The sequence below is a fragment of the Ochotona princeps genome, chromosome 12 (assembly GCF_030435755.1).
Source record: "Ochotona princeps isolate mOchPri1 chromosome 12, mOchPri1.hap1, whole genome shotgun sequence".
Taxonomy (NCBI): domain Eukaryota; kingdom Metazoa; phylum Chordata; class Mammalia; order Lagomorpha; family Ochotonidae; genus Ochotona; species Ochotona princeps.
In genome coordinates this window covers 7842718-8059749 of record NC_080843.1, presented here as the reverse complement: position 1 = coordinate 8059749, position 217032 = coordinate 7842718, and the positions used below count along the sequence as shown (strand labels likewise).

The 217032-nt window shown below is 40.4% G+C and overlaps 1 protein-coding gene across 1 annotated transcript; it reads left to right on the top strand.

Annotated features, from left to right (window-relative positions):
- Positions 1-10633: 10633 nt before the first annotated feature.
- ITGBL1 (integrin subunit beta like 1) lies at positions 10634-213008 on the top strand. The gene is made up of 11 exons (XM_004577369.2): positions 10634-10777; positions 11482-11699; positions 95716-95862; positions 103225-103347; positions 106871-107011; positions 109496-109636; positions 118708-118854; positions 186968-187084; positions 204537-204683; positions 211071-211184; positions 212103-213008. Exons 1-11 carry the CDS (start codon positions 10680-10682, stop codon positions 212192-212194), a joined length of 1485 nt encoding a protein of 494 aa, XP_004577426.2. The 5' UTR covers positions 10634-10679; the 3' UTR covers positions 212195-213008.
- The last annotated feature ends 4024 nt before the right edge of the window (positions 213009-217032 follow it).

Sequence of the window (217032 nt, the reverse complement as noted above, 5' to 3'; positions counted from 1 at the left end):
ATGAATAGAATTGATTTTTTAAACTTGTGATTTCATCCATTTTTAAGAATAAAGGTTTCTAAGTCATTAAAACTAGTAGAACAAACTTAAAGAAAATAAAATATAAAGGTAAATTATTGTATTCACTTTTTTTGTTTCATGTTATAACTTTATCATTAACCGATAGAAATATATGCTATCTCCATCCAGCATTGCATCCAATTATGAAAGAGTTGCAACCAGTCAATTATAAACCCATCAAGTCAATTAACTAGAAAAATAGCCCCCAAAAAGAGTGAATTTGATTTTCTTGATACATTCAATAGTTCTTTGGCATATAAGAACACTGCTACAAGTCATTGGTTCTTAAGAACTGGGTTCACAGGACCCCACAGTGCCAAAGTCATTGAGTTAGGGAAGGAATTAACTAAAAGAATGATTTGCTTGACCTTTTCAACTGGAGCTTGAAAGGCGAGGGTGATTTACGGAGGGACAGTGGCTAAGAGGGAAGCAGAAGGTGGATCAGCGGTGGAAACCCAGGCAACTGCCCATGGAGAGAATCCAGCACTTGGCTTTAGCTATCATCCCAGCTCCCCCTCCTGCTGCTCAGCTAACCTCTCCTCTTTGCTGCTGGCCTCAGTAGTTCCCAACTCCCTTCCCCAAAAGGAATTTCATGTATGTTTTTCACAGTAATTTCTGTCGCTTAATGGCCAGGTTTATGTCAAATGGAATTTTTCTGTGAATGACCGAATTTCTTCACTGTTTATAAATTTTAAAAAGTGCTACTGACCATTTGTATCTCAATAACACATGTTTATGGTGAATTGTCTGTTTCCGTGTCCCTCAGAGCTCTAATTTCACCCAAAGAAAGAGCATGTATTATGAGAAACAAATCAGCTGGGCCATGCTGCTTATGCTGTGACTATGATTCCTGTGACACCTGTCAGTACTCGGTACACTCTCCTGGAGCAGCACTCACCTCTCTTCCTTTTTTATTTTATAATGTACAAAGAAAAGTAGCAGTTGGGATAATAGTAAAAATAATGAGAGAGATCATAAAGAAAAGGTTTACAACAGCACAGTAAATGGCATATAGCGCACCAGGTCCTGGGCAGTGCCCCCAGCGAGGAGATCTGGGCTCTTGAGCACAGCTGTGATGGGCTAAGCTGTGCAGAGAAAGGCCTTGGTAAAGAGTAGAAATAAAATCACATGTGGGTGAACATTTGTTCACTTCTGGAAATTGATGTGAGATAGCAGTAGAGGCTGGCATGTGGCAACATTTCAATTCCAGGTTGGGACACCTAGAGCTTGAATTAGAGGGTGTGGTTCTGACCCTGGCTCTGCCTCCAAGGCCAGCTTCTGTCTCATGCAGTCTTAGGAGGCAGCAGTGAGAGCTCAAGTGGTGGGGTCTCCATCACCCCGTGTGACTAAGGTCATGGCTCCTGCCTTTGGCTTGTCCTAGTCTCAAATGCTGAGGGCAAGTGTAGAGTAAACAAGCAGTTCAAAGAGCTCTGAGTCTGCCTTTCAAATGACTCTGTAGAATTCCTGTTACCAGACAGTTAAGGAATAGGGGTGTTAGTTTCCATCCTTCTCTATCTGTACACACACACACACACACACACACACACACACTTACACACTTTAATCCTTATAGCCACTAATTACTAGACCTTGGATAAGAAGTAAAAAAAAATACAATCAGAGAAGATGAGTCTTGCCTAGAATTGATGTTGCCTTCAGCCATGCCCTGTTGGAAACAAAGGGCCAGCCGGTTCAGGAAGCCTGCCAAGGTCAGCAGTTCTCAGGTAACAGGGCCACACCTAGAATGCATTTCTGAACACACCCCGACCGCCTCCCAGTTGTTCATTTGCAGCTGAGCATCACCTGAAGGATTAAAAGTTCATTTGTGGTTATAAAATATTATTTCAGGGATTTTTTTCTGGAACTCATAAAAATGACTTCTAGATTTTTTTCCCCTGAAATTTCCTTTCAAGATCAATCAGAACTGCAAATCTACTCAGAAGAGTGAGAGCATATGTCTCATCCCAGAGACTCCTAATATTCCAGGTGTTTTTACCATGCGGGTGGGAAAAAATGTTCTTTGGTTCTGTACTGGTGTCTGGAAAAGACGTTAACTACTCACCTCTTTGTTCCATAGCTCTGACCTTGCTGAAAGGAGCTTCTTGTTCTTGGAAATTCAAGCTTATTTTTCCTGCTGCCCAGACATGCTTGGTCTTTTTTGGAAGCCTGGATGTGCCTTCTATGACTTGAAAGCCTGGAAGCTGTTGCTGGCCGCAAATGCCATCCAAGCAGGTTTGGAGTGAAAAACAGATTTATTTTCTTAACTTCAAGCTTGACTCTAACAAGAAGTGTTCCACAGAAATGGAGAACGCAGTACGTGCTCTCAATAACCTACCTCCAGATTATCTTTCTTGATATTTTCATAATAAATAGAATTTCCTTAATGATATTTGTTGTTTAGTTACCTAAATGTGTCCTTTATTGAGCTGCAAATATTTTGTTCAACCTGTTGAATTTAACAGAGGACATAAAACTTTTCATTCATTCATTCATTCATTGTTTCGTTCATTCTTTCAATGAGTATTGTTGTGATGCTACTCTGGCCAAGGCATTGAAGTTAGAGCAAAGAATGAGAGGACAGGACCAGGTATCCTGGAACTTGCATTGAAATGGGGAATGGTGACTGTTGTGGTCTAGCTTTGGGCCCAATATTTATTTCCTACATTCTTTGCTCCTACTTAAAAAGCATTTTGAGCACAGAAGACCACAACCAGTGCATTATGAAGTCTTAATTTCCTGGAATAAGAGGTGTTTGGACAAGGGAATGACTTTAGACTGTGATCAGTGGATACCCTTCTGAGTAGCTGCTATTTGAAGCAGAGGCCAGACAGTAGATGGTCTGAGGACAGGAGAGCCTTGCAAAGCATCACTCAAGCAAAAGGATAAGGCTGAAATGTGGAAGGACTGATGGTTGGAGTGGAGTGTGGTGTCACAGGAAGAGTAATGAGAGACAAGGCTCAGGACTTCAGGAGGCAATGGTCACCAGTGCTCGTGGAGCAATGTGACAGTGGAGGAAGACCTGGACACTGCAGAGAGGGAGATGGCAAGGCAGGTGGGGCAGGCACAAGAGAGGGAAGTATGAGGCATTACAAGGGCAGGTAGGGCCAGGTCCCTGGTGGAATCTAAGAGAGGGGAGTGTAATTAAAAGTGTGCAAGATGCTGCATTTAAAAAGATCAATTGTGAGCCCACTCTTTCTAGTTTTACACGAGAATAGCAGTTTTTGGATTGTGAACTCCACTCCCTTGAGTTTTCAGGTGCTTGTCTCACACGACAAAAGCCTTTTCATGCAGACAATTCAGTAAATGAAACAAGATTTATTAAATCAGAAACCTCCTACCATAGCAATCAGGAGGGACTTTCAAGAGCGTAAGATGCAAAAATCTGGTCTAAGTTGATTTTTTTTTTTAAAGATTTTATTTTTTATTACAAAGTCAGATATACAGAGAGGAGGAGAGATAGAGAGGAAGATCTTCCGTCCGATGATTCATTCCCCAAGTGAGCCGCAATGGGCCGATGTGCGCCGATCAGAAGCTGGAAACCAGGAACCTCTTCCGGGTCTCCCATGCGGGTGCAGTGTACCAAAGCTTTGGGCCGTCCTCAACTGCTTTCCCAGGCCACAAGCAGGGAGCTGGATGGGAAGTGGAGCTGCCGGGATTAGAACCGGCGCCCATATGGGATCCCGGGGCTTTCAAGGCAAGGACTTTAGCCGCTGGGCCACGCCGCTGGGCCCCTAAGTTGAGTTTTTTAAGCACAACTTTGGGAGAGAAAATAGAACAGCAGTTCACAACCAGAGAGAGGGTGGAGACACCAAACTCAACAGGCCCAAAGTCCAATCCTCTCCAGCTTTTGCAAACCGAAAACCATAAGAAGGGTGTGACTGGCAACTGATTTCCATTCTCATGATAAGGCACAAACACAGAAGAATAGGATCACTGCTTTCTTGCTCTTCTCATGATTGACATTAGAAGCTCGGAAGGTGGGGACCACTGTTGCCTTGCTGCAAGCATCTTATGAACAGAAGCAAACATCTGATCCATTGTTGTAGAGCCCCCCCTTTCCCTATTCCACCAACAACCTGGCCATGTCTACCCATAGTTTGTCTAATCCCAAAAATAGGTAGTGGGGGAGGAGGGAGCTGGGAGTAGGAGGAGGGAGAGAGAGAGAAGGAAGGGAAGAAAAGAAAAGGAAGAAAAGGAGGAAAACCTTGGCATCCTCTAGAGAAGGACAGGTAATTTTCTCCCTTTCTCCCAGCCATTATTGGTAATGCAGTGAGTGAAGGCGGAGTCAGAAAACAAACAAATACATGAGAAATGATGCATAGACTCAAAGATGCTTTAAGCAGTAGGATACCATATTCATGGTGATAGGTTTCACAGGCCCGGTGTGACACGTACGTACATACATTCAGCTTTCATGGCTCAGTTCAGATGATTACACTCACCCTTCAGAAGCAGTTCGAGGTTAAGCCAAGGAACTGACTGGGAGTGATGCTCGTGCATGAATGGAATGTAAGTAAGCCAATAAACACATCAGCTCAAGGTTAGCTACAGCCGGGTCCTCGGGCTGTGCAGCCTGGCTGTGCTCAGTGAACACCTGGATCACACAGAGATACCAGTCCTGTGAGCGGTAAAAACAGAATGAGTATGCTCTAAGAATTCTGTGGGAAACTTACCAAAGCTCAATTTAGTGTGCTAGAGCTTGCTATCTCTCTCTCTCTCTCTCTCTCTCTCTCTCTCTCTCTCTCTCTCACACACACACACACACGGTGCTGGAGGGAGACAGCAAGAGACTAAACAAATGTTTTCCCAGTATAAGTTGTATGATCTTCTGATGTGCTTGCTGATAAATGCCTACGCTTTTGGCTAGGTCAGATCTGAGGCTGACTCTCTTTGCTGTTTATTTTTTTTCTTCTGGCCAGTGCTTTTGACAGTGAATTTGCAGAGCAGAGGCCAATAGTTCTTCCTCTCCTCCTTGTTTAAAAACACCTGCTGTTGCTGCCATTACCAAGCTGCCATCTGAGTGACCATTTAGCTTGTGTTGGCCAACTAAGCCAGTGTTAGACAAACACAAGGAAACAAAAGGCTTGTGTCTGATTATTTATCATCTTTTAGTGCCAAGGACATCTTTTTATACACCCAATTTTGGATGGACCAGAAAACTGTCCTTACTCAGTTCATATTTACATTCTCATGGCCTCAGGCAAAATTTTGGACAAGCTGAAGAGGCCAAATGATTCTATTCTCACACAGCATAGAAGAAATTAAATATGATAACATAATAACAATATCTCACAAGGTCTCTAGATCCTGGCAATACTTTTTTAAAATTTATTTATTTTATTACAAAGTCGGATATACAGAGAGGAGGAGAGACAGAGAGGAAGATCTTCCATCCGATGTTTCACTCCCCAAGTGAGTGCAATGGCTGGTGCTGCGCCGATCAGAAGCTGGAAACCAGGAACTTCTTCCAGGTCTCCCACATGGGTGCAGTGGCCGTCCTCAACTGCTTTCCCAGGCCACAAGCAGGGAGCTGGATGGGAAGTGGAGCTGCCGGGATTAGAACCGGTGCCCATATGGGATCCCAGGGTGTTCAAGGTGAGGACTTTAGCCACTAGGCCATGCCGCCGGGCCCGATCCTGGCAATACTTTTAAAGTAGAAGATGAAATGGAAAGGAGTTCCAGTTAGAGAGAGGGCCTCGTCTAGAAAGTACTTTGATCTCAGAGGAAAAGTGGAAGTGCAATGGTACCATCAGGAGGAAACAGGGAAGGAATTTAGAAACTGGGCTGTCTAGTCAATTCCTATTTAAGTCTTGGAGAAATCTACCACCTCCTCAGGTCAGGCCCTAGAGAGTGGGAATGCTTGCTCCTAGCTGTCATGACTGAGGCCCACTGATGAGACCAGTGGGTGGTGGTAAAGAGAATATTGTGGGATTTATGAAAGAGAGATTCTTGTCTGCCTAAATTGTGTTTTCCCTCATCACTCTGTGTACTTGGTTCCTATGTTATTAATCTGACATGTTTTTAATGGGTATGATTCTTGACAATAATTTCAATTGGAGTTTCCCATTTCATTCCTCCAACGCTCCGTGAAATTACCACAAGGCCAGAGGCTTCAATGACCAGGGCTGAGTTGATGTGAAGCCAGGAGCCTCTTTCAGGTCTCCCATATGGGTTCAGGGTCCCAAGGTGTTGGGCCACCTTCCACTGCTTTCCCAGGTCAAAAGCAGAAAGTTGGATTGAAAGTAAAGCATCGGGTTACAAGCCAGTGCCCATATGGGATGCTGACACCACAGGATGGAGGATTTGCCCACTGAGTCATGGTGCCAACACTTTTTTTTTATTTCTGACCTCAGAGCAAGTGTAAGTCATTTTTTGTTGTCAGAATAGCTCAGTGTTTCTTTCCTCAGCTTAATATAGAAATAAAAAGCCAGGGACATGTTGCAGAGAAGTTGATTTCCCCAGGTGAGTGTAGAAAGAAGAGGGCAGGGGAAAGCTTCTCCTGAGAGAAAAACGGGAGGGGGTGCCTCTTGAGAGGAGAGAGGGAGAGACAGACACCAAAGGCGTCCTTGGAAGGATCTTGGGTTTTTACGCCTTCCCTGACCCCTCCTCGTTGGGTGGAAACCTACAGGTAGATGTTCCCCTTTGCTGGTGTCTTAACCAATTGGCACCTTATTTATTTTTGGTTATACTTTTTTCTAAATGACATCATGTTTTTCAAAACCAGAACTCTTTAGATTCTGGGTTATAATTTGTTTCTTACTCAATTTTCTCTAGTCTTCATCATCTGGTTCCGCTGGTTTTCTTTCATTTGCACATTTGTTTCTTCAGTTGCCCATCTGTCTTGTTGCAGAGGCTCCTTCGAGGTCTTGAGCCTTGTCATTCTTAGCAGCCCTTGCATCAATAGTTAGGGCTAGAAATTTGCACCCATATATAGCATGAGTGCGCAGTACCCAGTCATTACAACTTCAGCACTGCCGGACTCTTCTTCCTAGGAACTGGAAATAACCACATTCAAAACCATTGCTTATGTTTGAAATATTTGTTTATTAGAGACAGAAACAGCTAGTACTTGCCCACTTTGCAACAGCTGGGACCCGGCCAGGCCAACACCAACAGCAGGGAACTCAATCCAGGTCCCTCCTGTGAATGGCAGTGACCTAGCTGCTTGAGTTGTCACTTGCCACACACGGTGCACTAGTCAGGAGCGAAGTTAGGACTCAGAATCTGGCATTTTGGTATGGGATACAGGCATATCTGGCGATGTCTTACCCACTGTACTAAATGCCCATCTTCGTTGGTTGTCTTGCTGTAAGGGTTCAGTTTTCTAAAAATTAACAGTTGAACTAAGTGCTTGAGGGAAAGGGGCTGCATTGTCTCTGTCATGAAGGTCCAATTTCATTTCATCCGTGAGCATTGCTGTTTGAGTCCAGTGTTCATCAGTCTAGAGTGACAGTGGGGTTGGGAAGGAGATAATTGCCTATCTGAGTGGAGGATAGCCACAGATGAGGTAACACATTGCTTCTATAAGGATTTTTATTCATCCTTCTTATTCAGCCTCACTATGTTGTTGCCTTCTTTAAAATGAATCACCATGATGGATCTGTCCAGCTCTGCAGTGTCCCCACAAAGGACTCAGGGATGTCAATACTTTCAGGTCTGGGGATGAAGGGCTGCCTTGAGACTGAGAGAGTACCCTAAGGAGAGGTTCTATTTGCATAGAGAAGTTTCCATGGAGGGGAATCATCAGGAGCTGGATATACTTGCCATCAACTGGGGTTAGGTGCATGTAGGTTGGGGTAGAGGCTGTGGATGAAGCACTAAGACAGCTACCAGGCAAATCGAGTCAACATCCTAACTTAAGGGACCTTGAATTAGAATGTATGGTTTAGAGGGTTCGCATTACTAGTAATGGAGAATTGGTTTTCCCATAGTGAATGAGAGTGATGAAATTTGAATATTAGAAAGACATTCAAGTGGGTGGCATAGAGGTAGAGACAAAAGGTAGAGCATGAATGCAGTGAGGCCTTAGGACATCATGCCATTAATGTGAAATGTGTGATATTAAGATCCAAGATAAAGGTGTCCAGGTGGGAGGAGATAGAATCCGCAGCAATAGCAGAAGGATATGAAGGGTCTCAAGTGCCAATGGCAATTAACGCGGAATCCACTGTATCAAAATCTGCATCTTCTGTTGATTCATGATTTTCATCATTTTATGTTAATTTATACCTGCCCCAAATAAACGTGGAAGATGTAGTATGTTTCGGCCACTGCTTTAGATGTAGGCAGAAGATTAGAGTTTGATGGAAGCAATACATTTATATTTATCTTTTCATTTTGGCAATTTCTATGTGTTGAAGATGGAGTCACCAAGTCAGCCACAACAGAACTATTTCAACTTACTGGAACTATCATTTCTGAGTCATCGCATTATAATCATCTGGCAATTAAGATTCTCTCACTTGGGACACATTCTGTTTCACAGCTGTACGCTGTTGAAGAAAATATTGTTAATTACATGTTTGAGAATATTGTAGGTTAAAAAGCCATTTTAACTCATGAAAGAAATCTTCTAATCTTTAGGTCCCTGATTCAAAGTGGCTATTTTTTCCACCCAGAAAGTATGCAAAGAGGTAGGCTGTAGATGACTTCCTTTAAAGGACCCACGCTTTCATGGTTGATGCCACCCTTCTAGTGTTCTTTTCATGGTCTCTGAGAACCCACTCCGCTGCCCTCACAGTACTGTGCATGGGTAGGAAAGAATACGACTCCAGCAGCTCAGCAGGGAGCGAGCGCAGGTCCCAGTCTTCTATGGAGGCATCCTCAGCTTCAGCCCTGTGCCTTGCGCTGCCCAAGGTCTTGCACAAGACGCACAAGTCGACTCCGAAGTGCGGAATTGGCCAGTGTCGGGTTGGGATCGGAAAACTGGTATTTCTCACTAGGCTCCAGGTCATGTTGGCTTCCCTGACTTGTGAACCACACATGCGCTTGGAATGCCACACACCACCATTCCCCATCCAGACACTGGCCAATTCCGCTGTCAATGCTGGACACCTCTTTGGCCTCCTGGTGGAAGACTCCTCCACCAAAGAATACACATCTGATGAAGAGTTGGCAAAGGGTCAGCTGTTTGTTGGACTGGAATGGACAAAATCCCTGTCAGCATAGGAGATGAGGGTGACCTATGCTCCGAGGCCTTCATTTACGTTCTTGCTCCAGTGGGGAGATATTGAGGCGTCCTTACAATTGCTTCTACTCAGTTCAATGACGAGGAGAAGCCCCATCTTGTCACAAAGCTGGAGATGGGTCTCTGACAGTTGTATTTCCTGAATAGCCTTTGCAGCGAATGTGTCCTTTTTAGGGCAAAGCGAGACCGTTTCCTTCCCTCCCTACACTTTTCTAAAACATCTGCCTGGATTGTCAGACAACACAGGGAACACGTGTGCCTTGGAGACCTTGAATCTCAGGTTTAAATTCCACCATGAATATGAGCAAACTAGTTGATCTCTTTGTGCTTAGTCCGCCTGTCTTCAAGACGGTCAGAGCAGTGCCCTTCGGGCCTCTGGTTCCTCCCAGTCCAATTCTTCACTCCAATGCCATTCTCTGGGTTAGATAGGGGCAGCGACGGAGTCTGGAAGCAGTGTTCGCTCACAGCCCCCCATCCTGCTGTGGTTTGGTTGTCATGAGTGTCTTCCCAGTCCGCTGCATGGCAGCAGGCATGTTTCCTGACCTTGCTGTTGGCTCTGTTATTCCCTGGCTCAGCGCCTGGTATCCGAAAGATGGTGAAGCCACATTCACTCCATGAACACAGGAATATATATAGTCACAATTAGGGAGGAAATACACCAAGTGACCAGTCCCTATCAGGTGCTAGTGACACCGGCCTCTTTCTTTCCTAGTGCAGTGTTTGCTCTAAGTAGACATTTTGTTCCTTTGCACTTGATCGGTGGGGCAGGATGGGGTGAATTTGGGACACTACAATGCACACTGTTCAAGGCAAGAAGAAAAAAAAAGCGACACGATAAGCTACTGGCCCGAGCAACTGGAAGCCTGACACACTTTTAAAAGACTTAAGAAACACAAGGAGTTGCTTCAAACAGAAGATAAATAAATAAAGTCAGGAAAAAGTTGTGCGCGCCAGTTTCGCGAGCGCTCACCACTCCTTGGCCCGGCCGTGGTGGGAGGGAGTACCGGGCCCCTCCTTCCCCTGCAGCAGTCTTGGGGGGATTATTTTAATGGGTCCTTCATCCTCAGCCAGCTCCAAATATTCTCTTGTCAAGCACGTCCTAGGTCCAAGCTTGAAGAAAGGAACGGTTTTCTCAAATCTGTGAACAGAACTTTTTTTTCTTTTCTTTCTCTCTCTCTCTTTTTAATGTCAAATAAACCATCTGCTTGTACAACTGTTTCTAATTACTTCCCTGCCTAGCCTCTTTTCTGGAGGGGTTTGGCACCAGCACCCCGCCCAGAGCAGCGCCGCTGCCCAAAGCCTCGCAGACCTCGGCTCCTAGGCGCGTTTGCAGCTCCGGGTGGAGTCCCGCACCCGCCAGCCGGGTGCCCGTGGGTCCTTCATCCGCGGGTGGTCCCTGTCCCTCCTGTCGCCCATTGAGGGAGCCTTCAACATGCGTCCGCCCAGCGGCCACCGGCACTTCTGGCTGCTGGCGTGCTCGCTTCTCTTGACTCGGCTGGCGGCTGCTCCGCAAAACTTCTCGTCTCTGAGGTAAGTTGGTTTGTTCCTCTCTGCTCCCAGCCTGCCTGCTTTGCGTGGCCAGGACTCACGCCTGCAGAACAGTCGAGGGCAGCTTACCAAGTCGGACCTGGATCAGCGGTTGTCAACTTGTTGCTATTTGCTTTGCTGCAACGTGGCTTTATCCCTGTCTGACCTTCGGCTTTTGCTCTTTGCCAGAAATAGTTTTCTTAAAGAGCGTTTTCTTGCAAGTTTGCACCCTGGGCCTCACGCTGTCATATACTGTGCAATTCCTTATTGAGTTCCATAAATAAAATACATACAGTAACCGCCCTCCTGGGCCTTAGGCAGTCACCTGCCACCCTTCGGATTCATTTGCATGCAAAATAAAATGACAAGTGGTCCACGGGCAGGGCCATGCCCTCTGTGTCCAGTTGCCCTCTGTGTCCTGTTCTCAGCTGGGAGGGTAGGTGACCTCCCAGGCGCTTTGGGTCGGGATGGTTTTCTCAGGTGGGAGGCACCTGCTGGCTCAGGAAGACACAGCCCCTTCAGGGAGCTCTCCCCACCCATACTTCTAACCCACAACCCCAAGCAAGATCTGGGACCCCTAGGTTCACGCCTCGGGGGCTGTCTGGCTTCTCCAAGGGTGGACGGTCGGGAGGAAATGCGGGCCCGGAGCCCACAAGGCAGTGTCTGTGGCCACCTTCAGTGATTTCTCTCTGTTGTCTCTGTCGTAGAAGCTGGTCGGGCGTCGCCTGTCAGCTGTCCCGCGCCGAGTCGGAGCGCAGGTGCCGCGCGCCGGGGCAGCGCCCAGGAGATGCGCTGTGCCACGGCAGGGGCCGCTGCGACTGCGGAGTCTGCATTTGTCACGTGACGGAGCCGGGCACCTACTTCGGGCCCCTATGTGAGTGCCACGATTGGGTGTGCGAGACGTACGACGGCCAGATCTGCGCAGGTAAGCGGCAGGTGCTAAGGCTGCCTTCTGGGAAGCCAGCTCTTGCCTCCTGGGGTTTGGACCACCTCACAGGGTGGGAGTGGGGGTGAAGCTCGCGGGAGTGAAGCGGGACACTGAGGCTGTGCGTCCTGAGTTACAACCCCTAGGGCTCAAACTCCAACAGGAAGGATATTTGAAACTTCCCGTCTTCCGTGTGTCCAGTGACGTTCAACACAGGCTTAATTCCCCAGCTTGCAAATGGAGCTGTGTCACAGCCTGCCCTCCTCCCCACCTTCCATCCCCTGCGAGAATGGCGATGGTAATATTTGGAGATCATAAGCCTGTATTTTCTTTTATCTAGGAAACACGGGGAAGTGGGGGTGGCTTGCCTCCATTCTAGAGGTGCGGCTTGTGCCTTTGAACCTGGATTGGCTCTCAGATCATATATCTTAACGAGGAGGGAAAATAAGCACCTATTGACGTAGAAATCACTGCTCTTGAGCTGCCTTAGAGCACTCTAGTGTTGTCTCTCAGAGCAAAACTTAGTGATTTTATGAGAGTGGGGGAGAAAATGCACTCATTTCCCTGGCATGCTTCTAAGGGGTGACTTGGCTCCCGGTGTTAGACAGGGTCAGGGCGTTTGTTGCGGTAAGAGCACCTCTCTGCCAGTCCCACCTGTGTGGCTGACTTGGGCCAGTTTGTGTGGAGGGGGAGGGGGAAGCTCGCGCTGGGAAAGGACAGCACAGTGCATTCCAGCCAGGTCTTGGCAGGTCTCTGGGAAAAAATAGCGATGGAGTTCACCCTCGACGGAGCTGGGACCGAGGGGATTTAGCCTGGCACACAGCGACAGCAAGCGTGCATCTGGGCAGACTGCTTTTCCCTGGCACCTGGGCCCAGCAGGGCACAGTGAGCCTACTTAACATGCAAGCTGTTTGGCAGTGGAAAGAACAGTCACAGGGGCCATTTGGAGCGGCACAGGTGTGTCTGTGTGGCTGGTTTACCTCGGGGAGGCTGAAACTCAACTTGAAAAATATGGAGTCCCACAGCTTGTTATTTTTGCTTGATCAGTCCCACCTGCTGCAGGGCTCTTGAGCGTGGCCCTGAGAACGAATTCCGTCCAAACTCAATGGCTACCTCATTTCTCTGACTTTGGTTTTTCTTATTTTCTAAAAGTTCACTTAAAAATTAATTAGAAAGGCACAGGGACAGAGGCAAAGGCAGAGGAAGAGAGAGAGAGAGAGAGAGAGATCACTTTAATTTGGTTCATTTCCTCAACTGCATGCAACATCCAGGACAGAGTCAGCCTGAAGAGAGAAACAAGGAATCAGCAGGTGTCCCACACAGGTGATACTAACCATATACTTGAGTCGTGCCCGGCTGCCTCCCAGGATGCATGTCAGCAGAAAGCTGGAAACCTGAGGTAGCTGGGATGAGACCCCAGGCCCCGCCGTATGGAATGCGGCCGTCTCAGGTGTCATATCGACTATGGTTCCAAACATTCACCCACTCCAGGCTTTTATTGCCTCTGCCAAATCCCTTCCATTTTGTGAGTTTTGAGCACGTTTCCAGGGCCTTCTCTACTGGTGTTTTGGGGCTGGAATAGGGGCAGGGGGCAGTATTCGCTCGCTCTCCCCCTAGAAGTGATTTATTATTTATTTATAACATCTTAGTCACTGAATTTTTTCCTTCCTAATCCAAGATACAGTTCTGAGTCACACGCAGTTTTCTTGGGTCATGTGTGCCTTTCTAAGGACGGAGGAATGCTTCTCCCGACTGCATGGTCGTATGAGTGAATTTACTCCTTTTCCGCCCTCACCTTGCAGTGACGCCTCTGGAGACTTGCTTTCCCAGCATCTGCTTCCTTGATGCTCTGTTTCCAGGCCCAGACTGTATCCCTCGGTGCAGCACACTGGGCCACCTTGCCAACTTGTGCTGTGCTTCTAACGTCACTTCTCCATTGCATCGGTAGGCTGCAGTTTCAGTGTTGGGGATGTCGTGGGTTTTCTATTTTTCTGTGTGCTTGGCTTTTTCCTCTGTGGTAAGCCCTCCTAAGTCTCTTCTAAAACCAGTAATGTCCAGAGACACCTCCCACCCCCTCCAGGAAGGAAGTAAAATCCTGCTCTGTGTGGTTAAGAGGATGGGTTCTGGGGACAATTTTTCCAGGGTTCAAATCTCAGTCCCATCACTTAACAGCCACTTATACTTTGGCAGCTTTCATCTGCACAATGGGAAGCACAGCAGAATCTGCCTTACAAAATCGTGAGATGTAACACATGAAAATAAATAAAATAATATCTGACAGAAAGTAAATGAGCGATATATATTAATACATAGGTATATGACATCATATGACGGTGCTACACAAAAGATAGGCTGGGATGGATGAGCAGGTGAGTGGTTGGCTGGCTGCCTGGACTATCTGGCTGTGTGTTGAGTGTTCCGTGCTGTGGAGTCAGTTTAGCTCTCTTCACGTAGTCTGGACCTGTTATTGACTGCAAGACCGAAAGGTCAAGCAAGGATAACTATTCTGGCCCCGTCTCAGAGCAGCTGCACTAGACACGCCATGCTCTCTGCAGTGGAGTCCACTGGGGGGTCTTACATTGCGAATCACAAGCAGTGCTGTGAGCTGGTTGAGAGTGATCATGTTCGTGTCATCTGAAGTCTGTGTTTTCCACTGGTCACTTGTTCATGGCGCTTGAGTCTTCCTGGAACTTGTGTGACATACAGGCCTGGCCACGATCACTGCTCCTGGGAGTGATGGGATGCCTAGCAAGGGAGAAAATCATTGAAATGTGTCTGAAATAAGCTTCTATTTGATTTTTTTCCCAGAGACTTCCCTGGGTAACCCATGGACAGCTATGATTGTACTTCAATAAAATATTGGTGTCTTAAAAAGTCTTTTCAAAACATCTTTGGAAATATGTCATATAAAATAATTCTAGATTTAGTCACCAGGAAGAGCTAATTGGATTTAATTTAGCAAATGTATGTGGAGTATGATATGTGTTCGGCAGCTCAACACTAAATCCAGAGGCCAAGACACTTGTATAGAAGTCAGTACTGGGTATAAGCTCTACACATGCTCCTGATGATTCCATTGAGGCAAAGATTAAACATTATGATTAAACATTCTTGAAGAAGAGAGAGCATTTGACATAAGTCTTTAAGTACAGGATGGTCTTAATCCTAAAGATGAGATGTTATAATTCTGAATGAAGAGAAGCTCAAATTTTCAGGAGTAGGAATCTATTTTATGCTGGAGGCCTTTTGGATATTTCTAGTATCTTTCCAGGGCCACACAAAAATTTTGCTTTAAAAATTCACCTGCTATTGATTATTATGAATCTTGAGTACTACCTGTGGTTACCTTGGTATGGCCAGACCAAGTGATTTCCCAGGGCTGTAGACAGAAAAACACGTGAGTGTGTTTAGGATACAGTGACAGACCTGAAGGTTAGCTTAATTGTATCTGAGGGCTATGGAGGGAAGTAGTATCAGATATGATGAGAGTTGTAGAAGACTTTGAACTTGAATGAAAACACTTGCTCATTGAACAGCATATGGGAGCTATTAGGCATTTTGAACACAGGAGTGATGGTTGGTGCTCTGATTCATGAAGAACAGTGTTTTACCCAGGGCCATGGCAGTTTTAGTAGAGACTGGATGGTGAAGATCTCAGCTGAGATCCTAATGTCTAGATCCAGGCTTGGGGTTGGGGGTGATAATAACAGAATTAGGCTAGATTTCTGAAATTGTTTCAAAGGAGAGAGAATATGTTTTAAAGAAAGAGTAAAGTGATGCATTGAAATGTATGTTAATTTGTAAATCTGAGTGACTGGGAATATCACAGAATTGATGGAAGAAAAAGTGAGGAGGGAGAACTTGAAGTCCTTCCTGAACAGCAGACCTGCTCTATGTGGAACTGCCGTAAAATGAATTGCTGCCAGCATAATGGGAGGCTGGACTTGAACAGGCTGAGGCCCAATGGGCTGGACGAAATCTTTGAACTGTTGGTAACTTGGGTTAATTTGCTTATAAGGAACTTCTTTAGAAGGTTTGTAGAAATGCATGTTATAAAAAGCATATGCATGATTTGGGGCCTAAGTACACTTTTATTTTGATTGCATTTTTTCCATGAACATTTTGATCTATCCTTGCGTTGCTGGCCTTGAGCCAGTCACTTGACTTCTCTGAAACTTAGTGCCTTGTTTCCTGCAGTGGCATCCTTAGGGATCTGAAGAATCTTATGTAATGTTTGATAACCAGCACGACTTACCCATTTATGTACCAGTATTTAAAAGACACATATAATTATATATTAGTTCCAATATTACTGAAACAATCTATAAAGACTGATATATATACATATATATATGCAGTATCAATATGACTGAAATACATAGAAATATTCTATTACACAAATATTAGTAGCTTTATTTTTCTTGGATCTATTTCTGGCTTGTCCATGGCCAAGGGAATCAGAGGGAGATTAGATGTCACTCTTCATGAACACAGGGCCTTCTGGCTCCTTCCAGACTCTCTGAAGACTGATCTGCTGTTTCCTCCTCATTCTTGGCTTATTGACTGGTTTCCTTCCAGGTCACAATTGTGGATAGTCCTCCCCCACGTTTTTTCTTCGTTAGTTTACTTCTCTCATTTTCCATTTTCTGCTTCCTCTTTCTTTCTTGTCTACTCTTGCTGACTTGGTTTGACGGCTCCTCCACCTGCCCTCTCCTGCCCGCCTGTCTCTATATGCCAAGTCAGAGCCAGGCATTTTCCTGCCTTCAACCGTCTTATCTAGTAAATGAGTGTATTGGTCAGACAGGCCCTGCTCTCTACATTGGCCATGTGTGTGTTTCATCAGCTTCACAGCTTCTTTAGGGTGGACAAAGAATCCACTAATTCCTTCGACTAGTTCACCCACTGCACACGAGCCTCTCTGGTAGCGTTCCTTTCTCAGATTCATCAGTTTTGGCTACATTCATCCCTGGCTGCCAGGGAGCATGGCTTGGTCATAAGACAGGAATGTGGCTAGGAGATACTGTGGGTTTACCACACCAGTTTTGGACTGCCTGCCTGTGTCTGGGTAGCTTTTACATATAAGAATAATACATTTTGACCTTGGTTAAGCCCCTAGTATTTTGCAATTTTCTGGTTTTGATGGCTAAATCTAACCTTATCTGAAGCAATGGTTTTATTCAACAAGTTCAAGTGTGGTAATACAGGGCAAGAAATGGAATATATGTGGTGGTCAAGAGTTTGAACTCACAAGACAGAGTTCCAAGCCTGTTTGCCTGCTCTGTGCACTTCTTCACTTTGCATGTATTTTCCAAGACTCAGTTTGCGTGTCTCCGAAATGGGAACTACTTAAATTCTGGAGTAGGATTATTGTAATATTTAAGGAAGAAAATATATGTGACGTATCTAATTGAATGCCTGAGACATGGTTTTATTATAAATGATAGGCTGACAGTTCATGGGTGTCAGTTTAGTGATTATGCTGCACATTTTCTCTTGCTTATGCAAATATGTGTGTATTAAAAAAAGCACACAGGCCTTTTCTCTCTTTTTGTTAAGAATGTATCATGGCCTTCATTCTAGCTTAACAGTACACATGAAAAAGAGTTGTAAGAGGTACTCTTCTATGATGTTCTATGCTGTGGATATCTGTAATCTTCTATGGTGTCGCTAACTGGTTGCCCAGGAGTGAACACTCTGATGATTTTCAGGTTTTTGTTATTGGTGTGTGTTTCGTGTTTGGTGTTTCACACTGCATTGTGAAGCTACACATGTATGTAATTCTCATAGTGAGATACATCCATGCACACAGCCCTCCAACACACTGGCTCTCCTACATGTGTGCTAACAACTCCGCTAGCCTGGACTGGATTCCCAGGCATGTGTGAGCAGTTTTCCAGTCACACAGAAGTGTTCCCAGAAGTCTCCTCATACACTGTTGACCTCGATGTAGACAAGCTGCCTGTCTGGGATGGTGTGTGCTCTGAGACTGTTGTCCTTTGTCAGCCTGGTCTAGGTTTCAAGGGTGAGAGTCCTGAATGAGAGCGTGAAGAAGGCTGGTCCTGCTGGGACCCAAGGTCCGGGGACGTTGACAAGGTTGTGCTTGGGCTGCGGCACAGGTGCATTCTCCTCCAGCCATTTCTCATTAGCTCTTCAATTGATCAAGATTGAGGGCTGCATGAAGGGCTGAAATCTCATTTTCTTTGGAAAAAAGAATGCTTTGTCTTTTCAAGAATCACATTTCCTGGAAAATAAAAAACCATATTTTTGTAATAGAACTCATTCTTCTGTTTATTCTACATCATCTTCTTTTGGGTTGGGTGGATGAATGATGGCTTTGTAAAGGGAAAAGAAAAATAAGGGCACGCTCAGGGTGCTGGCTGGCTTTGTCACATTTGGTCTTAGCTTCCGTGGTAAAGTAAGTTCCCCTGCCAAGAGCCCCATCAAGGTAATTGTCTGTGCACAGCCGCTGGCTCCAACACCAATTATCCCAAGTGAACAGCTCACTCACGTGAATAGAGTGTTGTAATATTTGGAAACATCCTAGTAAAAGTCAGGCTAAAAGAATGCTGAAAAAGGAGGTCAACGAGTTTGAGGATTATTTAGAAACTTTTCATGAGGACAGACATTCACTACATGTGTGACTGAGTCCATGGCGAAGAGTCAGGAGCCCAAACAGAACGGTAAAGCATAGTAAATCAGTAAATGCATTTCCTAATTGACTGTTACTGCTCTTTGAAAGCTATCATTTTCTGCTGGGCAAAATAGTTAGACAGAACTAGTTATTTCTCTAAACAAAATGACTTGGCCATTTAAACATTTGCCTTTCCAAAATACAAAAGACAAAATTCCAGACTACTGCTTTTTTTTTCCTCCCTCTTCTCTTGGTTAACACCATTAGTTATGTAAGCTCCAAAGGCAGCTTTGACATGAAAGAATTCATTTGTTTCAACAGAATTTGATGGATTCGATAGGCTTCCTGCTAGTGCCTGCTGGATAGAGCTGAGTCTGGAAATTAATGCTGTGTAAGTCATACAAAAGGATAATGGGAAAATACGTCCTTATATTTGAGTATGCTTCCTGGGAAGTATTTTCATACATATTAATTCATTTGATTTCCATAGTAACTTTTAAGAGGCAGTCAAATAATTATTCTCCAACTATCATGCTACAATACTACATAACCACAAGAAGAAATTTCTCTTTCAGACATAACAAAATCAATATGTGGCTCCTTTTCAGGCACAATAATCAACTTGTCCTGAAATTGCATCTTTGTGCAAAATGATTCATGAATTTTGGAGCACTTGAATGAAAACATGATCTTAAAGGATCTCATTTTTAAAGATTTAAGATCTTCCTCTCTGTCTCTCCTCTGTATACATCTGATTTTACAATAAAAATAAATAAATATATTTTTAGGAAAGAATATAATTTCCATTATATTTTTTCTGGCACAAATGTGTTGATTCTTATCTTTGTGTCAGAGAATGCACACACAGAGTATGTGCTGTGTTCTGGACAAAGCATGCCTTTGTGCATTCAGGCAAAATAAGTCGTGGTAATAGGAATGAATCCCTGTGACAAAATTATTTGTTATCCCAAGAAGAAGCATTTTCTCAACTGCAGTGAAAGGTTTTAGGGTGATTCTAGTTAACAGCAGCTATTCTCCAAGTAGGAAGGGTGCTCCAGGATCCGCACGTGGGATCGTCCTTCATGGTCTGTAAAGGGTCAATGAAAAGTCAACGAAAAAGTAGAAGAGTTGAATCTACATGTTTATTATTTTCATGGACATTGACTGATCTTAATTTGTATAATGTTTGTTTTGATTATTAAGAACAAATCCCATTAGAAATTCTCTTTGACACCTATTAAAGTCTTCATGGAATGAAGTACAGAAATTCAGCTGCATGTAACTTTGAATATTCATCTAGGTACAGCCTTTTGGAGATGAAACCAATGTGAAATAAGAGAAGAGTGAGGAATAGACATATCAATAGAATATAGTTACTTTGGTTTGGTTATTTTGGGTTTACTTTGTGACTACTTCTGGGCTATGGTGGCTCTTGGGAACTTCTTATATGAGCATCACCCGTCAGTGCTTATGAGTGCTGAAATTTCGTTTCTTTTTATGTCACATATCTTTCCTAATAAACAAAACGCAGAATTTCAAGACTTATGAATGACAATGCACTGATTTATAGAATTTAATAATCTCCCGTGGGAAAGCTAACTGGGAGGTATGGAAAGGGTCGAAATACAGAGGCGAACAGTTCTGGCAAACACTGGGGAATTGGAATGGAAAAAAAACCCTCCAACAAACATTTATTAAACATCTCTAAAGATTGTGTTGAGAAGGATAAGGCAATCTTGTGACATTCCACCTGATTTGTTGGTGTGCAGCAAGCAGCCATGGAATTCTGTGACTACATGTTCAACAAAAGAGTTGAACAATTTTCTTTCGTTACTTGACCTCAAAGAGAAAAATCCTGTTATCCAGCTTACTTTCCTTGAGGATTTTTAAAGAATCATTCAGTTGGCACCCCCTGGTCTTTGGATTCTGTATCCACAGGTTCGATTATGGAAAAATCACATCTGGAAAAATCACGTCTCTACTGAGCCTGTGAAGAATTTTTATTGTTTCTGAAGGGATGAAATAGATCAATCATTTACATAAGTAATCCAGAGGTGATTTATGAACAGTTGTGCCCAGGATACAGGCAATTCCTTTGCTCTTTTATTCAGGAATAGGGTCATCCAGGTATGTTAATATCTGTGGGTTTGTAACCAATTCTTCATGGATGCTCAGAGAAAACTGTGTGTAATGAATACCCAGTATCTGCATAACATTATAATATAAGCATCACAATTCTATAGATTTGATATTTGCTCTTAATTCTCCAGATATCTGCACACAACATATTAAAGGGAAATAAAATAATGTATTTGTGCTTGTGAAAAGTCAACCCAATGTAACTGTAGTCATCAAAATCAGCAGGAAAAATCAATGGGGCAATATAGCAAGAGGACCAGCAGCTTGAACAACTGATGAATGACAGCTGGGAGGGAATTTGGAAGCGAACAGGAATAGTCTAGAAAGCGAATTGTTTTTCTAGAAGACCAACACTATGTGGAGTGCAGTCAAAATATCTAATTACAATAGGGTATCCTGGAAGCTTAAGGTTGGAAATAAGGCAGTGATAGTACAATGGATATTTACAATTTCCAATATGCTTATAGTATGGTGCTAAATTCTCACAATAAACGTAATAGGAAAAGTCATCTTGCCACTTTAAAATAGACAAATGATTCTGGAAAGGAATAAATGAAATAGTTTAGATAAAATGTGTCTGATATCAAAACTGCCACCAGTCACACTCTTACTAAGTTGCTTTGTTTGGCAGAGTGCCACCAAGGGACGGATGCTGAAGTGAGATTAACCCCTTCTCTGCAGGTGGGAGTTACTCCCTGTAGTATTAGTCCAGAGTAACTAAAGCTTGTCTTTGTGAAAATGCACAAGGCAGGATGGTGAAGAGATTGGCTGCATTCCAAATTAGCTTTTCTGCTCTTGGTGAACTGTGGATTGACAGAAGTTGATTTAAGTGGGCCTCAGTATCCTTAGCTTAGTATTGTGAGTTTCAGGATATTGAAAAGTGACCAATGGCAGTTACTATTACCCTGTTATCTTGCTTACTAGCCATCATTTTCCATATCACTCCAATTACATAGCCTTTACAACAGGTATCTCATTTTCCCTAAAATTCTTTCCCAGTGCTTTGTCATCAGTACAAAGATGCTACTTGGCAAACCACCCCATACATCAGTGTCTTTCAAAAAAAAAGCAAAACAAATCCCATTTTTCACTCGAGTGTAAGTAGCCGGGCCCCGGACTGCAGACTAAGTGCAGGTTGGCTGCACACGGCTCTTGTGCTCTTTCAGGCTTTGCTTTTTTCGTGGCAGAGCATGGGAGCACTGGGGCAAGAGGAACTCTGCGTCGTCCTTGAAGCTTTGCCTCAGAACCTGCAGCCTGAGGCATGTTGTTGGGGAAGAAAGTCACAGGGCCAGATGCGCGTGCTGCACCTGGTGGTCTGGCAGGGCGGAGAGAAAAACTGGCAACAAACAACCCCATCAGCCATGGGAGTACTGGAGGAAATTATTTCATGGGTGAAATTGTGGATTTCTCAGTGATATTTAAAGTGAATCTGGAAGTAAACATGTTTCACTTCTATTTTAAGTGTGTCATCTTAATTACAAAATGAACTATGTTGACATTTTCAGAATTTTTATGAGGGGACTAGAAATAGTTTTAAGAAAGCATAAATACATTCAGAAGAGTATTTATGAAGGCGATCATAACAATCTTATAAAAGTTAATTCCCCAAATGTAATCTTAATAATATCTCATGAATTAAATAACATGATGTTTAAATATGCTTGTTTTGTTATTCCTGGTACCTTCCAGCAGTCTTGGTGTGAACAGACCCACTGCAGGGTCAGATGAAAACCCAGCCCTTGCCTGTGTGCTGTGGAAGGTTCAGTGCTCGCCTGTTTTCAAATGCACCTTCAGTCAGACATTGGCCTGTTTTATTAAAGTACTCTCTTTAATTTTCAAAGCCCTCTACCCTAAAAATAATTTTATCTGGCATAATGTGTTTAGTTCTATGAATAAGCCATGTTTTTAGAATTTCTTCTGAGAACTTGAAAAAATATTGGCCTGGTCAACATATTTAGCATTATTCAGAGTCTTGTTTTCCTTTTCTATAGATGATAATTTTATTTTTTAAAAATAACATTTTGCTTATATAAAGGAGATAAATTTTAAATCTACAGTTTTAAGTGCAAAATGATGCTTCCAACCCTAGCTGAGTTTCTCCCTTGCTCCTTCCTACACTCCCTTCTCCTTCTTTTCTCCTTCTTTTAATTTTTACATAATTTAATTTTCTTTATAATCACATGCTTAAATCCCCCTTCAATAAGTACTTTATCAAGATGTAGAAAAACAACTCATTTCCTTTGGGACTAGGGAGAGGAGCTTTCTCTGGTCCTTACTTAGTTCCAACTTTGGATCCCCACTTTCTCTTGCAATGACCATCAGGGTCGCTCTGGAGCACCCCCTCCAAACACACACACACACACACACACACGCACACACACACACACAAATTAGAATGGATAGGCAGAGAACAACAAGGAAAGCTTAGAACCAGACAGGAAAAGGTCAGCGTGAACTCACACCTACCTTACTAGGTAGGACACAAAGATTAGTTACTCCTCACTAAGGTATTGAGGATTTCTCTGCACACCCATCCTAAAACTGTTCTGCACTTCAATTGTTGACACATGCCTTGTTAGAGTTATAACCCAGTTTAGACTATCCTAAAATCTGCCAAGTTCAGCAAAATTATGCTTCAACATCATAAACTGCTAAATACTAAAATGAAAATAGACACGAGACAGCTGAATAGTACCCTATAGCCATTTCAAGGTTCTGTAGCAGCGGTTCTGTATATAAACTAAAATTGAAATGTCGATGAAGTAGTCACAGGATGTGGTTAAGAACGTGCATTTTTTAACATATTGGTTACTCAATACCATGTCAATTAATTCCATAATGTTGTAAATTGTCGTTGATGTTATGTTGTGGTTTTAAATTGATTGGGATGATATTCTGCCTGCTCTGCCTTCAGACCAGAGATGGTCTCCCCCACAAGAAACCATTGAATTTACCTGAACAATAAGATGCTGGACTCTATGCTTGGTATACTCTTGCAATGAAAGAATCTTGACTGAATTTAAAATGTAATACAGCAACAAGGTGGAGGAATCCACCATGGGGAGAGGGTACGGGGAGGGGTTGGGGGAATCCCCAGAGCCTATGAAACTGTGTCACATAATGCAATGTTTTATATATATATATATATATATATGTTATATATATAACATATATATATTTCTTTCATATATATATGAAAGAAAAACCACTCATCCTCAAGAATGTAGACAACGCCTGTAAACAATAATTAAATCTCAAAAAGTCAATAGTAATAGAACTCTAGTTACATAAGAAAGGGAAATGTTAGCACTTTTTGACTACATTAGCTTTCATAAAATCTTTGGTTGACCTGCCAGCTAATAATTGACAGCACTATTATTTAAGTCTTCAGCTTCATAAAGAAAGTGTTTTCTTTTCTAACGAGAAACTGTAATTGCTTTATGGACTATGTGTTTGATTATGTTTGATTTTGAAACTTACAATGCAGTTCATTTGGGAGTCTACATGTATTTAAATATTTGTGACTGAAATATGTATGTTTTAGCCTTGTTATAAAAGAGACACAGTCCTCAAGACATGAAATGCTGAAAACAGACTTCATATATATATATGTAGATTGTAGACACATGCGTTGCATATATAATGCTGCTATGTATAAGTATTATGTTGTTTGTTGGGTCAACAGCTATTTAAGAATCAACTACTATGGACAAGGTGCTGTTCTGCTAGCTGTAGAGATTATAGAGGTTAAACTCTGGCTCTTGCCCTTGAGACGTGTAGGAAGCCCATGATATAGCATACTGCAGCGTTCAAGTTCTGCTTGGAGGATGAATGTGTTCTTAAGCGCGAGCATGGAGAGTTGTCTTCTAGCCAGAAAGAGGAAGCCAGCAGCAGTTAAAGGCCAGGGATCAGGGTACTGGCTGTATACTTTGTGGGCTCTTTAGGAACTTTATCAGAGAACATCTTGCAGAGATGAATGGGCACAGCTCCCAGAACTGTGGACACCCTTGGTAGACACTGCCAGCAGACAACTGGCTTTGTCGAAATGAAGCTTTCTGGATACTGTTCACAGGGTAAATGGTAAAAGAAAGGCCTTCAGATGGAGAGAAAATGGAGCTACATTGAAAACCAATTATGAAATGATTCTGAATTACATTGCTGGACTTCGAAAAAAGAGGGAGTGATGATGTTAGCTGGGCAAGTGATGATGGAATGGAATTGACAGGACTCAAGAACTAGGGTGGGGTTGGGTGGAGCAGACAAGGATATGGTTTGGTAAATATAAGCTGTTAGGATCATTCTGGTTTTCAAATATTGTAAGTTCTGTGTCCTGTCTCCCTTACTCCAGAGGCACCAGTACCTCCTCATGATTCAAAATGAAAGAGTTAAAGCCTCTGCCTTCTGTGGTTAAGTAATGATTGCTCTTCCTTGTTCCTGCTTAAATAAGCAAATAATTAAAGGGTCAATACTCAGGTCAGAAATGCAGAGAAGTGAGAAATCTCAGGTCAAATTCTATTTGCTATCCATTTTATGTTTTTTCCACATCCTCACCTATTGTCCTATGTTTTAAAAGTGTATTTAATTTTATTTAAAAGTTAGATTTTATATAGAGAAAACAGACAGAGGAAGTCTTCCATCTACTGGTTCACTCCACAAATAGCTGCATTGTCTGGAGCTGAGCTGATCCGAAACTGGGAGCCAGGAGCTTCTTCCAGGTCTCCCACATAGGTGCTGTGTCCGAAGGCCTTGATCCATCCATTGTTGCTTTTCCAGGCCATAAGCAGAGAACTGGACTGGAAGTGGAGCAGTTGGGACAGGAACTAGAATATATATGGAACGCGGGCACGACAGGGTGGATGATTAGCCTTTTGAGCCACCATGCCACCCAGTTTCTTGAAGTCTTAAATATTACCATTTTTGTCTCGCAACTTTGCCAATTATGCATGTTGAATACCTACAACATCAGAGATGAAGAATAATTCTGTATGGGATTAATGACAGTTCCATATAACAGAAGAAAAAAATTTGAAGATAACATTAGAAACTATCCAAATGATTAAAAAAAAACACCTAATGTCAAAAATGATGAATCAAGTACAATTTAGCTACGTGACAATTTTTGGTGACCTGGTAAATGTGTCGTAGATGAAGGAATAAAGGAAAAGATGTAACAGTTGAAGAAATAATGACTGAAAATATGTCAAATTTGATTCAAATCATATAAACACAAATCCCCACAGCTTAATAAACATGAACCAAAAGGCAAAAAGACTGAAGGGAGTAGTGTGATGCATAACAATCCACCTTCTCAAAACCAGTTAAAGAGAAAATCTTTAAAAAGCAACTTGAAGGGAAATATCTAGAACATGTACAGAGGAGTCAAGGTGAGAATGAGCAAAACTCCTTTCACTAGGAGGCACTGATACAGCTACGAATTCTGAGGGGAAAATATAAACCTAGAAACAAAATGTATCTCAGAAACTAATGGGAAACAAGGATTTTTCAGGCTACGATAGTTGAAAATAAAGACCACCAACTACCCTGTTTCAGAAGAAATGTTGGAGGGTGCACTTTGGGCAGAAGGAAGGCGCTGGGCAAGGGGAATGAACACAAATGAGGAATGAAAAGAACTGGGCATGGTAACCAAGCAGTGAGTGCATACTGCAGGAAATAATTTTCTTGTATTCACATCTCTAAAACAGAGGGTTGGGGGGAAAGAATGTGACTACAAGTCAAACCAAAAAATGACAAGAGATAGTGGAAATATGGGTGGAAAATGCTAAAAAGCCAATCTCCAGCATGAGTTCCATATTCTGAAAGTCTAGACCTCTTGCAGCTGTAACCTTCATGATGTTATTTAAATGTCATGTTTAGTATAAAGAATGCTAATTTTAGTCATTAATGATAATTGCTATTCTCTGTGGCTGTATTGCCATTCATTAATTCAGTCAATGCATGTTTGTTTGGCACACTAAGGGACATTGGCACACACCCAGCAGTCTACATTTTGCTTGCTTTAAATAGACACAATAATTTAACTATCTACAGACACTAGATACCAACTTTTGATTTTTTTGTTTATTTTATTGAGAGGCAGAGAATCAGAACTAGAGAAAGACTATATAGCCACTGACACACTCCCAGTGTTCTGAAGCTGTGAACTCAATTTGAGTCTGTTGTGTGGCTGGCAGGAAGCCATCAGCTGCTGCCACCTAAGCAGTGTGCTGACAGGAAGCTGGCATTGGAACCAGAGCCTGGACTTGAATCAGATACACCAACTGAGGGGATGCAGGCCCCAAGCAACATCTTTACAGCTGCACCAAACACCCACTCCAGCTTCTTGTTTAATGCTTTCTAAGCTGCATCAGCTAGATGAGCAAAAAAATTACAAAAAATCAAGTTATGTAACAAGTTTTCCAAATACATTCTTAAGGTCATTATTTTTACAATAGTAAGATTTCTTTATAATACTCCTTCATAATCAGCCTTTCACTTATTTTATTGCTTCTGGTAATTTTGCTAACCTGTGCTATTTTTTATTAGCATTTCTTTAGGAGGTAAACATTCCAGATTTATCATATTATCAGAGAACATGAGAGAATATGTGGTTATGGCTCCGAGGCAGGTGTTGCGATCCTGTCTGATTGCTCCAGCTAATTTTGAGTCATATTAGGTCAGTTGCTGGGAGACCTTTGAGGAACACAGGAAATTATACTGCAACTGTTGATAACAAAGTGTCCTTGTCCCACGACCTAAAATAAAACCAAGCTTGCCATATTGCCAACCTTCTTGTTAAGACTGTGTAAGAGGTCTACAGAAGCATCACTACCCAGAAAACTACTCTTGATGTTGAAGACAGGATCTTTCTAGAATAAGCTGCCAGCATTTTCGCGGGATTTTAAAGAGTAGAACTGTTAGCTTGTCACAGACACTTCGGACGGCATTGTAGAATCTTTTGCTTGTAAGTAGACTGAAGATCCATGCCTAGTATTGTTTTCTCCTGTCTATTGTTTTGAAGGGCGTGAAGCTGAAATGGTTTAGAGAATTTGGGCTGGACAAGCATTCTGGTCACAGACTTTGTAACCAGGCAGACCTCATCCAATATGTAACTGTCTTACTAAAACTGCTTAACCTGCCAGAGCTGCTGCTTCTCCGAGTAAACTGTGGAGTGGCATGTTAATAGGAGTGCTATTCTTACGATACGCACCCTGTATGCTACATCAGGCAGGTACAGGACATCCTGGCACTCTGCTACAATTTCCAAGTATCACACTGAGTACATCCACTGTACCCAGGCAGTGTGCAACTGGCCCTGCACACCCACCAGGAGGACCCTGCCACCTTAGGGTGACATCTTTGTTTCCTGAAAGTGGTGACAATGGCATATCTTTTTCACAGATCTTATTTTATAAGTGGTCAATGAGATTAGAGACTTGAAAACCATGTCAACATTAGGTGCTTGGTTCTCAAAGTGAGTCACATTCTTTTCCTTTTTGTGGTTGTTTCTTTAGATATGTAGTATATGAGGAAGGCATTCTGTCTGCACCTTATTGAAGCACTCCATGTGGAGTCGCCTGATGGCTGACTTACAGGAGACCATGTGCAGCAGAGGAAATAAACCAGGAGGCGTCATTATTTTATCTTTCTGCGAAATAAATTCTTTAACACTACTAGCTGTAAATGAGCAATTTGACTTACCCTATCTAAACTATGGGTATCAGGTCTGAAATGAGTGGTTATGTTACTGCTACTCTGCTTCAAAATGTGTTGCAAGACAAAACTAGTCACTTCGATACACACACGTATATACATATATATATGTATCACTCCATATTTTTTATTTTAGGATACAGTCCATGGACTTTGGGATTTCCCTTACCCCATTCCAAAACTCCCTTCCGTGCACTGATTTTCCCCATATCATTATAATAGCATAGTCCTTCATAAGCAGTCATAAGTCCATCATTCTTCTGTTTGAGTGTATCCTGACATTGTAGGTATGGACAATGGTAGAAAGTCCAGTATCCTAGTGTCAAGATAAATTTAACTGTTTCATTGGTAGTCCATCTTTGATTTGAAAGTAAAGATGCACATCTGGATGTCGTAGTCTCTGTCACACAGTTGTTATACATCCCCCTTAAACAAAAAGCCAGAAAACAGAATCAACAACAGGAAGGAAAATAGAAAATTTGCAACAACATAAAGTTAAACAATATACTGTTTTATGACCAATGTGTTCCTGAAGAAATGAAAAAGAAAATTTAAAAAATACCTTCTTGAGGCAGATGAAGCTACTGTGTGACCTATGAGTCAGTGAAAAAATTGATAAGACAAAAATGATTTTGAAGAAATGTAAATAAAAACAAAAATATCAAAACCTAAGAGTTGCAGCAAAAACAGATTTGAAAGGACTATTGATCCTGTATTTTGCATGAATGTTGCCTTATATCATAGCTAACCTATGATATTTCTCCTTTTGTGATTGACTTATTTCACTGAGCATAATGGTCTTTAGTTATAACCATTTGGTTGCCAATTGTAGAATTTTATTCTTTTTTTGACTGAGTAGGATTCCACGGAGTGGATGTACCACGGTTTCTTTATCCACTCCTCTTTTGATGGGCATCTGGGCTGGTTCCACGTCTTTGCTATTGTAGATTGTGCTGCTGTGAATATAGGATTACAGATCCCTTTCTCATATGCAGACTTCATTTCATTTGGATATGTTCCCAGGTGAGGGATAGCTAGATCATATGGCAGGTCTATTTGCAGTTCTCTTAGCACTCTCCCTACTGACTTCCATAGTAGTAGTTGTAGTAGCCTACACTCCCACCAGCAGTGACAGAGAGTGACTTTCTCCCCACACCCATACCAGTAGGAGTTGCCAGTAGAGCTTTGAATTTAGGTCAGTCTCACTGGAGTTAGGTGGAACTTCAATGTGGTTTTCATTTGTATCTTCTTAATGGCCAGGGAGCCTGAGCATTTTTTCATATGTCTATTAACCATTATATTTTTATGTGATCCTTCTTTGTCTACAAATGCATGACATGTAGGAGGCACTGAATATATTTTGGTTCTTCTTCAGTACCCTGGTTTGTGATCTGGAAAGATAGGTTGACATAGCTGGTTTTATCAGATGCATGAGTAGAAAAATACTGGATAGAAAGAATACTGTCTGGTTTGCATTATATTTGCAATGCTAAACGGTGCATTTCACCTATTCTGCATCTACTTCTTATTGGAAAAGTAGGAATCATATGATAATGTCCTTATGAAGGTTGACAATGGAAGGTGGCCTGCCACAGAGAAGGACAAACTGCATGACATTTAAACAAAATGATAATGTACCATCAAATTTCTTTGGGAGTGCAAATCAATATCATGGTCTGCAGCAGAAAAAGTATTTTCCTATAAAATGGGAATGTCACAATGTTAAGGCAATGAGCTTTTGGGTTAAATGTGGTAAGCTCTATTGCTACGGAACGGTGTTGGGAAACTTTTCATACTAGCAGAAAAATATCCAAATGTCTTGCTGCTGCTGAGCTTGTTGATATTGAAGGGCACAGTGATACTGATGTACACTGATAACACAGTATTCAGTTTGTCTGACTCATTGATGAACAAATGGTAACTATTGAGCGATGGACTAAAGGTCTTGTTGTGCTGATTGCTAGCTTTTAGAACAAAATGTTTTCATCTGAGACTTTGCCTCGTGAGCTTCCTTGCCGTGGTGGGAACATTTATTAAGACTGAATTGTTTTTTCCTCTTCATTTGGTTAGTGCTTCTTTATGCAGTGGAGCCCATGTCTGGCCACAGTTCACAGGTGGAAGTCTTCCATGGAGGGGAAGTCATTGAGGTAATTAGGTTTAGAGGAGGAGGTGATATTGGAGTCCCAAATCATGACATTTGAACTGGGTTTATTTTCTTTTTAAAGATCTATTGATATATTTGTAAAACAGAATGAGAGAGTGAGAAAGTGAGATCTTTCGTCATCTGCCTTACTTTCCCAAATGGCGACAAAATCTGGAGGTGGACTGGGTTGAAGTGATGAGCCAGGAGCTTCATCCAAATCTTCCATGTGGGTGGTAGGGGTCCAAACACTTTGTCCATCTTTAATTGCTTTCTCGCGTGCACTAGCAAGGAGCTGTATGAGAAGTACAGCAGCCAGCACACCTATGGGATGCCAACTCTGCAGGTTGCCACACACCAACCTCCTGGGCTGGATCTTAAAGAATGACAGGGATTTGTATCTGTGATGTTAGAACTTCCCAAGGAAGTGATGTCATTAGCTCCTACACTCGGCTCCAGATTGGCTCAGCTCTGGCCATTGTGGCCATTTTGGGGGTAAACCTGTAGATGTGAGTTCTCTCTCCTCCCTGTAAGTCTGACTTGCAAATAAATAAATAAATCTTTCTGTATTTTTAAAGATTAGACAAATTCTGATAGAGGATTCTCATAGATCAGTTGTAACAGTTTATTCTATAATAATTCTATAATGCCATGTCTTCATTCACATGGTGGTTTTTGAACTTATGCCTGACTTTAAGCTGATTCAGGACACATTCTGAGTCCCCTGCTTAAACATTACTTCCTTCCAGAATGATAATACATAGCTATCTTTTTTGGAAATTCATATATTTCACAGCCATACTTTACTATGTCTGTGGTCATGCTCAATCTTGTATTTTTTAACCTAGGAAGTTGTTTTGCTATTGTTTGAGAAAAAGGATGGGAACAAATGGGGTTGTTTTTAGAGTCTATCCATGGCTTACCGTAAGGAGCTGGCCATGTCATTGCAGTTTGGAGGATGCTGTGTGATTCACAAAGATGCTCGCTTCTTTCTCAGATCTCTTAGAACAGCTCAGGCTGAGGCTGGGCCGTATGACCTGGCATCCCCGAGAGACAGGGATTCACTGTGTGGACCTATGCCACCACCTTTTCTGCTCTGTTCTCTCTCATGGCCTTCTTGCCCCTGGATTGCTTGGTACTTGAAAAACTAAAATTTCATTTTCTTTTCCTTTCCTATCTTTGTGGAGTCCCATTATGTGACACGATGAGACATATTCATCAGTCTCAGCAGTTGAAAGGTTAAATGGCAGCCACTACGGGCATGTAAGAACTCCTCTGTCTTCTGACAAAGTCTAACTCTCAAATAGAAGAAGGTACTTCAAAAAAGAAGGTGGGAAATGGAATAAAAAAATTAATTATGGTGCAAAATTTTCTGAGATCTATACATAAATGTCTTCAAAAGTCACGGAAAATACATATTATAGAAAGGAGTATGCATAGATTTCAAGCTTTTTTACACTAATAAAGCTCATTTTGAAATTCTATTTCATCTGTGAACTTTTTGAAGCATCCTTGTATTCTGCCGCTGTACAATCTTTCAGCTGAATGTCCTTTTTGTTTCTTAGTGTTCATCAGTTATATTCTTGAGCTTCATCATTCTCCTTTCTCCTCCAATGGAAAAGCTTCAAACTGCCCAAGGGGACACATAGGTGTTTGAAGAATTTATCCAGTTAGATGTTGTCTGGACATAATAGATCATTTGTTATGCACATAGTGCATTGTCCATGAAATTTACTTTGTAAATAAATAAATAGATGAATATGTGGAAGGGGAGGTGGGAATTACAAAATTGGTGGAATGGGCATATTTCAAACTATCCTTAGAAGTTTAAAAGTTGATACCCATGGAGAAGATAATGAGTAGTTCATCCAGAAAGGCCAGCTGAACCATGTGGCTCCCCTACTTCACGGAAATGGAATGTTTGCCTTTTTTCTTTCCTCCTCTAACTATCCTAACCTTTTTTGAAAAATGTTGAGCCTAATGAAGGATACGGAAACTTTGAAAAAGTTACCAAAAAAGTAGTAAATCTATTTTCCATTAAATAATTGTGATATCCCTCGTGTTATATACCCTTATGATTTTCTGTATTACAGTGAATTTTGAGAGTCTGTGCCAAGTTCCATTTTGCGCTCACATCCATAGTCTGGAGAGAGTCTCAGTTTTGGGTGGGGAAATCGCAGCAGCACCAAGATGCTCTTGGTCCTGGACCTGTGTCAGTGGTTCGGCTCTCGGCCTCCATCGTCCGTTCTTCCTGCCAATAGATTCTCCACATCTGTGCTCCCATCCACCTGAAGATTTATGCCACATGCCTGATGGCAAAATGTCCTTGTGCCTGGGGGACCAGAGCCTGTGGAACATCCATCTCATTTTCTTTCTTTGACACCAGTCCATTAGCTTCATCTGTCTTGAGGCAATCTCTGCTAAGAGCCTATCTGGTTTTTCTTCTTTGGGGACCTTTCAGCATTTCAAGGTTACAGCAAACTTGGCTTTGTGCAAAATATGTTGCCATCTGTTGTAAGTTGCTAATTTCAGATCTATTAAAGAGATCTGCCAGCCTGGATTCATATAAACCTTTCAGTTAGTTACATTTCTTTATATTTAACCCAAGAGCACACATTTTGATTCGTTCAGTATTTTCTTTTGCTGAATATCTCACTCATCAGCCATTTAGAAAGAATATATTGCTTTTATGCCACCCATCATAAGATAATATGTAGTGTGTATTTATTGGGATAATCATACAATAATGCATATTAATAGAGAACCTAAGACCAGGGAGGATATTTAGACATTTCTGTTTATTTGTTTTTTTTTTTTTTTAAGTAGTTGAAACTCAGAGAGGTTGGGTGACTCCTTCAACGTTTCAGAGGGAACTCATGTCTCAGGTGCGTTTTGCCCTCAAGTTCTAGATCGTCCATCAATACTGGAATTTTGGTGACCACCCATTTACTCTTCAGATTTAATTCATAATTCCTTAATAGGGAATTCTTTTGAAAGTTATGGAAAGTATTTTCTGATAGAAATTTGAAAGGGAATAGATGTTTGATCATATCCCCGTCACAATCTGTATATGTCACGAAACAGATGGTTTTATAGAAATGACGTAATGTTTAATATCCTATATTAGAATTGACATGATGACCCGTGTTCACACACGGGAATGACATCACTCATTCCCAGGATTTCCTCTGTGTGTGGGTGCTGCTCCAGCACAGTAGCTTAAGCCACTGATTTTTGGTGTATCTCAGATGCGAGCTCCTGCCTTGTGTAAGGGCAACCTTGGGGAGGCTAAGTGAACAAGTGCTAGGAGGGGTCCTCACCTGTAGAGACCAGGCAGGTAGGTGGGATTCTGCCGTGTCCACCTGAGCTCTGGTTAGGAGAAGGCTTTCTATTCAATGGAGAAATGTGTATGGCTTGCACAACTAGCATAATTCCTGTTTATCTCAACACAGAAAAAGTAATTGATTCTAAATGAAAGCAATTCACTGAGATAAAAATTAATATCTTACATTTTACATTGTGTACTTCAAAACATATTGGGGCATTTATTGAAGCCTTATTTTCTGCTTATTAATTTTTAAATTTTCTCTCCTGCCTCAGTGTGTCATTTATCTGTATTCAGATACCTACCTCTCCACGTGACTCTATGCAGTCTGCATTCGTTGACTAATTTCTATGTCTCCTTGTTGATATGCTGCTGTTGGAAAAAAAAAAATCACAGTGAAGCTGAGGTTAAAAATCTACTTCTGCTCCAAACAGAAGTGCTCGGTGGAGAACATCACCCTTGGTTCAAACCGAATTTACCCTGAAGGGAGACAAGCTCCCAGGCAGGTGGACCACCAGCTGAGCCCTGAGCTGTGTTTCCTTCTGCCAGAGCCCAGCTCTGTGATCCTTAGCAAGTCCAACTTCCTGTTTGATTCTGGTGATATCAAAAGTCTCTTTAAAACCTTGAAAATTCTGGTTCTGTGATTCCAGTATTTGCCAGGAACGTGATTGTGGCTGTGTTTTGCAGTGTGAGCGGTCGGTGACCCACAAGGAGTGAATGGAATTAATTTTTCTCCTACAACAGCAAATCTATTTGAAATCTTTCTCATTTTCATTTTGTTAGTTTTCAACATGCTTGTTGGCTTTCCCTTGTAATCCTGCCTTCTTTCATCGTTGAAGTTTTTTTTTTTTTTGTTATTGTTCTCTCTGGCCATTATAGGAATTTTAACCACAAGTTACATATGTGTTAGGGACCATTATGCTAAAAACAGATTGCTGCACAACCAAACTCTCCCTTTTCTGACCCCACGAGGGGTGCCTTTATGCCCAACTCATGGATGTACTTCAACAGCAGTTTCTTGCTGTATCGTAAAAAAAGGTACACCTAAAAACCCACAGCTGAGTGTGGCTGAGTTAGGAAAATGGCAGCCATGAAACAGGAGCCTGTGGGCAGCTGAGGCATGGAGTTGAGAGCTCCTGGACCTGGGCTGGGGAAGGTGTAAGACTCCAGATGGTCTGGGGCGCACAGAGCGTGCTGTACCTCTGTGGGTTTTGATGTCAGAGGGAAAAGAGACACCTGTCCTTACAGAAAAGCTAGAATGGAGGCCTGAGAGGGTATCCTGTCAGCTCTGTAGATGCCAGCTACCAGAACTTGATAACTGAGTGATTCGTTCATTATTATATTAACTGTGCAATGCAGCAGGATAAGTATTATAAAAGGAGTATTTTACTCCTCATAGTATTCCTTAGGGTAAATGCTTTTTGAATATCTAAATTGTAGGTTAGTTATGAAAGACTGATTCATAGTGTTATAGACTTGGTCCCAGCCCCTAGAGTAGCAGGGAACAGGAGGAGCTGGCACTTTGTTCTCCCTGTACTTGCACCTACTTCCTCCCAAATGCGTGATCACCATGCACATTTTCCAGTTGAGTTGGGCTGAAGTCATAAAATCTCTGGTGAGTTCTATGCAGTTGGGCAAACTGATCAAGAATTGAAGGTAGGAATTAAAAACAAACTTTGATTCTGATGCTGTATTTGACCTTAAATGAGGTCATGGGATTTCTTGAGTGAAGGCACTCAAAGTCGCCAGGGGCAGGGTGCTCATCTTCCTGAGCAGGAGGTGGGTCCTGCCTCCAGGTTCCTGAAGGACCAGAAGTCCTCCTTGCGGGCAGTTCCTCCGCTTCAGTCTCAAGTGGTCACTGGAGACTATGGTCTGGAAATTGAGTTTGATGTTGAGAAGTCCTTGAGACAAATAGCACCCTCTCTTCTTCCTTAAGAAATATAGCAGAGATATTTCTTCCATTGGGCAAGTGTGAGATTTCCTGCTTTCAGGTTTAAGGGTAAGTGCTCTTCGTGCAGAGCTCACTGCGTTGGCAGTGTCAGAGTTTCTGATGCTTCCCCAGCAGTGGTATCTGGTTGAGTGGTAGGGTTTCCGTCAGTAGGGTTTTCTGTTCAGTCTTAGCGTTTAGTGCATCTCGTATGCATATCCTACCATAATATATCTGAGCCCTCAGATATATTTCAGGAATCTTAACCAGTGTCCTAACTGCTAGACTTGATAAGATTTGTCTTTTTAACCTCTCGAATGGGATGTGCATACAATATACTTATAGTGACCTGCACCAGTATGACGTAGGGTAGAAACACATGTCATGTATTTCTGGAAATATATTAAAATCTTCTTTTGCATATTGGGGGTTTCAAAAATTCATAGAACTGATAAAATTAAAGGATAATTTGGTACACAAATGTTTTGAAAACCTTGCATAATTCTTTCTTTTTAAAACATTTCCTTTGAATATTTTTAAGTTCTCTCATATACATGAGTTTCAATATTTTTGAGCCAAATTATTGTAAATTCCATTTGTGCCTATTTAATAGTATTTTTCTGTGAGTGTTAAGTTTTTAAATGGACACATAAAATTGCACATGTTTGTGGGTGATTGTACCTGTGATTTTTGATGTCTGAGCACAGCATGTGATGCTCACAGCAGGGTAAGACTATCTTTTCTGTCTTCTATCATCTCTTTGTAGTGCTGTGAAAATATCTTCGCTCATTAATTTGTTTACCCAGGGTGTTTGGTATGGGCTACCACTGGTGCCATCTACATAAGGTTGCTGGATGGAGTTGCAGCCTCCCGGTTCTAGCCTGGCCCTGGCCCATTCTACCCTGCCTCCTGACAGCCACTGTTAAGTGCTCCAGGTCGGTGTGAGAACTGCTGGACTGGTCCAGGCTTGCCACTTCTGGCCTGAGGAATATGTTTTCTGGTGTTGTCCAACTCCAGGGGCGTGAATCCCCTGGAAATAAACAGGCTTTAAGATCGATTTTCCTGCTTATAGTCAGGAACCCACAAAAGAATCAGGGAGTTTAACATGGACTTCTAAAAGGAAAAACAAATTCTCTATTTGAATTTTTTGTTTACAGTAATAGGGGAAAAGAGGAAAAAGAGGTCGGGTTTGAGCACTTGGGTGCCTGTGTCTCCCGATTTGCTCCTCAGCTAGAACCCTGAGCCTGGGACACACACTCTTACCTTCTGGTAGTTCACCCTCCCTCCAGCCTGGCTTTCTCAGCATCCCACTGGCTGGCCTCAGTGTCCAGTCACTGCTCCCTTCCTCCCTGCTATCTCCCACTGCCTCTGTTGGCTACAGGTTTCTCCCACAGCATCAGTTTGATTACTGAAACTAGCCTCCCAGTCACCTGCCTTCTCTGTGGATAGCATCTGCCTTCTCTCAGGATAGCATCTAAATATGAAGCTAGTAAGAATAATAGTCTTTATTTGATTATTTATAATGGGAATAATTTTTAACCATTGCCTACTTCTACTGTATAGTGAAAAGTTCCATAACATGTATCATGAAGGATCTCTGTCATTTTCTGTAATAATTATAAATGAAGTGTATTGAATTCTTATTTATGACAGTTAAGTTTAATGTCATGAAATTCCTTGTGACTGGTATTGGAAACCAAGTTTGCCTCTATAAAGATGCTGTTAAAGTATTACCAAGCTAGAAATGTCATGTTACTATTTTGTTAATGAGGCTTATGATGCTGTATTATTATATTTGTGTGAATCCTTTCTCCTAAAGAGCTTAATGTTCTCTCTGCACATTAATCAACTGACCTAAAATTCTTCTGAGATTATTATTCTTGGGAATTACATAGCATTTAAAAATCTTTAGTAATGAATCTTCCAGAATCTCCTTGAATAGACCTACACACTGGAGAGAAAGCCATCCCATTTCCAATGTTGGGTTGGTTAATAATCACTCAGTTGAATTTCCCACTGCCCTGTGCACTTAGTTTCATGTAAATTGATTATAGATGCAGAAGAGCATCCTGGTGGGAAGCAGCATTTTACAGGCTTCTAGCAGCTCTTTACAAGCAAACAGCAACCAAATCTCCTTGGATACATGTGCGAGTCCTCTGAGAAGCTTGTGTCTGACAGAGGATCAGAGCCAAGTCTAAGGTCCAATCTGAAAGTACCTTGAAGTCTTTCAGGACAAAGGCAAGTAAAGCTTGATATTCTTTACCATTTGTTACTGAGTTGAAGCCACTGCTGATGTAACTAACCTAATTGCTCTTCCCATTTCCCCTTTAAATGCTATTTTTAAATAGCACAGTGGTGTTCCTCTTGGTGGGTATTACTAAGGTTCTTCTTGTGTGACTCCTGTTGCGTTTTTCAGTGGACTGGGCTTGACTATGGTTTATCAGTTATCTTTCGCTACTTGGCTTGATGTCTTATGCCTATCTTACCTAGTCTAAATGTCAATTCTGGGATCTGCTCTGAAAAAAGATTGTGTAACCTAAATTCAGTTGCTTTTCTGGAGGAAAGCAGAGTGAACTGCTCAGACAGTAGGAGGTTCTTCCATAATTCCTGGTCTTCCTGTGGTGGCCACGCCTGCTGGGATGCCTGGAACCATACTCCTCTCTAGCACATTGCCAATGGTTGGTCCTGGTTGGAGGACTGTCAGCTCCCGTCACCCACCGCCAGTGCCGTCAGCCTTGCTTCTCCAGCTTCTCTGCTCGTTCTGTGATCTCAGCATGGGGGAGTCATGTTCTGCATGCCAAGCCAAGGGCAAGCTTGCCCACAGAGAGAGCTGCTATCTGACATGGATGTTCTCACCAAAAGAAAAAAAAAATGAGTGCTGTAGAGCAAGATGAAATCTCGTGGGAAGATTTGTGATAGATATTCCTTAGCAAGGAACCATAGTGATCCGGATACAGCTCTTCAGGCCCTCAGCACTTGGAACGTCTGGTTAGAGGGCTTATATGGCTGTTGGAACCCTCTGAGCTCCACCCTCCAGGGAGGTCAGCTTCCTCCACCAGAATATATTTTCCTATTTATTGCATTCCCATGAGGTCAGGATGTCTCCAAATTCTGCCCTGATTGTTATTTTGTTTGGATGAGTAGCAAACTGTGGCTGGTGGGACATTTGGCGCCCAAGATGCTTCCTGGAGAGGCTTATGACTTGATTTTTGGAAATTCTATGTCAGAGATGGAGAAACTGAGGAACAGGGTTCAGTGAATCAGCCCCTGTGTCCTCACTCTGCCATGTCCCTCTTCCCCTGTGTCTGGTGACTGCGCTGACTAGAAAGGGCCGCTTGGGTGAGCCCCATGAGCAGAAGCAAGTGGCATGTAGACAAAATGAAGTGTGAATATGCGCTAGTTCCCAAGGAGACACCCCAATTTAGGGACTGATCAGAAGTCATATACATAGTACTTCTTGTTACTAATGCTCTTTTACAGTTTAACCCTTATTTGTCACATACTTCAAGGTGTTAAGTCTTTATGTTAATTCGTACTTTATTCTCTAATTAAAAATTTTGCATTATTAAAAACCACAGATTGATAAAATGGTATGAAATTATCTGTGGTGTAATGAGATTTTCGGAAGTTGAACTCTTGTAGTCATTATATAGGCCAAAAAATTGAACACTCTAACCATGCCAGAAATCACTTGTTTATGTAATTTTGACTCTATTCTCTCCCTTTATGTGTCTTCATGATCTTGTTAAATATTACATTATTTATTTTATTCCCTTATTTGACAAATAGTCTCTGCCTACCTGGCCTTTTTCTTCCCAGTCTTTTTCCTCCCAGGTATCCAATTCAGAATGTTACCTAAGGTATCATCTAATGTATTCCTAAATGAGTTTGAGTTTCATGACTTACAAATTCATTTTCAAAAACTTCTTTTTATTTGGCTGCTCGGATTATTTGAGTACAGTCAAGTTCACAAATTTACTAATTACTTTTATTGATGACTTTTAATATTTAATGCCTTGTGTTGGCACTGATGAGAGATATGAATATGAATTAATAATAACCTTTTGTTCTGCCATGTTTATACTTTATGCAAACATAACTCAAAGGAAATGTTACAGTAAAAACATCTGAATCTCTTTTCCCTAAAACTCGTATGCTTGGGTCCAGACTATTAGCCTTTGAGATAGAAGGGGAAAATGATTGGGAAAGTGGCTTTTCCATACCAGCCATTTCCTTGGAGGGAAGAGAGAATGAGCGAGATGAATTGGATTGTTCTTTGGTCTGTTTCTATTATGTGTTTCCATCTGTACATTGTGTGCCCTTTAACAATTTCCTCCCTATAATTCAAATGCAATATTCCTGGAAAGTTATTTTATGTGTACCAATAAAGCAGCATTAACCTGATAGTGGTTTGTTCAAACTGGCAGAAAAATTGAAGCAAATGCTACTTCTGCCAGCCAGATGTCATATTTGGGTAAAATAAATAGAGGGTAATTAATTTTAAAGTCCTCTGTGTCTTCCCACCGTGGAATGCAGGGAGGTACACAATAGGACTCCGGCAGATAGATGCAGAGCCCCTGGAGAACAACAGGTGTGCATGCAGCCCCGTGTGTCTCTCCCCCGGATGTGTGGACTCCCCAGCTCCGGGTATTGGAAGCCAGGGTTGAGTTGAGGCACTCATGTGTGCAGCCACTTCAGGCACTGTGGGAGAGTTTGGGATTCATCCAGTGTCCACTCTCGGGCCTGCAGGAGTAACAGGTGCACTGAGTCCTGCCATTTGTTCTTTCAGTGCTTGACACTGGAAGAGAACTGTGGGAAATGGTTTTCTGAGATTCTCAAGGAAAGTATCCCTCGCTGCTACCTTGGGGGCTGGATCCAGGAAGGGTCACCAGGCAGGAAAAAACCCCTGGGCTGGGTCCAGGCAGTGACTTTTTTTTTAATGGCTTCAGAATAAACAGCTCTGAGATGACTTCCAACTCAGTCCCTGGGGGAAGAACACTCTGGATTCCTCAAACTGAGGAACCATTGAAAATGGAGAGAGATTCTCTTTTGGGGTCTTTAGTCCCTGGAAGGGAAGAACCCTCCCCCAGCACCACAGCTGAAACTAATTAGTGACAAATGTTCCCACAAAGTTGAGACAGTGGACACTGGGCATCCCCACAGTGGCTGGTGGTCCCACAGGGAGAATGATCACTGTAAAGAAGGGGGGTCGTTCAAGTGTGGCTTTCCATAAATACTGAAATTACTGCTCTAACTTTGATGGTTGCCCCGGGCTCATGTGACCTGATAAAGCAAGAACTATGTGACAAATTCAAGTTGTGGCTGACATTTGTAAAAGTTAAAACAATTTTAAAAATAGGCTGCAATAGAAAATATATACATAAACATTTTCCTAAATGTTGGAATACTTATTGAAAATATTTTTGCATCCTTCATTTCCAGGATAATGGTTAGGATAGATCTATTAAAAAATTAAAAGGTTGGTTTTTATCATGAAGCCATTTGTTCTTTTAGTTCTTGACACTGGAAGAGAACTGTGCCTCTCACACAGCAGGACGAACAAGGGATGCAGTAATGATAATCCAATTCTCAGACCTAGCTCTTTGCAAGTATTTCACATTATAGCTCAGGCTTGTTTTGAAGATGATACAAGATAGTCCCATTTCCTTGTTATTTTACATACCAGTAGAATACCATCAACTAGTAAAGCCAGCGTTTTGTGCATTTCCTTACACATGTATGATAAACTATTCAACAAGAACATCAAAGTGCTGTTACAATTGTCACTGATATTTACAATCAACCTTTTAATATATTCACATTTGCAGATGTACATCCAAAATTTTTGTGTGACACAAATGTATTAATGAAATAAATTGTGAAGTCAGACATGTGTCACGAGCATCCGCCTTAGCTCGATGAAGCCTTATGTACCTGTTTTTCAGGATGAAGAGTTAAGGGAGTTCAAAATAGGGCATGGCAAATGGCAGCTGGCTGGCTGACTCACTGCTGTAACTTGTATTGCCAGCTGCTTCCTCTGTCATGTCTGTGTATTAAGGGGAAATATTCCTGGAAAATTCCTCTAATGTGTATTGCACTAGACCTGGAGAAAATGACATCTTCACATAATGTCAAACAAGCAAAAAAAAAAAATCACACAGCCTTTTTTGTACAATTAGAGATAATTCCACCTAAGTGGAAGAAGGTAAGGGCAAAACAGAATGTTCAGCAGGCCATCTCTCCATGCAGTGTTTAACACTGAGGCATTCGGGGTGTCCATGCTGTGCCTTCAGCTGTTGCCAACGCTCAAACTTGCCTGCTTATTTATTATAAACATTTACAGCTGAGACCTTCACAAAAGGCCCGAATTAACAGTGAGTGCATTCACACCAGGAAAATGTCTTTGAGTGGGATTTCTCCTCCATGTGATGAATGTCAGTGGAGCTGTCCAAAAACATATTTATACTTTTAACTCATTTGGCTTTGACGATCAAGGATGAGTAGACGCCTGCCACAGAAGTGGGCACTTTAAATGGCATTGCTGCCAATTTGTCACTTTTTGAGTGTTGACTGGGTATTCAATGTGTACATTTTTGAAGACACATGTAAGATGAAAATAAATGACTTTAATAGACTGATGAAATGGGGGTTATAATGAGCAAGACAACCACGATTTCATTCTTTGTTGAGCTCTCTCTCTCTCTCTCTCTCTCTCTCTCTCTCTCTCTTCCTGGGAGAGAAAGAGAGGAGACCTTCACTGATTCACACATTCCCTGATTTGTTCCTTCCAATTCCCACAGTGGTGATGGGAACCATGGGGAAGAGTTCAGTTCCCCCGTGAGGATGTTGGGTTCCCAGCCTCAGCACCATTGCTGCTTCCTCCCAGCGAGGTGCCCAGTCGCCAGAAGCTGCAGTCAGGAACCAGAACTGGGGCTGAACCCAGCGAGTCGCTGCCAGACATGTGCATTCCAGCTGCTTGGCCAAAGATCCACCTCACGTGGTTTTAACAAGTCAGGTACTGTCTGTGCTGCTGGGAGTACTTTGTAGACAAAAAACAAAAAACAAACAAACGAAAAAACTCCCCCCAAAAAGCAGCAGCATGGAGAACTGCGAGAGATGCGAGGTGTTGACCCTTGCTCACAAGCTGTCAAACCGGAGGCTTTCTCCGTCTGAGGAACGATCAATAACTGGCCTGGCGGTCCTCTTCATGCTTGCTAACCCTCACGGAGGCAATTACAGCCCGGCCTGAACCCGGCCCTGGGTAGACGGCCCCTGCTGCTTGGCGTGGCAGCCTGCAGGTGCTTCCGAAGCTGGAGAAGCGCAGCAGGAAGGCACTGGAGCTCCTGGGCTGAGGCCTGCGAATTTGCTGGTGCTTCTGCAGCTGAGCACAGGCAGCTTCCACCGGAGCAGGGCGACCGCTGCAGTTTGGCAGAGCCCTCTGCCTGATGAGCACGCCTGTTAGCAGGAGAGTCGCTGCTTCTCAAGACGGGGTTTCCCTCCCAGGTGAACATTTTTTTCGCTGTGGGGCCTACTGAAATTGAGTTCCACGTGGAACTAACCTGAAGTCGTGCCAGAGTACTTCGGATGTACTGAACTGCGCACTCCAGCGGGTGCGAAACAGAACACCAGAAGGTGGGGATTTCAGTTCATACAAAAGATGACACTGCGGATGGAAGAAATGTTTACCTCTGTCTGCTGAAGACAAAACCAAAACATGTCACCCACAATGTCGTATTTTCTTAAATTTGATCACCCTGGCTTGTATTTCTAGAGTCATATTTATCAGAACAATGATGGGATTTTGATGGGAAACATTTTTTCTCCCATAGCAACTCTGAAAAACCACAGGCAACAACATATTGGAACATTTGGAAGATGTACCAAATATTCAGGGTGAAGTAGCCAGGTGTGTGAGTATGCTAAGGGAAGGTGAGCTTGCGCTGGAATCGCCCCCTGCACCCAGCCTCGACCCGCAGTTCCGCGGACACTTCCAAACTAGGACTGCTCCCGTCTCGCCAGGGAACTGAAGGGGCTTGCTGAGGTAGAAGCGCTGCGGCTGGAAGGCCTCCGCCCGCCTCCCCTGCTCTCCGGAGACCCCAGCGGATCTTGATTCCCGCGGACTTGTGTGACATGTCGGGCTCTTGTCTCCCGAGATCTCCCTTGACTTTGATTACCCAGAGTGACAACCCCAAAATGACATGCTTCCAATTTTCTGAGATTTGTGGATTCTAAAGAGAGTTGTTTGTTCAGGAGAAATGATAGATTTGGAGATGTAATTAGAAGAGCTAAGCTTTCCTGCCCGAGGGAAGGAAAGGCAGGGACAAGGGCAGGGCAGGGGAGTGCGTGGGCGGGCTGGGGGAGGGGGCTGCAACGAGGAAGACAAGCTGCACAGAACCTGGGTGCTGGGCCCAAGGAGCTGCCTGGCTCAAGGAGACCCTCTGCCAAGGAGATGCTGGAGGGACGGAGTGAGAGAGCACCTCTCTGTGTTCCAGTGAAACTGTCCATAGTGTGGGAACAGACTCTTCTCCACCGAAGCTTTGGAACTCCTCAGGAAGAGGCTGGTTTCCAATCCGTTTGTTCTCAAGTGCAAGCAGTTTGCACTTGGCTTTTTGCACCAGGCGATCTCAAGGTTAGGATGGCAGCCTGCTTTGTTTACAGTGTTATTCCCTGTCGCAGGAATCATGCTGCACAGAGGGGAAGTTCCGTAAGACTTGGACAATTCATGGACTTTCTGCTTTACAAAACAAGAGATTGTAATTTCAGCCATTGGTTTGAACATATGGATGATTTTTACATCCTGTGTCAATTGATATCTCCTTTTAGAGTGCTTTTGTCAAACTTAATTATAAAACATTAATGAATAAAATTGAGACAGGCTCCCCCCTCCCCCGGCTCCTCAACCCTGTCAAATCGTTAGTTGTTCCAGACTGGTTCTTCTCTTCACCTGGGGAGGAATCATTGAACAGCTGGTGTTCCCCATAGCATCATCTCTACAATTGACTGTAGCTGGCACTTTAAGGCAAACGAATGCAGCGGGCTTACATTCGGAAGGAGAGAGTTGAAGGATTCAGCTTTTGGAAGTAACTTCACATTGGGCCTATTCTCTTCCAAATCTGCTTTGTAACAGTTAGATCCTCTCAGGGGCTTCCCTTTCAGGCACTCCAGACTCTTCTGCTATTGATCCTACTCCACTTGTTTTCTTTCATCTGGAATGTTCTTCCTGGAGGTGGTCACACCGCTGACCTATTGACAGAGTTCTTGTTGCATTTTCTAATGCCCTGGAAAGAGAGCCCTCACCTGCCCACTAACTCACCTATGTTCTCTCCCAGTTACTCTTTCTATCCGGTGTATGTTCTTTGTAGCAACATTTCTAATGATTTATAATTACTTGCTCTCTTGACCTTCTCCACTAGCCACTGAGCTCCACATGGGAAAGACACTTCTTCATATAGTGTCCCGACATCTAACACAAATCACTCCAGGACGATACTGGCCATTGAGGTTCTCACCTATTGGAGAAAATAAGTGACTCCTGAACCTGGTGATAAGAGCCTTGTAAAGCCAGCTGGATCACTCCCTGAAGGCAGTGAATTCCTTTTGGTAAAGGACAGGCAAGGGTGCCTATGTATAGGGGCCACAGACAGGAGCCTGGGTCCAGCTTTTCCATTATGGGAGTTCAATTTCAGTTACTATAATTCATTGAACAAGCATCTGCCCAGACCTTGAAGTGTCTATCCTTTGACCTTGAAAGAAGAAAGGATAGTAGAAAGGACAAATCTCAATTTCTCTTATTCATATGCTTTTCTTAGAATAATCGTTCTCTTCTATGGTGTTTTAGTAAATGGGCTCCAGATGTCAAATGGGAGGTGATTTCAGTTTGTGGCAGGTGTATGTCTACTTATGTAGCATCTTAAAGGAAAACTTTTACAAGATTAAGAATACTGCACCTCCTTTTCAAAGGAACCCCCTTCATGAGTCAGACCCTGTGTCACCCTCTTCCTTTCCAGTGACATGGCAGCTTGCCTTTGACAGTAGGATATGGCAAAAGTGATAGTTATGGTTGTGAACTCCAGTGATTTTAACTTGTACTCAAAGTGCAAGGCTATCACAGGTGTTGTCAATGAGCCAAACAAAGGGCGGGCTAGAGCAGGTGAGGCTAACTTACCCCGGTGAGCCTTTTAAGAAAAGGCTAGACCTGCCCTGAAGTTAGATTCTAAGAAGAGCTTCTCTGAAGAAGCAAGTTTGAGGAGGCTTCTTTGAAGACAGAAAGTTTCCACGAATCCTGTCACCACAAGAAATGAATTGCACAGCTGCTGGGAGCCCAGAGCTGGAGCCTTTCCTGCTTGTGTCTCCAGGTAGGAATGCAGACATTTACTTTAATGTCAGCTAGTGAACAGAGGGCCGTACCCGGAGCCCTCATCTGCCGAGCTGTGAGATGGCAAAGAGTTGGTATTTTAAGCTTCTGTGTTTCTGGTAATTTGTTATGCCGCAATAGAAAACTCAAACTAGTTGTCTCCTTGGTGTATCAGCAGAGGGAGGGAGAATTCCTCCTGCCAGGCTTGCCGAAATGTGTGCTTCCCTTCTTGGTTTGCAGTTTCATTTGAATGTTGTCATTCTAACGTGAAATGATGTTCGTGCTGAAGACCTGCTCTGGTATCCCTTGCGCTTCTTTCTTCATAGCCCATTTTTGTTAAAGAATGCTGATAAAAACACTGGAGGGAGTTTGCTTAAAATAATGCCCCCTCATCTGTTCCTGAGGGTTTTTAGTTTGCTTGTAAGTCTACTCGTCTCATTTTGTCTGTTTTCGCTTAAGTCATTTAGTTTTCATACCAAAGTGAACGTCTTTCACTTGCCCTTGAGTTTGTTCATCTGCCCTCTTTGCTGTGCTACTGGTCCCTGCTCTCCTTGTGGGTGCCTCGGCTGTCCTTTCTCACTTGTTTATCTCAGGGGAATACCTCTCTCCCCACCCCACCCCATGCCACTCGGCAGCCAAGGGATTTGTCTGGTTTTCCTGGCTGTTTACTGCTACTTGAATTTCCATTAGCTCTGCACCACCATTTTTCAATTTAGAAAATAGGGTCTTCCAATGAGAGCAGGGTTTCCTGGTGGGACTCATATTAATGTCCCCTGAGAAGATGTAAACAAATGAGCATGCGACTTTGGACTTGATCGCACCAGAACACCTTATCCAAGCCCCAGGATTGTGGGATTGTTCAGTGTGAGTGAGGATGAGGACTGTCCCCAGGTGACGGACCCAAGCTCTTTGAGTGCAAGAGCAAAGCAGGGAGTTTGTTTCTTGACAAGATTGAGCTCAGCTGAGTGCTCTGGGCCCCTTAGCTTCTCCTTTGTCACTCCCTCCCCAACCCCTGCCCCATAAGGGGCTCTGCGTGCCAGGGCCTCACCCAGGCCCAACATTTGTGCCGCCTTCTCAGAAGCTCTTACTCAGAAAGTATCATGACAGAATATATAACAGAAGGCGGGCGTTTCATGCCTCAGAACTGAGCAGCGGTTTGGTGTCTGGCCCATTGGTGTGGCAGGAATTAGTTGTTTCTGTTGGTGAATTTGTTGTCTGAACCTTCTTCCTCCACCAAAATTTTTGCATTTTTTAAAATTTGGCAAACACTTGATGCATAATTACGGCACTCCAGGTAGCATGGTGAGGGGCTTGGAAGGTATAGAGGTGGAAAATGGATGCCTCAACAGTCCTTTTCAAGGCCTCTCAGATGAAAGAAATGAGAAACATGCCGTGAAGGTGACAGAGAAGACACCGGGTGGGGCATCGAGTGTGAGTGTGGGAACATGAAGACAGAATTTCTACCTGTGAATCATGGGATTTGGTATGATTCCTAGGTGATCCTTAGACACACAAGTGTTTAAGAGCATTATTAGTGCAAAAATAAGGTTGAGGATATAAGCCAGAATATCTCAGTTTCTTTTGTTTTAAAGACTGTTACATCTTTAAAATGCTGTAATTTTAGAGTAGTCATATCTTCAAATTTTTAAAATAATCTTAACATTTGGATTATGACTAGAATTCCTACGCTTTTAAAATTCTTATACTTGAGTCTAAAGGTTTTAATGTGGTCATTTATGATTAGTCTGAAGTTAGCATAGTGTCATTGACCCTGTGAGATCAAGTTCTGAAATTGACCTGCAAGTGATGAGTTCTTACGGATGTATGATTCACATCACTACTTCGAAGGAAAATTCTAGACTTAATTGATCCTGTTAAATATATGTAATGTGTCTGATCTCAAAGTGCTACTGATGATCATGGGTAGTCATTTTGTAACTGAGGATTAATCTATACATGTAGATTTACCATTGCTCAATGTGAATTTAATCAATGAAATGAATGTCCTGAACTTTAGTGATTTCTGTGTTATTGCTTGTAGAGCTGAAACTTCTGTGGTTTTAGCAAGTGTTCTATTTTCATGAACTGAAATATAATGAGACACATCCCCAAACTTGTGATGCAATAATTTGTGTTGTAAGTATTCTGCCCTGCATATCTGTCCTGTCTTCTTGCATGGTGTAAGAGTGTGTGGTGTTTATGCAAACGTAAGGGTTAGATAGATATTTCTTGTTGGGAGTGAAGATAAAGGGAAACTTGCATTTGAAAGGCAGTGAGAATGTCTGTGTCTATTTAAAATCTTGCTAAACTTCATCACTGAAATTGCCGTAACTTAATATTTAACAGTGAATAAATACTTTCCTTGGAAAACAATTCAGAAAGCTGGAGTACTATTCCAGACAATCATAATGCTATGTGATGCAGCACATCTAATTATTTAAAGTTTAGAAATGTTTTGTAGATATTAACTTGTCCTAAAATACCTCATTTCTGTAACTTCATTTGTGTAGTGAGATACTTTTTAAAGATAAATATGTGATGATAAATAGAAAATCAAGTTAACTGTTTGTTAATATGAAATTTCCATTGGTTTCCACATGACTGCTGTCAAAACCAGCCCCATGTGGTATTGAATTTTGGTTCTTGTTAGCTCTTACATATGGAAGTTTAACCTTCAGCCTAGCAGGACCACTGACCATACTGCTTTAAACCCTGAACGTGGTTTGTGATGTGCACATACCCTCAGCCCTCTAACCTTAAATGGCTTCCTTTCCTTGCGCCTTGCTTGTTTCAGATGCCCCAGGCTAGGGGAATTTGGTGTTTACTAGTGAGTGCTTTACTGCTGGCCAGCAGAGGGCTCCCGTATCCCTTCCATTTAAGTATGGACATGCAAAGTGTAACTAACATAAAGTTCACCAAATAAAAGATCATCACTGCAGGATTTTACCCTATAATCACCCAGAAAGGTAAAAAAAAATATTTCAAGTCTAATGTGTTCTTATAAAGAAACCTAAGAAGGTAAATACTTTGATTAGAATGAAGTGATTGAATTGTGCAATCACTTTTTGCACAGTTTTTTTTTTCAATTTACAGAGGCTAGGGGGTAGACTCAGTTTTTCTGTAATTATAATATTGATGTTCCTGAAGTTACAGCATAAATATTCATTATACATGTAAATAATGTGAAATAGAACTGATTCTTGTTAGTACCAATTTTGACCCTAAGCCAATGTAATCTTTAAGTAAAACTCTAAAGTGGGTGCTACTGGGGACACCCATTTTTTCCATGCTGGAATTCCTCAGATCGAGTCCTCCTCTAGCTTCCAATCCAGCGTCTTGTTGATTTGTACTCTGGGAGGTAGCAGGTAGATGACTGAAGTATATGGGCGTCTTCCATCTACCTGGGAGACCCACCCTGGGTTTGATCTGTTCATCCCTGCTTATCACAGGAACTTGAGGAAGTGAACTAGTAGATGGGAAAATTTATTTCTTTGTCATTCTATGTTTCAAATCCCTGAAGAAACCCTGGGTAATTTTGGTAAGCCCACCTTTTGATAATATACAAAGCTTTGTCAAACAGAATGATGAGGCTTCAAGTGGGTATAAGTGGCAAGGGGGGTAAGGGCCTATACTGAATGTTGTCACCGGAAAGCGGCACAAGTTGTTTCCTTGGAGGCTTCCTCTGCTCGGACTGGTGCTGGGGCTGTGAGCTGGTAGCCTGGACCCACTGAGGACAAGGTGATTAGAGATTTAGGACAGTCATAGTGTGTGCCATTTTTCTTCTTCCCCTCATTGGTTGTTAATTTGTCTGGCTTAGACAACCCAGACACTGTCTTAGTGTTTCTGCTGTGAAGCAGAAGGTAGGGTGAGCAGTTATTGAAAATGTTAGAAGTGCCCATGGAGTGAACACTGAAAATAAGCCCCTTCAGGAACTCTTTGAATCCAGCCAAAGCACTTCAAATGAGTCATCAGACCGATCTTTGTGATGTTTTAACCACAATCCACTCATCTTCAGTAACTGAAGATGGTATTTAACCAGTCTACCTTTTTCAATTACTTTTTTCTGAAATACATTACTTATTTCTGCTCTGAAATGTGTATTCAAGAGGATAACAACATGTAAAGCCTGATTAACTCAATTATACACCCACACCTAGATGCTGTCTTTTGACTGTAAGACTGAAATATTGTGTTCCACAAGAAAATAAAGCAATCTGTTCTGTTGTATTTCCGTTATGTTCTTCTGGTCTGAGAATTATTGATTCTGCATTTTCTTTGGAAAATAAGAGAAAAAAAGTTAACTTTGGTCTATCTTGTGTTTACTAAACTAGTTTTAAAGCAATGTTTTGAATTCTGTTTTCATTTGTAATTTGAAATAGCATTTCTCAGTGCAGGACTTGTGTTTAAAACCTCTTCTGGTCCAACTGTTACTTCTCCCCATGAGACAGTGATAACTAATCCTTCCCCACCCCCAATCCTGAGGCTTAGATGATCATGTTTCAATAAAATGTAGATATTATATTGTCATCCTTTAAAACCTATTTGGGAAGTTCCAAGTACATTTTGTTTTACTCAGAAGCACATAGTAACAAATGTAATCTAGCTTACCCCTTTGATTTGCTGGCATTTTGATTTGAAAATGTTCACCTAGCATTTACATTCCATTTCTGGTAAAGGAAATCACAGTATTACAACTAGTCATTTTAAGGCCATCTAAAATCACTGTTTCAAAACATGCATGAGCAAAATAAGATTTTTAAAATGATAGCGACAGATATTATCATGGTCACAAGCCGACTGTAGCACGTTTTTATGTTCCTTAATTTTGAATTAAGAATCAGGACAAACTTTCTGGGTTGGATAGATTAGATTGAGGAATGACTTTGCTGGGTTTTATACTACATCTGAGTTTATCTCACTTGGGAGGAAATATTTGGAAATACTTTTTTTCTAATGCTTTCATGTCAAGCGGTACAGGATTCTGGACTTGGTGGTCCTGAAAGTCATCCTGAAATTTGATTTGGTATTGTTGAGCTGTTGCTCCAATTCTGTGCTTTTACTTTTTAGAGAAAAAGTTTATTCCTACGTGAAATTGGATTGGAATAAAATGAACTTTGGCTCAAAAGCTTCTCCTGACATTTATTTGCAAAGGTTTCTAAGCCAGTATGCTTGCAATGGAGGTGACATTAAGCTTCCTTGGTCACCAGGGAGAAATGTGGCTTTTCTTCTCACTTGTTCTGAGTGTGAGGGGGAGAAAAAAGAATTACTTGAGGATATGCCAACCTTGATTTGCCTCTTTCTGCTCCTAACCATACTTGATGCTTACACTTCAGGCAAAAGGAAAGGAAACCGAATTCCCAGCACTGGGGGACAGTGATTGGGAAAGGACCTGCCTTGCCAGCTCATAAATCCTGCTCAAGTTGCTATTTTCTGCCAGTGGTCATGCCCAGGGATCTTCTCTTGCCAAGCTACCGGACATCATTTGCCCCCAGGATTTTGGGACTTGTTTTAAGTGCGACCCTCGTAACACTGGTGCTTAGTGCCTTGCATGTACCTGGCAGCTCTCTGTAGTTCTCATTGCTCAACCTGCATCCATGGTCACCTAACCCAGAAAGACCAGGGTTGGAATAAGGAATTGGTGCTTTTTCCCCCCCTCCGTTCCCCAGGTGATGACAATGTGGGACTGAGGCAGCTCTCATGCTGCACCCTGGCATACGTGGTGGCTGAGGTTGATCATTGACCCAGATGGTCGGATCAGACAGGTCGATATGAGTCACACACTTGACCGTCTGGAATCCAGACAGTGCCTGCTGAAATGTCACTGTGGCCCAGCCAGAATTCTCTGATTCACTGAATCAGCCGTGTCTTCCAACAGGTGGATGTACCATGGCAGTGTTGGAGGTAGGGCTCTGTCTGTCATCTCTGACGAGCAGCCAATGTCTCCTACAGTGAAACTGACAGCTGCCCCCGGAGATGCCCTGCCAACCCACTACAATATCTTTTTCCTTTTCCTAGGCCACACAAGGCACAAGACACTGAAGTCAGTTGGCACGGGCCTGTCTTAAAGCACCATCCAGCATTTTCCCTTCTGCCTTCCCCATGCTGGAGATGAGGCAATGTGTTGCTATCTGTAAGAGTCTTGGTGTGAGCTCAAACGAAGATGCTGAAAAAGGAATCCTTCACTAAGCTCAAACTCCTGATCCCCCAAACAATTGTTTTCTATTTCAGCCAAAAGCCAAAGTTGTATTTCAGTTGATAAGAAATCATGAAAAAAGTAACATTTGGTTCACAATAATACTTTTAACATGAGTTTGATTAAACATTATCTCTAAAAGTACATTAAAATAATTATTCAACTTCAATTGTTTTGCTAGGTAGGTTTAACTTGTCTGTCTTCCTCAGATAATTTTGTCATCTGTCTAAACAGCATGAATCACATGTAAATTATATTAACTGGGGCTGCCTCCAGCATACCTGTGTTCATCTTGTGAGTTATGTGTCTTTTTGTAAAGAATCTTTCCTTAACTACTGATTTGGATTAATTACTTCATTTTGGTGAACACTGGAAGCCAATTCGAGGGGAGAAGGAGTTTATCGACAGGGACTATCACTGAGTGTATCTTCAAAGATTCTCCAAGTCTAACACTGACCTTAAGAAAATTTGGTTCTTAGGAAATCCAATTGAGATAATAGTAACATTGAAACTACTGCTTTCTGAGATATGATGTGTACTGCTTGTGTGCTTCCTGACTAGTTATAAATATGAATGTTATCTTCAATCTACAGTCTAGAATTTTGTCTGGTTCACAGATGAGGAAACTTCTCAAGTCACTCGACCAAATTAATGAAACCTGCTCATTGTAGTTGAGGCTTTCACTGTGTTCATAATATTGCACTTTTAAAAAAGTTTTTAAATTTTATTTGAAAGTCAGAGGTACAGAGAAAGAAATGGAGAGACAGATCTTCCATCTGCTGGTTCACTCCCCAGATGGCCGCAACAGCTAGAACTGGGTTGATCCAAAGCCAGGAGCTTCTTCAGGGTGCTGTGCTAAAGGGACCATGGTCCATCCCAGACTGTCCGATAGAGCTGTGTGCAGTGGTGGAAGTTTTATTTACACTATCCATGTTGAAGGTATAGTAAAGTGAACTAAACTGTTTATTAATGAATTTCAGCAGCCATGTATATCCAGTGGCTACTGCATTGCATAGGAGAGGATGACCCATGCCTTAATTGTTCTTCCCCATTCTACTGTTTCTGAATAGAATGGATAACTAATCAGACACATAAGAGTTCAATTCGTACAATAATATATGTACAACTGACCCTTTCATTCTTAAACTTAAGTTTTTTAGGATTAATGAGGTAAGCTGTAACTGCAATTTAGGTTTCCTTTTTGTGTGCATGACAGACTCCATACAAAGTGTCTGGTAGAGTTTTTGCTAAAGTGATACATTGATGAGGATGGTGCAGGGTTTCTAGAGATCTGGCCACTGGCCACATGGGGGTGAGGGAGGGCCGTGTTGCCCTGTCAGTGTCTCACCTGCAGAGGTGCACTAATGGTAGCAGTGTCATGTGGCGTCAAAGCCATGTAGATGTACGTTGGTCAATCCTCCATGTATGAACATGTCCATATACTCCTTGAAGTAAAGGTGGAAACAATACTGGGCTGATAGTCACCCAGAAAGGGATTTGCCACAGATCATAGGGTTTATACTGCATTTTCTTGTCACTTCTCTCTGCTATTATGTTTTTGAAAAACGATTGTTTTACCTATAAAAAAGATCAGACTTGACCTAGCGTATGAATTTTGGGAGATCTCATCAAAATTTTTAGCATGAAATAAAACAACAGTATTTAGCTAAGCATAATCAAAATTTCAGTTGAAATTACTTTCATTAATTATTCTTTTAAACCTATTATCAGCATGTTTTAGAGGTCGTTGTTTCTTCTGGCATACAATTGGAAAGTTTCAGACAAAGCCCTTCAGATGCATGCAGCAGTAGCACATACTGAAGGAGAGAGTCCGTGTTCTTAGGAGATCAAAATGAGCAAAGTCCTGTTTGACTGGGAACCGTGCCAAGTCCTGGGTTGCCCTCCGTTTTCCATTGGTGTCGTGGTTCTGTGGAGGTGACAGCGTCTAAACCCTTTCTTAGAGGAGGACTGATGCTCTGCTAAGTAATCTCACTGACTCCGTGGGGACTATTCAATGTGGATGTGAGATGTCACAAGGCTGCTGGGGGAACCGAGGGGTTCAGTGCATGGCAGGAAAGGAAAGCCAGTGTAAGCTGGAAATGCAGGTGATTTGCTGAAATGACAAGGCTGGAGGAGGCGAAGGCAGAATACTGCTGGGCTCATCATGAGCCCTGTGCCCTAGTGGGGTGGGGAAGCTGTGTCATAGAGGTCAAGATGTGCTTGTGATTAGCTGTGCAGGAAGCCCGAGGAGCAGCACCTGGCCCCGGGTTAGAAAAGCTGCTTTCTCTGCTGCTTTTCCCATCCATAAATGGGGATCTGGATCAGAAATGGAGCAGCAGGATGTGAACTGGTGTCCACAAGGCATGCTGGCACTCTAGGTGGAGGATTGGCCTGTTTGGCCAACATGCCAACCTCAGAAATAGGGATTATTGCCACAAACAAAGCTGAAAACCTCTGCTCATAAAGCAGTGTTTACTGTATTATGGTAGACAAACAATAAGCAAGAAAAGTTAAATGGCTTATATTAACAATGGAGTCTAATACTAAAAGGTGATCCCCTGGGAAAGGAGCCTGGGGTTAACTGGACTAGGGAGGACTGCAGTTTAAGTAGGGTGGCTAAGGAATACCTGCAAATGCACAGGACTTCAACATTGTAGTCAGACTGAGCCAGGACAGGTGCACTTGCACTGAAGAGCGTGAAGCCATTTTCCACTGGGAGAGATGAAGCCAGCAGAGTAGTGGGAGGGGGCCAGAAGAGAGAAGTACTGAAAAATCCAGAAGAGCTGGATAGGGCATGCATGTTCCTTGCTCCTGAGAAGCTGTCCCTGTAGCATCCTGGAAGAACCCGAAGAGCCTCTTGCCTTGTCCGCTGATGCGTTATCTGTTCACCATGAGCCAAAGTAAAAATGCAACTTTGTCTTCATCTTACCTTCCCTCTGTACTAGTTACCACCACTCCCTTTTCCAAAAGACATCTTGTCAAAATTCTAGAGGCTCAAGTTCAAGAACAAGGTGCTGTCAGGCCTGTCTGCTTGGCTTGCAGAGAGCACTGTTTCCCTGAGTCCTTACACAACCTTTGCTCTGTGCGTGGGATGTGGGGAAGAGCTATGGTGTGTTCTGTTTGCTGTAAAGACATTTGTCCTAACAGATTAGGTCTCCAGGGATAAGATTTCAATTACATTTATCTCAAGATGTAATGCAAGATTTGGGCTTTCTCAAGATTTGGGTAAGTGGGTACAATTCAGCATGGGCTGAATGGTATAGGAACTAAAGTTACAGCATAAAATGTTTTGTCTTTACTGTGCAAGAAAATACCTTACAGAGTAGGTACTTTTGATGCTGCCCAACAAGGACGAATAGACCATTACTGTTAGCACTCTTTTTATGTCCATTATTTCAGGATTTCTGGGATCCCTAAACTATATTTTGGAGGAATTTTGGTTGTTCTGTGAAGATCTATAGAAGCCACAGAGGGTCAAGTATGCCTTCATCATAATCATGATTTTTGGAAGATAATTATAGACCCTTGGATGATGGAAAGCAGAAAGATAAGAGAGACAAGTCAGTCGAGTACTCTTAAAAAAAAACGCAGGGTGGCTCTTATGTGGGACATTGACAGGTGTATTCTGAGTATTGATGTGTTCCACCCACACGGTTTCAGGCACAAGGAAGAATCAGGACTCCTTGTACTGGTGGTATTCGAATTTAATGCAAATAATGGGGCCTGGCACCGTGGCCTAGCAGCTAAAGTCCTCGCCTTGAACACCCTGGGATCCCATATGGGCGCCGGTTCTAATCCCAGCAGCTCCACTTCCCATCCAGCTCCCTGCTTGTGGCCTGGGAAAGCAGTTGAGGACGGCCCAATGCATTGGGACCCTGCACCCCTGTGGGAGACCCGGAAGAGGTTCCTGGTTCCCGGCATCGGATCGATGCAGCACTGGCCGTTGCGGCTCGCTTGGGAGTGAATCATTGGATGGAAGATCTTCCTCTCTGTCTCTCCTCCTCTCTGTATATCTGACTTTGTAATAAAAATAAATCTTTAAAAAAATAATGGAAAGTTGCATTTGTGAAGCTTTAAATTGAGACGCAGGAAGACTTTTTATTCTTGATGCAAGAGGGCATGTGGCAGAAAAAACAAGGGCAGAGAATAATAATGAAATGAGATCTCAGTGTTGGGGAAATGAAGTAACATCTTTTAAGAAAGGCGTGGTTGGTTACATGACTGCAGTCCAAAGAGTATGGCTAGTACTTGCACCTTGGTTTACAGACCTCCTCCATACAAAGCTTTTAGATCAATCAGGGGTGCTCTGCCTTCTGTGTGAATTTGAAATAGGAACTAAATGGAAATAAAGCTGCCGTATGAAAATCCACCTTTGAGTTTCTTTTTTTTACAGCATATCTTTGCTGGGAAACAAAAGTTGTATGCATTCTAACTCCTTTGTCCTTAAAGTAAATATTTGGGCCTAGAGCCAAGGTTTCTTAGAAAATTTATTCAATAGCTGGACGTGTTTCAGGTATCTGTTAATGACCCTAAGCCATCTGTCGTAAGAGAAAGCCGCAGCTTGGTGGACATAGTAGTCTTGTCATTCTTTCCTTAACTTCTCATCCTTGAGTGTAACTTGAACTTGGTCCGGAGGATGACCTGGAGTGCACAAGTAAACATCAACAATATTCAAACCTGAGATGGTTTTGCCAGCTGAATGTCAAGTTAAGCATCTCTAGTGTATCATGACAAATACCGATGTGTATCTGTAGTCGCAGATGATGAATTTTCTGCTTTGGAGTAAAGTTAATCTTGAGACTATTTTTAAAAATTTTTGTTTATTTTCCACGTAACAGTTTTGCAAACATAGGGATTCTCCCTTTTTGCTCCTCTCCCCCCCATTTTTCCCTATGTTATAATAACTGCAGGATATAGTCCTTTAACAGTTACATGTTTATATACAGTGGCAGAAAATCTAGCAGAAAATTGTCAAGGTATATTTGACAATTTCATTGGGAGTCCTCTTTTTATTCAGAAACAGAGATGCATGCTGACAACATATTGGTTACTCAATACCATGTCAATTAACTCCATAATGTTGTAAATTGTCTTTGTTATGTTGTGGCATTAAGTTGATTGGGATGATATTCTGCCAGCTCTGCCTTCAGACCAGAGATGGTCTCCCCCGCAAGAAACCGTTGAATTTACCTGGACAATAAGATGCTGGACTCTATGCTTGGTATACTCTTGCAATGAAAGAATCTTGACTGAGTTTGAAATGTAATACAGCAACAAGGTGGAGGAATACACCATGGGGAGAGGGTACAGGGAGGGGTTGGGGGATCCCCAGAGCCTATGAAATTGTCACATAATGCAATCTAATTAATAAAAATATATATATATTTAAAAAGATGCATACTGAAACAAATCTTCACTTATCGCTATGATAATCTGCATTATACAATTAATCTATGACAGAACATATATACACATGTACACACACATACACATCTACACACACATACACATGTACACACACATATAAACACAGACACATAGGTAACCAAGAACCTATGTATATATTTGTCTTATATATTGTGCAAATATTGCCTTATATCAGACAGAATTATGTTTGTCCCTTTGGGACTGATTTACTTCACAAAGCATAATGGTCTCAAGCTGGGACCGTTTTGTTTAAATGGTGGAGTTTCACTCTTTTTAACAGTTGTGTGGTACTCCATGGAGTAGATGTACCACCGTTTCTTTATTCATTTCTCTTTCGTGGGGCATTTGGGTTGTTTCCATGTCTTTGCTATGATGGATTGTGGTCTTATAAATATAGGGATGTAGTTTGATTTCTCATGTGCAGATTTCATTTCATTTCATATATTCCTGGGAGTAGCATAGCTGGGTCATATGGTAGATAAATTTTTAGATGTCTGAGTGCTCTCCATACTGATTTCCATAGTGGCTACACTAGTCTACACTCCCATCCACAATGGAATAGTGTACCATTTTCTCTAAGTTTTTGTCAACAAGTGGTATTAATAGATTTCTGAAGGCAGGCCAGTCTCACTGGAGTTAGATTGAACCTCAATCTGGTTTTTATTTGTGTTTCCCTAATAGCTTGGGGGCCTAAATATTTTTCATGTCTCTATAAGCCACTTTAATTTCTTTTGATAAATATCTGCTAGTTTACTTTCCGTTTCTATTCTATACAGGGTTGTTGGTTTTGCTGTTGAGTTTTTGAAGCTCTTTGTAAATCCTGGTATTAGTTCCCTACTTGTTCTATAATGTGCAAAAATTTTCTCCCATTCAGTTGGTCGCGTCTTTGCTTTGATAATTTCCTTTGTATAAAAGCTTAGTTTGATATAACCCCATTTGTTACTTTTGGTTTTGACTGCCTGTACTTTTGGTGACATTTCTAAAAGTCTTTGCATATGTCTATATCTTGCAGAGTGATTCCTATGCTTTCTGTAATAGTGTGATGGTTTCTGGGAGCAGAGTTAGGTTCTTCATCCATTTCGAGCTGATTTTTGTACAAGTTGAAAGGTGGGAATCTTGACTCTTACTTTTGCAGGCTGATACCCAATTATCCCAACAGCATTTGCTGAAAGAGACCAAACTTTCTCCCTGGATTATATTTAGTGCTGTTGTCGAAGATCAGTTGACTAAATACATGTGGACTTGCTTCTGGGGCTTCTATTCTGTTCCATTAATCTTCTTTGTTTCTGTACAAGTACCAGACTGTTTTGATTACCACTGCCCTGTAATATGTCTTGAAATCTGGAAATGTGATTCCTTCAGCTTTATTTTTATTCAAGACAGCTTTGTGGTCTTGTGTTTTCAGATGAATTTTTGTATTCTTTTCTATTTCTGGGAAGAATGGTTGAAATTTTGATTGGAAGTGCATTAAATCTGTACAGTTTGTCTTTAGCTTTGGAACCCACAGGTCTGTAGGTTGACTTGTCCCATTCAGTGGCCACTTCTCTGTTTCTTGCGTTTGTACCACTCCCTAGCAATTTTCAGTCTGGGGACCCATGCTGTGCTTGCACCATGGCCTCTGCTGTCAGCACCACTGGGTTTCTCCTCTCCGGCCCCTGTGATCCCTCCCGTGTTGTGAGCACACCTTGTCTTCTCAGCCACTCACCTGCCCACAGGTCCAGTAGTACCTGACATTGGGCAGACACCAGCTGTGTGATCCGTATGGATTCCTGGACTATCAGCAGCACCCATCCCTGTGGGCGTTCTGCTTGAATCTGCTCTGTGTGGCACAGATACACTATTGTCAGAACCTGATAGTAGCTGGGTCAGGGGATAGCCTGGGCCTATTTGGACAGAACCTGGGTGATGCTAAGTCAGTACCACTTACCTGGTATGACCAACAAAATGGGTTTGTGGTGTCAGTTTGCACAGAAGACCCTTGGAAAACCAGATGTGGGCTTTCCCAGGCTTAGTGCATACACAACTTGTCATTATCCCTCCATGCCAGAAGCTTTCCCACCGTACTCAAAATGGCCCCCGATTGGTGGTGGTGGTGGTGTGTGTGTAGGAAGGCTGGGTTGTGAGCAACACTCCTACTCCCACGCCTGGTCCTCAAGTTTAAAACTTGGTGGAATCAGCAAGGCTTGATTCACACCTTCTGTGTCCTTGGTGATGTTCCCTTCCTACCTGTCCATTGATGGAGTTGCAATTGCCCTTGGAGTGTCTGATCACTGCAGCAGCGCCCCACTGTCTCTGCTGTTTTCCCATGTCCAGGGTCCTCAGGTGTGTCTGCTGAAGGCCTGACCATTCCTGTTAACCAGGATTGTGCCCTCGCGGCACACTAGATAGGGTTTAGAGCATTTGTAATAGCAAAAAATACAATCGTGTGCTCATGTGCTGGTCCATCATAGCAATCCTTAGCTTCTTTGTAGCACGAGTGTGTCACTTGCAGTGATTCAAGACAAGCCTGTGGGAGGCACAGGCTTTCCCTGCTGCCACAAACACCTGCTGCCTGGACTATGGTGACTTTTCCAAATGCTTTACTCACTGTTATACAGACCAAGACAGTGTGGTAGATGCAAAATGTGATGCTGAGAGAATGAGATCTTGGCCAAACAAGTCATCATTGCTTGGTCTCATGTGGGCGTGAGGGAGAAGGTGACAGAACCATTTTTACTACAGTTGAGAGTGATTAGTATATACCTTCCTAATTAGATTAGAGGGAAATGAAAATTATTTCCTCCCCCTTTCAGTTCCTAGCCAGGTATCCAATACACTGCAAGAAAGACAACTGACTCCAAAGAAAGTTGCTCCTCTGTTGGAAGATCTTCCCTTTAATGGTATAGCTTGTCTTTGAGGAAACAATTTCACTGCCGAAACACATGTATCGACTGATGATTGCATATTGTGCTCAGTGTGATGTATTTAGTGAAAGAAATATAACCATGGATCAGTTAACAACAGGAAAATATTCTGAGAATTTGCTGTTAGATGATGTCATAATCCTGTGAATATTGTGTGTTTGCATAAACTGGATGGATTAATTTCCCTGGTCTCTGATCTGCTTCATTGGTCCACATGTTTGTTTTTGTGCCAGTATTGAGCTGTTCTGTTTGTAATTGCCAGTAATATGTCTTGAAATCTGGTATTGTGATGCCTCTGGCTTTCTTTTTATTAAGATTGTCTTGGCCTTGGAAGAGACCCTGAAAAGCAATTTTTCTCTCTAGATTGTAGAAAAACACTCTTGGTATTTTGTTTGGGATGATATCAAATCTGTAAGTTATTTTGGGTAATACGTGTATTGCATGAACATAGAAGATTTTCCCATTTTTGTGTGTCTTCTCTTTAATTTCTTATCTTGATGCTTACAATGTTCATTGTAAGAGATCTTTCACGCCCTTGGTTAAAATTATCCCAAGGTATTTGAATGTTTCAGTACATGAATAGACTTTAAGTTCTTTCTCAGCCATGGCATTGTTTGTATATGCAAATGCTATTGATTTTTTTTTTTTTTTGGTGCTGATTTTGTAAACTGCGACTTTGCCAAACTCTGAGTTCTGATGGTCTCTTGGTGAACTCTCTCGGTTCTCCTGTGATAGCATGATTGATCGGCAAGTCGGGATAATGTGACTCCATCACTTGCATTTCTTTGATTCTTTAATGTCTAAAGGATCTAAAACTTACAGAACTACACTCAATAGCAGTGGTGAGAGAGGGCATCTGTTTCTAGAGCACAGGGGAAGGGCTTCTGGCTTTTCCTCATGCAGTATGGTTCTGGCTGCGTGCTTGTCAAATATTGCTTTGGTGGTATTGATTGTCACCTTCCATATCCAATTCACTTAAGGTTTTTTTTATGAAAGGATGTTGTGTTTTAACAAATTCTTTGCATTTAATGAGATAAGCATGGCTTTTATTCAGTTGTTTAATGTGATACCTTATGTTTGATTTACACATGTCTGTAGAGTCCCTGGATCTCGGGCATAAATCCCACCTGGTCTGGTCTGGGCGGATGCTCTTTATATGCATTTTGATTTGATTTGCTAGTATTGTCTTGGGAAGTCACATATCTATGTCCATCAGGGATGGTGGCCTATACTTTTTAAAGATGGGACTCATGGAAGGACTTTGGGAAAATTTCTTCCCTTTCAGTTGCTTTTAATTAGTTTAGGAAGAATTGAATTTAGTTCCTAAAAGATGGGCAGCATTCAGCCGTGACGTGATCAGGTCCTGGCCTTTTCTTTGTTGGATCATCCTCACTGACTCAACCTTTATCTCCTTGGTTAATGGTCTATTTAGGTTTTTTGTTCTTCCTGCCTCAATTTGGTAAATTGTTTGTATTCACAAAAATTTTTTTTTCTTCTGGCTTTTCTAATCTGTTGGCGTGTAGCTACTTGTGGAATTTCTGATGTTTGTTTTTATTGCTGCAGTGTCTAACATTTCCATTTGTTTCTGATGTTAATAGCTTGAGTCTTTGTATTACCTGTATCTTTTCATTAGTTGGGCCAATTGTCAATCCTGTTTTTCCCAAAAAACAATTCATTTCACGTACTGCTTGCATATTTTGTATATGTCAGTATTTATATTCCAATCTTTAGTATTTCTTTTCTCCTACAAATTTTGGGTTTGATTTGTTCCTATTTTTTTCTAAGACCTTGAGATTCACTGTGAATCATCAATGTCTTTCCAGTTTCTTGATGTAGGCTTGATTGGTTTAAACTTTCCTTATAACACTGCTTTTTCTGTATCATATGTTTTGACTTGTTAGGAATTTTAAATCTGTTTTTCTTCTTGAGCATATTGTTTAATCTCCAAATGTTTGTGTTTTTATAGGTTTTCTTAAGTTGTTCATCTCCCGCCAGCACTTAAGGCTCCACTCAGTCTCTGAGGCCCATGAGGTTCTCCCTTGGACAGCATCCCCAGTGCTGCCTGGGTCATTGCAGGTTCATCTCCACTTGCTGAATAGATGGCATCCCCACAGGTCATCTGCTCTGAGTCCTCTGTAACATCCTGCTTGCTGCTGCCTGCTTGCAGTCTCCACTGCCCCACAGCTGCTTATCTTTCTGTGGACTTTCCACAGCATACTTTTCTGCAGATGTCCCTGAGGAATTTGATTCTTTCCTGTTCTGAAATCTATTCATGGTCAAAATCAGCGCATCTTTCCACATTTGGATATCTTGGACCCCACCACTGCTATAAGTTTACATTGGTTTGTATCATTATCCAATTGCTTTCTCTGTTCTATTAGAGTACAAAATACAGCAAGGTGCTAGTCATTCGAAAGCTGATGACTCCTTGTGGGGTATCTAATACAAGCTGGGCACATTGCTGGCATTCCATTTGAATTTGTTGAATTACAGAATTTGTGAATGAATTGTGTTCTAATTTACCCAATTTACTGATTTAAATAGTCATTCAAATTTCTTGAATGCCGCTAGCCAGTTGGAAAATCTTCTCCCAAGAGTGTTCAATGCATTTTAAACAGATTGGAGTATTAGAAAGTATTTTATTTGTTGATGAAACATATTTACATGTAGACCTTACTATTAAAACCTAGAATATTGTATAGAGTAGAATAATTTTTAGTGAGCAATAATTTTTAGTGAGTCCCTGATTATGGACTTCTAATGCTTGTTGTTCATTCTTTCTCTTTTCAAATATCACTCACAGACCTTGATTAGCCAGTGGCTAATTCTTAAATTTTTTTGAAAAATTTTATTTAGAGCACAAGAGAACACGTGTGAGTGCATGCTGTAATCTATTGGTTCACTTCTGAATGCCCACAGTGCCTGGTGTGGGTTAGGCTGAGAAAGCTGGCATCCTAGAAGTCTGACTGATTTCCCATGTGTGTGGTGGGCACTCAGGTCCTTGAGCCATCAATGTTCTCAGGTGTGTGTTAGCTTCTCTCCCGGCCTAGCATCTGCTAACACTTGATCCCCAGACACTCTGACACGGGCTACCCCTAAGCATCATCTCAACCACCTTGGCAAAAGAAATGATTTTATTCTGTAAGAAATAGGGATTCTTAGGGTAATGCCATGGTGTAGTATATTAAGCTTCTACCTAAATACTTGGGTGGTCCTTACCCATATGGAAGACCTGTAAGAAACTCCAGGCATCTGGCTTTGGGCTGGACAGCTCCATTTGCTGTAGCCATTTGGGAAGTGCACCAGTAGCTGGAAGATCTTGGTCCCTGTATCTCTGTAAATCTGCCTTTCAAACAAAAATAAGTAAATATTAAAAGGATCATATATAAGTCATTGAAGTTATCTATTAGATCTATTAGATCAAACTTATACTTTCTTGTATTCCTTCTTTAAACCATCTCTTGGGACTTTAGTTTGTTTCATACATTACTTTCCATGAAGTAGGTATATTTTTTTCTATTGCCTGAAATATTAAATCTCTTCTCTTACTCTCCCAGATATTTCAAGACCTGTTTTATATTCAGTATTCTGAACAGAGAGAATGACAGGTGGTATGAGAAATTGCATGCCAGGAGTCTGTCAGTCACTTGTAAGGAACAAACGTGTGCCATTAATAGTGTTTTACAAGTTGTGTTTTAACTCTCACTAAATATGTGTGCTATGTGCACACTTGAAATGTATTCACGTTGGTTAACATTAAGACATAATAGGTAACATCCCTTTTAGGCAATAACATTTCCTTGTATTTTTATAGCAGAGATAAATACCAACCTTTCTTATTTCCATTCATTGTGCACTTTTATATATGTACATTTCATTGTTTTGAGTTCTTATGTGTCCTTTGAGAGATGTATATATGTGTATGCATATGAGTTTATATATATATGATACATGTGCATTTGTTTATTTCTCATTCTTGGTAGTCCATAATGTATTCAACACTGTTCTAGGGACAGTTGTGATGTATCAATCCCCTTAGTTCAGAAGTTTACATTCTAGTTATGGGCGTAAGGAATAGACAAGAAAATCGGTAAGATAATTTGTGAGAATTGCAGGTGCTCTGAGAAATTTCCAGCCTGGAGTGTGCCTGAGGCAAGAACCTGCTTCAGGGTAACTGATCAGAACACATTTCTCTGAAGCAGTGCTGTTTTCACTGAGAAATGAGTTATGCAAATGAACAGCCATGCTAGGGAAGTATTCCATGAAGAAGAGTAAAATTACAGGTCTGATGTCTACATAACCTTCAAGTGTTTGAGAAATGAGCAAGATGGCCAGTGGGACTGGAGCAGCAGGAAAAGGGTTGGTTACTAGACTCAGACTGGGCCGGGCTTCTCGCCCAGTTATGCTGTTTGTATTTCACTGCACTGAGGATGCCAGGCAGTGAGAGGATTTCACTCCTTATTTTACATTTTAAAGATTTATTTATTTTTATTTGAAAGAATTATTCAGAAAGGTAGAAATGGAGCAGGGGTGGAGAGAGGTAGAGAGTGAGAAAGCGCTTCCCTCTGGTGGTTCACTCCTCAGATGGCCACGCTGATCAGGGCTGAGCCACACCACACCTGGATCCAGCACCTTCGTCTAGGTCTGTCACATGGGCACAGGAGCACGGATGTTTGGGATATGCTCTGCTTTTCCCAGACATCATTAGCAGGAAGCTGGAAGTGAAATGAAGCAGCCTGGAGAGGCACTGGTGTAAATATAGGATGCTGGTGTCTGTGATGCCAAAATGGCAGCCAGAAAAAGGATTTGAAGTGAGAATTTTGAAAATTGGAAAAATTTACTCACTTTTATTGGGAAGTCATATCTATAGACAGAGGAGAGACAGAAAGATCTTTCATCCACTAGTTCACTCTCTAAATGGCCCTGATGACTGGAGCTGAGCTGATCTAAAGCCAGGAGCCAGGAGCTTTCTCTGAATTTCCTACATGGGTGCCAAGGCTTTGGAGCATCCTCAGCTGCTTTCCCATGTCATAAGCAGGGAGTTGCAGGGAAGTGGAATAGCCAGGATATGAACCGGTGCCTGTGTTGGATCCTCGTGCTTGCAGGTAGAGAATCAGTCAATTGAGCCATTTCATCAGCCCTGATATCCGCCCTCCCCTGTCTTTTTCAAAATCTATTTTGATGTTGGTGGAAAGGAAGGAACCTTTACTGTGAGACAAAAATAGGGTTTTGGGCTTGACCCCATCGTATAGTAAACTAAGCCCCTGCTGTACTGTTGACATCGGGGCTATTCCACTTCTGATCCAACTTCCTGATGATGTGCCTGGGAAATCAGGGGAAGAGTTTCTAAGTACTTCAGTGCAAGTTTACCTTGTGGGTTCCTAGGGAGGAGACGGAACCAAAAAGAAATGGGGGAGCAGTGCTCTCTGAGGCAACTGACAAAGTTTGGTTCCAGGGTTACAGTTCTTATACACTTAGTAAAACAGTAGTTAAGATACAACTCAGAATTAGATCATGTGTGGGAGCAGATTGTTCAAGGAGGCCAACAAGACGGCCTGGTCAAAGCATTATCCAAGTTGGGAATAGATAACAAAGGGCAGACAGCATTCCTTATCTGACCAGACAGAGCACAGATGTCTGCGGATCATCAAGGAGAGCACAGAAGCACATCTAAGGACTCACTGGGGGCAAGAGAGCACACAGAGTGAGAGGCCCTCTGCCACCTCTTTCCCGGAGCCTCTTCTCAACAGAATCCCACATCCACTGCTGTCCCAGCCATCTGGTTGGATATATTCTGACACCTTGCGCACCTTCACTCACTTGGAAGAGCCAGAAGAAGCTCTTGTCTTTGGATCAGATCAGCTCTGGGCCATCTGGGGAGTGAAGCATCAGATGGAAGAGTTCTCTTCCTTTCTTTCTGTAACTCTGCCTTTCAAATAAAAATAAATCTTTAAAAAGACAGTTTGGGGGCTGCTGTGATAATCAAATGAATAATGGTGTTGATGGAGATGACAGTGGTAGTCACTGGGAAGTGAATGAATCAGAGACTTCTTTTGATGGTAGCTCTAAATGTCTTGTTGACATATTGGACGAGGTGGGTAGAAAGACTACCTGATTAACACTGTAAGCCGTAAGATACAGAGTTCGGTGGGCATTTACTGATAATATGGACAGCAGTCTACAATTAATATTATATGCTGGACACATGAAAAACTTAAGGTCAGTGATAGTGTTTCTGTAACATACCAATATATATCGTTCTTGAAAATTTCGAAGTGTTCTGTCAGATTGGCAGTAGTTTTAATCACCAGGAGTATATATAGGTACCCATTTTCCAGACTCTTCACTAAATCCAGTGACTGATTTTGCAAAAGTTCCTGGTGATCCTGCATTTCAAAATGATATCCAATTGGTTTGACACTTATTTCACTTAGTGATAATGAAATAGAGTGGCAATTTCCCACCTACTAAATATTCAAGATCATTAAGTCTGAATTGTCTGCTGATGATTTTGCCTATTTTGCCCTTAAAATAGTGGGTCTACTGACTTACCATTCATACCTTGTGGAAATGTGTGAGGTGGATAGATATCCTCATTTTTTCCCAGGCTGTGGCAAGTTTCTTATTTTTCTTTGAATTTGAAATGATGTCTTCATCATACAGTAAGTGGTATGAGCTTAATTTTTCTGTACTCTTTTCTTTGCTAAGTTCTATGCTCCATATAGGTTACTTCAAAAAAGTTCATATAAAGTGCAGCAGAAGTGTACTTCATCACAATCTTTTGAAATATATGTATAGATTTTCTTTTTAATTTAAAGAAAGGCAGATTTAAAAAGGAGAGAAAGATCTTCTATTTGCCTTTTCACTTCCCAAATGGTCACAACAGCCAAACCCGAGCCAATCTGAAGCTAGAGTGCGGAGTTCCAAGGCTTTGGGCCATCCTCTGCTGCCTTCCTAGGCCATGGTAGGGAGCTGGATCAGAAATGGAGCAGCTAGGACATGAATAGCTCATATGTGTTGTTGGATCTTGCAGGTGGCAGATTAGCCAGTTGAGCCATAGTGCTGGCTCCTAAATATTTTTTCCTATGCATTTTGTGTGAACCCTTGGAGGAACTATTTTATACTATCATATAAACTGTAAAATACCTCTATATATTTTAAAGATGCTTGACAATAAGCACCATGTCACTATATTTCCAAATATTTTTGCCTGTGCATGCTAAAAATAGGAACATTCTCTTAGATTGGTGTAATGCTATGGTCACACCCAAAAGCACTAATAATAATTTCCTAGTATCATGATACCTGGTTTTTACAATGTTTGGAGATATTTGGGATCAATTTCAAATGATGCCAACTCCATTAAGTTGAAATATGTAAATTGTATATTTAATTGTGGTTTCACTTCAATCTTCAGTATTGCTTCATGTAATTAAAAAACTTTAAAAGTTGCTGAACAGGAAAACAAGCAGTTGTTTATGATATATTTGCAGGGCTCTAATTATTCTGTTCTTTCACTGAACTGTAACTACATTTTTGTCACTGAAAGTTTGTTTTAAGCTTTTGATGATGATTAAGATTCATTCACTTACTCCGTTTTTGAGTATTCTGGTTCTACAACTTTTGGTGAGTTAGATAATGTGCTGTTTTAGAGCAGAAATCTGGAAGAGATAAACTATGATATTAGTGGTTAATTTTTGAAGTCAAGTTCAGAGAGCAGATTTTCCCCGCAGTGTCAGGTGCCAGGTGCCCTTTAACACAGGGACTCCTGGTGGCTGGCACCTGCCACACCCATTTACACTGCAGTTTTGTTGAGTACCCAGTCCTCCTTTTAAATGATTTAAGTGCTTTATTAGTGACTTTGGTTATTCATGATGGTTTTATTTATTTCCTCTCTAATATTCGAGACAAATAAGCTAGTGCATTTTAAAGTGAGATGGGCATTTTTATTGAACTGATTTTTCTGAATTATTCTCTAGTAGTGTTATTTTTAATGATATGAGTGCCACTGTGAATTAGTTAAGACAAAAACTAAATTCATACACATAATCATTTGCAATAATTCTCTGAGAAGCTAATTTCTATTAAGAGCATGCAGAGCAAAAACTCAGTGTATTATCAACAAATGTTATTTGCAAAATAAGAATTAGTTTCACAATTTCTCTATTTAGTCGATGTTTAAGTGTATTTTAGCAGATGGCAATAGAAACACATTTGTGGAACTTGATGTCTGTTTACTTAGATGTCTGAAATTGACACTCTACAGATGAGTACTACAATGTGTAGTAGTGTTTCTGCTGATAAAGCTCTCTTCTCTCTCTGCTAGTTAATTCCAGAAAGAACAGAAAGCAATTAATAGATGGAATTCTTCAGATACACAGGGACATACAGTGACAACGCGAAACCATACAGAAGCAACATAATTTGAGATGTTTACCTTGAAAAATATTTTTGTTTTTCGTAGTGCCAAATTAATGATCTCTGTGATAGCATTTTGGTATCAGATGAGAACCCTCAGTGGAGGCCGAGAAGTATCAGGACCTAACCTCTAACATGAGCTTGAACTTTTATTGCATGATTATTGAAAGATTAAACTAACAAGATGATGTGGAATAGAAAGTTATAAACCATGAGGAGCAAAATCAGCAAAACACATAATTGAGGTACTGTATTTCCATTGTCACTGTTATAATCACACATACCTGAAAGTTGACTTTAAACTGAATACTGCCACCATAATCCATACTTCCTAGTTTACATGCATGCATCTGGAAGCTGGGAAGAGTTTACTGCTTTATCACTCAGGTTCTGTGATCAAATTCCACTACGTTGACATTGTGATGGCTTGGACACAATTCCTCAGCATTGCCAGTGGAGTGTTATCCTTGGCTTGTCCTAAACGGCACTGACTTTCAGCTTGGTCCTTGGAAGAGCCAGGCTCGCGCATGGCAGGGCAGGGTTCCTTCCTCACACACTGACCCAGCTTGTGTCTTAAGTCCTTAGGGACTTTGTCTAAGGTTGGGCTCTGACCCTGTGTCCTCTGATAAGGCTTTATGCAGTGTTTCTGGAAAGTGCTTTCTGACCAGTTTTAGAAGCAAACTTTAAAACGTTGATGCACGCTTTCCCATGGTTGCCATGAATGTATTTGCTGTTTTAATCACATCCCTGAGAAACAGTCCTTAAACTTTGGTTTCTTGCCTATGTTTGATACATAATGATCAAATCAGTTTTAGCAGAAGTTAAAGTTAAATCCGAACACTAAGTCTTATTTTACTTTTTTGTGATGTGGTTCCATAGGGTTAAGCATTTCTCCTCCAATCTCCCCGTCCCCCAATCCCAATCTTGTTCACATTATTCATGTTCTGAACCTAATTGCGATGGTGTCCTTAGTTTGGGCAAAATAGGAATCACATTTGAGAGGAGGGAGATTTTGTGTCAGATAGTTGGATATACTGATCCCAAAGCTAATTCCAGTCAAATAATTTGTCACACATTATCTAAGCTATAGCAACAATTTGCTTCTGAGAAGATTACTAAACCTTTTCAAATTGATGTGATTACTACTTTGAAAACTTGAAACTGAAAAAAATAAAGATTCCACTAATAAGATTAATAAGTAACCAAGAGTTAGTTGTTCATATGTTTGCTTTTTTTAAAAAAAGATTTATTTATTGGAAAGTCAGATATACAGAGAGGAGGAGAGATGGAGAAAAAGATATATTGTTTGCTAGTTTACTCCCCAAGTGGCCCGCAATGGCCAGAGCTGAGCCAATCCGAAGCCAGAAGCTTCTTCCAGGCCTCCCACGTGGGTGCCTGGTCCCAAGGCTTTGGGCCATTCTCAACTGCCTTCCCAGGCCACAAGCAGGGGGCTGGATGGGAAGCAGGACTGCCAGGATTAGAACCACTGCCCTTTTGGAATCTCGGTGCGGGCGAAGCGAGGACTCTAGCCACTAGGTTACTGCGCCAGACCCTGCTTTTTCTTTTTCTTTTTTTTTTTTTTTTTAACTTTTTTGTTATCATTTTATGACATAGTTCCATAGGTCCTGGGATTTCCCTTATCCCCTCGCCTTTACCCTCACCCATCACTGGGTTCTGCTATATCATTACTATAGTATAGTTCTTTTTATACAGTTACATGTCCATTATTGCGGGCATGGACAATGACAGAGCCCAGCATCCTATTGCCAAGATAAAGTGAACAGTTTCATTGGGAGTCCATCTTTGACCTGGAAGTAGAGATGCATACTGCATTGTATCCTCACATCTGGATATGATAGCCTCCATTACACAGTTACTATACATTCCCTTTAATCAAAAGCCACAAAACCAAATCAGCAACAGGAAGAAAAAAAAGAACACCATGAAGTCAAATAATATGCTAGTGAATGACTAATGTGTCACTGAAGAAATAAAAAAGAAAATCAAGAACCTTCTTGAAGAAAATGATGGTACTGTGTGATCTGGGAGTCCTTGAAGATTTTAATCAGAAGAAAATGTTTTGAAGAGATGAAACTAACAAAAAAATAAAAACCCATGGGATATAGTTTCCACTGATCTTGTTGGTGAAATGTGTCTCCTGTAGGCAACAAATAGATGGGTTTTGTCTTATAATCCAGTCCACTAATCTATGACGTTTCAGTTTAAGCCTTTTATGCTCAGAGTCAATAAAAATAGGTGGTAATTTGTTCCTGTCATTTTAGCAATGGGTTGTTCATTGGTTTAGTCTTCTGTTTTACTGGGATGTTCTGCACATGTGGCTTTTGTTTTGGTGGACACTATTCCTTTTCTCTGTCAAGAGAACATCTCTAAGTTTCCTTTGTAGGGCAGGTTTGGAAGAGGCATATTCTTCTAACTTTTGCTTACTGTGGAAGAATTTTGTTTCATTTTCAAAGACAAGAGAAAGCTTTGCTGGTTACGTTACCCTGGGCTGACAATTTTTTGCTTTTAGAATCTGGAATATGTTGCTCCATTCTTTTCTTGCCTGTGGAGTTTCCTATGAGAGGTCTCCTGTGAATTTAATTGGCATTCCATTAAAGGTCAGTTAAATTTTTTTTAATTTTTTAAATTTTAGGACACTTTCTGAGTGAAGCAGGAAGAGAAATCTAACTCTGGGAGTAGACAGAACATAGACTCCAAGGTCCACCTCTATTACTAGGCAATTAGCAGGTGACTTTCTGCTTCCCCTGAAAACAGAAATGTCTTCAGAGTTGTCAGGACCGAGGAAATGTGGTCCAAAGTGCCAGGACCAGTACCAAGAAAATTATCTTTCATGGGCTCAGTGCTGTTGAGTTAAAAGGAAGGTAGTCTGTTAGGTCTGGAAATGATGAAGATAAGAGGGCACACAGCTTAAAGCCAAAAGAGGACTGAAGGTATTGGACTGCAAAAAGACTCAACAGGTTTATTTATGTGGAAGACTTGGGGTGATCTGGAAACACTGACTTTCTATTGCACAAACTCATTTGTGTATAATGTTCCCTCTCCCATTGGTAATTGCTAAGTTAGGCAGAGAGAATAGATTGGGAAATGGATCCAAGGAAAAGACAGCATGCGGAAAACACTATGGTGGAATTACATCAGAGCGGATCGAGTGTTTGTCAAAAATAATGATCACCACCATGCACAGTGTCTCCTTGGTGTTCAGCCTGCTCACTGGGCTGTCAGTTTCTGAATCAGGGGTGTCATTGTTTTGTTTTGTTTTTTTTTAAGCCACCAGGGCCTTGCTTGGTTCTCTCTCCTCCTTGTCATTGGAATTGGACATTCCATGACTCGTCTCTGAGGATGTGGTCATGTTATTGGTGATATAGTGATCTAAATGACATTTTAGAACACATGAGTGTTTTTGCACTCAACCTGCAAATGAAATCCTTCACACTTCAACCAAGAGTAAGGAAATCACGAGGAGCTGTGATGAGAACTGGGTATTATGTACAGGGAAAGCTCCACTCCTTCTTACAAACTTCCTGGATGATGTGCCCTTCTGGTGTGACTTGGAGATAATGCTATATATTAGTCTGATCTTGGTTAGCAAAGACTTCCTGGTCAGATCAGTTTAGTCGGAATACTGGGCTTGCATCAAGACATCTCTCAACTCCAAAAAAAAAAAAAAATGAGATTGGATCTTTGAGTGGCTGAAACCTAGAGTGACACAGAGCTTGTTTCTGTGGAAACTTTCTGAAGTGTCTCAATACCCAGGTTCATTGTTTAACAAGAAGTTGAGTTCTTCTAAGCTACTCAAAACTGAAAATAAGTGGAGGCTCATTGTCAGACTCTTCACCAACCACAGCAATTATATTCCTGAATGTCTTTAAGATCTCTAAATTGCTATAATTTCTCAACCTTCATAAAGGCCTATGAAAACATGTTGCTTGTATGGTTTCCCAATGCAAAGCCCTTCATGATTTTATCAAAGTCTAGGCTGACTTTTCTTTCATGTAGCTCTATGGAATAATCGAACATTGACAATTAGATTAATTTGTGTTGACACAGAGTTCTTACAATTTGTTTCTCATGGTTGGTTCTATATATTAGCTTCCTGAGTAAGTTTGGCTTTTGACTCTCAATTTAGACTAGGGTCTACAAATGCATAACTAGGAGAAGGACTGTGAAGGAAAAATACCAGAGACACATGCACTCCAAGAAGAATATCAGCAGGTCATTTATCTCTAATGGCAGGCCCACTACTGCAGAAAGCAGCATTTTAAAGAATTCTGTAAATACAGTTTCCAGAAAAAGCACATGAAATAATATCCATTTTCTCTAACATTGGTAATCTATAGTTGATTGCTTAACAGGATTATATTAACAGACGTAATTCAAAAATAACAAACCATGGTGGCTTGAGTGTTCTTCAAAGTTGTGAGCTGTGTCTGGGTGTGGACCAGGCATGGCTGGATTGTAACATCCAACATTAAATTGCAATGGGTGAAGGCTGGTCAGGAAGACCACTTAGTTACTGCTAGGACAGGAGGTGGACCATGTAGGACTGGCCCATGTAGCCTACTGAAGAGCACAAGATCTGGCATTGGTCAAGGTTTGAATGGAGGAGTTGGAGGAATTCCTCTGTCGGGTCCAAGTCCCTGCAGGTGACATGGGAACTACAATAGGGAACAGACCAGACCAGGCCATGTAATGGTCCCCACTGGCATGCATTTGGCGTAGATTGAGGGCATACCAGGCTGGACCAGTTCACATCACCTGCTTGTGAATCTGAGCATCAGAATGGACTGTGGGTCAAGTCACAACACAAGCCAGTTCACATGATGGCTGGGACTGGGGGCCAGCTGGGCTGGCTAGGCTGTAGCCCACCAATGTGAGGAGGAATTGGGGGTGGGCTGAGCCTGGCCAAGCTAGAGCAACAGCTGGAATATGCTGAGGTTAGGTAGGACATGCCAGACTGGGCTGCAGCATGCAACCAGCATACATGAGACACAGGGGAAAGGGGTGAAGTCAGTAGCAGGGCTGTTTGAGGCTCTCCTGCTGGAGCACCACTCCCCCTGGTTAACATGAGAGCTGAGATGGGGGCAGGCCAGGGAGGGCAGCAACACCTGTTGGCCTCATGTGAGCTAAATCAGGGAAAGCCAGGCTGGACTGACTGTTCCTACTGGTACATGAAAAAGCCAGTGTTAGTGTGTGGGTTAGTTGGGCTTTCATGCAGCACCAACTGGCAGATACTGGCATGGGGGACAAATTCTGTCAAGTTAAACTGCAGAATCACCTGGAGAGTGCATGATCCAGGTGTGTGCCCATCAGGAAAACATTGGGCACCTCCCTCTTGGATTGCTATTTCTAATTGGTGAGCATGAGAACCAGGACTGGGTAGGGATGGCCAGACAGAGTGGCATCCCCCAGAAGCACTTGTGTGGGCTGGATAGGGGGCTAGTTTGATTGAGCTAGGCATCAATGTCCATTGATGTGTATGAGAGCTGACTGGAATGTGGGACAGACTGGACCAAGTCTGCTGTACATATAGGTGAGCATGGGACAAGCGCAGGGGGCAGGCCTAGTGGGGGTTATTGTGGGTTGTTCTGACTAGGCTGTAGCTCCCAATGGTTTGTGTGAGGGCCGAATGTGTGGTGGGCAAGATTGTGCTGGGCTGCAACACCCATTGGTTTGTGTAGAAGACAGGGCTGGAGACAGAACTGACCCAGCAATTGCAACCACCAGCAAGTGCATAAGCTGATTTGAGTGGTGGACTCTGCCAAACCCTGTATTGGCAAGCACGCAAAGAATCGGGTCTGGGATCACCTGAGATGAGGTTTCTTTAGACAAATAGAGACTCTAAGGTGAATTGTGTCAACCAGTGGACTCTGGAATTATTTCATCATGCTTCGAGTGGCAAGATCTGCAGTAATTCAGAACTGTGGAATTCAGAACTATTGAAACCTCTTGAGCAGGGCGCTCAGAACATGCCCCATGTATGGGACCCTGGGGTGGTGGCTGGTGGCTGTTCTCTCTATCAGGGTATGAAAATGTTTGGGTGTCTGGGTGTGGCTTCTTCCCTTGTGTCCCCTATTTGCCCAGATACAGGAGGGAGGAAAAGAGAATGTGGAAATTATGGTATCATCCACCTTTCTGTGGGCCTTGACCCTTTACACACTAATCAACTATGCAAAAATCATAAAAATAAATAAATATTAAAAAAGGGCGAAAGTGGACAATGAATCTTTGGACTAATCAGTATATTAGAGAAGACAATCTCATGTGTTAAGAAAAATGCAACATAATGATTGATTGGTTTACCTGTTTCAAAAGTTTGATTTTTCTCATTTCCGTTTCCTAGGATCATACAAAAACCATTATTGTACTAATGAACATGAAGATTTAGTTACAACACATTGTCAAGGAATTCTCATTTCTTTCTTGCCTTCATTTTAAAAATTTACATATCTCAGGAAAATATCTGAGTATTCCTCTCTCACTGTTACCTAACTAGCAAGTACTTTAACACAGATGATGCTTTCTCGTCAAATTAGTTTATGCTCTGATTGCAAAACTTGTTCCCTGGAAACTCTCAAGGACAAATTGTGAATGTGAATACTTGAGACATCACTGGCATTTAAGTATTTAGTTTAACTACGGATATTTAATATGCTTGTAATGCACACGGCTGTTCTCTGCTTGTCTCCACATTGAGTATGGTATTTTGTCCATGATGAAAATGACTTCTACTTTGCAGCAACATATTTGGCATCCAGAGTTCAATTACCTGCAGCCGAAGGTGAGGTGATACAGTTTGCCTCCTTTCATATTCCATGATCAGCATCCCGAGATAGGTGAGAGTCATCATATTCTAATCAAACTGCGGATTGTCAGCCCTGGCACAGAAAGTGATGTCAGCTCTGATGGCTCTGGCGGGTGTCTCGGTAGCCAGACATGCACTCTTCCCCCGCCACCCTCACGGCCTATCTCGTTGAGATGATGAACCAAAATAAAATTGGACCAATTGACTTAGATCATAAAATACACAGCTCAAATGCCAAAAATGGAATTAATTTTATGTGAAATGTAAATGAGAAAAATGTAGCATTTGAAATAAAGGCTTTGAACTCAATCATTAAGCCCAAGATATGGCAATTGTAGGAAGCGGTTACTTTAACAGTGTGGCTTTGGCAAAAGTTAATTTGAAATGAAAGTAGATTCAGACAGTGAGATTTATCTTACTCAACACACAGCACTCTGCTTATTCTGTCTAAACTTCCTAGACTCAAGGTTGATCTAATAATCTTAAGTAAACTAAATTATTAAATTAATAAGACATTTTTCAAATGAAAGGTTTTTTCCTTTCCTTACCAGAGAATTAAAGTTGACAGGTGAATCACAACCTATTAAGTTACTACGATCATTTCCCATTATTGCTTATGTTGGATTCTCAAGGTAGTCTATCTTCATTTTGGAAAAGAAATCGAAGGATTCTATAAGATACACATGAAAAATACTGGATTTTAGTAATAACTACCCACAGAAGTTGCAGTTTAATAAACAAATCAAAGTATTATGCAGTATTTTCTTGGGTGCTTATTCTGTATCAAACTTTGGTTACAAAGATAGAAGCTATATTTAGATGAAGCTTTGTAACCTTATGTGAATTAAGCTTATGATTAATGTCTATGTAAAACTATGCACCATAATTTTAGCAGTACTAGAATGAATAAAAGTCATTTGCAAGAGGCATTTGAAGGATAATTATAATTTTAAGTATATAAAGCATATTCTGACCTCAACTTGATTCTTATAATTTATATTGACATAACCAAGGAAAGCCACAGTGAAAAATGTTTTATTCAGGGAAAAAGTGGATTTATATTCTACTCTTGCTGTTTACCAGTGGTATGCCTGTGGGAAAATCATTTTACATGGCCTTTGCTTTGTAAGTATTTTTCAAACAACTTCTTCACTTTTGTGATCACTGTGTACTGGAAGACTGGATAGAAATCAAGGATATAACAAAGGAAGAGAGTCTTAGGCCTTAAGGAGGTGATACATGGTGGGGGTAAGGAGGACAGTAGCTTGAGGGATGGGTAAGGATGAGTGAGGTAATACATAAATATTTGGTCTACTGAGATGCTGCAAGGTTTCTTTTCCAGTTGAACATCAGGGAAAAATCCCAGTAGATTGGAAGCATGAAGCAATGGAAGGCCAACAGAAGTGCTGCTTGGGGATGAATATTTCCTACACCCATTTTAGAGAACATTATGGCCCCATCTAGGGTATTTGATCAAGTTCACCCTAAACCCTGGAAGTGGATAATTTTCTAAAGATAATTCCCAAGTCGAACATATAAAGAAAGATGCATTTCAAATAAGTCTATTTACTGCTCTCAATCTTCTAAGATTTTAAAAGTACAAAATTAGTGAATAAGCCCATCTCAAACAGGCAAAAGTCCTGTTTTAATATCCGTATGTTGCAGCTAATCCAAAACAAAGTGGGATTTGATTTGGGATAAGATTGTTATTATCCTGTGTTTATCCCAGTGGAAATGTGGTAGTGGTGTCCTGGATATTAGGTTTGGCGACATATTAAGCCTATGACTATGGGATGGACTAGGACAGCCAATACTGTCGGAGAAGGAATGGAGTTGAGTGTGTTGGGAAGGCAAAGGAACGAGTGAGGTGTCCGTCTTCTTGAACTGCAAATATAGACTGTATAGCATCTGTTCTCTTTATATTAATAAACAAATCCTATACATAAAAACCAAAGCCAAGTACCTCGTATGCTTAAGAAAAATGTTGCAGATCAGTGATGACGATCTTTAAAATACATCTTAAGGCATTATAGATTCAGCAGACAAAAATAAAAATGTTTTGGTTGCCACTGAGCTGGTGTTTTGGGCACAGAATGGGGGAGAGAAAGATAAGGAACAGAAACATGCAGTTTATCAAAATGACAAACATAAAGTAAATTCTGAATATTAGAACTATTTATACGATGCATTTGTATATACTAATTTCCTTTTGTTCCTTATTGTTTCTTGCTAGTTTTACATTTTTATTGTGAGAACATATGTTCTTCTTTCTATATTATAATAGCTGGGTTTATTTTATTAACTGTTGGACTTATTAGGCTAATTAGTTTATTTCCTAATTTATTAATTTTTGCTTTTATCTGTAATGAATTGGTATTCTTTTCTGAGAATTATTTTGATTATTTTTAATTAAAATTAATTGTAGTAATTTCCCTCTTAGAAATGAAGGTGTTTAGGAAAATGTTTATTCCTTAATGCTTCTGTAGTTATAAACAAATGTATGAGACAGTGCTGAATAAGAGTGTCTTGTTTTTAAAATTTAAACCCTAAATGAAGTTGATAACTTCGTGTTCACTTTGGGAAATACTTTTAACAAAGATTTTTTAACGAGGATTTATTTATTTTTATTGAGAAGTCAGATACACAGAGAGACAGAATGAGAGAGAGCGAGCGAGCTTGCATCCACTGGTTCACTCCCCAAGTGGCTGTAATGGCTGGAGCTGAACTGATTCAAAGCCAGGAGCCCAGAGCTGCCTCCGTGTCTCCCACATGGGTGCAAGGTCCCAAGGCTTTGGGCCATCCTTGACTGCTTTCCCAGGCCACAAGCAGGAGCTGGATGGGAAGTGGCATGTGCAAGGCGAGGGCTTCAGCCACTAGGCTACCATGCCTTGCCCACAATTAAAAAAAAAACCTCACTAATCTTGCCAACTATCCTCACAATTAACAAAATTGTTTCGAGCACAAGCCTCTAAAATGCTTAAGACAAAGCGTTCTAAGATAATTAAGAAGGTCAGTCTTTTACATTCTCTTAGAATGCACAACAAAGTTTCCAATTTGTTTTTAAAACCTGCAAAATATTAACACATTAGACAAATATGGCATTAGAAAATGCTCTACAATACTTGCTGGATTACAAAACTTAAATAATGTGATGTTGGGTAGAAAAAGAATCATTTTTGAGCATATTCTATCTTAGCAATGATAACTGTACAAAGAAGGAAGTTCAATCTCTTTGTAGCATACTTTCATATCATTTACTGTATTGATAGACCCGTTTAGAAAAATGTGCTGATTGCTAAAGAATTTAGTCTTTATAAAATAAATTATCAGGTTTTTATCCAAAAGATGACAAAAATGAAATAGGTGCAGTTTTCTGAACATAAAAAATGTCATGGTCTTCCAAAATTAGCATTATGTTTAAGCCATTTCAGTATCAGGCTGTTTAGTTTCACCCAGTTTTGTTCTGACAGCCCTGTCCTCCAATCCCTTGCGGCCCTGTATCCCTGACCCCGCCTACTGCCTCACCCAGCAGTCCCCACAACCCTGTCCTTGCAGTACCTACCCCTTTGCTGTAAAAGCACACTCCTTTCCTCTTTCTTTCCATACTCCCGGTCCTTGGCTCTCAGGCTGGGCTCTCTCACTTTTCTCCCTCAGCACCCCTCCTTTTACAGTGGCAGGAAACTTCTCTCTGCTCTCTGCCTTCTCTTCCTTCCCACGACCATCTTCCTCCGCCCTGCTTTCTCCCACTGGAATCAAATCCTTGTCAGGGGCCACCTCTTCTGCTGAAATAAGGATCCCCTGTGTGACTTGCTGCATCTGGTGCTTGGATTTGTGGTGGTGTTTCCTAATGTTTTGTACAGACAATGGAGTTGGAAGATGGAAAATGGTGTTTTTCTTCAGAGCAAAGAAAAACTTGCTTATAGCCTAATAGAACAGAAGCCTGCTTCTTCTGGGGCAAGGCTCATGCCTGTGTCCCGCTTCCGAGAGAGCCAGGCTGCCTGTTGCAATGGTTTCCTGGAACACACATCTATGTATGTCAGCGTCACTTTTCTTTCATTGTGCTTCTTTTTTAACAAAGCTCCAGTATTTGTCTCACATTTGGCTTTGGTCATTGCCCTTGAGTAATGAAATCCATTGGCTCTGTCCCTGAAAGTTTCATGTCTTCTAGTACCCAGGAAACTAAAGGATCAGAATTCTTTGATTTGAAAGTGGTATAAAATTGAATCTGCTCTCTCTTCAAGGTTCTTTTTTATGATCTATTGGATTTACTGGATGAGTTACTGTGGTAGAAAGGACAGACTGATCTTCCATTCTTTGGTTCATTCTCCAAATGGCTGCAGTGGCAAGGGTTGGGCCAGGCTGAAGCCAGCCAGAAACTCCATCCCATCTTGCACATGGGTGGTAGGGAGCTAGCTGCCTGGGTTATCTTCTGCTGCTTCCCCAGGCATACTAGGAAGGAACTGGATTGTAAGTGGAGCAATCAGAGCTTTAACTGGGTCTCATGGGATGCTGGTATAGCAGGTGGTATCTTAACATGATGTGCCACAAGGCTGGCCCTGTTTTCAAGGCTCTTAATAGAAGTTTTCCAAGACATGCTTTAGTACGAAAAAAATGGAGATTAAGAAGAGTATGCATAGTATTTTACTAAATTTAAGAAAACTGATCTCTGCGTTGATGGCAGCTTAAACTTTATCTTGAATCTTGGCTATTTGAATATGCAGAAGAAATACTGCTTTCAAGTCTGTTCCATTTTCCCTAGTGTTCCTCATGAGACTTCTTTTTATTTCCCAATGCTTACTGAATGCAAGGAAGAAAAATGAAGCAAAAGTGAACTTAGTTCAAGCTTGCTTTAAAAATCTAAGTGTGATTCAGTAAGATGGGAGGATCTTTAGGCTTCATTAACACTTTTCAGGATAAATGCTTGTCTGTCTATTCCTGCTCTTACGTCATTCTCTAAGTATGCATTGGGGGCAGGGAAGAAGTCTATGGGTTTTGCTGATGCTTTGCCTGAGGCCCAGAGGAAGAGGGTAGAATGCAAAGGAGAGTAGAGAAGGGTGAGAGAAAGAGGGGACGTTGTGATGTGCTAAAAAAGCCACCAGGGTTCAGCGATTGGTTATAGCTAATTGGAATGTCACCATCCTGTATGGGAACGCGTTGTTCAAGACCCAGCTGTGCTTAATCCAGCTTCTTGCTAATGTCCATTGCAGTGACAATAGTGGAGGCTCAAGTGGCTGCATTTCTACTTTTCATGTGGGAAACCTGAGTTCTCAGTTCCTGAATTCAACTGGCCTAGGGCATTTCTTTGTCTTCACCTTTCAATGAAGTGAAATAATAAATACAAATAAATGCAAAACCAATATGGTAAGGACCTAAATGGAATTACGCAATAAAAAGCATGTTATTTGTCTTCAATAGGAACTGTGTAGCAGGGTGGGATTACATCTCATTACAAATAAAAAGTGCAGACCTGTGTGAAAGCTACACTCTTTGGACGTTTCAATGAGACAAAGAGAACTGAGCTGGGACAGAGTCTGGGCAAAAAGAAGATGCGTTGCCATTTTGTAAATGCTAGGGGAGATAGTTGCACAGTTTTATAGCAAGGGGGAAAGGAGAGGCGTTAATCAGAAGACTGAGGTTGATATGAAGGATAGGGGACAATTAGGGTCTCCGAAGAACCTGACAGCAAGCAAGTCAAACTCCTTGGAGAAACAGACCTGGACATGGCCTATGGGGCTGGAGGAAAAGTGGAGGAGATGGCAGGTGGCAGGTGGGGGCGGGGATGCAGCATGTCTGGTTCTGTTGAGCTGCAGAGCACCTGGACCCAGTGAGGACCTTGAGAGGCTGGATAGAAACTGGGAAGGCATTGACCCAGAATTGCCTCTCTAAGTTAGGATGGTAAGACTCGCTCTCTGTTTTCATGCCATTTTGAAGATTAAAGAGGCTTCCACCTTACGTTTTTATTTTTCAGATGTGGGTGTGTATGTGTGTGTGTGTGTGTGAGAGAGAGAGAGATGACAGACAGACAGACACAAGCCCCAAACATCTGCTGGTTCACTGCTTCAGGACCTGTAGCAGCCAGGAGCCAGAAACTCCCTCTGGTTTTCCCGGGTGGGTGGTAGGACTGTCACTAGTCCGCATTAACAGGATGACAGAGTCAGGAACTGGGAGTTGAACCCTGGCCATTTGCTGGGAAGTGGGCCTCTCAATTGCTAAGTCAAATTTGGGTCCTTATTACTTAGCAGCTTAACATGCATTTATGCAATTTCAGGAAATATTAAGTTAGTAAAACTGTTTCTCGTTTTAAATATCAGTTTACCAGTGAAGAAGGGAAGATAACAAACACCTAGATTGATGAAAAAATGAAATAACTTTTAAGAAGAAAGATTGCATTTGAAGGATGGTGACATAGACGAGGAGAGACTGAGGGAGGTGGGTGAGAGGGGTGCGGGAGAAAATGAGATCTTTCTTCTGTTGGTTTACTCCCCTCCCCATTATGCTAGCAACATCTAGCTCTGGATAACTCAGGCCAGCATCCAGGAGCTTCCTCTCGGTCTGCCGCATGGGTGGCAGGAACTCAAGCACGCATTCCACTATCCAATGTTTCTCTATCATGCATTGGCAGAAGCTTGTGTCCAAAAGGCTGAATAGCCAGGTTTCAAACCAGAACTCCATTATAAGACGTGCGTGTCCCAAGCAGTGGCTCAACCCCTTTGCACCACACTACTTGCCTCCTAAAAGTGAGATACGCTCTGCCTACTTTATGTGTAAAAATTATCTATCCTGAATTGTAACTATAGGCTCTCAGAATGGGGAATAACAGCTCACAAGACACAGGCAGGAGAGCAGCCTGGAAAGAACTGGGTAAGTTGAGAACCGTGACCATCTTTTCCCGTGAGGTCATTCCTTGTCGTCGAAGCACATGCCACTGCTGTAGACAGACATACGTTTCTCTGTCTCCAAGTGCCTTTTCCCTAAGGTGTTTCGGAGCAGCTGAGTGCACAGGCTTCTGCAGCAACTCTGCTTTGCTTGCTCATGACTGAGTGCACACCCACGTGTGCGATGCTTTCCTTGAAGACCTGGGATCTCTGCAGCAGTCGTAGTGGGTGCGTGAGCTGTGTCCAGCTTTTGCTCCTTAAGGAATGAGGTAGAGGTATCAGCAGAATGACAGAGTGTTAAATCCTTGCTTTGCCTACAGCTCTATTGCCAATTTAATTTTTCTGTCTACTGATCTGGGATTTTATTTTTCTTAAAGAGAATCAAAAACAACAACTTAAGTTTTAACATTTTTCACCTTGACTATGGATTGTTTTTAAAATTTCATGAAATACTCCAAAACGATTAAAAAGTTTTCTGAAAAGAATAGTAATGAGCTCAAGTTGGTCCCCATGCCAACTGCAGAGACGTATTTTTTTCTGATGGCTGATTTTACCTTGTAGAAAAAGTCATAGCTCAAAGTGCTTCAACAGGCTTGTAATGAAAGGACTTAATTTTTCCAAAGTGAAGTCAACCAAGCTGCCAATAATGTTTATTAACTACCCACTTCATAATAGTTTAGAGCAGTGGTGCCCTAGGGAGTTAGAGTTAATAGAAACTTGTTGCCTTCTGTTCCTTTTTAGGCTGGAGAGAAGTTGGTGTTCCAGGGAGTTGTTTGATCACAGTGTTCATAGATCACTGGGTGATTATAGGTCATCTCCTATGTAGTGAACACACGGATGTGTTTAAGAAGCTGCAATGTCAGTCTATTTCAAGTCTGCTTCTCAGGCATAATTCCGTAGGGAGCCCTTACAAGGTCCTCTCGGCTTTAGTAATCCCATGAACCTCCTAGGAAAGGCCAAACCTTGTTTGAAGACAAAAAGTGGTGGTTTTGGAAAACAGGTCTGGGGAGGGGAGAGATTTTGAAATGTAAGTTGAAGAGGTTTATTTGACTATTTTCTCAGTCATTGCCTAAGCAATGGGTTTCATGGTATGGGGAATTTACACTGCCGGAGTCCAGCTCCAGCTGAGTTTGGGGCTTGAGAAGGGTGCATGGAATAGGCGTAGAGAGAAGAAACGGACCACTACAATTCCAAGATCATCGTGGACAATGTGAGAAAGCTGTCTGCTCTATTTATACAGAAGCAGTCACAAGCTCTGGCACAGACCTTTTACTTCATGGTGTTGGCATCCACTGGGCTGCAGAGTGCGGCCCCAAGAGTACAATTACAAAGTTTTCTTTAGGGGCAGTTTGACATAGCTTCAAGGGGGACACAATTTACAACAGCTTGAGAGGTGAGTGTGGGAGGATTACACATTCCTTGTTTATCCTGGCTTGCCAGTCCCCACCTGCTCTCCTCAGGTCTGGCCTCTAACCTTGGCACCGCCTGTGACAACCAGACCCCTACCTTGAATTATGTATGGGCTAAAAAGTCTGGGGCCTTAGTTTATGGGGATTGGGGTCATTGACATTAGTTGACCACTAGGCCTGCAAGCTCAGCCTTTAACAGGATAGCCTTTAGGGTACCAGTAGCTATATTTTTTTGTCATAGCAGTTTCAGCCTATACTCCCATCACTTCTATTAGTTTGTAAAATTCTGATCAGGCCATTTTCCAGAAGGCATGCTATATGTCTGGGCCAGATTTCAGGGCAATGGGTAGGGACACAATAAGGTGTCCAGAAATGGCATGGGTTTAATTGTTCTCCTGTGCACAGTTAAAGGCCCATTCACCAAGACATTATCAATAACATTGAGTCTCAAGCTCATGTTGGTAGCAAAAGCCATCTCATAGGGGCAAACAATGCCTCAACAGATTATAAAATTCATAGTGGGGTGGTTGAGTGTCCATGCAAAAAGGGGGTGAGATTGTATCAAGGTGGTCAGAGAGAAATCCGCCTGGCCCTGCCAAACAGCTGGAAGCTCCCCTGGGCCCTGCCAAGCAGGGGAGCTGTTCTCTTCACACCTTCATGTCATCCACACCTACTGCGTGGACCCCAGCATACATAGGTTGACTAGGAGACATATATGGCATTTTTCAGAGTTTTTTGTCTTCTGAGATAATCTTGAGGATGGTGCAGCTATAGTAAGTACAGTATTCAGATTCAGTGATTTCCCTGGAGATACAGGTAGCCATTGTTTTTGGCATCTTCTCTTAAATGTGAGGATGAGAGTGAGTGGAGTGTCAGTGGGTGGCAATTACTTTGTAAACTCACACATGTAAAATAGTATAATTTTTTTTGTAAATCATATAAATTGTATGCTGAACCCCTGGCATTGCTTGCTATGTAGGTGACTTAAACTGCAGAAATCGTTGGTCTTACCGTTCTTGGGACTGTTGTGGTTGCTTGGTCTGCAGCACACTGGTCCCTCATGTCGGGTGTTTGTGGCTTTACCAGGCAGTTGTGTTCTGCTGAATCTGTTTCAGACTGTTTGAAGGAAAATTTACAGGGTTCTATAGTTGTAACGATCTGCCGGTTCGGTGGATGGGGACCAGGCTATTTCCAAGAGAACTACACAGTTCATAGCTCTTCCGCACGTGCACCTGTCCTACTTGCTGAGCACAGGCTTCTTATTAAATGTTTTCCCCATGAAATATTCATGAAGCTCTTTGCATCTGGCCCTTCAGAGACCTGAGTTGCATACAGTCTTATCAGTCAGGCTACCATGGTGGTGACATGTCAGTGGAGTCCCAAGACAACAGCATTGTTAAACAACTTCTTCAATGTCATTGCTTATAGCAGCATTACCTCTAACACAAGCATTTTTATTTCTTATTGTTTTACAGTTTCAAGTGAAATAACAGGATAGTATAATAAAAATAAGAGAAATTATGAATATTGTGCACCTACACGTTAGAATCTTTGTTAGAGTTTTTCAAATATTTCCTTTAGTCAATTGTCCCAGAATTGTTGATTACACATCAGAAAATTGAATTGGCCTACATGTGTTTCTATTCACTTATAAAATACATTAGAGATTCTATATCAAAATACAATTCCTAAAATATAGAAAAATGCTTTTAAAGATGATGCAAAATACAGTTAGATATTAATCATTCATGCTTCCTGCATTCAACATTAATTTTGGGCACTCCCTGCGTGTGGGACTATTGCATTTTGGAAGCTGAAAGTCTTATCAGATTCTGCTCAATGAGACTAAGAAAGATGAATTATTTGTTGTCTTTTGGATTTTCATCACTTTTCTAGAAATAGCCAATGGCAAAGCTTATTCTAAATATGGAGGATTTTGGCAGCTTTAAAAAGACTCTGACAGCACACACATAAATCCATATGTTTGTATTTATTTAGGCATATGTATTTCTTCTTTAACACATTGATTGTCCCTTTACATTTTTATCCAGCTGCAGGGGGCTACTGAAATAATTGGCTAGTAGATTTGCTCTTATTTTGGTGAAATATGGATCTCTTTCATAAGTATTCCCTATCTCTGAAACCCAGGCACACTATCTGATCATGGATATTTGTTTCTAGTTTATCATAGATTTTCCTGTGCTACCTGAGAGGGGCAGAAACATGACTCAGAATTTGTGCTTATACCCAGTTTATTATTTTTTTTTGTAAATTTCACAAAAGCACTTCTTCCTGTATGGTTAGGATTATGATTATCAGGCAGTTGGGTCAGGGCAACCTGCTCTTCAGATACTTCCAGTGTTATCGACAACGGCTGAGATTTTATTGACAGGCAATACTCGAAGTGCTTTGTTCACTTTGTTCTATTGCTGCAACAGCCATGTGGGATAGGTGCTTTTACTAACTTGTTCCAATGAAGAAGCACAGATAGAGGTGTTATGAGTTGAAGTGCGTTGTCCCAACAGATATGTTAAAGTCCCATTCCTTGCTGCTTTTCCATGTGGCCTTTCTGGGAAGTAGGCTATTGCAACATGTAAGTAAATGCCTCCCCTGACTTCATTTTAATCTGCTGATGAGCAAGCCCGTGTTCCGTATTGCAACATCTGATGTCATGGCGAGGCCTGTGTTCCATATTGCGGCATCTGAAGTCATGACTAGCTCTGCCTCATGACTCCGGCAGGAGACAGAAATCGATTTATCAAGTGATATGGTTCTTGCCATGCATATGGGAGACTTGTGTGGAGTTTCCAGGTAGGCTTTGGTCCTGACCTAACCCCCAGCCATTGTGGCATTTGGGCAAATGGGAACTTTACCTGGATCTGTCTCTCTGCCTCTCCTTTACAACAAAACGAGGATGAGTGTCTGCTGGAGTAGGTTTTAATCCAGCATGTCCTCATCAGAAGGAAAGGAGACAGCCAGAGTCACAGCTCGCTCATTCTCTGTCTCTCCGTCTTCCTGCACCCCACCCTTAGTGAGCAGGAGGTGAGTCTGCTGCTGTAGCTTCATTTCTTCTTCAGAACACCTAAGAGGACTTCACCTTTGGCAGATCTCTTGGGCTGACAGCTTTCTAACAATCCTGGATTCTAGTGAGATTAGGTCCTCTTATACAGGCTAAGAGATCACTTTGGCAGAGGTTAAGTCTGTAAGCCTTGGTGTGGCTTTCATCATTTGGAGAATCTTAATAGACTGTCTTGAATAAAGTCCCAAAGGAAGACACAAGGCCAAGAAAGGGAGGCATGGTGTAAGAACTGTTTTTCTTGTTAAGGAAGGCAGAGGGATGGATCTTTCAAGATTTTAGATGAACAGAATCTTAGACCTGGAAGCTACAGGGGACGGGGGGGACCTTGAGCTTCCATCACCTGACCCGGCTTCCTTTTCTGGTCTACAATTTCTCAGGAGCCCCTGAGGGGGCAGCTATCTATTGTATTACTGTCCATTCCGAATGGGAAAGAGTCACCCACTTTCTGGAGTTGATGTGGATAACAGCGCAGAGGAGGATCATTCCCATACTTCCCGGGGAGACCTGTTCTGCATGAGGAAATACTGAGTTCCTACACATTTTAAAATTTCCAGGTTGTTAAAAGCAAAATACAAAGAGTTAAAGATTAATCTTCTGAGGTTCACAAAGTTGTAATATAGTCTTTACTGACATAGGTTTCTTGAATGCCTAAACTAATGTCCAAACTAATATGTGTGTACAACTTTTGCACAAATTTTGAAATGTTTTATTTTTTTATGGAGTTTACTACCTACATTCAGGCCAAATATTATATCCTTCTTTACCAAAATCTTGCTTTTTACCCTACCATCTCAGATTACCAGAATTCTCTAAGGGCCCCCACTGTTAGCAATAATCATGCAAACACACCTTAACGGTGGCTATGTCATAGGAATTGACATTGGCTTGTTCTGAGGACCAAAAAGTAGAAGGATCTAAAAGATTATGTTTGTAATTAAGCCTATTAATATTGAACAATAACATCAAACAACACACATCCTTAAACCTACGAATGGGCAAACATTAGATAGAAGTGAGATGTTTTCACATCCTCCCAAATACTGCATATCCAAACACAATGGAGGAGAATGCTTCCTCCACTGCTGCCCCCTATATGTGTTATGTAGGAAGAAAATGGTGGCTTGGCCATGGAGACATCTGGCAGATTCAGGAAGACACCATTTCCAAAGTCTAGCATCATGAACAGGTACATCTCCAGCATCTATTGCTTGATATGATGCACACGCTTACTTCTGCAATCCTTCCTAACATCTAACTTCAACTGAGTCATGAAACATTGTTAGGGCACCATGCATTAGTCAAGTCTACAAAATAACAGATTGGAATGGCTGAATTCTCAGGTTCCTCAGGGTAAGCGGAGATCCTGCGACTTTCACAGATTGGAGGAGATTAAGAGCCATGATAACTAAAAATGCAATGAGTGAATCCCAGGACAGACAAAAGCCATAAGTGGAAAGACCAGAGAAATACACTCCAAACCTGCACTTGAGTTGGTACTATTGAACCAATGTTAATTTTTAAAATTTGAAACTTATATTATGCTTTTGCAACAGGGAGAAGTGGATGAGGAGTATACAAGAGCCCTAAACTATGTCGGAAAGTTTTACAAATGAAATTATTTCAGAATACAATATAAAATGAAAATGTGCACAAGTAAATCTGTATGTCTTTAAATCAGAGGCCTGCTATAAGACTGGAAGTTACTTCCAATAAAGAATTAACTTTAAATAAAAGGATGCTTACTAAATCATAGTTATTGACTAATTCAAGGCTAATACATATGTACATTGTCAAAACTCAGTTACAATGGAAACAGTTATTTAAAAATCAGGTTGACAAAGTTTCTTTTTTCTTCAGAGAGGAATATTTTCTGGCTTGTTTGAAATTGCTGTGTGTTACTCACCGGTTCATACAAAGGCTGCGATGGAGGGACAGGCTATGCTGGGCAAGAGCCTAGCACCCGCTGGAATGATGCATGAGATCGGGGGTGGGAATGGGCCGTGTGGGGGAACCTGGGCAACTCCCTGGTGAGACATGGTCCAGGCCTGGGTTTGGGCAGGCTGGGCAAGGTTGTGGGTTGGTTTGAGAAGGGGGTTCATTGGCAGAGCCAAGCAAACCTTAACTCACTGGCAAGTGCAGAAACCAGGCTGGAGCGCAGGTCATGCCAGGCTAGGCTATCACACCGGTTCGCATGAGCCAGGGATGGGAACAGACTGAGCAGAGTCAGGTTCTAGCACCTGTCAGTGAGATTTGGGACTAGGGACCAGCCAAGTCAGGTCAGGCTGCATCCAAAGGCAAAGGGCAAGACAGGTGAGGGTCTATGCCAGCTGGGTCAGAGTCACCACTGGCACATGCGAGATCTGTGGCTGGGAGGGTTGAGAGGCTAAGGGGATGCCCTGGCTGGGTTGTGTTTCCCACTGGTGAGTACAAGGGCCAGAGCTAGATCAGGGGAAAGCCAGGCTGGGTTGACTGTTCCTACTGGTACATGAAAAAGCCAGTGTTAGTGTGTGGGTTAGTTGGACTTTCATGCAGCACCAACTGGCAGATACTGGCATGGGGGACAAATTCTGTCAAGTTAAACTGCAGAATCACCTGGAGAGTGCATGATCCAGGTGTGTGCCCATCAGGAAAACATTGGGCACCTCCCTCTTGGATTGCCATTTCTGTTGGTGAGCATGAGAACCAGGACTGGGTAGGGATGGCCAGACAGAGTGGCACCCCCAGAAGCACTTGTGTGGACTGGATAGGGGGGCTAGTTGGATTCAACTAGGCATCAATGTCCATTGACGTGTATGAGAGCTGACTGGAATGTGGGACAGACTGGACCAAGTCTGCTGTACATACAGGTGAGCATGGGACAAGCGCAGGGGGCAGGCCTAGTGGGGGTTATTGTGGGTTGTTCTGACTAGGCTATAGCTCCCACTGGTTTGTGTGAGGGCCGAATGTGTGGTGGGCAAGATTGTGCTGGGCTGCAGTACCCATTGGTTTGTGTAGAAGACAGGGCTGGAGACAGAACTGACCCAGCAATTGCAACCACCAGCAAGTGCATAAGCGGATTTGAGTGGTGGACTCTGCCAAACCCTGTATTGGCAAGCACACAAAGAATCGGGTCTGGGATCACCTGAGATGAGGTTTCTTTGGGGAGTCTCCCAACTGAACTGCTGAGTCATAAACCCTAACCATAGGGAAGATTGCAGGTTCCATGGTGTGACCGTGGAGTGTATGTGTCAAAGCTGGGCCTCATAGTGGCTCAGACGGAGTAGTGGACAGCATATCCAGGTGCACATGGAGCATATGGCAGTACATTGGAGTCTGCAGAGGACACCTGGTACCATAACAGTGACAGCACAAATTGATCAACTACCCCAGCCAAACGCGTTGGCAGTGAATATCTGGGCAAATGGAGGCTCTAAGGTGAATTATGTGACCCAGTGGATTCTGGAGAGATATCATCATGCTTCGAGTGGCAAGAGCTACAGTAACTCAGAACTGTTGAACCACCAAAACCTCTTGAGCAGGACCCTTGAAACATGCCTTAGGTAGAGGAACCTGGGGTGGTGTCTGGTGGCTGTTCTCTATCCCAGGGTGTGATAGCATTTGGGTGTCTGGGTGTGGCTTCTTCCCTTGTCTCCCCTATTTGCCCAGATGCAGGAGGGAGGAAAAGAGAATATGGAAATTATGGTCTCACCCTCCTTCCTGTGGCCCCTGACCCTTTGCATATTAGTCATCTATGTAAAACTCATCAAAAATAGAAAGTTATCTTTAAACATTGCTATTTATTATAGATGGAATTTAGTCAGATTTATATTGCTTTAAGATGTTTATAACGTATATCCAGAGATATTCTTTCTATTATCTTCCTATTAGCATGTCAGAGTTATCTCTACTGGGATTGTGCAGTGGGCATTGTTTACTATTTAATAAGATCTCTATGGCTTATATCTATACCATTCTATGTGTTGAAATCAATTTCCATATCTATTTTATCTCTATCTGTAGCCATCCACTTTTATATCTGTGTCTTGCTAGCTATATAGTTGATTTTAGAAAAGCCACCAAAAAAACCTTGAAACCAGATATATAGCTAATATAACAGGTACAATAATTTTGCTAGTTCATTTCTAAATGAAATTTCAGTAAAGATGAGATAGAAGTGCTGTCTTGAGTTTCTCATTCTCATATTTGACAAAGTACAGTGATTTTTCATTGGCATGTATAAATGTGTAACTGACTTTTAAAAATTAACCAGCTGGAATCCTGCTTTTCAGCTGAAAAGAGTATCTTTAAGTTGACAATGAAAAGCATCACCTTGTCTCTGTTGCTCACCAATGCCTGGCTTATCCCCATGAATTGTATAACTTCATGCCTTTGAGTTCCCAGGTGCAAAGGAAGAAGTGGTGGGCCTGCTGCTGTAGCATTATTCCTTTCACAGTCCGAATCCCCTTCCTGTGTGTATTGGATTGCCCCCCTATCAGGATGGGAGCAAGGAGTTAGCCTGCCAGGGAGTCTGGGAAGAGAGGGCCCAGACTGTCCATTCTCACCTGGAAAGGAGATGAACACACTGAATTTTACCTCCCATCCTGCTTGTATTCACTCCCCAGTGACTGGCCGCACCACTGACAACCCTACAACCATTTTGGGTTGAACTGCTATCACCCATAATGTTTGTCATGTCCTGATACCGGATAACCAGTGAATGTGATCTTTGCTGGAAATGAGGCCTTTGAAGCTGCAATCACCTTAAGATAAGGTCATCCTAGGATGGATGGTCTTTTAACCAGTGGTGTGTGCTTTGAATGAGAAGGATGTGAAGATACAGCACTGCATGCAGACAGACCAGAACCTGGAGTTACCTTGCGGTAGGAAAGGGGAGGGCAAGAACTGGAGGCAACCACCAGGAGGCGGAAGTGAGGTATCGGTCAGTTTCTCTTGGATTCTCTGGGGCTGCTGGTGTCTTAGTTTAAGGGTTCTGGACTTCTGATTGGTGAAGGAATCCGTTAAAGCCTTGAAGGTCTTGTATTTTGCATGCAGAGACTGAGGAAATGAATCAGGAACTGACATATTGGCTTTAAAATAGGATGATTTTGAAGCTATATTATTGATTCTGTAGTAGAGATTACTTTGTGTAATATTGTGCGAATGTGATTACTTACTAAGGCTTGGGGAACCAGGGAAAAATAGTCAAACTTCGTTTTTCATTTAAAAAATTATGTATTTCTATCCAAATGAGGTAACATGAGTTGCTGTTGGATAATTCTTGATAATCAACAATCAATTCCTGTTCTATTTATCCAATAAGTGAAAGTGAATCAAAGATATCTTGGCTGTGTGTGAAGTTCAGAGCATATGAAGGCAGATAATCCAGTCTTGTATTAGTTGTTGATTTTGCCTGTGAACAGAAGCTAAAGAAACGGGAGCTGGCAGGAGTTGACCCCAAATGTGTGCCTGAAGTGCACGGAGTGCAAGGAGCTGGCATTGCTAGCCAAGTGGCGAAAACCATCACCTGGGGTGCCAACACCCATGTGGGCATCAGTTGGAGCCCTAACTAGTCCACTTCAGCATAGCTCACTGCTGAAGGCCTGGGAAAAGCATCTTTAGATGTCTGATGGGTTTAGACCCTGCCACCCATGTGGGAGACCAAGAAGGAATCCAGACTTGCAGCTTTTTGAGGTCATCTGGGGAGTGAACTGAAGATTCCTCTATCTTTCCCTCTCTTTGTAACTGACTTTCAAATAAACAGAAAAATAAAATCTAGTGTAGGAGACTAGGCAAGGCATATGGTAAAAAATACTTTATGTTTCCAGTTACATAAAAGTGAACAGCTTTGTCCATACCAGGGCATTTAAGGGGCTTCTGTGTACCCAAGCAAGGAATGACACATTACGAGAAAAGTATAGCAATGTTCTTTCCCATGTTTCTTTTATGTTGGAATTTTATTATTTTTGAGAAATAAATCTAAAAGTCAAATCGAAGAGAGAAAAAGCTCTTATCCATTGGTCCACTCTCCAAATGCCCATAGTGGACCCAGCTGGCCCTGAAGCTGAGAGCTCAGAACTAATTCTAGATCTCCTACGTGACTGGTAGCAACTCAGCTGCTTAATTTGTGGTTATTACCTCCCAAGGTCTGCATCAGCAGGCAGCCGGGGGTCAGGAGCCCGAGAAAGGCACACCCCAAAGGCACTCCCATAGATGCAGATATTTTAGCTGTTAGGCCAAAACGTACCAAGAATCCTTTACAGAGTTAAGCTTCATGAAAATGGGTCTCTGTGGACTCACTTTGAGGAATGAGCACCTTAGAATATTGCTTCTGTTACTGCTGATTTGGATGAGTTTATGATGGACGGTTATTGCCATTGGAGTGTTTCTTGGATGCTTTCTTATTTTCCTCTTTTGTCTCCATTGGAAATTCCATAACCTTTGCATAGATTGTCACATATTTGTTTTGTATAACTTGGATTGTGATCTAAGATGTTGTAACAAATGTAAGAGTAATTTTTATTGAGGTGCTTTTTATTACTTAACAAATACAAATACATTCTTTTTTTTTTAAAGATTTATTTTTATTACAAAGTCAGATATACAGAGAGGAGAAGAGACAGAGAGGAAGATCTTCCATCCGATAATTCACTCCCCAAGTGAACCGCAACGGGGCGATGCGCACCGATCCGATGCCAGGAACCAGGAACCTCCTCCAGGTCTCCCACGCGGGTGCAGGGTCCCAAAGCTTTGGGCCGTCCTCTCCCGCTTTCCCAGGCCACAAGCAGGGAGCTGGATGGGAAGTGGAGCTGCCGGGATTAGAACCGGAGCCCATATGAGATCCCGGGGCTTTGAAGGCGAGGACTTTAGCCGCTAGGCCACGCCGCCGGGCCCATTAGTACTTTTTTTTTAAAGCTGATATGATGCCTTTTTAAAATTGGAATGAGGAATAGACTATCTAATATTCAGCTTACAAAAGTAGGAATCTCATGTTCAACCTCTTCTACTGAAGATATTAGAGTCAACAGTTTCTCAGATTCTTTACAAAAAGAGGTTTAGTTACTTCAAGAATTTACCTTCATGGTTTTATAACTAGTTGATGGTGACAGAAGAGATTGTTTACCTGGGTACATGATGCCAAATTGGCTGAGGTTGACACTATCATGTAGAACCAGGCGGGAATGGAAAGGAGTACAGTCAGTTAGATGGTGTCACGTGTGCTGGCGAAAATGAACTTCTGTCAGGTGACCTGCAAGGTTATGTATGTGAAGTAGAATAATGTGTTTGACAAACATGACAGAAATGGAAACACACATGGTCTGGACCTAGAGAAGAGGTGTTCAGAATTAACCCATTGCAGATCCAGGCTCTGCCGACTAAGTGAACAGTACATGTCACCTGAACCACACCATGTGGATTTTGGCCACCACACTAAATGACTATGCCTCAGATCAGTGATCTTATTACCTGGGGGCTAGAGATGTCAGAATTTAGGCATAGTGGTGGTACCTTGACTATGAAAATGCTCTTTGTAATCCCTTCAAACTCTCATTAACCTTTGATGACCAGCTTTGGGTAAAGGCAACCCTGAAAGACTCCCGTATTATTCCTAAGCACTGTAGAATGACAGCTCGACTTAACATGTGGTGACAAACACTGTTGGCCAACAATGACACCAGCTTCTTTGTGCATTGGCCTTGACTTTGTAATTGGAAAGGACCAAGGTCAAGGTGTTATACGTACACATTTTGCTCTTGTCAAAATAATGTGAAGTTAGGAAAAGCATGAGTAGACTCCATCAATCAGGACCCAACAAGATTAATGAGAACAGCCATGCAAACATTGCCTACAGGCAAAATGATGACTGGGAATATTGAGGTTTTGTGGCTGTCGTTGAATATGACAGCCATTTGATCCTTGAACCAAATTTTCTTAAGAAATTACATTCTCATTCCAAAGTCATATTTGATATACTCACACAATTTTATCCCATAATTAATTTGAATATAAGGTGAATGTGGTAGATTTCTGCATAGAATTCTTCATTTAGGATTATTTTTCCTCTGCATTTTTTAGAATTTAGTGATTTGAAAGGAGGAGACATAGAGGTCTTGAATTTAGTGATTCACTCTTCAAATGGCTACCATGGCAGCGGCTATTCCACTCCCAAGCTAGAAATTTAAAGCCCATCTGGGCAAGCACTTTGCCATCTTGTGTTGTCTTCCCATGCACATATGCAGGGAACTGACTGAGTAGACAAAGGAACCAGAGCATGAACTCTCACTCTGATGTGGATGCTGGCATTGCAGGATGTGGCTTAACTTACTGCTTTACAAGCCTAGCCCAGGATGTGTATTTCCATCTACAATAAAATACAGTCAAATATAAATGATTTGTCCTGCGTTTTTGTGGTTTAAATGGCACACAGCTATGTGGGGTTTTGTTTTCATGCTAACTGTTCTGACTTCTGATGTATTAATGTAACATCTGTATAAATTGGTTTATGTGTTTATGATGACTTACCAAAATAAACTATTGAAATAAAAATAGTTTTAACAGAATTACCTTTCAGCCACTGTTACACACGTGTTTGAGTGTTGAGCCCTGAGCCGTTGTCATTTTAGTTACATTAATGGCTTACTTTGGGAAAGAATTTGAGTCTAACTGGGTTGTTTTTCAATCCTCAGGCCATGGTAAGTGTGACTGTGGCAAGTGCAGGTGTGACAGTGGTTGGACTGGAGCCGCTTGCCAGTACCCCACCCGCTGTGAGCTGACCAAGAAGAAAAGCAATCAAATGTGCAAGAATTCTCAAGATGCTATATGCTCCAATGCAGGTAAGAATTCTGTCCTAGAAAAATCATTAAGTAAAATAACAAATGTTGTTTTTCAGTGGAAATAGGTGGATGTGGAGAAACATTGAATCTTTCAGGGAGACTCTTTTTGAGGCTATTTATCAAAAGTGAAATTTAGATAAGAAAAAAATGTGTCATTTTGCTGTGATTGGTAAATTTGGTGCTCTCCAGATGTTCCAAGTCCTTCCTTTGAGCAGGATATTCACTGTAAACAACACGTCAACAACATTTATATAAACGGTGAGCTGTGATCTGAATGCTGGAAAACAGTCCTGTAAAAAGAATTTACGTGAACTGACTTAATTATTTTCTATTACAGTTCAAGAGTGCTTTGAATTTATACCTTAACATCAAATAGAACCAAACTTTTCCACTTTGACGGATGCTTCAGCTATACTAGTATCAAATTCATTGAATAGAGTGACAGCAAGGCTTTGTGATTGACCAAAGCATTGTGATGCGTGATAGAAGAGATCAAAATCGTAGAAAATTACACAGATGCTATTACATTTAGTAGGAAAGTCAGGTGAATGAGAGCTGAAACATACGCTTCAGTGGCTTTTAACCAACATTACTACAGTGCTTAAGCTTGAGAATCCAAGGCAAAGGACGCTCTGTCAGTACTCCAGTCACACCCTGGAGAGTCCTCTTCCATTGCTTTGGGGAGGGGCTTCAATATGCCCTGGGTGTTAGTACAGTTTTCAAGCTCTCTGGGTGACTGCAATGGGGCATGAGCCATGCCCTTCATGTGGAGGATGGGTCTGCTGAGGGCAGTGTCTCCCTTCCTGAGGCTTGCACTCAGTGAGGGTTCCCTCATGGCCTGATTGCAATCAATTGCTCAGGGAAGGTATTTCCCTAATCCTGGCCATAACCCAGTGGCTCTGCAGGGGATCAGGCAGGGATTGCCCCAGTGGATTCGTGGTCCTGCCACCGTCTATGTTCATAATATCCTCTTTGCTCTTTTCCTCGTTTCAATCTTTGTTCCCCATCACACTCACCTTCCACCCTACCACACACTGCACTGATCTTGAAAAACTTCTTTTAGTAACAGTGCTTGAATTCTACTTTAGAGGTCTGCACTTGAATTTGTTTACAATTTTAAATCTAAGCATGTAAAAAGAGCAAATAGTAACCTAATATGGCTTAGTCTAGGAATTTGAAAATGTTTTGATATTAAGGAATCTAAATTTGAAATTCACCAGATTAGCATACCTTAAATGACAAAAACAGAATTTCTCAAAGAAATAATAAAACATTTTATAAGTGTTTCCCTTTTATTGGAAAGGGAGAGGACAGACACAAGCGGGGTGGGTGGAGAGGCGGAGCGCTGGAGAGTGAGCATGCTTCTTGTGGTTCACTTCCGAAGGGCCTCAGCAGTCAAGGTGGCAGAGCTGAAGCCAGGAGCACAGAACTCCCTCTGGGTCTGTTGAATGATGTCAGATCCTCATTTGCTTAAGGCATCAGTGCTACCTGCTAAAGTGCACATCAGCAGGAGGTTGGATGGAAAGTGGAGATGCTGGGATGTGGACCAGACACTCCAATCGGAGATGAGGACTTTCCAAGCACTGAGGGGGCCACTGTACTGGGCACCCACCATAGAAGGAGCATCCGTCTAAGATGCCAGTGACTCTTATTTTGTTAGCATTCATAAAATACTCTGTTGTGTATGTTCCATAGTACAGTTTGTCATGTGTCCCAGTCATATTTTTGTTTAGCATTTTCTTTCCCTTCTTACAGTATGCTATCTGTTATATCCATATTTAGCTCATATTCCTTGAATTTGTACTATTTTCACGAAGGTGTTGGCTGCATAACATTAAACACTTCGAATAAAATTATCCCTGCTGCTTTTTTTTTTTTTTTGAAGTAAAATGTTACTCAATTTGGACTTGTCAAATACCTCCAGATACATAAATTCAGGGCATGCATTCTGGGATGCAATTCTAAATAGTTAGCTTTGGGTTCTCAATGTTTCATCTCTGGTAGCCACAGGCTGTCCTGGGTGTGGTCAGTTTTGATAGTCTGTCCAGGCTGTTTTCTGGTGTCTCAAATCTTATTGATAATTCATCCTGTTAAGACCTAAACTGTCTGCTACAGTTTGAAACAGTAGATCTACAGTATTTCTTATGAAAGCTGCCCTAGATTTGCCACCCATTGATGAGTCTTACCTGATCCAGTGTTTCCAAGATGGAGAAAAAACAGAACTCTAGAGAGTGGGAGAGAAAGAGAAAGATTCTTTATCTGCTGGTTCACACTATAAATGGCTACCACATTCCCCGCTGAAACCAAGAGTCAGGAGCTCCATGCAGGTCTCCCATACAGATCCAGGGTCCCAGATGTGTAGGCCATCCCCTCTGGCCTTCTGAGACACAACAGTGGGGAGCTGGTTTGGAAGTGGAGCAGCTGTACTCATATGCAATAATTGCATTGCAGGCTACATCTTAATTTGCTATGACACCTTGCCAGTCCACAATTCTTTCCTTCCTCACCTCACAAAATGCCACAATCATTATGCTTGCCTTGCCATAACTTACAATCAACGGCTTCTGCAAAATCCCTGGTTCCTTTTAGAGAGGAAAGGTCTTAAATATAACGAGGGGCCCAGCATGGTAAAATAGTGACTAAAGTCCGCGACTTGCATGCAACAGGACCCCAAATGGGTGCTGATTCTAATCCTGGTGGCCCCGCTTCCCATTCAGCTCCCTGCTTGTGGCCTGGGAAAGTAGTAAAGGATGGTCCAGGGCCTTGCAACCCTGCCCCTGTGCGGGAGACCCTGAAGAGGCTCTGGGCTCCTGGCTTCCGATTGGCTCAGTTGCAGCCATTGTGACCACCTGGGGAGTGAATCATCGGATGGAAGATCTTCCTCTGTCTCTTCTGCTCTCTGACTTTCCAATAAAAAATAGATCTAAAAAAATAAAAAATAAAAACATTAACTTAAAACCTTATTTCTATTGGGATGTTTTGTTTATTGGCCCTTTCTGTGAATGGGCTAGAAAATAAACAATACAGTGCAATCAGTTTGAAGAGTTTATTTGAGCAAATAACACTTTATAAACTGGGCAATTCCAAACCAGAGCCTGTTAAGAAGCAACCCTGATGGTATACAAGGAGGAGGTCCTTATATGATATACGCACAAGTAAAGCAGAAATAAATATTTAATGAGTGACAGTTACCTGTTTATCCTACCTGAGAGACCATAACTATAAATTTATTGGTTGTTTCTGATTGGTTAGGCTTATGTTAATTTTTTTTCCTTAATATGGGCTTTTCCAGAAACAATAGTTGAAGGTGGTAGGTTTCAATCTTGTTTATAAATCAAGCTAAGTTTGATAGGAAGAATCTTTGGCTTTGCTCAGCAGATCTCCAGGCCTGGTTTGTACTTTAATTGATACAAATCTTAGTGATTAAAAATGCATGTTCATATATACATGCATGTGAGTGTGTATTTATACACACATATTTGTTAATATAATTTTGATGTATAGAACCACAAGCGTATTTCTGAAAGTCAAAAATATGCGAAGAACATATCTCCATCCATGTGTTTACACTGAGCCCCCAAGGTAGCCTCCCAAACCGCTTTCTACTTTATTTGTATTTGTGGGGTTTTGTTTTTGTTTTTGTTTTTAGTAAGGATACACAGATGTGTTACTAATTTGTTTTTACCCTACGTAAAAAATAGCATACCTTTAATCTCATACACCCTGTCTTTGCCACTCAACATTATCTTCAGGAATTCATTCCTTACCCATTTATGGAAATCTCTTTCATTCTTTTTTTCAAAGCACATTAATGAATTCTAGATGTGTGAGATGGTTTATTCAATCTGTCTCCTATACTTAGGCATTTAGACAGTTGCCATTATTTTGAAATTGCAAAGAATGAGTGAGATAATCTGATGCCTTGGTATTTTCCCATCTTTGGAGATGTATCTTCATGGTAAATGACCATAAGTAAGATTACTGAGCTAAGATATAAATTCATACTCAGTGAACACTTCATCTTTTCTTTCTCACTTGCTGGCATCCCAATGCATCTAAACCTTCCATGTGTACTTTGGCGGTCTCGTTCTCTTGTCTTGCTTGTTGGACTGCCTCCCACCAGCTTGCTTCATGTTCACTCCCCACCAACTGCAGCAGCACTAGGTTTACCTGCCCTTCTTTCTCTTTTCCATCTGGTGTACTTTGCTGGAAACATCTTGGAACAGGTAGGGAGAAGAGGTAAGAGGAGTGGGACAGATCACGAAGGACAGGTTGAGGTGGAGATGGGGATGGCAGTGTTTCAAAAACCCAGAAGAGTGACAGCATGCAGTGTAGGACAAGGATCCACAAATGTTTCACAGAAGCACAGGCTGGAACTGGGTCCCTAAGTCGTCCTAGAGAGCCAGCCAGCTCTGGGAGGAATGGTGAAAAAAATCGAGCTGAATTGACACTGCTTGAATTATAGATCAGTCCTAGAGAATGAGTGAACTGACAAGCCAGATAAAGAAGCGTGTGACGCAGCACGAACAGAGTCTGGCACCTTTGCCTGGGCTCCATATGTCTTGCTGCGTAGGCTCAGTTGTGAAGTTTTTCATGTTGAGTGAGATAGGAAGTATCTGAGCTTTTATAAACTGCCCACATGAGCCAGCAGTGGTTCAGATGTGTAGAAGAGGGAACCTGTCTGTGGGGGATGTTGGTGAGGACTTGAAGAATTCAGAGGCAGAGGTTGTTCCTTTCTGTTTTTTTCTGGAGAAGCATTCCTATGCGTGCACCGCTCTGACCATCTTACTGTGTGCTACCAAGCCAGGAAAATCTCCTAATCTCCAAACTCGAGCCAGTCTCATCTGTGCTTTAATTTTCTGTCCTTATTTTCTCAAGTTATTTCCATCTTTCAGGTGTAAACTCATAAACTGACTCCTTTCTTGGGCTTTTGTTCCTTCACAGAAACAGTTTGAGACTTACAGTTTGCATGAAGTGCTTACCACAATTTATTGCCATTGCCTTGTGTCACATATCTATTCTCTTACATGCACACTGTGTAACAGAGCATGAATTTGGTTTTATAAATATTATTATATATAATTTATTTGGTATCTTTTCAGTCTAGGATTTACCCAACTTTCTTCCCAGCCCATCATTTACTTAATTTTCTAATTTCCTGTAACACCTAGTGCTTTTTTAATGTCATAGGTAACAGGAAAGTTTAATGACTGGATGTGTGGTTGGCTAAGAAACGAAAGGAATAAATAGGAGAATAAAATAGAAAGATGACAATTAGAGAAAAAATTTAGATGTAGAAATACCATGAACTGTTAGCGTTAAGTTCCATGACTTGTATAAATTAATAAAGCTTTCAGGAAGAAATATAATACAGTAAGTTTTAATGAAAGTAAAATTCACACGAATATTGTCAAAATGAAAAACGATATCCTCAAGTTCTGCACAATCACATTGTATGTAACTGAGAAAATAACAGGAATAACAAATTGTAAGTGATTCAGGTAACAGAATCTTGCAGAGGGTAGGGAAACAAAGGCATCAGGGAATATAAATATAGGATAAGTCTGGAGAAAGTATTTGGCTGTATGCCTAACAAATTTGGTGCCTCAATAAGGAGAGAAAAATAACCCAAAATGTTCTGCAAGCTTACTCTGGCCTGGACATGGAAGTGCTTTTAGAAAGACAACTGTTTGGTGTTCTTATTGCTTGGTCCTCACAGCAGTTCTACCAAGGTTATTTTCGGATGGGAGTCTGAGATTTACAGAAGAAAGCAATAGTCTTGTAAGTGCATAGGTAGACAGAATTAAAACCTGGATTCCACTCCACGTTAGCCTTAGCCTAGTGTCCTTGCTTTTACAGAGTGCCTGTATGGAATGACTATGTCAAGCTCCAGCCAACTATTTGTATTGTGTATACTTCCTTCCTGTCTGTCACCTTTCCTACCCACCAGTGAGCGGATTTGCTATCTATTTTTTCCCTTGAGACTATCCAAGATGTTTGGTTCTTCCTTAACTCAAGACCAGCATCTGCCCAGAATCTAGCTTCTTTCCTTCAGACCAATGCAACAGCGACTTCAGATTTCCATAACCTCACACTTGCCACCTTGCAATTCATTCAGACAAGCACTGTAACCGGCTCCATTGACTCCCTTGGAGAAAAGCTGGAGATCTTTACAGCAGCCTATGACATCCAGTAAATGGCACCTTTAGCTGCTTGATCAGTTCCATGCCAGGCACTTGTCAGGTGATTGGGTATACTCCAGCCCTGTTGGATTCTTCTTGACCTTCTCATCCTCGGGAACCACAGACTTGTCTCTTCTTGGAAGCAGGCTTCTTCACCACCGCACACCTCTCACAGCGCAGAGTTCTTGGTTTGAGAGCCTACGTCCTCAGAGACTTCATCTTTGACTCCCACAACAGAACTGGATCCAATGCCGTTTGTTTCTGCCACACTTTGTACCTCTCTACTTACTCTCTCGCTGTGTTTATGCTCATTTGAAACTGAGAGCAAGTCAGTGTTGGGCTAGATCTCCTGTTGGATTGCCAGAGTCCAGGGTGTTGTCTGGTGCATGACAGTATCTCATATGAGAAGGCTTCAAGGGCCTGATAGAAATGCATGTTGTAATCCCGTTTTCTATGATTTTGCATGAATGTTGATTGCTGTGATGATCATTTAAAAACTGAAATATATATGTATTTAAAAGCTCTTAAAGTAGGCATTCTCTCAGTTTCATTTGAGTATAACTTCATTGCCACTGAAATCACTTTGGGGACTATAGTCAAATCTTTAAATTTCAATGAAACTGGCTTGTGGTAGACCAGATGCCTGACCCTTTGAGCTGCCTTGAGATTGTGGCAGTATTCTGAGAAGTTAAAGTCTATGCTGTCCCAATGGTAAGAACACATGTATCAGTTAATGCTTAGGAAGTAAAATTATAAGGAACATATGTCTTCCATTTGCATACTTGATAATTATTTTCTCAAATAATGAGAATGTGTGTAAATGTTATGCCAAACACTGCTAAGGAATATAAGCAAGGATACCTCTCCCCAGATTTTGAGTCCAGCTAGGATAAGATATTCATTTCTGGATTGGATGAATAGATGTGGATAAAGTAGCTCTGCAATCAGGGAAGCCACATTTACAATCATTGAACAAGCAGAGGTCAGTAATAACAGCTGTGATGGAAAGTAAAATTGTTGTATTGTAATCCCAAGAATAAACAGCTTACTGTATCTTACCCACGGGCATGTATAACTGGAATATTAAATTTGAGTTTGCTAACTTCTTGAGACAGGATAAGAATGAATTATAATTCATATGCATGAAGCATATAATCATTTTTTTGTTCTCGTGGTGTAGGTACATGTCATTGTGGCAGATGTAAGTGTGATAATTCAGATGGAAATGGACTTGTTTATGGTAAATTTTGTGAATGTGATGATAGAGAATGCATTGATGATGAAACAGAAGAAATATGTGGAGGTATGTATATTGATTCCATGGAATTGTATCCAAGTAACTGGCTTTCCACCTATGGTACTTTTAGCTCTATATAAATCTGTGCTTTAAGATCACAAATTTAATTTGGATTTATGTTTATTTGTGATAGACTAAGGCATTGAAAGTTGATTAGTACTTTTTAAATGTGAAATTGAATTGTGCCCAGAAGAGAGCCGTGTTGTCATGGCAACAGCCAATTGCACAGCTTTGGAGAAGTCCTAATGGAATGCCATCTTAGTCACTTTTATTCTCTTTTCTCCTAATCACTTAATTTCATCTTCTTTTCCTTTGAAAACTTTAAGCCTTTAGAAAGTCTCTTGTTTTGTTGGGAACCCTGAAGTTTAATATCACGGTTAGCCTAGAGGTACCTTCTCTCTTCCACCCATATGCACATGCTTAGATTAAGATCTTTCATGATTTTTTCTAGCTGGCACCATTACTCAATCCAATTTGCTATTATACCAGTTCTGGCATGTTTCCTAGTGCCAAGTGTTGCAAAAGTGCTGTGCGTTATGTTCTATTTTACAGCATCACTCTGGGATAAGAAATTTTTTAATCTATGCAGACAGATGTGGAAACTCGGACTTAGATAAGTTAAATAGTTGCCAGGGTCATTCCATCAGTTGTGGTTGAACTGGCTGTGTTCATGACCCTCCTCCACTTAGAACTGTCTCAGTGGCTTGGAGGTCTGAATTCCCTAAGATGAGCCCCTTGCAGAACCTGCAGACCCCTCTGCAGCTGTGCTGGGTTCTGTTGGCAGCATTACCGGACTGGAGAAAGGAAGGTAGAACTGTGAGCATCAAGGCAGTTGGGAGAAATTGTTCTGCCTTAAGAAGTGTAGACTTCTCTCACATCTGGCAGGAGTTGTATCTTTAGAATCCTGTCCTGTGTGTGGAAAGTTTGTTTAAGGAAAATAATTTTCCTGGAAGGGTTGGGACGGCAGGGCCAGGGGACAATCAGAAGGCCCTAAGGAAGTATCATTCACATGGAACATGTTTGTCCCTTTGTTTTCATTTCTGCTCCTGTAGAAATGATCCATACAATCTTAGGTAGACAGATAGATGCTTGTCTATGATTTATTTAGTAGAGAGGCTGGGTATTTGTCAGAGTGGATGTGCCAGCATTTGCGATGCTTATATTCTACATCAGAATGCTTGAGTTTCATATTAGTTTCCTGATGGTTGCAGGCCTGTCAAGATACAACAGGCTCAGGAACATTCCATGCCTTTTCTGAGCCATTGACCTAGGGTATGGGCTGGCCAGACAGACACAATCCAAATAATGAAGACAGTCAGACAAATCCACTCACAAATTCATATTTGTCCTGTTGACGTTTTACTTCCAATTACCACAGATCAAAGTAGAAGGGAACATGCCTTCAGGCCAGTGTGTTGCACCAAAGCAAAGTCTGTTTGCATGTGCAACTGCAAAATTTAACTTGAAACAACACAACAGGGGGTGTTTCACTCTGAGCTTTCTGCTTGTTATTTTTGTTAGATGTTTATCACTTCTCGGCCTTTTGGCTAAGATCAAGTGCCTTGGTTTGTTTCTGCTGTTTCTGACCACAGACACCAGCTCTTCTGTAAACACCCCCTGGGAGTGATACTGCCTACACGGGCAGACTTTTCTGTGTGTCTTTCGCATGAAACTAGTCTGTAGAGAGATGATTCTATAGTTCACCAGTGAAGCAGTGCAAAAAACAAAACAGTCTCTTGCTTATCAGTTTACAGAAAGCATTGTGTTCATTGTCTTGGTTATGCAGTGCACCGAAACCTGTGTTTAATCTCAATTTTTCTGATGTGTCTTGTCCATGTCCCCATACAGAGAAAATGTCATATGATTTTTGTCTCCTTATTCACACCATCTCAATTTTTTAGTAAAATCGTATTTCACTAATGAATTGAGCCTGCAAAGATTTTGGGGGTGAGAAAGGCAGATTAATGATCAGTTGTTGATAATCCTTACATATGTAGCACTTGATACATATACACCGTGAAATTACAAAGATAATACTTTCTCCAGTTTGGGGTTGGTGAACCTTACAAACAAAAAAAGTGGTTAGTATATGCTGTCCTTGTTTCCCACCCCGCTTCCAGTTCCATGGGTGAATGAAAAGTCCTGGGATTGGCTTTGGTTGTGTAAATATGCAGAGATAGTTTTAAGTTACTAAATAAAATGTAAGGATGATCTATTTTGTTACTGATGAAGTCATGTGATGGCTTTTACATTTGTGTAGGTGAACATATTAAGATGTTCATGTGATTATCATCTAGTAGGTTAAGGAAGGATTTTCTGTGAATATCCCAATTCAAGTTTATTTAGTGAGAAAACAGCGTCTTCTGCTGGATCCATCTCCCTGTGGCACAGTCTCTTCTCTCTGCTCTGTCAGGTGTAGGTTCCCTTGAAGGATTCTCAGCATGTGGACAACATCAGTGCAGCAGGCCATAGTGTTCTGTATTTCCTGCTCGTTGTATGGATTTGACAGGTTCTACTAACGACCTTGCTGTACAGGGGAGATGCCATAGTATTATAATTAAAATATACTGGGAAGAGATTGGAAAATATTACAGGCTTTTGGAATTATGGCTGTAGAAGAGCTGGAGGCATAGAAACATTGCCTGTGGATTGATAGAATACAGAATTTTGTAACAGCAAGAGTAAACTCATAACAAAATAAACATGAGGATATAGGTCAATGCTTGGATGGCGCAAGAACTGAATTTGGGGGAAATGTCATCCTTTGGGAATTTGTATGAAGTTTACGCAGCAGGGATGGGAGCACCAGTGGTGTGAAAAGTCCCTGCAAGCAGCTCAGGCAGGAGTGGGAGAGCGGAACCAAATGAGCAGGTGGCAGGCTATAGAGAAGGTGTCCTGGAAAGTGTGGGATGTAGCCACACAGTGATCGCTGCTCTTCTCTATGAGTGTTTGACTGTGAGAGCCAGGGTTCATGGCATTTACCTGTCAGTGAGGACCAAACATTGACTTCGTCGAAAACCTCTTTTCCACTTTGGTAGTCTACAATAGCTTATGGGAGTCAGTTGAATGAAAGATGAAATATTTCCTCTTGTTTAAAAATGGTTTGGTCATTAATAATGTGTACCTAAGTAAGTATGCTCCATTGATTTCAAGTGAAATGTTTGAATAATTCCCAAAGTGTTCTTAGAATAGGTGCTTACGTGCACTTAAGTTTGATGCATGCATTTAAGGCAGCAGTATATTAGACTTCTAGTCTTTCTTGTCACTTCCTTAAAACTATTTTCATTTTATTCAGCTCCCTGCCTAACCAGCTTCAAGAACATGTTGGCTTGCTTTATTGCAGGTAGAAGGGCAATTGTGATGTTTTGGGGAAAACTGTATAATTTGATTATTTTAAGTATGCAATGGGGAGCTGTGAAATTATTTTAAAAGGTAGAAATGATCACCACGAGGTGGAAAGTTAATTCTGCTTTGAAAAGTTGCTGTTTTTCCTCTCCCCCTCCCCCTATAAAATTCATTTTGGGTGAAGGCCATGGGAAGTGTTACTGTGGAAACTGTTACTGCGAGGCTGGTTGGCATGGAGATAAATGCGAATTCCAGTGCGACATCACCCCCTGGGAGAGCAAGCGAAGATGCAGTTCCCCAGATGGCAAAATCTGCAGCAACCGAGGTGTGTCATTCATGCGTGTTACTACATAATTGGAAAGAGAACAAAGCTCCTAATTGTTAACACTTGGCTCGCTCTGTCCTTTAGGGTGAGAAGTCCTCTTTTATAATCATTTACTTGGATGTATATCAACATTCACTACACTGACATCTTCTCTTTCTTGTTAGTAGAAAACAAAGATAAGAAAGTTGCTGTCATTCTTTAGGCTTTGCTGAACAAATAGTTAACACAGGGACTGTAATTTCTTCGGCAGCCTTCCAAAAATAGCACAGCCCTGTGAAAAGGCAATTCTTGTAGATACTCCTGCTGAAATGTCTCTTGACTAACAGAACTGTCTACAAGCGTGTGCAGCTAATTACCCAGAGAGTATTTGGGAAACCCTCTTGTCTTAATTATGAGTATTTTGAAGACTGGGTTGAAATGTAAAATTGATACAGATGAAGTTTAACTTCTGTGTGCGATAATAAAAATGTGATTTCAATGCAATAGATATGTAAATTGTATATGAGATAACTGTAAGAAATTTAGACTGACCTTAAACTGGAACTTAAAATATGTCAATATTGCTTAAACATAATAATTGCTATTGAAATCAAGCTTCTTGACTAGCTGTTCTTGAGATTGTTGTTATCTTTGCCTTATTTACTGTTGCAGATAAAACAGACACATTCTGGGAGTTTCACTGGGTACAGGGTGACCAAGAAACAGTTCTACATGCTTTATAACATGTAGCAATCGGATTATAGCAATCGGATGTCTGGAAGGTTATTTTCTGATTTCTTTCAGTGAATTATTCATCTCAATTGGTATTGATCATATAGACAGAGTTTTTTTTATTAATTACATTGCATTATGTGACACAGTCCCATATGCACTGGGATTCCCCCCCCCTCCCCCGCGTGGTGGATTCCTCCACCTTGCTGCATTACCACAGTTCAAAATCAGTTGAGATTCTTTCATTGCAAGCATATACCAAGCATAGAGTCCAGCATCTCATTGCCCAGACAAATTCAACAGCTTGTTGGGGAGACCATCTCTGGTCTGAAGGTAGAGCTGGCAGAGCACCATCCCTATCCAGAGTTAACACACAAGTTTTCCAAAATATATGTGGAAGGGTGGACATACCACAGTTTTCTGTACAAAAGAAATAAGCAAAAGTCCTGGACTTGGAAAAAGAATCTTAAAGAAAAACCCTCTCTCACTGCTATCTAGTTTTTATCCATCACACCAATTCACTTCGTGTTTTTTTTTTTTTTTTTTTTTTTTAGCATTATAAGCATATATTTCCCTCAGTCTCTTTTTTTGTCCCTTTGTTATAGTGGAAGACCCGCGCTTAGATGCAGGATCCAAAGGAGAGGGACAGATCAGTTAGGCTGTGGGTTCAGGTCAGGATTTGCAGTGGCCTTGGGTCTGAGGGACAGATGTTCCCTCTGCATCCTGCCAGTGGCCTTGCCTCCTGTCTCCTGCCTCCCTGTGTATGGAGTACACGGCTCTGCTGTAGCACTGTGGCACAGGCTGGATGGGCAGCACTTCACCCAGTGAGGCTCACCACTCATGAGCTTCTGAAACACAAAGAGGCAGGGTGAGATTAGGCTCTGGAGGGGAGGCTCTGTGTTTCTCAGTACCTGTTGTGTCTACCAATTCCTTATCTTTGACTTTCTTAGTAGGAGGCAGACACTGGTCCTTGCACAAAACAACTCATTCATCACTCTAGCTCATCGGTAGGTGCACCAAAAGCAGTGTTACAGACAGTTACTAGACTCACTTTCAAATTCACCTGAGTAGCTATCATCTCTTGAGGGGTTGGGACGTAGCTATTTCTGCAGGGTTGGCAAAGCACCCATAACCCCTTCCCAAATGCTACCATTGCAGAAGCAATGCATAGCCTCTGGTTTTAATAATTGAGGTTGTAAAATAGAATATAAAGAAGAGAAGTTTGACACATAATTTTAACATAGGTACAAGGGCACTCTAAAGTTGGTGAAAATGGGATTAAAATAAGTTTAGTTGAATGTAAAAGATTTGAAATCTATTAAGAGGCGATATTAAAAAATCACATGGGAAATTGTATAGTGTGCACACACACACACACAAATACTATGCATGGACTTGCACAGTGTTTTGCTCCTGAATGTACCAACACCAATTTTAATCGATAAACATTTTTTTTCGGTCAGAGTGCCTATAAGACTTTGGAGGGAAAATGATGGCATATTAATTTTTCAGTACTCTGCTTGAGGAAAAATAGCACAGTTTTAATGAATCATCCCAACAGCTCAGCTATTTACACATGTAAATTGGATTTCTCAAATAAGGGATCTCTACTATCAAATTGAGGTAGTGTTTCTCCTTCTTAGAACATGTTTATCTGAATATGTTAATTTTCCAAATACAGAGAAAGCACTGAGAGGGGGAGGAGCAGCGTGTGAGTTGATGGCGTTCATGGTTTTCTGGACTGGACCCAACAAAATTCCTCTTCCCATTTAGGCACCTGTGTGTGTGGGGAATGTTCGTGCCATGATGTTGATCCCACTGGAGATTGGGGTGACATTCATGGGGACACCTGTGAGTGTGATGAACGAGACTGCCGATCCAAGTATGACCGATACTCTGATGACTTCTGCTCAGGTAAAGACTTTCCTCGTGCCCATTTGTATTTCAAAATACTAATTTTCCTATTTTCTGGCTTCATTCTCACTCTCACCAATGCCACAGAGGAAACTATGAACTCTGCCACACCCGCTGTGATGGTGCCTCCTATTGGTAACCTGGAATACCTCCACAGATCTGCACATTTGGCAAATTGAAAGACACCTGCTGTTAACTTCAGTCTTGTTATTCACTGAGCAGACCATTAGTTCCAGGTGAGCAGGCAGAACTAGCTATTCAGTGAATATGACAACTCAGCATTCAGACAGAAAAACTAGATTAATGTGTGATGAAGCTTAAGACGGCATTGGCACAGGTCTCAGGAACATGTATACATTATCTCTTTAATAGGATTTATGTTAAAATCGTCTACAATGTAGTCTCAAATTGAATAACAGTTAGCAGCTTCAGAACTTGATGCCATACATGTTTATGGAGCAGGTGTTGTCACCGGAACTCGGGCAGCATCTGGGCTAATGGTCCCATCGGTGAAAGAGAGGCACAGGACTCACAACTTGAGGATGGCTTTCTAAACGCAGACGAAAAAATGGTGCAAAAAAGAACCAACTTGAGCTATATGGAAAAGTGTCATTTAGCAAAAAGCAGCTAGAGTCAGTTCAGTTCCACTTGATAAAACAGAAGGCATCTCTTTAAACTTGACTGCTCAACTGGTACATGTTGACAGTGAGCATTCAGGAAACCAGAGGGGTTTTCTAGCCAAGAGAGATGAAAGAGTTGCCCCATGTAGTTCTGATTACAGGACTTCAAAGCCCTCTGCAACCTGACTGAGAGAAGCCTGCTGCTAAAATTTCTGCACATCTGTCACAGAAGGATTTCCCTCTTCTGATCATCCACGGTGTTCCGCAGAATTTGCTCTACATGTTAACACTATTCTCTAGAGGGTGTCTTTCCGCCATTCATCATCTGTGAGTGTTCTTCTTGTCATCCCCCCTCAGTGCACTGGTGATACAAGGGCTAATGACACTGACTTCTAAATGCCAAGTGCTTATGGAGAAGGTTGGGAATGGGCTGACGTTTTCACCAGGTTGATGGGGCTTTTCCCAGAGGGATCATGTGTGGCCTATGCACTGTACAATTCAGAACTAGGCCTTATTGCAAAGGTTGTGTATAGTGGGCTCGTGATGGTGTTAGGCAGAAGAATGCTACAGTAACAAAGTTTCTCATCTGGTTGTCTGGATAAATGTTGGCATCATTTATCAAAATGGGGAATGTAGGAAAAAGTTGCCAAGTTTGTGGATGTCTAAGCCCATACAGCCTGTTGAGTATGGCAGTCTGAGTTAGTACTAAATGTGAGAATTTGGAGTTGTAAGCATAGAGCTGATTAAAAAGTTCTAGGGTTTGATAGTGCTATTTAAGAAAACGTTGACATAAATATGATTTTGCGTAATTTTAAATAACACACAGGAGATAGTGTCATTTTATAAAAATTCGAAGCTTGTGTCTTGTTATGTCTGATGCCCTCATTTCGGTTCATGTCTACATTCTTTTAAATCCATACTCTTTGTTTTGATCTTGGTTTTGAATGAGTTTGAAAAATTAGAATTTTACATTACAGTGATAATCAAGGGTCCCCTAAGCTGGTTCACCTCATGATGGGGGAATGTGATCATCAGTATAGATGGGTGATTATAATGCAACTGACACTTGTAGCCTCTTTTGCAAGAGCTCTTGTAAATTGGCATTAAGCCCTAGAGCTGTTTCTATAGGTTAGACAGATGAAATAGCATGAGGGAGGCTCTCCTGGAGTATACTTTTCACTCCACTTACTCCTTCTCCTTTCGGCCCTGTTTTATTCTTGCCCATATTTTCCAGTCTGCCTTCTTCTAAAATAATGCAGAGAATGTTAGGTGGTTGGGCAGTTGGAGCTACCTGGTTGGTGGGATTTATCATGAGAAAGGTGTAATCCTTTCACCTGTTCCCTCGTGTGTAGACAGGTAGAAGGATTTGTAAAGATGGTGACTCTGATCTGAACAGTCGTGTTTTATTTCTTGCCTGAACTGAATTGAATGTAGCTCATCATCTACAACATGCTTCCCATGCTTAAAATGAAGACATTAGAGAAGAAGGGATTCATATTAACAAACAACCTACTTAACTCTGTTCGACCATTATCGAGTTCTTTCCTATACTACCATCCAATTCAGAGGAGACATCATGTACACTTTATTAGAACAGAAAATAGTTTAGAGAAATGACTGAACTTGACAAAGTTTCACCTGGAAACACATATGAGGATACTTACTTCAAAAAGTTCATGTAAAAGACAAGTAACATTCAAAATGACTGTAGTATAAAAAATTGTAGTGCAGAAAATTGTAATCCATGTGTATTTTATTGCATGCATTTTAATGAACTTTAAAATTATCTCCCGATAGTCTTAAGTACTCATGTAATTTATTCTCCAGGGGATGGGAATGAAATCCAATCTTTTTTAAAGAAACAACTGTTCTCTGGATGTCGCAAGTTCTTGTAAAACTGCACTCCTTGGAACGTCATGATGAGCTGGGGCAGACTTCAATCTGTGGAGCCGTTTTTTCATCCTTATTAAATCTGTAACATGCTATACATTGTGCTTAGGGAGCTATTAGCCCTTACAGTTTTCCTAATTACCAGACTATCTTGTATCATAGGAAGGGTGCCATCAGTTGATTATTGAGTATATTAATACCTTTTACCTATGAGACAAGTAACCTTTCTCCATCAATATGCAAGTGATTCTTGCAAGAGTGAAATGCAATCAGGCTCAGATGAAATGCAGCTTTATTTTTAGCTGCTAACTTTGCCACCCTGGGAGTCCTGGTCTTACTTGGTCCAAGGGAAATCTCTGCAAGGATTCATTTAAATTGATTCTTAATTGACATTCTCATTTTATTCATCCATTTTGTTTATTCAGTAATGCATTTAAATGTAACTATTTCTAGGGTATTTATTTTAAATTTTATTTGTTTTTAATGATGTCTACATAGTTGACCAGAGTGGCAAGGGTCATGTACTAGAGGAAAGTGAGTGAGGCCATTATTTATAAGTTATCTCTTTTTTTCCTGTACCTGGGGGAAGGGAGGAAAATTAGGAGAGAGGCTGCACCCAGTCTTCCAACCTCCCCTGTGCCTGAGGATGGGGAGTGGCTACATCATGTATGTCATCCCAGGGTCCCTGATATGGAGCATGCTCCTAGGGTGCTGCTCAAGTGGTTTCAATAGTTCATAAACACTGTCTATCTGGCCATTCAAGGATGAGGAAGTCCTTCAAAGGTCCATCCACTGACAGTGCAATTTTATTCCTATGATATCATGGAGTCAGGGCATACAAATATGTTAAAACAAAGTCTCCACAATCACTTTCATTACTTTTTATTCCTGTCTGTTATTTATACATGTGGGTGTATGTTGATTTATCCATATACAGATGACAAACTCACACCTATGTCCACACCTTCAAGATGATACTACTGACAGTGTTTGAATGTAACCGACATGACCAGGACGTAGCCAATCACCCTAAAGTGCACAGACTGTTCATTTATTAGACTTGACCTTCTTGATTATAAAATAACTCCTTCATTCCTGCTGACTGTGTGCTACTCTGGTCTGTTTCCCTAAATCCCACAACTGGAATTAATGCTTTAATGTGACCTTGAACTTGATCTTTCGTCTTGTCCTACCCTACGAAATAATGAAAGTAGGATAATGTGGGCTTCAACTCGTTTGGAGAATGGAATCCCTTGATAGAACTGTGTGGTGGGAGGAAATTTGTCACTATGGATCACCAAAGAATTAACAAGAGAGGCGAAATGATGAAGTATGTTCAGCTTACATTGTTTTGAAAGGAAAATCAATATATTGAATAGATTAAAAACAATAACAAGTGTTGGTTGGCTCTAATTTGTTCCTTGGAGCTTTTCCCTGCTGACAATATTCAGTGTTCTTTTGTAAGCAGCTACTTGTAAGTACCAGATTTGGATTCATGGGTATCTTTCTTTTTTATCACTTAGAGAGTTCCCTTCTAGCAGGGCAGTATTTTTCTGGGCTAGATACAACTGCATTCAGCCTGGGTTTAACTCAGAGGAGCACAGCAACCACAGCTCTGGCTGCTGCTGCCCAGAGTGACTGTGGGGCCACTTGGTGGCTGCTTGATGATCGCAAATCCTGTCATCCACGGGTGTAGGCTCCGCTGCAGTCACAGCACACACCCTGTCTTCTCCCATAGGCCTTGGTGTGTAGATGCATGTGTGCGCTAACTTACTCATGTAGACATTTGGAGAACAGTACTGTATTCGAAGTTCTCTGGTGTTTACAGCAAGATTTTTTCATCTCTGTTCTCTGCCCACACAGTTTAAAAATGCTTGCTAGAAGCAATAAAATTAATTCTTACAGGTTTAACTCATACATTGATTTCACAAACTAACAGAAGCCCCGAGTTTCATATCCGTGTGGGTAAGTTTTCTTCTAGTTTTCTGACATGAAAGATCAAATTTAGATGAGGCCCACAAAGGATACTGGCTCTCGTACATCAAGGACACAAATGTCTCCATTTCTTCTTGTAAGCTTTTTTCCACTACTTAGCTGTAACAGACCCTCTCATAACAGTCTAAAGGGTTTTCATCTTAAGTAGATCTTATCATTTCTAAGCTCAACTTTCTATGTAAAATGCAGTTTCATCTTATTTTTAATCTTTTGTTTGAGAGAAAAAGTGGGAGGAGAGGTAGGACGTAACCGCCCATCAGCTGGTTTACTCCCCAAATGCCCGTGACAGCTGGAACCAGGCTGACTTTCACAGGGGAGCCTGAAATGCAATCCGCAGCAAACATGTCAGCGCCAGGGACTTGGTGATCTGAGTTACCACTACTGAATCTCAACGTCTGAGTTAGGAGGCTAGAGTCAGGAGCCTTAACTGGGTAACAGAACTGGGCAAGCAAGAAGACAGAGTGTGGTTTCATTTGTTTATTTCCTACCTTCCTGAAAAGGTTCCTTATCTGCTAAAGAATCTACAGGGGAGACCTTGCATTTGCAAGTGATTTTCTGACTTCCTTGAAGAGTTAAGTCTCAGCCTTGTGCGCTAGTCCTTGCTCTAACACAATAAATTAGACATTATCACACATCTGACAAAAGTGAAAAAATTGCATGCTTTTTTTGAATCTTTTTATTAGGCAGATCAGATTTACAGAAAAAAGGGGATTCAGAGAGAAAGATCTTTCATCCACTGGTTCACCCCCCAGATGACTGCAATGACCAAAGCTGAGCCCATCTGAAGTCAGGAGAATTTTCTAGGTATCCCACATGGGTGGGGACCCTCAGGCTTTGGCCCATCCTCCACTGCTTTCCAAGGCCACAAGCAGGGAGCTTGTGGGAGGTGGGAAATGGAGCAGCTGGGTCACAAACCGGCTCCCACATGGGATGCTGGTACTTGAAAGGTGTGTGTGTGTATGTGTGTGAACTTAGAGTTGACAATGCCTGGGGGAAGAGAACACATGCGCCCACTGAATCCTCCCCGGCTACCCACAGTATCTGGGTCTGGCCAGACTGATGCCTGAAGTTTGGAAGTCAGTTTGGGTCTCCAAGGATGCCTCCCGGTCAGGTGCTGGAATCACAGGTACAGGCAGATATTGAACTTCTACAATCAATTTTGCTCCCCTTGATATTAAATGGGTCAGAGTCTGAGTCTGAAAAATCTCTTTTTAATGACTTCAGACTTGGGGATTTATTGTATTTCATCACAGATAAAAATATTGTTGACATGTGAATGAACATCAGATGGGGAAAGATTCTTAAACATGTACACCAACTGCCCAGCTGGAGAACTCGACTGCTGGTTTCCTGCCACACCTCTGTTGGCATCCCTCTTCTGTTCTGCCTGCCTGCCTGCAGCTGGGCACACTGCTGTTTGTGGCTGCCTGCAAATACAGGTAGATCCCAGTTGCAGGAAGCATGCTCCTGGGGAATTATTATTTGTGCATGTGTTTGTAGCACAGCACTGTTTTCAAAGTTTATCTTAACATACAGCAGGGTTCAGAAGAGGGAAAGAAACTTCTTAAGATAAAAGCCAAAAGTTAGACTCCAAAAATGTAGCTGCTGATAATTACAAACCATTCTATTAAAGGTTCTGTGTTTCCACCTCTGTGTTCTGTGCCAAGGAATCTGATTTTCTCCAGGCTTTTCTTTACTATATGAAAAGTTGGTCTTTAAGGATTGTGAACTTCATATAGATTGCTGTGTTTAAGTGAAGGGCTATAGACTAGGTATGCAGACTAAGTATATTCTTGGCTAAGCTTAGCAAAGAACAATGTGTATGAAGTGCAAAGAGTATAGAAGACAAGATCGTATTTTAATCAGCACTCTTATTTGCAATACAGTAGAAAAGACTATAGCGATGGTAAGCAATTATATGTATATTGAAATTCTAAAAGATGAAATTGAAGACAGATAGGAAAATAGCACATCTTCAAATAACAAAAAATATATTGTCAAAGTATCCATAATGTCCCAAATGATATTCAGTGGATGATCAAAATTCTTATGACATTTTTCACAGAAAAAGTAAATCCACAAGGAACTGCAAAGTACTTCCAATTGTTTTACAAAATTGTAGTAATTAAAACTATAAGGTACTGGCATAAAAAACACATGGACTAGAGTAGAATTTTTTTTTAAAGACTTATTCATTTTATTACAGCCAGATATACACAGAGGAGGAGAGACAGCGAGGAAGATCTTCCATCCGATGATTCACTCCCCAAGTGAGCCGCAACGGGCCGGTGCTGTGCCGATCCCATGCCGGGAACCTGGAACCTCTTCCAGATCTCCCACGCGGGTGCAGGGTCCCAAGGCTTTGGGCCGTCCTCAACTGCTTTCCCAGGCCACAAGCAGGGAGCTGGATGGGAAGTGGAGCTGCTGGGATTAGAACTGGCGCCCATATGGGATCCCAGAGCTTTCATGGCGAGGACTTTAGCTGCTAGGCCCTGCCGCCAGGCCCAGAAATTTCTGAAATAAACCTGCCCATATATGGTCATCTCATCTTCAAAAAAGACGCCAGGAAGCTACATGTGGAAACGATAGTCTCTCCAAAGAATTTTACTGGGGGACTAGACATCCACATGTAAAACAATTAAATTGGATTTTTTTTCTCAGAGTACCTACACTAATTAGCTCAAAATGTGTAGAAGATTTAAGTGTAAGTTATGAAATGATAGAGCCCATGCAATTAAGCATAGAAAAGGTTTAGGATGTTGGTTGTGACCTTGCAAGTTTAGACACAACAGTGGAAGCATAGTCATCAACAAAGTGCAGAAGTGGGGCTACACGCAACTGAAAAGTGTCTGAAGCAGCACAGAAGCAGTCCAGAAATGAAATGCAGCCTAAGCAGAGAATATAACCCGCATTTCCTGCAGCATGCTAATATCTAAAATAGACAAGGAGCTCATGCAACCGGAATTGCAAATAACAGGCCCTGAATGGACACTGTTCCAAAGAATGTGAATTGCCAGTGGATATTTGATTGAATGTTCAGCATCACCAATGAAATATAAGTCAAAACTATGATAAAAGGTTACTTCATACCTGTTTAATGGTTATTGTCAAAAGATTTTAAGAGTTGGACATGGCACAGTGGTCTGGCGGCGAGGTCCTCGCCTTGTACGCGCTGGGAGCTGCACATTAGCACCGGTTTTAATCCTGGTGGCTCCACTTCCCATCCAGCTCCCTGCTTGTGGCCTGAGAAAGCAGTCCAGGATGGGCCAAAGCCTTGGGACCCTGCACCGACATGGGAGACCAGAGGAGACTCCGGGCTCCTGGCTTTGGATTGGCTCAGCTCCAGCTGTTGTGGTCACTTGGGGAAGTAAATCATTGCACAGAAGATCTTCCTCTCTCTCCTCTGTATATCTGACTTTGCGTAAAAAATTTAAAAAAAATCTTTGAGTTGGAAAGTATGTGAAGAAAAGGCCTATCTGTTAGTGGGGATGTAAATTGGAACAGCTATTACAGAGCCATTATAAAAAATTCCTTTTTCAGAAATTAAAAATAGAACTAACTCATGATCTAGCAATTTCTATATATATATATATCCATAGGACATGAATCACTTGTCCCGAGTGGCTATCTAGTCTCCTTCTCAATTGGGACATTTTATTTAACAGAAAATAGATGGTAGTATTTTTCACAAGTGAGTCTAGAGACAAAACCCAAGTATTAAGAGCTGGATGGGTAAAGGGAGTGTGGTCTAGCTGCAGAGTGGAGCGCGCTATGTTGAGTGGCAAAAGGCAAAGAAGGACAAACACAGCATCTCACTCATGTGGCTCCTGAAAATGCCAACCTCTCAGGAACAGAGCAAGAGTAGTTGTTTACCAGGGATGGGCAGCTGGGATTGCACAGACTTTCAGCATCTCAGAAGGAAGAAGAGTGCATTGCCGCATCACCATAGTTAGTGTAAACTTGGAGTTTATGAGGCGCACATACTTGCACAGGTTAAGTAACTGAGATAAGTGTTTTATGATAATCAACATTGTGCATTTGTGTTGAAACCTGATGTACATATTAAATCTATATAGCATTTGTCCTTTTTATACCCTAATTTTGGAAAAATAGTTGAATATCTTCCAGTTTCTAGATTTTACTAATTTTTCTGAGTTTGTGCCCCCCACCTCAATTTTTATATGGTTGTAGCTCGTTAGAAAAACAAATCTTGCTTCAAAAATAGATTCTCCATTTCCAGTGGCTTTCTTTCCAATGAGTTAATTTCTAAATTCATTTAATGCTCCCTTCAGCCCCTGCAGAGCGCTGTAATCCCTTGCATCTGGATTTTGATAGATACCAGATTTTGTTCTGCTTAACTGTTTATCTTGTCTATAATTGTTGAGTTTTTTCGCCCATATCATGATTCATTAATATAAATCAATAATAAAAGATTTGGGAAATATGACTTTGGCTTAATATTTTATATCCTGTTAAGATCTGACTCACTTGTGACATTCACTGGTAGAATGAAAATTCTGACTAAATTTTCTTTATATACATTCCCTCCCCCCGATCATGGTGAAGGTCATGGGCAGTGTAATTGTGGAAGATGTGACTGCAAAGTAGGCTGGTACGGGAACAAGTGTGAGCACCCACGATCCTGCCAGCTGTCTGCTGAGGAGAGCATCAAGAAGTGCCAGGGAAGCTCTGATCTGCCTTGCTCTGGAAGGGGTAAGTGAGTCTCAGGGCTTGTTATTGACATCCAGTCAATGGGCTCAAATACAATCAACACGTGTTTTCTGTTATCACCCCAAGATGCTGGGAGGGCCACCTGTACCCAGATCACTGTGCCTGGGTTGGAGTCCCAGCTAGGCTCGTGATTTCTGGTTGCATACCAACACGCAGGTTAGGAAGCAGTGGTTGAGACACCAAGAGTTGTGCGTCTGCTGCTCAGGTGGGAGTTCGACTTTCTGGCTCTTGGCCTCTGCCTGGATCAGTTTCAGCCAATGCATCTGTTGGGGCAGTAACCACAGCATGGGCACTTGTTCAGCGTATTGATTTCTCAAATTTACAAAACAGTGGTGGCTGAGATTTCTGAGGGCGTGAAGGTCTAGTTTTTCAAAGCTAACAATCTAATTTCTGCGGGTTAAAGTACATGCATAAGTGTGTTTCCCTCCTTTTCCCTCTTTCTCTGTCACAACCCTGCTCCTCCGGTCTGCTTTAGCTTTGAGGTATGCTCAATTTCAGTTCAATATTGTACTTAAAAAAACCCACTGGTTTTAAGGTTTGCTGAAAGGTATCACGATGAACCCATCTAGTTGTCCAATGACCTTTATGAGGCAAGTGTTGGCTTTTAAAAAGTGTGGTGTAAGGTCACTGTGATCAGGCTTCTGTGGTGTGACCTCCCGTGGTGTATTGTGATCATTGGGCTCAGTACAAATTTGTGGAGAACCCGGATTCCATTCTCTTATCAAAATAAATGTAGTTTCACCTCTCACATGAGAATATCAAAGTCAACATGAAATATTCTTTGGGAAACACTGGTTATGGAAATTTTGTCCATGAAAAAGAAAAAGTAAAGGCTTCCTGTATTTGAATGTGAGGTCAGAAATTATTTTTTGTTTAATTTTTCTCTTTTAAAAGGGTACTTTCTTAATGAAAACATAGCTTCCATACCAAAATTTAAAATGAAAAAGGACTTTTTGCAAAACTTGTGGAAAATGAGCAGTATTAAAATGTATATTTTAAAAACCTTTTGACAGCAAATTAAACTTGTGTTTTAGTACACTTTCTAGGAAGTTTTTACAGCAGCTTTGTATATTTGTCAAATCAGAGCAACATCATTACTAATTTCCAATTCCAGAGAGTTGTCGTCACCATGAAGAGAAACCTTGAACCCCATCGCAGTCACCTGCTGTTGTCTTGTCTTCCAGGCCCCAGAAGCCATGAACCTACTTTATGGATTAGCCTATTCTTGGTGTTTTATACAAATTGAATCATAAAACATGTGGTGTCTTGTATCTGTCTTTTTTCAGTAAGTGTGACAGATCAGACTTTCAGTACTATTGGTACTCTGTTGCCTTTTACCACTGAATCCTGTGTCCTTATATGCCTGGGCCTCACTCTTGACGGCTAGAGGGACATTTGGCTGTGGTTTCCTTTTGGCCATTGTGATTAGTCAACCATGAGCATCCCAGTGCCAGTTTTTACATGCACTTGCGTTTTAACTTCTTTGGGCTACATACTTTGAGTGGCATGACTGATTGACTCTGAGTAACTTTTTGAAGTACCACCAGGCTCTCGTTAAAGTGACCCCCCCCCCCCTTTTTGCAAGCCCATGTTTATGTAGGCTCTGCTTTCTCCACGTATTTGCCATCACATGTCATCTTTTTGCTTGCTTGCAATTCTTTTTATGCAGCAAACAATCCGAGGTTTGAATTTCCTTTGTACCGTATCTTTTCATAATTCAGTACTGGGTATCTGGGAATTCTCTCATTACAATGTTTTCTTGTTGTGAGTGTGAGTTGGAGAATAGGGTATTAAAAACAACTTCTGTATTTGTATTATATGTATTTGTAAAAACAAACAAAAAACCACAAAACAACCATATCTATCTATCTAAACATTTGGTTTTCCTGGAAAGGCTGAGTTATAGAGAGGGAGAGAGAGACACGAGTGTTCCGCATGCTGGTTCATTCCCAATATGTGCACAATGGCTGAGTGGGACTAATCCAAAGCCAGGAGTCAGGGGCTTCTTCCAAGTCTCCCATGTGGGTTGGGGAGCCCAAGAACTTCAGCTATCCTCTGAAGCGTTCCCAGGCCATAATCAGGGAGCTGGATGGGAAGAGGAGCAGCTAAGACTCGAAACCACTTCCATTGAGAAAGCTGGTACTGCAGGCAGAGGCTTAGCTTGCTAAATCACTGTGTTGACTCCCAAAAATATTTTTGATCATCGCTTTTTATCAATAGACCCAGGAAGGAACCACTGTTCTACCTGCATGATTAACAGTGTCACAATAATGTTGAGTAAATGCATCATACTTTTCAAGCACAAGCAATCATGCTTTTGATGGAAAATATCAGACTATTTGAAAAAGAGTATCTCTCCATCCATTGTTTTCCAACACTTTCAATTTACAGAAAAAAATCGTTTTGCTTTATATATACATCTACACAAGCTTAATTTGTTGAGATTAAAGGCATAAAAATGGACATGGGAAACTTAATATATTGCTACAGAAAGTATATCTTTTCAAAACTTTATGGGACTCTCCTCTAAATTGAAAACATTGAAAGGGAAAGCAAATTAACTGTATCCTAAAATAGACACTTGTTCTTGGGAATACTTTCCTAGTTAAATTTAGTTTTTCAAAGTTCAGTGCTGTGATTTTTGTTGTTAAGTAATAAAACGTAGGGAGGTCTGCCATGTGAAAACAGTACGTGAGTGAAGAGTCCCGTTCTGTGGAACTGGCAAACCCCATGTGGCTGTGCTTCCCATACAAGTAGAGACCAGAAACCAGCAGGGATGTGTTCTTGTTATGTTAAACAAATAAGAGCAAAATTCATACTTCTATTGTTCAAACACATTTACAATTTTAAGCTAAAAATAATTGTGGAAAAATAAAAGCATATAAAATGTATTTTCTAGAACATCACTGTTATCACATGTGTGAATGTTTTTTCCATTATCTACATTTTTGAATCTATAGAATAGGCAATAGAATGATTTTGGACTAACATATATTGACCTTTAACAATTCTGAGTGCTTGTTCTTCAAACACAAGGCTTAATTTGTATCTTTACCAATGTCCGGTAATTTAATTAGCTGCTATATTTAGCAATGGCATCTATTTTAATGTTATTTCATTAAATCAGTGCATACTGGATATGTGTAACTATGATTTTAAAGTAATTGTAAGGGAATAATTTATGAACATGGAACAAGCTTCCTGGCTTCTCCAGATGAAAAATGAGAGTGTGGATGAGGAAAGACTCTCCGAGGGAACCTGGGCAGAGGGTTGGAATTTTGAGCATGGAAGCCAAGGGTTGACCCAAGGTGGCTGGCCCAGGGCTCCGGATCACGGATAGAACTCTGCCTTTGTCCAGTGCCATATCTGCAGACACACTGGCAGCACGGGTTCTGAAGTGTGTGGCCAGTACGAAGACGTGTAAAGGATTAGTTTTGCAATGTATGAGTGAAAACTGCAGCTGTGTTTACCTGAGAAAGGGAAGCAATTACAAGGCCCGTCAGCTCTCAATTCCTCAATTGCTCAAACATCATCAGTTAGCCAGCTAGGGCCAGGGAAAAAAAGAAAGAACCTTCTGGTAGAATGGGCTGCACTCCTGAGGGGTAAAGGTTTAGGCATTTCCTACTGGAAGTTAAATTAGTTGTCAGAGTCTGCCCGTAGTGCCTGAGCAGAGTCATTTTGTGTGGAACGTAGATGATCATCTACCTGATCTCTTAACTTCTGACAGTTTTGAGACCCTTGATTGGGACATGTTGTTGTCTATAGGGTCTTTTCATTTCAGTGTATTCTGACATTGTTTTTAAAAAGCTCATGGAAAAGCTGGGATTAAAGTAAGTTTATTTCAGAGCAGAAAATGTTAAATCCTCCTATGTAGGATCTGTAGGAAGTTCATGGGTATACATGTTATGGAAAAGCGATATGTGCATTTGAATTTTTTTCACCTAAATGAACATATTCCATTTCTCTACGACCTTTTTGAGTTTTTCCTCATATGATACAAGATCACCAATCCCAATTTTCTGCTCCTGGGAGCTGGCGTGGGAACCACTGTGTCCGAAAGCCAGGTTACAAGTGAGCATGACTGACCCTACAGACTTAATGTGTGTGAGGGTTATAGACTGTCATTCCATGGGGTTTCTTGTCACCATAGCCAACCTGAAGAGGACAGCAACAAAGGGGACACAGAAGACTAAGAAGAAAAAAAAAAAGAAAAAGGCCAGCAGCCACCTCTTCGGTGCTCCCTACACAGGTACGCAGATAGCTGTAAATCCTGAGACTGCGAAGACACTAGGGCTGGGATCCCAATGTGGAGAATCCAGTTACCAAAGCTAAGTAAACTTTGCCTTAACATCACTACAATTTTCCAATTTATTTGCCTACCAAGAACAAAGGAAGAAAATTCAACTAAGACAAAAAGAACACGAGATTGGATCTACAATAGCAAGACATGGAAGCAACCTAAATCCCTGTCAAAGAGCAGTGGATAAAGAAACTGGTACATCTACTCTGTGCAGTACTATGCAGCCATTGGCAAAAAATGGTCCCAACTAGAGACCATTGTGCTCAATGATAGAAGCCAATCCAAAAGGACAAATATCATGTGTTCTCTCAGCTATAGGGCAGACTTCATACAAAATAAAGGGCCAAAGCTACATAAACAAACTACATATATAATATATTATATATATGATATATATTATATATATCATATATATAATATGTTTAACCTGGAGAAACTGTATAATAAACACAAGCATATCAAGAAGTGAAGATACCTGGCAGTGTGCATCTCTATTCCCAAATTAAACAACTCCCAATGACACTGGTAACTATACCTTGCCAATAGGCTACTAGACTCTCTACCATTGTCTATACCTATAATGAATGATGCACTTAAATAGCAGATTATTGGATTGATCACTATTACTGAAGGATTCAGTTACTGTAATAATATGGGAGGAAACAGTGGGGGTGGGAAGGGATGGGAGAGGAAATCCTTATGCTTATGGAATCATATATAAATATATAAAGACTAGAGCTGAAAATCCCCCCAAAATATTTTTTTAAAAAAGACTATAGGCAAAAGGAATTGAGTTGCACTTTCTTTGATGCAACATCATTGTGAAGCCCATTTGGAGATTTTTCATGGTATGGGTTTTTCAGGAACTTTTTGATGACTTTTTCTGCTAGGCATGGATTGCAGTTTTTTTCCGTCACCACAATCAACATATGTTTTAATTCTGTTTTTCACGGATGTTCACAAGTACCTTTCTATGAGTCCTGGGACTCCAGAGCTATTGTTTTAGATAATTGATGCTTATAGCAGGCCAATTTGCTGAAAAATATATATATTTCATTGCTATAATTATAATTCTGCCGAATTATTGTAATAGCTGCATGGCATTCTATTGTATGATTGTAGTAAAATAATTTAACTGATCCTGTTATATTTAGAATCTGTATTTCGGATTCTTAAGTTCCAAGTGCCTTAACTTATATTCTTATATAGCCAAACCTGGGTCCAAATCCTTAATTCTGAACTGTAGAATTCATTGATTTAAGTGAATTGGAACAAGTTAGATATTTTTAATAACATGTCCCCTGTACATTCTGTAGAAAAATAATATATCAATACTCCCCTACAACAGCGTAAGAGATTCCATCTTCTCACCAATATGGTGAGTTGTAGCAGTGAGCTCTTGTGTGTGTGTGTGTGTGTGTGTGTGTGTGTTTTCCTACTGTTATTAGCTTTTGCCATTTATCAAGCTCCTTTCATTGACTCCCATAATCAACACAAATGATTTATCTTCAGGCATTACTATTCAGAAGGTTGTGTTTGCAGTCTTTGCCTTCTTTGATTATCATTTGTCCTTGTGTCTAAGTCACCGCTTTGTTTAGTACTGCAATTCCCTCATGCTTTTGCTGCCTGTCCTCTTTGCCCTTTGTTTTTCTTTTACTAGACTTGTTCTAAGAGGTGTTGCATATGTTTTACTTCCTTAAATACACATAACCCTTCACCTTCATAAGGTAAAGCATGAAATGAAAACAAAATGATAGGTTGTGGCTAATTATGTAATGTTATATCTTCAAGAAAATAGAAATCATGTCCTCATTTTTACCAAGTAGCATTCTTTAATTAATGAATTGACAAGTCCTTTTAATTGTCTTACCTATGAACATACCTTCTAAGAATAATGATATGCCAGATTGCTACCATATGGGGATTTTGCAATTGAAGTCATGATTTATTTCTTCCTTTCATGACACAACAAGTATTTTTCTGACTTTCTTCTTAGTTTACCAGAGTATGTTCCTTGATTTATGCCTGCTCATTGTTTTATCATTTATTTAATTTACAAAAATATGAATTTGGAAAAAACTTGTTGCTGTGCTTATTCATGCTTGCAGAGATATTATTTATTTGGACCAGAAAGAAAATTAAAATATTTGTTATGCACCAAACCACATTCAGTGACTTTGATTGTATTTTAAAATTCCTCTATGACAATATCTTCCACTTAATTAGAGCGGGGATAGCATGGAGGAGTTGAGGGACAAGGCACCCCAGTGTGCTCTTCAGGAACTCTCTCAAGTGGGATTCAGTCTGGTTCTATTCTTGAGTGTCTGTGGTAGTTCAGTCTAGTGCCCTTGCCAGTACGAGTGCACCTTGGAATAGTCATGCACTGAACTATGGCATCTCAAACATAGTTCTCTTTATAGGTTATATCCAAAGGTGATGAGCAGAGAGGATTCTGAAAAATTAGCTGCTTTACTCCGTCTAGTTCAGAAGGTATGGTTTTGCTTTCACTGTGACCAACTAGGGAAAACCATGTAGCCAATCATGTCTGAAACCAAAACCTGAACTTCATCTTGTTTATCAACACAAAGCAGTGATAAATCTGATCAGCCTGTGGGCCAGCATGGAGTCTTCCATGCCTCTCTGAGCACACCATCAACTGCAGTGTTCACTGGAGAGGCTTTTGTGTGCTGTATTCGCATGTAAAACTCTTAACAGCAATGCAGTATCAAGAGAAAGTGTAGCCTGTTCCTGTGTTCATTTTGCCAAGCACTAAAACTCAGCAGTATCTTTAATATTTGTTACTCTTTAAATATTTACTTGTTTGAAATAGTAACAGGAGCAACCTCCCAATCCCTTGTTCACTCCCCAGAGGTTGGCAGCAGTTGCGGCTGGATCAGGTAGAAGCCATGACCTTCTGGATCTCCCATGGAGGTTGAGGGAACTTATCACTTGGACCATCTTCTGCTATTTCCAGGTCATGACCAGGGAGCTGGATCAGAAGCAGAGCAGCCTAAAATTGAGCTGATACCCATATGGGATGTCACAAGGCCAGATCCCTAGATTTTCTCCAACTGTTTTTGCATCCTACATTTCACAAAATCCTGAGAAGTTAGTTTTTGTTTCTTATGACTTGGGATCCAGAACTGCACAGGTTGTCTGCATCATCCCCATCTCTTTCCATCTTCATGCTTAGACTTTAGAATGTGCCCATGGTGTGTTCTCATGAAGATGGCTAACAGTGCAGGTGCCCACATTCACTTGTCTGCTGAAAGCTCTTCATTAAAACCAAGGTTAAATATACTAGATGTGTGATGAAGCTTTCATTTATTAGAGGTACAATTTGCATACATTAAGATGAATTACTTAAAAAAATGGCAAGCAGCCATGTTTAGAAGCCGTGAATAGAAGAGAAGCCCACAATTATTGAGGGTCTCCCCTTTCCTGCTGGCAATTATTTATGCTTTATTTTTCCTGTTTTGTATCTCTTCTTGCTTTTTTGTATTCAGTGGAACAGAGAGGAAAATAACATTTTTAAACATTTTGATATGTGTACATTTGAATGACTTAAGTAGTTCAATGTCAGGTAGCAAATACAGCATTTTTAGTTACCTGAGGCTTTTGTAGCTATAGTTTATAAACTATATTGTCATCAGATAAGATAGCATCTTTAATGTCCAGTCAATATTATTATTAAATGTTTTCTCTATGACAACAAAGCATTTTGTATCAAAGATAGGAATCGATCCAAGTAAATAGACAGTTTTTATTACATTTTGGCTCATTCCAATGTGATAAATTGAAAACCAATGAAATTCTTTGGCTAAGAAAACCTCCTAGTAAAAAGTGCAGCAAATATTGTCAAAACCTATTTGAAATGAAAACAGAAAATTGGTCATGAATTCAGTCCCAATTTTTTAAGCAAGCTTAAAATGAAATGTGTGACAACCACGACAATTTTGTTATTGTAGTTATATATTTATTTCTATTAGAACTGTAAAATTACATTTGAAGGATGTGGTGGACCTCTATCAGTTTATTCAATACAAACAGGCAGAGCAGCTTTTATTTATTTTTTATACTTGCATGCAGTTTGCTCTGGTTATTAGCCGTACTCTATGGATTCACAGCCATCACAGAGATTTTCTTTAATAGAAAATCAATGAGGCAAAGTGTGATCACTTTGTCTAGGCTTTAGGGTGATAAGGCTGATCAGAATTTTGTGATTCTTTTGGCTCTATAAGATTTTATTAAATGTTAATATGATCCATTATTGTGCTAAACTTGTGAAAGGAATGCAAAAACTTAACATATACTCACTTTAGTATATAAACAATACTTGTATTAAAATTACGATCAAATTTAATATTTACTTTACTCCTGTGTATCTTTGTGTTAAGTTAGAGGTCAAGAAAATAGGTCTGTTTTCTGTTTCTGTAAGTAAAGTTTTATTGAAACAGACATGTACATTTGCTTATGGCTGTTTTCTTGTTGTAATAGCAAAGTTTAATATTTGCTGCGGAATATGTATGTTTTACAAAACTTGAGTTAATTATTATGTAGCCCTTTCTGGAAACAATAGTGATCCCTACATTAAACATTTGTGATAAATGTGTTGAGTGTTCTGGAAGTCAGAGGATATTTGCTGTATTTCAGATACAGTTGAAGTGAATGATACTAGGCTTGGCTCTACTCTCTAGGCAGTAAGTGGATCCCTCTGTCTTCTGACTTGTTTTAACTTTTGGCTTCATTTCTGGTCTCATGATGCCATGACTCATTTCCGACTCAACCTTCCTAACATGGTTTTGCATAGATCTCTAGATAAACTAAGGTGACTCCTTTTGACAATCCTGGAGGAACCTGCCAGGTCTTGAAGATGCTTCTTTCACTTAGTGTCTGTCGGAGTACAAAGCAGTACCTTGAGACACAGCATCTTTTCATTTTGAGTGTAACAATTAGGATGAATGAGATTTTGTTCTCCTAAAAGGTTTAGTTTTCATGTGACAATTTTTATTTGGAAAAGGAAAGAAGAAAGGATTCTTTTTGCTTTCCTATTTAGTTTTCTAAAAAATGTTAACTTCTTAACTTCTTTGCTGCTCAAGATGTGCTGTGTGTGTGCTTGTACATAACACCAGGTACTCTGGCACTGTATATGTGTGAGCCATTCTAGGATCAAATGGTCCAAGGATGACTCTGAATATCCTGCAACCCACAAAGTTTATTGCAGGAATGTTACCTCCTTCAGCAGGATTTCTTCCTACTGACCCATATCTTGTAAGATTTGACTTACAGCTTTTAAAATGACTCTGGAAAATATTGCTGGAAAACGTGGTTTGTGTTGCCTGGAAAAGTTTCTTCCAGTGCTTGATTGGATGAGTTTGTGGAGAAGCTGGGCATAGTTAATGTTCTTGTTGAATTGCAGTTGTGGTGGTGAGACAGAATCACAAACTTATGTTGATGAGTGTATTTTATTGCAATTAAAAGGAAATCCTGATAGAAAGTGAAAGCAGCCAAGTTCAGAACTGGATGATCTCCTTCATAGCTGGGAGCGCCACAGTCCATCTCGGAAGGTGAGACTATATTGTCAGTTTGCAGTGTCTGAGAAGAGGGATCAAGAAAGTATGGATAAGTGGCTTTGAATAGATGCCCAATTACAGTTAGGATAAAGAAGTTTCCACATTGTCTTGAATAGTACAGGGGATCATAGGTAGTGATATACTGCATATTTTTCCAAAGAAAGAGGGAGAAAGATGCTAGATATCTGAGGAGACTGTTTCTCCTGGTTGGCTATTACACAATGTACAGGTACATGGAAACATGACACAGTACCCTCAGATTGGTACAGTTTATTAGTTGGAAGGAAGGGTGAAGGCAAAGAAGCGCAGCCCATACTTGGGTCTCGATCATTTTTCTGGGTAATCCCATTGCATAACCAGAGAAATCCAGAGAGATTGTGGGCTCCTGGGAGTGCTCTTCGTGAACAAGACTTTGGATGTGTCAAGAGACCTGAGGGTCTGCGCAGAGTGTGATGTGAGCAGCACATGCTGATGTTGTCACTCCCGCTTGCAGCATCACTCCTGCGCTGTGCTTGGCTGCTCCCTGGGGATGCTGTCTACAGGCAGCGGTTTCCTGTCTGGGCAGACAGACATCAACAAGCTACGGATGCTGTGCTGTCCTTGTCCCTGACAGCCATGTCAAGCCAGCCAGTTCCTAATTGTATGATATGCCCCATAGGGGAAGGAATGGCTACTGGCCTTATGACACTCAGAAAAGAAATGTTCTTACGTCAATTACTGTTAGAGTGAGTCTATGGAGTTTTGTTTTATTGTTTTTAACTTTTGGGGCCCTCAATTTTGTTATCTATATAATAAAAATGATAATTATTATGTAATGACAGTAATAATAACATTTTTCTCTAAAATGACCTATTGTTGCATTTACAGTAGTATATATGGAATTTTTTTAAAACAAGCAATCTAAGAAGTAAGAATTTAAGAGAATGATATGACAGTAACCTCAAGGATGTAAAATTTTTTAGAACAAAACTTGCATTGATTCATTCCTTCATCCAGCCAACACATATTTGCTAGAATCCTTCAGTGCGCCTAGAACCATTCTAGGCGCCACAGATACTCAAACGCGATGCCACAGAGCTCCCAGGCTATGTGGAAGGAGAACTTCATGTACAGCAGGAAAAATGTAGAGAATCAAAGTATGTAACAGAAGAGTTGAGGTGGTTTAGGGAGACTGCTGTAGATATGGTGCCAGACAACCTTGCTGAAAAGGTCCTGCGTGGCTGTGTTTGAGTCCTGGAAGCCACCAAATGAGAGCCGTGGGAAGATAGCCAGAGGAAATAGGGGAAGAGGTGGTAGGCAACATTTCCAACTCAAGTGACAAAGATTTCCTGGGAGAGAAATCAATGGGCTTTTTTTTCTTAACGCTTCCATAGAGATGAGGATTCCTAGGGTTTGTTGAGAAAGCATTTTAACAATGCAATCGTGAGTTCTCACATGGTTGAATCTCTCTATGGTATATAGGCTCCTAAAGCTCTCTGTGTGGCTCTGATGAAGAGTACAAGGAGAAGAGTACAATGGAGAGAACACCACACCTCCAAGGGGCTCTGGCCCAGGAAAGTCCAAGGCAGGAAGACAGGCATGTCACACATTAGGGTTTGTCCTACTTCTACTAAGCAAACGGGGCCTACGGGAGCACTTTAAAGTGCTGTGTGTATTTTTCCCAATGCTCTATTGAATAAATGGAAGAGAGGTGAGACAAGAAAGGCTAAAGAGACAAAGAGGAGTTCTTCAGTGATGTGCAATCCCAGACACAGTCTGACACTGACAACATGCAGGATGGTGTTTGGTTCAGTGTGGAAGACAATTGAAGGGAAACAGATTGCCAAGGAGGTAAGGAAGCGATCTCTCTCAAATACATTGCTGGCTTTTCATCTTAGCAACTTGTATACCAAAAAGAAATCCCATGGTGTTTATTTTTTAATCTGTATGTAATATTTAATGCTTCAAGGAGAGACATTCCCTGTTACTTTGTTCTTAGCAGTGAAACTGTTTTGTGACTAGCTCTGTGCGAGGCCAACTTCAGCAAGTTTTCTAGAATTTAATCAAAGAAGCACGTTATTTGAATGAGTTCCATGAATCTTTTCATTTTTCCATCTAATGGGATGCTTAGCTAAGGACATGCCTGTTGCATTCCCCTGTTTTGGATGGGCTTTTGGAGCTGCCATAATCTTGGACACCATTGAGAAATGGTATTGATGCTCAGGGGTGCAGTTACCAATGAGGTTAGTGGAAAAATCACTGCATACTGTCCAAATGCTGCCGGAACTGAGGCCCAGAATATCCTGCAAGCAGTAGTGTCCTTAGATGCCCTGCACGGCTCATGCCCTTACCCCTTTACAGAGTGAGTCTGTCTCGTCACAGCCAGCTGGTTGCAACCCACTGTTGAGGTTCACCCCAAACATCCCCGTAATAAAATCCTAAGACTGTCATGACAAATGTCTACATAGCTGGTTGCTTAAACTAAGAGGAATTGATGTTCTCTCAGTTCTGATGATCAGAAGCCTGATGTAAGTGTTACACAATGGCTGTGCTGCCTCCAAAGTCTGGGAGAGAATCTTTCCTTGCCTTTTCCAACTTCTGCTAGCCCCTTAACCAGAGTCTGGGCCACTTCTGTCTCTGTTCAAATCTACCTTTCCTTTCTCTTAAAAAGACACCGCTTGTCTGACTGGGGCCCCACTCTAAATCTGGATGCTTCCTGTCTAAATTCAGAACTAATGGAATATACAATAATTCTGTTTCCAAAATAGGTGACTCAATATTCTGGGGAAATGTGAATTTGGGGGGGTGAGGATGCTATTCAATCGATTATACCACCCCCCCAGTGAAAACTGTGAGCTTTGTCTCAGCCATTCATGTAAACATGAGCTGCTCATCCCCCAGGTACTGGTTTCTTTACTGTGTGATGCACATTCATTGGACCCCATGTCTTGTCCCCACAGTACTTGTGTGTTGAAATTTAGCTTCCAAGGTGATTGTTTTATGCGGATGTGGAGCCCATGGAAAGTGATCAGATCACAGAACTGATGTCATCATAAGTATGCTTCTTTTCCTTTTCTCCTAATTCCCTTTCCCTTTCCTTTTCCCCAGAGAGTAAACTTTTCCACCATGTGAAGGCATGGAGAGCAAGCCCCATCTGTGATGGGCTCTCATCTGTTGGGGCTTGATTTTGAACTTCTCAGCCTCCAGAAGAATATGAAATAAATTCATTGTATGCAAACTACTCAGTCTGCTTTCTTTTTTTTTTTAAGATTTATTCATTTTTTTATTACAGCCAGATATACACAGAGGAGGAGAGACAGAGAGGAAGATCTTCCATCCGATGTCTCACTCCCCAAGTGAGCCGCAACGGGCCGGTGCGCGCCGATCCGATGCCGGGAACCTGGAACCTCTTCCGGGTCTCCAACGTGGGTGCAGTGTCCCAATGCATTGGGCCGTCCTCAACTGCCCTCCCAGGCCACAAGCAGGGAGCTGGATGGGAAGTGAAGCCGCCGGGATTAGAACCGGCGCCCATATGGGATCCCGGGGCTTTCAAGGCGAGGACTTTAGCCGCCAGACCACGCCGCCGGGCCCTCAGTCTGCTTTCTTAAGAGCAGCCCAAAATTTCCAGGATGAGGTAGCTCCAAAATGAACAAATAGATCATACAGCAGGAGGTAGCAGGTGCTCTGATGAAGATGAGGTCCCTGGTGTCTGGAGAAAGGCAGACATGAAACTTACCTGGTGAATTGGGGAGGTAGATAAGGAGGTCCTTAGGAGTCTGAGGTCTGCTCTTAAAGAAAGGTGGAGGATAAATGTAACAGAAGGAAATGGCATGTGGTGTGTCTGCTCGGCTCATGGATCCCCTCAGCACGGGCACTCTAGGGGCGTGTTTGGAGCTTGATCTTCTTCACCGTAGGGTCCTTCTGCAGTCCTGTTTGCTCATGATCGGTAGATTTGCTTTCAGTATTTGTAGATAGCTCTCTGTCAATTAGTCTAGGTTGTGCTTCCTTGAGCATTGTAATTTTTATTTTAATGGGGGAGGTTGGAATTTTTTTATCAAGAGATTCTTAACATGGAGTTTATGGAACTCTAGAGCTTTGATTTTTGGTATTGGGCAGTGAGAGCCTATCCTTGAAAAAATACAGTGATTTAGAAACTACTGTATAAAATAAAAAAATATTAGATGTCATAGCAGGTTAAAAAGGAGTGTATTTTCAGCCAGATTTGCTTACCTGTTGTGTAATTCTCTAAGTACGCTAGTAGTTTATCCAAGAAGTGACTGAATTAATAGTCATTGTGTTTTGTACTTAAATTGTTCATAGGAGTCTCAAGTTTGGAATGGAATGATGGAATATATACAAAACCATTTTATTCTGACTCATGAGACTTTATTACTGAGATTTCTCACTGGGGTATTTAAAAATGCAAGCAAAAGTTGAAGCAGAGAAAAAACAATCCACTCCTGATAGATTTTCAGAAATGATCTCTGTTCTATAATGCATTAGGTCTCAGTGCGTAACCACAAAGGGATTTCTACTCTTCCATTAATAAATGTTGAAATCCTAGATGCTCAAAAGAGTACAGCTGGGTATTCTTGAAATAACAGAAATTTAGGAGCAAAAAGATAGACAAGTAATTTGTAGGTTAATCAAGCTTCATTTGTAATTATTTTAAAGAGACATCTTACTATGGAAGATCATGGGGTTTTGTTAACATGTAATAAAGACATAATAAGTGACTTAAGATTTTTATGTGGCTTTAAACAAAGCATTAAACAGTCTATCAACTTCATAATCAACATTCAGTCATATCATTATTGTTTTAACCATGTGGATCTTCTGAATATGTGGAAGAGAGCTAAAGTATTCACAGGGAATTTCTGGTGGTATATTGCTCGTGTTGAATGATCCAAACTCTACCTCTAGGGCTGTGATCCATTTTTTCATCATATACACATTTACTTATTTGGTCAATACAATTTGTTGTACTGCCAATTTTAAGATGGGAAGAAAATGAATGCTTGTTTCAATGCAATAATTGATATAGCTGTTGTTTGCCATCTCTGCATGTGCTACTTACAGCTTCTGGTTGAATCTAAAGACTTCTCTCCTTGGTTACACTGAGGAATATATAAATATGTGTTATATATATATATATCATATTTATAGGATTTTCCCATTCAATATAGACAATAGGTTTGGAAAATACTCAAACAGTGTGTTAATGTTTACTCTAGAGCAGACTGTCTAATAAAGTGCTGTGATGTTACTGGTACCAGACGACACCAGGGATCTGATTTGAACTTACAGTGAATAGATCTTTGCTTTTCACATCATGAAAGAACTCTAGCTTTCTTGATTATGGTTTTAGTTATTCTAATTAATTATAGTGCTCCATGTATTGCAGAAATACACAGCAATAATTTTTTTGTTGAGTAGTCTTGATAGAAATGCCAGGGTCCCAATTCAAATAGCCAGAAGCGTGCTTACAAGCAAAGAAAGACAGTGGCAGTGCCAGATCCTTTTTGGGATCGACAGTAAAAAGATTTAGAAAATCTCACATTGTTAATGCCGTTCTTTAGCTTCCTTCCATAGACACATGCATATGTGTACATACACAGTTGAATTGTTATGTCACACAATTTTGCTTTCTCCAGTAAATTTAATCTTTGTCTTCCTGTTGCAGATGGAAATTCAGATTATAGTATCACCTAAGGTTATGTATGCATTATGTTATGACCGTGACATAGTTACTGGCTGTAGCTGCTTCTGAGTTGGTACTGATCTTGACAGTATTTGATTCCATGTAGAGCCTTCTTGATGTAGCATCTTACCATAACCTCAGGTTTGGTTTCTTGACTGGACCAATGCCTTTGAAAATGGGTTACTGGTTCATTTTTGAAAAAAAAAACTTAATATATTTAATGTAAATAATGCCAGGCCTAACTGCTGATGGGGACTAACTCCCCCTTTTTGTTTTTGTTTTTGTAATTGAGTTTTTAGATCTTGATGGAGTCTCTCTAGAATAGCTTGTCTTTGGGGGTTATAAGGAATTCCAGCAATATGACTAATTTTCCAACATTTAAAGAATTCTTTTAAATTTTTGCTAACAAAGCATGGTCTGTTGTCAGTCTTAATCTGTTGTGGCAGACCTAAGATAGCAAAGCACTGTAAAAAGTGACTCTGAGCATGTCTGGCTCTTTCTCCGGAATGAGCTTCCTCTTACATTAATTTATAACAATGAAAGTACTTTTAAAGTATAACTTTGTATCTTACTTTATATCTAGAATTTATTCCATGTGGTAATATAATTGTGAGGTACTGTTTTAATGAATGCCTACCAAAGTGTTTTGACCAAGTATAATATGAATCATCAGCCCAATACTTAATCCATTATTTTAAATAGCCTATTAACATAATTAATTTTAATACCATACCATGTTTTTTTCCTATTTATGTTGTAATTCTGAGTACTTTAAAGTTTCACTAGGTTACAATTAATAGGGCCTGTATTTTGAAAGTCTTTCAATGAAATGACACTGTGATTTTAGCTAAAAAGTCAGAAAAGTTGAATACAGATCTAGAATGAATAGGCAATCAATTCAAATTAATTTTTTAATTACTTATTTTACTGAAAGAATTACACAGAGATGGAGAAACAGGTATCTTTCATCTGATGGTTCACTTCTCAAATGGGTGCTGTATCCAGAGCTGGGCTGGTTTGAAGCTGGGTACCAAGAGCTTGTTCTGGTTCTCCCACATGGACACAATGACTTTTGCCATTCTCTGCTACCTTCTCAGGCCCTTAGCAGAGATCTGGATCAGAAGTGGAATATCTGAAAGAAAAAGTGTCACCCATATGGGATGGCAGCATGGCAGATGGAGGATTAACATTCAGTGCCACCAGGCTGGCCCCACAAGTAGTTTTATAAAGTAGGCAAATACCAGTCATACCACAGGATCCAAATTGTGGTTTTATTATGGTTATACACATCTGCTGTGAATGGCACTGCATGCTTTAAAACTTTCCGAATCTGTGTGCTGGCTGTTACTTATCGTTTTATAGAGTTCCAGCATGCATTGCTGCGATCTCAGGAGTTCTGGAAGTTAGTCCTTTGTCCTGCAAAGCCGAGAGACAGATTGGAGCCAATTAGTATCAAAACAATTGCATCCTTGACTAATTTCCTTTTGGCTGAATCTCAGGTGCAGTGTCAGTCAGTGCAAGTTGTCATGGTGTTTTTTTGGCCAATTTAATCATTTTTTAAAAAATCTTGCCTTAATTTAACATGAAATGTCAATCCCAAAAACAGTACCTGTAAATTGTAATATTATTTCAACCCCAAACAGCCTGTATCTCATGCAACAAGATACTGTGATGTAACCAATGAACCAACAATCAATGTGAGTCAGACTGCTTATGATCTATATCAAAAATTGTAAAACCTAATATACTTTTAAGATCCTATGGTACTTGGAAATGGGGCGGGAGAGCAGAGAAATCTTCCATCTCCTTAGAATATGTGAGGAAGACATAAAGTATAACCTATCAGGAACATAACAGGTAACTTATAGAGAACAAATTCAAATCAGCATTAGACATTAGTAAAACTACAAAGACATGCAAGGGGAATCAAGAGTGATCCTGACAACCTCTTAACAGGGGTCATATGGACGGAGCGGCAGGGGGACCCCAGAGTGGAGCAGGGGGACAGGAGGAGGCTTGTATCCCAACCCTGGAGACTCTCGGATCCTCACCAAGAACTATCAGTAAGGGCACCAAAGACTACATCCCAACTGCCAAGGAGACCACGGGAAACTGGAGTCCCTTCAGAGGCCAAGAACTCTGAGGTCATCTACCCCCGTTTGGATCTACCACACGGGATGGAAGAAGCCCAAATCCTTCCTCGCAGGATCCAAGGTCATCTGAACAACAGCCAGGAACCCTGAATGGTTCGCAGAAACAGAACAGCAAACTTCCTTTGGAACTAGGTAGAGGAGCCTTCTCTGGTCCTTACTTAGTTCCAACTTTGTATCCCCACCCTCTCTTGCAGTGACCATCAGGGTCGCTCCAGAGCTACCCCCCCCCCCCCCGCAAACACACACACACACACACACACATACACACACACACATACACACACACACACACATTAGAATAGATAGACAGAAAACAACAAGGAAGGCTTAGAACCAGACAGGAAACAGTCAGCGTGGACTCACACCTACCTTACTAGGTAGAACACAGATTAGTTACTCCTCACTGAGGTATTGAAGATTTCTCTGCACACCCCTCCTAAAACTGTTCTGCATCTCAGCTGTTGACATATGCCTTGTTAGATTATAACCCAGTTTAGACTATCCTAAAATCTGCCAAGTTCAGCAAAATTATGCTTCAACAGTATGAACTGCTAAATACTAAAATGAAAATAGACATGAGACAGCTGAATAGTACCCTATAGTCATTTTAAGGGTCTGTAGCAGCGGTTCTGTATATAAACTGAAATTGAAATGTCAATGAAGTAGTCACAGGATGTGGTTAAGAACATGCATTTTTTAACATATTGGTTACTCAATACTATGTCAATTCCATAATGTTGTAAATTGTTGTTGATGTTATGTTGTGGCTTTAAGTTGATTGGGATGATATTCTGCCAGCTCTGCCTTCAGACCAGAGATGGTCTCCCCCACAAGAAACCGTTGAATTTACCTGGACAATAAGATGCTGGACTCTTAAAAAAAATTAAAAAAATGTATTTCCTGATTTTCTGCGTCATCCCCAGTGCCATGAAGAGGACCCTGGTCAGTAAACCAAACTGCAGATGAACTACTGTTAGCATCATGACAATTGTGTGTCTAATGAAGACTGCCCCTATGGATATCCCCAAACTAGAGCGTTGTGTTTGTGTGTCCTGTCATTCACACTCTACACCCGCCCCTGAAAGAGCCATAGATCATGTTTACAATTGAGACAGATGCTGTGGTTCACCATTCCTTTTGTTACTGTGCAAGAACGATCCCACCTGTAACCATTGATGATAGCCTCTGAGTGACGGGAGACGCCTTGACAGACTGGCTGTTCTATGTTCCACTGTCATAGTTCTTCTCTGAAAGATTAACAGAAAGGTATCTGTTTAGGTAAAAACAAAGATTTCAGAGTTTATAGAAAATGCATATTGTGAAAAGTTATGTATGGATGTACAAATAATTTACACCAAAATAAACTTTTAATCCCATGTTCCCATGAACTTCTGATGTGTCCTGTTAGCTTTGCACACATGGATCATTGCAGTTCAGCCTTCCTTCTATCTTCTGAGTGTGGAAAAAAGCTTGTTACATGGTCAGTTTTAATGTAACATGGTTATTAATTTGGGTATTGGTATTACCCCTATGTCTACTAAAGATCTGGTCTGTAGAGCCTTAAATTGGCGATAGTGAGAAAGTGGGAGCTTCGTGCAATTACTTTACTTGTAGGTGGGGACTTAGTAAGTGCTTGGATTAGTTCCGGTCACTGTGTGAGAGACTGAAGATGCACTCAGGTGCATGCCCCTTGCCATGTGTTGCTGGTGCCACCTCTGGCCTTTTCCAGATTAACTATCATTGCCAGAGCCTAAATCAAATCTTGCACTGTGAATCTTCAAATCATGAGCTGAGAAAAGCCTTCCTTATGACTAATATTGGTTTTCTTGGGTGTTTTCCCTGTAGTTTAACAATTTGATGAGTGCAACTTGCAAATGCACCTTTCTAAACCTGGAAGTGTATAGACTGGGTTTCAGTGTTCAGTTGTTGATTTGTCTGAAACCTTGCAGACAATAAGATCTTCCAGCAAGATAAAATCATGACCTTGAATCTTAGTTTCACACTTCATGGAACTTGGACATTTGATTACAAAACTTGGACTAGACTCCTCCTCTCTATTTTTTCCTGTCACTTAAAAAGGGATAAGAAAGCTGATCCACCCTAGATTGAAGCTAAGGCTAAAATAAGCTGTGCACTAGAAAAGAATTCCCAGACTCTGCTAGCCTTTATTCTACTTTCAAAATGCTCTTGTTCTTCTCTTTTGGAAATTCTTGATTCAGGGGATTTCCAGTCTTAACGTATTGAAATTAAGACAAGACAAAAAGCCTTTTCGAAATTTCTGCTTTCTGAAGCATCTCTTGGGAAGAGACAACCTTCAGTCAATAGGGTATGAGGATGCTGGAAGGAGCAAATTAGGATTTGAAAGGATAATTGAAATAAGAAATGGACAACTTTGGTAAATTAGTCACAAAGCTCGGGTCAGACAAGGAAGCAAGGCAGAGGCAGTGTAGTTTGAAGTAGAGATGTGAATTCAGGTCAAGGAACAGGGTTGGTTGGGGACAAAGCTGTATAGTAGAACAAAAAGACACATGAGGAAATAGTTGACTATGATGAAGATGATGGTATATGCATAAAAGGGAAACCAGAGATCATGGGTTCTGTTTCTTTTGTTTCTGTTGCTCCCTCAGTGCCTTGGAATATCCCAGAGACTTACGGATTGGTTGGATTAATCTTTCTCTGTATGTGGACATCAACCTGTATGGTTTTACTTTTCCTTAAGTGACGCTTCCAATACTGCATTGAAGGCTTTTAAACAATGATAGCTAACATTTAGTGTTGTTAGACACTGTACTCAATGCTCCGCATATTTCATTAAATACTCTGACAAACCTCATAATGATGGTGTTATGCTCATCCCTACACAGAATAGCACCAACATTCTATCTCTATATTCATATTTATATATAACAGTTCAGTCATTCCAATTCCATCAATACTATTCTATATCAAATTCTTGTGTATGCCATTCTCTGACAAAAATATTCATTGACATTGTAAGACCAGGGAAATCAAGCCCCACATGAAAATATAATTCCTCAAAGAGCTAGTTCAAAGCATGAGTTATTTTGTAGCTAGAAATCTGAGAGTGCAAACCCTTCAATATTTAGAGATATCCCACCTGGAGCTTAGCTCTGGTTGGATAGCAGTGATCTGAAGGGAAAATGCAATTAAATCTGGACTGAAGTTGTTCTGTGTGTTTCCCTGTGACTGTAACCTGATGCCAGAGTCAACTACAAATTATGTGAGAAATTTCCACAGTTTATGCTTCTTTTCCCTAATTGTGATTTGGGTATATTAAGCACTATGCAAATTGTCTATGCATTATGTATATGTTTTAGTTTATTTCATATGCTTCTAAACCACTGTCATGCATTAACATTTTGGGGTTGTTTATTCAATTGTACATTTTCACTTTTCCTTTTAGGAATAAGTCTGGTTTGAACAATATAGATTAATGCAGTAACAATCCTTTTTATTTAGCTTGATTTTATGACCGTGAGCTAGTATTGAAACATTATCAATAAGTTCTAAAAATAAATCATTATTCACTCTAGTTATTCTAGAGTGCAACACTTTTCTGTAAAAAGCTAAGGATGCTTTTGAAAAGAATTCAACTGTCATCTTTTTATATGTTTTATTTTTATACTCAGATGGTGTTATTCATTTTTCATTCCACATGGAGAAATGCTGCATCACTCTTTCTCTGACAGGCGTGTAAATAAACTTACTTGATGTCAAGAGTTGTTTGCATACAGATCCCTGACAAGCTGTTCCTATAGCATTATTAGCCTCTTTCTGTGTTGACTTTTACCTGAGTACAGGTCATATGTTCACCTGTGAGTCATTGTTGTTCCAAAGATGTGCTCTTAACCTTCACATACAGAGATTTGAAAGTTTGTGGAGTCAGTCATAGACACTTGAGCTGTGAGCTGTCTCCTTTATATTAGGCGAGATCGCTAGGGCAGTGTAGTGAATCTGATAAGAGATTTTAAAGAAATTATTTTTATGTGAAACAGTCCATCTTTCCAAGCCTAATTTTCCTTCTTACTTAACAAAGACTTACTGCCTAAAAGATGAATGATTTTCTAAGCATCCCACGAGGAGGACTAAGCATGCCTACAGCCCCTTGAACATGCGAACAGCAGTGCTTAGGATGGGCAACCCAGGGTCCTTAGGGTCTCCTGGAGCTACTCTAGCTTGGTTGCCATGGAGAGTATCTAGCAATCTGGGCCCACTGGAATTTAGATATCCTAGCCCCTGCTTCCTCCAGCTCCATTTCATTCGCCTCAATTTTACTTAGCCAAATTTACTAAATGACTTCATTTGGAGCAAGATGTTTCTACTGGTTTCCCTTCCTTCGTGTCCAAATGTGAACCTGTCCTGTAATGAAAACAAACAGCGTTAGTTGCTGAATCATGTCTTCTCTCTAGGTAAGCATTTCTATTCTATGCTCCAATAACTGCAGTCTTTTTTATTTTCTCTGCGTTGAGATTTGAAGTGTTCACCTGGAACCATTTAAAAATAGCCTCATACTCTAAAGAAAATGAAGTGATTGTCCCTGGCAGGAGGAGAGAGGCCTCAGGATGCAGATTTATCTGGGGATGGTGATGGAGACCAAAAGAAAAGCTGGGATCACCTAAACTGAACGGGAGAATCAATGTAGTGGAGATTTCTCTTTGCTGCAGCCTGACATACTACACAGCCTTCCTGTATTTTTTCTGTGGAATCAGTGGCTTCACAGAATCTGGCAGCAAAGCCAGGTGTCAGAGATGTCCTTTCCATTCCGATTCTGATCACTGCCACCTGCTGAGGCCACACAGCTGTCTGTTGTTCAGAAGTATTGCAGGAAGACAAGGGAAACCCTCGCTTACCCCATGGGTGGGCTACAAATGAACTAAGACCACACTGCTGCTAACATTTCCTCTCATTTTGCAGGAAGTTGAGAGGGTATTTTTTACTAGTAAATAGGTGCAGTCTGTGACTCTTGCCATAAACCAAATTAAAAGAGGAACTGCCAGTACAGCATTCCATGGAGAGAAGAAGCAGGTAATTATTCAGAGATAATGCTTCTGAAACCGAATGTTGTCACTGTGTAATGGTCTCCCGCTGGTAGACAAATGCACAGGCGAGCTGGTACTTTCATTTTTTAAAGCAAGAGACTTTTTTGGTGATGTGCTTGTAGCTCTTTGATTACCTTTCCTACTTCACCAAAGGACAGGTTGTAGATTTGATCATCGTGCCTGTTGGAGGATAGGTGTCAAAAAGTGACAGAAATAAGCCCAGTGACAATGACCCTGCTGTGTGCAGACTGATTTTGTAAATACCATTGAGACAAATTTTAGCTATGAAAGAACTGCTTAGTTATAAATGGGTAGATTCATGATTATGTACCTTTTCAAATTCTCAACTAGCCATGTTACTGCAAGAGACTGAGCATAGCTTTATTTTCTCAGTGAAGACAGCTACCTGGTAACACAGGAGATGAAAAATCTAATTTGGGATCTGGATATGACCTTGCTTTATTTGTGGGCTCACAGGTGCTGAAGTGGCTAGACATGTGTCTCATTGCTACAACTAGTCTGGCCTAGCAGTTAATGTATTTATATCCAAAAGTGAAGGGCCAAACTTGAATTGCACACTTATAATGTGTTGGGCATGATTCTAGGAGCCTCATATAAATTCCTGTTTGTCATTTTTCACTGAAAAACGGATGAAGTAAATGTTCTCATTATACTCCGGTAGAAATTAGAACTCAGGAGAAAGGCTTTTCAAGAGCACAGAGAAACACAGGTTGTACGAGTTTGGCTTAGTTGGCTGGCTGTTAATACTGATCCTCTTAGTGGCATGGCTGTAGTATTCCAAGTGAGTATTTGAATCAATTGTATCAGCTCGTGGCACTCCTCAAGGCCTCGAGTTTCATACTTCAAATTCCAGTACAGACTGTTGATCAGAATCTGTGCTTTTAAGATCTGCCAACATGTTTTAATTCTGTTTACAGGGTTAGGATTTTGAGTTCCTGGGTGAGGGATGGGAGCTGGTAGGGAACAAGTGGGAAATGAGCAGTGCCCAAACATCGGCAATTGCAGCATGGTGGGAGAACATGGGGCTTCTAATTCAAATGGCAGCAGGCAAAAGACACCCCTGGAAGATATGCTTGTATTGTTCTGAAAGAAAATGACCATCAATTCCGAAGAAAATGTTTTCCAGACATGTAATATATTTTTGAAATAAAAATTATTTTTCTCAATAGTGGCAAAAAAAAAAATCTTTGATTCCTGGTTACTTTGTTTTATGTCCTAACCCCATAATTTACCTCTTTAGAAACACATCTGTTAAATCATGGTGAAGGCCTAACATTTAGCTTTAATGAGTCCAAATTAGTAAGGTGCAAAGTAAGTGATGACTGTTTACAGACCACGCAGTTCATTGCTTGCCTGTGCCAATGATATTCTCTGAAGGTGGAGAGAGCCTTTCTCATCATGTAGCAGCCACGTTAGTGTTTTTGCATTGGACATTCTCTGAGTTTTTGAGAAGCCCAGAAATGTATTTCAGATGATTTTTCTATCATTGTGTATTATCTTAATTCAGAATTTGAATGGACTCTGAAGGAAATATACCGTTTATTTAAAGTATCAGAAATAATCAAATCCTAAAAACTTGATCATGGTTGTCATGCTTCATATTATTTTGTTAATTTGAATTATTTAATATCAGTCACTTTAACGACAAGATTTTACATTTTATGACTGAGTAATATCCCATTGTTAAAATGAACGCCAATTTATCCGGTCATTGTTGATTAGACACTGAAGTTTTCATTTCTTGACTTTTGTGAATGGTGCTGCAACAAGTAAATGAATACAAGTATTTCTTCAAGAAAGGTTTCTCTTGCTGTATGTGGCAGAACAGACGTGCTGGCTCTTATGTAGTTCTGTTTCTGATCTCTGGAGGGACCTCCGTGATGGCTTCCTCAGTGGTTGCACTACTTCCCATTCTTGGCCACGGTTACAGGGTCTCTTCCTCTCATGCGCCTCACCAACCCTTACTTCCTTTTGCCATTTTGGTACTAGCCAATTCTAGTGAAATGAGGTTGTCTAACACCGTGGTTTGGGTTTGTATTTCCCTGTGGTGATAGCAAATGCAGAACGTTTTTTCATTGCTCTTTTGGCCATTTGTATAGCTTGTGTCTGTTTAGGTCAATTACCCATTTAAAAATGGGATTGTGGGTTTTTTTTTTTGTTTCATTTTGTTTTGACTTGTGTCTTTGCCACTGTTTAATTTTTGTGTTCAGGTTATTAATCCTTGTCAAATATATCACTTGAAAATATTTTTTCGCACTAGGCATATTGTCTATTCATTCTGGTATTTGCTTTTAAAAAACTTGTTTAGTGAAATACCATTTGTCTGTTTCTTCATTTATTTACTCTGCTTTTGGGTTCTGATCCAGAGAATATTTGCAGATTTCAATGTCTTCAGTGTTTTAGCTATGTTTTATGATAGTTTCAAAGGTTTCAGTCATATGTAAGTCAAATTTATTGAGTCAATTTTGTATATGGAGAGAGACACTAGCCTATTTGGCTGTAGATGTATGAGTTTACTGATAGGGTCTCTATTTTGTTCTAATTTGACCTGTGTATCTGTTTTTACTCCTATACCATGCTTTTTTAAATGATGGGAACTTTGTAGTTTATTATAAACCCAGATAATGTAGTGCTTCATGTTTTGTTATTCTTACTCAACATTGATGTGGCAATTCAGGGTCTTTTGTGGTTCCATACAAATTTTAGTAGTGTTTGTTGTAGTTCATGGAGATTTTAGTGGGGATTACACTGAATCTGGTACTGAGTGTTCTGAGCCATGAAAGGGTGATGCCTTTCTTCTTTGTGTGTCCTTCTGTTAGCCCTTTGGGTTTTAACACTCAGCTGACTGCTGACTGAGCGCTTTGAAGCCACATGTCTCCCACATGATGTATATCTCTACTTTAGGTCAAAGTTGCTTGCTTCTGTATCTACTTTTTAAAAAATAAAATATATACTTAGAGGGTGAGAGAGAGAGATCCCATCGTCCCGTCAGCTAATTCACTCCACAACAGCTGCGATAGGCAGTACTGTCCATGATGGTACTCCTTCCTGGTCCTCAGTGTAGGTGGTAGAGGTCTGGATACTTGCATTATTTTCTACTGCTTTCCCAGGCACACTGGCAAGGATCTGGTTCAAAAGTGGAGAAGCTGGGTTTTGAACTCTCGCCCATATGGAATGCTTGCTTCGTAGATGATGGTTCAACCTGGTGAGCCACAATGCCAACTCCTTTTATTAAATCCACTTGACCCAAGAAAAAGCAATGGTGACATGATGAAACGGGTCAAGGAGTGTGTTGCTGTTTTGAGTCTTCTTTTTTTTTTAATTACGTTGCATTATGTGACACAGTTTCATAGGCTCTGGGATCTCCCCACCCCCTCCCCATGTCCTCCCCGCATGGTGGATTCCTCCACCTCGTTGCAGTATTACAGTTCAAATTAAGTCGAGATTCTTTCGTTGCAAACATAAACCAAGCATAGAGTCCAGCATCTTATTGTCCAGATAAAATCAATGGTTTCTTGGGGAGACCATCTCTGGTCTGAAGGCAGAGCTGGCAGAATATCATTCCAATCAATTAGGAGCCCCAGCACAACATCAACAACAATTTACAACATTATGGAATTAATTGACATGGTATTGAGTAATCAATACGTTATAACAGTGCAAATTCTTAACCACATCCAGTGACTACTTCATTGACCCTTCAATTCTTGTTTGTACACAGAACCGGCTGCTATACACCTTAAAATGGCTATTGGGTACTATTCAGCTGTCTCGTGTCTATTTTCATGTTAGTATTTAGCAGTTTATTGTGTTGAAGCATAATTTGTTTTGAGTCTTAATGATGTGGCATGAAGCTAATTTATTGGGAGAGGGCGCTGCATGGTAGCAGATTTTATTACTGTGTCCAATTGTTGCTACTAGGCATGGTGCTACATGACTCACACAGCTTTGAGAGAGACAAGGGAGGCTATTTCCCCACTTTGCAACAAATGTAACCCTGTAGGCTGTGGTAGCCAAGGGAAACTAACTTGAGTGTGAATCTGATGGCTTTGAGTGGAAGCTGCAAGAGCCTTCTAGCGGGTTCTTCAGCTTCTAGCCCTTACACCTTAGAGTGGCTCAGCCCAGAGTGATCCTTTCCCAGAATGAGAAAACACATTCCTGAGCAAGAAACAAAAGCTTGCTACCATATGTGAGTAAGATTTTGAGGTTATTGTCATAACAACAATAATAACAACAACAACAAACCCTGGTAACTACTGTGTATCTCTTAATCAAATTTCAATTATTGGGGTACACAGATTGCATGTTGTTTGTGTTAATGACACAATAATCTTATTGGATGCAGTTTTTTCTCAAATTACAAGGATTAAAAATAAGACTTACAGAAATTTAGCTGCGGTAATTCTGGATAGAGATTTCTTTCAATTTTATTATGGCATGACAATACATCAATTGTGAAAGATAGGTCTGAATAAATAAGATTATGTAGTTATTAATAATTTTGGTTTAATTTTTATAATTCTGATATTTTAGTGGGAGGAATTAAGACGGCAGAAATTTCTTCAGCAGAGTTGGTTTAGTATAATTAGCTTTTTGAGTGCATGAGCTAAGATTTTGATTGTGTTTTAAGCGGTATTTATTTGAAATGCAGGGTTATACATACTAGGAGAGGGAATGAGAAAGAAAGGGACACACAGAGAGATTTTCCATCTGCTGTTTGACTACACAAATGGCTGCAGTGAACAAAACTAGGCTGATGCACCAGCAAAGAGCCAAGGTCTTTTGTCAGGTGTCTCTGTATGGGTGCCAGGGGATCAAGTGTTTGGGCCATCTTCCACTGCTTTCCCAGGTGTATTAGCTAGGAGCTTGACTGAAGTAGGACAGCAATGGCTTGAATTGGAGACTATATGGAATACGGGAGTTGCAGTTGAACTGCTATATCATAATGCTGGCCCCAAGATTTTGAGTCTTAAAATAGCTGCTCTACTACTGACCTAGCTTGCTGTTAATGCTCCTGGAAAGGCAGTGGAAGATGGCCCAAATGCTTAGGTCCTTAACATCTTTGTGTGGAAGATCAAGATGGAGTTCCTGGCTGTGGTTTTGAACTGTCCCAGACCCGGCTGTTAAAGCCATTTGGGTAGTGAAACAGAAGGTGGGAAGTCTCTGCTCTCTGTGACTGTCTCACTTGCTTTCTATGTTGTTATGCCTCTCAATAAATACGTAAATAAACAAACTAATGAATGAATGCATCTTTGAACAAAGAAATGGCAGATGATAAGATGGTCTTGGCTAATTTAAAAAATGTGTAGTTGATCATTTAATAGATCATTGATATTTTTGTGGCTAATGAGGCAGTAAATGAATGCCTCATTCATCCAAGGTTTGTGTGGGGAAGTCTTGTATTACAGAAGAGATTTGGTTGAGGGACAGGCATCGTAAGATACTTTCCCGTTAATATTTGGAAGGTTGCAATAGAGATGTGATAGAGAGAAAATTGGAGAATCCTCAGGACTTACCTGAGACAAGTCTTTTCAAACAGTTCATTCATTCACTTTGTTTAAAGCAGTATTTATGTTCTGCCTATTATGTGCTAAGTGTGAGGTGGAAGCAGTGACTCAGAAACAAACTTATGCTGAAAAATCTGAATTTCTGATGGAAAAACAAACAAGAAAAAGAATAACCTGTTTGCAATGAAGAAAATGATAAGGAAGCGTGGTCTTGGTGTGATGACTGGTCAGACACAAGGTGATGCTTGTAGAGGGAAGAAGGCAGATTGGAGGAGCAAAAGAGAGCTAACGTGGACGTGGTGTGTGATCTGAACACTGATTTTCTAGGGAAGCTTTGATATCCTTTTGAAGAAGAGGATTGAATGTGTGTTCTGTTTAGATATTTTGTCTTGCAGGCAAGTGTGTGCAATTTCAGTTCTACATTCTGTCTCTTCTTTTTGGCTTATGCATGTGCTTGAATTGTAGCAGTTACACTGGAAAAGCTCTGGATTGTATTCATCATAGTCATAATAAAACAAAATCGATGCTTCACATCAACCAGGCAAGCTTTTAGAAAAATAATATTGATTTCCTTATGTGTTCCCTCTGCAACTAGGAGTGCTATCTCAGGATCTGTGACACAAAATATTTTCTAGAACAAAAATTTGGTCGGTGGTCTCTTCCAATCTCTTCCCTCTTAGAACAAGTGAAAACAATTCCAAGCGAATAAGCCCACATCTTTTACATATCTGGCTGAATAAACTGGATAAGACTTATAATAAAAAAACCCCTCAAAACTGTTATTCAATAGAAGGAATAACAATATGAGGGATATGGAATAGAATGTAATAAACAATTAATGATGTTACTATCATTATTGTTCCATGTCTTGAGGTTGTACAAATTTAAGTAAACACAACTCAGTCTCTTGAATGATGTTATATGTTCAAAGGATTTAATGTGCATAAAATGGGACATGATTTCCATTAAGGCTCTTCTATAATGGAACCCCAAGGTGAGGACGCATTCCTTAATGTGAGTGGGCTTAGGTGGGGAGACCAAATACACAGATCCATGCAAGTTTGATTTACCTCTAAAACTTAGAGGGGGAAGTCATTGTCATATGAAGTGACTGCAGGTACCATAAATGATCCCTGGAGTAATTTTCTGCTCTCATGCAGACTGGAAAAAATGCAGACTATAAAATGCTTCACTCTCGATACTTATCTTAGCGTAATTCAATTAGCATCTGTAGAAAGCTTTATGTTGTTTACCTAAATATCACATGATTAAGTAAGAGATATTAAGAATTTTCCCAATAAAATATTTAAATATATCAATAATTTATTTGGTGATAAGAATGTCTTTTCAATGGATAAAGGCTCATATTTTGAAAGTTTTTTAAACAAAAGGCATTACTATTTTTAGCTTGTCCTAACATTAGCCAAGAGATTCCCACTAACAATAATACAATATTTAAGTTTAAAATATGATTGAGGCACCACTACTAACCCTAACCTCTTCTCGCTATGACTTTCTAATGAGCTGGTGGCAAGGATGCGGCAGAGCCCGACCTGCTCCTTTAGTTAGAAAATGTGTTATTTAGTGGGAAATTCTAGGGTTCCTTTTGAAGATCAATGAGTCAAAAGTTGCAGGACCTGGTTCAAGTTCCAGGTTCTCTGATTCTGATCCAGCCTCCTGCTGATATACACTCTTTTTGTTGCCCATTGAATTATAAGGAAGGTAAACATATAAAATGGAAACCCTATAGGGCTATCATTGTGACAATGCATTAAGCTGCTGCCTGTTCATATAGGCACCAGTTTGAGTCTTGCCTGCTGCACTTCCTATCCAACTCCCTTCAAATGTACCTAGAAAAGCAACAGAGTACGGCACAAGTGCTTGGGACCTTGCCACCCATGTAGGAGGCCCCAAAGAAGCTCTCGCCTCTTAACTTCAGTGTGACCTAGCCTTAGCTGTAGTGACCACTTGGGGAGTGAATCAGCAGGTGAAAGATCTCTTATCTTCTTCCCTCTCTCTTTCTCTGTAACTCTTAATTTCAAATAGATAAATATAAGTTTTTTAAAAATAAAATATTAGGAGGAATACTTAGAGTTTCTTACAAAATAGGTAAGCAAATATCAATTCCAGAGTATAAGAAAGGATTGCAGTATGTCAAAACAAGCCTCATGTGCATTCTTTCATGGTTCCTGGGGGAGGAAAGTTTATGATGAAAAATACACCTCATGCATTAGTTGCTCAGTTCCTCTCTGCCAAGTACGTCTTTGACATTGCTTTATAGATAGTTTGGTAGAATAAAAGATAATTTCATATAATTAAATGCAGTTTAGTACCATATAAAAACAAAAGCATCCTGTCTGTCATTGCTACATTGCTTCTATATTACATTATATGTTGCTGTTACAAGCCAGCATGTGGATTTTACAAAGGAAGACCACAGTTCTAACCTTTTGGGGTGATTTGAAGGCTAAATGAGCTAGCAAAATGCTTGGCATAGATTAGGTTTTCAACATTTTCTTCTCCCTCAGAAAAACAACTGATATTTGAAATAATTATCAAATAAAAAAGGGAGATAAAATTGTAATTTTATTACACCCTCACACAGCCTTTATCACACAATAAGATATTGTGATGCAACCAATAAACCAATGATCAGTGAGAGACAGACTGCTTATGATCTGCATCAAAGAACTGAAAAGCCTGATATGGTTTTAATATCCTATATTATTCCGCAATGGGTTGGGAGAGCAGAGAAATCTTCCACCTTCTTAGAGTGTGTGAGGAAGATGTTAAGTATAATCTATTAAGATTATAACAAGATTGCAATAGGTAACCTATAGACAGCAGACTTGAATCTGCATTAGACATTAGCAAAAACTATAAAGACATACAGTGGGATCCAAGAGCAATCTTGATAGCCTGTTCAACGTGAGGTCATATGCACAGAGCAGCAGGGGACCCCAGAGTGGAACAGGAGGACGGGGGAGGCTTATATCCTAACCTTGGAGACTCCCATTACCTCACCAAATACTCTCAAGTATGGGCACTAAGGACTGTATCCCAACTGCCAATGAGATCACAGGGAAGTGGAATGCCCTTGTAGGCTGAGAACTCTGCAGTCAACCATTCCCTACCGGATCTCCCGCACGGGATGGAAGAAGCCCAGAGCCTTTCTCACAGGATCTAATGTCATTGGAACAACAGCCAGGAGCCCTAAGCGGTCCTCAGAAACAGAAGAACAATAAACTTTCTCTGGTCCTTACCTCCAACTTTGGCTCCCCATCCTCTCTTGCAATGACCAATAGGGACACTCCAGAGCTCCCAAAATTAGATCAGATAGACAGAGAGAGACCAATAAGGAAAGCTTAGAACAGACTAGAAAAAGTCAGCTTGGACTCCCTTATACCTTACTAGGTAGGACACAAACATCAGTTACTCCTCACTAAGGTACTGAAGATTTCTCCGTACACTCCTCCTAAAAATGTTCTCCTTAATCATTAACATATGGCTTATTAGAGTTATAAGCCTGTTTGGACTATCCTAAAATTCATAAAGTTCAGTAAAAATCACTCTTGAATACTATAAGCTGCTAAATATAAAAATGAAGAAAAAGATATAAGACAATTGAATAGTACCCTATAACCATTTTAAGGTTTATAGCAGTTGGTTATGTATAAACTAAAATTGAGATGTCAATGAAGTAGTTACAGGACATGGTTAAGAACTTGCATTTTCTAACACATTGGTCACTCAGTACCATGTCAATTAACTTCATGATGTTGTAAATTTTCATGTTTCTTCCTGTTGTTGATGTTGTCTTGTGGCTTTCCATCAGAGGGGATGATATTCTGCCAGTTCTGCTTTCAGATCAAGGATGGTCTTCAATGAAACTGTTGAATTTATCTGGACAATAAGATGCTGGACTCCCTGCATGGTCCATGCCCACAATGATGAAATTATGACTGGTTATCAGCTGTACTGCTATAATAATATGGAGGAAATCAATATGGGGGGAGGGGTTGGGGAAATCCCAAAGCCTATGGAACTGTGTCATAAAACAATTTTTTTTAAAGGGAGATAGTGACGAGTACCATTCAGTAATTTGTATTGGGTGAACTTTTTTTTTTTCTCAGTCATGAACAGTCACAGTGTTGTATATTTGTTGCTTGTGCTTATTATTTTAAATGTTTGTTTATTCAAAAGAAGAGGTGACAGAGAGACCCTCTTTCTGTTTGCTCCCTAAATGTCTGCAGCTCCTGGGGTTGGACCAAGATGATGTCAGGCATCAGTAACATAACGTTTTTGGAGTCTTGCTTGTGGGTGGCAGGGATTCAAGGACTTAAGCCACTGAGTACTGCTTCAGCGTTACGATGACAGGATGATGATAGAAAGCGAAAGAGCCAGGACTTGAACTGGCTTTCAGTGTGGCACAACATCTGTTCCCAAGACTTACATTTATTATTAATTTATTATTAATCAACAACTGACAAAATAGGAAAAAAGAGAAGGAATTTGAGCCCAATACTAAATGAAGGTTGACACTGGTTCATGGCGAAGAAGTCCATCGCAAAAGACTCAAGTCCCAGTTTCACTTCTAAGAACCCATGTATAGGCGTACATCTAAGTATCAGCTCTTTCCCCCTGAAATTGAAGGCCTAATATATATTTTCACATTTATAATGCAATATTATAAATGTTCTAAGTATCTTCTCATTGAATAGAAAAGAAATATTTAAAAACATTGCAGACATCTCACAACTTTTTCTGTACATTTTCTAATAGTCAATATTTGCCCAGCATAAAATGCTCTTTTATTCTGAAATATATGGGATAAAATCTCTTAAATAAGTGGTATTTGGAGACACCGATAGGTTTCTCAAGAAGCAAACGTTTACATATTTTATTGTCATTTGGAGTTAATGAGTCATCTACAAATTGTGTCATGAGAATTGAAAACCCCAAAGACATTTCTAAAATCGATATGCTTTCAAATACATTTTGAAAGGAATCAAATATTTATTTTAGAGATCTACTGTAAAACAAATTATTTATACTGAGTAGATGCAAAATCTGCTTTTGGGGTTTTGGACCTCAGGAGGATGTCCTACTTTTTTTGTTTTTAACTTTAGTTTGCTTTTTCAGCATCATGTGCAAACACTGTATGTTTCTATTTATGAGCCACTGTTTTGTTGTATCTTTTCAGCCGTATACAGCATTCTGTATTCATTTTTGAAATGTCCTGTGGTTGCCTCCTCTGTATAATGCATTAATGAAATTTCATTTAAACTTCAGATCATCCAATTATCAGAATAGCTCTATGTAGACAACACATGAGGCAATGAGTCACTCACCCATTTCCCGTCTTTTGTTTCCTTTCCTGATTGAGGGGTTCAATAAATTGCTTCAGCTCATAATGATGGAGAAAGCTAAATACTATTTTTATCCTTTCCGCTCGGCTCTTAAGTACAGCATGTGGACCCATCGTTCTCTCGTAGGCAGAAGCCCTGGGAAATCTTGACAGCTCATAATCTTCCTATTGATATTCACAAGTAACAGTGATTATACTTTCACCACCAGGATCCTTACACACTAATTTTTGAATCAGCTTTCAGAAAGACAACCACTTGATGACAATCAGTGCCTTCTATTGCTCTGGAGAAAAATTTTTACTCAAAGAATAAAGGGTTTAGATTTTAAGGATTAAGTTTATTATTTGTCATAACTTAAATTAAAAACTGAAGTCATTTGTGGTATACATTTTTAACTTACATGGAGATTTTCTCAGTTACAGTTCGATCAACACATTAATGAGTCTGCTCAGTAGAAAACATTTTCACGTTTGGAGAGCACACAGCTTCGGTCCACTTGAGTTAGTAATACTGAAGCTTCTCATCATGGGTGAAGGCTATTGGTGACCCTTTGCCTCTGGCCTTGAGGTCATGTGTCCAGCATTTGTGATTCTTCAGTGCAAAGTGCTGTGACTTCTGAAAGTTTCCCAACTTCCTTCTTCTCTTAGTGGTGGTATAAGCAGGTGGTCTTCCAGATTGACCCAAGCAGTATTGGCTCCAGTGTGAAGTTAGGATCTGCACGTAGATGATTGAAAACCCTGAAAAAATGTGGAGAATCTGGCAGCATTTGCTTAGATTGCCAACTGGTCCTGTCATCTCTGCTAAACAGTGACTGCTGTCTTAGAAGGAGACACACCTTCCCCTTTGGCCTTTGTAATCTTGGTTGTCCCTTGACATGAACTTCCTTGCACTTGTGTATTATACATAGAGGAACATAAGGTGCAGCTGCAGACCTTCACTCCCTTCTGCAGGCTTGGTTACTGCAGATCCTGAATTTGCCCTTTCCCTATCAGGGTGCTGGGCAGTCAGACTGTCAGCTTCATGTGTAAAGCAGACGGAGGTGCTTGGATTCGTTTCCTATCTTCTGTAGCACTTGGAACCTGGCTCGTAAGAAACAGGGCAATAAGGAAATTAAGCATTATGACTAATATCTAATAAATAGCCCTGTAAAAAGAAATAATGATCGATGTCTAGTGCTGGTACAGATATTAATGACACAGTTGTGATATATGTGGATACTACTGCATCATCAAAAATCAGTGGGCTATCTCATACCCTGCACCAGTGTATACCCCACATGGGATTGCTTACCGCAGGGAAAGTAAAATCCACCAAAATCTCACTGAAAAAAATGAGCAAAGTATGCTAAATAATGATTAAAGTTTATCTCTTAGAGATTTCATAAATACTAGGAAGTCAAGATCATCTTTTCATGTAAATTTGCATATTAGAAAAAGCACATTTTTTTAACAGAATGTAACCATGTCTCTGATTATCTGTTTACTAGAGAGTCAGTAACTCTTTTGGGCCGACTAGTATTTTCTTGTTAATGTAAATAAGCAATTAACATATAAAGGAACACATTAGATATTGTGAAATATCTTACAAAAGTACTAGGATTTTTATTCATGTAATCTGCCAAGTACTAGATTCTAGGAGAAAATACTTAGTTTCAGATAGAAGGATTTTAAAATGAGAATGTCCTCAAAATAGAACAGCCACACAGCAACGTAGCCATCACATGGCAAAATGGGCACATAAATAGTTGCATCAGTTCAGGATAACTTTCAGCTACAGTGGACAGCCATCTCTTTTCCAGTGCAAATCACAGCCAACACAACTTTTTATTGGTCGTATTTTGAACTCTTCTGAAACCAGGCAGTTGAGGGCTGGTATGTAAGCATCATAATGTTATCAGGGTATCAGACTAGCTTGGATCCTGTAGCTGATAGCTTGAGATGGCATTTGTCTCTCATGTCTTCCAGATACCTACTGGGGCCCAGACTCACACCTTGGCATCAGGAAACAGGCTGGCAATGTGCCAAAGGTGAAACTGCTCTCTGATTCTGTTATGTCTGATTGACTTGTATCACATTAGACAGGATGCTAGTCTCCTTGCAAGTGCAAAACAAAACTTTTCATTGGATGGCATTCAAACCTGAATAAAATGGATTTGTCCCAAAACTGTAAGGGGGCCGTTATATTGTCTGGGCAGTTAGTATTCCCTGTAATATTTCTCTCACTTGGGAAATTAACTGTAATAATCCTTTGATGTTAGAGTTTGCAAAAAACCATATCTCTTCTGAACCTGGTAGACACTTCAGGAGTAAGACGTTACCTCTGGACTCAAGCACTTCAGAAATGAATGATGGGCTGTAGCTTAGTCCCTTCGAGGTTGGTACCCTAACTGCCTCCTGCAGGAGGAATGCAGGTCTTTCCGGACACATACACAAGCACAGTGAGTTTTGCAAACTTTCTTCCCTAAGCGAACCTGTCATTTCTCATATTTTGTTTGTAGGATTTATTCTTGTTTTTCAGAATTGCATAGGGAAAAGTTTTGAAATTAGCTTTTGATATTAGTTTTCACCCTTTTTTCCCCCTTTTCATCCAGCTGATCTTTAAAAGTGTTCTCACATTCTGCCACAGGAGCAATCTAAGTTTGGGGATTTCTTAATGAAAGCAGTTAATAATGATTATTGCCAATGAGGTATATTTGGAGGCAGGGAGCTTCTGGAGAGTGTCCTTAGCTGCCTGTTAAGATTGATGAGTTTTCAATGCCTGGTACTGGTAGTGTCACTGTTCCTAAACCTGTTAAGCTGTTAGAGTCACAGGTGACTGAAAAAGACCTTTAGTTCAGGCAAATGGTTTTATTAGGGGAGAGAGTCTGACTGACAGCTCCCTGGTAGGAAATAGCCTGGTAGGGAAATGGCTGCCCAGGGTACACTGGGCTTTTATACATCTTAGGTGTGGGGGTAGGAGAAAGCAGCAGTTCCTTGGTTTGCGCATGTATGTGAAGTGGCATGGGGCATTATAGGTATTGACCTTTTGCACAGAGTGAAGGTTAGGGTGGTTTGGCATTCCAAACATTTCTGGATTGGATGTGTGAGCTTGACTTTGATAGAATGGCGGAGTCACACCTGCTGTGCTCAAGCTAACAAAACAGTGTGACCTTTATGCCCTTATGGGAGGATATGCCTTTTTCCATGATGTAACTGTTTGCCAGTAATGTATTCTACCACTTCATTTTCTTCTCTGTGTTTGAAGCTTAGTATTGTAATTGGCAATTCGTTAAAAGACCATTAATTATTATTTCCCCTTGCATTTCAGTAGAAAAAACAGCATTCTTAAACTGGAACAAGTTCCCAAATTTTAATTGGAGAAAGTTCTGAAGACTTTTACATGTATGTGTGTGTGTGTGTGTGTGTGTGTGTACTGGAAAACTTTTGGATTTACATTCAGTGTTGATGAGGATTCACCATGAAGAATGGGTTTGGACTGAATGTTTCTGTGGCCTAATTTGACACCATGAATTAAAGGACCATAAAATCTACATTCCTTGATCCAAGAATTCTATTTCAAAGAATGTATATCAGCAGGTGCTTTTAAATTCTAAGTTTATTATAAAGAGACTTCAAAGAACATGTGTATGATGGAATTGAAAGTTTAGATTGTGCAAAAATTTTTGAGAATCACATGTTTTTTCATAATACTCATTTTACATTAATTTTAATATTCTATTTCTATGTCTACCAAGTACTTCACAGTGAAGCAAAGATGCTCTTCTACCCATCTTCCCCTTCCTATCTTCCTTTGTTCCCCCCAAATTATTATAAGGCATATTTTCCTTCACGTAAAATCTCAATGTTAACATTCCAATAGGTAAAGATATCATGACAGAGTGAGTATTGGGGGGAAAATTCCTATTATTACTCTGGCTGTCAACAGTGCATGAATCTTGCCGAGATTACAACTTTTGGCGTTGTGTGTATTGCTTGTTACAGATCACAAATGTTATTTGTCATTTTAGGACTGGCTCATTTCAATAAACATGGTTTCCAACAAGATCTATATACTTGAAAAGATACAAATTCATTCTCTTTATGGCTAAGTGGTATTCCATAGTATACATGTACCACATTTTATTATCCCATCGTCAGTTGATGGGATCTAGCTTGATTTCATATCTTAACTATTGTGGAATGTACTGCTATGAAATGGGTTTGCAAATACCTCCCTCTTGTGCTTATTTCATTTCATTTTGCTATATTCCCAGGAATCTGATGGCTGGGATATATGGTTGGGCTATTTGAGGAATCTGCATACTGTCATCCATAATGATTGCATCAGGTTACGTTCCTAACAGTGGAGAAGGTGCCTTTTCCCACACCCCCCTGCTGGCATTTCTTGTTTTTTTTTTTTTGTTTGTTTTGTTTGTTTTTTAATGTCTTTGTGATATCCACTCTCACTGGGTTGAGGTAGAATTTCATTGTGGTTTCTATTTGCAGTTCCCTGAGGCTAGAAAACCTATTAGTCATTTGAATTTCAATTTTTGAAAAATTCCAGTTCATTTCCTTTGCCCATCTCTTAACTGGATTGTTTGTCTTGCTGTTGTTGAATCCCTGGAGTTTTTTAATACATTCCAGATATTAATCTTCTATCATTTTAAAAGCTTGCAAATGGTTTCTCACATTTTGCTGGTGACCTCTTTATTGATGGTTTCTTTCGCAGTGCAGAAGCTTCATAGCATGAAGTAATCCCATTTGTTTGTTTGTTGTGTCATTACCTGTGCTTCTGGGGTGTTTTTCAAGAAGTCTTTGCCTCTGCCTATGTGTTGCAGAGTGCTCTCAGTGTTTTCTTCTAGTAATCTGCACTTGATCTTAGCGAAAAGGCCAAGAAGCGATTCTTTCTCCTAGTAATCTAATGATATCACATTGTATATTGAGAGCCTTGATGCATTTAGACTTGATTTTGTGTAAGGTTTAATAAGATAGGGGTGTTATTCTTACTTCTTAACATGTAGATCTAGTTTTCCCAGTACCATTTGTTGAAAAGACTGTTCTTTCTCCGTGGACTGATTTAGGTTCACTTGTCAAAAATTAGTGGGCTATATATGTGTGGATTCATTTCAGGAGCTCTTGTATTTCCACACAAAGTTTAGCATCATTTTTTTTTAGCTCTAAGAAGAATGTTGTAGGTATTTTAATTGGCATGGCTTTCAGTCTGTAAATTACTTTTGGTAATGTGGATATTTGGATGATAGGATGATATTAATTTTATCAGTCCAAGAACATGGCGGATTTATCCATATTTTGCTGTACTTTTTTCTGTATCTGTAATTTCTTTTAGGCATCCCTCATATCCTTGGTTTAGTTTATTCCCAGATTTCTAAGGTTTTTGTACACTTGTCTTAAAAGTTCTTAGCTATGGAGTTGTTTTATGCATACAAAGTCCATTGGTTTTTGGGTGTTGATTTTATATTCTGGAACCTTGTCAGACTCTTATGAGTTTCAATAGTCTCTTGGTAGAGATTTTTGGTTCCACTTGATACAGACACTTGTCATCTACTAACACGGATAGCTGGACATCTTCCTTTCCTACCTGTATTCCTTTGATTTATTTTTCTGCCACACTAGCTCTGTCTAACATTTCCACTACTATATTAAATAGCAGTGGTAAGAGTAGCTATTGTTGGGCCCAGCACAGTAGCATAGGCGGCTAAAGTCCTCGCCTCGCACGTGCCAGGATCCCATATGGGTGCTGGTTCTAATCCTGGTGGCCCTGGTTTTCCATCTAGCTCCCTGTTTGTGGCCTTGGAAAGCAGGCGAGGATGGTCCAAAGCCTTGGGGGACCCTGCACCTGCATGGGAGACCTGGAAGAGGCTCCAGGCTCCTGGCTTTGGATCAGTGAAGCTGCAACCGTTGCAGCCATTAGGGGAGTGGATCATTGGATGAAAGATCTTCCTCTCTGTCTCTCCTCCTCTCTGTATATCTAACTTTCCAACAAAAATTAATATAAATCTTAAAAAAGAGTAGATATTGTCTGATTCCAGATATTTGCGGAAAATCTCCAATATTTCCTCATTCATTATGTTGCTACCCTTAGGTTTTTTCTATACTGCCTTAATTGTGTCTTGGATGTTTTGTCTGCCCACTTAAGTTCTTTCTTTAATAATGAAGGAATGTTGTATTTTATCAACTGCTTTTTCTACGCTCATTGAGGTACTTTTTGTTCTTTAACTTGTTACGGTGCTCCATCACCTTTTTTGGCGTGTTTGTTTTCCATCGCTGAACACCAGCAATAAATCCCTCCATCAAGGTGAATGATCTTTCAGATGAGTTGCTGGAATCAGTTAGCTGGCATTTTCTCATTTGCACCTGACTTCATCAAGAATATTGGGTTTTAGTTGTCTTTCTTTGTGATATCCTTGGTTTTAGCTTATTTGGGGAGAATTCCTTCCCTTCCAATTGTTTTGAAAGGGTTTGGTGTAATTCAGTCATGAAGCCGTCTGGTCTTGGACTTTGCTTTTTTGGGAGTCTTTATTAATGATTCGATCTCTACCCTAGATGTCATCATGACATTAGAATAGGTGGATTGTACGTAGAATGCTGTCCATTTCTTAAAGATTTTCCAATCTAATAAAATTTGGTTGTGTTAATTCTTGATGATTCTTTGTGTATTCTTGATATCTGTTGTTACATTTACCTTTTCATACCTTTTATGTCTAATTTTACTGATTTTGGTCTTTCCTTTTTTTTTATTAGTTGGATCAATGTTGCATTACAAAAAAAAAAACCAGCAGAAAGCTTATTTGGGGTTTTGTTTGCCCTTGCTTTAGGTCCTTTAGACCTAGGAAATAATTTATTGGTGCTGTTCACATTTCTTGGTATAGGCACTGGTTGCTATGAACTTTCCTCTTATCACTGCTTTTGTTATATCATATAAACATTAATATATTATGCTGTCATCTTCACACATCGCCAGGGAATTTTTGGTTTGCCATTTAATTTCTCTGTGACCCACTGTTTATTCAGATTCCCATGCTTTTTGTATGTTTTCTTGGAATTCTTGAGTTGCTGCGTTCCAGCATCATTTGTAAGAAAAGATATATGGGGCCCGGCGCAGTAGCATAGTGGTTAAAGTCCTCATCTTGCATGCCCGGGATCCCATACGGGTGCTGGTTCTAATCCCGGCAGCCCTGCTTCCCATCCAGCTCCCTGCTTGTGGCTTGGGAATGCAGTCGAGGCTGGCCCAAAGATTTGGGACCCTGCACCCATGTGGGAGACCCGGAAGAATCTCCTGGCTCCTGGCTTCAGATTGGCTCAGCTCTAGCCCGGGTGGCCACTTGGGGAATGAATCATTGGACAGAAGATCTTCCCCTCTGACTCTTCTCCTCTGTATATCCACCTTTCCAATGAAAAATAAATAAATCTTTTTTTTTTTTAAAAAAAAGAAAAGATATATGGCTGGATTTCAAGTCTTTTGAATGTGTAAGGTTTACTTTATGGTCTATCATATTATCTAGCCAGGAGAAGGTTCCATGACTGATGAAAAGAGTGTCTGTTCTCTATCTGAGGAATGAAATATTGTGTAATATCAGTTAGTAGGTCCATTTGGTCCACAGTGTAGTTTGCTCTGTTATTTCCTTGTAGAGTTTCTGTTTCGTTGGTCTGTTGATGACGCAATTATTGTTTTGGAGTCTGAGAACCCCACAGAGAACTTATATATATACAAAGAGTAGTTATTAGACCTTTGGGGGAATCTCATGGATTTGGAGTCAAAATATATAAAGGCTTAGTGCTGGCAAAGCTATCTCTATTTGAGTGATCATGATGATAGAAATAAAGGAGGAGCAGGGAAGAAGTCAAATATTCTGTGTTGTTGTTTTTTTTTTTTTTTAGAAGGCATTGGGCAGTTCATCAGTGGTGGAAGACAAAATCTAACAAACCAATAAGAAAGTTACTAGTAAAGAGATCAGAACTTCATGTACACTTATGATTTTTGGAAGGCAAGTAATGACCTGCAAATTGCCCTAAAGAACATGGATTCCATCTCCCCATAGAAACCTGGAAATGTGGGCTGGTGGGGGACAGAAGAGGCTCATTATTTGTAACTGGGAACACTTTTCCATTTAGATGTTACATGGATCTCTTCACTGTACAAAGATTCATTGTGTCATATGGTTATGACTTGTTCATTTTGTTGTGTTTATGTAAAAAAAGTCATGAAAATTGATTTATCAGCAATATGAGACGCCTACTAAGAATCTGAAGATTGAACAGAAGAGCCATAATTAAAATTGTGATGAACATATTTTCCTCCTAATAAAGAGGAGTATACATTGGATTCAAAATGAATACTTTCAGTTTGGGAATCTTCTTGCCTTCTGAACAGCTGCTCACTTGTGTTCACAGGTTTTAGATTTTGATTGAAATTCAAATGTGAAAACATCTGTTTCTCTTCATATTTTTGTGGCAGGGTCTGAAGTGATATAGCTGTTGTGAACTTAGAAATCATTCAAAACAGAGGCAGTGTGTCCTTTGCATTGTTTATAGGAAGTACACAAATCTTTGGAGGTAGCAACTTGTATTGGTGACTTGTTTATTAAAGACATTATATTAAAGATTTGCCTCATATTTATTTCTATCTTCTTCAATTAAAATATATAATCACTGTGAATTAGATCCCTAAACAAATGGCTTAAAATAAAAAAAAGAGTACGTAGCTTGGTTCTTTTGAGTTAAAATTAAAAAAAAAAAAGATTTTCAAAGTAATGGCCCCATGAGTGATGTTTCTCGTGGGAATTTGTACCTGTTTGGGTCTTTTCCAGTTGAGTGAGGTAATGTCTGATCCTCTCATACGTGTGCTTAACCTTTGCTCTGATCAGTGTCCCTTCAGACCTCCTGTTCGGTTTCATCAGTCAACCCTCCTTAATGGCATTGGGTGTACTTTGATTTATATGTCTTCCACTCAGTTGTCCAAAATCGTGCCAAAATACAAATGTAATTTTCTTACTTAGCAGCTACAGTTTTAAAGAGTTCATGGTAAATCCAGATTCCTCTCTTCCATATCCTGAATGCTAGCTTGGAAATTCAGAGAAGGTGGCACACGGTCCATAGTTATCAATTCTGGGACATGGATCCCTGTGTTCCTCAAATGCTGTGTCACTATCAGAATATGCTGTTTACACGAGTAGGGTCATTTGCACTGTCCAGCTCAGTAAATGATGCCTGAGGAGTGAGGAAAGAGACTTGGAGAGACAGCTGGTTGTTTTGTAGAGATGCATGACTCTTCTTCATTCACAGTAATGTGGGCTTTTCTTAGGAGATTTCAAAAGTACCAGAGTATTTTCATTGAGTCACTGATACCTGACAGCAAGGTTTTATCTTTTTGTAGATACATACCATTAAGAGTTGTGGTTTTGTTTCCTTTAAGAAGCCAGCATGTTAATTTGGTTTTAAAATGAGCTAACTGGTTTATAAATGCATTTCAAAGGAAGTGATTAAAAGGTGTTTGTATTTATTTCTGTACAATATAGTAGCTATTCAGATGCTTGTATAAATGTTTTCCTTTGATTGAGGTTATATCACACTTTTTAACTCCTTTTGAGAAGTCTTGATGTGGTTATGCTAACTGATAATATCAATTGCTTATCTATGACATTTTTCCAAAATAAATTATCACCTGGTGATTTAAAATTTAAAAAGACTTAGATTTTTTTTCAAAAATTTGTATTTATATTATTCTTTGAAAGTTGGAGTGCTATACGTTAAGGTGGCAATGTGGCTGAGTCAATGGTGCTTTTGCGGTATGACACAGGAGGTTGAATGCATAAGTTTGGAAGTAAGAACATAGATCTGACTATGGAGTTTGTAGTGTGGGGTGTAGATATATGTGGATCTCCAGAATACAAATGCTTTCAAAGCCTTTGGGGCTAGATATTTCTGCTGAGAGTATATACATCTCTGGGCCAACCATTGGAACAAAGTAACAATTACAGGAAATTAAAAATACAGGGTAATTCAGGCTTGGGGATAAGCCAGTTTTCAGTTGAGAGTGAAAGTTTAAAAAAAAAACACGTTTAGGGAATTGTGGGTGGTTCTGGATGAAGTTAGTGATCACAGCGGCATGGGTGATGACGTGAAGGGGAGTCAAGGCCGTGAGGGACAGAGTTGAACAGCAATTCAGTACCCTGTACTGGTGTGTGACATGCTGCATCCGATGATGACTAAGGTGAAAGTGATGGGCTCAAAACACAGCATTCTGTGGAGGTAACGCTCCTGGTATCGTGTCCTCCAAGACTCAGGCACCACTACACAGAGGCTAGATGGACCACGTGGAAAAGAGGTCTGGTGTGTCTTGTCTCTATTTTCTTACGTGGGAGGAGCGGACATATTGCAAAAAGCTGTTGCCAGACGTGCAAGTTTAAATGTAGCAGAAAGCGAGGTGGTAGACAAAATAAATTTAGACAAATTAATGCACTAATAATTTAGCCACAGAAAATGAAAATCTTTGTCCTAGCTCTTTTTGGGATCACTTTAAATGTCAACACAGAGAAAACACAGCATTGAAATGGAGAGCATGGCTGTGGAAGGGAGGAAGTGTTCCTCTTTCCTCTGTGACTTTGTTAGCACTTTCATGAGCTTGTACCACCTTTCTCCCTCTGTGTCTTTGGGTCTACACCACCTTTCTCCTTCCTGTGATTAATGCTTCATCTTGTTACCTGCCTTTTAAACACACACTTTCACTGTTGACATTTATCTGCCTCCTGATTATTAAATGAGGTTGTGATAGCCCCTCACTGCTCTCCATGTTGTGGTACCCGCACTGCCTGCGGTAGTGACTTACTTTCCCCACTGATTGTCTCTATGATCACGAGCAATACCAGAAGAGATGCTGTGGGAAGTGTAATACTTGAAGAATATTACATGTTTCCATAGAGGAATGCATAAGTACAAAACTAAGGCTCCACTCATTCTAATTTTTAGTAAGTGTTAATACTTTCACTTGGGGATAACTCACTTTCACCCCAAGTGAAGATGTCCTTTGAGAACATTTGAATACTTCCATTGCAGCTCTCAATCTAAGTACCCTGTTTTCATATCTGTCTTATCTATAATCTAGTTTCTCATTAAAATACATCCTATCTATGCAGCATGCTGTTTACCTAAAATAGCATTGTTTTAATGGTATTAGATTATGTTCCAGGATTGTCTTTATTTAAGATTTGTTGAAATGCATGGAGGAAATCACTTGACTGGGCTTTAAGCATAGTGGGACTTTTACAGCATACATTGTGTTTCACTTTGCACATTTTCTTACATTAAATCAGTGACTTTAAAAAAATCATGCTTAGCCAATTATGCTGTCAGTTTTCAATTCAGGTTGCAGAAAAATTCATTGTTTTCCTATTAGCAAAATAATCTATTGTTAACATTTCACGTAACTGTTGTTAGACGTTGTTACCACACTCATCCCCTCTCTGCTGAACTGATGGTAGACTAATCCCAGCAAGTTGTTCGATGGTAGCACATACACTGAGGGTCTTTCCAACCACATTCTCCACCGTCCACGAAACATCAGAAAAATAAAAAAAGAAATCTTATGACACACTCTTAGGAACATTTGGCTTATTACTAAGTGTTCCATGATTTAATTTGATTTATTACATTTGAATCATTTTGTAGGATAGCTAAATCTGGATGAAGTCTAATAGCATTTTGTCTTCTTTACAATTACACCATATTTTGGGAATGTTTCCCTTTCAGTTGAAATTGGAATTCATATCGGAAGGTAATTTTCTCTTCCTTGAGGCTGTCAGCTTCCAGAGACTCATCTGTTTGTGTCCTAGACATTCTCCTCCTTGTTTTGTACAATACCTAGAGTGCTGTCTGAATATATGAATATTAATGCTTCTTACAAATAGTAAAGCTGAGACCAAAGGGTTGTCTTTTGAATTACCTAGCTTTAGTACAATCTTGAAGGTAGGCAGTGAAATGAGGGTCCCCTGAGAGCTCTTCGCATCTCCTGGTATTACAGAAGACCAAAAAGCACATTGGCACGAGTTCCTAGGGGGAACTATGAAGGGGTTCTACAGAACAGTGAATGCTTTCTCCTCAGGATGGCCTACTTGCTGGTTTAAGTGACCCAGTTGGCATTCTCGGTCTCCTGGAGAGAACGACCAATTAGTCAACCTTTAAATTAATTAATCTCTACCTGAAATTCTGTCAGCAGGAAGCATTAAAATATGTATGGCAGAGATTTGGGCTGATTCCAGCTAGATCTGCTCTTGTTAAGAAATAATACCACATTTTGAGATTAAGTCTAGCCCACAATTCAGTTAAAAAGGGTTACTGCAAAATTGATCTTAATTAAAATGAATCATTTTCAGACTCCTAACCAAAATATTGGTGTATAATTTTTTATAAAGTTGAATTATTTAATCAAGTTTAAATTGGCTTTGGTAAAAGACATTTTATGGAATCTATATGTATGTCCATAGAGTTTAATGTGGAATTATTAGTATTATACAATAATAATATATTTTTAAAAATTTACAGTGATCTTGTACTGCTTTACAGTTTATGAGTATTAGTTTGATAATGTATTTAAAAAAGTTAATTGGTAATTTAAAAACTAAGATATTGTGGAATTATAGGAAATCTTTAAATGTATATATATGTAAGAATGTTTTATATTGAATTTTTCTGATGATGGAAATGATCTTTTTTTTTTTTTAAATATTCATTTATTCATTAATTACATTGCATTACATGACACAATTTCATAGGTACTGGGATTCCCCCCCTTTCACCCCAAACCCTTCCCCCATCATGAATTCCTTCACCTTGATGCATAACCACAGCTCAAGTTCCGTTGAGATTCCCTAATTAAAAGTTTACACTATACAGAGTCCAGCATCCCACTTGTCCAGTTCAAGTTCAACCGCCTCTTAGGGAGGCCCTCTCAGGTTTGTAGGCAGAGCCAGCAGAGCGTCACCTCGATCAATTAGAAGCACCAACATATCATCAGCAACAGTCCAGGTATGATGAGGCTGGTGCAGAGTCCACTGATTGACATAGTCCGTCTTAGGGTTTCCCCTTGTCCAGTTTTCCGCTGCAAGCATAAAGCTGAGGTGGTTGATTCATCTACTCCATTTTTCATCTTTTTTTGATTAATGCTTTGATTCCTCCATTTTGTTCAGGGGAATCCCCCTAAAAAAAACTTTGAGGCATTCCCAGTCCAGGCTCCTACATGTACTACTAGTAAGCACAGTGCCCGCCACCGTCCATCACTCCGATCAGCTGATGGTTTTAACCCCTGGGTTGGTTCTCTTCTGAGCCCCGACCTCTATTGGAACCAATGAGTATCGCAGCTCTTCCCGGCTCTGCCCATCACACTCTCGTCCCTCACCTAAACCAGTGGGAGGAGTGCTGGTTGGGTGTTGCATTCCCTGCTAGCACAGGCCATTTCACCTTGGCATTTTGTGTTTTGTACTGTTTTTTTTTTTTTTTTTTTTTTTTTTTTTCGCAACCAAACACGGCCAGGCCCCCACACAGTTTCAGCACTTGGGCTTGCCAGTGGATGACGTGAACTGACTCAGCCTGGTCTGCCCCAACCCGAGCCAAGTGTATTCCAGTGGGTCACATTCCAAAGCCTCTTCTGGGTTATTTACCTCCATGCTTCTTGCGTTTATTTGCAGAGTCAGTGTCCTGTCAGAGGATCTGTTCAGGTTCCTCCCTCCGACTCCTTCATGGTGTCGGGCTTCACGCATTCCAGCAGGTCCTTCGGCCAGCACCGCTCTTCAATCCATTCTGGTTCCTGCTGTTGAGAGTTTCAGCCCAGCCACGGCTCGTCCATACCCACGCGTATCTCATATATGGCTCAGATGGGGTTGAGGCCTAGCCGAGCCCGTCCAACGTCTATCCTGGTCCTCCAGAGCACCAAACTGTGCTGTGGTCTAATCCGGCATGGTGCGTCAAAGCCGAATTGATATTTGTGCCAAGGGATTACAACTGTGACCCGACCAGAACTCAGCCTCCCTCCAGTTCCTGTGCCCCTTAGTGGTAGGCTCCACGCAGCCAAGGCCTCCACCACGCTCTCCAACCAGGCCTGTTGCCAGCCAGTGTTAACTATGCCAGAGGTTGCTCTGGTCAGCCCAGAGCGTCCTATAGACTGTCGTACCTCCTGCATAGACTCCACCGGCCCTTCTAAACCGTCCAATGGGGTCAGAGTGTCAGGGCATTGGTCCACGTATGCCTTACACATTCTAGCCACGAGTATGGTTCTTGAATGCCAGTCAGTGTCACAGTAATGCCTTCTGTGACCCCTCTGCTGATCCCTCATGATCTTTTAAATAGGAAGTAATATAACTTTATCTTTAATAACTATACCAGATGAGAGTCTCAGATGTTGGGATAAAAATACTGGTGGCCTGCATAGGTATTAAATGCCAAATGCAAATGCAGCACCAAATGAAAAATACATATAGCAAGCTTTGACATCATGGGGCACTCTTCAGAAACATTTTTTAAAGATATTATTTTTATTTGAAAGGCAGAGTTACAGAGAGAAGAAGAGACACAAAGATTTTCCATCTGCTAGACTACTCCCCAAATGCGCACAATGGCCAAAACTGAGCTGATTTGAAGTGAGACACTTCTTCCATATGGGCGAGGTGGCCAAGGACTCTATCCTCTGCTGCTTTCCCAGGTGATTAGCAGGGGACTTGTTTAGCAGTAGAGCAGCTGGGACACAAACTGGTGCAGGCATATGACAGTGAAGAGAGCTTGCTTCCATTTGTGAACTACTTCCCAAATGCCATTCATGACTCGGACTGGAATGGGCTGGTACCAAGCCAGCAGCCAGGAACTCAATCTACATCTCCCACATGCATGGCAGGGACTCAAGTACATGACCTATCAACTGCCATTTCCCAGAGGCTGCGTGGTTCAGAAGTCAGGATTGTGAGACAGAGCTGGGAAGAGAGTGCAGACACTGATAATAGGTGCAGATGTCTTGACCACAAGGTTAAGTATCTGTCACCAAGTAACATATGTTAGATCAGCCAGCATTTTTTGGAATAGAGCACTACCAGGTTTCTATCTAAAATATTACACAGATGTGTAATCAATCCAGTTTTAATGAGGTGACTAAGTGTGGTGTTGATGAAGTAGCAGTCTAAGTTCTAAGAGGGGAAAGTGACCAGGGGTAGATTTGATGAGATAACTTTCATGTCAGCGTAGATGTGTGCATGCTTAGGTACGCGTGTGTAGGAGCCCACATGGCAGTGTGATCAGACTTCTAGATAAGGAGATGCATACATAAGAAACAACACAATCTCACATAAGCTCTGTTGGTGACTGGATTAACATGGGATCTGCCTCCCCTAATCCCAGGGTTTCCCAAAAGCAATGCTACTAAAATTTTGTTTGATCATTATTACTTATGAGACTGGTTTATGCATTATGGGATGTTTGGTAGCTCTAGATGCTAATTCTGACTGCCATAATTGTAGAGTACTAACCAATATTGGATGATCTAACAGGTGCTCCATGTGCACAGGTATTTAACCTGGTGGTTAAGAGATCTGTATCCTGTATCAGAATGCCTGTGTTCCATTCCCAGCTCTGTCTCCCAGTTCTCTGGCTTCTTACCAAAGCACATTCAGGGAAACACCAGGTCACATGTGTGATGTCTGCTTTGAGTTCCTCTCTCCAAATTACTGGATCTGCAAGTGTCTCTTAGGGCCGCAGAATTGTCTATTTATGAGAATTACTGAGATGCGAATAATCTGGGGAGGAAATGTCATTCAGAACATCTAGAATCCTGGCCCAGTTTCAGACACTCACTGCAAGAAGCAGGACTAAGGAAACAGCAGCTGGCAAAAACAGATGCATGAATGATCAGCAATAATGGACAGATGTTTAAATTACAATGACAAGGCAAGAAAAAGATGACATAATGGGTGATTGGAAAAATCCGTTATGAAACACAGAGCTGAAAAAATGCTTCTGCTAACTTTGACTCAGGGTGGTTTGCTTCCTTGTGCGTGCAGTTGTTGGTCTTGTGCCTGGAAATCCTTGAAATTTAGGAAAAGTTTCCTCAGCAAGTGTGTTTATTTTCAAGGGGAACATGACATGACCTTAGACCATTTGAGTCACTCATCTAAGGTAACCGAGTATCCAGTTCATGTGTCCCGTCTTTGCGAGGTAAATGTGTAATTGGCTTTTACCCTCCAACTCCTTGCACATGAACTTGTGGTTTACTACTTTCATTTCAGCTCATTATTTTTGTTCTGTAGAATTTTAAGGAAATTCTATTTCCTGTTAATCCGAAATACAGTATATTTGGTATTTGCATTACTGGAAGCTAAAGTCTCTGAACTATATACTTCACTATATTATGTATCCTGAAGTGCTATTTGAAAAATAACATTTACAAAAAAATGCATATTTAAAGTCACATCTCCCCACAAAAAAATGAAATTGGTAAGTAGAGGATAAATAAGAAGCATAGACTTGAAGATAATGTGTCTAGCATATTCACTGATTATATTTCCCTCAAAGCAGTTGTCATTTCCTAAAGAAAACAAATGGATCTGTAAATTGAAATTCCCAGTGGAGTTGATGCAGTTACTGATTACATAATGGGGGCAAACCATTTATCTTTTGGATTCTTAGACAATCAGATGAATTTAAGCCCAAGATGATCCAAGCCAACATAATCAGGTTTCTTCCAATACTGCTTTTTGTGTGGGTAGAGCTTATCTTTCTTTGTTTAAAGCATACAATCCCTTAGCCTTCCTTTGCTCTCTCTTTTTTATTTTTATTTTCTTGCCTGAAAAGCTTCCGCAACAGTGATGTTAACTATTGTTGTTTGGACTGAATAGGCTACTTCTTTTGATAACCATCAGGTGAACATTGATAATGCCATTGGCCATTTCTTCAGAGGAGACATTGCTTTTCAGACAATGGCATGAAAGATTTTGACAATTACTATTTGCCTGCAATTGTTATGTTTTAATTTTACTCTTCCACATTCAGGTGCTTTGGATGCTTGAAGGAGGGCGGTGTACAGGTATAGTTTAGCTCATAGTTTAGTTTATGACAGCACCTAAAGAAAGCCAAGGTTCTGTAACTATTTCTGCTGTGTTTTCTGTAGTCAGGGAGATGGGAGAGCTTTGATGAAGGACCAGCATCCCAAATGTCCTTATTTTCTGGAGTTTCCCCATTGACAAAAGTGACAAATACTATGTATTTAAATGAATTACTGAATTAGGTATGTTCATAACCCAGTGTGCAGAGGTCCACCTGTGACATCAATGTTTGGAGAATATAAAGTCCTTAGTTGTGTGACTCTCCAGGAAAGAAGACAAGAAGTACACTTTTCAGACCCTCTTAATCTGATTGCCTGGACGAAAATTGATGTGTTCTGTAGGAAAAACTGAAATATGCAAGTATTTGTGAGGCAGCTTGCACTTGGATGATGACCTTGGAATCAGGTGTTCCTTGGAAAAGCTTAGTAAAATGAGGGCTGGAGCTGGGCCAGGCCAAAGCCAGGAGCCTCCGAGGAGTCTTCTACATCCACTGGGTGGCAGGAGCCCCGTCACTTGGATCATTTTCTTCTTTCTAAGTGTCTTTAACAGGAAGCTAGATCAGAGCAGAACAATCAGGACTTGAACTGGCATCTGTGTTGCAGGTGGCAGTATAATCCAAATTAAGTGCCAGCCACAAATGATTTCTTAAATCGTGATTATATTTCAATTTTTATTTTTTCAATCATCTCAGGTCCAGGTAAAAGTTTCTTTTAATTCCTGTTCAAATCTATTATGGATCCAGCATCACTTATTGAAAACCCAGCCCTTCACAAACTGCTGTAAGGGTCTCATCTGTCGTAAGAGAAACACCTTTACACAACTGTCTGCCGTCGCTGGCGACACTGCTCTGTTCCCTGCCATGGGATGAGTCAGCAGGGTGCTCTTCAGTCTTTTAGCAGTTATATTGTTTTGGTATCTGGTATTAAAATTTTCTACATTTGCATTTATATATAAATTTTAGATTAAATGTTTGGATTTTCTCCAAAATGTGTTTTGAAGCAGATGCATTACATTTATAACCCGATTGTTCTAGAATAGACGGCATTGAGGTTCCAGTCAGTAAGATGGCTTGCGTGATGCTGTTTACATGTTCTTTCATTACTTAATGAAAAAAAAAAGCAGTTCAAAGAGCTTTACTTCCACAGCTTTTGAGGATAAGCTGCTCACGCAAGGTTAATTATCATGAAATTGAGGTATGCATATATGTCCACATTTTTAAGTCTGTATGTACATGTTTATATTCCTCTGATATTTTGTTTATGGAAATGATCATAACTTAGAATAATAAAAATTTAGGTAGAAAATATTTCTTCATGGTGAATTTTTCCTTAATTTTATGAGCTTAGCCTGCTTGCAATAGAAAGCTTTTTAAAAAATTATCTATTTTGTTCTGTTTGTAAAAAAAAAACTTGCTGCTCATCTCTAGTTTGGATCGATGATCCATATTTGCTTTGAATCAGTTTAGTTAGTACTAGAGTGTGATCTAAGGCTGAGGTACATTTACTCATACTTTCAGATCTTTCTAAAGTGCTGAAACTGAGAATTTGCCTGGGACCTGGTTTTACCTACATCTCCTTTGTCCTAATAAACTCAGAGACAATTTCCAGGCTGACTGACACCGGTAAGCGGCAGCTTGCAGTATCTCCCATGCTGGCATTTTACTTGCAGTTGTCGCTGATACTCTTCCCATCCAGTTTCCTGCTAAAGTGCCTTGGGAAAGCAAAGGAAGATGACCCAAGTACTTGAGTCTCTGCCATTCCTATGAGAGAGAATGGAATTCCAGGCTTCATTCTGATCAAGGGCAGGCTATCGTGTCTCACCTCTTCCTGTTGCTGCATCAAATAAGCCAATAAACAAATCTGAATAAAAGGAAATATTTTCCATGGAACTGACTACAATAACTGCAGAACTCTCTCTGGGGAATATCAGTTCTTAGCCATGTGTATCTTGGAGTATTTATCCCATGAATTATTTGTTTTCTTTCCTTTGAACGTTGTAGTTACATTTGTTTGCTTGTGACCCAAATGGAATCATTAAAATGAATGCCATGAGGAGGCCAGTATTGGAAAGGACTTTTGTGTGCAAAAACTCAAACTTTGTTTCAAAATTAGGTTGGTGCCAACAGCCCATTCAGTGGGTTGTGCTAGCTGAGAAAGAAGATTCTTGTTTTGCTTTATATTGGCTTGTGTGTTATGAATTACACTGGTTAGTATAATTAGTTGAGTACTTGATCACCACATTTAAGATCTGAGTCATTACCTGATTTTGTGGTCTTGTCATTTAATTTCTGAGCTGCAGTTGTAATTGAGTGTGATATTACTACATGACTTACAGCGTTTGGTATAGAATGAAAATAAGACTTGAATAACCTGTAGTGTTTTAGAAACCATCTTGAGGTTGGAATAAAGATCATCTAATTTAGAGGACTTGATGGGTTCTTTAGTGATGCTTTTCTAAGTCTTTAATGATGAATAAAATCTGGTGATCCCTTTCCTATTTCCTGAGTTCACATGGAAAATTTTAATTAGTCCAGAATTTGCTTAAATGTCTAGTTTTCTCACAGTCTCTGTGTGATGGCTGTACTTGAATCCTGTATACTAATGCAGCCCAGTTAGGGCTGAGATTTCTCTGCATCTTAAAGTCACGAACACCTGCTGCTAGGTACCAGTTGGTCAGTAATGTCAACATGACTGCATTATCTGAAGTTCTACTGCCTGATCCAACGTGCAAAGTCAGGATGCTCCTTCACTTTCTGAAGCAAGTGTCTGAAGCAAGATCACTTTATTCTCACAAAAATATAGCTGTGCTAATATGCACTGGTTCAGAATATTATAGTCCTCAAGTGTTTAATTCCTTCTCATGTGAATTTCAAGGGAATTTAGGATGTATTTCGGCATTTTTCCTCTTGAAATCAGATTGCTATGGTAGACGTATTACTTTAGGCAAAGGAAGACTATGTTAATAAAATGTTCATCTATTTTCTGTAGTCTAATTATTTCTTCAGTTATTGAGCATGTACTGTAAGTGTGTGTGTGTGTGTGTGTGTGTTACCATCAAAAGAAGTGAAGTCAAAGATAATACAGTGCGTGCCTGCTGTGACCTCAGTGGCAGGTGCATTTGATGGTAGAGTGCTCAGAAATAATCTCAGCCTGGCTCAGGAAAGGCACTTATTTGTGTTTACAGAAAAGATGGGATGAGAATTAATGCATCAATTTTTTTCTGAGTCCTTGAAACCCAAGCCTCCTAATATGCGATTTATTAGAAAAATGAAGGTAATATCTAAATTTGTGGAGCACTCACTAGCTGCCTGGCCTGTACTAAGTATTTTGTATGCATGGAAGCATTTGACTTTTATAATAATCCTATTTGGGGGTTTTGTTATTCTAATCATGTTATGATGATGAATGAGACTTATCTTACCAAGGACTCACATTTTAATGGTTGATGTGGTTGATGTACCAAGAATAAAATCAATATTGACTTAAAATCAGAGACTCCATTTTTAATTCTTCTCATGCCTCAGCATTTATTTTCCTTCATAAACGTGAAGAAACAATTCAAGATACAATGCTACAACAGATTTGCCAAAAATATTCTGTAGGTTTTAAGGGCTTAAACATTCAGTCTTTATTCTTTTGCTTTACATGGCATAGAGCCTTCATAATTTTGTGTCTTTAGGATCTGACATATTACCTGATACACTGCTAGCGTTCAGAAGGTGTCTGTTGAGGCAGTGAGTGAATGATCGAATGAGTGCAGACATTCCAGATGCATGAGGTCTAGCAAACCTGTTTCTGAACAAAAACACATGAGTTCTCCATCTCTTGAAGGAGCTTGCTGTTCTCCAGCTGAATACTCAAAGAGGAGCAAAAGTAGGTGTGTGTGTGTGTGTGTGGTGTTTTCTGTTATGGATTCTGGAGATGATTTTAGTCTTTAATGATGACAGTTCAGGCACACACGTCTTCCTTGAAGTCTCTGCACCTTCACTGTTACCACTGTTTCCCACACACAGCCCTGTGACTGGTGGGAATGTGGATGGAAAAGTTCAACTGACCATTATTGCCAACATAAAGAGTATGTTTATCAAGCTAGTTACCTGCAGACTGTATTGACCAGTAAGCTCTGAAGTTAGGGGCAATAGTGTTGGTAGTGGTCACTGCTACACTGAAGCCAGGCTCTGTGGCAGCTGGACCTTAAAGAATAGTAAGAGAGGAAAGGGTTGAACGCTTGAGGTATTTGCTGTGTGTGATATCATGGAAGAAGAGGAATCCAATAAAGCATACCTGAAAGGTAAAGGTAAAGGTAAAGTGGTGTTTGGGTGGGGTGATGTTTGTGTGTGTGTGAGAGAGAGACAGAGTGAGGCAAAACAGGTTGGCTGGAGGGCAGAAAGTGGAGAGTATCAGGAAGGAAACGGAGAAAAGAAGAGAAAAAAAAAAAGAAACAATATGTAGGCACTGGTATCTATAGGAGCACAGTTTTGGCCTGGTTACGTCACTTCTGATCCAGCTGCCTGTTCACAGACTAGGACACAGTGGAGCGTGGCTTAGGTGTTTGGGCCCCCACACCAACTTGGTAGACCTGGCTCCCTGCTTCAGACTGTCCGGCAGTTGGAAGATCCCTTTGTGTGTGTGTGTGTCTCCCTAACTCTGCCAAGTAAAATAAAACAAAAACTTCAGGAAATTAACATGTAGTAAGTAGAAAAACAATTGCTCTGTGGTACAGGCAAGGAATATAAACAATTATCTGCCAGTTTCACTCAGATTTTTTTTGTACTCTGAATACTGATTTCCGCAAATCAGGGGGATGCATGCCATTTGTCTTACAGGGACGAACTTCGTTCACTAAGCAAATGGTCTTCAATCAATTACATGCCAGTTTTAGAAATCTGAACTTGTACCAGAGTGGTCATGTTTCCACAGGCAATATGACTTTTCTCTCTCTCATCATTAGGAAAGAATTCATCCAACAATAGCTACTTAAAGATTGGAGGAGGAAGGATGGCCTTCTGCTCTTCCCCTGCCCTTCTTATAACCTTGAGCTGTCTGGTCATTGTGTCTGTAAGTTGTGGGTCTAATTGGACTGAATCATCCTTCTTAACTCTGCTGTCTAACATTTTGTGATAGAACAAAAGGATAATTCCTACTGTCCTCTAAGGAGTTCGTGCAAATGAAAAACCAATGAAACGACTAAAGTTTGAATCTTCATTTTTGAAGTGTAACTTAGGCCATCTACATTGTGCAAAGATCTCAAATTACTCTTTTATGTCATCTCACTATTTGGTGTACCGTCACCTTGTAGTAGTATAAAGAATGGTATTGTATTTTCAAATACCTTGCAACATCTTGCTGATAAAATCCACAATACTATGAATAAAGTATCTCAGATTATCTCAGATTATAATAATTTTAAAATTTCAGAAATTTCAAGCATTTTAATAACCATGATGACTTCAAAAAATAATAGTTATTTCAAGTTTACAGTATATTAGCATAGATATACTAAATGATGTAAATGATTTATTACTGACAATAAGTGATATGTAATACTTCTATTGTAAATGCCATTTTTCCCATTGATGCATTTTTGCAAGATTATTATTTTTTATAAATTTGAGCTAATCATAGTTATTTTCTAGTGTCCATTTTATTTATGCACATATTTTTTCCAAGTTTGTATTTCAGTCTTATGTGTAGCTTTAAATAAATTAGTGAGCATTGTTTATCAATATTTTCCCATATTTCTCTTTCTTACACATTTTGGAAAATTGCAGCTTATATTCCTATATAATGGTTTATAATTTAAATCTCCAAATCTAATACTAGTTTGAACCTTTAAATTTTCATATTGAATTCGCTGGACATGTGTTTAGTTGTGAGGATTTCGGAAAAGGACTGATTATTTTTGCAATATGGTTCACTAGTTACAGCAAATATATTTTTGAATTATCCATTTTGCTGAGAAAGTACATGACAGTAATTTCTAGCACTGTAAATGATAATAATGCAATCACACACTCAGGTCCAACAATAGAATAATGGCAAAATCTCAGCAGCTGTCAGCTCTCTGATCCCCAATCAGCATTGTCTCCCCAAGATGCTCAGTGTCCTTGCTTTCATGACAATCACCTCCATGCTTCTTTTTCTTTTTACTCGAAGTGTATATTTCCAAACCCTATGTTGCCTGTTCTTAAACTGTGCATTTTTTTGTGTCTGAGCCTTTGTGCTTTGTGTAGTGTTCTTAGGATTTATGCCTGATGCTGTGTGAATCACCACATAGCATTCTATTTAAGAATATGTGTAAAGAGTAAGTGTTCTGTAATTGAGAAATATTTGGGGCAAATCTCCCCTAGGGCTGTTAGGAATATTATTATACCAACCAACTGGTGTAACCATTCCTACTTTAGGGAATGTGACCAAGAATTTGAGGTGTATTATATATATTTTTTAAAAAATTTATTATTCCATGATATATTTCCTTATGCTCTGGAATTTCCCTTCCCCTTCACCAAATCCCCACCTATCACTAATCTCCCTCATGTCATTAAAACAGTATAGTCCTTTACAATCTATCATAAGTCCATCCTTCTGCTATTAAATGTATCCAGACATTGTGGGAGTGAACAGTAGCAGAGAGTCCAGCATCCTATTGTCAAGATACAGTCAACAGTTTCACTGGGAGTCCATCTTCAATTTGGAAGTAGAGATGCACTGAATTATATCTTCACATCTGTATGTGATAGCTTTTACTACATTGTTTCTATAGTTCTCCTTAAATGAAAAAGCCATAAAACAAAATCAACAGAAAAATAGAAAATTTACCACAACATTACATTAAATAACATGCTACTGAATGACCAATGAAAAAAAAATCAAAAACCTTCTTGAAGAAAACGATGCTACTGTGTGACCTATGAGTCATGGAGGAAATTAATAAGAAAAATAAAAACTTTTTTTGAATGAATGAAAATAATGAAAATATCACCCACCCCAAGATACAGCAAAAACAGTATTGAAAGAGCTATTGATCTCATATTTTGCATGAAGGTTACTTTATATCAGAGAACACATATGATATTTTTGTTTTGGGGATTGACTTGTTTCAATGAACATAATGGTCTCTAGTTGGGGCCATTTGGTTGGAAATGGTAGAATTTCAATCTTTTTAATGGAGTAGAAATGCCACAGTTTCTCCCCCCCCCTCCTCCTCTGACAGGAATATGTGTTGTTTCCATGCTTTGCTTGTGTAGATTGTGCTGCTGTAAGTATAGTGTTTTGAAGAAAGGAAACTAAAAAGAAAAATATCAAAATCCTTGAGATGTAGTTTCTGCTGATCTTTGTTGGTGAGATGTATCTCTTGTAGGCAACAAATAGATGTGTGTGTTTTTTAATTCAGTCTATTAATCTGACATTTGATGAGCTTAAATAATTTATATTCAGTGTTAATATAAATAGGTGGTAATTTGGTCCTGTCATTTAGCAATGGGTTGTTCATTGATTTAGTCCTCTGTTATTTTATTGGCTTGTTATTCACACTTGTCTTTGGTTTTGCTGGGTGCTATTCCTTTGTTTGTGTCAAGAGAACATCCTTAAACATCATTTGTAGGGCATGTTTGGAAGAGGCATATTCTTCTAACTTTTCTTTACTGTGGAAGAATTGTATTTCATTTTCAAAGTCAAAGGAAAGCTTTGATGGGTATGTTATCCTGGGCTGACAATTTTTTTTTGCTTTTAGAATCTGGAATGTGTTGCTGCATTCTCTGCTGGCCTGTTAGAGGTCTCCTGTGAGCTTAGTTGCCATTGCTCTATGTGTCAATTGATTTTTTTTCCCATGCACATTTAAGGATATTTTCCTTATGTTTGATTGGAGAGAGTTTGATTATCATGTGTCTTGGTGAAGATTGCTTTTGGTCAACCCTGTTGGGAGCTCTGTTCCCTCCGCCTCCCGGATGTTGTTTTCCAATTCTTTCTGCACATTAAGGAAATTTTCCTTTATTATTATGTTAAACACATTTTAAGCCTAGCTTCCTTTTCTGTGCCTTCTTGAACTCCCACAACTCTTGTATTTGGCCTTTTAATAATATCTCTTAATTTGGCCTTTTAATAGTATCTCTTAATTCTTGAACACATTTTTTAGCTTGACCCAGCTTCACTTCTAGTGTTTTGAAGGTTTCCCCATTGTGATAAGAAATATCTTCCAATTCTGAGATTTTTTTTCTTCTGTCTATTCATTCGTTTATGGAGACTTTCCATGGAATTTTTAATTTGCTCTATTGCATCCTTAATTTCCAGTGATTTGGCTTGATTTGTTTTAGTGTTGCTATTTCCTATGTGACATATTCCTTAAGTTCCTGTTGTTGATAAGAAGTGTTATAACAAGTGTTTTGAATTCTGTATCCCCCATTTTCTCGATATATTCCTCAATTAACTCTTGAGGTTGGCAAAGGCTTTTGCTCCTTTGTAAGGGAGTCTTCAGTAATATTCATTGTGCTTCTGTCTTGTCTTTTGGTCTTTGTAATTATACTTCTGGTTATCAGATTCTTCTCCTTAGGACAGGTTTCTAAGCTGTGTCACCCACCGATCTGCAATTCAGTTTTACTTATTGCAGTTGGTTCTTTGTTTGCAGTTACTGTGCCACTCTCTCCAGTGAGTTTAGGATCTGGGCTCTTAGGTTACACTTCCACCATGGTCTCTGGAGCATCAGCTCTTGGCTTACTGCTCTCCACCTCCTGTAATCCTGTGCTGGGGCTGCGTTGTTGTCAGTATAATCTTTCTCCCACTTTTGGTTTGATCAGTTCCCAGGATTAGGGTGACACCACGTGTCCTAAATAGCTAGGTTATTGGTGGTGCTGATCTTGCTAGAACCTGCTGGCCAATAGGTCTGAGGGCCACACGACCTATTTTGAGTCATATGTTGCCAAAGTTGGCATTATTTTCGATGTGGGACCAGTGCAATGAACTGAGCTAAGTGAGTTTGCTCCCACTCAGTGCATGCACAGCTCACTGTTGTCTTTGCTCCCAGTCAGTGCATGCACAGCTCGCTGTTGTCCCTGCAGTCTCAAAGCATTTGCCATATTGTATAAAATGGCACCTGATGTGCCACCGGTGGAGTCATGGATCTGCTGGCTGTTAGTTCTGAAGGCTAACCAGATCTATTTTGGGTGGAACCTGCAGGATGTTACATTGTTGCAATGCACTGAATCAGAAATGAGTTTGCTTCCAGCTTAGCGCATGCACAATCCTGCTCCCATAGTCTTTGTCTCCCTACACAAGATGACACCTGATTTGGCTCATACTGGGTGTCTGGGCTGTGAAATCCATCTTGTTCCTGCAGTGCCTGCTTGTTATCTGCTGCTCTGTCTCTGTTCCTGGCCAAATCAAACAAATTAGAAGGACAGGTGATTTGTTGTCTGGGCTCACCTCCTGAGTTTCTAGTGAACTCCCTTTCCCACCTAGTTGCTGCTGTAGTTCTGGGCTCTGGTGACGTTCAGGTGGCTACATGATGAATGGCACCGGGGTATCTGGTCACTGCAACACCACACTGCTATCTCTGCTGCTTTCCTGTTTCCATCAGTGTCCAGATGCCTCTCTACCATTGATCTGTCCTCTCCTATTCCTGGAATGTGCCCTCTCTGCTTCACCCTGGCTAATGTTTCTCTGTTGGAATGTGTCTTTATTCTATTTTGCCATCTTGATTCCTATCATGGATTTCTTATTAGTAGTTTAAGTATCTAATCAAGCACTTCTAATGAAATACTTTCAAGAAGTTTTTATTTAATCCCATCTAATTAATATTTTGGAATACATGAAGATTTTTTAAAGCTTTATTTGAGAGTCCTGGTTATAAAGAGAGAATAATCTTTCATCCATTAGTTAACTTTCCAGATGATTGCAATGACCAGGGATGGGCCAGACCAAAACCAGGAGCCAGGATATTCCCCAGGCTCTTTCATGTCAGTGTCAGGGACCTAAACACTTGGGCAATCTTCTGCAGCTTTCTTGCATTGCCTTTCCTTAAAAAAAAGCATTTTAAATTTATAATTTGTTTTATATGAAATTATGCATTAAAGAAAATGTACATACATTCAAAGATGATGTTAATTTTATGTTTTCATGATTGTAGGAAGACATAATTTTAAATAAGATTTTGATGTGTTACATCATTGTCTGTGCTTAGGGGTATAAATTGTGCTTTATATTGATGTCTTGTCTTAGAGTTTTCTGGTATTTTATGTAAGTGAAATGCCAAATTTGAAATGTGTAGATAAAACCCATTTTGTGCAGGACTCAGAGATATTTGCCTTCTTCATTCTTGGCTAGCATGCTAGTGTATAATGAGCCCTGAGGTATAAGAGAGGACTATCAGCCTTTACAAAGCAGTGTCATTAGATTGATTTTTCCATGTGTTTAAAATACAAGTAGGCAGTGTAAAGTTCAGGTGAGTTTCACTCTGATCACATTGATGTTGCTGGCCGAATTAATTTCTCTTCATGTAATTATTTCTCTTTTCCGTATGTTCCAGAATTTTCTTCTTAAAAATTCAGTTGGTTTCTTTTCAATTCTCTAGGCATTATTTTTTCTTAAAATTTCCGGTTAATCTGCTGTAGAACATCACGCTTACCCATGCCAGAAATGCAGGATTCCTTTATCCTTTTTTCTTGTTATTGAGGGTATTAATTTGATCATCAATTCAGAAGTGACAGTTCTATGTTGATAAGATTAATTATGGGAAAAATAATATGTAGTAAATGTAGGAAGGAAATTAGACTCAATTTTTTATAAAAACTGTGCAGAAGTGAATAGGAAATTTTACAACATGATTGCCTTTTTCCTACTTGCTTATACTTCTGTGGTACTGGGGTATTTAAACTTGGGATCATAGAGTGCATTGAATTTAGGACTTTGCAAAAATCCATAGAAACAAAATGAAGGCAAAGAGGGAGATTGGGAGCAGGAGGAGTAAGGATGGAAATCTGGTTATCTTAGAACTGAACTTTTGAAATCTGTTCTGTTTGTATTAATACAAATTAAAACTTTATAAAGAGTTTTTGGTTTGTGACTTGAATTTGTATGAGTGAATTGTGTAAATCTTATAAGTGTTGCAAGATAATAGATTTTTGTGCAGTTTCAATTTCAAAAGAGGACAGGCATAAAAAGTAAAAATCAAGTATGTACTAAGATACTTTAGAGTCAGTGACAGATTCGATCATAGTGAACTTCTCTCCAATGAAGGACCCGGATGAATTTGTGAATAGCGATGTGGAACACACTTAATGGTTCCTACTATAGTAAACACAAATGCAAGTACTTAGGCGATTGGAAATATGCATTTATTCAAATCCTGTTTCTACCATTAAAACAATCCAATCTGAAAGATACAAAGAGCATATGTTTTCTCCTGTATGTAGTAGATCAGACAGAGTACAAAAGTATGCAGGCCTGGAACAGTCAACTTGCAATTTGCTCTTGTTTATACCCTTGAGAGAGTGTGGTTTTTATACTTCTTACTAATTGAGTATTGCGTTTAGTGCTGTATTAAATCTGAGTATAGAATGGTCTGCAAATTAAAGAGAAAAACGGGGAAACATGTAAGGGGGTTGAGGGAAGGGGAAGAAAAGCAATAGGTCATTATCTTCTTAGATGTGAATCTGAAATATATGAAATTTATCTTTTATATAATAATGAAATGTAACAACTCATACATTAGAGTCAACTACTTATGGATGATTGCTGCCTGATACATCCATTCAATAAACATTGGTTTGAGACATATTGATGAATCAGAAGCAGTTAATTCTGCTATATCTGTGAATGTGCTGGAGTCAAATGATGATTTAACCTGATTGGCAATTTTTGTGGCAGGTGTATGATGGCATCTGACCTACACTTGGAAAGACCAAGTAGGAGTTGTAGCTGAGACAGTAGAACAATGCAGGGTAAGATGTGAACTTCAGGAGGAATGTACTTTTCTTCACTTCCATGTTTAAATAAATTAGCCTTCCCTGTTGCATAGCATTTTACTTGACCATCAGACATCACTAGTATTTAAAAACATACATGCACCAAAATCTATCAGGAAAGTAAATATTTCAAACACAGAATATTAACACTTTGCTAATAAGCTGCATGTAAGAAAGAAGAAATGATTCATCCCCAACATAATAAAATGCTGATGCCTGGAGGAATAATGCAAGTTTCTAAAGAGGCCTAGACAGCAAAAATGCTCATTCCGGAAAAAAATTTACTCAATGCCTTGCAATTTAAATACATTGATCAAAATAAACACCTTTGAGTTGAAACTTACACAAAGTTCTGTCTTTGTGAAAGTTCATGTTTTTCTCTCAGGAGTAAAGTGCTTGATGGTAGCAGAGTCCCAGATATGTAAAAGAGTGGTTAGACCAGAGAGCACTGAGACACATTCTGTAGTGTGTCTCTCTTTTTAAACTCTTATTTTTCGTAATACAGTTGGTAGGTAAAGGGCTTCCCCCTTTTGCTTCCCTTTCCTTCCTGTCCTTATGCCTTCTCCATTGTTCCCTGTGTTTCACAGTAACATAGTCCTTCAGCTGTAGTCTCACTTCCAGCTTCCTGCTCTTCATCTGTGTCATGACATTATAGGTATAAGCTATGAGAAGCAGTCTAGTATTTTGTTGTTAAGGCATATTTAACAGTTTTCTTCTGGGCCTTTTATTCAGGAGTAGAGAATGTATACTAAGAGGACTGCTTACAGACACTGATACCTTCACTCTGTTGAATTCTACTCGACCATTAAAGAGAATGACATGCTACCATTTACATGTGGTCACAACTAGAGATCATTACACTCAATAAGCCAATCCAAAAGGACAAATACCATGTTCTACGTGGTGTAACACAATTTTCCTCCAAAATATAAAACAAAAGGATAGATAGGTAAACACATACACATGTGAAATATCCCGAGTGAATGGTACTGGGAAACAGCAACTGTGTGTGTGTGTGTGTGTCTTTCTGTTCACATTCTGCAGTACTGGATCGTTGGCACATCCATCCATGAAGATGGGTACAGTGTTCAGGAACATCAGGAAGTGACAGAGATCAGGAATTCTGGGTTTCAACATTACCATTGCAAGGATTAACTAGCTGGCTTGAGATAAATCATTTTGACTCATGTCCTTGTGTTCCATCTGTTAAGAAAATTGAGTGAAATCATGAATCCTGACATTTTATAAAAAATGTAAACTGGAGAATGGGTGAATTGAGCCTATTAAGGTACATAAAAATCTCCATACTTATGAATATAGTCACTCAGTGATTTCCAAGATACAATATATGGTTATGAATTTTATTCAAGTTGTTCAATGGATTTCTTGGGAGTATTCTTGATATTTGACTGAATTTAATAATTTTTCTGTCCAACTTCCCTATAACTCCCTTACCTTCCACTTCCGCACCAAATAAGATTCTTGATACAAACAACAGAAACCAACCTTATAAAATTTTTGTTAAAATGATTTAGTGTCCAAATGCAGGTCTGGTCTATGAGCTTCCAAACTGCAGCAAAGCACGCTGAAAGTGCCAGTTCTGTGGCTTTCACTTCTCAATGCCAGCTGCCTTCAAGCTCAACTCTCCTCTCTGAATACTCACTGCTGTGTCATGATACTTGCCTCTCTGCCATGGCTCACACCCGATGCCAGCTACCTTCAAGCTAAACAATCCTCTCTGAATACTCACTACTGTGACATGACACTTGCCTCTCTGCCATGGCTCACACCTGTTTGCTCCCAAACCCAAGAGAAAAGCTTTTACAAACAGTTAGCTGTGTCTGTGGGCATTCTAATGGAGTGGGAGTGGGAGTGGGGGAAGGAGTGAGCCCTACCTTTTCCAGAACCTGGGGATACTTTCCACCTCCAAGCAGAGAGACTCGTTGGAGGGCAGCCGGGGCAATGGAGGCTAGTGCCATATCTCGACAGATTCTCAAAGAATGTGACTCCATGCTTCTGCCAGAAAGGGCTATGAATCACTGCATTAAGACCACATTTAACTACACCTCTAAAAACATGATTCTAAATCCTGCTTTTCTTTATCATGTAACAAATAAAAATTTCTTGAACAAGATACAAGTACAGCAACAGAATGACTAACCACATTTCCGGGTCAGCCCTGAAGTGTCTTAGGATCATTTCAGTGGATGTATAATTATGATGGTCGGGCTAATGACAGAGTAACAGATGTCTCGGAGTGTTGTCACCTAGCTAAATAGCTGGCAAGCTGGTACTGATTTCTCAGACAAAAGGAATTTTTTCTCATGGAGCCTCCTCATGCTACATTATGAGTGTTTGAAGATGCTGTATGGGTGCCCAAGTTTCAAGGTTAAAAAGAGTGGATGTAAATTTTGAACCTGTTTATCATGAAATAGTTCTTGTGTCTCAGTTCCTTAGAGAGTAAATAAAAATGCCAGTGCGTGAATGATATTATGAAAAAGGAATAATGTAATACAGAGTCATGATGTTCTATACATTGTTACAGTTTAAGAAATAACCTCTTAACAGGAGGTCATGTGCGTGGAGCAGGGGAGCACTCCAGGGTGGAGCAGGTGGTAAGGAGAAAGCCTGGATCCCAACCATGAAGACTCCCAGACCTTCACCACAAACTATTAATACGAGCAACAAGGACTATATCCCAACTGCCAAGGAGGCCACAGGGAATTGGATGCCCTCGGAGGCCGAGTACTCTGAGGTCACCCACCCCCAACCGGAGCTTCCACAGGGGATGGAAGAAGTCCAAACACTACAGTGCAGAAACCAACGTCATCGGAAAGACAACCAGAAGCCCTGAGTGGTCTGCAGAAACAGAAGAACAATAAACGTCCTTCCGGACCAGGGAGGAGAGCTTTCTCTGGTCCGAGACTGGCTCCACCTCTGGACCCCCCCTCCCTCGCAATGACCATCGGGATCGCTTCGAAAACCCCTCACAGCAAACAAACAATCATACAAACTAAAAAAAAAAAAAAAAACCTAAAATAAATAAACAACAGAAAGTAGAACTTGAAATCTGACAGGAAAGAGCTGGCATGGATTGGCTCATGCCTCGCTGGGTGGGTCACAAAGATTAGTTTTACTCCTCACCATGGTGCTGAGGATTTTCCTGCACACTCCCCCCCCCAAAAAAAAAAAAAATGTTCTGCACCTAAAATGTTGACATATATCTTGTTAGAGTTACAAGCCAGTCTGGATTATCCTAAAATCTGCCAAGATCAGCAAAATTTTACTTCAACACAACAACTGGCTAAATACTAAGATGAAATGGACACGAAACAGCTGAATGGTGCCTTATGGCCATTTTAAGGTATAGAGCAGCCGGTCCTGTATATGAACTAAATTGAAATGTCAATGAGCTAATCATAGGTTGTGGCTAGGACTTGTTTTCCTTAATTTTTGTTTTTTTTCTTTTTAATACACTGGTTACTCAAAACCATGTCAATTCCATAACATTGCAAATTGCTGTTGATGTTATATTGGGACTCTTAATTGACTGTGATGATATTCTGCCAGCTCAAACTTCAGACCAGAAAAGGTCTCCCCAAGAAACTGTTCAACCAATCTGGACAATAAGTAGCTGGACTCTATGCTTGGTATATGTTTGCAATGAAAGAATCTTGATTGAATTTGAACTGTAATACTGCATCAAGGTGGAGGAATCCACCGGGGGGAGGGGAGGGGGAGGGAGGGGGGGATTCCCAGAGCCTATGAAACTGTCACATAATGCAAAATAATTAACAATAAAAAAAAAAAAAAAAAAAAAAAAGAAATAATGATGAAAGTCTTAATAATTAACCTTAAGGAGGATTTGTAGATATGGATTTCATAGCTCTTTACAAATAAAGTATACTAAATGTTTGATTTGAAAATATTCATAGTTTGACTAATTCAGGGATTGCTAAATTATGACCCAAGTTTATCCCCCAAAATAAAGCTTGTACTTTTAAAATGAAAGTTGAAAGTAAGGAATTTAGGCCATTATTCCATTGTGAAGAAGCTTTTGTAAGCTTCTATAAACTGAGATTAACTACAAATGGTCATTAAATTGTCACACACACACACTACACAACAAATAGCCTTGCAAAGAAATAGGTGAAGGAAATGAGCAGGCACTTTTCAAAAGAACAAGTTCAAATGGCTAATAAAAGTGTGAAAAATTGCCCAGGCTCCTTAACTATTAGGGAAATACAAATAAAAACTACATTGAGATTGCCTCTAACTCCAGTGAGATTGGGCTACATTCAGAACTCTACTAACAACACCTGTTGGTGTGGATGTGGGGGAGAAGGTACAACTCCGCTCTTGGCGGGGTGTAGGTCAGTGAAGAAACTATGGAAGTCAGTATAGAGAGTGCTAAGTGAGCTGAAAATTGATCTACCATATGATCCAGAATGTTGGATTTGTGACTGTCGCTGAAAGACTATAATATTGTAATAATCTAGGGGAAAATGTTTTGGGAAGAGAATGTGGACGGAAGAAGGGGAGGGGAGGTGGAATCCCTGTACTTGCAAAACTGAATCATGGAAATCATAGTACATTTCTTTTTGTACTTTTATTATGAAAATGTTTCTCATGTAACTAATCAGTTCCAAATTAGTTTTTTTTTAAATTTATTTATTATTTTTAATTCATTAATTACATTGTATTATGTGACACAGTTTCATAGGTACTTGGATTCTCCCCACCCCTCCTCCAAATTAGTTTTAAAGGAACCATATTATGCAAAATTATGCCAAAACTGTAAAATTGACTTACTTTAATTTTTATTTGAGAATCAGAGGTGGGAGGAAACCTCCCCAGCTATCCATTTACTCCCCAAAATGCCCAGAAACTCGAATCAAGTCTATTGCATGGATGGCAGGAACTAGTTACTTTAATCATCACCAGTGTTTGCCATGCCTTCTGGGTTAGCAGGTAGCAGGAGTCAGTGGGTGAATTCAGGTATCCTACCCAGGCACTCCCTTGTGGATGCAGGCATTTTACCTGCTATCTCAACTAGTAGACTGAATACCACCTCAAGCTACCTAAGTGGACTCATCAAACTAAATGGATTTGAAATAGCCAGAAAGCTTCATAATCAGTTTTTTTAAATCAATGAAACAAAAATAGGGAATGTTAAATGTGAATAACTCTGAGCCATAAATTACCATCCCATAAATCAACCACCTTGACATTTGTGCTTGGCCTTCAGTATACCATGTGATATCACAAAAGTTATTTGTCAAGATATCATGAGACACAGGTCAGAACTGGCCCTGAAAATTGGAGATGAAAACTGTGCTTGTTTCTTCTAAAGCCTTTCGGATACTGTGAGTGTCCTAAAAAGTACACTCTCTATTTTCCAGGGAAATGCGAATGTGGGAAATGCACCTGTTACCCTCCAGGAGACCAGAGGGTGCACGGGAAGACATGTGAGTGTGACGACCGGCGCTGTGAAGACCTAGATGGTGTGGTCTGTGGAGGTAGGAGCAGCTCAGTGTCTCACACTCCCTGCACGCAACTTGGTTCTTCACCCACTTTTCTTGTTCTAGTTATTAACAAAAACTTGTTGGTAAAAATAAAGATAAGCAAAAAGTAGTATACAATTTGACTTAAAAACAGTATAAAATTAGGTTCACAAATGCCTTCATGTCCTAAATTCTTGATTTCGGGAGCATAAGAATATAAGATTGTTGAGTCTAAACACTAGATACGATGATACTCTATGATAGTAATATAAGAGTATATAATAGAGATTTTGTTGTAAGTCAACACTTTAATAAAATTTTGTCATTTTACACATAACATGAAAAAAACACACATTTAAAAATGTAAGAGCACACTGTAAGCACAGACAAAATCATAAGAGCAATACCCCTAGTTTCCATGGTGGCTCTCAGACCCAAGCAAGCGTTGTCTGACTGTAATAGGTTTCCTAGAGTGCAAAATGAAGCAGAGACTGGTTATTTCAGTCATCAGGGGTTTTATTTTGTAGAGATGGTTTCATTCGGGTTTCCAGTGTTAGTGATGTGAAATGAACAAGGAACGGCTTTAAATGTTATTGCGTATCTCCAAGGTCATTGCTACGGAAAAGTAGAAACCAAAACACCTGTAGTACTTTTGGAATATGCTTGAGTTACTGGGAACCCTCTGTCCTGCCTTCTCTCTGCGAGGTCCCTTCTCTCTGCCTCCCTGTGCATTCCCTCTCACCAACTACAATGTCTTCACCATGTAATGATGGACACTTTCTTCCTTCATTTCTGAGAACCAAGAGCAAATGGTCATTAACAAAATAAAAAAACCTGTTGTGCTGGAGGTTTTCTGATACTATCATTATGACAGCCACCTTCAGAAACTGTTTATGCTTTCTTTACTTAGCAAATGGAAAGGTGAGTGTAGTTTGAAGAACCAACAACCCGTAAGTAAAGAGTAGAAGATCCAGGATTTACTTCCTAAATCTTTTTCTGTCCCACAATTTTCCCCAGAAGAACATCAAATACTTGCATGCTATAGCAATTTGGTCATCAGGTTAGATCAGGTTAGATAAAAGACTAATGTGTAAATTTTCATGCCAATTAATTATTTAACAGCAGGAAATGCAAATAATCAGATTAGTAGTCTGTAAGGAAACCTTATAGAAAATTCAAGAAAAAGGTTTGGTTGCAAGTAAATTGTTTTTAAAACTAGGGAAATCCTATTAGAAGAGTTGCAGAAGTGGTAGGACATGAATGGCAGCCAGTAAAAACTGCGATCAGTCTAGCACTGCCTTGTACTGGGATAAACACACAGTTCTTAGACATCCATCAGCTCTTCACTAAGGACTGCTTCTAGGAGGTACCCCCCCCCCAAGCCACTTCACAGGTGTGTGAGATCAACAGGCTCTGGAGCCACACGTGGAAGTCAGCAAGAAGACAAGTGAGAAGGGCTCTTGCAGGGTCACGACTGCACCTGCCGTACTCTCCTTGCCAGAGGAGCCTGGCTCTCCTGCCAGGCAGGCTGGGTGTTTTCTTTGGATTCTGCCAGACAGCCTGTGATTCTTTGAGCACTGTCTGGATTTTTGAGAACATTGAACTTACTAATTTTTTTTGGAAGGATTAACAGTAGATTGGGAAACGGCCAAGGACATGCTAAAACACTGTTATCCTGACATCCTTGTTTATGATATAGAAAATCCTTACACATTCAAGGACTAATTCTTAGAGATGACATATAACCTAGAGAATTAATGTTACCCAATATAGATGATAGAGTAAAAATTAATTACAGACAATGAATACATTTTCAAGTTCCCTATTTGTTGCCGCCCCTATATACTCCTCTATGCTCAGTATGTAGCTAGCAACAGGCAGATGTTTATAATGTCTTTGATGACAATAAATATATTCATTCTCATCTGCTTTTCTTTAAATTTCAGCAGCCAAGTTTAATATTAAAATATTTTATTGACTGAAAGATCTCTGAATATTTCCCCAGTGTGAAAGAAGGGTCATTAAATTCACTTTGACCTTTGAATAACGTTCTTGAGAAATGTGAGATTGGAATAACATAAATAATTGGTGTTTATTGTTCATAATATTTCCTTCACCTGCTTGTTGACTTCCTTAACATCTGGCTAATGGCACTGGGCTTTAAGTTCTGCCCCAAATGTGACCCCAGGGCTCATACACCTGTCCCCATACATTCTACTGAACCCTGTTACTTCAAAAGTGATGGTTCCTGGGAGGTGAGAGGTCTCTACAGAGACTGATCATGTTCCTTATAAGGGCCCTAGAGCTAGAATTGCTGAATTGCTGCTTCTGATTTACCAGTCTGCACAGACACTGCCTCCTCTTCCTCAGCCAGGAAATCCCAGGATGTAGGTGACTCGTGTTACACATGCTGCTGATGTTCTATTACCATTCTCTTGGACTCTGAATTAGTGAACACCAAATTCCTGAGGGAAATACAGGATTAGATGCCTGCCTTTGGCCATAGTATTTTAATCAGCCCATCAACATATATCTTTATTTTTCTTTCTGTTTAAATTTGCATTATATAATATTTTATTGGTTCATTAATCTTGAACTCATGGCCAAAACCTCAATAGCTCCTGCCAGAACATAGCTTTACAAGCATGAGCATTTCCTCCATAAGCTCATCATGGCTCTCTTAAGTGTTAGACTTGGAGATACTGGGCTACATTTCGATCTTAGGAGGCCATTTAAAATTTTGAAATCATGCCCTCTCTCCCCAAAAAACTCAAATTCAAAAGCTTAGCATGGATTCTTGTATTTAAAGGATGCCGGGCTACAGTTTGCAGGCTGCAGGCAGAGCGTGACCTGCTGTAGTCTCAGTGGGTAACGTGACTCCCAGGGGCTCAGTGCTCACCTGCAGGTGTGTTCTTAATGCCTGGGGAAGCTCTGTGAGTGTCGATAATGTGTAAATGGCAAATGCATGTCAGTAAGAAGGCAGATTTGCAAATGCAAACCTGTAAATAACAAAAAGGAGCTGCAATTCAATTGTTTTTCAGACTGTGATTTATGGGTAACTGCTAGGAAAATTCTTAGATTTTTAATTTTTCTATGTTCTATGTTCTTTATTTGCTAAATTTTTATACAGTAACAAACTTTTGTGTATCTTGTAAATACATGCTGATATGTTTCATCTTATCCTGCGTACCACCTACATAAGACCCTCTTCCGTCCTTCATTTCTTATTTCTTCTTTTATTTTTTACATTGACATACTCTCAGTCTATCATCAAAAACTTGACCTGAATACACACAAGACCATGGTTTGTTTATACAGAAAACAAAATATGTGTATGAACAAAATTTTTTGAGATTTGATGATTTTTCCATAGCTCTTGTCTGGACTCTTGAGAAACAAGGGTTTTGCCTGCTTAAAACTTGGTTGAGTTTTTCTATTTTCTAATCATTGCATTACAGAAAGAATTACATGTCCTTAAATTCAGCTTTAAAATGTACTTAAAAAGGAACAAATTCCATTTCCATGTATTTCACAATACAGATTTAGGAGCATAGTGGTACTTAGCACCCCAGCCTCCCTCGTGTGCGTGTCCCTCCCCATCATCCTTCTGTATTTCTTACTGATTTATTTTTCAATTTTTATAATGCATACTTCCACTTCATAATCACAGATTTAACATTTTATTGGGTAAAGGCTTTAGCAAATAACAAGTAGAACAAATCCCTACTATTCTTCAAGAGTGTGTACTCAGCCTGAAAGCAATAATGAAATCTCAAAATGGCCCTCTGGTTCTGTGTCTCATTCATATTTGTAAGAAAATGGAAGAGATATTCCATTAGCCAACAGAATGTATTCTATAAGAGAGAGAAATGCAGCAAAGAGGGAAAGAAGGAAAAGACGGAGGGAGCAGAGGTCAAAAATCATAGTGATCATGTTGGTGAGGCAGTCACAAGACCACGTGTCTCTCGCGAACACTTAACATTGTTTATGTTAAGGGCAGTATGGTGCAGTGGTTAAGGCAATGCGGTCAAATTTTCTTCGGTGTACCCCCAGCTTCATCAACTGACTACCTCAGTAATCTCAGAACTTTATAGAACTTCCATTTTGTATCTGTACAATGGTGATCATAATACTTTATTTCTAGAATTGCAAGATTAAATGAGCTCATGCATGTAAAGTACTTGGGACAATTCCTGGCACACAAGTTACTGCCATTAGAAAATATTGAGAAACAAAAACTCAATCTGTTCTGATCCCTGACTCCCTTATCTTCATTGGGCAGCATGAATAATCTCTCCTTTCTGTCCTTTTGTGCATAAAATAAACTGTCTCCTCACTCTTCACTCTGCATCAGCAAGTAGGATGGCCAGGGTCATCTGTATTAGAATCATCCTTAATGATTCCTGATCAGAAATCTGCCTTTTATGGGGAAGATTTGAGTGGCTCTACCCAAGCAAGGCAGAGTGCAATGGCAGCTATGAGCCCTTAACTCGCACAGCGAGTGCCACCAGTTTCTATAGTTCCATCTGTCTAAAATTATCCTTCTTATTTATCTAAAAATGGTCATTGTTATTTTTAAAAAGGAAGAAAATGTCTCTTTGTTTAGTACATCTCCTATCATGTAAATGACACATTCTGGTAATAAATCAGCAAGGACTCATGGCACATACACCTTGCCCATTTTACCTGTAATATCAGACTTATGTGCTTCATTCCTCTTGGTTGGGGCTGAAGCCCATCTAAATTGGACTGATTTTACCAAATGTGCCTAGTGATCTTTAATTTCCCTGATCATAGGAAATGTTTCGAATCATGCAGGTTATTGCACGTGACCTCTCTTTGACATAATCTGAGAGCTCATAACTTCTTATTGTTCACATGTCAGAGCTTTCATACTCACTCTAGTGTTTGTTTGGAGATGGCTTCCAAGGGCATGTGAGTGTAGTCATAACAACGCATGCTGAGTTGAATGGGGAGTGGGGATAGTGTGTATAATGTGATTTAGATAGACTTGAAGACTGGAAAGAACAGTTGCAGGGCTAAAACAACAGTGTGAGATGCTTTCGAAAGCCATGATAATGGCCTGAGGTTAACTCAAGGGATGACAGAAGAATCGTAGAAGAGGTTTGGTCATGGAAATAACAAATCATCCTATTTTTAAAAGTATCTGGGTTGTCTGAATTTGTTCTGAAACAACACTGGGCACTTGTCACTTTGAATGTCCTCTATGACTGTAGACCCTGATTCAGCTGACCCAGAGGCCTTTGCTGCCAGACTTGATGGGGTCACCTGCTGTGGCTAACTGGGCATTCTGTACCTGGCGACTAAGTCCTTGAAAGTCTGCTGAGAAAGAGATAGCTTAAAGATATGGCCTGAGCCCTGCATGATAGCCTAGCGACTGAAGTCCTCACATTGAACACACCAGGATCCCAATGGGTGCTTCCCGTCCAGCTCGCTGCTTGTGACCTAGGAAAGCAATCGAGCACGGCCCAAACCCTTGGGACCCTGCATCCACGTGGGAGACCTGGAAGCAACTCTGGACTTTTGGCTTCGGGTTGGCTCAGCTCCAGCTGTTGCAGCCACTTGAGGAGTGAACATCAGATGGAAGATCTTCCTCTCTGTCTCCTCTGTATATCTGCCTTTCCAATAAAAATAAATAAATCTCTTTCAAAAGATATGACCTTATTATGAGGACTTAGGGTGAGAAAATTTTGGAAAAGGATCAGGAAATAGAACAGGAAGTGGTTGAATTATGGAGACATCAAGAGGAAACCTGGTACAGGGATACAGTACCTAGTTTAGTGTACCTGGCACAGTGGGGCAGCTAGATGTTTAGATGAGACATGCTTTTGATGAATAATGCTCTCCACTGACTGAAAAAAACAAGCGTTATAGATGAGGGAATTGTGATATATTGTGCTTTTGTTCCTTGATCAGAATTCTTAATCCTGTGTTCACTTCTCCTCTGAATAACTCATCGCTGTTTTTGTCATTCTTTCACATTAGTGAGAACTCTTAGTAAGTCCTTCTGAAATTGTTCTGCACATCCTGCATACTGCAACAGCTTCTTTATAACATGAGGATGGCATTGGCCACATTCCTAAACCTCTTTTCTTCATTTAGGTTCAATTCTGATGAACATAACCAGTTCATTCTCTCTCTCCTTCCCTCCTTGCCTAAACCCTTTTCCTCCTCTCTTTCTCCTTCATTTTTACCCTGATTAAGTTGCTATACACACACAAAATTTGGGTGAAAGTTGATGCTTGAGACCTTTTATTTGAATAATTATAAAGGAAGAAGAAATAAAGATAAGAAGCAAAACAGTCAGACCTGTTGCCTGTTTTATGACGTGAGAATTCTTCAGGTTCAATATGCCACTTGACATGCATCTTGAAAAGCCAGAGTTTGGGTGTACAGAAATTTGATGTGAAGAATTTAGAACTGAGAAATTTTCTTGCATCTAGTGTTGCAATTTTATTTTTTGATTGGGTCAATGCTTGGGAAGATTTTTTTAATACTTTTTACTATTTTTGTCATGTATATACATTATTTTGTTTCTGATCATCATAGTTCAATCATGTTTAGACATTAGAATTTTTTAAAGTTTTACTTATTTTTATTGGAAAGGCAGATTTATAAAGAGAAGGAGAGACAGAGAAAAATATCTTCATTGCTGGTTCACTCCCCAAATGGCCACGATGGTCAGAGCCAAGTTGATTCAAAACCAAAAGCCAAGAACTTCGTCTCTGTCTCCCATGTTGGTGCATGGTCCCAAGACTTTTGGAGCATCCTCCACTGCTTTTGCAGACCATAAGCAGGCAGCTGGATGGGAAGCGGAGCAGCCGGAACACAGACTGGCACATGCATAGCATTCTGACACTTGCAAGGTGAAGATTTAGGCAATGAGCCATTGACCCAGGTTCTGTTGAACCAGACCCAGACATTAAGATTATATAGAATGTTTTAAAATTAATGTTTTCTTTTCAACATTTACAAAAAGAAAATGTAACTCGTAACAAATAAATCACCCATAAATCCATTACTCAAAATGTTTCATTTAGTGATTTTAGTGAGTTTTTTGAGGGATATAACTTTTATTTTAAAAAAATCTAGGTTTGGGCCCGGCGCGATGGCTTAGTGGTTAAAGTTCCTCTCCTTGCATGTCCGGGATCCCATATGGGCACCAGTTCTAGTCCCAGCAGCCCCGCTTTCCATCCAGCTCCCTGCTTGTGGCCTGGGAATGCGGTCAAGGATGGCTCAAGGCCTTGGAACCCTGCACCCGTGTGGGAGACTTGGAAGAGGCTCCTGGCTCTTGGCTTCAGATCTGCTCAGCTCCAGCCATTGTGGCCACTTTGGGAGTGAATCATCAGACGGAAGATCTTCCTTTCTGTCTCTCTTCCTCTCTGTATATCTGACTTTGCAATAAAAATAAAATAAATCTTTTTAAAAAATATAGGCTTACAAATTTTGTTTAGGCAATTTAGTGTTTTGAGACAGTCTGCTCTAATGATGTATTTCTTTGATTTGTGTATGCATGTATTTTCTGTTATTTTTTTTCTTTATTTAGGATTTACATAAATGAAAGTAGCCATTTCCTTTTGTGCCAAGAGAGGCAGTGCTGCAAAGGAACACAATGCCAAACTCACTTTCAGAGTGGCTAGAGTTTGGGTCTGACTCTTCGCTGTGAGTTGTAATAACTCCAGCAGGTTACCTGGTTTCTTTAGGTTACCCTGGTGTACAATAATGATGACAATATTCTCCTTTTAGATTTCTGGAAAGAATGAGATCCAAAGAATCAAATGGATCTGGTCTCTGTGCCAAGTGGACCTGCAAAGAGAGCCTCCTATCTGTAGTAAACAGCGAGTGTCTGAAGTGGCTTCTCTGTCACAAGATATCAGGGAGAATCTTTGAAGTATCTCAAAGCACTGGCCACCAAGTGCTTGAGAAGAAAGTTGGAGTCTTGAAGTGCTGTGTGCCAGGGAGGAAACCCAAGCAGTGTTTCTAAAGTGCCTGTTCTCTACCATCATGTATCAGCAAGTGGCAGGTGCATCTCACAGAACCAGAAATGGGTATAAGGACATTACTCCTTCCTTTGGAAAATCAGGATCACTAATTTGCCTGATTTTATCAGCTCACCATGAGACATAGGACAAAAGTCTGTGACGTTTCACCTCGTGTGTTGGTCTGTGACCACAGAGCAACGTTCAGGTCCTTGATCATAAATCAGACCTGGCACCATTTTAGCGAAAATGCAAGTAAATGAAGAACATATTCACAAACCTACTTAATCAGCAAGGGCATGAAAACCAAGAGCCAGTTGTTTTTTTTTTTTTAAACTCACTTTCCTAACACTGAAATGAAAGATGATCAAACCAATTTTAATAGGTTGGGCTTAATTAGCAATTGTACCTGAAGGTGAAGGCACCTCAGCTCTTGATTTCAAGCAGTTCAGTTTTGATTACACCAACATCACAACTTGAAAATTAGTCATGAAAATGACTAGCAAAAAAGAAAATCACTACAGAGGCCATTTGTCATTTAATTAACTTCTTTGTGAGTTATGGATAATCATCATAGGCCACAGGTGAACCCTCTCAAAACGCCTTATTTACCGTAAAACCTAACAATAGATGCTTTCTTACTGGACACTGTTTAAAAATATGGTTTGTCCATACTGATAGTCCCTAACATTTACTCATGTTTAATTCACATAAGGATGGCTCATATGTGTTTAATTGCTTTAGCCTAATAAAATTTTAGTCAGAGACTTGTCTCCTGCCCTCCTTATACCCAGGATGAGAATAAGAATAAACTGTTACAGCTTTTTTTTGTTTCCTCCCAGCCCTTGCAATAGCTGCCCATGAGCCCAATTGAAGAAACACGAAGGCATAATGAAGAGCCGCCACTTAATTACACAGTCGATTCACATGTCTTCAGGGACTCCTTTAGTTTTAGCTGCAGTGTGTATGGCATCCTGATCCTGGGAGGATGCCTGTGCTGTGTAGCGAAGAAGCCCTCGGTCCTCTCTCAGGCTGCAACTTCCAGAGCTGAACAACACAGGCAGAGGACTCTTGTCTGCACATTAAATTTTCATGCTACACTGCTCTTTAATGACTTAAAATGTATCAAGCCTGTGTTTGGTTGAAGCCAGTTGACAGAGACACGAAGTCTGAGTTGTGATTTCAGGGACAAATGCTGTGGACACCTCATGAGCACCACCCGTGTCCCAAGACCCCCAAGTCTGCCCCTTTGTGCTCTTCTCATGCGAGCCCCTCTCATGGACATACTTATAGAGAACTTCCAGCTTTATGTCTTCCTTCAAGGGCAAAAGAGGCAGGAAGGAAATAAAAACAGCAGCAAAGGGCAAATACTGAATGTATTTGGCCCTTATCCTGTGAAAAATAATACCTTCCTGGAAATTGCACACAAAAGTCCCCTTCTCTTCATATTACAGCTTCGCTAAGAAGCAGGGGATGTTTTTTTTTTAAAAAATTTTGGAGACGCATATCCTCTGGCATCCACTCATAAGCCACCTATTCAAGAGCCATCATCAGGGTATTTTTGGGAAAAGTGCCCCAAAGCCATTGTGTGTCGCTGAACATGGTCATCATCTGAGCAGTACTGTCAAGTGGAATGTCAGATGATGGACATGTTCTGTTTGTCTATTTCCATCACAGTAGCTGCTGGCCACTTGAAGCTTTACTGGGAAACTGACCTTCCAGTATGAGGTAACTTTTGAAATGTAGTTAGCACAATGTGACTGGCAGCTGCACAGGATATCAAGTACAGAGCATTTCGGGTGAATATTTTCTTTATGGAAGAAAAGAAGGGAACCAGACGAAATCCCACTCATGGTAATCTGGTACCAGAGTTATGCAACTCAGTATCTGGGAGGAGATGAACATAATCTACATCTAGAAAATGACCCGTTGGAAGGCAGGGAGCACTGGGTGAACAGCGATTAGGAGCATCTCAAGTGTTTCCTGGGTGTATGCTGTGCAGTTGTCCTGTCTGGTGATTGGTGACAGGCTTAGTCTATGAAGATGACTTACCACTGCCAGTTCTGCCAGTGAGCAGAGCCATTGTTCTCCACGAGTGGCATAAATGCATGTGCTTCTTCCATAGTTCCGCCATTCCTGGGTAATCCAGTCACAAAACCAAGTCAGAGCACAATGTTGATTAGCAGCAGAAAAGCTGCGTAAAGCTAACTATATGGTTTTCTTTTCTTCTGTCTTTCCTTCTTTCTTTTTCTCTTTTTTCCTTTTCCTTTTTCCTTTCCTCTACCTTCCTTTCCTTTTCTTGACATTCTGTTCCATGAAACTCTTAGAGGGAGTCTTTCCTTATCTTGTGATACAACACAATTTTATTTTCTGTTTTTGTTCTAAAAGTCTTCATTTTTGAGCGTTTTTTTCCTCTGTCTTGTTCCTAAACGTTGCAATTTCTTGGGATTTTTCTCCCTTGGTGAATGTATTCACTTATCAAATATAGAATACCACCCATTCTTTTTTTTTAAGATTTATTTTTATTACAAAGTCAGATATACAGAGAGGAGGAGAGACAGAGAGGAAGATCTTCCGTCCGATGATTCACTCCCCAAGTGAGCCTCAACGGGCCAATGCGTGCCAATCCGAAGCCGGGAACCTGGAACCTCTTCCAGGTCTCCCACGCGGGTGCAGTGTCCCAAATCTTTGGGCCGTCCTCGACTGCATTCCCAGGCCACAAGCAGGGAGCTGGATGGAATACCACCCACTCTTATAAATTCTGGCATGTATAGGCCTTGCTTTAGCCTGTGCTCTCTGCACCAAGCCACATTCAATCTAGCAACACATCTCATAAGTCGTACAGCCAGTATTGTATTCCACCTACTTGTATTTCCCCTCCTCCACCTAACTTGAAGATCCCCTCACCTTCTCTTAGACAATAAGAGTCATCTCTCCTCCCCTTGCCTGCTCCTTCTGTACATATTTCAATCTGTCACTCTCAGGTGCCAAAATGAAAGGACAAATTTAGATTAAATTATACTGCTCTATGTCCTATTCTTGGAATATAATTAGTTTCTGTACCAATAATATGCTGTTTAGGCTTTAATTTTTTTTAAATTATTTTTTATTGGAAAGACAGATATACAAAGAGGAGGAGATACAGAGAGAAAAATCTTCCTTCTGCTGGTTCACTGTCCAACTGGCCACAATGGCCAGAGCTGAGCCGATCAAAAGTCAGGAGCCAGGAGCAGCTTCTGGGTCTCCCATGCGGGTACAGGGTCGCAAGTTCCTAGGCCATCCTCTACTGTTTTCCAAGGCCACAGCCAGGGAGCTGAATGGGAAGCAAAGCAAGCAGGACATATTCCAGTGCCCGTATGAGATTCTGGTGCATAAAAGATGAGGACTTTAGCCACTAGGCTACTTTACCAGGCCTTAGGCTTTGATTTTTGAATATTTCTCCAACTTTATTTTTTATTTCAATGTTATACTGTTTTTCAACTTCGTCTCCTGTAAGAAGCCAACTCAGATCTTTGTCCCAGGAATCCTCACTGGTTTTGTAGGTTCTGCCTTTAGGACCTCAGCCATTTGCCTCCTTCACAGCCCTTGGCTTTCACTGAGCGTTTCCATATCTACCCAAGTAACCATCTTCTCTTTGCTGACTATACCAGCATTGTCTTTTACCAAATATGTCTCTTTGCTTAGCGTTACTTGTTTTCTCCAGTATTAGACAGTAAGGACAAGGAAGATTCAGCCACCACCTATTTTATTCACTCTCATGTTCTAACAATGCCAGATGCACAAGAGATACTTATTGAATGAATGACAAATTACTAGAGCTTTTAAGAAGAGATCATTGAAAGTCATTTTATTCTATGTCATATAACATAGTAAAGCAAAACATTTAAGCAGCAATGAACTTTGAACATTGCCTGGCTTAGATGCCAACTCTGCTTTGCAAAAGGCTATGGTGAATGACACCATAAACAAAGATATCCAATCTCCTTGAGTATAAATTGTATACCAAATTACTTTCTGTGAGGAACCTTTGAGCTATCCGACAGTAGTCTAAAACCAATTCTATCCCAAAGCAAGACAGACTTACCTTCCTTTAGGATAGATATCAAATTATTCTGCTATGTTAGCTAGGTAACAATTCTTGCCAACCAAGGGGGGCATTTAGAAACACAAGCATTTGACAAATTTCTATCGCCACAGAACTGTTACCTGAAGGAAATTGCATTCTCCTTACTTTTTTATTTAAAAGTGGGAAATTTTTAACTGCTTAAGATTTGCACTTTATATTAACTTTGATGTAATGATAAGCTCAAGATATGATCAGTTTAAAACTATTCATTGAGAAGATATTTCTAAGAATATGTGTATACTCTGTTAACATTGCTCTACAGAAAGTAGAAGAAGTCAGGTGTTCAAGGCCTCTCCATTGCCCTTGAACAACTGTTAATTAACCAAATGACCAGTGAACATGCCCTGAAATGGGCGGAGAGCCCTCAGTTTGGGTGTAGGGGTGGGAAATGGTGATATTTGGACAAATGCAGTCCAAATCCACTGCAAGTGTTGTCGAAAATATGCAATGTCCAACTGTGTTTGGCACTCTGAAAACAAAATGATTAAATATTGATTTCACAGAATTCAAAAGATTCATAGGACACCTACCTGTCTCAAAGTAGAAGAAAAACTCCATCTAAAATAAAAAATGGAGTAGTATAGAAATTCAGAGGAGAGGTGGTAGGTTCCTTGTGCGGGTATTAGGAAACTCTGCGGAGACGTATGCTAACTGTTTTCTGAGATTTCGAAATGTAGAGTAGGGGATGAGGAAATCAAAGTGTGAAAAATATACCAGGAACAATGAGTAGGCCAGTTAAAGGAAAGAGGGAAGGACTAAGATTTGCAAAGTCTGAATGGCCCCAGACAACCTGTCAGGAACCTAAAATGAAACAAAGTCAACAATTGATGAACTTCATGCCCCATTAGGGAATCATGTAGGGCAAGATGTCCAGGCTGTGATGTGATCGCAGGTGTCCTGTAGAGAGCTGCACATGGGAACATTGAAAAGACGTGATGACAGAGCATCACGCAGGCTTCTTTATTAGCTTTTTTATGAACATGTAATGCATCCATGTGTTTATGGAGTGTGGTGCAGTATTTCAATATCTACATGCAGGGTAAATGGGTGAAACCAGGCAACTAACCTTTTCATTCTGTTATCTTTTCACTTCGTAAGTCACTATCATGAACTGAGAAATCATTTGTCTCAGTTGATAAGAGCCGTTCTAACTAGTCATACTCTATTGCTTTGTGATTGCGAATTTCTTGATCATTTATAAAAAAGGATTTGTTGGTTTAAAAGAGAGAGCTACAATGAGGTAGGAGGAGAGGAAGAGAGAAATAGAGAGGGGGTTGGAGGGAGAGAGAAGGAGAGAGTGCTTCCATTCACTGGTTCACAGCCAGGGCTGTAACTGCCAGGGCAGGTCCATACTAAAGCCAAGAGCTTCTTCTAGGTCTTACACATGGGTCCAGATGCATGCACACTTGGCCTGTGCTCTACTGTGTTTCCAGGTGCATTTGCAGGGAGTTGGATTAGAAGTGGAGAAGTCAAACACCACCATTGCCTACGTGAAATGCTGGTGTCGCAGCCAGTAGCTTAACCCACAATGCCACAGTGACATCCAAATTAACTATTCTTATTTGTTCTTTTGATATGTTTATTCTTATCATTTCTCTATTTCTTAGCAGGTACAAGATTATTTACTTTTGCCTTTTTTTTTTTGGAGTTCCTAATATATCCTGGATTTAAAATATGATCCTTATTTGAAAGGCACAGTTGTAGAAAGACAGAAAAGGTAGAAATCTTTCATCCCTGTTTCACTCCTAACTAGGAGCTTCCTCCATGCCTTCCATGTGGGTACATGCAGCCAAGAAGTTGGGCTATCTTCTGCTGCTTTCCATGGCCCATTAGCAGGAAGCAGGATCAGAAGTGGAGCAGCCAGCATATGAGTCAGCACTCATGGGATGCTGGCATTACAGACTGCAGCTTAACCCATTATGCCACAGTGCTTGTCTCTATCCTCAGTATTAGTCCTTTTTCAGTTGTATAAGTTGCAACTAGGTTTTCCTATTCTATCAATTGTCTCTTCACTGTGTTTTCATTGCCATGTAAAAGACTGTTATTTTGACAGAACCCCATTTACCTATTTTAAATTTTGCCTCCTGTATTTTAGGGCTCTTATTTTGAATATTCCCCCCTTTCTCTTCTGCCCACCTCCTTAACTGTGACTTCAATAAAGGAATCTTAAAAAAAAATCTCTTTGAGACCAGGACTGTGGCATAGTGTAAGCTTCTTCCTGCAGTGCTGACAACACAGATGGATGCTAGCTCAAGTCCTTGTTATTCTATTTCCAATTCTGCTAATGTACCAGAGAAAGCAGTAGAGAATAACCCAAGTGTTTGTGCCTCTGCACCCATATAGGAATCCCAGATGAGGCTCCTGGCTGCCTGGTACAGCCTTGTACCATTTTCATGGTGAACCAGAAGATAGAAGACTTCTCTCTCTCTGTTTTCCCACCCCTATTCTGTGTAACTGTACATTTCAAATATATGCAATAGATATTTAAAAACACTAAAAATAGAAAAATTGTTATTAGGATATTGTATGGTGTAGCAGGTTAAGCGTGTAGCTTGTGACACTGTCATGTCACGTCAGAGCTGGTGTGAGGCACAGAGGCAGCTCCCTGCCAGTGTGCCTGGGAAGTGGAGGATGCCCATGGTGTTTGCGTCCCAGTTGCCAACATTGGAAACAAAGATGGAATTCTTGGCTTCTAACCTCCATCTGGCCCCATCCTGGCCTTGGCAGTCATTTTGAGGAATGAGTCAGCAGATGGAGTGATCTTTCTCTGTTCCTCTCTATCACTCTGCCTTCCAAATAAACATTTTTAAAATCATTGTCTATGTTGATAACTGAAGTGACCCCCTTGTTTTCTTCTCATGTTTCATCAGTAATTGTTCTTTAGATTTTTGATACATTTTGAGTTGATTTTATGTAGGGAAAATTGTGTTTCAGTACTCCAGGTATGAGTATTAAACCCTCCTGGCATCATTTTTGAAGGTATTTTTCTTTCCCTGGTGTGTGTGTTTAGTTCCTATGTCAAGAGTCAGTTGGGTATACATGAGTAGATTTGACTTTATAATCTGTTTCTCCATTGCTCTGTGCAGTTTTGTGCCACTATCAGTCTGTTTAGGCTGTAATAGCTTTGTAGGAAGTCTTGAATGCAAGCGTTACGCAGCTCCTGATTTGTCCTTTGTTGGAAGATCACTTTGGCTATTAAAGGTCCTTTGTGCTTTCATATTATTTTCAGGGTTGATTTTCCTAGTTACATGGATGCCAAAGGTCTACGCTGCTCATGTAAGAGCCTATGTGGGCAGTCCTTCACAGGACTTCACCAACCTTTGGATGACAGAGTGAGGAAGGTTCAAATGGAACTCAAATGTTTTGACTGCTATCTTGGAAGGAGAGTCTTTCTATGAAAGGAAACACAAAACACAAATGATTAATTTTTAAAAAGAAGCACACATGATGATTGTGTTCTCATAATTACAGTTCATTTTCTGTGACCCTGAGAATCTATCAGTAAATCCCTTTAAAATAAAAATAGAATCATTTCTTGGCTTTCTAGCTAAGATCAAGTGTAGTGAAATAAAAATGGTCAAGATTTTAGCAATTTGAGAGACAGTGGGATAAGAACATTTATGGAGCCAGAAAAAAAAGGCAGATGAAAAAAATAGAAACAAAGAGAGGATGCTGAAGGAGTGATAGAGCCTAGTGTTAGGAAAATCAAGGTAGAAGATACCTTTTTTGTTTCTAATTTTTATTTTTTTAAAAAAGTATTCATTTTACTTGAAAGCCAGATTTACAGAAAGAAAGGGAGAGGGAGAAGGAGACACACACACACACACACACACACACACACACAGAGAGAGAGAGAGAGAGAGAGAGAGAGATAGAGAGAGAGAGAGAGAGAGAAGGAAGGATAAACAATGAGAGATCCTCCATTCTCTGGTTCACTTTCCAAATAGCTGCATGGCCAGGGTTGAGTCAGTTTGAAGCCAGGAGTCTAGAGATTCTTCCAGGTCTCCCACATGTGTACAGCGGTCCGAGGGCTTGGGCTGTCCTCTGCATAAACAGAGTGGGGTTGAAAGTAGAGTAGTTGGAGATGGAATTGCTTGTCCATATGGGATACCAGTACCACAGGCAGTGGGCTAGTATGCAGTGCCACTGTAGCAGTCCCAAGAAAATAATTTTAGATAAATAGAAAGAAGCCATGAATATGATATGATAGGAGTTAGATTTCTTGGTGACCCCCTGTAATGGAAAATCATTACCAAGGTACCCTAGGTGGTAGTTTTGAATTAGTTGTAACAGTGAATTACCAGCAAGTAAGCTTTGGCCAGTAATCACCCAGCCCCTTGTTAAGATCTCTGTGTGTGAATGTGGGGGTAGATTGAGCAAGATTTACACTTGAAGGCCCTAGTAAATCCAGTGGTCAAGAGCATGGCTATTCAGTCTGAGCCAGAGGGAGGAGAGCAGGGACCACTGTGTCCATCATTCTGAATGTCACATCTTTCAACATCTACCAAAATGTTCTGTTGGTGATATGTACTCAGGAAATCTTGGCCAGGCAAACAGTTGATTCAGAGGCATCTGGATGGAAGCCCTTGCACATAACAGCAAAATGATTAAGGCATTGAGTGGAAACAAATTAAAATGGGATATGATGTGTTTTAAAGCGGTGTTTGTGGCACACATGAGAAGAGGTTTTATGGGTAACTGCCACAAATGCCATGTTGTATATATAGCAAAAGATGAGAGATCAGGAGAGCCTGACAGTCAGGAGTCAATGTTAGAAAGAAAAGGAGAAAACAGAGCCAAATGGCAACCTTGCCTCGTGTTTTTCCCTTTTGTACAGCAATTGAAAGACACTACTACGTACCCTTTTATCTGTTCTTATTACATAAGTGGATAGATTCAGAGGCAAAGAAATACAATGCTAAATGCCATTTGTAGGGAACTTAACCTTTTATTTTTGCTAAACAGTGGGAGGGTGATTAGTGGATGCGGTGAGTGATGGTAACGTGACCAGCCTTGCAAATTGGCGTAGATGTCATGGTGTGCACCGTGCAGAACAGCACGGACATCCTGTTCTGATAAACATGCGAATGAGTGTGTAGTTGGTATCCAGAATGAAGAGCGTGATTCCACTTTCAATTATGTCAGGGTTTCTTCCAAGCCTATCTGATGTGCTACATTCAAACTTATTTTGAAGATGTACCTCTGTTGTGGAGTTCCATTACATGGCAAGTCATACTGACTGTGCATATTCGCTTGACAGGAAACATGATGCTGAGATTTAGATGTGTCTCCTGGTGGTTTCCTCATCTCCTCATGCCCCCACCCTGTGCTCACCTTACAGGTCACGGCACATGCTCCTGCGGGCACTGCGTGTGTGAGCAAGGATGGTTTGGAGTGCTCTGCCAGCATCCGCGCAAATGTAACATGACTGAAGAACACAGTAAGAGTTTGTGTGAATCAGCAGATGGTGGATTGTGCTCTGGCAAGGGTGAGTATGGCGGCCAGAGCCTGGGCTGCACCCCTCTTCTGACGCATGGTATGTTCAGCTGTCAGCAGCAGACAGACCTCTTTTTCAGATGGAGCTTTGGGTAAAAGTAAATGACCTTCCTGTGTTGGTACCAAACTTGAAGCTTGAAAATCAGCTGCATACAGTTTGGAAGCTCAGAAAATGGAATGAACGAGCTAAGGATCCTGCCACAGGATTCTCAGCTACATCAGTGCCAAATAATTAAAGAATGAAATAAAATTCATACTACTAGAAACAGCAAAGAAACAAAATATGTAAGAAAGGAATCACCACCAGCACCCTCCTGAAAAAAAAAAGGCAAGAATGATTGCTGAGCTCACCAAAGAAATAACAGAACCCAGAAATGCAGAAAAGAGTTAAGAAGCGTCAAATTTTCCCAGTGATTATGGCAGCTTCTGCGGCCAAATGCTTAGGCAGAGGAGGACAAGGTGCAGTTGTGAGAAAGAAGGAAAAAGATAGTAGATATTTTGTAAATATAGTAAATATGCGTAAGAAACACACAATTGTGGTACAGTTTTCTTTGGCTTGAACAGTATCCTTTCTTCCAAACAGATGTGTGTTGCTCAGCATAACAGAACACATACTCATTACATGGAAGAGGAAAGCATGCAAAGAGTTGTTATAACCTATCATTTCATTGTGTGGAAGCCAACCCACTGAAATATGTTCTCAAAAACAGAGTCAAAGAAAAAGACTCTGCCTTACCCCTCCTACTCACACACACACAATCAAAAGAGCAGCGATTCCTTCCCATCAGGGGATAATTAGTAGAGGTAATTCTGGGTGCTTTAAAAATGTTGATGCTTCTTCAATGGACTTTTCATGTATCTAGCTTAGGAGTTGTCAGGGTACTCTTCATGGTACCCAGGAAGACAGAGAGGGCCTGAGGAAGTCTTGTTCCATATGTTGGAACTTCCTTTCAAGGAGTAGAAGTTAGCAGCGTATGACTCTTTTCTGAAGAAGACCCAACGAAGCAAAAGTGTAGAGACACTCAATCCCCCATCCTGTGTCTCCCCGCCATGCCACCATCAGAGCACAAGGGAGATGTTTACAATGTAACGTTGCATGAGTGATGTACTCCTTTCATAGTCGCTGTTTCTCTATGTAAGGCCAGTTTCATTCAGTTGAAGCAGGCTTTGGGCGTGACTTAGACATAAAAGCAGATGGATACCGTGACCGCCAGTGATGCCAGGAGGAGTACTGAAGGCATTGGCAATGATGGCCTTGGATTCTAGGTGTTCTATGGTTGAGACTCGTGTTTATAATGCTGGGGCATGGGGGTCTTGCTCTCAGCCTAACACCATTTCAACAGGCAGGTGGCACTTCAATGAGTTTAAAGTAATCACTGTGTTCTCTGTTTCATCTCCCATTAAGTTCAATTTAATTTCAGGCCTAAAACCAATCTTCTTCCAGTTCTGTTCTCCAGCCAGCCTCAGCTCCTGGAAATGTCTATTTTGAGTTCAAGCTATATGAAGAGAAATGGAAGGGAGGACAGAGAAGTTAAAAAGAAGAAACCAAGAGAAGGAGTTAAACTGTGGGAAGAAAGTAGAAGGGAAGAAGAGAGATGTTGTTTGACCAGAGAGAGTGTCCTGCACAGAAAACCTCCCAGTGATGATTCATTTTTAAATTAAATTTTGTGGAATATCATGGCTTCAAACACAAAGCTCTAAAATGTACTTTTTAATGTGGTTTTCATTAGTAGAATTATTGAAGTGAAGGGATAATCTTTTCACAAAAGATCTACTGAATACACATACCACCCCTATTAAAATATGAGTGTTTACAGTTGTTTTAAAAATCAGCTGTTGTGTGTGTGTGTGTTCAGTAGGCATGCTATCAAGTCACCAAGATCATCCATAATCAGATCCTTGCTAAATACTGTCTAATTCAAAGTATGTGAACACTACAAAAGATAAACTCATCAATGTGAATTGCAGTGTGTACTATCCTAAACTGTATACTTCATGCAGAAATACTTGTTTCTTACAAAGAAGAAGCACTTCAGTAAAGTCATTAAGTGTAAGGAGGGATTCTTATTTCTTAGCATTATAAACGTGGAAAATGGGAAACAACTAAAAGATTAGATTGTTTAATTCTGAGGAAATGCCTTTGGATTAGTATTTAGGCAAAGAACCTCCCCACCAGTCCACCTAATTTCTGTATTTAGAACCTCTGCAATATATTTGCCTTAGATAGTGGAGAGATAGCCAGAGACCAAGGAAGGATTGAAAACACATTTGTGTAAACTCTATGTTTACCCTTCAGTGGGTAGAGAATTTAGTGCTTGAATAGAACACAGAAGCTACCCCAATGCTGAGCATTTTGATGTTCCTCTCAGTGATGGGAAATGCTCTTGTCCATAGCAGATGCTTTGGGGCTCATATCTTTTCCTTCTGTTCTGGAGGTCTAAGGGTTATATTGATCAGAAAGAGCCTCACACTGAAATCATAACTGGATCTACCATAGCAAAGGGTAAGGGGGTGCAGCACTTAGCTTTGGTCCCCACTGGGAGTAACATCCCCAACCCTGGAAACCACAGGAAAGCTAGATCATGAAATAGATTGAGACTGTAATGTTGTGGCAGAAAAGTGAAATGTGTCCTAGTACTTTTGACAGAGGCCATGCATGTCTTCATACATTTGATGGAGTTGCCTGAATTACAAGTCATCCTTCTCAAGTTTCTCAGTGAAAATCCCACACCCTGGTGATTACAGAGAACATCATGTATCTGTTCCCTGTGTTGATGGGACCAGTAGGAGCAGTGGCTGTGCCATTGCTGGGACTGTCCACTGAGCAGCCTGTATACATCAGCATGGCTAGGAGCTATGAATAAAGCCGTCACCTCAGGAGACGATGGAGAAATAGCGTTTTATTTCTTTACAAATTTATAGCCAAGACAATAAATCACTCCATAGAAAAATTTAAAACAAGATACATTGTTGTGACCTTCATACCAGATGGAGTCATTAGTACAGTAGTGAGAACTGCCTGCTGGGATGTTCCATTGCAGCATTTTGTCAGGCGTGAGGAATGGCAAGAAAGTAAGTCCAACATTAGTCATGGGACGAGGAAATGATCAAAGGTGCCTTGCGCTTTGACTCCAGCTGTTTGTGGGAATGGCCCAAAGAGATGAGCTTAGTGGCCAGGACTCCGCTAACTGCAGCTACCTTTGCAATGTATAGGATCTATTTCATAGGAGTTTTGTTTGTTTTGAGTTGGGGGACGGATTTGTTTATTTCAGTAAGACTACACAATAACACTTTTTACCTTGATAACTTTGAACTAGGTCCAGGTAATCACATCTGATTTTCTTACAGGTGCTATTGTATGCTAATGGAATTAAATAGATGCCATTGAATGTATCCTCAGACCCACATGATGACACTTGTTGTGTACCACATCATTCAAATAACCCAGGGTATACCCATTCATCCACCTATGCCTCTCCCATCTGCTTGCCTGTTGACATCCTAAGACAAGGGAGGAAAGAAGTTTCTCAAACACAGCCCAATGTCCTAGTTTCTACACCTAAGATGACTATCCAGTATGATCTGCTACAGTAGACACTTTGGAAACAATATGAACGTGTTAGCTGTGGTAGTTATCACAAGCAGTTAGAAGACTGGGTTGAATCAGATTGAAATCTCAAACCAGTTGTTTAATTCCTGCATGATTCTAGACAATTCCCTTATCTTCCATAAACTTTCATTCTCTTCTTGGAAGGTAGGCCAACTGTATTTCTTTTCTCTCCTGTATCTCTAAGGATGCCTTAAAACACATGAGAAAATGTGGCTAGGCCTCCAGTAATGGAAGCCAGCAAAAAGCACAGAAGGAAGATAGGGATTCTTTTAGGGTCATTATATTGAGAAAAAAATAGTAGATTAGTAGGGATGTGGTTATGAACGTGTTGTCTTGGAGCTCCTGCCAAAATGGGCCAGCTGCTCCCTTTTGTGGAGCTGGGTCTCTTGAATGAGTTTGTTCCAGCCAGCTGACTTAGATCACCATTCACCTCTTAGTAATCATGAAGCCCGTTTCTGTCTGAGAGAGTCTTCCCCATAAGTATGTCCCTTTCCAGAAAGGAACAGTTTGACTCTTGCCATTGATTATTGATGAAAACAGTCATAGTGCTCCACAAGAAAGATGCTACATCAGGTGCTAATATCTATTCACACTGTGCTATTTGTTAATGCTATGCTATTCCTACTTTCACGAGCAGCAGAAGTTTCTACCTCCAAGATGCATTGAGCTTTGACAAACAGGAAATAGTATGGCTGATTGAGAACAGCTACTGTCCATGACACATATGAAATGAATTCCCATGTTGTATTCTAAGTAGTTCAGTGGTTAGCAGACTTTGGAAACTAGAGTTTATTTGCCAAATGCTCTATCCATACATACCATATTAACTTGAGCTGAGCTTATCAGTTTTAGACAAATACTCTTCTATGGCCTGAAGCTAAGCATTCCATAAGCAAGAGCAATATTTAGAACAGTTCCAGGGCCAGGGAATAAATTTAAAGACAATATATGAAATCTTTATATGAATTTTGATATACAGGATGATATCCTAGGTGTAATACATGAATATCATGGACACATAAAAGTCATTTATTCTTCTGTTGTGCTGATAGTGTTAATGTAACTGAAATCATCTTTTGGAAACAACCAAAATCAAGTTATTGAAATATCTTCCTCCACTCACAGAACTCAAACATCGGGTATGTTCTAAGGAAATTCTGTCAGTGAAATCCCCTGCATTTTCTTTGTATCAGATTCATGTTAAACAAGCAGCTGACCGGTGAACATTCACATGCTGAGACATTTGAGATTTAACATTGGGATAGGTTTCTAAACTAAAGAATGTTATGCCTGGAAACAGAACAAAAGGAGACCACCCTTGCAGCCTGACCCTGGGTACCAACTGTCTGGCTCCTGAACAGCCTTTGGGCGGCCTGTCAAACTGTCAGAACTGAAAGATGTCTTCAAAGCCACCTAGACCTTTAGGAAAACAGTGCAATATGATAATGAAGTTATGGTGTGGTGAAGCAAAAATGTCAACATTCTCTTATGGTGAGCAGTATTACAAGGCATCATGACAGTTTAATGTGGCCGTTGGCTCGTGCAAGAAAATACATGTACTGGCTTCGGGATATAGCAGTATTAAGATATGAAATGTTGCATAATGCTGAATTGTGACACAGGACTAAGGGTGATTGAATAGCATGCATGATGTTGACTTCATTTCCTAATCATGTTTATTTCCTAGGTTATTAATAATTTCTCAATCACTATATTTCAATAGAACAAGCAATTGCTTCCTGCCCTCCAATATACTTAGAGTTTTTTCAAGTCTGGAATCTTAAACATACCCAAGACTGTTTACTGCACATTCCCTGATATGCTCTTTTACCTAAACATTTAATTATAAACATCTTTTAGTAAGTAGAAATTACATTTGGAACAGAACCAATCAACCGAAGGAGATAAAGGAAGGGAAGTTGTGGTTCAGGAAGTTTGCCAAGGGATGGTTTTCTAGCCTGTCATGCAAGGGTGTTTGTACTGAGAGAACTTTTCCACTGCTCAGGGCACTTTTAAATTCATACATTATCTTTATTTAAAAAAAATACTAATGGTGCAATTCTTTCTCTGTGACTAAAGTTATTTCCAGTAATTAAGAGACAAACTTGTTTTTTAAACTGGGATTTGAAAAGATGGAGAGTGAGTGAGCTTCAGGAAGGATAAACATTGAGGGCAGGAATTAAAGCTATTATCGATGATGGCAGGGAACATGGAGGAAGTCAGATGTGAGTGATTGCATATACACTATTAGCACTTTAATTAGCCATCTAAACATGCAGGTGTTTCTTTACTTCAAACTAATTTGAACTAAAATCCAAAATTATAAGCACAATAATTTAGTAAGTATTTGGATTATAAAATGAATCTTCATGTAATAGAATTTACTATTCAATTTCTTTAAGAACAGGCACTTTAAAAACATGGTTCAATTCAGAAAAATGAAAACAGCAGCCAAAAAAAAAATGCACCAATTTTGATCACACTTTTGGAGGGCCAGCCATAAGAATCAGCCACATTCTGGTCTCATTGACATTTCAATCAGACTGGGCCATGGAACATTTGCTCAAGGCTAATTGCAACTGTCTAGATCTATAACGGAGGCTTTCCTGGATGGCCTTTAAGAATTACAGTAAGTAAAGCTTCCCTCTGAGAAAGGAGCCATTCTATGAAGGTAGGTTATTAGAAATCCATTGTCAGGTGTCAGTGATATTTTTCTCAATGAAAACCTGTAGTTGCAGGGTAAGAGCAAGTGCTCTCTCATGGTTTCAGGTGCCTGCCACTGTGGAAAGTGCATTTGCTCTCCAGATGAATGGTATATTTCAGGAGAATTCTGTGACTGTGATGACCGAGACTGCGACAAGCATGATGGACTCATCTGTACAGGTGCAGTATTGTCCCACTCTAATTGCTCTGTACCAAGTGACTGACACCCATACAATGCCAGACAGGACAGATTCCAGAAACCAGGGTCTCCTTTTAAAATGGGGTAGTTATGTAGGGGGAAGTAGAAATAAGCACTAACCTTATCTACAGGTATAGAAAAATCTAAGAGCTTGTGGAGAAACAGCCAAAAAGTAACCATAACCTCCAAAACGCACATACCTAACTACATTTCCAGAAACCTTAAACATGGTGTAGGAGATTGGAGATAATGTTAAACGCATCCCAGGATATCAACAGTTGATGTAATTTCCCCCTACAACCACCACCAGGAACTGGTTTTGTATATGTAGGGGGAGGTTAGCGATAGCATGAGAAAGACTTAGTTAATGCTCATTGTTTCCTAATGAATTGAGCCTCAATAATTCTTTATGAAATTAAATTTTCACAGGTTACAAAGGAAATGGGAGACTGTATTTCCTTTCCCCATCTCTTCTAAAGGATAAAGAATATTTGCATATGTCATGTTAGACCTTCAGTTTCTGTCTATTCCTAGAATACGACTCCTCTTCTGCCTTATAATTTGGCTTTCCCCATTATGCAAGGAGCTTTAAGTATTTATTCACCAGTCACAAATAACATGTTGTCTAGGAGAAACAAAACTGACATGGTAGCTCATCTGGAATAACACAGGATGGCAGTTATTTGCCATATGGAATGGTGATACCAAATAGATACCACTAATTGTAAATTGTATGGTTCACAGCTATTTAATGTTATGTAATAATATGATCCATGTACAGTAAGAATACCAGCAAAGGATGAGTGAAATGATTTTGTTGTGGACACTGGTGGTTAATAATGGCATTGTTTAGTTTGGTACGTTTTGATCATGGCAATAATTTCCCCATGTGTTTGCAGGAAATGGAATCTGTAATTGTGGCAACTGTGACTGCTGGGATGGATGGAACGGAAATGCATGCGAAATCTGGCTTGGCACGGAATATCCTTGACAGTTGCATGGGAAAGGAATCTGGAATCTAACTTTTCTAGGCCATTAGAACATATAACTGCAAAGAAAGTCATGTATAATCACTGCTAGAACAGATTAAATGGACTCTTGTATGTTTTTCTATTTTGGAATGCCTGAATGGAATCTGGGTACCCATTAGAAATTAGTTCGGTCAACTCTGTTGTAACGCTAGAAATAATTTTTTCTCTTCAAATAACATTGGTAGTTCTCTGTGAAGGTACATTGCCACCCAGAAGACATTTGGCAATGTCTAACGACAATTTGGATTGTCACCCTGGGTGGGGTGGAAGGGTGTGCTGCATAAAGGCAGTAGGCAGAGGCTGGGGGCGTGGCCCAGCATCTGCAGAGCACAAGGACAGCCCCCATGGCAGACAGACACCTGAATACAAATGTCAACAGTGCCAGAGCTGAGAAATGCTGAATCATGTTGTCTTTAGAAATCTCCTTTGCCACACAAGAAAGCTCATGTCAGAATCTGATCAAAAGTTTGTTTTTGCACAACTCCATTAATTGTGCACAAATCCATTGATTGGTTGTTTCAGGATTCTATATCAGCATTTCCATGTGGCAAGAAACACATTTGAGGTAAAATGTCAGATTGGGGAATTAGCATGAATGCAACTGAAGGAGCAAGACTGAAGCTTTTCAGTAAGTCATCTGTCCAATCTCCCTTTAAACTCATGAAAAATTCCCTGAAAATTATGAAAAAGGTACAATAGAACATGTTCAATAAATAGTGACATGAGTTTATATTTGTGTCAACATGTATTTGTCTACTGATAACACATATACACACAAAATGGACTGTTATTGAGGAATATGCATTTTAGATTCCTAGAACCAAGGGATTCCATTTCTATAGTTGGGTCAGGGTTACATATATAGCACATTTGATTTTTCACTGTTTAAATTTCTTCACGGTAAGATAGCCTTTGCAAACAACATAATCTAATTAGGTGTATGATAGACTGTAATAATTGCTTTTTTCACTTTAAAGACGTTTTGCTAAGGATGCTACTGGAAAATTAGAGTTTTTAGCAAAGATGTGAGAACGATCAAGTTGCGCTAACTCCAAAAGCTCAGGAAAACTACCAAAATGATATTTTAGAAATGACCTAAGTAAAGTATAAATATTCAAACAGTGGTAAGAGCAAAAATTTTTTTTTGATAATGGTGAAACTTTGCTTTTTATGGAATTCCTATTCAATTATGAAAAGGTACAGTAATTGGGGCTTCCCTAACATATTTTCAGTTAATCCTACTTACATATATTGATTTTGGCGATGTTTAATTATTCAGAGCCTTAAGAATGATACTTTCTTATATGTGACACAATTTGTAAAAACCTAGAATATAGCAATTATTTCTGTGTTAAGATGGAAATTTTAATATGGAAATTTTAGTAACATACATATTCTAGTATGACCTGGATTTTATAAGTCAAGTCATCAAAAAATACGAATCTGCTGTAACAGGTAAAAATTTTAAACTGATATTTTAGTAAGAAAAAATTGAGTCAATGTTAATTTTATAGTGCTGCTATTCTCAAAGCAATGGGGATTATAAAATTGCTCTTTCCCTCTCTCCTGAGATTAAAGTGTGCAATCTTAGTATCTCTTATTGCTATGTCAATCAGTAAACAGGGTTTGTAAAATGGAGGAAATATGGGTAGTCAATTATATTTTTTCCAATCTGTATTTAAGCTTTAAACAAACCTATTATAATTGTTCCATAGCAATTTGGATGGCTCATTTGATCCTGCACAAGCACTGGTGTTGATCATGTTATCTAGTCCTCAGAATGCCAGGGAGCTCCAGGTTCCTATTGATAGCTGATACTCCGTAAAGGGGCAGACAGAAATAGAATTTTATAGGCCAAATGTGTTTCCCCCACATATTCTTCATGTTTCTTATTTTAGAAATGTTAAATTTTATTCTGTGTTCCCAGGCCAGAGAGACAGAGATTGGGGGTTGGATTTAGCCCACAGCCATTTGGCAACTGGCTCTCCTAAGATGGACTTGAATACGCCGAGCTTCACCACACATCCTCAGGTGTGTCCTGTTTTGTGGTTTAATACTTGATGTTGTCATCCCTTTTTGTCAACAACTATGCAGAAGTGCTGCTGTGGTCATGTTCTTACATGAAAAAAGTTTTGAACTTGTCCCTATCATTTCTATTTGCGTAAGAATGAACCAATAATGGGGAAGTCATTTAATCATAATATTCCAAATAGGACATGCCCAAACTTTTGGACAAAAATTTGTGATTTGGATTTCTAGTTACAAATTATACAACTAAAGCTGTGTGTGGTATCTAAATTATTTTCTTCAAAAAAATTTTTTTTATTTCTATTTTTTCTATGTGGGTGTGTGTAGCTTTATTCAAGCAATGCAGACATTTATATGGATCTTACATGAAGTGACTGGAAAAAATCAGACAACTACATATAAAGACAAATTCTGCCCTGTGCAAGTTTGAAAGAGCAAACTTGTAATGGGTTTGGAAAAAAAGCAGCAAATTGCACTGGCTTGTTTTTAAGAATTTTCAATGGTATTAATGTCAATTGGAAAGGATGCTACAAGCTTGCAAATGGAGTTGGTGCTAACCATGCCTGCTTGTGGAATTTCTCCACAGGGAATTCCCAGAGTCATAGACCCAAGAGGATTGCCAGTGTGGCCACTGGCTTGATGGGGCCCTGGAGCTCGAGAGATCTCAGCAGCCCATCTCAAATGCAAGCCTAACTCCTGTCAGTGACACTGAATCAGACCTAAGGACACTGACAGATAACAAATATAACTCAACCCTAAAAGCAGACTCATCAATGCACTGAAACAATTTGGTATCAAGTAGCCATTATTATGTCACCTTGTAAACTTAAGCAATCCAAACTACAAAATTTGACTCCAAAGTTAACAGTTGACCTTCTGAATTTTGATAAATTTGCATTATAAAAAATTGAGCCATCAGATCAATTATTTTTCATGTATATTTCCTTGTCATAATTTTGAAAATAATTTTCGATATTTGAGATTACTAAGATGACATTTACCACCTCTTAAACTGGTTCTAAATCTGATCTCTCCTTCTTGGAGATGTATCAAATATTAATTCCTCCTGTAACGTTAGGGAGAAAATGTTAAATGGAGTGATACATGTCTAATTTAAAAGTTTTTCTGTTTTTTTCAAAAGAAAACTAGGTATGACATTGGTCATCTTGAAAATATAGCAAGTTTTTTAAGCATTAAGTTGTGTGCTTAGTCTCCAAGGGAAGAATAATCAGGGGTTGTGTGAACTCATTTTTGGTCCCTTTAAATTATTCCTAACCCCAAACACACAGGACAAGCAAACGTTGAGAACAAGACAGTCTCAATTCTACAGTTTAGAATTTGCAATGAATGATGCTCAATTCCATTTTCCCTTTATGCAGAGAGGGTGATCTGTGTGTTTTCTAGAATTATGCAATGTAATGGCAACAACTCCTTTTAGAAAGTAAACCTACTAGAACACAAAAAATGACATCATCTGAACTACAAAAGCAGCAAACATTTCTGAGGGGTGCACAGAGCAAGCAGCTATGGTAACAAATCAATAGACAAACCCTCCCACTCCATGTATGCATGCAGAAGGGATGACCTATATAGATTTGATACAATGGACATATATATGTACATGGAGGTATAAAACAGTCTATAAATACAAATTCCATCATATTTACTACACAGAACATTGATAGCAAAAGATTGCACTTAATCTGCAAACTTAATTTTGAAAGGAAAAAAATAAAGAAGTGTTACCCTAGAAGAATAGCAAGAGAGGTATCTTCAAAGAGCTAAATTTTTCTTTGGCATGTAAAAGGGGAAGATTGATTTTACTGACTTACATGACACTTTCTGTATTTGTGGGTGACACAATGTCATTTTGTTACATAAAATTGATTTTAGTATGTCTTCATATAAATATTTTATTCAGTTGGTTGTGTTTCTGAATACAACAATATTAAACTGTACAATGCAGACAAACTGTGTAAATTGTGTGCTACATACCAACAGTTCTTGACACACAGGTCCTAGCACATGCAGTACATCAGTGCTGCCCTCTTCCCATGCAACATGTGAGACCGGACGTAGAGGAAATGAGCTAACTCAATTACAAACAACAGGGACCCCTCTGCAACATGTCTAGACATCTATTAGGAGGAAGTATTGTGACATCCATTCATAGTGATAAATGCCCTTACATACCACCCAAACAAACCACAAAACGGAGAGACACATTTACATAAATAGAAGTCATTTACAAAAATAAATCTAAATCTTAGCCAATAAACAGGCTTGCAAGCGAAAAAGAAACCAGCAGGTCAGGAAGATTAGCACAAATAAATGGGGAGGGATTGTTTGTGTGTGTGTGTGTGTGTGCACGTGCATACCTATGCATGTTGTGGTGTAACCAATGTATAGGCCCACCTAATTGGAATTAAGTTTGAGTTACTCATAGTTTGCCCCTTATTATGGGATATGTCTTTCCTCAATAATTTGTTTATGGAATTCCTGTAACTTGTTCTATTAAAAATAGGTTTTACAGTGGCCTCACACCAAGTGGAAAACGGCAAAGGAATCAGTTTACTGTGTCAGTAATTTAACATCATCAATGACAAATATCCCCACACATCATTAACTTTTTTATTCATTAAAATGGAATCCAATATGGGAATAAGCATAAACAGATAAACGTATGCTCAATTGTAAATCAGCTAAGCAGGCCAGAATTTTAACTGCTGGGCAAGGACTGTCATGGAACATTTTGAAAGCGGTAAGGAAA

Excerpts from the sequence above, each read along its gene's own strand:
- ITGBL1 (XM_004577369.2), top strand. The coding sequence starts at position 10,680 with ATGCGTCCGCCCAGCGGCCACCGGCACTTCTGGCTGCTGGCGTGCTCG. Across the intron at positions 204,684-211,070 it reads TGGATTGTGCTCTGGCAAGG|GTGCCTGCCACTGTGGAAAG; the intron begins GTGAGTATGGCG and ends TCATGGTTTCAG. Across the intron at positions 211,185-212,102 it reads TGATGGACTCATCTGTACAG|GAAATGGAATCTGTAATTGT; the intron begins GTGCAGTATTGT and ends ATGTGTTTGCAG.